The 275,605-nt window shown below is 40.1% G+C and overlaps 1 protein-coding gene, 2 long non-coding RNA genes, 1 other non-coding gene and 5 pseudogenes across 9 annotated transcripts; 7 read left to right on the top strand and 2 right to left on the bottom strand.

The window, feature by feature from the left end:
• Window positions 1–30,208: 30,208 nt before the first annotated feature.
• On the top strand, window positions 30,209–44,128 carry LOC736739 (uncharacterized). The gene is made up of 3 exons (XR_682220.3): window positions 30,209–30,360; window positions 42,962–43,076; window positions 44,032–44,128. It is a non-coding gene; the product is annotated as an uncharacterized LOC736739 (long non-coding RNA).
• Window positions 44,129–49,424: 5,296 nt separating this feature from the next.
• Window positions 49,425–54,738, top strand: LOC473137 (adhesion G protein-coupled receptor F5-like; annotated as a pseudogene).
• A 16,321-nt stretch (window positions 54,739–71,059) lies between these two features.
• LOC464939 (meprin A subunit alpha-like) lies at window positions 71,060–77,787 on the bottom strand (annotated as a pseudogene).
• Window positions 77,788–79,842: 2,055 nt separating this feature from the next.
• Window positions 79,843–103,270, top strand: LOC107976657 (uncharacterized). 5 transcript variants are annotated; one of them, XR_008537083.2, is made up of 9 exons: window positions 79,843–79,984; window positions 80,266–80,384; window positions 88,269–88,421; window positions 92,377–92,437; window positions 95,293–95,438; window positions 96,846–96,920; window positions 97,529–97,680; window positions 99,493–99,613; window positions 101,277–103,270. It is a non-coding gene; the product is annotated as an uncharacterized LOC107976657 (long non-coding RNA). The 5 variants fall into 5 exon arrangements; XR_008537087.2 differs by lacking the exon at window positions 79,843–79,984 and having other exon boundaries at window positions 80,173–80,384; XR_008537089.2 differs by lacking the exon at window positions 79,843–79,984 and having other exon boundaries at window positions 80,173–80,458.
• Window positions 103,271–106,555: 3,285 nt separating this feature from the next.
• Window positions 106,556–149,094, top strand: LOC107970105 (putative ankyrin repeat domain-containing protein 20A2). Of its 2 annotated transcripts, none has more exons than XM_054658195.2 (15): window positions 106,556–107,076; window positions 110,396–110,510; window positions 110,673–110,846; window positions 114,722–114,828; window positions 115,865–116,002; window positions 118,603–118,658; window positions 125,196–125,226; window positions 127,914–127,983; window positions 131,927–132,008; window positions 134,816–134,844; window positions 134,936–135,008; window positions 140,977–141,047; window positions 145,109–145,272; window positions 146,686–146,866; window positions 148,030–149,094. In XM_054658195.2, the coding sequence occupies exons 1-15, from the start codon at window positions 106,874–106,876 to the stop codon at window positions 149,002–149,004; spliced, it is 2,469 nt and encodes an 822-aa protein (XP_054514170.1). In that variant the 5' UTR covers window positions 106,556–106,873; the 3' UTR covers window positions 149,005–149,094. The 2 variants fall into 2 exon arrangements, with proteins under 2 accessions (XP_054514170.1, XP_054514169.1); XM_054658194.2 differs by having other exon boundaries at window positions 106,566–107,076; window positions 131,924–132,008.
• LOC112204531 (U6 spliceosomal RNA) lies at window positions 117,393–117,499 on the top strand. The gene has a single exon (XR_002938163.2). It is a non-coding gene; the product is annotated as a U6 spliceosomal RNA (small nuclear RNA).
• A 6,328-nt stretch (window positions 149,095–155,422) lies between the features above and the next one.
• Window positions 155,423–171,652, top strand: LOC129135951 (ankyrin repeat domain-containing protein 18A-like; annotated as a pseudogene).
• Window positions 171,653–172,860: 1,208 nt separating this feature from the next.
• Window positions 172,861–237,069, top strand: LOC107972974 (glucoside xylosyltransferase 1-like; annotated as a pseudogene).
• On the bottom strand, window positions 233,256–234,430 carry LOC473241 (calponin-2-like; annotated as a pseudogene).
• Window positions 237,070–275,605: the final 38,536 nt, after the last annotated feature.

Raw genomic sequence — 275,605 nt, 5'->3', positions numbered from 1 at the left:
TAAAACCACAAAAGGCAGGAAAAGAGTGGAAGGCAAAAATAGGAAGAAAAAAACAGGACAACAAATAGGGAATAATAACAGACATGATAAATACCAATCTAACTTCATCTGTAATCACCTTTAATGTCAATGGTCTACACACACCAATTAAAGACTGAGTTCCTCTGAGTTGATCCCCCACAAAAAAGACCCAACTATACATTGTTTACAAGAAACTCACTTTAAATGCAAAGACATATAGATTTGAAGTAGGAAATGGAAAAAGATATACAAGGTTAACAATAATTAAAATAAAGCTGAAACAGCTATATTAGTTTTCAGACAGAGTAGACTTCGGAGAGAAAAGATAATTCTGGATGAATATAGGCACTGCTTGATAACAAAAAGTGAATTATCTGAGAAAATAGAACAATTCTTAATGTGTGTGCACCTAACAAGAGTGTTAAAATACGTGAGGTAAAAAACTGATAGAACTGCAAGGATAAATAAAAGAATTCACAATCGTAGTTGTAAACATCAACACCCTCTACCAGAAATGGAGAGATCCAATAGATAGAAAATCAATAAAATATGGTAGAACTAAACAGCATCATCAAAGAACTGGAAGTAATTCACATCTATAGCCTACTTAGTGTAATGACAGCAGAATACATATTCTTTTCACTCTCACATGGAGCATTCACCAAGATAGGCCACATTCTGGGCCATAAAGCCCACCTTAACACATTTCAAAGTATAAAAACCATGCCATACCTGCTCTCCGAAAACACTGGAACCTATTAAACAAACCAGTAATAGAATGATAGCTGGGCAATCTCAAAATACTTGGATATTCAGAAATACACGTCTAAATAACATAAGGGTCAAGAAGAAATCTCAACAGAAATTAAAATAATTCTTTGAACTACATGAAAACAAAAATACAACTAATGCCTCCAAGAGTTTCTCACTTCCCCTATGGGAATGTCTGTATTTCCTACAGAGATCAGTCAAAGCTGGACAGGGAGCTTCCAGGAAGTGTGTCTGACATGGCTACAGTTTTGTGTGGGGCACAGATGCATACAGCACTCCCGAAAACGTTTCTCTTTCCAAATTAGCTAACTGAGACATTCCCTAACTAGTCATGGAGGCCAGGGAGGGCATCCCTTCCACCTGGTGGACTGAGTGGGGATTGGTCATAGGAGGCACCCTGCAAAATTGTATCTAAACCCCTCTCTGGAGGCCAGGACAAATCTGAATGGACCATGGAACTGGGGAGAGCCTGGATGGGAGCCAGTGGTCAGGAAGGCCTTGGGGGCTGCTCAGATGGGGCCAGGTATGAAGGCCTGAGAAGGGTACCTTGTTGCATGGGTCTGGTTGGCCCGATGAGTCTCCAAAAAGTTTCTTAAGACCCCTGGTTGGGGGGAGGACTGCATCTGGCTATAAAGTGAAGGCCCCAGGAATGGTTGGTGCCCTACTTTCCACTCCAGTCCAAAGCAGTGCCTGTCATCAGAGGCACCAGAAAATATGTTCTAAGTACTCCCTGTTTGTGGGCACCAGGTAAGGATGCCCAGTAAGGCCTGGGAAGGGCTTGTGAATCCGGTCACAGTTCTTCCTGGCCTTGTCTATGGCATGCAAATTCTTTAAACGTTTGCAAGTCCCTCTCTGGAGGAGCAGCAAAGGCCTGAGTGGCTGAGGAGGCCTATTATTTTTATTTATATTGTTTTATATGAAATTATTACTTATGTTATTTTTGTTACTATAAAAAGATGTAAAGTGTGACATCAAAAACATCAAACATGGGAGAAAAGGAAGTTAGAGTGAAAAGTTTGTGTATGCAATCAAAACTAACTGTTATCAGCATAAATTAACCTGTTATAAGTATAACATGATTTATGTAAGCCACAGGGTAGTCACAAAGCAAAACCTGTAATGGATACACAAAAGATAAAAGGAAAAGAACCAAAACATACTACTACAGAGAGCCATGAAGCCACAAGAGAAGAAAGCAAGAGAGGAAGAAGGGACCAAAGGCTCTACAAAGCAACTAGAAAACACTTTAACAATGGCAAGAGTAAGTTCATACGTGTCAATAATAACCTAGAATGTAAATGGTTTTAATTCTGCAGTTAAAAGATACATAGTGGCTAAATGAGATATTTTTTTAAAGACCCAGCTATATGCTGCCTACAAAAGACTCACCTCACCCGTAAGGACACATGAAGATATTCCATGCAAATGGAAAGCAAAAGAAAGCAGGAGTAGTTGTAGTTTTATCAGATAAAATAGACTTCACATTAGAAATCCTAAAAAGAGACAAAGGAGGTTATTATATAATGATAAAAGCATCAATTCAGCAAGAAGGTATAACAATTACGAGTATATACCCACCCAACACCAGAGCAAATATTAGATCTAAAGGGAGAGACAGACTGCATTTCAATAATAGGAGACTTCAACACCCTACTTTCAGCACTGAACAGATCATCCAAAGAGAAAATCAGCAAAGGAACATTGGACTTAAACTACCCTCTAGAGCAAATAAACCTAACTTTTACAGAAAATGTCATTCAACAGCTGGAGAATGTGTATATATTCTTCTCATGAGCACATGGAGAATTCTTCAGCATAGACCATATGTTAGGCCACAAAACAAGTCTCAACACATTTTTAAAAATTAAAATCACATCAAGTATCTTTTTTGACCACAATGGAATAAAACTAGAAATCAGTAACAAGAGGAACTTTGGAAAATGCACCAATACAACATGCTCCTGAACAACCAATGGGTAAATAACGAAATTAAAAATAAAATTTAAGAATTTCTTAAAACAAATAAAAATAGAAACACAACATACCAAAATTTACATTATATGTCAAAAGCAGTAGCAGTACTAAGAGGGGTAGTTTATGGAAATAAATGCCTATATAAAAAGGTAGAAAGATTTCAAATATAATGATGCACCTCATGAAACTAGAAAAGCAAGAATAAATCAAACCCAAAATTACAGGAAGAAGAAATACTAAAGATCACAACAAAAATAAATAAAATTGAGACTAAAAATATGAAAGATCAACCAAATGAAAATATTGTTTTGAAAAGGTAGACAAAATCAACAAATCGTTAGGTGGACTAATGAAAAGGAAAACTCAATGGAATAGAATCAGAGATAAAAAGGAGACATTATAACTGATAAAACAGAAATACAAAAGATCATTACAGACCATTATGAACAACTTACATCAACAAATTGAAAACTTATAAAATAGATATATTCTTGGACACATATAACCTACCAAGATTGAACCATGAAGAAACAGGAAACCTGAATAGAACAATAATGAATAATGTGATTGAATCAGTAATAAAAAGTCTAACAAAGAAAAGTCTAGGACCATATGGCTTTACAGATGAATCCTACCTAACTTTTAAAGATAAGCTAATGCCAATTATTCTCAAACTATTTTGAAAAATCAAAGGGGAGAGAATGCTTCCAAATCTTTTTTAAGGCCAGCATTACCTTGATACCAAGACCAGACAAGGACACAACAAAAGAAAACTATAGGCCAATATTTTTAATGAGCATAAATGCAAAACTCTTTTTAAAAAAAACCCTAGAAAACAAAATCCAACAGCACAGAAAAAAGATTATACACCATGATCAGGTGGTATTTTCCCCCAGGGATGCAAGGATGCTTCAATCTACAAATATCAATAAATGTGATACATCACATACATCACATCAAGAGAAAAAAGAACAAAACCTTGTGATTATCTCAATAGACACAGAAGTAGTGTTTGATAAAATTCAACTCCTCTTTGTGATTAAAAAAAAACCCTCTCAACAAATTAGGTATAGAAGGAACATACCTTAAAACATTAACGTTCGTATATGATAAACCCACAGTTAACATCGTACTGAATAGGGAAAAGTTGAAAGCCTTTTCTCTAACATAGAACAAGACAAAGATATTCACTTTCCCCTAAGATCCTTCCTCTAAGATCTAGAACAAGACAAGGATATTTACTTTCACCACTTTTATTGAAAGTGGTCAATCACATCGTTTTCTTTTATTGAAAAGTGGTGAAAGAGTCCTAGACAGAGCTATTAAAAAAGAAATAAAGGGCATTGGAAAAGAGGAAGTCAAATTGTCACTGTTTGCAAATGACATGATCTTATATTTAGGATAAGCTATAAAGACTTCACCAAAAAGCTGTTACAACTGGTTAACTATTTCAGCAAAGTGGCAGAATACAAAATCAACATACAAAAACCAGTAGCGTTTCTATATGCCAATAGTGAACAATCTGAAAATCAAGGAAGCAATCCCATTCACCGTAGCTACAAAAATATAAAATGCCTAGGAATAAATTTAACCAAAGAGGTAAAAGATCTGTACAATAAAAACTGTAAAACACTGATAAAAGAAATTGAAGAGGACACAAAAAATAAAAAAACTCATATTCATGAATTAGAAAAATTAATATTGTTAAAATGTCCATACTACCCAATGTTAACTATAGACTCAAGACAATTCCTATCAAGTGACATTCTTCACAGATATAGAAAAAGCAAGCCTAAAATTCATGTGAAATCACAAAAAAGCCTGAATATACCAAGCAACCCTGAACAAAAAGAACAAAGCTGGAGACATCACACTATCTGACTTCAAAATATACTACAAAGCTGCAGTGATAAAAAATAAAAAGCATGTTTATGGCATAAAAACAGACATATACACCAAAGAAACAAAATAGAGAACACAGAAACAAATCCATGTATTTATAGCCAACTGATTTTCATCAAAGGTCCTAAGAACATACACTGGGGAAAGAACAGTATCTTTAATAAATGGTGCTGGGAAAACTGAGTAACCATATGCAGAAGAGTGGAACTTGACCCTGATCTCTCACCATATACAAAAATCAACCCAAAATGGATTACAGAGTTAAATGTAAGCCTCAAAACTGTGAACCTACTAGAACAAAACTTAGGTAAAATCCTTCAGGACATTGGTCCGAGCAAAGATTTATTGAGTAAGACCTCAAAAGCACAGGAAACCACAGCAAAAATTGACAAATGGGATTACATCGAGTGAAAAAGCTTCTGCACAGGAAAGGAAAAAATCAACAACGTGAAGAGACAACCTACAGAATGGGAGAAAATATTTGCAAAGTATTCATCTGATAAGGGATTAATAATCAGAATACACCATGATGCTCAAACAACTCAATAGCAAAAAAAAAAACAACAACAAATACTCTGATTTTGAAAGGGGCAAAAGATCTGAATAGACATATTTCTCAAAAGAAGAAAATCAAATGGCCAACACATAAATGAAAAAATGCTCAACATGATTGATGATCACAGAAATGCAAATCAAAATCACAATGAGATATCCTTGCACCCCAGTTAAAGTGGCTATTATCAAAAAGACAGAAAATGACAAATGATAAGGAGGATGTGGAGAAAGGGAAGTGCTCATACACTGCTGGTAGGAATGTAAATTCATACAGCTACTGGAAATCTCCACACTGAAAAGCACTGTGGAGATTTGTCAATAAAACTAACCATAGAACTACCATATGATCCAGCAATCCCACTAGTTGGTATATGGCCAAAAGATAAGAACTCAGTGTATCAGAGAGATATCTGCATTCCCATGTTTATTGCAGCAGCACTATTCACAGTAGCCAAAACATGGAATCAACCTAAGTATCCATCAATGAATGAATGGGTAAAGGAAATGTGGTATATATACACAATGGAATATTATTCAGCCAGAAGAAAGAATGAAATTTTGTCATTTGTAGCAACATAGATGGAATTGGAGGACATTAAGTTGAGTGAAATAAGCCAGGTACAGAAAGACAAATATCATGCTCTTACTCATATGTGTGGGCTAAAAAAATGGGAGGTAGTGAACAGAATGGTGTTTAGCAAAAACTGGGAAGGGTAGTGGGAGGAGGGCACGAAACGGGGTTGGTTAATGGATATAAAAATACAGTTAGATAGATAGAAGGAGTAAGATCTAGTGTTTAGTACCACAATAGGGCAACTATAGTTAACAGTAATTTATTTTGTATTTCACAACTTTCTCAACACAAGGAAACAATAAATGTTTGAGGTAATGAATATCCCAGTTACCCATATCTGATCATTACACACTGTATGCTTGTATCAAAATATCACAGGTACTCTATAAATATGTACAACTATTATGTTTTCATAAAAATTAAAAATAAAAACTAAACTATTAATTGTTCTACTTTGTGGACATAAAATATCTTTCCATTTATTTGTGTTTTCTTCCATTTTGTTTCATCAGTGTTTTATAGTTTTCAGTATACAGTTCTTTCACCTCCTTGGTTAAATTTACACCTAAGTATTTTATAAGTTTTTTGTTGCTATTGTAATTGGATTGCATTCTTTTTTTTTTTTTTCTGCCTCCCAGGTTCAAGCGATTCTCCTGCTTCAGGCTCCCGAGTAGCTGGGATTACAGGCACCCGCCATCATGCCCAGCTAATTTTTTTTTTGTATTTTTTAGTAGAGACAGGGTTTCACCATGTTGGTCAGGCTGGTCACTCTAACTCCTGACCTCAGGTGATCTGCCCACCTCGGCCTCCCAAAGTGCTGGGATTACAGGCGTGAGCCGCTGCGTCCAGCCGGGATTGTATTCTTAATTTCCATTTTGAATAACTCACTATCAGTTTATAGAAATGGTAAATCACCCTTTGTGGATAAAGCATGGGTACTCAGCAATTAGGAATAAACCCTTCAGCTAATGTCTAAGTTGCTTTCATTGTTACTTTATCTGTTTGATTTCTTGTCTAAAGTTTGATAATGGCAACTAACCCATTTTTAAGAGAAATTAAAATGGATAACATTCATGTGATATTCTGTGAAAATTGCATGACTTCTTTTAATTAATTTAAGGAAACTATAGATGTGTAGTTAGGGCTTTAAACCAAACTGGTGCAATTTATTTTCTGCTAAATTACAAAGTTATTTGATTGAATTGACAAGTAATATTGCTTTGTTTTATTTTTAATTCGTTACTGTGCAAATTCACATTTGGAGAATGTAAGATTATATAGGAAACCTTGAACCACCTTTAAATAACTATATTTTTATTTATTAAGCCACAAACAGTTTAGTTATGTTGTTATGAGCAAATATCTTTACTATTTTTTCTCTGCAATAGGAATAGAGATTTCTTTTGCTCTTCTATCTCAACTGAAAAGGATATATTTTCTGGATCACTGCCATTGGCTCCTTCCATAGTATTTAATAAATATATGCATTTCATAGTGTTAGGCTTCTATAAATACACTACTAACTTCTCTTCACTATAAATGAACTTGAGCAACTCTCATATCTACAATTTCTAGCACCAGGAAAGTGACATTTTCCTTTGAGATGGGGAATAGGCCTTTTGAGGTCATGGTGGAGTCATATACTCCCTTTTATGACAATTATTAGCACCACGTGAGGGCAGAGAGGAATGTAAAAAAAGTATCATTTCAAGTTAATAAGCTACAACCTGCCACCACTGATGGCATGTCCACTTACAGCTCACGAGCCAGCTCTTCATCAATAAGTGCTGCTTTGCAGTGGTTTGTAATTGAATTGTATGATGTAAATGTGGAGACAGCCAATCATGATGTTACAGGATCTTTGGGGTGTCGATTTTCTTGCCCAGAAACCTCTGTGGACAGTGGCATCTTTGCCTGAGTTCTTGTCCTGCATCCAGGAAGAATGAGGTACGCAGACAAAGGAAGGGCGAAGAAGATTAAGAGGAGTTTTATTTAGTGTTAGAACAGCTCAGAGAAGACCCACAGTGGGGAGCTCCTCTCTGCAGGCAGGTCGTCCGGTGGAGTGTTCAGCTTTCAGCAGAGAGGAGGCCCTGGCGAGCGTGGCTGCTCTCCGCAGGCTGGTCATTTGGAGGTCTCTGCAGGTCTCCGAAGCTCTCACTAGAGGGGAGAGTTCGTCTCTGCAGCTGGTCATCCCATCGTCTCTCTGTCCTCTGCCCTCTCTGGTAGAGCCCAGGGCTTTTATGGACCTCAGAGGGGAGGAAGTACCTGCCAATTGGTCCATGAGCAGCCATTGGCGGCCCAGAGGAGGGACAGATCCCCAGTCCTGTCCACAGGATTGGCAGTCTGGCTCCCAGCCTTCAGGCCCTCCCTGGCTTGAAGGTGGGGCTTTACTGGGGACCCATCCGCTTCTGCCCAGGACTCTCCCTCCCCCTGCCATTCAAGGTCCCAGGGCTCAACCAACCCTGTTGGGAGATTAAAGCTGGTGACAGAAGAGGAGAGAGGCCAGGCAGTGAGAGCAGACATCCCAGAGCCAGCGGGGGGTGGCGGGTGCAGGCTGCCAAGATGCCAGGGTCCTGCGCCTGAGACGGTGGCCTCAGTTGCACCCAGGGAGCTCCCACCCAGCCAACTCAGAAGGGGCGGGGCTTCTGCTTGTCCCCGTCTCCTGCCTGCTCCATGGATCCGGAAGCCCAGGTCTGCAGCAGTGGGTTGGGTGGCTGCAGCTGCACCCAGGAGGGCAGATCCTGTCGGTTCCCAGCCCCCTCCAAGAGCACAGGGAAGCTTGGATCCACAGCTGCAGTTTGGGGTGGGCTACAGCCTGCTCCGTAGAGCAGGAGGCCTGGGTCTGCAGCCGCACCAGGGAACTCACACCCCAACTCAGAAGGGGTGGGGCTCCCACCAGCTTCATGGAGTATGCAGGCCCAGCCATACCTCCCTGCTGTAGCCTGCATGATGGCAGCAGCTGCTGCCATCAATGAGAGAAAAAAAGACAAAATTTACCAATATCAGTAATGAGAGAGGTGATCTCACTACATACATTACATATATTAAAAGGCATAATAAGAGATTACAATGCAAAGCTGTATGCCAGTATGTTTGACAGCTTAGAAGAAAAGACAAATTCCTTGAAAGATGTAAACTACTAACACTGATTCAAGAAGAAATAGATGACATGAATAGTCTATTAATTAGATTGAGTTTATAGTTAAAAACCTTCCCACAAAAAAAATTCCAGGCCCAGATGGCTTCGCTGGAGTTTTCTAGCAAACATTTAAGGAAGAAATAACAAATAAACATAAACTCATTCAGAAGATTGAAGAGGAGAGAATACTTTTGAACTCATTCTATAAGTCCAGCATTATTCTGACACCACATTCAGACAGACATTTTTTTTTTCTTTTTTGAGACGGAGTCTCGCTCTGTCACCCAGGCTGGAGTGCAGTGATGCAATCTTGGCTCACTGCAAGCTCCGCCTCCCGGGTTCAAGTGATTCTCCTGCCTCAGCCTCCCGAGTAGGTGGGATTACAGGTGCCCACCACCATGCCCGGCTAATTTTTTGTATTTTTAGTAGAGACAGGGTTTCATCATGTTGGCCAGGCTGGTCTTGACCTCCTGACCTCGTGATCCGCCCACGCTGACCTCCCAAAGTGCTGGGATTATGGGCGTGAGCCAACGTGCCCAGCCTAGACAGACATTTTAAAAAAATAAAAATACAGTCCTTCATGACCACAGATGCAAAAAAATCTTAACAAGGTTTCAAAAAATTGACTTATACCAGTAATTCAAGTTTAGATTACCATAATAAAATCAACCAAAGCAATTTGGCATAAAGACAAACATTCTGCAAAACAATTTGGCAGTTTCTTAAATGTTAAACAGATACCTACCATATGACATAGCTATTCTTGTCTAGGTATTTACCCAAGAGAAATGAAAGGATATTTTCATATGACCATCTGTGCATAAATGGTCATAGTAGCTTATTTATAACAGATGAAAACTGGACACAATTCAAATGCCCATCTTCAAATGAATGAACACACAAATTGAGCTATATTCACACAACGAGATACTACTCAGCAATAAAAAGGAATGAACTATTGATACATATCACACATTAATGAATTTCAAAATAATTCTGTTGAAAGAAAAAAGCCAGATAAAGAAAAGTAAATACTATGTGTTTCCATTTATATGACATTCTGGAAAATAGAAACTAATCATGAGAGAGATCAGATCTGTGGTTGCCAGGGATTTGAGGGAAGCAGGGAGGTTATGGGGGAGGGGTTATCAAGAGGGAGGAGAATATTTTGCTGGGGTGATGGATATATTCCTTATTTTAATTGTGATGATAGTTTCATGGTTGTATACATAAGTAAAAATTTAACAAGTCCTGCACTTTAAGCATGTGTATTCATTATATGCCAATAAAGCCTCAATATGGCTGTTAAACAAAAATTAACTACCGAACTACTAAATATGTGTATCACTCTAGGAAATGAAAGACACCTCTTCAACTGCTTTTGTGTCTTGACTTTTTTCCCAAAGGAAGACCTATATTTTGCTTCATTTCTTTCTACTCTACATTTCTTTTTACTCTGCTTGCATTTAGTTTAAAAAAAAAGCTCTCTGTTGGTGATTTCTAATCTGTTTTAAAGTAAATAATTGTACTGTCCAATTAGAGACTGAGATAACTCATGAATTATCAGACAGGTTGTTCTCCTGTACAATATATATGATTTTGAGTACTAACATTACACAGTGAATTCAGAATTGTGTGTCTGTATATACATACCATAGTCTTATAAATAACTTCAACTTGCAATAATTAACTTGCAGTTAATTCTTACAGTAGCATGAGTTTGGGCCTCTTAAAAAAAGAACTAAAACCAACTCCCTGCCTGAGAATAGAAACACACACACACACACACACACACACACACACACAGACCAAATTGAATAATCTTGTTTTCTCACTTACAATTGTGGGCATTCATTTATGGAGTTCTTGGTAGCTATGTTAGCATAAAACCCCACCTATAATTATCATTCATATTAGGATAATATTTCACAAATGTGGTCAGTATTGTCTTCTGCAACATTACAGTTAGTTGGTGGAATAAGTTCTAGTGTTGTACAGCACTATAGGGTAACCACAGTAAACAACAGTGTGTTGTCTTTTTTTTCAGATAGCTGGGAGAGAGGATTTTTCATGTTACCAACACAAAGAAATGATAAAGGTTTGAGGTGATGGACATGCTAATTACCCTGATTTGATCATTGTACATTGTATACATCTACTGAAATATCCCACTGTACCCCATAAATATGTACAATTATTATGTGTCAAGTAAAATATGAATATATATAGTAAATAAATAAAGGAAGTAATTTGCCATTACTTAACATTTCATTAAATGTATGTTTCCAAAATTATATTTGTTCTTGAGACCTTTTGAGTGATCACAGTTTCTGCTGTTCTCCATAAGGCCTCAGTTTGACAGGGTGATGAAATCTTGAATAAAACACAGAGGAATGTGTTTGTATTTGCAGTGCTTCCCTTGCAGGTGAAATGGCCACCAGACCCAGGCTTTCTGGAATGCATTCATTTTCTGCAGTTGAAAGGGACGATCCCGGATCTGAAAGAAAGAGCCACAGTGACTCCAAGAGTGGAGCCAGGGCATGCTGGACACTGCATAGCTATGGCCACGTGTGTCACCTCCGAGGGAGATGTGAGAGAAACGCAGAGGGATCGCTTGTGACTGTGCCTTCTCGATGTATGATGGACTGTTCTGCTCAAATAGTAAGTGCGACCAAGGAGCCGGTGAACATAGGAAACAAAGAATATTTCATTTGATATTATAAGGAATGCGACAATTCTAGTCACTTGAAAGTGAACTATATCTGTCGAGAATTCCTAGTTTTAATTGGGAAAAAATGTGCTTCTCTTCTTGAAAAGCCACAGGTTATTGCTTTTATGTCTAATATCAGTCCTCTCTGGATCTCTCAAAAGATTTTGTGTATATCCTACCATTTTCCTTCTGTTGCTGCAGTTTGGAAGTAGTTTGTTATCAGGATTATCAAAGCATCATTGCTATTTATGACAATGACTAAGAAATGCAAGAATATTTGGAACACTGTAGAAAAAATATTTTAGCCTGGAAGGCAAATACTTATTTGAGTAACTATTGATCTGTTATAAAACAGGACCACTCAGACATTTAGCTCTAGGACTTTTGCATATCTGTTGTTAGAGGCGTATAGTGGGGGGCATGACTCAGCTTCTGCTTAAGTACAAGGTGTTGTCTGCAGCGAAGGAAGAATTTGATTGTAGTATCAACAGAACCAGACAGAACTCTTTGAATATAATTATATATCTTGGAAACTGACTCATCAAAGCTATTAGATTACATAGCATCATTTAAGCATCGTTGGGCTCTGTACTTTTCATTATCTGTACTTTTCATTATGGAGTATAATAGGCTTTATTTGGTACAGAAATTGGGTCTAAGATGGAAACAACTTGTGATTTTTGAATAAACTTTTGGGGATTAGTTACTTTGATGTTGTCAAGATAGCAGCATAGTAAGTCCTCTGCCTTTCCTCTTGGTTTATTTATAATTTAGAATCAGTTTATGATTTTAAAAAATGTGACAGACACAGTGGCATGCACCAGTAGTACCAGCCACATGGGAAACTGAGGCAGAAGGATCACTTGATCCCAGAAGATAGAGACCACCCTGGGCAACATAGTGAGAGCCCCATCTCAAAAAAAAAAAAATCAATTCCCAATACCATTCCAGAACACTTTTAATATAACCAGATGAAATTGTGATCACTTCTTTACTGTAACATTTAAAATGGTCCTCAGTCCATATTTAAGTACAATCTTAGTGTTTCTGTGCAACCTAATATATTAGAAAGAAAAATTGTGTTGCATTTGAATAGGAAATAACTCTGAATTGAGGGTTATTTCGTTTAACAGTTGCAATTAGATTGGTTAGTGACAATTATCTGTAATTTTCAGGCAATGCCTAGGCAAGTGCCCAAGACACAGTAGCCTCCTCCTTGCCTCTGTATGTGTGTGTGTGTGTGTGTGTGTGGAGGGTGGTAACATTTCTGGGAATTTGTCTTAACATAAAATGATACCACCTTTCACAAAACGACCTAGAGGAAGTTGGAAATCCCACTATCCTGGCTTCCTGCTGAGCAATATCTGCTTCTCTTTCTGACTCAGGCTGATGCATCTGTATACTTAGCTTCACTTCTCCAGTAAATAAGGGAGAGCTTTATTATAAAAGACAACTTCTATTGATTTTCAAGGGGGTGGGTGGTTGTCAAGCTCACTCCTTTCTATGCACTGAGGGAAAATTATTGTAAGCGATCTGTAAAACAATAGATGAAAAAAGAGGAGATAAAAATTAAGTAAAATTTAAATAAAAACTAGGATCCTAAGTGGGAAAATAGCTTTAAATTAGAAATTGATACCAAAAAATAATGATATGTAATCTAAGATGAAAATATTTTGAAGACTATCAGCATATCTCCCTTAAATGTTATTTAGTTCTGAAAAATATGTATTGAAGAACTGTTATATTTTACTTTATGTCTTATATTAAATGTGCTAAAATTAAAAAGAAATAAGTAGATAAAAGTAAAGATTGTATTATTATTTTATCACCCAGGTTACTTCAAGACTGGAGACATTCTTTAAATAAACCTAAATTATGACTCCTTGCACTTAAGTTTTGCTAACATAAAAAGTATGTATGATTTCGGAGATTTCTGCATATTTTGGAATGAGCTCTTCAGTTGCTTGTAATTTCCAAGAAGATTATCCATTTTACCCCTTAACTAAAACCCCTGTTCCCTTACTTCCTTGCTGCTTCACTTCATGGGGATATGTCACTGACCAGAGGAACGATCACATTGAATTTCTGAGCCATGCTGTTTTGTATGGCTAAAATAAGATGCTCAAAGTATGATTTCACAAATCACATGGTTATTGCCATGCAAGGAGAATTTGTTTTCTTAAGTTCACAATGCTCGAAAAGGAGAAGAATAATGTGAACAAATCTACAGGGAATACACTCAAAAGATGAGGCACATTAACCACAGAGGGAGTGAGTTCCAAATATTAAAGTCTAGTTCCTGAAGTAGAAATGGAAGCAGACCTCTGTGGAAAGGCAAATCGAATGAAAGTTTGAGGTGCACCTTTTTTTTAAGCGAATTCTCTGGAGAGATGGTGTCTGACACCATGGAGATCCTCAAAGACACCTAGGGTCCCTTGACACCAAGTGGGTGGTGCCAGTGATACAGGCGAGGCTTCATAGCTCAGCGGCTGACGGGGGGGGCGCTGTTGCTGCATGAGTTCAGCCTTCCAAGAAGTGACTGGCAGGGCAGCCCTGTCACAGAATATGCTCTCCATTTTTGGAGAAGTGGCTGAGACTTACTGAAGTTCTCAAAGTGTTCATCGAGCTCTTATGTTTATATGTATTTTGAAATCCAGTGGTTGAGGTCAGTAACTCACATAGGATGGGTCTGATGAGCTCTGACATTGCATTCTTTTTCCCCCACCGAGACGGTGTCTTGCTCTGTCATCCAGGCTGGAGTGCAGTGGTGTGATCTCAGCTCACTGCAACCTCTGCCTCCTGGGTTCAAGTGATTCTGCTGCCTCAGCCTCCTGAGTAGCTGGGATTACAGGCGCACGCCACCACACCCGGCTAATTTTGTATTTTCAGTAGAGACGGGGTCTACCATGTTGGCCAGGATGGTCTCAAACTGCCTGCTCTCAAACTCCTGACCTCATGATCCTCCGTCCTCGGCCACCCAAAGTGCTGGGATTACAGGCAGAAGCCACCGCGCCAGGCAGACACTGCATTCTTGAGGGGTGGAGGGAGTACAGTCTAAGTTCTTGTTACAGCAAAACATAGCAAACTATGTAAGTCTTTGGAATAATTCCAAAACTACATAACAGACATGAGCTCCAAGCTTACTGATTTATGTGTGTGCCTTCTCTGAGGAATATCTTTTGGTTATCCTTGTGCAACATGGCAAATATTTTTCAAAGTGAATGAGAGTTAATGAGAAAATTAAATTATAAAAATATTACGGCAATGAGGTGGATCATCGCAGTGTTCAAGCTACACATAAAAAAATGACATGCCCTCCAACTTTCATTCTCTTTTATTTTTCAGTAATATTCAAAATATTTATTGCGAAAGTTACCATTTCAATGATGAAATTAAGATGCCTTTCAGTTCAAGTTTGGCAATTTTACATATTTGATGTGAAACTCTGATTTGAAATGTTGCTGGGGGTCTTTAGTATTGCATATGAATAATAAAAATCAAATTTGCCATTTATATTGAAATAAGATATACAGTATTTTATATGGCAAATGTTTCTCTTCCGTTTAAGAGAAGAAGAGAAATATTAAGGTGGTTATTAGTCAAGTGAATCCTACTTAAAAGTAACTTTCTAATAGTTGAGAAGTCACTTATGCATACCTACATGAGGAAGAAAGTTGAATTGACTGTCATTCATTCAGCCCAGTGGGACATCAAACTCTCCAAACCTTTCACAGTAGGAAAACAAAGCCAGGCCTCCTTAACTATGCTACATGGCAAGTCAAAACATGAACATAATATCTGAAAAAGCCTGAAAAACATCTCTGGCTAACTAGATCTCATTGCAGGCAGTGAGAGAGTGGTGGCAAATGTGAACATGTCTGTGTGGGGTGGTGGCAGGGGAATTGGAATATACGAATCCAAGGAAAACTGACTCTTGGCAAATTACTTGTTTTGGTGCTCCTCTTCATTTTTTTTATTATGGTAGAAGACTTTGTATACAAATTTCTCACTGTACAAAAAACAAGTTCTTCAGTTATTGCATTTCTGCAATATATTAAAATACATGAGAAAATCACATTAAAAAGAGGCATGATTATAGAAACAAAATGTTATTACAATACGATATCAACTTATAATTCATAATTATATTTGTAAATATCAAATTATAAGTAATTTATGAGAAATTAGAGCCAAAGCTTTTCATACTTACTTTAGTGTTTTTCTAAAGGAAAAACGTGGTGAAAGAACTGTAGAGAAGACACAGCTTATCATTAATCCATTTGTCTTGATACTTAACACAGTATTGGTGGCGCATTGGTTCCAGGACTCCCTGGGGATACCAAAACCCATGGATGCTTGAGTTCCTTATGTAAATGATGAAGTATTTGCATGTAACCCACACTTACACTCTCTCTTTAAATAATCTCTAGATTACTTATAATTCCCAGTGCAACGTAAACACTATATAAATCGTTGTTTTACATACTGTTTTAATATTTGTGTTATTTTTAATTTTTGAAGATACTTTATCCATGATTGGATGAATCCATGGATGCAGAACTTATGGATAGGAAGGGCTGACTGTAACTGAGCTCAGAGATTCTGGAAAAGCACTTAAGTAATCAATATTCCAGGAAAGGGGACTTAAAAAGTATTCTTGACTCTACATGAGAAGTTTTAAATACAGTTTTTTTTTTCCTTTTTAGGGAGTTTGCAGGTCAGGTACAGGCTAGACTGACATCAAGATTCTGATTCCTTTTACTTTGATTTAAAAAACTTAGCTGATAGCAGTTTCACCATTTTAGAATGAACATGAAAGAAGCAATTGTAGAGGTAACGCATTAATTAAAATTATGACTTTCTAGCGTCAATGACTTTACACAAACATTTGATAATAAATGACTGGGAAAAAATGCCCAACCAATGATATACATATATAGATATATGTATGTATAAGTAAGAAGTGAAGTCAAATATAATTACAGCGTTTTGTTTGGTTTTGCTTTTGTTCTTTGCTTTGCTTTTGTTTAACAATGAGAATCTATCCAAGCTATTATTAACATTTGATTACTTAGATGCCAAGTTTTGCTTTTAGTTCATAAGGAAACATAGTCGATTTTATCACTGGATACTACTGGTAGAAACTTTGAATTGATATTTCAGTGAAAACCTATTTTCATTGAATTGTCAAACCACAAATGCTATATATAATAGCAATTTAGAACAAGAAAAACAACCTGATTTTGATTAAAATGAGGATAAATAATGAAAAGTCACCACAAAATAAACTTTACTCTGTTACTGGCTTTTGAAGAAAATCATTTAGATATTAAATCTATAGATAGAACATTTCTCTGCCTCATGTAATATTTTATTCTTAGTTAAAAGGTTTGAGGTATAAAGTAATGCATTGTATTTCTTTGTAGATCCTCCCAGTTATAGATATCCTATGAAGCAAAGTAAATTGGGAAAGGAGATAGCAGGTGGAGTGGCAGCTTATGGCATTCTATAAGTTGGTTAAAAATATTTTCCTCTTCGTATATAAATCTTGGAATTGATCTCTTAATCTTTTTGGTAGCACTAACAGGTGGTTTATTTTATGATTTTTTTCCCTTGGTTTCCCTTTGCTTCCTGTCTTTTTATCACAAAGTTACTCTTCATTTGAATGCTTCTATTGGAACAAATTGCTAGGTTAACAGAATGCAAGGAGACAAGTCATCCTGTCAGGTACAGAATTCATTCAGTGCTGTCAAATTTCTTGTATTGGGGAAAATTTTAGGTAGGTGGAAGAAAAACCTTTCCCTTCACATAACAGATCAAAAGTGTCATGTCACAAGCATGAGAACCATTTGTCATGCTGAAAGAAACTTCTTTTCTTCAGTTTATGAATAATTACATCATGAGTGACAATCAAGATAAAAACTGTACTTTTATCTAAGTGCACATGTAATCATGAGTAAAGTGCTTCCTGAAAGACGAGCAAGTATATTGCTTGAAAAATAATCTTACATTTATCTGTCTCACTTAGCAATCAAGCACTATGAAATGTGTTATTCTTCTAATAATTCAGGCAAGAAAAAATGTGATCAAAGTATGTGTAAAATTCATAGCTTCTGTCTGTGTCTTCATCGGTGGTCAACCCAGAAACTTTCACTTAATGAGACAACTAAGATTAAGTTTGGAATAAAAGAACAGTATGAATTAATTTTAGAATGCTATATTATTTGTCTTCTGACTTATGAACTGTATGAATTAATTTTAAAATGCTATATTATTTGTCTTCTGCCTTCATTTAATTCTTATGGAATTTGAATTTTTCAAAAAAAATGGTTCTGAGCAAGTGCTGCAGTGGATACAAGATAACTGGATCCTAGCACTGGCTCTTCCATTTACAAGTTGCACCATAGACTGTGTGACAAGGTATCTGATATAGTTTGGCTCTTCTCTGTGTCCCCACCCAAATCTCACATTGAATTGTAATCCCCAATGTTGGGGGAGGGAGCTGGTGGGAGGTAACTGGATCCTGGGGGAAGATTTCCCCCTTGATGTTCTTGTGATAATGAGTTCTCTCAAGATCTAGTTGTTTAAAAGTGTGTAGCACCACCCCCTTCACTCTCTCTCCTGCTGGCCAAGTGAATATGTGCTTGCTTCCTCTTCACCTTATGCCATGATTGTAAGTTTCCTGAGGCCTCCCCAGCCATGCCTCCTGCACAGCGTATGGAACTGAGAGTCAGTTAAGCCTCTTTTTAAAAATAAATTGCCCAGTCTCAGGTAGTTCTTTATAGCAATAAACTAATACAGAAAATTGGTAGCAGAGAAGTGGGACATTGCAGTAAAGATACCTGAAAATGTGGTAGTGACTTTGGAACTGGGTAGCAGGCAGAGGTTGAAACAGTTTGTAGGTATCAGAAGAAGACAGGAAGATAAGGGAAAGTTTGGAACTCCCTAGAGACTTGTTGCATGGTTGTGACCAAAATGCTGATAGTGATACGGACAGTGAAGTCCAGGCTGAAATGATCTCAGATAGAGATGAGGAACTTATTGGGAACTGGAGTAAAGGTCACTCTTGCTATGCTTTAGCAAAGAGACTGATGGCATTGTGCCCCTGCTCTAGGGATCTATGGAACTTTGAACTTGAGAGAGGTGGTTTAGGGTATCTGTTGGAAGAAATTTCTAAGCAGCAAAGCATTCAAGAGGTGGTCTGGCTGCTTCTAAAAGCCTATGCTTATTTGCATAAACAAAGAAAATGACCTGCAACTGGGACTTACATTTAAAAGGGAAGCAGAGCATAAAAGTTCAGAAAATTTGCAGCCTGGCCATGTGGTAGAAAAGAAAACCCATCTTCTCGGGAGTAACTCAAGAAGGCTGCAGAAATTTGCATAAGTAAAGAGGAGCCGAATGTTAATAGCCAAGAGAAGGGGGAAAATGCCTCTGAGATATTTCAGAGAACTTCAAGGCAACCCCTCCCATCACAGGCCTGGAGGCAAAAATGGTTTTGTGGGCCAGGCTCAGGGACCCACTGCTCTGTGCAGCCTAGGGACATGGCATCCTGCATCACGGTCACTTCAGCTCCAGCCTTGGCTAAAAGGGGCCAAGATACAGCTTGTCCATTGCTTCAGAGGGTGTAAGCCCCAAGCCTTGGTGACTTCCACATTGTGTTGGGCCTGCAGGTGTGCAGAAGGCAAGAGTTGAGGTTTGGCAAACTCTACCTAGGTTTAAGAGGATGTGTGGATGTCCAGGCAGAAGTCTGCTGCAAGGGTGGAGACCTTGTGGAGATCATCTACTAGGGCAGTGCAGGGGGGAAATGTGGGGTTGGAGGCCCCACACAGAGTCCCCACTGGGGCACTGCCTAGTGAAGCTATGAGAAGAGGGCCACTGTCCTCCAGATCCCAGAATGGTAGATCTGCTGACATTTTGCACCATGTGCTTGGAAAAGCCACAGGCACTCAATTCCAGCCTGAGAAAGCAGCCGTGGAGGCTGTATGATGCAAAGCTACAGGGGCAGAACTTTCTAAGGCCTTGGGAGGCCACCCATTGCATTAATGTATCTGGGATGTGAGACAAAGTCAAAGGAGATTATTTTGAAGCTTTAAAATGTAATGACTCCCCTGTTGGATTTCAGACTAGCATGGGACCTGTAGCCCTTTTGTTTTTGCCAATTTCTCTCATTTGGAATGGGAACATTTACACAATGACTGTACCCTTATTGTATCTTGGAAGTACCTAATTTGTTTTTGGTTTTATAGGCACATAGGCAGAAAGGACTTGCCTTGTTCCAGATGACACTTTGGACTTGGACTTTTGAGTTAGTACTGGAAGGAATTAAGACTTTGGAGGACTTTTGGGAAGGCATGCTTGTGTTTTGAAATGTGAGAAGGACATGAGATTTGGCAGGGACTAGGGGTGGCATAATATGGTTTGGCTATGTGTTGCCACCCAAATCTCATGTTGAATTGGGACCTGGTGGGAGCTGATTAGATCATGGGAGCAGATTCCCCCTTGCTGTTTTCATGATAATGAGTGAGTTATCATGAGACCTGATGTTTTAAAAATGTGTGGCACTGCCGCCTTCACTCTTCCTCTCCTGCTCTGCTATGGTAAGACATGCTTGCTTCCCCTTCACCTTCTACCATGATTGTAAGTTTCCTGAGGCTTCCTAGTTATGCTTCCTGTACAGCCTGTGGAACTGTGAGTCAATTAAACCTCTTTTCTTCATAAATTACCCAGTCTCACTGGGCGCAGTGGCTCATGCCTGTACTCCCAGCACTTTGGGAAGCTAAGGTGGGTGGATCATGAGGTCAAGAGATTGAGACCATCCTGGCCAACATGGTGAAAACCTGTGTCTACTAAAAATACAAAAATTAGCTGGGTGTGTTGGCATGTGCCTGCACTCCCAGCTACTCAGGAGGCTGAGGCAGGAGAATTACTAGAACCCGGAAGGCAGAGGTTGCAGTGAGCCAAGACTGTGCCACTGCTCTCCAGCCTGGCTACAGAATGAGACTCCATCTCAAAAAAAAAAAAAAAATTCCCCAGTCTTGGGCAGTTCTTTATAGAAGTGTGAGAACAGACTAATACAGCAACTATTCTTCTGTGTCTGTTTTTTCATCTGTAAAATTGAGGAGATTGGAATAAATGATCCCTCTATATCCCTTCTACTTTTGATGCTTTATGAATCCAGGTTAAAGTGTGTGGTACAATTTAAGAAGGCTCCTTTTAAGATTAGTATATCCATTAAGGACTCTTAGCTCAGATCTTCAGTATTATTCAATGACTCTCTCTTTCTCTCTTCCTCCTTCTCTCTCTTTACCCTCATTCAGATCAACATATAGAACATTTCCATTACCTATGAAGTTTCCTGTGTCCTTTCCAAAACAATCTCTTATCACCATTGATTAGTTTTGCCTTTTCTTGAACATATAAATGGAATCATACAGTATGTCATCTTGTGTCTTGCTCATTTTCCTTAGCAAAATGTTTTGATATTCCTCCAATTTTTGGTAGATATTTTTAGTTCATTCCTTTCCACTGTTATGTACTCTTCCATTATATGAATGGAATTCATACAATGGATTTGTTTATCCATTCTTTTATTGATTAATTTTTGGGTAATTTCCAATTGTTGGCTATGAATCTCCTGTATTAGCTTTGCAGCTGTAATGAAACTTTTAGTCATTTCCCTCAAGATCACAATATGTTCTCTTAAGTTATTAGTACTTTGGCCACTTCCCAAAGAATGCAAGATCCTTACAAGTTTACTTCCATGTATTTGTGTATCTCTCACCCTTGTGCCATTGTTGTAATACACTTTTTTATTGCATTTTATATTTCTACAACATATTATTATTATTGTAGTTTTAAAAAGCTTTCATTACTATTTACTCATGTTTGCCCTTTCTCTGAACTTCATTTATTCTTGCATTCTCCCCTGCTGCTTTTGTTTTCTGGTTTTTGATTGCCAATAAGAGCTACAGAAAATCATGAAATGTTTCTTTTGTTTCTATATTTAATGTTTAATTGTTTTTGTGCTTATTGTTAGTAACTTTTTGAAACACCTTTCATTCCTTTAAGTAGAGAGGCTCTTCAGCCAAATTTTTATTCCTTAATATTTCCTTTTTCTTCCAGACATTTTGTTGTTGATGAGAGCAGAAAAGATTTCCCTTTTTGGAAAACATTATCAGGCAAAATATTTTATGGGCCAATGCCTCCATAACCTGAAACAATTGAAAGAATTCTGGATTGAAATGATAGAAATTGTATTGGTTTCTGGATTTCTTGCTGTAGATTTTTTAAGAGAAAAAATGTATTAAATCTGTTTTTAAAGTTACTAAGCAACTCTACTAAAAATTGTCATGCAAGTGAAAATAGTCCTCAGCTTCTTAGGCTACCATGTGACATTTACTTCACTACTAAGCTTCACCCAAATCACGCTTTTCCCATCCCTTTCTTGCCTGAGATGCTTAATGTTTTTTCTCCTTTTTTTCTGTCAAAACCAAAGTATATTTGTTTTTCCATGCTAAGAGTTGATAAAATATTGTCCCACTGAGGCATAAATTAGTAAGAATATGCCAACTATTAGTACTCCCAGTTGGTTTTATTTTTTTCATTACATTTTAGTAGGAAAAATAGGTTTTAAGTTAAAAGAAAGGAACCCAAAGATGGAGTTTCAAGACATCCAATAGGAAAGACAGATAGAAATACATTTCTCTATATAGATATGTGTACATATGTTTATACATATAAATATAGATATAGATATGTGTGTATGTACATATTTCTGTATCAGTCATGGTCCAGGTGTAATTTAAAACTATTTATGGAAATATTACATAAAGCACATTTATTTATTAAAAAGAAGGATTTCCATAGTGGAGTATAAAGTTCTTTAAACAGTTAATAGGAAGACTAGTCAGGACAGAATTAGAAAAATGTATGTGAACCATCTCCAAGATATGAGAGAATTACGTGCCAGGTGTACCATAAAACAAATTATATTAGTGTTGAATATTGCATATAAGAGTATAACATAATTATGAATATAAAATATATATTATAAATAGAATGTCATTTACCAAGGTTTTCCACATTAAATAATACTGTTTTTTAACCTTAAAACATACATTGTAATAAGAGTTATGATGTTCAGAATTCTAAGTATAGCATGACAAAACCCTTCTCCTATTATTTTCTTTATATATAAAAAACTTTTGCTGCTTTTTGGTGGATAATAACACACGCACATGTACACACACACACATGCATCCCCATTACCTTTTAATGGAACAAGGCAAGTCCTTTAATGGGGACACATGCATCCCTATTACCTTTTAACGGGACAGTCACCATTAAAAATGTCTGCAGTTATGTATTTCTAAAATCAGCTCTGTGGGTAAGCAATTTAATGTAGCTGCCGATTCTGTGCGGTTCTGGGGAAATAATAGTTTAAAATCTTCTAATTTTCCTCTAATTTCACTTCTAACTCCAACCTGTGCTCCTGAAGCAGACGTTTTTGGACCGTCAGCAGGCAGATGAAGGCCTGAGAGTGGTAGGAGAGCTATTGTGGGCTTTCCTACCTCAGGGCTAGAGGAGGGCTTGGAGACCAGCAAAGGAAAAGATGGACCATTTCAAGTCTCAGAGCAAAAATACTAAGAGACAAAGTTGGGATGGAAAATGAAAGTGACGTGGCAATCGATAGAGGAAATTTACACAAATCTGAAAATTCTGAAAAAGAAAAAGAAGCAGAGACAATGAATATGCATCCAAAGAGAAGAAAACTCTGAGCAAATTAAAAATGTGAGCTGCACACTCCCATTACTGGGTATATACCCAAGGGGTTATAAATCATTCTACTCTAAAGACACATACACATGTATGTTTATTGCAACACTATTTACAATAGCAAAGACTTGGAACCAACCCAAATGCCCACCAATGATAGACTGGATAAAGAAAATGTGGGACATATACACCATGGAATACTATGTAGCCATAAAAGAGAATGAGTTCATGTTCTTTGCAGGGACATGGATGAATCTGGAAGTCATCATTCTCAGCAAACTCACACAGGAACACAAAATCAAACACTGCGTGTTCTCACTCCTAAGTGGGAGCTGAACAATGAGAACACATGGACACAGGGAGGGGAATATCACACACTGGGGCCTGTTACGGGGTTGGGGGGCAAGGGGAGGGGGTATTAGGAGAAATACCTAATGCCTGTGGGGCTTACAACCTAGATGATGGGGCCGGGCGTGGGGGCTCCTGCCTGTCATCCCAGCACTTTGGGAGGCCGAGGCGAGTGTATCACGAGGTCAGGAGATCGAGACCATCCTGGCTAACACGGTGAAACCCCGTCTCTACTAAAAATACAAAAAATTAGTTGGGCGTGGTGGCGGGCGCCTGTAGTCCCAGCTACTCTGGAGGCAGAAGCAAGAGAACGGCGTGAACCTGGGAGGCGGAGCTTGCAGTAAGCCAAGATCGCGCCGCTGCACCCCAGCCTGGATGACAGTGCGAGACTCCGTCTCAGAAAAAAAAAAAATCTAGATGACGGGTTGATAGGTGCAGCAAACCACCATGGAACATGCATACCTATGTAACAAACCTGCACTTTCTACACATGTACGCCACAACTTAAAGTAAAAAAAAAAAAAAAAGGCCGGGTGCGGTGCCTCACGCCTGTAATCCCAGCACTTTCAGAGGCCGAGACGGGCAGATCACAAGGTCAGAAGATGGACACCATCCTGGCTAACACGGTGAAACCCCGTCTCTACTAAAAACACAAAAAATTAGTCGGGTGTGGTGGCGGGCACCTGTAGTCCCAGCTACTCTGGAGGCAGAAGCAAGAGAACGGCGTGAACCTGGGAGGCGGAGCTTGCAGTGAGCCAAGATACGCCACTGCACTCCAGCCTGGGCCACAGAGCGAGACTCCGTCTCAAAAAAAATAGATAAATAAATAAAGTGAGCTGCAGTTTGAAAGGGCTCACCAACTTAGACTGATGGTATTTGTGTTGTTTGAGTTTCTTATGTTTTGGATATTGACCCTTTATTAGCTGTATAGTTTGCAAATATTTTTTCCCGTTCTGTGGGCTGTCCCTTCACTTTAAAGGTTTGCTGTGAAGAAGCTTTTTAGTTTGATGCCATTTTATTTCTCTCTTTTTGCTTTTTGCTTCTGTTGCCTGTGCTTTTGGGGACATATCCAAATAATCATTGCCCAAGCCAATATTGTGGGGATTTTTCTGTTTTCTTTTAGTAGTTTCACAGTTTCAGATATTATGTTTAGATTTTTAATCCATTTGGGTTGATTTTTGTATGTGGTATAAAATATGGATCTGATTTCATTCTCCTTCATGTGGATAGCTAGTTTTCCCCACACTATTTATTGAAGATATTGTCCTTTCCCCATTGTGTGTTCTTGGCACCTTGGTCAAAAATCAATTGATCATACATGCATGGGTTGATTTCTGGGCTTTCTATCGTGTTTCATCAGTCAGCTTATTTTTATGCCAGTGTCATGCTATTTTCATTCCAATAACTTCATAAGATTTTTGAAATTAGGGAGTGTAATGACACCAGCTTTTTTCCTTTTGCCCAAGATCGTTTTGACTCTTTAGGGTCTTTTGTAATTCCACACAAATTTAAGGATATTTTTTATTGCTGTGAAAAATGACATTGCAATTTTGAGAGAGATTACATTGACACTGTAGATCATTTTGGGTTGTATGGACATTTTTGAAAGAGGGGTGTTGAGGTTCCATAATATTGTAGTATTGCCATTTATTTATCCCTTCATGTCATTTAATAATTGCTTTACGTATTTAGGTGCTCTGATGTTGTGTGCATATATAATTACAACTGTTATGTCCTCTTGGTGAACTGACCCCTTTCTCATTATTTAATGACCTTCTTTATCTCTTTTTACAGTTTTTGATTTAAAGACGATTTTGATTGATATAAATATAGATACTCCTGGTCTCTGTTGGTGTCTATTTGCATTGAGTATCTTTTTCCATACCTTCAGTTTCAGTCTGTATGTGTCCTCACTAGTAGAGTGAGTCTCTTGTAGGCAGCATATGGTTCTTTAAAAAGAAAATTTATTCAGCTGTCCTGAGTCTCTTGGTTGGAGAATTTAATCTGTTTACATTCAAAGTAATTACTGATAGGTAAGCACTTGCTACTGCTGTTTTGTCATTCATTTTCTGAATTTTTTGTAAGTCCCTGTTTCTTTATTTCTCTCTTGTTGTTTTCTTTTTGCTTTGTGGTTACCATGAGGCTTACATAAAATATCTGAGCTTTATAACACGCTACATTAAGCTGATAATAATTGAACTTTAATCTCATATTCTCACTCCCCCCTTTTATAATTTTGATGTAAAATTTTAAATTTGTTTTTGTAATTTGTATTCCTTAACAATTGCAGCTACAGTTGCTTTTAATAGTTTTTCCTTTTAATCATCACAGTAAGGATACGATTGCTTTATGTATCACCCATACAGTGTTAGAGAATGAGTTTGATTATGTATTACTTAATACCATTGAGTTATTGAGATTTTTACATGCATTTTTTTTGTTATTAAGTAGAAACCTTCCATTTCAGCTTAAAGAACTGCCTTTAGCCATTCCTGTAAAGCAGGGATAATGTAATAGACTCCCTTAGGTTTTGTTTGTCTGGGGAAGTTGGAATTCTCTCTTATTTCTTTTTTTAATCTTTTTTTTTTTTTTTTTTTTGAGATGGAGTCTTGCTCTGTCGCCAGACTGGAGTGCAGTGGTGCATTCTTGGCTCACTGCAACCTCTCCCTCCCAAGTTCAAGTGATTCTCCTGCCTCAGGCTCCCGAGTAGCTGGGAATACAGGTGCACGCCACCACACCCAGCTAATTTTTGTATTTTTAGTAGAGACGGGGTTTCACTGTGTTGGCCAGAATGGTCTCGATCTCCTGTCCTCGTGATCTGCCCACCTCGGCCCCCCCAAAGTGCTGGGATTACAGGCGTGAGCCACCCTGCCCAGCAAATTCTCTCTTATTTTTTAAGGACAACTTTGCCAAGAAAAAAATTCCTGGTTGGCAGTTCTTTTTCTTCAGCACTTTAAATATATCACCCCAATCTCTCTTGGCCTGCAGAGTTTCTGCTAAGAAGTCAACTGAAAGTCATATTGTGGTTCCCTTGAATGTGATATGTTTCTTATCTCTTGCTGCTTTCAGTTTTGTTTCTTTGTCTTTGATTTTTGATAAATTGATTATGTTTTATCTTGGTAAATTCCTTTTTGAGTGGAATTTGATTGGAGACTTTTGAGCTTCCTGTATTTAGATGTTGTCATCTTTCCCCAGATTGGGGAAATGTTCAGCCATTTTCTTAAATATCCTTTTTGGGCCTTCTTCTCTATCTTCTTCTGAATCTCCGATTATGTGAATATTAGTTTGCCTGATGGTATCTCATAATTCCTGTAGGCCTTCTTTATTCTTTTTCTTTTTGCTCTTCAGACTGGATAATTTCAAGATACCTGTCTTTGAATTCAGTGATCCTTTCTTTTGCTTGATCAAGTCTGCTGTCGAAGCTTTCCACTGACATTTTCAGTTAAATTGTTGTATTCTTTATGTCTCAGATTTCTGTTTGGTTTCTATTTATCATCTCTAGTTCTTTGTCAATTTCTCATTTTGTTCATGAATTGGTTTCAAAGTTAATTTAATTTAATTGGAGTTCCCTGAACTTCTTTAAGGGGGTTATCCTGAACTCTTTGTCAGTCATTTTATAGATCACCTTATATTCCAGATCTATTATCTGATCTTTATTATTTTCTTTTAGTGGTGTCATATTTCCCTGACTTTTCATAATACTTCTGTCTTGCATTGATGCTTCTGTGTTTGAGGAGACGGCCACCTCTTCCAGGCTTTGACAGATCTTTACTACTTCGTAGGAAGGGATTCTGGATGTGTTAGCTGGCAATGACCCTGGACGGGCAGAGCTTGGTGTCAGGTTCTCTAGTTGTGCTGTGTCACTTCCTGAGCCCTAAGGTTGAATGGTACTGCTAACTGGACTCTGCAGTTCACTCTGATCCAGCAGGATTGTAGGCTGTCTCTGCTGGTTGGATGGTGTTGTTGTTTAGAATCTGTAGTTGAGCAGGCCTCTGGGCTGAGCTCTATGGTCACCTAAAGACTCTGGTGTTGTTGCTCAGCTACACAGGGCTGATCAGGGCTAGAAGCCATTATGCCCCACACATATGTGCGGACTTGATCTTGTCTCCTGGCCTAAGGTAGGCTTAAACAAAGCTTAGTGGAGTCCCTGGTCAGCTGCTGGTGCTGGGTGGGGACCAGATGTACCCTCTGCAGAGAAGTGCTGACTTTCACTTGCCTTCTAGCCTGGGCAATGCTGTAGAAAGCACCAGGTCTATGTAGGAAAGCTGGCGAGGGATGCTAGCTGGGTACACCTGTGAGCTGTACTTCCTGCGGTACAATGCTGTTGGCTAATCTCTCTCATATGATGCCTCCATTAGCCAGAATGCAGACTAACTACATGCTAGTGTCTGTGAGATCTACTCCCATTCTTTGTTTCTAGCTGACTCCAGGTGGTCTATCCGCGATGGCACTCCTAATGTTTCCTGTGGTATAAGACAAGGGTGAGCCTCCTGTGAAGGGTCCTAGAATGGTGGGCAAGCTGAATGTCCACCTCCAACTTTCTTTTCCCACTGTAGAAATTGTGAGTCTGGTGAAATCCTCTGTGTGTCGTGCTATGCCAGCTTGGTGGAGGGGTGGCATGCTCAAAATGAACTGTTACTCTTACCCTTCAAAGCACAGCTTTTCTTAGTTCTGCAGTACAATTGGGTGTTTCAGTCTCACTCCTGAGTTCTGGGATATTCAGAAAGGTATTCTTGCCTGTGGATAGTTGCTAGTTGGATTTCCGTGTGGGGGTGTGGAGCTGGAGAAATTCTATTCTGCCACCTTGTGAAGTCATTCTCTGGAATAATTTTAGATTTACATAGAGTTGCAAAGATGGTAAAGACAGTTTCTATACACTCTTCACTTAGTTTCTTCTGATGTTAACCTCTTATGTTACCATGGCACATTTATTAAAAACGAGAAATTAACGTTGTACAATACTATTACCTAAATGACAGGCTATATTTAACCAGTGTTTCATTTTTGAGAGGAAGTCTCACTCTAATGCTTAGGCTGGAGTGCAGTGGTGCGATCTTGGCTCACTGTAACCTCAACCTCCTGGTTTCAAGTGATTTTCATTCCTCAGCCACCCGAGCAGCTGGGATTACAGGTGCCCAACACCACAGCCGGCTAATTTTTGTATTTTCAGTAGAGACGGGATTTCACCACGTTGGCCAGGCTGGTCTCAGACTCCTGACCTCAGGTGATCCACCTGCCTTCGCCTCCCAAAGTGCTGGGATTACAGGAGTGAGCCACTGTGCCTGGCCCACATTTCACCAGGTTTTTTTTTTTTTTTTTTTAACTAATTTCTTCTCTTTGTTCCCAGGTACCATCCAGGATCTCATATTGTGTTTAGTCTTCATGTCTCCTTAGTCTACTTCAATTAGGGACAATCTCTCTGTCTTTCCTGGCTTTGACACTTTGAAGACTACTGACCAGATATTTTTTAGAATGTGCATCAAATGATTTGGGTTCATCTGATGTTTCCTCTTGATTAAAGTGGGGTTGTAAATTTTGAGGAAGAATTTCACATAGTTGAAGTGACCTTCCCATTGTGTCATGGTGGTGTGAGGTAGCCATATGACTTTTCATTGTTGATGTTAACCTTGATTACTTGGTTATGTTGGTGACTTGATGATTTCCTCCACTTCAAAATTACAGTTTTTACTTTTCCATATTCCATTTCTTAAAAGTCAGTCATTAAGACCAACCTGCAAGACTGGACACAGTGGCTCATGTCTGTAATTCCAGGACTTTGAGAGACCAAGGTGGGCAGATTGCTTGAGCCCAGAAGTTCAAAACCAGCCTGGACAACATGGTGAAACCCCATCTCTACAAAGGTACAAAAATTAGCCAGGTGTGGTGGAGTGCACCTGTAGTCTCAGCAATGTGGGAGGCTGAGGTGGGAGGATCACTTGAGTCTGGGATGTTGGGGTTGCAGTGAGCTGTGATTGTGCCAATGCACTTCGGCCTGGATGACAGAGGAAGACCTTATCTCAGAAACAAAAACCCAAACCACAAAAACAAGACTAACTTGCAAGCCACATGAGGGGAATTCAACTTCACCTTAATTCAAAATCGCCAGAGTAATTAACAAATATTTAAAGAATTTTTCATTGGTTATAGAATTCTGGGTTGATAGGTTTTTAAAAAGTCTTTTATGACTTCAAAAGTGTCACTTCGTTTCTTGCTTGCATGGTTTCTGATATGAAACCATTCTTAACCCATTCTTAACCTTGTTTCTTGTTTGATAATGTCTTTTTTCCTCTAGCTTCCTCAAGATGTTTCTCTTTTGAGAAAAATGAGAGATTTTCAGTTTTTGTGTTGATTTCTCTTTGTCTCTGATTTTCAGCAGTTTGAACACATTCCGTGTCACTTTAAGAGTTCTTCATCGGGGTCACTGGACACGTGTCACAATTAACAAAGGGGAATACATTCTCCAAATGTTTTCTGTTTCCCCAGGAAGCCAGCTGGAAATACAACAAAATGCCTCTCCCTCTCCTTTAGCAAAACACGTGTCAGAGCAATGCAAGATTTGATTGGGACTGCTTTACTTCGTTAACAATTACAGTGAGCTGTTTTTCTTTCTAGTAACAACCCAGTAATAGTTATTAAATTATTTGGAGCTAAATAAATGTAATGGTAATTTTCATTTAAATTTTGCTATATGGTAGCTTAGAGCATCTTACCTGTACACAGTTCCAAACGCAGAAAACCTAAATTAAATTAACATATAAAAAATTAACATAGATGTGTCATTACAGGTTCTCAAAACCATCATAAATGGCTCTACTTTACATCTCTGAGCTCTTATATGATGTTTCCTTTAACTATGTCATAAGACCTAAGGCTATGGTTTGAAATATATACCTACTATAAAAAAGTAAGCCTTCCTGCTAGTGTCAATAGATAAAAACAAAACAGGTTGTGAAAATTTTCTCCCATTTTGTAGGTTGCCTGTTCACTCTGATGGTGGTTTCTTTTGCTGGGCAGAAGCTCTTTAGTTTAATTAGATCCCATTTGTCAATTTTGTCTTTTATTGCCATTGCTTTTGGTGTTTTGGACATGAAGTCCTTGCCCATGCCTATGTCCTGAATGGTAATGCCTAGGTTTTCTTCTAGGGTTTTTATGGTTTTAGGTCTAACGTGTAAGTCTTTAATCCATCTTGAATTGATTTTTGTATAAGGTGTAAGGAAGGGATCCAGTTTCAGCTTTCTACATATGGCTAGCCAGTTTTCCCAGCACCATTTATTAAATAGGGAATCCTTTCCCCATTGCTTGTTTTTCTCAGGCTTGTCAAAGATCAGATAGTTGCAGATATGCAGCATTATTTCTGAGGGCTCTGTTCTGTTCCATTGATCTATATCTCTGTTTTGGTACCAGTACCATGCTGTTTTGGTTACTGTAGCCTTCTAGTATAGTTTGAAGTCAGGTAGTGTGATGCCTCCAGCTTTGTTCTTTTGGCTTAGGATTGCCTTGGCGATGCAGGCTCTTTTTTGGTTCCATATGAACTTTAAAGTAGTTTTTTCCAATTCTGTGAAGAAAGTCATTGGTAGCTTGATGGGGATGGCAGTGAATCTGTAAATTACCTTGGGCAGTATGGCCATTTTCAGGATATTGATTCTTCCTACCCATGAGCATGGAATGTTCTTCCATTTGTTTGTATCCTCTTTTATTTCCTTGAGCAGTGGTTGGTAGTTCTCCTTGAAGAGGTCCTTCACATGCCTTGTAAGTTGGATTCCTAGGTATTTTATTCTCTTTGAAGCAATTGTGAATGGGAGTTCACTCATGATTTGGCTCTCTGTTTTTCTGTTGTTGGTGTATAAGAATGCTTGTGATTTGTGTACATTGATTTTGTATCCTGAGACTTTGCTGAAGTTGCTTATCATCTTAAGGAGATTTTGGGCTGAGACAATGGGGTTTTCTAGATATACAATCATGTCGTCTGCAAACAGGGACAATTTGACTTCCTCTTTTCCTAACTGAATACCCTTTATTTCCTTCTCCTGCCTAATCGCCCTGGCCAGAACTTCCAACACTACGTTGAATAGGAGTGGTGAGAGAGGGCATCCCTGTCTTGTGCCTGTTTTCAAAGGGAATGCTTCCAGTCTTTGCCCATTCAGTATGATATTGGCTGTGGGTTTGTCATAGATAGCTCTTATTATTTTGAAATATGTCCTATCAATACCTAATTTATTGAGAATTTTTAGCATGAAGGTACCCTAAAACTTAAAGTATAATAAAATAAATAAGTAAATAAAACAAACAAACAAACAAACAAACAAACCAGACAAAACGACAACCAAAAATGCCCAGAAATCCTTTTTTTTTTTTTTTTTTTTGAGATGGAGTCTCACTCTGTCACCCAGGCTGGAGTGCAGTGGCATGATCTCTGCTCACTGCAACCTCCGCTTCCCAGGTTCAAGCAGTTCTCCTACCTCAGCCTCCTGAGTAGCTGGGACTACAAGTGCCCACCACCATGCCTGGCTATTTTTTTTTTTTTGTATTTTTATAGATACAGGGTTTCACTGTGTTAGCCAGGATGGTCTCGATCTCCTGATCTCGTGATCTGCCCGCCTCGGCCTCCCACAGTGCTGGAAACCCTATTTTTAAATGCATATTTGCATTCATAATAACCCGTGAATACATACATCTATTGATCTATGTATTCATGCATCTCTATATGTAAATGTCTGTCCAAAATGCCACTATATATATATTTATATATTAAGCTTTTATTTTAAGTTTGGGTTACATGGGCAGGTTTGTTATATAGGTAATCACGTGTCATAGGGGTTTGTTGTACAGATTATTTCATCACTCAGGTATTAAGCCTAGTAACCAATAGTTATTTTTTGTACCCCTTTCCCTCCTCCCACCCTCCACTCTCAGGTAGGCCCCAGTGTGTGTCGTTCCCCTCTATGTATCCATGTGTTCTCATCGTTTAACTCCCACTTGTAGGTGAGAAGATGTGGTATTTTGTTTTCAGTTCCTGTGTTAGTTTGCTAAGGATAATGGCCTCCAGCTTCATCATGTTCCTGAAAAGGACATGATCTCATTCTTTTTTATGGTTGCATAGTATTCCACTATTCCACGGTGTGTATGTACCACAATATGTTAAATTTTAGTTTATTACAACTTATATGCAACATACAATGGCAAGATGAATCAGATCAGAAGATAAACTATTGAGGGTGAAAAGACAGCAGTTTTTTTCCTGTTTTATTGTCTGCAGATGTAATTTTCAACGAGAATACATTTTATTGCATTAGTAGTGCTTTTAGAAGAGACATCTATATGATGCCCAGGCTGGTCTTGAACTCATGGTCTTAAGCAATGCTCCCTCCTAAGCTTCCCAAAGTGGTAAATTGTACTTCCTGAGGGCATAGAAAAGAGACATAGAAGCAAGTGAAATTGGTAGTACCCTTTTTTCTGTTATTCTTTATTAGTAAAACAAATTAGGTTTTTCTTTCCTTGGTTTTCATGTGTCCAAGCTCCTTTCTCTTTCATTTCACATGTGCACAAATATAATAACATACACTTTTGAACATCAAAAGTTGAATGATGAAAGAGTATTCATGAGCCCAAATCAACCTGCACATGACTTTTTTTTTATTCCTTTGAGAGTTAGCCTGTGGAAAGGTGGCAGGGTTTCACTGCATTATCCCCTGCAGATGGAAAGGTCAATGACAACATGTGTAATTGCTTCAGTCCTGATTTTCTACCTACACTTTCTGCTTCGGGGTTGTTTCACCTGACCAAGGCAGTTTCTGTGGCAGCAGGTCCTAGCTGTCTCGACCAGGTCCACTGACAAAGCCACTTTGCTGAGTGGCCAATTTGCTGATGACTGTTTAGTTAAATTTGTTTCTGCTATTTAAGGTTGACTTATTTTCTTGTGTCATAGTCTCAGCAAATGTGAAGGGATGTCTGGTCTATCTCTGACCTGGCTTTCTGCTTTGACAGATGGAAGCTAAAAGAAAAAAGGAAAAACTGATGGTGCAAAAGATAAACATATTTATATGAGTTTATTCTTGAATAAAATGATTTATTTTTAAAATATATTCTTGATATGATTTGGCTGTGTCCCCACCCAAATCTCATCTTAACTTGTGGTTCCCATAATCCCCATGTGTTGTGGGAAGGACCCACTGGGAGGTAATTGAATCATGGGGGCGGTTACTTCCATGCTGCTGTTCTCATAATGGTGAGTGAGTTCTCACGAGAACTGATGGTTTTATAAGGGGCTTTTCCCCCGTTTGCTCAGCACTTCTCCTTTCTGCCATCATGTGAAGAAGGACATGTTTGCTTCCCCTTCTGCCATGATTTTAAGTTTCCTGAGGCCTCCCCAGCCATGCTGAACTGTGAGTCAATTAAACCTCCCTTTTACAAATTACCGAGTCTCGGGTATGCCTTTATTAGCAGCATGAGAACGGACTAATACAATTCTTCCGATGAATATATTCTTCTCATTGATAAATGCTTGATGTAAATGCTTAATTTTTCCTCTAGCTGCCTTCAAGATTTTTCTCATTGTCTGTGGTTTTCAGCAATTTGGATACCTTACATATCATTTTTGTGAACCTTCCACAGAGATCAGTGGACACATGTGGCACAAAGAACATGTGAATTAAGAATGCACTCCTGAATAACATATTTTACATATGTATTATTGAGTATATTCTTAAATATAAATAATTTCTTATGAATATATTTTGATTAATAAAATACATTAATAAATATTAACTCATGCATATTCTTCTTATTTAAAAATATGTTCTTATAAATATATTAATTACTCCCTCTCTCTTCCCCCTAGTCTCCAAAGGTAACATCAGGGGCCAGAACAGAGACACAGAAATGCTCCTTAAAATGTCAAAATGAAATATTGTCTATTAAAACAGAAGAATTAAAATAAACAAGAGAAGTTGAGCATTGGTCATCTGATGGTTGTAACCTCCAGCTTTCCCAGGAAACTTGGTTGGACCCTTTTCTTGTGTTCAGCTGTCAGAAGCTAAATGTTCCCTTCCTCTCTCTCTTTGCAGTCTGTTCGTGACATTTGGTATTCCTAATATGCCCACTTGGAGGAAATTGCCAGCTTAGGCCAACCAGGGTGAAATGCATGCGCTTATAAACTCATAAGCCCAATAATAATTTTCAGAAGGAGGCATTCATTCACTTCGGCTTATAAACTTGCAAATCTGTAGATTAGTCTATCACTTACATGGAAAGACAAAATTTATATTTAATTGTTGAGACTTGACTTGAAAATTTTCAAGAATATCAACATTTGTTTTTGTTGTGCACCTCTCTGTCAAAAGATAAATACGTAGTACATAATCATTATTTATTTATTAATAATATACTCTGCATGGTCTTACATTTCATAGTTCATGCATTGTTTATTCATTAATATAACCTGTGTTAATATCCACCACATTACCGAGAGCCCTTGTCAACTCCTCAGAAGCAATTAACTCCCAAGGTAACTATGACAACGAATCTCTTAATGCTTAAAGTGTAACAAAAAGATTGTGTGATTTGGATGTTAATTCAAATATTTCCCATACAGCCCCATACAGCCACTTTGGAAGGGAAGTGGTTTCTCACAAAACTAAGTATACTGTCACCATAAGATCCAGTAATTGTGTCTTGGCATTTAACCAAAGGCATGGAAAACTGAGGTCAACACAAAACTCTATACACTGATGTTTATAGGAGTTTTATTCATAATTGCCCAAAGGTGGAAGCAACTTCAGTAAGTGAATGAATAAACAAACTCTGGTACACTCATACAATAGAATGTTATTAAGTGATAAAAAGGTACACACTATTTAACTATGAGAAGACATGGAAAAAAAAAACCTTAAATGCCCATCGCTAAGTGAAAGAAGCCGATCTGAAAAGACTACATACTGTGTAAGCCGAACTATATGACATTCTTTAAAAGGCAGAACGATGAAGACCATGAAAAGCACAGTTGTTGCCAGGGATTTGCAGGGAGAAGGAGGGATCAATAGGTGGAGCACAGGGGATTTTTAGGGCAGTGAAACCATTCTGTAAAATGTCATGGTGGATATATGACATTACACATTTTCCAAACCCATAGAATGTACAACACAAACAGTACACCTTAATGAAACTGTTAATTTTAGTTAATAATAATAATGTATCAATATTGGCTCGTTAATTGTAACAAATATACCAGACGAATGCAAGATATCTTAATAATAGGCATGATGAGCTAGGGAGGGTTTAAGGAACTCTCTGTATTGTCTGCTCAATTTTCTTGTAAATGTAAAACTGCCTCCCAAAATAATGTTTTTTTATTAAAGGAAAACATGCTGCTACCACTATATGCTTAGTGTCCTATGCATTTCAAGTCTGGGTGGTATGTCTAGCAGAAATATATTAACATGTCCCAGGCTGATGGTATTGAATAAAGGATTTAGATGGCCATAAAAAATGGATTTTGTATAATGGATTTCTGAGTTGATAAGAAAGCAGTATGAGTATATCACCATAATACAAAACTTAGTGATTTGAAATAAGGCAAGCATATCATCCATTTTGCCAGTGTAATGATAACACACACACTGTATAAACAGATATTGGAACATCAGTTTGTCACTGGGTGTTCAGGATGTAGAATATACATCAACTTAAATTTTCACATTTAGTAAAGCTCTAGCTTCCTCTTATGCTAGCTCCATAAATAAGACAAATTTTTTCTTTCATCCTCTCTGATGACCAATGCCGGCCTAAACTCTTGCCTGTTAGGAATTAGTACACATCTCCTAGCTCAGAGACACCTACACGAGTGACTCTTGGCCAGTGGAATCTGGTTCACTGTGCCCTCCAGTGCGGGGCCAGGCTTTGTTCCTCTCCCTTGCTTGGCATCCCAGTCTTGTGGGCCCTCTTTCAGTTGTTCATTCACTCCCTGCTTCCTCTCTTCACAAAAACTACTCTGTTGACCTTGGTTTAGAATTCTCTACCCACCCTCCACCCACCTCTTTATGCTGATCCTGTCCTTGTCCTGTCTTGCAAGGCTCAACAGTTAAATCTCAGGGCAGCCCTCCCTCACCCCTCAGTCCTGCCTCTTTATATAACCATCCTGTAGACTCCTGCTATTTTCCGTCAGCCTGAGAGCCTCAGTTCCCTGGTGTGATAATGTGACTAAAGTCAGCCTCACCTAATTACACAGGGAGCCCCCAGAAAGCAGGGCTCACTGTCATTCGGCAGTACCTGCCCTCAGTCTGGCCCTTCCTTGCTGGAGCTCAGGAGAACTCAGCAGCCCAGGACAGCACCTTCGTAGGGCTCAGCAATACAGCTGGAACTAAGGGAGGGAGGAAAAGAAAGGCAGAGAATAAATGAATCAACTTAGCCAGAATTTTATAGTCAGAAGATCTACAAAGAAGTGAGTTTAATTTCAGCACATATTTGCTTTTAAAGACAAAATGACATTTAAATGCTATTATTAGTGGTAGGGAATGGGTGAAATGTCCATCTATTGGTGCTTGAGGTCACTAAACAATGTAGCTCTGAGTAGAGGTTTCGAAGAGAGTTTTCGATGAAATGATTTGTTTTACAAAATGGGGCACATTATCTCCTGTTTTATTGTGGAAACAAAACCCATCGAATAATTTCCCTTTTAAGCAATTCTTCTTTGTTTCCATTGAGGGAAGCTGAACTCGGAATACGCCATGTTAGATCAGGAGAGATTCAAGACAGACATTGGGAAGAATTTTCTATCTGGGGTGTTGTTAATCACTTTCCCACAGTAAAAAAGCCTGCAGAGCAGCCTTTTTTTTGATGAGAGTTAAGGCAATAAGACTATTAATAGTCTAACCCAGTAACAGCTGAATTGACCAGATATCCTTCAAGACTTCTCAGAGACTTCCTCAGCACATGGACTTGAGCTCTTACATAATGTTCTCATTCACAGACTGCATTGTGCCTGCAATCTCATGTGTTATTATTATTAGTAGTAATAGTATTTTAAACGGAGTCTCATTCTGTCTCCAGGCTGGACTGCAGTGGCATGATCTCGGCTCATTGCAGCCTCCGCCTCCTGGGTTCAAGCGATTCTCCTGCCTCAGCCTGCCAAGTAGCTGGGATTACAAGCGCCTGCCACCACACCCAGCTAATTTTTGTATTTTTAGTGGAGACGGGGTTTCACCACGTTGGCCAGGATGGTCTCGATCTCCTGACTTCGTGATCTGCCCGTCTCGGCCTCTCAAAGTGTTGGGATTACAGGCGTGAGCCACCGCGTCCGGCCCCATCTGTTATTATTCAAGGTATTTTAGTGCATCACCGCGCACACGATCTTGCGTCTCGCCATTATTTTGTTATCCCTGTACTTGAAGAAGAGAGACATTCTGACTGGCATTAACTCAACATTTTGTGTGATGGACTATTACATATGGCTCGGAACGCATTTTTGTTTGCTATATAGAAATGATCTTCTCTTCCGTGTGATAAATAATACAGCTAAAAGTCTCAGAATTAATCAAACTTACCATCAATTAATTTCGAATTTTTGACTAGCTTCCTTAAGTATTTAAATTATTATGATTTGCAAAATAACCTTGAAAGTCATTCAGTCAAAATGACTTTGAAATAAAATCATCATATGTTAAAGTAAGAAATTATATCCTACCTAATAAGGACAATAGATACATTAAAATAGTCTCATCAAGTATTTGTCTTTAGTTAGTAGTTATTTCTCTAAGAAAGTATTAACTTCAATTTTGAACAAAGTTTTCTTTCTTTTTTTTGGCACTATCAGCCTTTTGCCAAGCTGAACACAAGGGGATGAAAAGAAAATCTGGGCTCGAATGTGCAATTTCATATTTTCTGTTAAGGCAATTTACAACATATCATAAAGCTGCATTAATAAACAGATGTTCCACAGTCTGCAGAATATAAAATAAATGTCTTGAATAAGCTATGAAGACCAAGGCACTTTGTGGAGCAGATTTTTTTGTCTTAAAGTTTTATCTCATGCAAACACTGCATATAACACAAACTTATCTAATCAATGCTTTTAGCAACATGTCATAGTAGAACCAAGGCCCAGTTGTTAGCTGAAATCTATATAAATATAGGTATGTAGAATAGTTAGGAAATATAAATATTAGCATATGCTCTTTATTGTTGATGATATCAATAATTCTTTTATGAACTCAGAAAAGTTTTTTCTCTTTATATTCAAAATGAAGTTTTCTAATTACTCTCTTTTTCACAGGGTTCTCCCCGTCTGCAAATTATACCCATTACAGCTATTATTTCTTTTAAGTAAATATCCCCTTCAAGTCAGTCTTAGTTTCTCCAACACCTAGACAACGCCTGGCACATGTAAAAGCATTCAGAATACTAGTAAATGCATGCATAAAATGAATAAATATATTTACAAGATATTTATAGACATGTCATAGGAATGTGGGGGCCAAGAAGAGGGATTCTAGCTTTTGGGTAGATACAATTGCAGATAATAACAATAACTTAGAAGGTGCCTAAAATATCAAGTTGCCGTTCTAAATATGTTAGATCTATTGGTTCATATAGTGCTTGCAAAAGCCCTTGAAGTATACTTTTATTATACTTACCATTATATAAATAGAGAAACTAAGGCAGGGAGAGGTTATGTTGTTCCAGGTTCACGTGACAATTCAATGGCAGAGCTTGATTCAAATTTCATACTTTTAACTTACGTACAATTTTGCCTACCATCAAGACATTCTTCTTGCTGAATGGAACAAGGCCCTCAAAGGGAATTTATGGAGTACTATTACACATAAATAACTCTGAATATAAGTAATTCTTCTGTGGAATGATTTCATCTTATATTCTCAGAGAATGACACATTTTATGTCAAATAAGTACAGGAGAAAGAAAATGATTTTATAAATGTTACTAACACTATCCTAACAAATGGAAGAGATATGATAAACTTTACATTCTAATTTGAAATTTGTGAAAATGATACACAAAACACTGTTTTGAGTAGACTCTATCTCTTATTTTTGTGAGGCCAAAATATCTAATACATTTATTTTATGAAATAAATGCTTAGGAATTATTTTATTTGTTGTTGTAAGGAATTATGCCTACTGCAATGGACAAAGCATTGTGATTAGTGTTGGGTCTTTCGGCTGAGACTAACCTAAAAGGAACAAAGAGGAACAACCAGATGGTGAAACGGAGGTTCCTCCATCCTCTGATAGCTTGACTACCATTGCATTTTAGTAAATCCTTAAATCATATACTATGATTATGACAACTTAATTTTTTTTGCAATTGATGATGGAGTTGATAAGTTCTTGTATACCCTTGCTTGTTAGATCAGGAGAGACTCAGGACAGACATCAGGAAGAATTTTCTAGCTGGGGTGTTGTTAATCACTTTCCCACAGTAAGAAAAAGCCTGCAAAGCAGCCTTTTTTTGATGAGAGTTAAGGCAATAAGACAATTAATAGTCTAACCCAGTAACAGCTGAATTGGCCAGATATCCTTCAAGGCTTCTCAGATGCCTCCTCAGCACATGAACTTGAGCTCTTACATAATTTTCTCATTCATAGTGACTGCATTGTGCTTGCAATCTCATGTCCTATTATTTAAGGTACTTAGTGCATCACTGCATACATGACCTTAGGTCTTGCCATTATTTGTAATCCCTGTACTGGAAGAAGAGAGACATTCTGACTGGCATTAACTCAACATTTTGTGTGATGAACTATTACATATGGCTCAGAATGCATTTTTGTTTGCTATACAGAAATAATCTGTTAATTCTATGTGATAAACAATACTGCTAAAAATCTCAGAATTAATCAAACTTACCATCAATTAATTTCAAATGTTCACTAATTATTAGTGAGAGAGGAGTGTTGAATTATCTAATCATAATTGTACGTTTGTTGATTTCTTCTTTTAGTTCAATTAATGTTTGCCTTTTGCCAAATTTGGGTAATTTTTCCGGTTAGGTTTTCAAAATTCTTTCAGCACTGCGCTCCTTTTCCTTTTCTCCTTCTGAGACTCAGATGATGTGTGTTGGAACTTTAGTTATTGTTCCTCAAGTCTCTAAGGCTCTAATCAAGACTTTTTCATCTTTCTTTCTCTCTATTGTTCAGATTAGATAATTTCTGTTGATTTATATTCACGATAACAGATTCTTACCTCTTTAGTTTTATTGTAATAAAAAGCTTACTTAGAATTTTGTATGTCAGTTATTGGATTTTTTGGTCCTAATATATTCATTTTGTTCCTTTTTACATCTTCTATTTATTTTCTGATACTTCTAGTTTTCCATTGGTATAATAGTGTTTGTGACCGGGCATGGTGGCTCACGCCTGTAATCCCAGCACTTTGGGAGGTCGAGGCAGGCAGATCATGAGGTCAAGAGATCGAGACCATCTGGCCAACATGGTGAAACCCCTTCTCTACTAAAAATACAAAAATTAGCTGGATGTGGTGGCGCATGCCTGTAGTTCCAGCTACTTGGGAGGCTGAGGCAGGAGAATCGTTTGAACCCGGGAGGCCGAGGTTGCAGTGAGCCTAGATTGCGCCACTGCACTGTAGCCTGGGTGACAGAGTGAGAAACGGTCTCAAGAAAAAAAAAAAAAGTGTTTGCGACCACTTGTTGGAACATTTTTATAAAAGCTGCTTTAAAATCCTTGTGATGTAATTCAAATTTATTTTTCTTCTCAGTATTGGTAGCTACTTAGCACTGACTGTCTTTTCTCATGTGGGGTACAGTTTATCTGTTTTTTTGTAATTTTGGATTGTGTCATGGACATTAAGTTTTGAGGATCTGTGCCTTCATAAAATATTAGGCGGATGGATGCTATTTTTATTTTAGAAGCAATTGACCTTGTCATATTCAAGCTGCAAGTTCCAATCTGTGTTTTGTGAGCTGTGGTTCCAACAATCAGTTGCGTTTTCAAAGCCTTTCCAGTTTTCTTCAGATATGTCCTGGTGGTCAGTGTGGAACTCGGATGATAATCTGCTAGCTTCGTTCTCAAAATCTTTGGTTAACTAATTAGGAGCAGACCCACACACATGCAGCTTGGGGATGTGCTCAGTTCATTAAAAACTTTATGGTGTCACTTTCTCATACTCCTTCCTCTCCACAATGTCTCCAATATTTTCTGGTTTCCTGGAGCTCCTCTTTTCTGTTTTCTGGCCAGAATGCTGGGTCTTTGATTACGGTACTCTGCTACAGTGTTTCATGGCTGCACCCATGTTTGGAGCCGACAGGTGGCAAAATGAGAAAAGACTTTAAAAAGTTTGCATCACCCTCTTGGGATCACTACTGCACCAACTGGAGAGGAAGATGCCCTGGCCTCAGTGTTTTGTTTCTCCTAGGCACCACCTACTGCTGCCACCACAGGAATTCTTGGGGGCCAGATCACAAGGGCTCAGAGAAAACAAACAACAACAAAACGGAGGGATTTCTGCATTCTCTCAGAGTAATAGGGGTCCTCTTTCCTGACCAAACCCGTAGGGCTTATCCTTGATCTCAGCAATTGCTGAGAAACTGTTCCACCCTTTACATGGAAAACAGACTTTCTTGTTTGCCTCATCCCTACCAGTGTCTTTCTCCTTACACCTAAGGTCAATTACCAGCTGCCCTTTATCATTGAACTTAATGCTTTCTTCTCATAGTAGAATTAAGAGGAAAGTAAAATATTTTTTGTACCTATATCTTTATTATATTTAGACAAATCACAGAGTGAGAGAGTAGGGGTTTCAAGAAAAATAGGAGAGAGACAAAGGAGAGAGAAAGAACTGCTTGTGGAAATACAGAATATCCCACATTTTCAATGTGGAAAGTGTATGAGGGTATGAAAGAAAATACTCAGTTTTTTTTTGTCCTGTAAGAGGCAGCATTGACAAATGTGTACCAGAGTTTGGGTACATTTGAGCCAGTTCTTCAGAATCGTGGGGTGGGAAATAGAACAAAATTATTTACACCTAATTCTAGGCAGATAAGTGTGCTTCAAGGAAAGGCAAGGGCCTGGCTAGAGTCTAGATGTTTTTAAACTGGAGGCCAGAGACAGCTTTAGGGAGTCTATATACAGGCACAAATTTATTTCTTTTATAGTCTTCTTGCTCTTTGAAAATGGTCTTTATGCAAATACACACTATATAACCAAAGTTTCTCTTTGTTCCAGGCAGCAGTAGGGCTGACTGGAGCCATTGTGCAGTGTCGGGAACATACCAGCACACCGAGAATAGCGTCATGTCATAAGGACTCAGAGCAGGTGGACCCTGCTGTGATGCACAAAGGTGAGGGTGCAGCTGCCCAGGACACACTCATGCATGTTTGTGTGGACCATGGAAGATGGCAGGGGAAGAGCTGTCAGGTTGTTGGGGCAGAGGGTGCGCATGAGTACTCGCCTGTAAGTCATGTTGTAGAATCACCTCGCACAGCCACTGTATCTTCCCACCAGCATCACCAGATAACTCCTTTATCGTCACTTCAGTAATGCTTGATTTTGTCTGACGTTTTTATGTTTACCAGTTCAGATAAAGAGAATTGCACTCTCATCATTGCTATAATGTACACTTTTTTGACTACTAATGAGTCTGAGAATCTTCAGATACATTTGTTAGTCATTAATATTTTCTCTCTCTCTTTTTTCTGTTGAGATGGAATCTTGCTCTGTTGCCCAGGCTGGAGTGCAGTGGCATGATCTCAGCTCACTGCAACCTCTGCCTCCTGGGTTCAAGTGATTCTCCTGCCTCAGCCTCCTGAGTAGCTGGGGCTACAGGTGCCCCCCACCACACCCAGCTAATTTTTGTATGTTTAGTAGAGACGGGGTTTCACCATGTTGGCCAGGCTGGTCTCAAACTCCTGACCTCGTGATCCATCTGCCTCGGCCTCCCAGAGTGCTGGGATTACAGGCGTGAGTCACGGCGCCCGGCCATGTTTTCTCTTCTTAATCTGTTTGTACTTTCATTTACTTTTTCTTTCCTCTTTAATAAGAGGTTTTTATTTTGGATATCAATCTTTATGTCTTCAATAATGTTGTAAATATCTTTTTGTTCCCACTAGCTTTTCTTACAAACTTATTCCTAGTGTCTTGTTGCACAGAAATTTTATTTTATTATGGTCAATTTTGTCAGCCTTTATCTTTATAATTTGTATGGGGTTCTTTTCTTGTTTGTTTTTGATTTGTATAAAAGTGATTTTTTACCCTAAAGTCAAAAGTTAAAATTTAATGTTTTCTTCCTATTTCAGAGGACCACGCAAGATATGATAAAGATCTACGTCACTGAATTTTGGTTCCATTTTTGTATCTCAGCTTCCCGGAAATAAAAAAGAATTCTAACATTCATACTTTCAGTATTTTATGTGAGAGGTTTTGTTGTCAAAATCAAGTCTGAGAGCAATGTTTATTGGGGCCTTTAATTGGAGTCACCAAGCGATAAAGGGGACATTGTCCTCAACAATAAAACTATAATAAACACGTTTTGGACCATAAATATATGACAATTTCTTAAAAGCAATTTCTTGGGCAATCAAGACAATATGGCTTGAGTATGGAGTTATACGATGGTTTGGATTAATCCAGTATTAAATCTTTGGTTATTACAGAAATCAGTGGAGCCTATTCTTCCAAATAATCCTTAAATATCACTTATCTCAACTGAGATTTTGGAGAAAATTTAGCTTTAGAGCTTTTATTGACCTGCCAATGACCTGAAGTTAAGATTATTCTTTTCCACTGAATGAAGACAAACCACCTTATAAAAATTAACCCAGAAGGCTGTAGAGGTGATTTGTTTTCTTTATTTCTGATGACAGTTAAATAGCTTGACTAAAACTCTTGTTTCCCTAAATGGCTTTTCTGCTTTTGGATGGTGGTAGCCTGGGGAACGTAAGGAAAGCAGATGTCTCCCAAAACTGGGAATAAAATACATGGTTTATTCCAATACATTCCAGGAAACCCCATTCCAAGCTCTTTAAACTAAAACATTACTGTAAACATGTTGGCCTAAAATTTTTCAGAGCTAGAAATTTTCAGAGCAATAGCTGCCAGTTGCCACCATGATGTTAGGAAATTCTCATTAATTCTTACATGATGGTTGTCTACATAGAGATGAAACACTTGACTAAATTGTCAGCAGCACAATTGTGTCCATACAGACAGATAGAACAAATTCAATGCTGTGATGTAGTTTAAATGTGCACATGTTAACTGATTAGAGAGCTAGAAAATGGAGGGTATTTTTAGCAGCATATGATAAATATATTTCTGACTGTTGAATATTGTTTAACTGCTTTGTTCTAGTTACTGGGGATTATACAGTAGGAAGTAATACAGACAGATGTCATGTCCTGATGGGCCTTGTATTTCAGGGATGAAATGGGATTTTGTTGGCGCCAAGACCTGATTGCTTTGCCAGTTACCCTCACCCCTGGCTCATGAGGAAAGTGTATTGAGGAGATTCTCGAGGAACCACATGAGTTTTAATATCATAAGCTTCTGCCCTGAATTGAAAGGTAATTTTTTTGTTGAGGAGGGCTGAGCCACACTTATCCACAATGCCTCCTTTGGCATAGACCCCAGATAACCCAAAGTGTGTTCTCTCAAACAGATGGAGAAAATTAGAGGATAGAAAATATCAAGAGTGTTACTGAGGATGCTGCCAGCTGAACCACCATTTATGTTTTTCATAGAACAAAACTTCAAGGGGTTTAAGTAGTCAGAGTGTGGCCAGCTTTTCCTTGGAAGTATTTACGCAAGGAAGATGTTTTATATTCTGGAAGAGGGCATATGTGAAGGGCATTTCGGAATGATGTAAGGTGTATGCACAGGTCATGTGATGGAGTGGTCTGGGGAAGCCTCAGACCACTCGTGACAGGCCACATGTGATAGGCCTCGAAGTTCGCCACTACAAGCATGGAGCCCATATCCACAACAACTTCAAGCGCAGAAGCTGGGCTGTGGGGTGGAGTAGTTCACGCCCAAAATCACAACTTGGTTTGGAAAATGAGAGGGAAGAGAAACTTCCCTAAAGAGAATTAGAAAAAGTAAAACTCATGAGGTAAAGCTGTATAGATTTGAAATAATAAATCCTTACAATTTTTACTTCCACTGGTCGATGGCAGGGTTTCTTAATCTTAGCAGTCTTAACCTTTTGAGTCAGATAATTTTTAATTCTTCTTGCAGAGGAGAAGAGAGGGTACAGGCTGTTCTGTGCACGATGGCATGTTTAGCAGCATCCACAGCCTGTACTCACTAAGTGCCAGTAGCAACCCCCAGTTTTGACGACCCAAGATGTCTGCAGACATTTTCTTCCCTGGAGGCAAAAACAGCCCTGGTTGGGAAGCACTGGTTTATGAATAGAAATAAAACTGTAGTGTTCTCCAGCCAAACAAACAACAACAAAATTAAACAGCATATTTTCAATTTATTGCCTTCCTTGGCTAGTACATAGCTCACTACAATTAAAGCTTCCAATTAGAAATTCTTCCTGGGCTTAAAAAAAAAAGCTATCAAGAGAAGCAATTTAGTAAGCTGGGTTTTAGGAATATGCTGTTAATTTTGCCTAAAATGTGGCATGCAAGGGGAGAGTTATGTAATCATTTTAAGTAAATAAGTGTTTCATTAAAAAAATACCCTTAAAATGGTTTGATTCAAAAATACTGAAACCTCTTATCGTAGAAGCATAAATCTGAATAGTTTGGTTATTTAAATATAACTTACTGTGAAATCATCAAGGAACATAGCTAATCGAACCTACCATTCTAGCCTACATCATCCTGTGCATTTCAAAAAATCCTAATGAAAACTACACGAAGCTTAAAGTATAGATAAACATATCAGAGTTGACAACCGTGAAACCACGCTATCCAAAGGCTACGTGCTCTGAGGAATTCCTGTTAGCTACAGCACATGTAGGATCAATGAAGGAAGAAAATGAAGGCTCCTGGGAGACAAAATTATGCCAGGACAAAGCTGAAGAAGAGCAACACCTGTCGGAAATGTCCTAAGATAAATTTCGAAAGGTGCCAGGCTTGGAGGTGGGGCAGGCACCGCCGGAAAAGACACTTTCCCTTTGGGACTTCCTTTGCGTGTGACAAGAACAGCACTTGATGCCCTTAGAATAGTTCCTGGAACATCTGAATAAATATCTGTGGAATGGCTGAATCAGGGGTGAGGACTGGCGTTCAGGTGGGGGCCCCCTCAATAGTATGACCACAACGGAGGCTCCACCTGGCAGGGAGTCATCCTGATGCTACAGGAGCTCGTCTCTGGATTAGGAGGTCCTGTTCTACTTCCAGTTGCAAATATTACATATATTTATGTATGTGAGTGCTTTTATATATATATATACACACACACACACACAGCCGCCCAACAAGTTCCCCTTGCCCGCTGCCTAGACAGAGCTGATTTATCAAGACAGGGGAATTGCAATAGAGAAAGAGTCATTCTTGCAGAGCCAGCTGGGCGGAAAACTGGAGTTTTATTATTGCTCAAATCAGTCTCCCCGAGCGTTTGGGATCAGAGTTTTTAAGGATAATATGGCAGGGGCTCAGGAAGCGGGGAGTGCTGATTGGTCAGGTTGGAGATGGAATCACAGGGGGATCAAAGTGAGGTTTTCTTGCTGCTTTCTGTTCCTGGGTGGGATGGCAGAACTGGTTGAGCCACATTACTGGCTGGGGTGGTGTTGATGGCAGCGGCCCATCTGGAGAGGCTGCTGCCAAGATGCCGGCTGCAGCAGGGGAGGCTTCGCTTGGCGCGCTTGGTGGAGCCCGCGGGAGCTGAGAACAGGAAGGAAAGAGCCCTGCCGGCTTCTGAGCTGGTGGGGAGGGAGCCCTGCAGTCCCAGGCGCAAGGGTAGCTGCCCAGCCATGGCTTCAGACCCGGGCATCCTTGTCCCCGTGTCCTCTGGGGCGGGGGTTGGGGGCGGTGGCCGGAGCGGGGGGGGGGGGGAGGGCAGGGGAAGCCTATATTAGACCAAATGTCATGATATATTTTGTGTATTCATTTTTTAACCCATAACAATCCAAACTAGATTTTCTTACTGATTTATTTTACTTGTTTATTAATCTCATTATGTAGAATATATTTTGGAAGTTGCCTTAATAGTTTTTAGAGGAAAACAGGATAAAAATAAATAAATATGTAAAAGATGCCAGTTTTCCTTATATGTATATGTAATGGTGTAAAAAAGCACTAAATAAAATAATCCGTATAGTGGCTAGGGAAATAATTAAAGTTAGGTTTTTGGTCCTGGCGAGGTAGCTCACGCCTGTAATCCCAACACTGTGGGAGACCGTGGCTGGTGATCACTTGAGGTCACGAGTTCGAGACCAGCCTGGCCAACATAGTGAAACCCTGTCTCTACTAAAAGTACCAGAATTATCCGTGTGTGATGGCGGGCGCCTGTAATCCCAGCTACTCTGGAGGCTGAGGCAGGAGAATCGCTTGAACCTGGGAGGCAGAGGTTCCATCTCACCCTCAACTCTGTTCTTTGCATCGTTCGGGCTACACATCCCAGTGTGTTCCCATCTCCTCCTGCCCTCTAGTCTGCTGAAGGTTTTGCATCCTGTTCTCAGCATGGACACATATCTTCTCTTTTGTCCATCACATGGTCATTTCAATAGGATGTTGGTAGAATAGGAAGAAGATGCACATGTGTTTAACTAATCATTTTTAATTAGAAAGCCAGAGGTTGAACTGAAAAACAACTCATATTGAAACTGCATTTGCAATAATTATAACAGTGAGAAAATTATGGCAGTGGAGAAGATCTAATATAGCCAACTTCCCTCTTATATTTTACCTTCATGTTGCCTTAATTATTACCAGGCTTAGGATGGGCTAGCTTTGGGAGACATGTAGTTTGCAGTTTAAATAATAATAGTCCGTCTCCAAAACCCAACCACCTTTATAAAGCTAATGAGAGACCACCAGGCTGGGAGGAGAGGAGCCTGAATTCTGCAAAGGTGTAGACATAAAAGACTGCCAGCCATTATTCCATAGGTCACGAGATATGCACACCTGTAAGTCACCAGTCAGCAGGAGCTATAATCTTGGAAGGCCAGAGCTACAACCAGGCATGTGCTCAGGAGAAAGGGGACTGCAGCAGGGAGAAGAGTGGGCAGCAGGAAAAATGTATCTCTGCCTCCCAGGTTCAAGCGATTCTCCTGCTTCAGCCTCCCAAGTAGCTGGGATTACAGGCACTTTGGGAGGCTGAGACAGATGGATCACCTGAGGTCAGGAGTTCAAGACCAGCCTGGCTAACATGATGAAACCCCATCTCTACTAAAAATACAGGCTTAAGATTTAAAATAAAATAAAATAAAATAAAATAAAATAGTAAACATCCCTGCCAGCCTGCTGAATTGACCTTAGAGAATAGGGTGTGTAGTGGGTGTGACTCTCACTGTCACCATTGCTAAGTGCTTACTGACATCTTTCAGTCTTGGGGACCCATCCTCTGCTAAACTCTGCCATAAGAAGGTCATACATCCCCACTGCCTGTGATGTCTCAGTTTTGTTTTCTCATTTCCTCTTACCTTTATGCAATCAGTTTCTAGGAAGATGTTGTTTTTTTCTTTTTTATGATTGAAAGAATTTGGTTAGTTTGACCCCATACCATTTCACTTTCAGCACGTGCTCTCTACGGTTAATGTCATCCTTGGGAAGCCCGTCTTGAACACCTGGAAGGTTTTACAACAGCAATGGACCAATCAGAGTTCACAGCTACTACATTCAGTGGAAAGATTTTCCCAAGCACTACAATTAGGAAATAGCCCTCCTTTGTCCTTCTCCCAAACTAATGTGCAGATGAGCAGCATGGTAATCATGTCCAGCCACCCAAAAACCTATCAACAGAGGTTTGTTTTCCCATACTTTGACCTCTGGGGCAATGTGGTCATTGACAAGAGCTATCTAGAAAACTTGCCATCAGATTCACCTATTGTCACCATGGCTTTCCCAACTCTCCAAGCCATCCTTGCCCAGGGTATCCAGGAAAATAATTTTGCAGAGAGCTTAGTGATGACGACCACTGTCAGCCACAATGTGACTATGCCATTCAGGATTTCAATGACTTTTAAGAACAACAGCCCTTCAGGCGGCGAAACAACATGTGTCTTCTGGAACTTCAGGCTTTCCAACAACATGGAGGGGGGGGGACAGCAGTGGGTGCTATGTTGAAGAAGGTGATGGGGACAATGTTACCTGTATCTGTGACCACCTAACATCATTCTCCATTCTCATGTCCCCTGACTCCCCAGATCCTGGTTCTCTCCTGGGGATACTACTGGATATTATTTCTTATGTTGGGGTGGGCTTTTCCATCTTCAGCTTGGCGGCCTGTCTAGTTGTGGAAACTGTGGTGTGGAAATCAGTGACCAAGAACCAGACTTCCTATATGCGCCACACCTGCATAGTGAATATTGCTGCCTCCGTTCTGGTCACCAACACCTGGTTCATTGTGGTCGCTGCCATCCAGGACAATCACTACATACTCTGCAAGACAGCCTGTGTGGCTGCCACCTTCTTCATCCACTTCTTCTACCTCAGCATCTTCTTCTGGATGCTGACACTGGGCCTCATGTTGTTCTATCGCCTGCTTTTCATTCTGCATGAAACAAGCAGGTCCACTCAGAAAGCCATTGCCTTCTGTCTTGGCTACGGCTGCCCTACCTGCCATCTCGGTCATCATGCTGGGAGCCACCCAGCCCTGGGAAGTCTATATGAGGAAGAATGTCTGTTGGCTCAACTGGGAGGACACCAAGGCCCTGCTGGCTTTTGCCATCCCAGCACTGATCATTGTGGTGGTGAACATAACCATCACTATTGTGGTCATCACCAAGATCCTGAGGCCTTCCATTGGAGACAAGCCATGCAAGCAGGAGAAGAGCAGCCTGTTTCAGATCAGCAAGAGCACTGGGGTCCTCACGCCACTCTGGGGCCTCACTTGGGGTTTTGATCTCACCACTGTGTTCCCAGGGACCAACCTTGTGTTCCATATCGTATTTGCCATCCTCAATGTCTTCCAGGTGAGTTTTACAGTGCGGGACTTTCAGGAAGATTTTATCCCTGTAGGACAAATTAATGATAGAAACACAAACAAGAGTAGGAATGGGGAAGGATTTCAGCCCAGAGGAAGCCTCAGCTCTAAAGAGTAGTAATAATGAGAATTCAATGAGATGGAAAGAACACATTCTTCTGATCCTATGGAACCTCACGCTTTTTATCACCTACATTATAATTGAGTGTCATTTCCCAGTCTCTGCTAAATACCCTGATTACACCAGTAAAAGGAAAATCCCCATTTGTCTAAGATTATCTTGATGCAGTCTATTATCTCCTAAATGAAAATCCTGTCTTTGTGAGGACAGGGATTGCCCTTTTCTTGTTCATCACTATACCTCTATGCCTGATAGAGACCTTGGTACAGAGTAGGTTTTCAATAATCATTTGAATGAAATAAATCCTGTGTACCACATAGCAGCTTCTCTGGAAACATCAAAAATCAAAGAACGAATGTCCTGTGAATGCCAGACAATCTGCTTGATTGTACTACAATGAAAAAACATCTTCTTTGCTCTCCTGCAGCACGTAACTAATTACAATGCAGACCAGTTTGTTAGAAGAAATATAACAGAGGTATAGATAGCAAGCCTTTAAACCACAAGGAAGGAAGTGATTAATTCTGTTTCACCCAGTGGAGAGGTGGTAATATAGGAAAAAACCTGCCCAAGGATTGAGGCCACTGTGAGCTTGTGAAGAGGCAGAGGCTGGAGGTGCACTTGAGATACTGCTTTCAGGATGCTTGTGCCAAGAACATATGAACCTTAATTTCTGCTACTGGGCCTGTGTCTCCAAGCTATAAAGTTCATATGTAATGACCTTCATGATATGCCTCATTTGGAAGGAACTAGTTATCCCACCCCATAGCCAAGATTCTCATCACAACTATGTGAGGAATATTGTAGACACAAGAGGTGTATAAATAGCATAACCAACAGGACCTCCAGTTCTCAACCAAAGGAAAATGGGAAAATAGAAAATATCCTCCTAACATCATAACATTTAGAGTCCCTTGGTGTGGACCAACTGCCTCTCATTGAACAGTATCATGTACTGGACTCATTCCATAAACTCAGATAGAAAAAGAAGTAGTACAAATTTAACACCAGGTTAATAGTACTTTCTCTTTTGCTGGACAATAGACTATAATTAAAATGCACTTCTTTTTAATCTTTTTTCCTCAGGGATTGTTCAGTTTACTCTTTGGATGCCTCTAGGATCTGAAGGTAAGAGCAATGACAGTTTCATGTTCCTAGAAAAGCGTGAAGTGCTTCTGGCATGTTGAAGTTATGATAGCTTCTTTTTAACAATGCAGGTACAGGAAGCTTTGCTGAATAAGTTTTCATTGTTGAGATGGTCTTCACAGCACTCAAAGGTAAACCTTTTCTCTGCAGAGACTTTTCATTTTATAACCTCATGTATTCCACTAGCATTCTGAAGTAAAGAGTACTACATTTTTTCTTCAGGATTTTGATCAATTAGGCTAAATATATTGCATCCTCAAACCCATCTCCCTCAACAGCTATATTTGGCATAGATCATTCCATTGTTTTTGCTTCTCAAGTCATTCTGCCTATTAAACAGAGCCATAGAGCTGTCATTGAGATGCTACTCCACATATTTAAATAGGGTTTAAAATAATATATGATATAAACTGAAGGTTGAAATCAAATGTTCAATGAGAAGCAGTCTTCTGGGGGGATTCAAGGCATTAGAGAAAACAAGTTGAAGAATAATAATGGATAAAATTTTCTATAGTTCATTTTGGAACATAACTATTGCCCTTGGATATATCTGACTGCCTTTCACATGTCAGAAAATACTAGAAGCCTAACAAACAACAAAACTTGTATTTGACAGTTATTTTTCTAATACAGATGACATGACTCCAGTATTTTAATGTGACCTCTGGGAGTGGGACTAGAGATGCCGGCAGTGACCACTAGAGGGTGGAAAATCAATCCTCCTAGGGATGTAAACAGCTTTGGTCCCACAAATTTGCTTTGTGATTTTCCCTTTTTTTCTCTCTTCTAGTCAACATCCCTGGGTTCATCCACACCTGTGTTTTCTATGAGTTCTCCAATATCAAGGAGATTTAACAGTTTGTTTGGTAAAACAGGTGAGTAGTGGCCTCTATGTTCTCCCTGCTTGCCCAGAACACATTTGGTCAAATGGGGAGCCTCAACACCCCTACTCTTTCACCCCACTAATGGCATTTACCTAAAATGTCCTCTTTTGGGGTAGAGGTTAAATAGAGGAACTTACATTTTCACAAATCACCAAAAAGTGGGTACAGAGGGCAGCTGCCTTTGTTGGGAACTTATAATAACTCATAAAGAATAAGATTTGGAGAATCTAGACAATGATTTGGAGAGCCGTCTGTCAAAATATCATCCATCAAAATAAGAACTGTAAATTGCTGGCCTTGTCAAACACAGAGTTCTTCTCAAATTATGTGAAATAAGAGTAGATAGGTCATGTTTCAGGGTTACGGGGCAGCAAAGAATACATTTAGAAAATCTTACTACAGGATCTCACTATGTAGGTTTGTTTTCCTTTTGTGTTCCTTTTATAAAGTGTGCTTGTGTTACACATGGAAGCACATAGAAGTGTGCATGCATTACATAAGGGAACACCCTAGTTAGTTATTCTATTAGAAATATTCACAGTTAAATTTCTACCTTGGAGATATGAAATGAATGGAATTAATAACTTTGGGCAACAGATCTCAGCTATTCTAGCAAATTGAAACCCCTGTCCCATGCCACCATCCCTCCCCCACAGGAAAATAAGCCCCAGGATTTCTTCTAGCTTTTTGAAACTCAACAGATCTCACAAATGCAGAGTTGAGAAATGCATCAATGTTCCAGATTAAGGCTTTTCACATACAAGCAAATTTTGTGAATGCCTATAACTGTTAAAACTCCAGAGGACTTGGGTTCTTTTCTGCTTCAATTTAATGAATTACCCATGAAACTGGGGGACCTTCACTTCTGATTATGAAAGTCCCAATTGGGCATGTTTGGGGGGCCCCATAAGTACCGTAATTTGGTTTATGTTGTCAGCAGCCCCTAAGATCCCCCCAGGCCATGACAGAAACTTTGTTAGCGGTGGCGGTTCAGCAATTTGATGGTAGGGTGGGCACTTCAACCCTTTTCTTGCCCGACACACACTCTCCACCCACTCCCTGTGCACAGTCCCCACCTCCACGCAGACACAAGCCTGTGCAGTTGCTCAGAGGCTGCCTTCCTTGCTGCACTGATTCTCAGCAGTTCTGTTGACGTTCCTGACTCCTGCTTCTTTTCTGGTCCTGCCTTTTCTCTCCCTATAATTTTCTCTTTTCTTTCCCTTTACTCTCTTTACAAACCTCCACTTTCAGTAGAGCTTCCAGGTGCCTCCCAAGAGCTTCCGTAAGTCACCACAACCCAAGAGGACCAGGGAGATTCCCTCATGCAGATGTTCCCAGACCATGCATGTGATGGCATATGGAGGGCTTCCCACCTTGACATCTTCCTGTCCTTTGTAGAAACCTGGCTGCTGGTATGATGTGAAGTAGTGACTGCTTGTTGGCTGCCACACATGCATGAGAACGACAACTCTGTTAGTTCTCTGGCATTTCTAGGTCTTGGGAGGAGGGCAGGTATGGGTTGGTTTCCAGGCATGGCTGAGTTTACCTAGTGCCTAGACCACTGCTCCCCTGGGTCCCTTAGGAGATGTTCACACCCCAAAGTTCATGATGGTTTGTCTTCAAGGCTGAGTTGCTGCTCTTTTTTTCAGGAACATATAATGTTGCCACCCCAGAAGCAACCAGCTCATCCCTGGAAAACTCATCCAGTGCTTATTCGTTGCTCAACTAAGAACGGGATAATCCAACATACGTGACCTCCTGGGGACAGTGGATGGATGTGCTTTTAAAAAGAGATCCTTGCAAAGCAATGGAGAACGTGTTCTTGGGGCAGGTTTCCAGGAGCAGATGCCAAAAAGACTTTCATAGAGAAGAGGCTTTCTTTTGTAAAGACAGACTGAAAATAATTGTTATGTTTATGTTTGTTCCCTCCCCCTCCCCCTCCCCCTTGTGTGATACTACATGTGTATAGTATTTAAGTGAAACTCAAGCCCCCGAAGGCCCAACTTCTCTGTCTATACTGTAATATAGAATTTCAAAGAGACATTTTCACTTTCTACACATTGGGCACTAAGATAAGCTTTGATTAAAATAGTAAGTAAAAGACAACCTAGGAAATACTTCAGTGAATTCTAAGAAGGAAGGAAGGAAGAAAGGAAGGAAAGAAGGGAGGGAAACAGGAAGAAAGGGAAAAAGAAGAAAAAGAGAAAGATGAAAATAGGAACAAATATAGACAAACAACATTAAGGGCCACGTTTTAAGATTTCCATGTTAATGATCTAATATAATCACTCAGATAGTGCAACATTGAGAATTTTTTTTTAATGGCTCAAAAATGGAAACTGAAAGTAAGTCATGGGGAGTGAATACTTTGGGCAGTGTCTTCCTGATGTCTTCTTAGCTAAGAGGAGAAAAAAAAGGCTGAAAAAATAGGGAAGAAATTCCTTCATCAGAACGACTTCAAGTGGATAATAATATTTATAAGAAATGAATGGAAGGAAATATGATTCTCCTGAGGATAACTTTGTATGTTAAGGTTTGAACTAAGTGAATGTATCTGCAGAGGAAGTATTATAAAGATACATCATTAGATCCAAGTGCTGATTGAATTTTTATCGTTTATCAGAAAAGCCTTGTATTTTAGTTCGTTCCATATTTTGAAAGCAAAAAATATATGTTTTATATACCTTTCACTTGCCAAATTTGATATATTGCACTGAAGACAGACCCTGTCATATATTTAATGGCTTCAAGCAGGTACTTCTCTGTGCATTATAGAATAGATTTTAATAATCTTATTGCATTGTACATTATTATTGCTGTTGTCACTGTTATTGTTACTGTGGATAATGGCCCTTGGTGTGTTGCATAGCTCCCTAGGTATTCTCTGTTTCCATCTTTACTTTCCCAGACCAATACACATTAAGCATTTTGCATGGTCTAACTTGTGTTTATTCCAACCACTTGGAAAGCTCCTGGAAAGAAATTTTACATTTGGCTGTTCTATGCTGCCAATGACACTTGACCTTGTTGAACAAATGGCAGAGACTTTCCCAAGGATTTGATTGTTTGTGAATTATCTGCATGTGTGCTTTTTTTCATGTGTATGTATTTCATTAAAAAATATAAATACTTATGAAAATTGCATCCATATTAGAGTTAACCATGTGCTATTGATACAGCAACCCTACATTGCAAATAAAAGTCCGATCCCAAAAGGAGAATGAGACAAAAATAGAGATGTGGGGCTACTTAGGATATGTGGGCTGTGTGGCAACAGAAATGGGCCCAGCCATTAGGAAGATGGGGCAAAAGAGGCTGAGATTCAACAGCCATTTCTTTATTGAGGTTCAAAGGAGTTTTCTTTTAATATTTTAACCTTTAAAATATCTTCTTTTTATTTTTAATTTTAAATTCTACTTAAATTCTACTTCTGCCTCTCTTTTCTTCATGGGGAAGGAGAGGTATGGGACAGAGGTGGGACAGTTGATGTAAATGAACTCTTTATTTCTACATATTCACAAATTACATAGACATCTACTTCCACATTTGCCTGAGAATTGTCACATCACTGTCCCAAATGAATGGTGCATTACTGAAAGTCCCTAAAGGAAATCATTGTTATGCTATAAGTGCATGCCTTGTTCTTCAGGAATGATCAACTTTGGGCAGAGCTTGATACTAAGAAGATGGAGACAGAGGTTGGGTTGGGGGAAATCCCTTGAATTAGAATTAGAATTAGAGAAAGAAGGCCTTTGACTGATTTGGTTCCTGGAGTTATATCAAGAAGAATCGAGCCAGGCTTGGAGCACGATGTTAGCAGGGCTATCTTGACATGATCAATCAAGGAAAGCACACAGTATCAGGAGCAGGATGTGGTTGTCATGTTCAAAAATTCAGTGGGGCAAGAAACGCTGAACTTCCACCCACTTCAGCCAGGATCCCTTGGGGAATCACTGTGTTCAACCCTGTGAAGGGAACTTTCATCATAGCAGGAGCCTGTGGGAGTTACACAGGATGTGGATCTGGCCCACTGCTCCATTTGTTAACTGGGGCATGTTCCCTTATCCCCAACACACACAAATACACACATGCACACTTGTGCACATGTGCACATACATGCATGCATGTGTTTCACCCTTTCAAGCCACAGCACTGGGTCCAAATTCCAGAAAAGCTATGAAAGCAAATAATTGGAGAAACACTTGCTGGTTTTCTGCCCACTGCAATACACATTAGCCCAGCCACTACGCTTTCCCAGGAAAATCCTAAAATGAACAGTAGAATTCAAAATTGTAGAACAGCAGTTATGAAGCTGAGAATTTTATGAATGCAGGAGCCTCATTTGGCCCTGAGGTTGCCATCTCTCAATCAATAATGATTACAAGGCTATTAGTAGCAGATTCCTGAGAATGAAGGCACATGGAGTTGTGCGATCTACTTTGTTCGTAAGGTGCCCAGTGCTTCCCTGTGTTCCTGACATCTCTCAGTGTATAAAGTCCATTCCCTGAGCCTAAACTTTCTTGCATTAAGAGCTTTCCATTAAGTCAGTTTCTTGCAAAGGGCTTTGTCCTAATGAGTCAGAGTCTGTGAGGTTAGAACATTCACAAATGAGAAGCTAATACAGATTATAGGAATATTCTCTGGGAATATTCTAAGTCCAGACTAACACATCATCTCCTGAGTAAGCCAGATGTCTGCTATCCTCCTCCCCCACTTCTTATTGTTTGCATGGGGAAATGGTTAAATAAATGTCTGTGGGGTTTTCAGGTTTTCGCTAAGGCCAGAAATTAAGAAAGACTGTGGGAAGTCACGGCCTTTTGTGGTTTGTATAGAGAATTTCAAAGAGACCCATGTTGGAATGCTTCAGGAAAAAAAAAAAAAGTTACATGGAGATGAGAAAGATTACAGTAATTGCTAAGTATAGAAAGGAGGTGTGGGTGAGTTATTGAGGTGAATGGAGCAGAAAGTCACAATCATTTGAAGAAAAAAAGAAATAGGTGGTCCTAGAAATGCCAGGTAGGTGGAATGCGTTTATTTTGTGCCATGTGATGGTGAAGTCAAATAAGCCCTCCTCATCCAAAAGAGAAAACCCAGTGAGTGACCCAGGCCAGTAAAAGACTGATTCTTCAAGTGTCCAAAATGAAGGTGGAACTTACAGGGAACTTACCTCTTGATTGTGTTTTTAAAAGGGCAACCGGAATAGCGTCTCATCATTTCAAGAGGACAGTAGTTTAGCTTTAATATTAGGTTCTGTTGGTTTCTAAAATTATCACTTGGGATTTAAAATCACATCATGTATGCCAGCACACAAATATGCTTCCTTTCCATACTATAACAATGAAATATCTAATGAGATCTCGTGAGCTGTCTTATCGGGGGACCTGCCCCGATAATCACGTAGGTTCTTTTTTATTTTCCTAAGCGTCGACTGGCTTGAGAAATAAAAGGACAGAGTGCAAAGGAGAGAAATTTTAAAGCTGGGCGTCCGGGGGAGACATCACACATTGGTAGGATCTGTGATGCCCCACAAGCCACAAAAACCAGCAAGTTTTTATTAGGGATTTTCAAAAGGGGAGGGAGTGTGCGAATAGGTGTGGGTGACAGACATCAAGTACTTAACAGGGTAATAGAATATCACAAGGCAAGTGGAGGCAGGGCGAGATCACAGGACCACAGGATGGAGGCGAAATTAAAATTGCTAATGAAGTTAGCACCATTGTCATTGATAACATCTTATCAGGAGGCAGGGTTTTGAGATCAACCGGTCTGACCAAAATTTATTAGGCGGGAATTTCCTCTTCCTAATAAGCCTGGGAGCGCTATGGGAGACTGGAGTTTATTTCACCTCTGCAATCTCAACCATAAGAGACAGGTACGCCCCGGGGGGGCCAGTTCAGAGACCTACCCCTAAGTGTGCATTCTCTTTCTCAGGGACGTTCCATGCTGGGAAAAAGAATTCATCGATATTTCTCCCATTTGCTTTTGAAAGAAGAGAAATATGGCTCTGTTCTGCCCGGCTCACCAGAGGTCAGAGTTTAAGGTTATCTCTCTTATTCCCTGAACAATTGCTGTTATCCTCTTCTTTTTTCAGGGTGCCCACGTTTCGTATTGCTCAGACACACATGCTGTACAATTTGTGTAGTTAACGCAATTATTACAAGGTCCTGGAACGATATACATCCTCCTCAACTGACAGGGGATTAAGAGATTAAAGACAGGAATAGGAAATTACAAGGGTATTGATTGGGGAAGTGATAAGTGTCCATGAAATCTTTACAATTTATGTTTAGAGATTGCAGTAAAGACAGGCATAAGAAATTACAAAAGTATTAATTTGGGGAACTAATAAATGTCCATAAAATCTTCACAATCCACGTTCTTCTGCCATGGCTTCAGCCGGTCCCTCCGTTTGGGGTCCCTGACTTCCAGCAACACTGTCTCTGTAGTAATTGTTTGCCCTCTTGCAATGCGGTGCTGCTGCCTCTCAGGCTTCCGCATGTCACCCAGAATGCAGCTCTATTCTCCAAACAGCGAACGATCCTTTCCATCTTCCAGGTATGGGGGATCCTTTCCATCTTCCAGGTATGGGGGAGGCCGGCAGCTCGCCCCTGAGCTCAACTGGCTGGCAGGGCTGATGGCTTCCCTCACACCATCCGCACTCCCAAGCCGTGTGCAAAGATCCAGCACGTTATAGAAGGTTTAAACAAGGGTCCTTGAAGTAAAGTTTTCAGAACCAATTGTCTGGCAAACAAACAGATGCCTGTTCCAACATTTGTGTGAGGATGGCTTGAAATTTTCATTGACAGCTGAAAATAGAGCCCTCATGTCCTATAGATGAATATAAAGGATGTGAGGGCTCTATTTATCCTCTAGCACATTCTAGAGGGAAACCAAGTTTCCCACTTTTAGTGGACAGAAGAAGAAAAGAGGGGAGATGGGCCAACTCCCGAAGTCCGCTCTATGCCAGACACAAGTTCTGATCTCCAAATACCATCTGTATGTGTCCGGGGTGGGCGTGGGGGCCTTGGTCATGGTGTCCTATGATTCAGACACAACCGTCCTGTCTATTCTTTTTTTTTTTTTTGAGACGGAGTCTCACTCTGTCCCCCAGGCTGGAGTGCAGTGGCGCCATCTCGGCTCACTGCAAGCTCCGCCTCCCGGGTTCACGCCATTCTCCTGCCTCAGCCTCCGGAGTAGCTGGGACTACAGGCGCCCGCTACCACGCCCTGCTAATTTTTTTTTATTTATTTATTTTTAGTAGAGACGGGGTTTCACCGTGTTAGCCAGGATGGTCTCGATCTCCTGACCTCATGATCCACCCGCCTCGGCCTCTCAAAGTGCTGGGATTATTCTTAAATAATTTTATACACACCCATTTTTCCCCTTTTACCTGTAAACTTTGAAATGAAGTTGAAAGGCCACCAGTGTCCATGACAGGTCCCTCTGCACACATGGTGGCATGGTTAGGAGATACATGAGCCTGTTCCCACCCCAGGGTTTTTATTCTGTCATGCAGAGCCATGTGAAGGATGCCGGTGACTATTGAAGCCTAAACAGAACAAACCCAGGAGCCCGGGGGGAAAAATGGCTTTATTCTCAGTATGAAAGTCAAGAGCACCTGATTGGGCAAGTGGTGGGCAGATTGCTGTCACGGCCCACTTCCGATGACATTAAACAACAAAACCCAGGAATGACTTTGGACCCTGCCTTTTTCGGATTTTGATTGGTGCCATCCTGGTTCTTCCATCCTGCCAGCCAGCCGGCACCCCAGCAGTTGCGGGAAAAGGAATTTGACTTTGATTAACCGAGAAAAACTGTGCATGCGTTTTCTGTTTTTTCTGGAATTGTGAGGGTTTTCCCATGCCCCAGGGGCTCCCTCACAGCTGTCCTATCCCAAGCATTCCCGACAGGAATCTCCAGCTGGGTTGGAGTGACAGCTGGCTTCCAGCACCGCAGCTCCGCAACCACTGCTGGCGTCTCCTGAGGCTCGCGCGCCCCTGGTGGGCGTGAGAGGAGGCGTCCCCGCGGCGGTCCGGCCTCAGGAAGCCCGTGGGAGGCAGAGTCAGTCCCGCGGATGACGCGCCCAGTGGGCTACGTTCAGGAAGTCATTTGATCATATGGGCAGAGCGAAGGTCAAGGCATAGTGGATAACAGAAACCAGAAATGAAAAAAATCTCTTTCACTCCTGCCTCCTAACTTTCATATTATGATCCTTACAGGGGAAAGGGTAGTCAGAAAGCCACGTAGGACTGTGGAGGGAGAGAAATCCCAGTCACGTCGTTTCAGTGCGTGAAAGGCAAAGGAAATTTCGGGCCCCCAATCACTATGCAAAAAGGAAAAAAGTAAGATGGAAGCTGAGCCATGCAAGAAACAGCCTTTTCCTTCTATTGCTAAGAAAATAGCTAACAAATGAAAGGCCAGATATCTCCACAGAGAGCTACACTAGGTACACCTTTTATGTAAAGTACTGATTTACTGAGATGAATACATCACTGACTATTTTCCTACCTGCTCCTTTTCTCCTGCAATGCATGGATTATGCCATGTGACCATACCCTCCCTCTTTCGCCTCCACTTTTCCCCTTTAAATACTGAAACCTTCAAAATATCTTTGCAGAAAGACACAGACCACAGGCTGTCTCTGTGATTGTGTGTTCCATTCTTCCAGGCATGTTCTTAACCTTGGTAAAATAAACTTCTAAGTTGATTGAGACCTGTCTCAGAGACTGGTTTACAAGTGTGCATAGCACACCTGCAGGCAGGCATACATTTCTGAGGCATACTCGCTGAGATAGCTCCTTCCTTTCTCTGTCCCCCCCTTACTGACTGAATCTCATTTATGGCACTAACAGCAAAGCTGAAAGCCCCAGAAAAGATCTGGTTCACCCATTCCAGATAGGCTGCTGGAAGGTCGTTTGAGGAAGAAAAATGGGTGCCTTCCGTGTTTCATGGGAACCCAATACTTTTTCCATCAAGGCAGCTGCAAAAGGATTAACATAGGTGGTCTTATTCCCTTTCCTAATTCATCCATTGAAAGCCACTGCTGGCCTGGATTTTCATTTTCAATCCATCATGAATCTGCAGATGAATCTGCAGCTATCCCAGGGCAATCTGACAGTCCAGCCAGCAGCTGAGGCTGGATGGCAAGTTCCTATCCTCTGAGCACACATTGCTAACGTGTGATCTGAGAAGACCCAGGAGAAGTCAACAGGGCCAACTGCCGGCAGGGCTGGTCCTTGGTGTAGAGGGACAAGCTGAACTGGCCTTAAGTAATGAGGCAGACAGCTTCCCAGTTTGGGGGGATGTCATGCACCTTGACCTGTTGCTCCTATACCCTCGGAATAGCTCTCACACCTTCTCCTTCATGTTGGACATTCCTTTTACAAAAACAGAAATCTCAAAGACAGATAAAGTTAAGAAGATTAATCTCAGGTTAATCTCAAGGAGAGAAAAGGTATGCAAATACACCTCTGGGTGAGAAACACAGTAACTTAAATTTACCCTCAAATGGAAATGGCTGGTAACTATATAAATATATTAACCAACATTTTTTGAGCCCTTTCTGTGTACCTGCTGCTGTTCTAAGATTTTTATGCGTATAATCTCATTTAAACTCTATAGCAAACCAAAAGCAACTAAATATTCTTTTTCTTTGCATTTCTAGAGGAAAAAGCTAAGCACAGAGAGGTAAATAACTTGCCCACAGTCACACAGCTGAGGACCAGTAGAATCAGGATCTAAATGCAGTGTCTGACCTAGAACATGGGCATGGATCCACCACCTTATATTGCTTCTCTATGCAACCTGATGCCAGTTACTTGCTTAAAAGTAGGCCTCCGTAGCAGGAAGAGTTTCAAATGCAAAAAATGATAGGGAGAACGACAGTGACAGAGAGGTTGGAGGAGTTAAGGCTTCTCCAAGCTTCATCTCACTTTATAATTCTACCTTGGGGCAGCCCAGGACATAATGACCAATGTTCTGGGCAAACTTCAGAGTGCGCCTACTTCCTTTTTAAGTCTCTGTTGAAACATCAGAGAATTCCTGCTGTGCTGCTTTATTGAAAGTAGATCTCAACTTAGTTATCTAGTGGACCCCCCAGCTTGAGTCTTCAGTCAAGTGAGCTTCTTGTAAGGTCTCAATCACCAGTGTTGTTTTTATTTTTGTCTCAGAGCTATCAAGAATTCTTGGCGTGTTGGATGGCATTTAGACATGTAGGAAGGCAATATGGCTTCCCAGAAATGAAGCGTGATTCTGAGGCTATGTTTAAACATATCAAGTGGAGAATTGGGACATTTGTCCTAATACGTTTAGCTAAGTCATGATTTTCCTTCTGATATGCAGACTGAAACAGCAGCTGATTTGCTACTTGAATGCTTTGCATTCTCTGCTTCATTTTGCATGGACAGGGGTATTGGGCTGTTCTTCAGCATTGATTGACAGCCAGTTTGGCAAATGTGGTATGGTGGTTAACAGCATTGGTTCTCGAGCCAAACTGTGTGCTTTTCAGTTGTAGGTCCACCACTTCTTAGTTTGATTTTTGGTAAAATAACTCTTTCTGCCTCAATTTACACTATGTGAAAGGAAATAATAATAGTACATGCTCTATGGGTTGTTATAAAATTATTATAAAGCCTACAAAATCATATCTGGCATGCAATTATTGCTGAATAAAGTTAGCCTTCATTATTTTGCATCTTACTGTGTGTGCATAAAAACTATAGTAGATATGTATCATACACACATATATAAATCATGCATCACGACTTAGCCAAATTTATTAGGGCAAATGTTTCAATTCTCCTCCTGATATATTTAAACACAGCCTCAGAATCACACTTCATTTCTGAGAAGTCATACTTTCTTCCTATGTGTCTAGATAATATCCAACACTCAGAATTCTTGATAGATCTTGACAGAACTCAGATTTAGACGCCGGTTCTATTCAGAATCAAACTACATATGCCTTTCACATTGTCACATTTAATTCATGGTTAAGAGCTTTTGAGAGTAACTTCAAAGGTACGTGACATCCTAAATCATAACTTTATCAAGGTTTGAGTTTAAATCGTGCTCATTATGAAGCCAGAATGGGTGAGTAATTCACATAACAAGTGTGTGAGCCTGGTTAACTTCCCCATGTCTGCATTTCAAATCAGTTTTGGTAATCTTACATATTACATAATTTTATTTAATCTTCAAACTAATTTCATTATTTCTTTTCTTTACAAATGAGCCAATTATGCAATATAACAGTGGTGTTAATTAAGGCTTTCTCAGTCACAGATAACAGAACCACAATCAAATTAGTTTAAGCAAAAGTGGGCACTTACCATGTAACTGGGAAAGATAGTAGATTGTTACACCTTCAGGTATAGCTAGATTCAGGTGCCCAAACAGTGTTCTCAGAGTTCTGGCTCTTCCTTTTGTGTTGTTGCCTCTCTTTGTGTATTCATTTCATTCCAAGGTAGATCTTCAAGGAGAGGAATTTATGAGGTCCACAGACCAATAGATTGAGATTTAAAAAGAAGACTAACCCTTTTCTTCTCCAAATGTTCATGTATATGTGGCAGTACAGGGTATCATGATTGGCTTAGTCTGAGCCATGTGCTGGCCCCATAGAAATAATTATATCCATTAGGATCATGTTTTCTGTGAATGCCAGACATTCAAAATAATAGCGACTGAAAGTAAAAGTTTATTTCTCTAACACAGATAAGCAGCCCAAGACTGGTGTGGCAGCCTGGCTCGGTGCAGTCCTCAGAAATCCAGATACTTTCTATTTTTTTAATCTGCTTTTCCCAAGGTCACCACGTGGCCCCATTTGGCAGCTCTCACTCTGGCCATTACGTCCCCTTATCAGTCATTAGGATAGAAGAAGGGACTACAGGTGTGCACCAAGACTCCTTTAGGAAAGGTTCCCAGAAGCTCACATGCAACACTCCTTCTTCCATTCCACTGGCCTGAATTTGATCACACTACCTCACTGTATCAGTCTGCTTTCACACTGCTATAAAGAACTACCTGAGACTGGGTAATTTATAAAGGAAAGAGATTTAATTGACTAGCAATTCTGCAAGGCTGGGGAAGGCTCAGGAAACTTACAATCATAGTGGAAAGCAAAGGGGAAGCAAGGCACATCTTACATGGTAGCAAGACTTGAAAAGTGAGAGAACAAGGAGGTGTGCCACACTTTAAAACCATCAGCTCTCATGAGAACTCACTTACTATCACAAGAACAGCATGGGGGAAGCCACCCCCATGATCCAATAACCTCTCACCAGTTCCCTCCCTCCACACATGGGGATTACAATTCAAGATGAGATTTGGGTGGGGACACAGAGACAAACCATATCACCCATCTACGTGCAAAGGAAGCAGGAGAAGGTAAACTAGACTCTGAGTGGCCATTTGACCAGTTGGAGTTTGGGGATTCTATTACTGGGAAAAGAAGAATGGATGTTGATGACCATTTTTGTTGGGGGCTGATATCTGAACATCTCCTCTGCCTCCTGCTCTCTTCTCATACCTTTCTTATGACCTCATTTTTCTATTCTCCTTTTATTCTCTTGACCAGATAGGATCTTTAAATGTTTTTAATGATTTTCATTGAACTGGTGAGCCACACATGGGTCAATTTGTCCTAAATTTGTCCAGGCCCTAAGGGATGCTGTGACCCAGATGAGGCCCATGTCTCAATCCATTCTGGGATTCCAGGACTAGTCCTTGGTAAAATTGTGGAAGGCAAAGAGAGATGGGTCTTGTCTTTACTCTGATATCACTGTTAGCTGCAGCTCTTACACACACACACACACACACACACACACATCCTGTTAGGCTGCCTTACCCATATCAAATCTTTCCTATCATATTTTTTCACATCAGTACTCATTAGAGGTCACTGGCACCTGACTCCATTATCTCCCATCCCCCATTCATTAGGGTTTTCAAGAGTCTGCTAAATGACACTCACAGCTACAGGATAACTATAAATCTTTTCAAACTTTTCTTTGCTTAGAGACTTTTGAAAAACATATTTATATTAAAATTGGCATAAGAAAGATGTTTTAGCCATATTTATAAACATATAGAAATTTGAGTAGGTGACAAATCATCCATAAACCTGATATCCCTAATAAGGGAAACCAAGTAAAAAAGACCTTTACATAGTGTTCAATATAGATTTGCCTATATTTTATAGCACCTTCCAAACCTCTAATCTTATTAAGGTTTTCTGTAGTCAAACAAGAATAATAGATTCTGCTATTAAGTGGTTCTGTGACCTGCCTAAGGCACTTAGCCTCTCCAGAATTGCCTCAGTTTACCCAAATACAAGAGGTGGACTTCAGAATCTCTAAAAATTTCATCAAGCCATAAAACAGATGATATAATTCATGAGAAAGGAGGAGCTCAAGAAGGGAAGGTGTGAGATCATCTGTAATTTGCTTGTAAATGCCTCCATATAGGTATTACACTGTATACAGCCTGCAGGGGGACTATAATCCACACCCTGGGGGAGGTTAAATAGTATGCAAAGTATTCTGAAAAGGAATACACACTCCAATAGCAGTTAGTTAGTATTTGAAAGATCCTAATCAAAAGTCTCTACTGGAGAAATATCTGTTGCAAAACTTTAAATATTTCTATAGCAAGCTATACCAGAGGGTTTGTTATTAGTATAAAGGATGCTTAAAATAATTTTTGCATTGGTTAAATACAATTGTCAAGATAGCTATAGGTACAATACTTTGGCAGGCCCAGTGAACTAACTTTTGGGGTAGAACCTTAGACTAGAACTCTATTTGGTCCTAGTTTTCACTCACTTAATACAAGTTTTCATTGGCTCATCCACCTAGAGCAGTGATTCCCAATCAGTAATGATTTTGCCCCTCAGGGGACATTTGTCAATGTCTTAGAGATTTGGGGTTGTCACTACTGGGGAAGTGTGCTATGAGCATAAAGTAAGTAGAGGCCAGGGATGCCACTAAACATATCACAATGCAGAGAACAGCCCTCACAGAAAAGAATATCCAGCTCAAAATATCACCTGGGCTGAGGTTCAGAAACCCTAGGGTAGAGAGTTGACTGATCCTGGCCTTCAGATTATTTGACTGCATGTGTGTAGAATGAACCTTTAATCCAAGAGGCTTGGTGGTGGAGCACTTAAAAGGACAGAGCAGAGACTTCCCTACACATACAAGACAGGTTGGATGGCTATTTGTGGGTTTGTTGGTTTATCGGGGGAACCAGACTCCAATATTTCAATGCAAGTTCTTTCTATTTTCCCTAAGTGTTGGCTGGTCTGAGAAATAAAGAGAAAGAGCACAAAGGAGAAATTTTACAGCTGGGCCTCTGGGGGTAACATCACATATTGGTAGGTCCGTTATGTCCCCTGAGCCACAAAACCAGCAAGTTTTTATTAGGATTTTAAAAGCGGAGGGGGTGTACGAACAAGGAGAAGGTCACAAAGATCACATGCTTCAAAGGGCAATAAAGATCACAAGGCAAAGGCAAAATTAGAATTACTGATGAGGGTCTATGTCCCACTGTGCACATATTGTCTTAATAAACATCTTAACAGAAAACAGGGTTCGAGAGCAGAGAACCAGTCTGACCAAAATTTACCAGGCTGGAATTTCCCAATCCTAGTAAGCCTGAGGGTACTGCAGGAGACCAGGGAATATTTCAGTCCTCATCTCAACCACATAAGACAGACACTTCCAGAGCGGCCATTTATAGACCTCCCCCCAGGAATGCATTCCTTCCCCAAGGTATTCCTTGCTGGGAAAAGAATTCAGCAATATCTCTCCTACTTGCACATCTGTTTATACGCTCTCTGCAAGAAGAAAAATACAGTTCTATTCTGCCTGACCCTGCAGGCAGTCAGACCTTATGGTTATCTTCCCTTGTTCCCTGAAAATCGCTGTTATTCTGTTCTTTTTCAAGGTGCACTGATTTCACATTGTTCAAACACACATGTTTTACAATCTATTTGTACAATAGTGGTCCTGAGGTGACATACATTCTCAGCTTATGAAGATAATGGGATTAAGAGAGTAAAGACAGACATAAGAAATTATAAGACTATTATTAGGGAAGTGATAAATGTCCATGAAATCTTCACAATTTATGTTCAGAGACTGCAGTAAAGACAGGCGTAAGAAATTATAAAAGTAGTAATTTTGGGAACTGATACATGGCCATGAAATCTTCACAATTGATGTTCTTCTGCCGCAGCTCCAGCTGGTCCCTCCGTTCGGAGTCCCTGACTTCTCACAACAATGGTTAACAAATATGAATGTGTAGCAGAATTTAGTTCAAATCTTGATTCATTTTAACATAATCAGAGAGTGGGTTAGAGTTCCCATCCACTTCTAATTATCAGAGGCTCCAGATATTACTGAAAGAACCTGACATTTGTGAATGGCCAGATTGGCTCAGCTCAGTTCACAGAAGGAAAGGATACAGATGGGGATGTATCAAGGATATGGTGTGGGAAGCATGAGACATTTTCAAAATTTCAAGCCACTATGACTTATTACCACTATGTAAGATTAAAGAAGTCAGACACTCAGATTCAGGGAGGATTTCCCACATTTTTCATGTTGCTCATCTAAATCCCAAATTCCATACTGCCTAGAGATTATGAAATGCTTAATTTCTACCCACTCCCCATCCTACATGCCCACTTTGCCATCACCATCCCAACACCTCAAAAGAATAAAGTATCTGCTAGTCCTCCTGGAATGATTGAGGGTTTGGGCTCAAAGAAAAACTGAATACCATGTCAGATTTATGGTGAGCCAGATCATTAATCAACTGAGGTGACCATTAATCACCAAAAGTGATAAAGATAGATAGTAGGCATGGTACTGGTTGAGAATCTAGAGAGAAATAAATATTAAAATGCTTTACCCTCATTCTGGTACCTCCTTATCATTATTTTGACCTAGCAGTTTTAATTTGCAGTACTAGATGAAAATACTAGGTTATCTTTGAAATTTGAGCTTCTGCTTCTTCCAGAGAGAAACTCATGTATTTAAGAAATGTTGTCATTGGTTTGGGCTAGGGGCCTTTCCATGTGAGACAGACCACAGCATGTTCCTTTTAATAAAACCAAAGGACAATAACAGCAGCAGCAGCAACAAAGCCTAGAGTTCACTTCTGAGGTCAGATACTCAGCAGAGTGTTAAGGGCATAGCTTTCTTTAGGCCTAGCTATGAGGTTAGCGGAGAGTTTGCAGGACTGGGAAGCACAGCGAGAAACAAAGCTGGAATCCATTTCCAATCTGGACTTTGGAGATAATACAACTGGGCTGGTGACAGGATAGCTTCCTATCTAGTCTGAACATTGAATAGTAATATTTTCATACATATTAAACTCTAAGATAGGTTCATATTCATTATCCCATTGTATTTCTCTGCTACTCTGTAAGTAGTAAAGTCATGTGGAAGGAGATAGTCAGCTATTATTTCCATTTGACAAGTTCGTCAACTAAGATCAAGAGCTTAAATGATTTCTTACTAAAATTACCCAGCCAGCTGGATGGGCAATCCAAGCCTGCAGCCAGGATGCTTGGCTTCCAGACTTGTTTTCTATCCACTAGAGCAGTGGTTCTCAAGGTGTCTGTGAGGTGGGGGTTGTGGGGGAGTCAGTAGCAGTAGCAGCATGGCCTGAGAACTTATTAGATTCTGGCACATTCTTATACCTTGTTAGATCCTGGCACATTTAAGAATGCACATTCTTAGATCTCACCCTAGATCTACTGACCCAGTTTCTACAGAGGACAGGAAGATGTCAAGGTGGGAAGCCCTCCACATGCCATCACATGCATGGTCTGGGAACATCTGCATGAGGGAATCTCCCTGGTCCTCTTGGGTTGTGGTGACTTATGGAAGCTCTTGGGAGGGACCTGGAGGCTCTACTGAAAGTGGAGGTTTGTAAAGTGTGGGGCCCTGTAATCTGTTTTAATCAGTCCTCCCTGGGATACAGATGCACCTCAAGTTTGAGAGTTATTGCCCTCAGGGGTGCTGTTTTCACTTGCTACAAATTGTTCTCATACCTTTGCATTAAAGAAACTCTTGTTAATCTCTCATTTTGTTTCCAGTGCATTTTAACTCTACAAAATTGTCATAAAGTCTCTACTTAGGAAACCTTATAACTTAAAGGACCACTCAGAATCCCTAAAATATTTTTGTTTATTAAATTTCCTGAGCTGACTCATTGCTGATTGGGTATAGAAACTTTAGCTTTTTTTTTTTTTTTTTTCACTTGATCTATCTTGGAACTTCCTTGCCCCAGCTAGATTTTTATCTCCTTAGGAACTATGGAAAGAAGGCATATCTGAAAATACTTCTTTAAAGTTCTCTGATACCTTCTGTTTGTTAATATGATAATGTTGTACATAAATAGCTATAAAATATACTGTTAAACTTAAAAGATCTGGGGAAGAGCTTTTGAACACCCCCAACCTTCAACACACACATGCACACCCACACGTACATACAATACCAGATACAAAGAAGGTGCTAACTCAATATTTATTAAACTTATTAAAGGGCTTCTCTTAGAATCTCAGAGGAAAGCAAATGCTGTGAAGCTGGGCTGCCTAGAAGTACCTTTATTTGAAATCTTTAACAAGATCTTAAAAGAGTAATGACACTACTGTGTCTAATGAAAAATGAGTATTTGATTCTAACATATTCAACATAAGAATTTCATCATATATATTTGATCTGCAATATAAATGAGTTTGTATATCTTATTCATTCATTTATTGTTTTATTTATTCAACCATTGTTGAGTGCCCACAATGTGCCAGCCATGCATCTAGGCATGTGGCCAGCATGGTCAATAACAACATGTGCCTGCCCTCATGGGGCTTACAGTCTATAGGAAAGACAGTCAATCAAACAAGTGGTTTATAATGAAGTATGATGAATGTTGTCACAGGACACACTAGATACATTAGGAGCACATAGCAGAGTAACAGAATTATGTGGGGCAGAAAGATGACAAGGGTCACACATGGGGCTGGAGGCCTTAGACCTTGGAGGTCCTATCCAAAGCAAGGCTGATTAAAAAGCTGCCCCAAACTGCACTGACCATTGGAAGGTAAGGCCTGCATGGAGGAGGTGCTGCTGTGGTCTGGCCAATGCCAACAGGCAGGTCACTTCCTTGGCCTTTGGGAAAGGATGGCGATGATGGAGAAGGTCAAGAAGATCACACCAGCCGTGCCTCTGATCACCATGCCCAGGACGCTGCCATGCACCTGCATGGCCTGACAGCGCTCCCATTTAGAAGAAAGCATGTCCAGAGATGCACCTGAGGGAAAAGGACATGAAGAGAGTGTGGGAACTCCCAGGCCTCAGGTGCCTCCTAGCAACACTCATCTCCACAGCAATAAAAATGGCAAACGCTCACAGAGTGGGTCCACGTGGTGCCTGGTCCCATTTCAAGTGCTGTATACGGACCAACTAATTTAATCCTGCAACAACTTTTGAGGTGGAGGCTATTACTTGGCCATTCTCATCATCTTCATCTTACAGGAAGGTTAAATAATTTGCTCAAGGTCCCATTGTTAGTAAGCATTTCACACTTGAAATCTAATCCCAAGAGGTATGCCTCCAGATCCAGGCTTCTCAGCCACCTAGGATTCAGGAGGACGGTCTGAGACACTTAAAGGAATACATTGCCTGACACTGGCTAAGAATACAAGCTACAAAGGAAATTCCCCAGATACAGTCTGACTTAGAGCATCAGTGGTAGCTTGAAAACGTCTAAATAATATGAAATAAAATGTTACTGTAAGGTTAGTGTGTACTGTCACTATCTCACAAGGTTGCCCTGAAGTTCACCTGAGATAATGAGGACATTGTACCTATCAAGGTATTTGACACAGAGTAAGCACATAATGGCCAGCCCTTAGTTTTGTTTCTTAATGTTATCTGGTATAAAGACGAATTAATCTCATAACCAAGGCATATAACTTGTAGTGTCTCATCCATACCTTTGTAAAAATTCCAGCCTTTGTTTCAAACATTCCCACTAGAAGGTCTACTCAGCAGAATTCTACAAGGCAGAGTGAAACAATCAGAAGTCAGCATTTTCTGGCTGGGCATGGTGGCACACGCCTGTAATCCCAGCACATTGGGAGGCCAGGTGGATCACCTGAGGTCAGGAGTTTGAGACCAGCCTGGCCAAAATGGCGAAACCAGCCTGGCCAACATGGTCTCATCTCTATTAAAAATAACAACAACAACAACAAAAATAGCCAGACATGGTGGTGGGCACCTGTAATCCCAGCTACTCGGGAGGCTGAGGCAGGAGAATTGCTTGAACCCAGGAGGTCGAAGTTGCAGTGAGCTGAAATTGTGCCATTGCACTCCAGCCTGGGTGACAAGAGCAAAACTGTGTCTCAAAAAAAAAAAAAAAAAAAAGAAGAAGTCAGCATTTTCTTTTACTAATCCTGAATGATTTTACCTTCCAAGTCCTCATCTCTATCCTGAGAATTGACTTCTTAGAAATCAGTGAGTAATAGCAAGTTTATTTCATTTTTTTTCTGACCCAGTCCCCTCCAAACACAACTTCGTAATATCCCCTACTGTTATCTTAGAAAAACTTATTCTGCCAACTCTCAGCTGCAGGTTTCTAGGAGAGGAATAGTTTGGCTGAGTAGAGGCTGACATACAAGTGGCAACCCTGGCCTCCCTTAGCCTGGGAAGGATGAAGCGTGTTGGGGGCACACAATGGAATCTGGCATCTAAGGACCTGTCAGGCAAAGATATGAAGACCCATGGCTTTGGAGCCCAGAAACAGATGGGCCTTCCCCAGTAAAAGGAGCCAGAGGGCTTCTTGGAAGAGTGATTGATTCTATGGGTGGGGCAGGAAATATAAAAGATGAGCCTAGAGCATGCTATGGTGCCAGAAAGTAACATTGTGTTCATAAAATCTGATGTTGAAAGATCACAGGAGCCAACCTGGAAGAGCTCCCAAAGGCCAAAGCTGGGACACTAGAAGCAACAAAATAAATTATGAAATCATTGCAACAGAGCCCACTGAATAAAATAAATGTTTATGATTCCTTTGTGATATACATAAACAATCGCATAAACAAATTAACGGGGTGAAGGGGCCATTCTTCTTTACAGAAGAATTATAATTAATGAATGTGAAGGACATAGGAAATCAACATTAGAAGATCCCAGTGGTGAGTATTGCAGCAGGTTGTATCAATAGATGCTGAAATTAGCATGTGAGGATTTGAGGAAAAGCAGGATGTCTCAATGGTCTTGAACTATCTCTCCCAAGATATGTATCAATTACAGAGGGAGAAATGGTAACTCTTCAGTGGAGAGGCCTGGTGGACATGCTGTTGGCCAGATGATGAAGGTTGACATCACCAGTAATGACATGTATCAGCATCATGTACCTGCTCACATGATGCAACAAGAAGGCACAGCACATATTTACTAATCTTGCCACAAATGTGAAACTCCAATTTAATCATGAGAGAACAAGATGAACCAAAAAAAATCCCTAACCAGTAATCTTCAAAAGTGTCAAGGTAATGAAAGACAAGAAAGAACTGAGGAATTGTCCCAGATTGGAGGGGATTAGGAGACAGGAGACATAAAAACTAAATGTAACGTGAGATCCGGAATTGGATTCTGAAATAGAAAAAGAACATTAGTGGGAAAACTGGGAAGAGCCGAATAAGGCCTGTAATTTATTTACTAGCATTCTACCAATGTTCATTTCTTGGCTATGCTAATTGTACTACGGTTTGTGTAATATGCCAACATTACGGAAAGCAGGGTGAATGGTATAGAGAAAGCCTCTGTAGTATTTTCGCAAGGTATCTGTAAGTCTAAAATTATTTCAAAGCAAAAGCTACAAAAAGAAAAAAAAAGGAGACTAAAAAGAACTCAGAAGAAATGTAAATTTTTGAGGTAGGCAGAATAGCTCCTACATCTGCTACTGTTCAAATGGAACTGTTGCTTCTGTCATCACATACCTCCTTTTGTGAAACAGTTTTTAGGGTTTTATGCAAGCAAACATTATAAAAAGAACTATTAAAGTTCTTTTTAAATATTTAAATTTCAATATAGCAAACTGTACTGCTTTTTAATATTTAAACATTAAATATAGCAAACTGTGCTGCCAGACAGACCTAGATGCAAGTCCTAGCTTCAGCATTTTCCATCTGGGTACATTTTAGATAAATTACTTAACCTTTCTAAGCCTCAACTTCTTGATACACCAAATGGGGATAAGGAGAGCCCTTATGTCACAGGTGGCAGTGAGAATGAATTTAGATCATGCGTGTAAGATGCTCAGGAGACCACATGATGCATAACAAGGGGTCAGAAATATCAGGTATTCTTACTACTATTATTGAAAACATAACTTTAATAATAGTGCAGTGTAAATGACAGACTGTATAACTAATAATCATTAGGAGCTAATAATAACATCTGTGTAGTCAGCAAAGATTTAAGCTTGGTCTTGAGACCCACTGTCATGGAGTAGAAAGTCCCTAGGCTAGAAGCCATCTTGGATGTTGTTAGAGTTAGAAATTCCAACAACATCCAACATGCTGTTGACAATACCCCAGAGGAGGAAAAGGGGTGAAAGTAAGAGACAAGGAGACCTGGGACGCCTCTGTCCTGGCAGCGTAAGCCCATGAATCCAGGGCACACCTTTGTAGAGTCAAGGAAAACCGCATCCAGTTGACCATCTGAGGTAGTCTTCGCCCTACTCTGCAAACAGCAGCCTTTACCAGGCATAAGCATGCACACGGCCCAGGTCTGCTGGCCTGCCTGTCTCCCCAGCCATAGAGCCTACCTGCACCTCGCCACCCACTTCAGGTTCACACAGATGCCATCATTTTGGCAAGGGTTTGGGTCACATGGGTCTCTGAAGTACTGTGGCCAGTTATGGTCCTCCAGGGGGCCTGTGTTCTTCACTGACGGCTTCTGTCAGCTGGGCTGCCCCTGGCTGAGGCTGACAAGTACGGCTTCCTCTAACATGGCCTTTCCTGAACCTTCTTTGGAGACCTGCTGCTCCTGGCCTTGGAGAATGAGGCCTTGGGGGCTCAGTCTTTTGCCTTTAGTGGGAACTTCAGTCTGGCTGAGGTGGGTGATATCTTCAGGAAATAGAGGGTCACGAGGAAGATCCAGGATTAGTAACTGACTACAGTGAACTCCCACTTCTGGTGAAAGTTCCCCAGCCTGCTTCTATCTCTAGTGATATGTCACCCCCAGTGACATGGAAAAGTGGCTTTGAATCCAGCTGATTCCCACGGTACTAGCTAGTTTTATTTTAAAGTAATCCAGTCACATTTTTATTTATTGAATTTGCAAAATGAAGCATAAAGTTAGCATGGATAGACTGATGGAAACTAAATTGAAATCAGTGAACTGTTACCTCTGATAAAATTTTCTAAAAGATGACACTAAAATTTCAGTTTCTTTCAGGGACAGTTAAAATAAAGATGTGAGTCCTTGACCAATTGAAGAAAATGTGGTTCTCCTACAACACATTTTTTTTAACCTCATCCCCACCCTCCATGTGTGCTTTAAAATCAGGATAAAATCAGTAGAGTGCCAAGAGCATAGGATTATTTACTCAGGAAGACCAAGAAAAGTACCTTCAAAGTCCACAAACATGATGAGGTCATCATTTTTCAGGAAACTCCTCCTTTTCAGCATTTGGTGGGAGATGAAACCACTCCAGCCAAAGTCAATGGTTCTAAAACAATTACAGTCAGCATGATAGGTTCCCACCCTGGACGGCCTGTCCCAGATGACAGTGTCATTTGTCGCTGCAAAATTGTAGGTAACATAAAATCACATTACTTCTTTAGACTTCACTTTCCAGTTTGTCTTTTATGAGGATACAGGGCTTTGTGAATCAGAAAAAAATAAAAAAATAAAAATAAAAATAAAAAAAGTGTTGGAAAAAAATTAAGCTATTTACTCTTTCCAGGAGAATTGCAATTCAGAATTGAAAGATGGGAGAGGCAGAGAATCACAGCTCTGAGTGATCAGTTGTCTGCTACTGCGTGACTTTTTTAATGAAAAGAGAGGGACAGCTATGGCTTCTTTCGTCTGAGGCTTAGGTCTTCTCTTTTGAAAAAAAAAATAGTGCCAGGTGTGGTGGCTCATGTCTGTAATCCTAGCACTTTGGAAGGCTGAGGCAAGTTGATTGCCTGAGCTCAGGAGTTCAAGACCAGCCTGGGCAACAGGGTGAAACCCCGTCTCTACTCGGGAGTCTGAAATGGGAGAATTGCTTGAACCTGGGAGGTGGAGGTTGCAGTGAGCCAAGATTGCGCCATTACATTCCAGCCTGGGTGACAGAGCGAGACTCCATCTCAAAAAAAAAAAATAGTTTTCCCATTTCTTTACTGATGTAAGTTTATTTCATGAACATAGTGATATTGAGTGCTATTTTAGGAGTAAGTACATTAGCTCTGCACAGAGCCTAGCAAGTTCCGAGTATTTGATAAATGATTAGCAGTATCTGTTTCCTCAATCACAATGAGCTCAATGAGGCAGGGATCACCTGATTCACTTGTATTGTAAGTACCTAGCACAGAGTTTGGCACATGGTAAGCCCTCAACAGATGTTTGATGAGTGAATTTAGGAAAGGGAAGGAGGATGTGATGGCATTGAAAATCTGAACTTGAAACTCCAACACGCCTATGTTATCGGTATTCCCAGGCGGACAATGTGAGGAGAACGTTACTCTTTCTTGCACCACAGAATCACATCTGTGGGCCTCTCTGGTTCGAGGGGCAGTTCTTATTTATGCCGACACCACCCACCTGGAGATATGTGCAACTTGGAGGTAGTGAACACCAAACTTGAGGACATCCTGTTCCTGACATCAGGCTCCTGGTCGAAGATGGTAATTATCACCTGTCTGTTTTCTACCGGCCACTCCAGGATAGCATCATTCTCCCCACTGCACACGTGAAAAACAAGTCTCAAATAGCCAGAGCTTTCTCTGCCATGGGGGTATAAAGTTAACCCAAAACCGCATCCCTCTGAATTGTAGAATCGAGGGCTCTGAAGCTTGTCCCCTTCGCTGGTGTTCTCAAGGACCTGGGAGAAATTCTGGACTGTCCAGACCCCTGTGGGGCAGGGGGTTTCTGTCAGAGTGATGTCATCCAGGTAAATTCCCCCAGTTGAGTTCCGAGGGTCGCCTTTTGTGCCCTGGAAAAGTTAGCGAAATTCCTGTTCCTCTTTGAGTACCACGTGGGCAATTTTCCAATTATGGTCATCGTCTCCTGAGGACAGAGAACAAGGCTGGTGAGAATTGTGGCCAACACTTAATGAGTACTTATTATGAGTGTGGCACAGTGCCATGTGCTTTCCATAAATGATCTCATTAAATCCCCACAGCAGCCCTATAAAATAGGTACTATTATGAACTGGTTAAGTAACTTTTCCAAAGTTACATATTTAATAAGGAAAAATGGTTTTTAAAAATACTATGATTTATTTTAAAATTCACATTCAAATCTTAACCATGAATTTGTTTTCCACTATCACTATAAGAATCCAGGTTCTGAATTTCCTCCTGAGTTGGCTGGTTCAACTGTAACCCCTAATGTTAGCAATGAAAGCCCATTAGGCTGAATCGTATAAAATAGCCATTTTGTAAGCCAAAAGTCAAAAAATAATAACTCCATATGGTCCGACCTGTCACTTGTTGCCAGAGAGGTATAAGGAATGCTGAAGAGCAGATAATAACCTGTAGGACTGACTGGATCTTCCCTACCTGAAACCGACTCCCTCTCCAACATCTAGACTTTTTTCTCTTCCTTATATTATCTGAAAGTTCAGCATGTAGGGCAGTGAAGTAAGCCAAAGAGAGTGCTATTGTCTAGAAATTCACATTCTAATAAAGATTAGGTCTACTTGCTTTTTCTCTGAGCATGAACTAGAAGTGGGACTTTTGAAGTAAGAGCTGAGGAAAGATGGTGAGAAGGCTGTTCTAGAGCATGGGATCCTGGGTTGAACAGAAGAAGCCAGGCAGGAGCTTGGGGGCACTGGAGAGAGGAAACTGAAAGCAGAGCAACTCAGTTCCGCAAAGAGATGCACCTACACTGATATTTTTGCACAGGACATTCCCTAGAGTTGGGCTTGAAGAGGAGAGGAAAAATGCTTCCAAGTGGAAGTCACGTTGGCTAAACTGAGTTCCTACAGATGAGTGTCTTTTTTCCTTCTTCTGTGTCTTTTAACCAGAAATCTACTGACAGAACTATACTTTCCCTGAAACAGAAAAGACCTTTAATCTCCCTTTGTTTTCAGACCATTCTCTCTAAGGACAACTTCAAGGGACAGGTGTACCAATGTTATGTTTCCTAGGGTGGAGCTGATTATGACCTGTGTGGTTAGGTTACATGGGAACATAGGAGAGAGGTAGAGAAGGCACACGACCACCTCTAACATACAAATCTAGGTAGCTGCCATCTCCTGGGGAGAGCACTGCAACCTACTGGAAGACACATGGACATGAAGGATAATAGGTGCCAGAAAGTCTAGGAATAGGAACAGAGATACAGCATTTGAACTATTTATCCAGCAGGTTATAGATCACGGGAATTCTGTCAAGAGAATAGGATTCCGTTCCTGCTGATGAGTACCTGCTTTGTTTTTTCTTAATAGAGGATGTCCAAATGAGGTTGAGATGGGGGAATTTGGCACTGGGAAGGAGACCCAAGAGGGTCACATAAAGAACACTAAGTGATATTCAACTAACCTTTTTGAAAAGTTTCATTGACAAACCAGTATCAGAACAGACTACTTTAAAAATCCTTTCATACAGTGTTCCCAGGGACCGTACACAAGCATACTCTGAATTCAATGAAACACAAAGCACAGCAGTGTAAGAAACTAAATTAATCATGGGATGTTTGCTTGATTTTATGCTTTGAAGTAACACTGAGCTTTAGATGAAAGTGAGTGATAATAGGTCCCATCAATATTATTGGAACTCTAACTCATTTTCTCATTAAATATTTACAATCCTTGGTAACATAACACATCCTCAACTCTCAAAGAGTATCTACCTGTCATCCTTTCATCATATAAACTATGATAAATTTCAACCAGAAAAGTGAAACCCTCAAAACTGTGATTTGTAGAGTTCCCAGGCAGCCCAGAGTGCCTTGGATATAGGCGATTTGGGAACCTGTTCTTACAAGTGACCTCTAAAGAAGGTTTCTCCTTCAAGAGCAGCAGATATATAAAAAATAATTCCTTTCTCTGGACTCATTTCAACTGATAAATGCCAAGGTAGGCAGTTGGATGCTAGGATAATCTGGCCATAAATCATGATTCAGGGTTATAAACAGAGTATATGCTTTATTTTGTTGTGGTGGTGGTTCCTTCATAACTAGGAAAAGGGAGACAAGCTTTCTTACTTTTCAACAAAAAGTTTCTCTATCTATACTCATTTACATGCTGACCTTCTTATATAAATACACAAAGTGACTCTTAGGAACATGTAAGTGATTATAGGAAGTTAACATATACCAATGACTTATTTGCCACCAACTTTATAAGTAGGCTTCTAGTTACTGCAGCATATTAAATAATAGTATCATTTGTTTTTCTGAAACAGATGCAAAACACTGTGGTCAATTTTTTTTTTTTTTAAGATGGTGTCTTGCTCTGTCGCCAGGCTGCAGAGCAGTGATGCAATCTTGGCTCACTGCAACCACATTGCTACCACTGTAGCCGAGCTGTGGTCTCTGATGTCACCACCAACTGCAGCGAGGTAAGCCACGGAGGCGCAGGCTCTGGCTCCAGCCTCCAGCATGCAGCGGTGTCTCTTCCTTCTCCTTGTCTTCCAGCCCGGCAGGAGAAGCTCCCGCTGCTAGCCTCCCTCCTACCGCTCCGTCACCAACACCACCAACAGGGAGGCAGCGCCCCAGGCTCCAGGCTCCAGGCTCCAGCCGGTGAAAACTAATGGACTCTTCTAGTTCTCTAACCCAGGTACCTAGCAGCTCGGGACACCGACACAGAAGACCCAAAAATGACGCACCACTTCCTCAGCATGCTTTATATACTGAAGTTACAGATCCTGGACTACATGTTCTGATTGGATGAGAGAAAAACCTCTAGGCCTACTCTGATTGGACTTTATTTTCATGCTGTGATTGGTTATCTTAAGACTTGCTCTCATGCAATCAGAACATGAAGTCTAGGAACCGGCATGCGCATAACCTCCGTATATAAATGATGCTGAAGACCCGTTACGGTTTTTTTTTTTTTAGGGTTCGGTGTTTTACTGTTGAGCTGCTCAGTGCCCAGCTTAGAGGACCAGGAAAAGGAGTCACCGGCCGTATGCTGGAGGCTTGAGACACGGCACAGCGGCGCAGCTCGCCTCGCTATGGTTGGTGGTGGCAGTGGAGATTGCGATTGCTGGAGGGGTAGGAAGAGGAAAATAGTTTTGGGATAGATAGAGAGGTGGGTAAAGAGTTTGGTGATTGCCAAAGGGAAAAAAGGATAGCGAGGAGGAGAAGGCATTGCAAAAAGACGATGGGGAAAAGATGGTGGGGAAAAAAGGTTTTGGGTAGATGGAGGTGGAAAGACAGGTTGTGGAGCGGGAGTGAGGGAAGGTTTTGCAGAAAGACGGTGGATAGAAAGTTTATGGGTGGATGAAGGGGGAAAAGATGGTGGCAATTGGGGAGAGGAGAGAGTGGTGAGGTGGGGGAAATGGGCGCGCAGTAGGGAGAGAGGATTTTGTGAAAAGACAGTGGGGAGAGAAGTTTTTGGGTAGATAGAGGAGCAGAAGAAGGTAGCAAGTGGGAGAAGGAAAAAGAGGGTAACTAGCGGGAGGAAGACAAGGTTTTGCGAAAAAACAGTGGCAGAAAAGAAAGATGGTGGAGAAAAGATGGTAGGTAAAAAGTGTTTGGGTAGATGGAGGAGGGAAAGAGGGTGACAAGGAGGAGAAAAGAGGGTGGCGAGAAGGGAGCAGGGAAAGAAGGTTGGGAAAAAGACGGGAAAATAGTTTGGGATAGATGCAGGGCAAAAAAAAAAGGGTGGCAAGCAGGATAGGGGAGAGAAGAGGACGAGTGGGAAGAGGGGGCAGACTTTGTGAAAAGATGGGGAAATTTTGGGGGGTGAGCAGGAGTGGGGAAAAGGCTTTGAGAAAAGATGGTGGGGAAATGCTTTTGGGTAGATGGAGAAGGGAAAGAGTGGCAAGGAGGAGCAGGAGGAAAGACAATGAGGAAAACAGTTTTTGGGTAGATAAAGGGGGAAAAGAGGGTGGTGAGCAGCAGGAGTGGGGAAAAGGCTTTGGGAAAAGACGGGGGGAAAATGTTTTTGCTTAGATGAAGGAGGAAAAGGGCATGATGACAGCAGGAGGGGGAAAAAAGAGGGTGGCCAGGGAGAAGGGGGAAAATACGGTGGGAAAAAACGGGAGAAAGTGTTTGGGTAGATGGTTGGGGAAAAGCGTGGTGAGCGGGAGAATAGAGAAGGCTTTGCGAAATGACGCGGGGGTGGGGGGGCGGGGAGAAAACGAAATGATGGTGGGGAGAAAACGGTGAAAAAGTTTGGGGGTAGATGGAGGAAGAGAAAGGGTGGTGAGAGGGAGAGGGCGAAATGCGGTCGGGAAAAGAAGGTGGGGAAATGGTGGGGGATAAAAGTTTTGGGTAGATTTTTAAAAATAAGATTATTTGTATTTTCACTTTTGAGTAGTTTGAGTTCTTTAGATATTTTGTGTATTAACCTCTTGCCTGATGCATAGTTTGCAAAGACTTTCTTCCATTCTCGGGTTGTGTCTTCATTATACTGATTGCTTCCTCTGCTTTGGAAAAGGTTTTAAGTTTAATGTAATTACATCTTTGCTTTTGTTGCTTGTGCTTTTGATGTCCCTTTGAAAATTCCTTGTCCTAACCAATTTCATGAAGCATTTATCCTATGTTTTCTTCTCTGGTAGTTTCATAGTTTCAGGTCCTGTATTTAAATCTTTATTTTGAGTAGATTTTTGTATATGGTAAGGTAATGGCCTAGATGTATTCTTGTACATGTGGGTGTTGGGTTTTCCTAGTACAGTTTATTGAAGAGATTGTCTTTCCCGAAGGTGTGTTCTTGGGGCCTTTGTTAAAAATGAATTGACCGTAAACGCGTGAATTTATTTATGATTTCTCTATTCTGTTTCACTTGTCTATGTCTGTCTGTCTCATTCGTTCATCTCTCTTGTCTCTCCCCCGCCCCTTTTATTGATAGTACCATACTGTTTTGATAGTACCATCCTTACTATAAATTTGTAGTATATTTTGAAATCAGGTAGTGTGATGCCTCCAGCTTTTCTTTTTATTCCAGATTCTTTTGTCTATCTGAGGTATTTTGAACTTCCATGTGAATTTTAAGATTTTTTCTATTTCAATGAAGAATGTCTTGTAATTGAACATGGATTGCATTGATTCTGTAGATCACATTGGGTGATACACATTTTAACATTCTTCTAGTGCATAGAGATGGGATATCTTTCCATTTACTTGTGTCTGCTTTAGTATCTTTCATCTATGTTTTATGAAGTTTTCATTTTGGGATTTCTTGCCTTTTTGGTTAAGTTTATTCCTAGATATCATTTTTTTTTTGGTAATGAAATAGCTTTCTTGATTTCTTTCTTAGATATTTCACTATTGGTGCATGGGTGTAGTATTCATTTTTATATTTTGATACTGTATCTTGGAACTTGACTAATTTATTATTTCTAGTAGGTTTTTTGTGGAATCTTTAGGGTTCTCTCTATATATGTTCATGTCACCTGGAAACAGACAATTTGACTCCTTTTTTCCAATTTGGATGCCTTTTATTGCATTCTCCTAATTGCTCTAGCGAGGACTTCCAGTATTATGATGAACAAAAGTGGTGTAAAAGTAGCCACACTTGTTACAGATCTTAGAGGAGAAGAGCTTTTAACTTTTCCTTATTGATTATGTTAGCTGTGGGTTTGTCATATATGGCCTTTATTGCACTGAGATATGTTCCTTCTGTACTCATGTTGTTGAGTTTTTCTCATGAAGGAATGTTGACTTTTAATTTTTTCAGCGTCTGCTGAAATGATTATATGGTTTTTGTTCTTGATTTGCTGAATGTGATGTTGCATATTTATTTATTTGTGTTTATTGAATCATCCTCATATTCCTGGGATGAATGAAATCCACTTGATCATGGCAGATGATCTTTTTATTGCGTTGTCAAATGCAATTTTCAGGTATTTTGCTGAGGATTTCTCACACCTCTGTTCATCAGGGATATTTGCCAGTGGTTTCCTTTTTGTGTTGTGTTCTGGTCTGGTTTTTGTACCAGGGTCATGCTGTCCTCATAGAACAAGTTTCGAAGCCTTTCTTCCTCTTCATTTTATGGGGAATATTTTGAGTAAAATAGATATTAGCTCTTTTAAAAATGTTTGGTAATTCAGCAGGAAAACCATGATTCTTGTGTTTTTCTTTGCCAGGAGACTTTTTATGACTGCTTTAATTGCATTACTCATTATTGGTCTGTTCAGGTTTTTTATTTTTATTTTTTATCATTCTATCTTGGGAATTCGTTATGTGTCTAGAAATGTATTCACTTCCAGATTTTTCAATTTGTTTGTGATGTTTTTAGTAATCTCTTAATGCTTCGTATTTCTGGGTTACCAGTTGTAATGCCTTCTTTATGACTTTGTTTTCTTTTTCTTATCTAACTTCATCTAGTTAAAACTCGTCAATTTTGATTTTTTTTAAAAACACCCCAGCTTTTGTTTCATTGACTTTTTGTATTTTTTGTTTCTATTTTTAAAATTTCTTCTCTAATCTTTATGGTATTTTTTCTGCGAATTCTAGCATTTGATTGTTCTTGTTTTTCTCATTACTGGAGGTGTACTGTCAGGCTATTTGAGATCTTCCTACTTTTCTGATGCAGGCATTTATAGCTATACAGTTTTCCTCTTAGAATTGCCTTTGGTGCATCCCACAGGATTTGTTATGTTGTGTTTCTATTCTTACTTGTTTGAATAAATATTTAATTTCCCTTGTATTTTCTTCATTTCTTTTATTGGTTGTTCATGAGCGTGTATTTTAATTTCCATGTATTTGTACAGTTTTTAAAGTTCTATCTGTTACTGATTTCTAATACTATTCGACTGTGGTCACAAAAGATACTTGATATGAATTCAGTTTTTAAAAATGTGTTGGGTGACCGAGGCGGGATCACGAGGTCAGGAGATTGAGACCATCCTGGCTAACACGGTGAAACTCCGTCTCTACTAAAAATACAAAAATTTAGCCAGGCGTGGTGGCGGGCTCCTCCGGAGGCTGAAGCAGGAGAATGGCGTTAACCCAGGAGGCGGAGCTTGCAGTGAGCCGAGATAGTGCCACTGCACTCCAGCCTGGGAGACAGAGAGAGACTCCACCTCAAAAAAAAAAAAAAAAAAAAAAGTGTTGTGACTTGTTTTTTGGCCTAACACAGTCTGCCCTGTAGAATAATCGATGTGCCACTCAGTAGAATGAGCATTGTGCAGTTGCAGAGTGAAAAGCTGTGTAAATGTCTGTTAGGTCCATTCTGTATAGAGTACAGTTTAACTGATGACGTTTTGTTGCCTGGATGATCTGTCCGTTCGCGATAGTGGGGTGTTGATTAAGGTGGAGTGTTGAGGTACTCTATTATTGTATTGCAGTCCATCTGTCCTTTAAAGCCTGTTAATATTTGCGTCTATATTTAGGTGCTCGAGTGTTGGTTGCATATGCACTTAACGGCTGTTTACTTGTTTCTCATTATATAATTATCTTTATTTTTTCTTTTTTTCAGTTAAAGGCTTTTTTATGTAAGTATAGCTACTCCTGCTTTTTTTGTTTCCATTTGTATGGGATATCTCTTATCATCTCTTGACTTTGTCTGTGTATGTCTTTATAGGTGAACTGAGTTCCTTGTAGGCAGGACATAATTGGGTCTTTTAATCCATTCAACCACTCTGTCTTAATTTAATTTACATTCAAGATTATTATAGATAAAAACATACTACTGCTATTTTTTACTTTTTTGATTGTTTTGCTACTTTTTCTTTTGTTCTTTCTCCCTTCCTCTTTTCTTTCTGATCTCTTTTTACTTCTTCACTTTCCTCCTTGCCTTTCTTCCTGTCTTTATTTGTAGTGAAGTAATTTTTTCTGGTAGTGTTTTAATTCCTTGCTTTTTATGTTTAGAGTGTCTGTTGATTTTTGTTTTCTGGTTACCATGAGGCTAAACAACATAATTATAACAAGTATTTTAAACCGAAGAAAACTTAACTTTGATTGGTCTCAGCTACTCAGGAGGCTCAGGTGGGAGGTGGGAGGACTGCTTGAGCCTGGGAGGCCGAGGTTGCAGTGAGCTGAAATCGCGCCACTGCACTCTCCAGCCTGGGTGACAGAGTGAGACCATGTCTCACAAAATAAATAAATAAATAAAAATGCAATAGCTTTATAGTGAATTCTGATTGTAAATTTGGAGATGATATATTAAGGTATAAAGAGGAAAGCGAAAATCATAATCTCATTACCCGAGGATAACTACTTCTAATGTTTTGGTACATACGCTTCCTAATTCATAATCCCCTCTCTCTTACACACACACAAATGTACACGTAAAATAGATAGACTTTACACACATATAATTTTATTGTAACATTTTCAGAAACACGGTTTTGTAATTTTTTCTTTAAAAATATTGTAAATAAGTTCTGTGAATAACATATAATAACATACATCTTAGTTTTCAGATTTTGTTTTCTGCTCTTTGGGGTGGCAGGTTCGCTTTTTGCTAAAATGAATCGTCTCAGTATCTTTGATTTTCCTTCTCTCCTCTAAGCTGTTGCTTTTGGAAGGGGCGCCTGGATCTCCCTCCTGTTTACTTGGGGGCAAACACATAGTGTCATGGGGTTTTGAAGACACGTTGCCTGTGCCAGATAGCAACACTGATTGTAGTTCTGAAAATATTAGCGTTTTTGTCCTGTGATTAATACTAAGATGTAAATGAAGTGGTTTAGATCATTGTAGCAAATGACCTAGATATAACTCTGTGTGTGTTTTAGATCATTGTAGCCAATGATTTAGATACAACTCTGTGAGTACCTTTTAATTAAGAGCTCAAGATTTCTACACAGTATGTTCATTGTCTGCTTTATCTGTAGAAACGTAAAAGCTGATACTTGGGTGATGTAAGAAAATGGATAGGTTTTACTATCACAAGGAAAAGGTATTATCCATACACTTTTGCCAAGGAGGCATGGGTTACTTAAATTGGCTTCTGGATATTGGAGTTTGGGTATGATAGCCTTACGTTGAATTTTTTGGTTACTGCTTGATAATATTTATTTCAGTAATTGTGTTTAGTAATTGATTGTGTGTGTTAATGAATAGTCCTGTCCTAAAAGCAAAAATGAAGTGGTTGAAGGGAGCATGAATTGTTAACATCTCCTTTAAACAAATAGGCTAGGTTAAAATTTTTTTACAGAGCTTTACAGTATTACATGTGAGTTTATTACACTATTACATGTCAATAAAAATGGCAGCAGAAGCTCTCTTAACTGACTCGCCAGATGGATTAGATCTCTCCATTCACTCAATAAAATGCCCATTTTATTGAGTTTTAATCCATTCAGAATCCATTTAGAAATACTATCTTATTTAACCTGTACCCTGTTTCAGCTAGCAACTGGATTATGAGTATGTGTATTAAATATTTTAGAAGACAGATTCTTTTAAACAAAAATTATCACACAGGCTGTCTTAAACTTTTAAAAAAGAGATCTGATTTTAGATTTGGTTAAAATACTAGCCTACATTAGTATTCTTTCTAGTAAATAAATATTCACATAAATTGTTTTTCCAGAAATTGGCCTTGAATACAGATTTCAGATCGTTGAAAACGGAACCATTTGAAATCTGCATTTCCTTTCCTTTTCCTAATTTATTTCAGTCGCTCAATAGGATTTTCTCATGGAATTAACTTTTCCCTCTCAGCGTAGTTACATAAGCTTGCTGTTGTAATCATGAAAAATAATTACCCATTTCAGCACTTACTAACGTGGACTTTACTTGAAGGGTCTCTGGTTTTAAAGTCAGAGCACATGGCTAGAGGCAGATGAAGAGTACCTCATCATTCATAGCCACTGAGTCTCTATAATTTTTAAATGCCTTTGGAAAGCTAGATCTCATGCTCAAAAGCATGCTTTTGTGTTACGAATCTTTTAGTGAACTACTTACTCAGGTCATAATGCTTTTAAAGCCCTGCTTTTCTTTCCTCAGAATAAACTGAATTACATGTTACCAATAACAATGCCACATCATTTCAAAGGAAACTGAATTAAGTAATCCAAGTCCGGGTTGCTGAAAACTAGATGACACAGGGTAGGCACTGGTTTGGTTACCGTGCAAAGGATCTCTATTAGTCAGCTTGGGCTGCCATAATAAAATACCATAGAACTGGGTGGCTTAATTTTCTCACGGTTCTGGAGGCTAGAAGCTGTAGATCAGGGTGCTGCTGCCTCGGTTCCTGATGACGGCTTTCTTCCTGGCTTATAGGTTGGCTGGCATCTTGTCCTCACATGCCAAAGGGGAGAGTACTGTAGTCTCACCTTGTCTTAAAACGACACCAGTTCTATCAGATGAGAGTCCCACCCCATGACCTCATTTAACTGTTAGTACCTCCTCACAGGCCCTGTCTCCAAATTTAGCTATATTAGGGATTAAAGATTCAACATATAAATTTTGAGAGGGCACAAACATTCAGTCCATAAAAGAAACTAGTTGTTTAATTAACAAGGATTGTTGAGCCCTGATATCTTGTTACATCTGCCTGTGTCCTTCCCCCATTCCCCTCCACTCTCATTTCCTCACAAACACTCAGATAAGGATTTTTTTCAGATACTGTTTTTGTTACTTATCAAACTACGTAGTAACATTATGAATTATAAATGTTATTAGCCATTGAGAAAGTAGCTGTGCACTGACTGACCCCAATTGACTGGGAGGGCTAGATGGTGCCTTCTCTGTGGTGGAAGATAGGTTGGAGAAATGTGGTTGGTAGCAAATGCTGTCTGATTTGAACAGCTTTAAAGAAGGCTGGTTCTAGTTGATTTCAGTTCTCTCCAGATGCCATTTGAATCTAAACCAATTTTCTAGTTCTTATCATTACAGAGTTGTCTTCTGGAACAATTATTTCTTTTTGTTACTTGGTAGCAATATGGATGTAGTTTTCTGAATCATTAAGGCATTTTAACTTATCTTCCATTCTCTTATTTTTTAAGTCCTTTAGGTTGTTTGAGGGACATTCATCAAGGAAACCGGAGAAACTTAAAACGCTCTTCCGCTTCTTTGGAACAGTCACAGAGAAAAGTGAACTCCTTTCATTCTTGCAGTAATTTTTCTTGCTGATGGGAACAGTTCAAGTCAAGTGACATGTGAGGAACATTTTGTGTTTAACGTAAACCTTCCTGTCCCAACCACATTGAAACAGTAATGATGTGACAAGATAACTTCGGTTTTATGCTTGTGTATAAGCATAAATGTGTGCTATAAATGTAGGGGGGCGGGGTTTACATACTCTGAAATCGGACACATATTCTCTGAAATCTGTAATATACATCAAAACATTTTCATGAATAAAAACCAGAGAAAGTATATTGACCAGGAAATAAATTTTGGATGCTCTTTATTTAAAGAAGCATTCACTAGTTTATTTGTATAAGTCAACTAACGCATTGCTTTTCTACCCATTCCTCTCTTTTGTGCCCCCCTAAGCCCTTTGTGGAGTTCTCATAAAACTGTTTTGTACTGAGTTTTATATCCATCTTCCTCTATTAAACCTTAACATTCTTGCTTCCCCAAAACCTGATAGCAGCTGAGGCAGTAATAGTAAATGTCCAACAAATACTGGTAATGACCAGCTGATAATAGAGTGGTATTGCCACTCTTATCTCAGAAGCTGAATGACCGTGGTCAAGTTTCTTGACACCTCTAAGCTTCAGTTTTATCACCTATGAAATAATATAATAATGGTTATTACCTTACAGGGTAGTTATAGGTATTAAACAAGGAGATACATGCTTAATAAATGTAAGCTATTATCAATGGGTAGCCTTTCCTACAAGGTGGATGTAAACCAGAACACCTTAAAAGTTTCTTTGTGCTAAGTAGGTAATGTCAACCTGGTCAAGTGAAATGGCTTTTTTTCAGTTCTGGGTTGTAGGATTGTCTTAAAACATGTCTTTGAATAATTTTAAGGTCATTTTTCTCATATCCTACTTTTACTCTTGCATTACAGTGTACTTGGCATCTTCCCCCTTGAATGTATTGCTATTGGACATTGTTAAATTTTTAGAATGAAATCAATTATCAGGATTTTGATATTTAAGGGAAAATTATATGCTTCTCTGATATGGAATTATTTATCTCATAGCTTATTGAATTTCAGTTTTGTGCCCTGTACTGAATGAAATATTAAAATGCAGAATCATTTGGACCTATGAGACACAAAATTAAATTAGAATTTGTAATGACTTGTTAAAAAGATGACTATGTAAGGCCAGGCGTGGTGGATCACGAGGTCAGGAGTTCCAGACCAGCTTGGTCAAGATGGTGAAACCCCGTCTCTACTAAAAAAAATACAAAAATTAGCCAGGCGCGGTGGCAGGAGCCTGTAATCCCAGCTACTCGGGAGGTTGAGGCACAAGAATCATTTGAACCCGGGAAGTGGAGGTTGCAGTGAGCTGAGATTGTGCCACTGCACTCTAGCCTAGGTGACAGAGCAAGATTATGTCTAAAAAAAAAAAAAATGACTACTTTTTTTGGCTATTCTAGGTCTAAGTAGAATTATTACTGTCGGTCTTTTTTGTTTTGTTTTTACAGTACTTTGAGTTGCCGTTTTAAGTAGAATTGTTATAACTAAGTAGTACAGAGTTTACTTTTTTGTCCTGGGAGTCAAATCATGTATGTCTTCTCTAAAAACTAACCTGGCTTTCTAAATTTTAGGATTTCAGATACTTTGAGGAAAAAGCTAAAAGTTTGTTTTTTCAACTAGAAATGTATATGCCATTATAAGTATTTGGAATTTGAAGAAATAAATTATAACTAGACATTTTATTTTCTGACTTTTTTACTGTAAGTGTTAATTAAGTTCTTTGTAGAAATACAGTACAACATTGCTCTTGGTCTGCAGTATGTAAAGCTAAGGGTTTAAAGAGGAAATCCTAAAGAGAATAAAAGAGGTTGCAGTATAATGAGTCGTTGTGTAGAAGTTCTGGAGCCTACTCAATAGACTTGAGAAGCTTATTTAAGGTATCATATTTCATCGAATCTAAGATGTCATAGATTATTTTTAAAAAGTGCTATTACATTATATACCTCTAAGAAGGAAAAAACACTCAGGACAGGGAGTTTAGTAGGAGACCTAACCCACAAGGCTGGTACACCTAGGGATAAATGAGAAATTAACTTGACCGTCCAGAAAAGGGACCATAAAGAAGCATGCAAGTCTCAACCTTGACACTAAATAGAGAAAGAAAAAAACATTTCCCTGAGAATTTGAACCACAAGCCCTAAGCTTTGGGTGTGCAGCCTTACCACCAGTGTGGTCCACAAAGGATTAATTCAGGTGGTGTTGGGCTGATAGTGTTCCCAGATGACAGCAGAAGCAGATGCACATCTTCTCTGGGAAAATTCTCCTCTAGTCTAGACCTATGGTAAGATACCTCCATTATAAAAGATGTATTCCAGTTTCAGAAATGTAGTATGTGGAAAAACCTGCCTTTTAGAATTGATAGAATAGAATTCCATCAGGACTAACTTTTCAGTGTTGTTAAACGCGTATTTTATATTTGATGAGGATCTTGAGACTGAAATATTTTAAAAAGCCTTCCGAATTAAATTACTTTTTATATAGTTTTAGATATAAAGTATCTTATAGATCAGATTTTTGAAAATTTATGACCTGTATGTAGTATATATTGTGATTTTATTATGGGAAGTATTTGATTAATCAGAGTATCCTATTCTGAGATGAAAGTTGCCTTGTTATGAAAAAGAAAGCTAACAGACGTGCTCTCAAGGCATTTTTTCTTAATCTAAGAAACCATGTTCTTCTGCTTTTTCTTGCTTTGCCAGCAGTGTTTATGAATTTCTCTTAGCATCTCTTAGTACATATAAAGGACATTTGATGTTCTTACTTCTCTGCTAAGTTACCGAATGACAAGAGAGATGTTTTCTATTATATTCATGGAATTGCGTCTCTAGTGTTAGAGTTGTTTGACCACTTACTTGTGAGTTTTTAAATATGTTATCCGTTTATGTTAAAGTTAGATATCTAAAGAATGTAAGACCCATGTTAACAAAAAATTTTGTTTTCTTCTGCAACTGCTCCGTATGGTTTTTGAGTGGTTCCTGCTTTTGACTGAGAACAAGGAAATGTGGAATTGTGCACAGGAATGAAATGATGGCCAGGCTTTCACTGGGTTATACACTGTCATCACTAATAGTTCCTGACATCTCTCTCTTTCCTTAAGAGCTTTTTTCTATTCAAGAAAACAGAAATAGCATGGCCTTTTTAGTTTGCTCTTTGATTTGAATCAGACAAATTACTTCTGGCCATCTGATATATTTGTTTCTTTTGCTACTAGCTTTAAAAAATAAATAAATCTGACTAGAAAAGGATCTCATCCTCTTAAAATTATTGACTACATTAATACTACTCCATTTTGATCCTCCCAAATTTATTGCTTCTTGAAAAATATGTCATCTTTATTCTGTAAACTCTTAGAACCAGTAATTTCTTCTCTGGCTAAGACTGCTACTAACAAGTAGAGTGATTGCCCACTATCTAAGCCTGAAACTTAGCTTTACTAACTTCAGAGGATGTGCAAATGATTTTCTTTTTAAAGCTGTGGCATTTCACTTTACTAGAAAGTACATAAATGTGTCTTTATTCACCAGTCTTTGAATGTAGGGTTAAGTCCTTTCTTTGTAAAGGAGTCTACAAATTTGAATTCAGTTTTGTCTTTACTGCATAAGCTGTACCAGTTATACATCCTTTTTTCAATGGTTTTTTTTTTAAGTGTATTCAGCTTCAAAACTTTACCGAAAAGTACCAGCACTCAAATCCTACTGTTGTGCTGTTATTTGTATAGTTTTGTTTAGTGAAGTCTTACTGTTTTATAGGAGTTTCTACTGTAAGGATAATATTTTCAATCAATATTCTGTTATTTTCCAATGCTAGGCTTTGTATTTCCTGGTTGGTTTTATAGTCAATGTTAGACCTATTCTTTTATTGAGTGTGTGTGTGTGCATGTGCACGTGTGTGTGTATAATGTTTTCAAAATTGAAACTTATTTTGGGTATGTTTTTCTTTTATTGCTTCTGTAGAACCTACTGGGTTGGTGACATTTACAAGACAGAGCCTTGAGGATTTTCCAGAGTGGGAAAGGTAACAACAATAATAAAAATAGTCCTAGACCCCTAGAATTAGAAGGACTCTTGCACTATGAGAGGATTCTATTTTAGAGCACCTGGAAAGATGGTTTTCCAACCTCTATCCTAGTGCCAGGGAATTTCTTCTCAGAAGTGATCCATCGATAGCTCTCATTTTTGAAAAGGTTATGCCTTTTAAATCAAAGTCTGTAACCCTTTGATTTCTACCATTTTGTCTTGGTTTTGTCTTCTGAAAGAAAGCGGTGTTTAAAATTGAGGAGTGTTGTATGTGAAGACACTAATAAAAGGAAAGCCAATATATAAACGTTTCTCCTTACCCTTTTTTTGGTTAGTGTTTGAACTTTATGGCTTTTCTTTCTGGAGGACAAGATTGAGAAAAGTCTTTTTATTATTTACATTTTAGTAATTAGTAACCGTCTAGAGTTTGAGTGGCAAAAATTTTGAAGTTTGGCTGCCCTTGTGTACTACTGGTAGATTTTCTGGAAGTTGCTATTTACTGTTTGTTTCTTATTTATTAGAAAATAATTGAGGAGATAGCAGCCAATCTGAGCTAATTCAGATTTGTAAGGTCCTTAGTGTCCTGAAATAGTTAACATATTTCTTAATCTAAAGCAAGTCCCCCAATGCACTTAAAGAAGTGTGGATTAACTTTTTAAATATGTTTGAGGACATGGTGAAGCATACTAAACACATATTTAACCAATGCTTCCCATTTTCACTTTCTAATAATTTTATGATAGTTTGTAATTGTTTTGTTTGGAATTAGTGATGAATGGAAATCACTTAAAAAAAAAGTTGAGAAGTCATATCTGCTTAGGTGGCTTTCCTGCGGTGTTTTCATCCATCAAAGATGTTTATTTGTGAAGTGAAAGATAAAGAAATTTACTTCAGAAGACTGAGTGTATGGTTCAGGTGATTATTAATAGAGGGAAGTAGATAAAAGATTAAGAAACCTGAAGAGAGAAAAAAAAATGAGCCAGAAAAAGATGAGAGCATGTACAGCATTTTGGCATCATGCCATGTCAGATCTGAAAGGAACCCCAGCCGCCTACTAAAACTCTTGATAGCTCTGTAATACCTGCAACAGCCGGAGACTGGATAGCTTCAGTGACGGCAAATCTGCTGTTGCACATCAGTTTGTTCCATTGGTGGCTGCTTGTGTTATCATCTCATGCTTTCATTCACTAAAAATGTTTTCTACATTCATTCTCCACTATTCCTGGTTCTTCCTTCTAGAGCTACGTAAACAAATCTGAATTTCTAGTTTTCTTTAAGATTTGACCTTCCTTCATGTATCTTAATGGCTTCTTGACCTACTTTCCTCTCCAAAAGTGCATACAAGTTCATACTAAACTGATTCATTTCTTCTATTTCACACGTAATATGGAGTCTAAACCCTTTATCTCTGCTCTTAACAGAGTAGATTGGTTGCAGTTTCTTGGGTGCAGGAATGAAAAAATGAGTACATTTGCCTCAGCCTCCCATATAGCTGGGACTGTATAGGTGCATGCCACTACACCTGGTTAATTTTTGTATTTTTTGGTAGAGACAGTGTATCACCCTGTTGGCCAGGTTTGTCTCGAACTCCAGACCTCAAGAGATCTGCCTGCCTTGGCCTCCCAAATTGCTGGGATTACAGGCATAAGTCACTGCGTCTGGCTTGGGGGAGTTACTGTTGAAGTATTGTCTTTGTATCCCAAAGCAGGCCCTTCTGAAACTGATGATGTTGATGAAAAACTCCTTCTACTGAAGTCTTTGCAATGTATAATCTTTTCACTTCCATTTTCCTACATACTGTTTCTATTGGTTCCTTGTATTCCACAGACTGTGTTTTAATATTTATAAGTATAGTGTTCCTTTTCTATGTGGAAAAGGGAAAATGTATTGGCCTTTTTTTAACATATAAATGAACTTCACAAGCAACAATTTTTCAAATCAGTTTTCCCTGTTGTGAATCTCGAAGTGGGTACATGATGCACTTTCCCATTTAAGGTAAAGTACACATTTATCCCTTATCTCAGAATAGTCAGAAGTCAGGTTCTTATTGTATGGTTAGTAATGCAAATATTGATAAGGTCATGTCAATACTTAGTATTTAGAAGAATTCTGAAATAGCACTTGTTACTCTGTAAGTTTTATGCATTTATTACTTTTTTTGAATTTTTTATAATGTTCCCAAACTTGACTCTCTCATAGGCTATTAGTCATAGGTTTTACTTCTATCTCTTGTGGCCTCAAGTACACAAGATGTATTTTCTTTAGATTTAGCATATAATATAAATTCAATTGTTTATTTCAGATTTTGAAAGAACAAAGAGGAACTACAGAATCATTGCTTACATTGACACCGGCCCTATTGTCCCAATGAATGGGTTTTTTTTTGGATGAATGTCAAAATTGACCCTGCTGTTAAAGCTTGAAACTTGGATCTGTTGTATCTGAGTTCTCTTCTCAAAAAAAAGACCTTCAGGAAGTATCAGATAACTGAAACATACCAGATCACAGCACCACATGCCTCCTGCCCCTCCCTAATTTCTGTTCTCTTATACATTGTTAAATTTCTTTCCTGCCACTATTAGTCAAGCCCATGGATTTGAGACTGAGCTCCCAGCTCCTGGGCCGCAGCACCAGGTTAAAGCTTTCTTCCTTGGCAGTACTTGTCACCTCAGTGACTGGCTTTTTCTCCGATGAGCAGGAGGACCTGGACGAAACCCCTGGTGTTTGGGTAATAACATGAATGACCATCTTAACTGTTATTCTTTATTGAAATTTTACTTTTTAACTACTGGCATCTTGTTCATTATCTCCCATTCTTTTGACCTCATATCTCTTTTTTCATTGACTTTACAGTCAAGGAACTTGATGCTCCCTAAATCCAAATATTACGGTTAAAAGAAGAGAGAGGAAATGTGTGCAGAGAAAGTGTATTTTACAAATGAACTAAAGATGGATTCTGAGATACAGGTTTATAGATTTACCTAGAGTTTTGAGTTCAGGTGAGTTTTCACAATATGCAGTAAGTGGAAAAGAATCCCAAAATAATTGTGACATGAAAAAGCTAGATGTTGAAAACCAAAAAGATTTCACTTTGGTATGGCACTTTTAATTCAAGAATACTAGCCACCAAATGAGTTTTTCTGACTGTAATCATTGCTCTTTAAAAATTAAGAGATGTATTTATAACTTTTGTTTGACTTTTAGTACAGCTTCTGAATTGAGTTATCAATAGATAGGACAAAATAGATGAGCATTCCCTTCCCCCTAAACAATGTATTCTTACCGAAATGTAATATATTTTTATTTATACTTGAAGACAGTGTTTTTCAATCTTTTCCATGTTAGTAGCTCAGATCTTTAAGGACAGAGGATGTGTAATGGGGGCAGTCTGTGGTCTTAATCCTAAGTGGCACTCTGATATTTTAGATTATTTCTTTCATATTTGTGAGTAAAACTTCTGCTTCAGTAGGATGAGCCTGTTTACCTTGTGACTGCCTAACAGATCTGTTGCTTTATATGCCAGTTTTTAGAAGCAGGCAGATTACATTACCTGGATTAAAATGTTTTTGACACTAAAGGCAGTATCTTAAATTTTTACATATGAGTTACTTTAAGTACAACTTTGCTTAAATTATGGGGATCGAGTTTCCATAACTTTCACCATAGTGAAAATGGAAAGCAGGGAACATTCCACAGCAAATCCTGAGCTTATTTACAGAGTTAATTGAGCAAAGCAAGCATTCACACTTGTGTGTGTGTGTGTCAGTGACAGATGAGCATGGTACTTGAAGCATAATTGTGCTGCTTCAGATTCTGATATATCCAGTAATTTTATCATGTAGCTAGAGTAACTAATATTAAGTCCCCAAGCCTACTTGGGTCTACTGTATTTGTATTTTAAAAGAATGTTTTTAAGCTACCAAATAGACATGTTATATATTTCTTCTGAATTAGAAAACGTTATTTGGATTAATAGAGTTAATAGAATCATATTTTATGTTTATTATGTCTTTTTTTTTTTCATGAGATGGAGTTTCACTCTCGTCACCCAGGCTGGAGTGCAGCGGCGTAATCTCAGCTCACTGCAACCTCCGTCTCCTGAGTTCAAGTGATTCTCCTGCCTCAGCCTCCTGAGTAGGTGGGATTACAGGCACCCGCCACCATGCCTGGCTGATTTCTTGTATTTTAGTAGATATGAGGTTTCACCATGTTGGCCCAGGCTGGCCTCGAACTCCTGAACTCAGGTGATCCGCCCTCCTCAGCCTCCCAAACTGCTGGGTTTACAGGTGTCAGCCACTGCACCTGGCCTATTATGTCTTAAAAGTGCTTGCATTGTCACCTAGATTATTTTTTATCTTTCAATGTGAGTTTTTATTGGTTTATATGTTGTTTGTTTTTTTTTTTAGGAAGCCATCATTCTTTAGAGGGCAATGACCAAACAGTACCAGCAGAAATTGAAGTACCAGCAGAAGGCTAAGAAGGTTAGGAGAAAAAGACATTTTGTATTTTACTGTTTTTTTCTTTTTTTTTTTAGACGGAGTCTTGCTCTGTCACCAGGCTAGAGTGCAGTGACACGATCTCGGCTCACTGCAACCTCTGACTCCCTGGTTCAAGTGATTCTCCTGCCTCAGCCTCCTAAGTAGCTGGGATTATAGGCACACACCACCACATCTAGCTATTTTTTGTATTTTTGGTAGAGACCAGGGTTTCACCATGTTGGCCAGGATGGTCTCAATCTTTTGACCTCCTGATCCACCCACCTCGGCCTCCCAACATGCTGGGATTACAGATGTGGTCACTTGGCCACCTCCTCTTGGGAGAAATGCACTGATTCTGGTTGCCACGTGGATTTATTTTGGGAGTGATACTCATCTAACTTCATGGAAATAATACTAGATAGAAAGTTAGCGGATGAATTCTCTATCTGATGAGAGTTTTGGGCAAATCGAATACCAAGTTACCAAGTTTTGTTTTTTTCTCTGATGCAAAAAAACAATTTGCCAGCCGGTGAAAAAGTCTCACAGCTCTGGATGTGAGTTTAGGATACTGGATTTCTACCATTCAATTTCTTACTACTTTTCTTGCACAGGGATCATGGCACAAGCTGCAGTTTCCACCCTGCCCATTGAAGATGAGGAGTCCATGGAAGATGAGGAGTCCGTTGAAGATGAGTCTGTTGAAGATGAGTCCGCAGAGAGCAGGATGGTGGTGACATTGCTCATATCAGCTCTTGAGTCCATGGTGAGACCTTCTGTTCTAACATTCTGTAATTGGGTAGTACTGGGTGGTAGATAAGGTTGATTTGTTTTTGTAGAATTTATAATTTTATGATTTATAGTTCTAATGAGTAGATCTTTTTCTTGAATAACAGTTATGGTCAAACACTTCTGACCAAATGTGCCATGTTGTCCAGCCTGGTCTCAAAATTCGGGGCTCAAGAGACCTGCCCACCTTGGCCTCCCAAAATACTGGGATTACAGGTGTAAGCCCCTGAATCTGGCCAGATATTTTTCTTTTTATGGCTGAATAATACTCTGTGTATGTATATATTACATTTTCTTTATCCATTCACCTACTGATGGGCATTAGGGTTGGTTCTACCTTTTGGCCACTGTGAATAATGCTGCTGTTAAACGGGTGTACAAATACCTGTTTGAGTCCCTGCTCTCAGTTATTTTGGGTATATACACTTAAAGGGTGTTGGTGGATCATATAATTCTGTGCTTAATATTTTTAAGGAGCTGCTAAACCATTTTCCACAGTGGGCTGTACCATTTTACATTCCAAAAGGCAATGCATACAGCTTCCAATTTCTCTATAGCATTGCTGACAGTTAATGTTTTCTGTTTATGTACTGTATTTGTATAGTGTTTGAAATTAATCTGAGGGTTTTTGCTGATACCAAAATATTAGGAAAGGTTTTCCAAAAATAATACTGCGTATTATAAAGAATTTTATGTGTTACTTGATGCCCTGTGATCTATTTTCTCAGTAAGAAGATGAGCTTCTCAGCTGGGCGCAGCAGCTGATGCCTGTAATCCCAGCACTGTGGGAGGCCAAGGCAGATCGATCACAAGGTCAGGAGTTCAAGACCAGCCTGGCCAACATAGTGAAACCCAGTCTCTACTAAACAAACAAACAAACAAAAATTAGCTGGGTGTGGTGGCAGGCACCTCTAATCCCAGCTACTCGGAAGGCTGAGGCAGAGAATTGGTTGAACCTGGGAGGCGGAGATTGCAGTGACTGAGATTGCGCCACTGCACCCAGCCTGTGTGATAGAGTGAGACTCCATCTCAAAAAAACAAAAGGAAAGAAGAGGAACTTCTCTCCATCCAACCTCATTCCACTGCACCAACTCTTCTGTGTCGGGTTGTGCAGGGGAGAAAGGGAGCTTGGCAACTCTTTGCTGTGTTGAGTTGTGGTAGCCCATCACTGGGTTGTAAAGTGCATTGCCTCCTTCCCCCCCCCGCTTTTTTTTTTGAGACAGAGTCTCTCTGTCACCGAGGCTCAGATGCAGTGCTGAGATCTCTGCTCACTGCAACCTCAGCCTCCTGGGTTCAAGCGATTCTCCTACCTCAGCCTCCCAAGAAGCTGGGACTATAGGCACGTGCCACCACACCTGGCTAATTTTTTTTTATTTTTAGTAGAGACGGTATCACCATGTTGGCCAGGCTGGTGTTGAACTCCTGACCTCAAGTGATCCGCCTACCTTGGCCTCCGAAAGTGCTGGGGTTACAGGCATGAGACACTGAGCCCATCCACCTCCTCTTTTACTTGGGAGAAATGCACAGATTCTGGGTGCCATGTGCATTTGTTTTGGGAGTGATACTGATCTAACTTATGGAAATAATACTAGATAGAAAGTTAGTGGATGGATTCTCTATCTGATGAGAGTTTTGGGCAAAATGAATTCCTAGTTTCTGAGTCTTATTTTTCCCCTGATTCAAGAAAACTGTGAATTATCCAGCCGGTGAAAAACTCTCACAGCTCTGGATGTGAGTTTAGGACACTGGATTTCTACCACTCACTTTCTTACTACTTTTCTTGTGCAAGGATCATGGCACAAGTTGCAGTTTCCACTCTGCCCACTGAAGATGAGGAGTCTGTTGAAGATGAGGAGTCGTTGGAGAGCAGGATGGTGGTGACATTCCTAATGTCAGCTCTCGAGTCCACGGTCAGACCTTCTGTTCTCACATTCTGTAGTTTGGTAGGACTGGGCAGTAGATAAGGTTGATTTATTTTTGTAGAACTTACAATTTTATGATTTTCAGTTCTAATGAGTAGACCTTTTTCGTGAATAGTAGTTATGGTTAAACACCTCTAACCAAATGTGCATGTGGAGTTTCTACACTGATTTTCAGACAATCTGGATCCCAACTGGGTATCCCACAATTCCATCCTGACACTCCCTGGAGTTAGTGCAGACCCCGCAGGATGGGGGCTCAGTCCCAGGAGTCTACCCTCACTCCACATGCCAATTGCAAGTCTTGGGTTGTTGCATGTAGTTTTGACCGACCAGTTAGAAAACAGGGTTTCATGACCCCGTTGCTGGGTGGAATCATTTGCTCGGACAGCTTGCAGAACTCAGAAAAACAGATTGTTTTCTTTTTTTTTCTGAGATACAGGGTCTCAGTCTGCTGCCAGGCTGGAATGCAGTGGTGTGATCAAAGCTCACTGTAGCATGGGACTCCTGGGCTCAAGTGATCCTCCCACCTCAGCCTCCCAAATAGCTGAGACTACAGGCCCGCACCAGCATATCTGGCTAAGTTTTTTTATTTTTTGTAGAGAAGGGGTCTTGTTATGTTGCCCAGGCTGGTCTCAAATTTCTGGGCTCACATGATCCTCCCACCTCAACTTCACAAAATGCTGGGATTATGGGTGTGAGCCACTGCATCTCACCAATTTACTTTCTTTTACTGGTTCATTTTAAAGGCTGTATCTCAGAAACAGCCAGTGAAAGAGATGTACATGCTGGGCACAGTGGCTCATGCCTGTAATTTCAGCTCTTTGGGAGACTGAGGTGGGAGCATCGCTTAAGTGCTCAGGAGATTAAGACCAGCCTGGGTAACACGGTGAAAACGCATCTCTACAAAAAGGTTTTTCTAAAAATTAGCCAGGTGCAGTGATCTATAGTTCTAGCTATTCAGTGCTTATAATTCTAGTTAGGAGGCTGAGGTGAGAGGATGAGAGATGGGGCTTGAGCTAGGGAGGCATAGGTCGCAGTGAGCCACGATTGTGCCACGGCACTCTAGGCTGGGGGACAGAGCCAGACCCTGTCTCAAAAAAAAAAAAAAAAAAAAAACACAGGGCAAGGTGTGTCGGGAGGGGTACAGAACTTCCATGCTCTCTATTGCGCATGTTACCTTCCTGTGATCTCCCTTGTGTTCAGCAACCCAGGCATTCTCCAAATCTGGTTGTTGAGGTCGTTTATGAAGGCTTCTTTAAGCAGGCATGATAGATGAAATCATTGACCATTGGTGATTAAGTCAGTCTTCGGCCACTATTTCTTCCTGGAGCCCAGTGGGTGAGGCTGACAGTTCCAAGCCTCTAATCACATGGTTTATCCTTCTGGCAACCAGCCCTTTTTCTGAAGCTGTCTAGGAGCTTTCAGTCACCCAGTCATCTCGGTAACATCACCAAATGCATTCTTACTATGGTGATCCCAAAGGTCTTAGAGGCTCTTGTGTTAGAAACCTGGGACTAAGACCAAATATTCAAACAAAAGATGCTCCTATCACATTTATCACCAAGGCCTTTATGAGAACTTGAGAAGCTCTGTGCCAGGACGAGGGGCAGAAACCAAATGTGTATTTCTTTTCTTTTTCTTTTGAACACAGAGTCTCTGTTTCACCCAATCTGGAGTGCAATGATGCAGTCGTAGCTAACTGCAGCCTCAACCACCTGGTCTCAAGCAATTCTCCCGCCTCAGCCTTCCAAGCATCTGGGACTACAGGTGCACACCATCCATGCCCAGCTGATTTTTGTATTTTTTTGTAGAGATGGGATCTTGTTATATTGCCGAGGCTGGTCTTGAACTCTGGGGCTAAAGCAATACTTTCACCACAGCCTCTCAAGTAGCTGAAACTACAGATGCATACCACCATGCCCAGCTAATTTTCTCTTATTTCTTTTTGTTGTTTAATTGAGGGGGGGCTCTCACTGTGTTTCCCAGGCTGGTCCCGAACTTCTGGCCTCAAGCATTTCTCCTGCTTTGACCTCCTAAACTGTTGGGATTATGGTTGTGAGCCCCAGCCTCTGTGTCCAGCAATCACAAGAGGTCTTTATAAGTGAAAGAGGGAGGTAAGAGAGTCAGAATTGAAGGAGATTTGATGATGGAAGCACAGGTCACAGAGGGAGATTTGAATATGCTTTGCTTCTGGCTTTGAAGATGCAGTTAGGGGCCATGAGCTAAAGAATAGGGGTTGCTTTCGGAACTGGGAAAGGCAAGGGAACACCTTCTCTCTGGAACCTCCAGAAGGGATGCAGTCCTGCTGACACCTTGACTTTAGCCTTAATAGACCTATTTTGGACTTCTGGCCCCCAGACCTGTTAGGTAGTAGATTTGTGGTGTATCAAGCCACTCAATGTAGGGTAGTTTGTAACAGCAGCAAGAAGAAATGAACATGAAGCCAGGGGTAGTGGCCCACACCTATAATTCCAGCTATTTAGGAGGCTGAGGCAGGATGGTTGCTTTGGCCCAGGAGTTCAAGATAAGCCTGGGCAACAAAGTGATACCCTGTCTACATGGGAAAAAAAAATTAGCGGGTGTAGTGGCATGCACTTGTAGTCTTAGCTACTAGAGGCGCTGAGGCAGGACGATTTCTTGACCTAGGAGTTCCAGGTCTCAGTGTGTTGTGATCGTGCCATGGTGCCCCAGCCTGAGTGACACAGCGAGATTATATCTTAAAAAAAAGTAAAAAGAAATGAGTGAGCATGGCAGGAATGGGGACACATAGCAATATTAAATAGAGTGGTCAGGGTTGGCCTCCTAAGTGAAAATTGAGCAAAGACTTGAAGGAGGGGAAGGAGCTGGCCAAGGTACTGAGGGAAGAGCATTGTAGGCAGAAACAACAGAATAAAGATGCTGAGGGAACTCCGTGGTGTGTCTGAAGCTCAGGAAAGAGGTCTGTCGAGTAGAGAGAGGGAGAGAAGGTAGGGGAGGAGGCCAGGGAGTTGTGGGACTCAGATCAGTACAGATTGTGCAAGCCCTGGGAGGCTATTGCTGGGGCTTTGGCTTCTATGCTGTCTGAGATGGGAGATGCGGAAGGGTTCTGAGCAGAGAGGTGACACGAACTATCTATTGATTTAAAAGCATCCCATGGTGGCTGAGTTGAGAAAGATTGTGGCAAGATTTGGGTAGAAGCACGGAGGCCAAGCTGTGGCAACATCCAGGTAGGAGATGATAGTGGTTCTGACCAGGGTCCTGGCAATGGTGAGAGATGGTTGATTCTTGTTGAGATACTAAGTAATTAAAAAAAACAAAACACTACTGCTTTTCCTGATTATATGAAGTATGGGATGCTAGATTAAAGACATCTTAAGTCGGGCCAGGTGCAGTGGCTTATGCCTGTGGCGTCAGCACTTTGGGAGCACTTTGGGAGGCACAGATGGCACAGATGGGAGAATTGTTCGAGTCCAGGAGTCTGAGACCACCCTGGGCAACATAGCAAGACCTCCTGTCTATGCAAATAAAAATTAATAAAATATAATTATCATGGGATAGTGGTATTTTGCTGTAGAACCAGTTACTCTGGTTGTCGAGGTGGGCAGATCTCTTGAGGGTGGGAGTTTGAGGCCAGCTTGGGCAACATAGCAAGGCTCCTCTTTCTACAAAAAAAAAAAAAAATTATTTGGGTGTTGTGGTCCCAATGAGGGACAGCATTCCTGAGACTTTTTAAGTACTTTGTGTGTGTGTGATGGTCTAATAATCATAGCCTTAAAACTTTCTGGCTGGGCATGGTGGCTCACACCTGTAATCCCAGCACTTCGAGAGGCCGAGGCGGGTGGATCATCTGAGGTGAGGAGTTCGAGACCAGCCTGGCCAATATGTGAAACTCTGTCTCTACTAAAAATACAAAAATTAGCCGGGCATGGTTGCAGCACCTGTAATCCCAGCTACTCGGGAGGCCAAGACAGGAGAATTGCTTGAAACCGGGAGGCAGAGGTTGCAGTGAGCTGAGATGGGCCACTGCACTCCAGCTTGGGCAGCAGAGTGAGACTTGGTCTCAAAGAAAAGTTATTGTGATATGCTGTACACATTCACAAATTCAGTGTCTCCCAGAAGTCTGAGGTTCTTTTTTCTTTTTTTGAGACAGAATTTCACTCTTGTTGCCCAGGCTGGAGTGCAATGGTGTGATCTTGGCTAACTGCAACCTCCACTTCATGGGTTCAAGCAATTCTCCTGCATCAGCCCAAGTAGCTCCTGCCTCCCAAGTAGCTGGGATTACAGGCATGTGCCACCATGCTCACCTAATTTTTTATTTTTAGTAGAGTTGGGGTTTCTCCACATTGGTCAGGCTGGTCTCGAACTCCCGACCTCAGGTGATCCACCCGCCTCGGCCTCTCGAAGTGCTGGGATTACAGGTGTGAGCCACCATGCCCAGCCAGAAAGTTTTAAGGCTATGATTATTAGACCATCACACACATACAAAGTACTTAAAAAGTCTCAGGAATGCTGTCCCTCATTGGCCTGGTATGACAAAGATAAGAAGTCGGTCGTGAAAATTTCTGAATGTGGTTTAGGACAAGGAACCCCAGTAAGATTCAGACACAACCTAGAAAATTGAAAGAAAATTTTACTACTCAAATCATCCTTCTATAAAAAATAATAGAAGAGATGTCAAATACGAAAATAAAACTGTCCTCTGGGCCGTCAATTTTCTGTGTTATGGGAGAAGGCAGACAGCTACTCAGCAGTTACATCCCATAAGGATGGATAACACTAAAACAACTGACAGCATCAAGTATTGGTTAGAAAGTGGAACTGATTCTCTCAAACATTTTCATTGTAGTTTAAGATGGCATAACCACTTAGGAAAATGTCTCCCCATTTCATACAATGCCAAATATATACTTATTTTATAACCCAGAAAATCCACTCTTATGTACTTAAACTCAAGAAAAGTGAAAATATTATTACAGAACAAAATGTGTATATCTGATTTGTTCGTAGCAGGTTTATTCATGATAGCCTCAAATCAGAAACTGCTTTTGTGTCTATCAATAGTGGAATGGATTAAAAACAAAACAAGCAAAGGCCTCAAACCTGTGGTATAGTCATAAAATTGAGTATTACAAAATAAAATTAATGAATAATCAATAGGAGCAAAATGATGTGTCACAAGCGTGTTTAGTGAGTGAACATAACAATTATATAATTTATAGTTTCACTTACATAAATGGTGAAAACAGTCAAAACTAATCTTTGGTGGAAAGAATCAAAACCGTGGAAGCCTCTGTGTTCAAATACTGACTGGAAATGGGCATGAGAAAACGTGTTTCTGCCAGATCTTCTATATGCCTGATGTGCATTCACTCGATGTATTTTGCGTATACTATTTTTGCAAATAAAACTGAGATAAAGGCAAAATAACTCAAGAGAAAATAGGTAGAAATAGGTAGAGTTGGGATAGAAGCCTTGGAAGCTCCCCCCGTACCTTGCCCACCTGGCACAGGCCGAGGAAGTCCTGGGACAATGCTGTGAGCGACCTGAGGGCCGTCCAGGGGAGCCCCGCCAGCCCATGCTGGCGCCCGAGCTGCCCGCCGCCATCTGAATATGTTGCAAAGACAGTGCTGGCCTGGCAACCGGTGACGCTCCACGCCCCACCCCGACCCCCACTTCTACCCAAGTAGCGGCAACGCTAGAGACAGATGCTTGGGCGGCAGCGGTTAAGTCTGGCAGTTGGCCAGGCGGCCAAAGGATGGGAACTGGCCGTTCACCCCATCCCAGTTCCACAGAGAACTCAACCACTATGGCCCCTGAGCGGACCTTCAGGCCTGGTGGGCTGTGCTCTGTGCCCGCAAACCTGACGCCATCCAGGGGAGCTCCGCCTTCCCGCGCCAGCGCCTCAGCTCCTGCAGAAAACTGCAAAACTGCAAGTTGCACACGGGTAGAGATGACGGAGCAACCCCCGACCCTCCGCGCCACTCACCTTACCTGCACACCTGCCACGCGGACCCTGGGGCGGGTGCCTGGGCGCCCAAGTCAGGCATTCGCACAGCAGCGGCACCAGGGTGAAAACCTGCTGCTCAGTACCATCCCGGTTACCACGAAGAGCCAGCCCCGGCGGCCCTTGCGTTCTTGGAGGAGGTCAAGTCAGAGCAACCCCTCAAGTGGGCGGGCGATGCACTTGACCCTGAGGACATCAGGTACCAGGCCCGCCAGCTCACGCCGGCATCGGAGCCGCAGCTGCAGTCTAGACGTGGTGCACTGGCAGCAAGTGACTGGACACTCCAGACCAGGCCCGCCCCGCAGTAGCGTGGATCCTGAGGCCAGACTCCCAGGCGGCAAAATCAGGCAACCGGCCCCGCCAGCAGCCGCTGTTTCATCCGTGTGGATACAGAGTGCCCAGCGCCAGGGCCCAGGATCCAGAAAGATGTCCAAGAGGAGCGGACGTTGAGGCCAGGTGGGCTGTGCGCTCTGCGGCCCTGAGGCCATCCAAGGGAAGCTCTGCCATCCTGCGCCAGTGCCAGATCTGCAGCTGCAAACCGCGCGTGTGGCACTGGCAGCAGTGAGGGCGGGTGGGGGAAGGAGCAGCCCCTGACTCTGCCTCCATCCCTCTCCAGCTACCTGACACTAGCCACACAGACTCCAGGGCCAGAGCCTCAGCGTTCAGCCAGACAATCCGCGAAGCCACTCAGGTGGCCGCGGAGTGCCCTTGCCAGCACCCTATCTCCCTTCCGAGGAGGAGCAGGGTGGGCTGCAAGGCCAGACAGGCCCTCCTTCTCAGGCCTGGCTGGCTGCGCGCCTGCGATCCTGGGGCCGCCCGGGCGATCCCAAGAGAACCGGCGAGCCCATCGGCGCCCGCCCAGAGCTGCAGCCCCACCTGCCGGCGCGCGCCGCCAGGGAGCGTCTTCCGGGAGCCCGGCAGCAACCGCGGTGCAGGCGCGCGCCACCAGGGAGCGTCTTCCGGGAGCCCGGCAGCAACCGCCGTGCAGGCGCGCGCCCAACGGCTTTGCGAGGCTCACTCGGTCTGAGAGGTCGGAGGCTGCGAGTGTTGCTGCTGAAGGCTGTGGTGGACCGGGCTGGATCGCGGATTGTGGAGTAGATCATAGATTTGAAATAGCGGATTTGGGGTTGTATCGGGGCTTTGGGGTTGGATAGGGGATTTGGGGCTGGGTCGGCCGGGGTCGGGGAGGCGGGTGGTGAAAAGGTGACAGGGAGCTGCCCTCGCTCAAGAGCCGGTGGTTGGGGGTCTGAGAAGAAGTCACCACTATGAAGTTATTCGGCTTCGGGAGCCGCAGGGGCCAGACGGCCCAGGGCTCCATAGACCACGTCTACACGGGTTCCGGATACCGAATCCGCGACTCCGTACTGCAGAAGATCCACAGGGCAGCTGTCAAAGGCGACGCCGCGGAGGTGGAGCGCTGCCTGGCGCGCAGGAGCGGAGACCTGGACGCCCTGGACAAGCAGCACAGGTAGCGGGGGGCTCAGCCCGGGGTGGGAGGGGGCCCCCAGGCCCGGCTTCCCCGCAGACCCTGGGACGGGGCCTTGCAGGGCGCCGGGCACCTCGGAGCGGCGGAGCCAAACGGACTCTCAGCTGTTTTCCATCCCTCATAATTCCCTGGCTGGAGCAGTTGGAGAATTTGAGTGATTTAACTCACAAAGTTAAGCATATACAGCGTTATTTTTAACGTACACGTTTAAAACATGGTTTATATACATTATAGGAGGTGCCTAATGAGAGAACTCGTTCCCCTATCAAAAATACCGTGAGTTATTTCAGTGGGCGAAAAGTTCTCAGATAAGAGAGCTTACTTGAAAAATATTTACTATATTATATATATATATATTTTTTTCAGATGAAAAGTATGTTTTCATTTTATAGGGAATTCATTATATTCTTTTTTTTTTTTTTTTGAGTCGGAGTCTTGCTTCTTTGCCCAGGCTGGTGTCCAATGGCACAATCTTGGCTCACTGCAACCTCTGCCTGCCGGGTTCAAGCAATTTTCCTACCTCAGCCTCCCAAGTAGCTGGGATTGCAGGCAGGTGCCAGCATGCCTGGCTAATTTTTGTATATTTAGTTTCACCACGTTGGCCAGGCTGGTCTCGAACTCCTGACCTCAAGTCATCTGCCCGCCTCCGCCTCCCAAAGCGCTGGGATTACAGGTGTGAGCCACCGCGCCTGGCCTATGTTGTTTATTATATATCATAAGATATATATATATATTACTGATATGTATACATATATAACAGATATATATATCAGTTATACATACACATGAGATGAAAAGTACATCTTCATTTTACAGGGAATTCTTTCAAATCAAATCATCAAACACTCTAAAAGTAGGCAAAGTACCTTTTTCCAGATCTACAAGTTACTTATATACATAGGAAAAAGTCCTTCGCATTTCTGGTATAAGAATTTAAACTAAAAGAGGAATGAAACAGTTTTCTATCCACAATATTTGTGAGGATGTTTTATACTGCTGCTTAAAGTTTAAGGTGCTGATTACTTTTCAAAGTACTCATTTGAAAATGGTAAGTACTACATTTAAAAAATGTGTATGCCCTTTACCCACGAATTCCATTATACTAAAATACCCTTAGGAAATAAAGATACATGCACTTTATTTTTCACAGTACTTACTTTAAAAAGAACCCATAGAATGGATCCTATAAATAAATTTCAGTTGCATCCATAGGATGGAATAATATGTGACCACTGAAGGTAGCAATAGATACAGAAGTACGTTGATGTGCAAAGATGTATTTTGTTATAGCTAGCAAGGAGAAAAAATTAGTTAAATTATACATACACAAACATACTATGGTCTTGTTTTAGCAAAAATATGTACAAAATATAAAATTTGTAATTTCTGAGCATTTGTATTTTAAGTAAAGTTTTTTTCCTTTTTCTTATCTGTGATTGCTGCAGTGAGTACAAAACTTCTAGTAAAAGTTTATTATTAATGGAATAATCCTTGGGAAGAGAGGAATATGAATCTTGCGCTGATGAAAATAATTTCTCACTTTCTATTTTTTATCATTATTGTGTGTGTTATTATCTTCTTTGAGCTTTTAGCCTCTTCAGAAGTAAAAAGGGAATGTTTTTATCTGTTTCCAGATTTTATTATCTATATATTTTATTATGTACATATGTTTTTCTTATATACTCATTCCATTTATGCAAACAAAGATAGATTAATCATTTCAATTTAATTGTATTCTTTAAAAATAAAATAACACATATAAATAATTACTATTGCAAAAATATTGCTTTATAGGAGTTTATTTAAAAATATTGAACTCCCCAACTGTATTTATCCATTCTTTCATTCCATTTATGGATCAAGCATAACCTGAGTACCTGCTATGTAGCAGACATATTCTACCATCTCTCAGGACCCGTCCATCCTTAAACACTTCATGTTTACCTGCCCCGCCTGCACAAGCTGAGAGATTTAAAATAGGAATATTGGGACTTAATCTCCTTGAAACTTTATCTCCCACCTTTCAAACAAAAGCATTTCTGAAGTTAGAAAATAGTAGAAGATAACCTTTAACTGCTCTTTCGAAAGTTTATCAGTCTTAAATACTAATATTAATCATTGGAAAGTCTTATTTGCATATATTCTCTAAGTATAAATATTGAATACAATGAGCCATATGTATTCATTTGAATCATGAGTTTCCTTTGGCTTCAAGTTGTTTGAAAATCAAATAATTAATTTGTTTAAAAAATGCATTATTGTTATTTCAGTGCTCTTTCCCCATAGTACCTTTAAGAACTAAAATGTATTTAAGTTTCAGTTGCATGCCTAGAACTGCCCTAGACCTGCTGAGTATACCATATTCTACTTAATGTAAGGTCTCATGGATTGCGTGGTGCCCCGCTATTTTATATATCAATAAGATATTTTTTAAAATGCTACCAATTATAGTTATAACAAATCATGAATTATAAGTGGCATTCCAATGTCAGAGGTGTTAAAATGTGACCTACTCATTAAGTCATCCTGCAAAGTAGGTATAATTGTATCATTCTACCTAATTAAAATGGTTTTGTTAAGTAGTAGTAATAGTAATAATTATAATATCTGGCTGGGTGCAGTGGCTCACACCTGTAATCCCAGACCTTTGGGAGGCTGAGGTGAGAGGATTGCTTGATGCCAGGAGTTTGAGACCAGCCTGGGCAACAAAGTGAGATTCTTACTCTACAAAAATTTTTAAATAAACAGCTGGGCATGCTGGTGCTCATCTGTAGTCCCAGCTACTCAGGAGGCTGGGGATGGAGGATCATTTGACCCAGGAGTTCCAGGTATAGTTACACCATTGCACTCCAGCCTGGGCAAAAGAGTGAGACTTTGTCTCAAAAAACAAAAATCTTACAATTATTGAGTTGTTGTAGGAACTGTTCTACATGCTTTACATAGCTTCTCATTTAAGCATCACGATGGTGTCCTATGAGATAGCTACTATTGTCATCTTTCTTAATGAGGAAGTTGAGGCACAGAAAGGCTAAGCAATAGTTGGTAAGTGTCAAGGCTTAAAGTAGGACTCAAGCCCTAGTTGAACCGAATCCAAAGACTGAGCTCTTTCTACTCAAATAGGCTGCTGTTTTCATTAAGGCAGTGAGCAATAAGAGCTAGTAAGTATTGTACTTTCTTCAAAAAATTATTTGTTTTGAAGGCAGAGGAAAAACATGCTATTCAATTTTTACAATTACATGAATGATTGTATGTTTTGAGATATTGTACTACAGCTTCTTAAAAAATCCTCTTACTCTCATAGAACTGCTCTACACTTGGCCTGTGCCAGTGGCCATGTGCAAGTGGTCAATCTCCTGGTTAGCAGAAAATGCCAGATTGATATCTGTGACAAAGAAAACAGGACGCCTTTGATACAGGTATATTAGAGCCAACTCTTTCAGCATGACATGGATTTGATTTACATATATAGAATTAAAATAAATTGATCTCATTTACATATAACTAGTTGGTGAAACCTGTGGAATGTGTATTTTGAATTCTTGGAATTTACAATCTGTTTCTTGGTCTAACACGGACAGGCTGTCCATTGCCAGGAAGAGGCTTGTGCCGTTATTCTGCTGGAACATGGTGCCAATCCAAACCTTAAGGATATCTACGGCAACACTGCTCTCCATTATGCTGTGTATAGTGACAGCACCTCACTGGCAGAAAAACTGCTTTCCCATGGTGCACATATTGAAGCACTGGACAAGGTATAGGTCAATCAACTTTCTTTCCAAAATATTTGTTTTAACATTGACATAGGTAAGGGTCAATTTTTTATATTTGGAGGCTCAACCATTCCCTGAATGCAAATACAAATTAAGTTATTTTGAAATAACTTAATTGTCTAAGATTTTATTTTAAATATTGATACTTTTAAAGAAGCATTAAAGGGCACAGCTTTATAAAATGCACTTTGGAAAATATTTGTGAATTTGTTAAAGGTAAAACCTTTTCAACTTTTTTTCTACACAGGCTTATTCTTTTTTTTTTTTCTTAATTAGTGTAAAACAACACATGAAAGAAAATATTCCCTGGAAATAGGCTTTATCTTAAAACTCAAACAAAACTAAAGCAACTTACAATAAAAGGACATGCTGCTGCTGCTGCTAATTTTCTGAAAAACTGATGTATCATCTCTCAGTGGCAAGGCTTAAGAGGGAAAAATGGGAGGGGAGAAAGAGAGCAATCAGAAATATGCAGGTCACTTGGATATTAGATAATGAGGGAAAATGCCAGGAAGAGGTTTTTTTTTGTTTTTAAGTTTGTTTTATGTGTTGAGACAAGGTGCTGTTTAGCTTTGGGTCTAATAATTTTTGGTTTGAAAAAGAATGAGTTGCAACTTGCCTAGAGATGAATTTTAGGAGGACTCTGAGGAAACCAGATTGGCAGTGAATATGTGGTGACGAAGTGAGAAACACTTCAGCAGAAGGTGGAACAAATTATTAACTGACTTATTGCTCGTCCTGGCAGAAACAGCCACTTAGATAAGAACCTAAAGTCTCCTCTCAAATCTAGAATGTCTTAGTGGGAAGGTGGGAGATAAAGAGCTTGTAAATAGCAAAATCAAGTGGGATTTTGAGTTTACTTGTCCCTGTTCTACCCATAGCCAGGAGACTTAACTGGAGTTTTAATAAATGACACTATCTCTTACTCTTTTTCTTTTTGGCCACATCTCCAACTGATAAAGGAATTAGCCATGTGGGTGAGAGGTGAGACTGAAGTGATTGTCTGCTGCACTAATTCTCAGAATTGTGCATTACAGTGACCTGAGGACATTTTGTTAAAAATCTACAATTGTAGGCTTTCCCCTGAAGATTTTGATGTAATAGACCTAATAAGGCCTGAACATGTTTAAAAATGTTTTCTTGAAGCTGGGCACAGTGGTGTATTCCTGTAGTCCCAGCTTGAGCCTAAGAGTTTGAATCCAGCTTGAGCAACATAGTGAGACTCTTGTCTCTAACAATAATAATAGCCAAAAAAAAAAAAACCCACAAAAAAACAAAAAACCTTCAAGGTTGGGATACACTCTTGATTAAAAACCCCAGAATAGATAAGTGCAATATATAAATTTCTGTATCTCAAAAATGTAAGAAATCTCTAGAAGAGTTGGCATTTGATAGTTGCCACTTCCTTCAAAGTTCTCCTTTTCAATAATATTAGCCTGACTTATCTGTCTTTCTCTACATCTGTGACTGGGAAGTGAAAGGAAATATCATTGGCAATATCTCTCAGCTTACAGAATAACATGTTTTGCTTCCCACCATGAATCATTCACTACCATTCAGAGAGTCTTCAGAAATTTGCTTATGAGTAATCTTTCAATACGTAGAGGCTGACCCTTTCATGATTTCATGTCCCTTTGTCACCACGCAGGTGATTATGTGTCAACAAATGTTCATTACAAGTTGGGCTTTCTCAATTAGAATAGTAGCAAATCCTAAACTATTTTTTTTAGTTGAAGTTTTATTATGAACTATCTCAGTATGTTAAGTTTATAGAACTTTAGCATACCCAAAATGTCAGTTTTAAACACTGAAATCCATGAAGTTAATAAGAATATAGATAGGAATTCTTTTAATAATTTAGTTTTAGCAGTCTTGTGAACCAATTATCTATTTGGTTAACAATCTGGGAAAATTATATACAAACATTTTAAATGAATACATGTTGGAAAAATTCTTGAAGCAGGTATTGTGAGTCTTTTTAGCAATTTTTATTATATATGAGAGCCTGATTTTTTGGTAGAACATATGATACCAGAGAAAGAAAATATTTTACATGCAAATACTTGGATTATACACAACCATTTAGTAACACATTAATAGCAAATATAAAAAAACAAGGGCTATATTCTAATGTGGTACACAGATTTGTTTGTTTGCCTCTATAAGTTGAATCAACATGTAAAATTTAGAAGACTCGTGAAGAAATGTGGACTTCAGGCGTATCCTAAAAAATCAAATCTGGTGTCCCCTGAGTTTCTATCATTCTTTGGTCTGCTGTGCAGAAGTTGCCCCTTTATAGAAGGCATGTATTCTCCAGTTTGCTACTGTGCCCACCTTAGTACTTCCCTTACTCAGGCAACCTTCCTTTGTCCTTGTAAGTATCTGAGTTTACAACTCCTATATTATAGTATATTTTGATAAAAATTTCAAGGTTTTTAAGTCAGCATGTATTTGTTTATAATATATAGTCTATAGAGTATATAAATCCCTCAGTTATGGAGTTGAATTTTAGAGTTTAGAAGTTTTTAACTCTTTTCTTTATATATACCACAAATAATTCTCTGCCCATAAGAATGCCTAGAAGCCTTTTTAGGTTATTCCTGGTTATAGTTGGATAATTTATGAATATTGCAGACAGCACATCTTTCTCCTCAGTGCTCTTCCTTAAAGATGCAAGTGACTCATTGGCTTGTATTATGCCAGAAATAATCCATATGGATCAGTATGAGAACTTTTATTGATAAGCCATTATGTTTTTATTTCCAATTTATATTTTGTCTAAAATAAAAAATAATTTTAAGTAGCCATTTAAGTGGAAGCCAGTAAAAATGGATTTAAAAAGTAGAGCTGCACTAGGGTCCCGGGATTACCATTATAATTGAGAATAGTATTTCTTACTGAGTTTTGGTTTTTAAAATATTTGTTCTTAAATTTTTAAATCTATCTCTCTTACACAGAATATACTGAGCTTTCTAACAGTAAAGATAAAAATCTCTTCTCTTGTATTAGGGGAAAAACCCATGGACTATTTAATAATAAGGAAAATAAATGCATTTGAAGCCAATCTCTCTTAATTCAAAGCTCGTTTCCATGGTGACCCATTTGGAGCAGGAGTGCCTGACATTGGCATCTGGGATCCTGACACCATTGATAGAAGTGAATCAAGCAAGTTTGTACCACCCAGAGGAAACTGCCACCTGTATTGGGAAGCTCTGGCAACTGTATCTCTGAAACTCTTAATTCCTCAAATGCTAATGTTTGCCACAAATAGTATTGTGAAAGGGGGATTAGGTAAAATTAAAGAGATTTCTTGATTATTGGACATAAAATACAGTTTTGTAATACTTCTCAAATACAGATGATCATGGAGTCTTTCTCTTGGGGTATAATACTTCTGATAAAGCAAATATTCTTTGGAATATAGTTTAAGAAACACTGCTTTAGAGATAGTAATTTAGATCATTAATTAATGTAAAAAACTTAAAATATTTGCTACTGTGTCTTAGGGTTTTAGGCCCTTGCCTCAAGAAGCTCTTGGTTTCAGTGGGAAACAGTGAAATGACTACAATGTACCATGCTAAGTGCTGTGATCAAAGCAAGGATTCTTGGGACTAGTAAATGTTTAAAGTGAGTTTTGGCAATGACCACAGTTAATCCGGGAAGACAGAGGAGGGTTGTTTGCAAGGCAAAGCGCAGCACATCAGAAAGCACAGAGGAGTGAGAATGAAGGGACTGCTTTTCATTTACTTCCTTTCTATATTGTATGTTGAAGTTCAAAGCATCCTAGAGAAGATTTTCAGTTCAGTTGAGAAATATGTAATTTTGTGAATTATTAATTTATTTCTGCTGTTTTATAGGACAATAATACCCCACTTTTATTTGCTATAATTTGCAAGAAAGAGAAAATGGTGGAATTTTTATTGAAAAAGAAAGCAAGTACACATGCCGTTGATAGGCTGAGACGGTACAGTAGTTCTTTTTTTAAAAATAAAACCTGAGTATTCTAGAGTGGTCACTCAAGTCAGAAATATTAATAAGAAGATTAACATAATTATTGGCATATAATGAAAAATATCACCATGAATAATCAGGTAGACCAGCAAATATTTGGACTGAGTAACATAAAGAATAGTATATAGTAGGATTCATCTTCTCTTATAATATACAGTGTTTGATATTTATAATCAGATGTTTTTGGTACTGTAATCTTTTATTAGCTAAAGGGTTTTGTATTAGTTTTATTAATTTTTTTTTTGAGATGGAGTCTTGCTCTGTTGCCAGGCTGGAGTGCAGTGGTGTGATCTGAGCTCACTGCATTCTCCACCTCCCAGGTTCAAGCGATTCTCCTGCCTCAGCCTCCCAAGTAGCTGGGACTACAGGTGCACGCCACCATGCCCAGCTAATTTTTGTATTTTTAGTAGAGATGGGATTTCACCATGTTGGCCAGGATGGTCTCGATCTCTTGACCTCGTGATCTGCTCTCCTCGGCTTCCCAAAGTGCTGGGATTACAGGCATGAGACACTGCACCTGACAAGTTTTATTCATTTTTAAAGTGTGGACTTTTAGTTTATGACTACTAGCATTGTCATTATTATTATTGTTGTTGTTTTCAGCCTGCAGATAACTGTTACCTGACCCCTAGCTGATTTGACTAGGAAAGCAACGGGGAAATCTTCATCTAAATCTTTGCCTACTTTAGATAAGTGACCTCAGCACAGTTTCTTGGCCATCAAAGGACTATAAGTTAGCAACTTGTATTATGTTTTACACCAGTGGGACAAGAGGCTTCCCTGTTGTCCCTTTCTTTTAGCCTTGGTGACAATTTACAAAGATGAACACTTGAGCACCCTAGATGCTTATAGACCCAAGCTAGTACATGCAAATGGTTATTACATCTACACTGACAGGCGGATATTAAATTGATAAAGTGTATCAAAGTAGCTTTTTAAAAAAGTCTTTATTAAAGTTCTTGAGTGGAGTTATTTCTTTGTTATTTTAGGTCAGCTCTCATGCTTGCTGTATACTATGACTCACCAGGTATTGTCAATATCCTTCTTAAGCAAAATATTGATGTCTTCGCTCAAGACATGTGTGGACGAGATGCAGAAGATTACGCTATTTCTCATCATTTCACAAAGTAAGTGTTTATGTTAAAAGGCCAGTTAATGCTAAATTGAAGTTTAAAATAATTGCAACTACTCCATCTTATACATTAGGTGAGAGTTCATAGTTTGGTTCAGATAGTTTGAAATAGCGAAGAGTTAGTTTACCTTTTAGCCAGAAATCAAGCAGAAGTCTAGATTAGTTAGAAGTAGAGTGTGAGATTTTTTCTGGATTTTTGAGACCTTTATCCCTAGGGATCTCAATGTTATTCATTTTATTCTAAGTATAATCCCCATGCATGGGATAAAAAGAGCCATGTCTTTGATTTCTTTTCCTTTCCTTTCCTTTTTTTTTTTTTTTTTTTTTTTTTTTGTAGAGACAAGGTCTCGCTCTGTTGCCCTGGCTGGTCTTGAACTTTTGAGGTCAAGTAATCCCCCTGCCTCGGCCTCTGAAAGTGCTAGCCACCATGCCTGGCCTGACTTTTCTAATTAGTTATTGAGTCTTGTAATGTCCAGTTTAACAGAAAATCTTGTATTGTCCCCTGGGGCTCTCTCCTGTGTCTTCCTTCTTTGAATTTTCCAAGAAGCTAAGGGGTTTCCTAAGTCCAAGGAAGACAATCTTTCTTTACAAGTCAGAAGAAGGGGAAAAAAGGCCATTCTAATCATTCTGTTGTTTCCATGGACTCACTTGCTGTATTATTGCCATTATAACCGGTCCTGCAATCTGATAATGATTGACCTTTGCCACCAGGATGCCTTCAGTGATTCAGACCCCTCAGTTTTCATGGTGATTCATATATAGAGGTCAAAGCTACGGTGTTTATTAGTTTACGTACTTGTGCTCAGTCATTGTTCCCAGCACCCTGCTCTGGCAGCTAGGCCTCCTAGCTTTATCCACACAAATATTGAGCAAGTTGATGCTCACCCTACACTAAAAACCTTATTGGGAGCCCACGTCTTAGCTAGACTTTGCCTAGGCCTTCATGGTATGTTATCCTTTGAGAGCCATGTTTGTCTTTCCTTTAACCAATATTAGTTGGGATTGTTCTCAATAGTCAGGGATGTTCAAATAATGTTGCAGGAAGAGATCAGAGTTCCCTGTCTCTTTTGCTATCAGATCTGTACCTTGAGGCTTTTTTATATCCTGTGCAGCAGCTTTGGTTAGATAGCAGAATGTTCCATGTTATCTTTCCACTGAGTAGTGGGAACCAGCTTGCAGTTGGCCCCTCAAGTAATGTGTCTCTGTAATCATGAAAATCTCCTGGGCAACTTGCAGCTCTTCCTCAAGTTTTCAATATATTTTAAAATTCTACCTCACTGGAAGCCATTCAATAAAATTCTCTGAATCTGAAGTAAGTGAGTTGGATTTAATAGAGCTAAGCCTCATCCATGACTCATGAGTATCCATGTATCAAACAGGGCTTTGTACTTATTTCAACAGCACATATTTTAAAATTGGATTAATACAGAGCAGATAAGCATGGCTACTGCCTAGGGATGGCACACAAATTCAGAAAACATTCCATATTTTGCATAGTCCCAGGAAGGCCGTTTGACTATTTGTTGAGTAGCTACAAGGAAGCAGTGTGAGCAAAACCAAAACAGGTGACATGCAATATTGAAATTGTGATTATCGCTATGAAACTATTGATGTATGGTGATCTCTGAAATGGGAACAGAGCTGAGTAATAAGGGGATGTTACATGTTGTTAGTACATGTCTTGGAAATGAGAAAATGTCAACTTGCATTTCCTTCATGGAACTGAAAAACAATCAAAGCAGGGTTTTGTCTTGTCTGTTAGTTGGAGAGGACCGTGGAGATCCAGCAGCCAAGCACAGATCTGCTGGCTCAGAGTTTGAGGAGGTAGAGAAGGAGTGGTAGTTGTCCAAGCCAGGTTTTGACACCTATTAGTTTTCTGCCTTTGGTGTGATTGATGAGCTCAGTGATGAGCTCACTAAATTTATATATATAGAAATTTAGTAATAAGTTATGAATTAGGTAAAATGCCCTGAATTACAAGCCACAGTGAATACAAGTAATAACCAAAATTAGCACTTAATAACATTTTCTGAAAACTGCAACATTTGAATATTAGAACTTATAGAAAAACACACACCGGGCATTATTTGGGATTCCAAAATGGTTTCAGCAATAAAGTTCAAGAATAAATTATTCCATTGCTTTACTATTTCTCTGAACATTTAAACATGTAATCTCATTACATCTTCCAAACAACCTAGTGAAGTAAGGTAGCAGAATCCTTATTTTTTAGAAGAAACCATGGAGCCTAAGAGAAGCAACTTGTCTGAAGACAAAATACCTACAGAGCGAGGTATTTTGGTTACAGAGCGAGGACTTACTCTGAGTGCAGGACACTTTGTATGATGTCCAGCTAACTAGAGTTCATTTACTGAGCTGTGCTTCCTCCATTTATGAGTACTTCACTTTCTTTTCTTCTTTAATTATAAGCTTAATAAGCTTGTAAGGTTTACAAATTTGAAGTGTATGGGACATTAAAATTCTGATATTAGGTCTGATATTGCCTGAAAGTGTTTTGGAATTTAATATGTTTGGTAAATATTTTTTATTTCAGTATAAAAATAGCAATTTTATTTATTACTTTTGTATACGTAGAATTCAACAACAAATTTTGGAATATAAAAAGAAGATACTTAAAAAGGAGAAATCAGGTAAGACTTCTGATTGTGAATTTCTTACTTCTCTTGGTGGTCCTACTCTTGATAAGAAAATACAAAGTAAGATGTAAGATTAAGGTAGTTTCAGTCAAAAAAGACCAGTTTAAAAATATGTGTAAATTGAATGTGTATATATGTATATACATATGTAAATTAATTTTTAAAATTTAACTTCTTTAGTTTGAAATTCAGATTTATTTAAGAAGGTGGTTGTAGCTAATTTATAATCTCAAACATTATTGTCTGAAAACATTCATTTATTTAATTATGATCCCTAAAATCCTATATAATATTTTTGCATAAATAAGAAAAAAGATTTTTAAGTTAGTATGCTGTATGTTTCCTCTATAGTCACATTATAACAAATTGGACTTGTTATACAAATGGATCTTTGATTTCATTTTTATAATAAATTGTTTATATTTAGTAAACAAATAACTACAGTTGACCCATGAATAATGTGGGGGTGAGGGACTCTGATCCCTGTGCAGTTGAAAATCTGAGTATAACTTTTGATTCCTTCACCTTAGCTACTAATAGCCCACAATTGACTGGAAGCCTTCCTGATAACGTAAACAGTTGATGAACACCTATTTTGTTTGTGCTGCATTATTATATACTGTGTTCGTACAATAAAATAAGCTAGAGAAATGAAGCTGTTAGAAAGGAAATCATCAGGAAAAACATATTGACTTTTCATAAAGCATAAGTAGTCCTGACAAAGGTCTTCATGATCTTCAGGTTGATTAGGCTGAGTAGGAAGAGGAGAGGTGGATCTTGCTGTCTCTCTGTTGCAGAGGCAGAAGAAAATCTGCATGTAAGTGAATCCCTGCAGTTGAAACCCTTGCTGTTGAAGGGTGAACTGTATTATGTATTGATTTGTGTCACTAAGAAAGTAACTATCTTTAGAACCAGGAACTCAGCAATCCCTTTCCGGTACCATAAATAAATGGCAATAAGAACTGTAGAACTGAACCAGTGTGCACCCATACAAATAGGAGATTATTTTTTGAAGACAGCTACTGAGCACAGAAGACGGAAAAGCAATTCCTTTGTGAGGAGCACAAGTTATATTACATATTCGTACACAAGCAAAATGATTTTATCTGTCATAGTTTACATACATACACATACACACATGCACATGTGCACACACGTGTGCCCACAGACACAAAGTTAAAAGTCCTGCTGATTCTTAATGACCAAATCCAACTGTTCACAGAGAGCGGTGGATAATGCATCCTACTGTTTGGATGCAATTCTTTTGACTTTTTGACTTGTTTTGTGATGAACTGCCTTTAATGGGTTTAAATCATGTTTTTAGTTTTATGAGTAATGAAGAAAAAGATTAGAAGCAAGTAAACAGGAACTCTATGGTCAGTAGTAGACTATAATAGTATATTCAATAGTCATATGTTTTTCTCCAGTTATACAATTTACTTGAATGATGCACAATTAATCAATTATTATTATCATAGGAGATGGGGTCTCTCTATGTTGCCTAGGCTAGAATACAGTGTCTATTCATTGGTGCAATCATAGCTCACTGTAGCCTTGAACTCCTGGGCTCAAGCAGTCCTCCTACCTCATCCTCCTGAGTAGCTGGGACTACAGTTTTGTGTGGTTACATCTGGCCTGATACACAATTATTTATTTGTTTATTTATTTTTAATACAGGGTCTCCCTCTGTTGTCAGTACTGGTGTGCAGTGGTGCCATCTTGGCTCACTGCAACTTCTGCTTGCTGGCCTTAAATGATCCTTTCACCTTAGCCTCCCAAGTAGCTGGGACTATAGGCATGCACTACCACACTTGGCTAATTTTCTTTTTAAGGGTTTTTTTTTGTTTGTTTGTTTAATAGATGAGGTCTCACTATATTGCCGAGGCCGGTCTGGAACTTCTGGGCTCAAGTGATCCTCCTGCCTCAACCTCCCAAAATGCTCGGATTTACAAGTGTGAGCCACTGCACCTGGCCTTCAAAATTATTATAAAAAGGAATGAAGCCCAGTTGAGTTGCAGAAAATTGACCACTTTTTCATTTTTGTTTCTAGAAACATTCATATTGTAGAACATATTGTCAATCACCCAGATTCTCTATTTTTTATTCGGATAAAAGAGGATTGCTGCTTATTTCACATTATTTTCTGACATTATTTTTTCATTTATTCCTTCTATGGCTTTATTCAATTGGATAGATATAGAAATACAAGAATCTCCAAGTCAAATATCAAGGCAAAAAAAGAAAAGAAAAACAGATTAGGTAAAGTTATTCTGTGAAATAACCATCTGATTACAGTTACACGTATCATATCAACTTAATACAAATCTTACACAATGAATTTGTGTCAAGGTTTCCCAAGACCACCCCAGGTTTGGTGGTTCATTAGAAGGACTCACAGGACTCAGCAAATAGTCATACTCAGATCTTTAATTGATAACAAGGAAGGGGACAAGCAAAATTAGTAGAGGAAAAAGGTGCATGTGGTCAATTCTGGAGGAAACAAGGCACAAGCCTCCAGGAGTTCTGTCCTGTGGAGTTCCCGGGATCTGCTTAATTCTCCCAGGCTCACATTTTGACAACATATGTGCAGTGATGTCTACCAGTACCAGAGTCTCATTAGAGACTAAGTGCCCAAGTTTTTCTATGGAGGTTACTCTCCCTCACATGTACCCAAATTCCAGACTCTTGCAAGGAAAGCAGCTGTTTAGAGTAATACACTGTTTCTATAAGCACTTTAGACACAGTGAGCCACTCTTCTCAGGGAATGGTGGAAACCCTCCCTTTTCCAATTTCCTAAACACCAGCCAAGGGCCAGCCTTGCATGCAGGCCTTTCTAAGGATGGCAGCCTCTTGCCTGCTATATGAAATCTTTTCTGCACAACACTTGTAACCCCAACTTAATTTTTGGTGTTGTTTTAAAATTTCATTTTAATAACATAATATTATAAGATAAGGTAACTTGGTACTAATTTCTGTTGTATGATCCATCTTAAGTTGCAGTGCTTGTTACTTTTTTGACTTTTGGTGATGAACAGCTATTTGTATATAAGTTACCATAGCAATGTTAGGTAATTATAATCTGTCCTATTTATCTCATTAACCTTTCAGTAAAATTGTTAAATTAAATAAGCAAAATAATTTCTGAGTTAAAATTAGAATAAAAATTGTCTTTTATTTTGATTACATGAATAGTCTAGTTTTCATATTGTGCTAAATCCCTGTTTAGAATTATGAAATAAGATAAAATATTCAATTATTTTTATCAATATTTTGTTACCTAAGCATGCAATTAAAGTTATTTATTTTATATATTTTATATAGTTCAATTTGAGAAGTAATGACCGCATGTTGTTACTTTGGTCTTCAATGATCTCTAATTTTTAGGGTCACCGTGTCTTGCTTAAATATATCATAGTAACAGGTTCAGTGAATATCTTTATTTTTTATTTTATTTACTTATTTTTTTGAGACGGAGTTTTGCTCTTGTTGCCCAGGCTGCAGTGCAATGACACAATCTTGGCTCATTGCAACCTCCACCTCCCAGTTTCAAATGATTCTCCTGCCTCAGCCTCCTAGGTACCTGGAACTACAGGCATGCACAATCATGCCTGGCTAATTTTTTGTATTTAGTAGAGATGGGGTTTCACCATGTTAGTCAGGCTGGTCTCGAACTCCTGACCTCAGGTTATCCACCTACCTCGGCCTCTCAAAGTGCTGGGATTACAGGCATGAGCCACTGCCCCCAGCCATTTATTTATTTATTTATTTATTTATTTAATTGTTGTTCTGGAGATCCTGGGATGCATAGACAGTGAATATCTTTTTGTTTTTTGAGATGGAGTCTCACTCTGTCTCCCAGGCTGCAGTGCAGTGGTGCGATCTCAGTTAACTGCAACCTCCGCCTTCTAGGCTCAAGCGATTCTCCTGCCTCAGCCTCCTGAGTAGCTGAAATTACAGGTGCCAGCCACCATGCCCAGCTAATTTTTGTATTTTTATTAGAGACGAGGTTTTGCCATGTTGGCCAGGCCGGTCTTGAACTCCTGACCTCAGGTGATCCACCCACCTTTGCCTCCCAAAGTGCTGAGATTATAGGCATGAGCCACTGAGCCCAGCTGAATATCTTTTTTAAATCAATAACCTTATTTCTTAGAGCAGTTTTAGGTTCACAGCAAAATTGAGAGGAAGGTACAGAGATTTCTCATATATCCCATGCCTCCCACACATGCATAGCCTCCCCCATTATTACTATTTTCCACCAGAGAGTGGTACATTTGTTACAAGTGATGAACTTACATTGACACATTATAATCATTCAAAGTTCATAGTTTACATCAGGCTTCACTCTTGATGCTGTACATTCTGTGAATTTGGACAAGTGTATAATGACATGACATGTATCTATTACTGTAATATTATCGACAGAACAGTTTCACAGCCCTAAAAATTCTCTATGCTATGCCTGTTCATCTCTCCCTTTCTCCCTAGCAACTCGTGGCAACCATTGATGTTTACTCTGTCTTCATAGTTTCACTTTTTTCAGAAGAGTCACATAGTTGGAATAATACAGTGGATATCTTTTTGAATAGTTAAAAAATTAAAGCTCCATGGCAGTTGAATGTAGTCATTTAAGATGTTCTTTGTCCTTTTGTTTTTCTTTTGCTTCTTTATCATTGTAAAGAATGATATATTCTGATGACATATGCTTTACATACTTAGAAAACATGATTTGTATAGATATGTGGCACATAATAGAAAGGGTTGAGGAAAAGGACACCATGCTGTACCACACAGCACAAACTGGAGCATCTTGCTCTGTGAGGTGGGTCCAGATGAGTCTCTAGCAATGGAAGGGGACAAGTGCAAGGGGTTGTCCTTTATAAAACTGGAATCACAAAGTCTTTCATACTTACCTTCGGTTGGAAATAAGACCAGACAGTGAATGCTATAGGTAAATACATAGGTTCCTCACTGATCCTCTTCCTTTGAGGGATGAGGTTGACAACAGCCTGTATTATGATGATGTGACTCACCTACAACTAGATTCTGTCATGAGGGATAGCAAGAGAGTTTTGCTTTCTGTGAGGTGAAAAAGAATTTTTTTCCCCTACTAGGGTGAAGGGCAAGCACTGGAACATTCTGGTAGTAAAAGGGCATGGATGGTTTTCTTTCTATATATTTTTCATATCATATAGTACTGCCCAGCAGCCTGCCACACCTCCCTGGTGTTTCTTCAGCTTCTCTCTGAATGTGAGGTGTGGTTCCTAGCAGATAAGCTCTTAAAGGAGTGATCTTTCCAGCGGTTTTTCTGTGGGAGGTAAAATGGCAGGTGAATTTGGGCCTTGCTATATGTAGGGCAGAGCAAATAGCTACAACTGAGTAAACCACCCAGCACCTTCCCCAAAGAGTAGTAGCCAGAGTAATGCATTGATCTCTTTTGAGCTCTTTTCCACTAGCGGCTGGAAAGTCTTTGCAAGGATTCCAGTTTCTGGTCTGATTCCTATGTTTTGCTGACTTCTGGTGATAAGGTGTTTTATTCTAAACTGAGCAGTTTGAACTGAAGAGCTAGAGAGGCTGTGTTGTGTTATAACAAAATAAGTGCAGTAGCTCCCCCTTAACTGTGGGAGATACATTCCAAGACCCCCAGTGGATGCATGAAACCATGAATAGTACTGAATCACAAACTGTTTTTCCCTATACATACATATCTATGCTAAAGTTTAATTTATAAATTAAATTGAATCTGATGTTACCAGCAGATAGGGTGTGAGAATTGAATTGTGTCATCAGCAGGAATGATTGCTTGCTTGTTGGTGGGGAAAAACCCTCCACACATTTGGTCACAGAAGCCTTCTTTGTTGATGATTGTTGCTGTGGTGTGACAGCAGAGAAAAATGTGTCAAGCATGTCTTTCTGCACATATAGTGGATAAGGGGTACTACTGTATACTCTGTTTTAATGTCGCCTCATATTTTGGTCCAGAAGTCCTGCTCTTTGACACTGTTGACTCATCACACCTGTTCTGCTAACAATACCATTTTTACTCAACCTCATAGGGTTTGGCTAGGATGCCTTGCATACTGCAGTTCACTTGTAGATACCAAATTTTAATACATTTATTCTTCTTTGCATCTAATAAATACAAAGGGAAGAGTTCTTACTGCATTAATTACCTACCAATATGTATTACGAATGTTAATTCTAATAAGGTCCCAGACATGCTCCCAAAGGAATGCTTTGTAACAAAGCATCAGTCTTATGCTTTAAAAAACCAAACCAAACCAAAACAAAAACAACAACAACAAAAACAGGATCTAAAGCATACATACAAGTGTGCGCAATTTTTTTATGAAGGTAGAGTCTTACTATGTTTCCCAAGCTGGTCTCAAACTTCTGGGCTCCTCAAGTGATCCTCCTGCCTCAGCCTCCCAAGTAGTTTGGATTAGAGGGATGCATCACTGTGCATACTTATGCTTTTAATATTCTGTACATTTGTTATTGATTTAAAATGCATTTTACCTTTTTCTTTAATAGATGTTGGAAGTTCTGATGAATCTGCAGTCAGGTAGGATTTTATAGATTTAAAAAATTATGTTAACTAAGAAAATATAGATGGAAGAAACGAATATCTGTTGAGTGTTGTATTCTGGGCTAGACATCCTAATATGTTCTATGCATTTATCATCTCATAAAGCCATCACAACATCTGTGTTCCTATAACCTACTGTTTATTAAATAAACAACTCTGGATTAGAGCTGATTAATTGCCTCATGATCCCATAGTTAACAAAGTAGCTGGCCTACAGTTTGACCATCAGCCTGCCTGCCTTCCAAATCCTGTCTCTTGCTCCTCAGCATAGATTGACAGATATCTGTGCAGCCCTTGGATCAAGGTATAGGTCTGAATCAGATTAGTCAGATTGATTAATTTGATTAATGTCTAAATTAATGAGAGTTTAAATACCTTGAACTCTCATTTAAGTTTATCATTAGAATGTGGTTAGTCCAAGAGTTTGTCCTAATAAATTTGACAATTTCAGTGGTAACCAGTATCTTATTTTTACCATCAAAGGCTCTAGGGCAGATCTTACTTAGCTTTGGCCATAGGGGTGTAAGTTTTACAAAAGCAAGTTTAGGCAAGTCTTAGAGACAAATTATTTGACTTCCCAGTTTGGTTTTCCATTTAGGCAAGTATTTCTGCTTACTTCCATAATACATTTTTTAGTCTTGTTGCTTTTTCCGTGACTTTTCTATAATCTTGCCTTCATTTTTTAAAACTTTCTTCTCTGCTTTTCTTGGTATTTCTTTTGTTCTATTATTTTTTCAAACTCTGCTGGCTATGTATTCTAAGTTTTTCTATAGACAGAATCAAGAGGACATAGAATTACAGAATTTTAAGGAATCTTGGAATGAATTAAAATACCTTCTAGTATTTTTACCTGTGTTGAACATTCTGGTCAAATGACTCTCTAGATAGAGAATGTGAGGCTCAAAGAGATTAGGATGCTTTTTTTTAGACATAGGAATTGGCAGAAATGAGATTTGAACTCATGTTAAAGCCCAGTACTCTTGCTTCTTTTTATATCCTATTGGCGTGTGTTTTAATAATACAAACGGGAGTGAGTCTGTGGGTAGAATGAGAATGGAATTAGCTGGTGAACCCAATGGAAGTAGATAAGAATGGAATGAGCAGGGGAAGTCCAAGTTTGAAGATAAACAACACTGGATTGGATAGGAGTACAGACTCTTCTATAAGAGATCAAAATACTGGGGTTTATGACAAGTTTGATAAAGATAAATTATAAAAATGAAGGGCACAAGATGGGAATTATCTACGAAGTCATGTTAAAATAGAAGGTTCAAGGGAGCTCTAAAAAGTTTGCTGCTTTTTTTTAAATCAAGGACTGACAAACTTGAAGATTTTTACTGAAAGATGCTAAAACATTTTGAGACACTGGGAGGAGCGTCTGCAGCAGATAGAAATGTGGTGTCATCTACTTCCATTCTGACTTACAAAGTGGTGGCTTAGAGCCCCTGGAGTACTAAGGGGCTGGAGATTGCTGAACTACATAGATCTGTGGCCCAGTACAGGTGTCTCCTCACCTCTGCCTCTTTTCCCGATTCACTGATGTCCTTCCCATGTCCATGTGGGCTGGTTCAGGGGCATGATTGGCTGGCAAATCAGTCATGGAGTTCAGTTGGGTAGTTGGTAGTGTGTCTAGCTGGGGGCAGGTGATGGAGACTCCAGTTAGCTTGTTTTTTCAGGAGCAGGGATATAGAGAGCTCCTACTCCTGGTCATTTGAGGCCATCCTTTCAGGAATCTGTGCTTTCATAGACTGAAGATTTAAAGATTGGAGACTTCTGTGGAGCCCTGCAGAAGTGGAATCTGGAAGTGGGAGCCCATAGGAAGACAGATACTTAGAGAGTACTTAGGGAAATAGAGGTACAACTACCAGGACTCTGTTTTTTTCTGGCAGTCTCTCTCCTTGGGTGTCTGAGTGCCTATGAAAAGTTTTAAGGGCTTGCTAGTTTATGTGGACCTGAATAAGGTAGGACCTATAGGGTGAAAATAATGGGATTTTATAATTGTTAATATTTCAATCTTTCTGGGAAAAGTATTCTCAATAAGAACATACACCTTTGTTATTTGACTTCTGTACATTTAGCTTTCATACATTTCAAATATTGTAGGGGCTTTCCTGTACTGATTTAGGGCAAAGGAAAGCAATAGGACCTTCCTAAGTGGGTTCCATGCTGAGGAATCAAGACTGCCATTTTGAAGTGATGCAGATTAGTCTTTTATCCAGAGACAGATCATGAAAAAGAGACAGTGGATCTTTCTACCTTGTTTTAGGTTATCAGTTTTCTTCCAGTTTAGGTAACAAAATTTATGTCATCCATTAATTGAATTTTAAGTTCAGCTTCAGGACAGATAATTTGTGAGGGCAAATCATTGTCATGCTCTGCCAATTTATTGACTGTCACTATTTGTTGTAAAGCTCAAGGTTAGTTTTCATTGAATATTTTATAGATTTAGACAGGTGGAGGCAGAAATAGGTAACTAAAATCTATTTTTAGAACAGAGGACATATTTTAATTATATCAAGAATCACTATTTAATATATAGATCGCTGACCTTTCCCCAGATTATGGTTTCCTTTTTTGAGGGGGAAGCTGGATATAAACTGGCAGTTAAAAAAATTGTAAAGAAATCAACTTGCTCATTTTCGTTGTGTATTTTCGCTCTCAAGCATTTTCCATGAACTGCGTGTGGATTCATTGCCTGCATCGGATGACAAAGACTTGAATGTTGCTACTAAGGTAAAGTGGTCTCTTGTAAAATTAATTTTCTCACTCTGAATGTACTTTTGCATAGTATTTACTTTTCAAATTTAGCAGTGGTTTACCTATCATTGTTTTATGGTGGTAATGGAAAGTTGGTCAGAGAAAAACATACATATGGCTAGTTGATTCAAAAAATGTGTTTAACTTTGGTAACTAACAAAGATTGATAAGTACTGTGACAGGGTGGGAGCTGAAAAAAATGAACTGGAAAATTAGTAGTGACAGGAAAATCACATTAGGAAATGCTTTCTCCAATAGAGGAAATATGAAATTTGGTTAAGGTTTATTTGGATAAATACTAATACTTTGACTTTTAAATCATACGAGTGTGACTTTCTTAATATTTATGCCTGTATAAATCTTCAGTGGATCAAATTATTTGCAGTAATCATGGGATCCTCCTGGTGATTTTTAGTGGCAAAAATATTCAGCACATAGCATATAGCTTTTGTTCTTGGAAACTTATTATTTTGGTATCATATTGTTTTTATGAGAGATTGTTTTTCTACTTATATTATTGGTTCTGTAGTGAGACAAAAAAATTAAAAATTGTAGAAAAATAACTGAGTGTGGTGGTGTACACCTGTAGTCCCTGCTACTTGGGAATTTGAGGCAGGAAGATTGCTTGAACCCAGGAGTTTGAGAACAGCCTGGGCAACATCGTATCTGATTTAAAAATATAAATTGTAGAAATATAGAAATTTAAATTTATGTTCTCAAAATGTGTATTGCAAAGGAATTTTTGTGTGGTTTATGAGTTGTCCATGAAGAGTTTATATAAGGCACTTCATCTAATTGAATAACATGTATTTTGCTGCAAATAACCAGTTCTAGAAGCAGAGACTCTTAATACCAATGGATGGTAAGACTTTATCATCATAATTTTGTCATTGTAGTTTATTTAAAATATTTACTTCACCAGGCATGGAGACTCACCTGTAATCCCAGCAGTTTTGGAGGCCGAGGTCGGTAGATCACCTGAGGTCAGGAGTTCAAGATCAGCCTGGCCAACGTGGTGAAACCCTGTTTCTAAAAAAAACCAAAAACCAAACAAAACAAAACAAAAGCAGAAAAATTAACCAGGCGTGATGGTGCATACCTGTAATCCCAGCTGCTCAGGAGGCCAAGGTGGGAGAATCGCTTGAACCCGGGAGGCAGAGGTTGCAGTGAGCCAAGATCGCACTATTGCACTCCAGCCTGGGTGATAGAGCAAGACTACATCTTAAAAAATAAAATAACCACTCAAAGTCCTCATATCATATTCTGAAATTTTGAATTTCAGAAGGTTTTCTATTTAGTTGTTAAAATAATCATTGGAAGCTCCTGCATACCATAAGCTACTGGTGGTCAGTAAACATATTTGTGTGTATCCTGGAGTACCTAGAATACAGTCTTCCATGTAAGAAGCATTTTACTTGTTGTTTTTTGAGGTGGGGTTTCACTCTGTCCCCCAGGCTGGAGGGCACTGGTGAGACCTTGGCTCACTCTGATCTCCATTTCCTGGGCTCAGGTGATCCTCACACCTCAGCCATCCCAGTAGTTGAAACAATAGAGCTATGTCACCATAGACCTGTGTCACCATGCTCAGCTGAGTTTTGTAGAGACAGGGTCTTGCCTTGTTGCCCAGGCTGGTCTTTAACTGTTGGGCTCAAGTGTTCTGCCTGCCTCAGCCTCTCAAAGTGCTGGGTTACAGGCATAAGACATTCAGCCTTAATAGTTGTTTAATCTGAATAAATAGACAAATGAATTTTTATATAATGGAATGTTATAAGTAATATAATAAACCTAATGTATCTAATAATTAAATATTGTATTTAAAATATTGCTTACATTGTATTTTTTAATATTTAAGGGTGTATAAATTTTGATATGTTATGTTGAGAAATTATGCCATAATTAAAAAGGAAATAAAATAGAAATAGGTCATCAGTAGCAAAGAGGGTTACAATATATTTTCTAGTATCATTCAACTGGAATCTTAACATTGAGATTTTAGATTAACATTTCTTAAGCTTTTTATTAGCTCCAACTCATGTTCTATTAAATATACCTTTTCAAGCCATACATTACTCTTTATTATTATTCTACTGTAAGTTCTAGGGTACATGTGCACAATGTGTGGGTTTGTTACATGTGTATACACGTGCCATGTTGGTGTGCTGCACCCATTAACTCATCATTTACATTAGGTATATCTCCTAATGCTATCCCTTCCCCCTTCCTCCACCCCACGACAGGCCCCAGTGTGTGATGTTCCCCATCCTGTGTCCAAGTGTTCTCATTATTCAATTTCCACCTATGAGTGAGAATATGTGGTGTTTGGTTTTCTGTCCTTGTGACAGTTTGCTCAGAATGATGGTTTCCAGCTTCATCCATGTCCCTACAAAGGACATGAACTCATCCTTTTTTATGGCCGCATAGTATTCCATGGTGTGTATGTGCCACATTGTCTTAATCCAGTCTATCATTGATGGACATTTGGGTTGGTTCCAAATCTTTGCTATTGTAAATAGTGCTGCAATAAACATACGTGTGCATGTGTCTTTAAGCAGCATGATTTATAATCCTTTGGGTATATACCCAGTAATGGGATGGCTGGGTCAAATGGTATTTCTAGTTCTAGATCCTTGAGGAATCACCATACCGTCTTCCTCAAAGGATGAACTAGTTTACAGTCCCACCAACAGTGTAAAAGTACTCCTATTTCTCCACATCCTCTCCAGCACCTGTGGGTTCCTGACTTCTTAATGATCATCATTGTAACTGGTGTGAGATGGTATCTCATTGTGGTTTTGATTTGCATTTCTCTGATGGCCAGTGATGATGATCATTTTTTCATGTGTCTGCCATACATTACTCTTTAGAATTCTGGTGACCAATTTTTTTCCGGGTGGAAAGTTGATTGAAAGTTCTAGTTTTCTCTCTCTGTTATAATAATGTTCTTTCAGGTAGTGGTTGATGACCATATTTAGCTAATTGAATGTCTTATAGTAATAAACTCTATCACAGAAGTACTTACAAAAAACTAATTGTAGCATAAATATTAATTAGTATTATCAGGGATATGAAAAAGCAAAAGGCTCTGTTATAGATCTATTTCCCCATGTACTTTATTGTACTTCATGTTGTTTCTTTTTTTTCTTGGTTTAAGCTCATATTTCATTGAGCAATTAGGCTTGTTTTTTGTTTGTATCTCTCTTTGTTCTCACATTTTAAATTGAAATTTTTGGGGAGTCAGGGTCTTGCTCTGTTGCCCAGGCTGCAGTGTAGTGGCATGATCTTGGCTCACTGCAGTATCCACCTCTCAGGCTCAAGTGATCCTCCCACATCAGCTTCCCAAGCAGCTGGGACTACAGGCACACACCATCATGCCTGACTCCTTTTGGTATTTTTTGAGTAGAGATGTGTTCTCATTATGTTGCCCAGGCTGGTCTCAAACTCCTGAACTCAAGCAATGCACCCACCTTGGCCTTGCAAAGGGCTGAGATTACAGGTGTGAGCCACCATGCCTGGGCAACATTGAGATTGATTTAAAGAAATTGATTAGAGCTGGGTGTGGTGGTGCACACTGCTTATCTCAACACTTTGGGAGGCAGAAGTGGAAGATTTACTTGAGCCCAGGAGTTTGAGACCAGCCTGGGCAGTTTAATGAGGCCTTGTCTCTACAAAGATAACAATAAAAACATTAGCATGGCATGATGGTACGCACCTGTAGTTCCAGCTATTCAGGAAGTTGAGGTGGGAAGATGGCTTGAGGTCAGGAGTTTGAGACCACAGTGAGCCATAATCAGGCCCCTGCATTCTAGCCCTGGGTTGACAGAGTGAGACCCAGTTTCATAAAAAGAGATTGATAAGAAACTCTTGATGCAACTCATTATAATTTTAAAATGGAAACTAATTCTTGATATTACCTTAGCAGTGTGTCCCCGAGAAAGTGTCAGAGCCTTTACCTGGACCTTCGCATGAAAAAGGAAACAGAATAGTCAATGGACAAGGAGAAGGTGAGAACCATAGTTTATTTAAAAAGTCATTTGATGGAGGCCGGGTGCGGTGGCTCACGCCTGTAATCCCAGCACTTTGGGAGGCCGAGGCGGGCGGCTCACGAGGTCAGGAGATCCAGACCATCCTGGATAACATGGTGAAACCCCATCTCTACTAAAAATACAAAAAACTAGCCAGGTGTTGTTGTGGGTGCCTGTAGTCGCAGCTACTCAGGAGGCTGAGGCAGGAGAATGGCTTGAACCTGGGAGGCGGAGCTTGCAGTGAGCAGAGATACCACCACTGCATTCCACCCTGGGCGACAGAGCGAGACTCCGTCTCAGAAAAAACAAAACAAAAAAAAGTCATTTGATGGAATGTTTCTTTGAAAATATGAGCACTAATAGAGTGTAATAGCTAAAGAAAGTGTCCTATTAACTGTATAATAAGTAAAGGAGAAGTGAAATGGTGATAAGTTGTGTCTCTAACCAAGAGTCAGCAGTTGATTCTATTGGGAGTACCACTAAAGGAGCTGAGTTGTGAGTTCCATTTTAAGATACTCTAAGACCTGAGGCAAGTCAGGAGAGAGGGAAGAGGAAATGAATAAAGAGAAAGAAAGAATGAGGAGAGCGGAGTGTACATGGAATAAATAAAAAAGCATATGCAGAGGTAAGTAATAGAGGATAGTAAAGGCAAATTGATCTGTAGAAGAAGGAAGAACATGGTGTTAGAAACAGGAAAGAAGATAAAGTGAGCTTCCAGTACCAAAATGTGTCAGAGAATTAGAGTAACATTTTCCTTCTCTTGCTGTCATCCTCACTACTGGGGAGGCATTAAGGATTGAGGCACCTCACCACACAGACCTGTGTTTTATCTGCCATAGATGAACATCACCAAAAATGGTCAGCCATGTATGGCTATAATTTGTTTTTACAGAAAATGTAACCTCATAGGATAGTATCATATAGGCCAAATTAACATAATTGAATAGTGTTGGGTGATTTATGGAGAAGAAATTAATTCGAGAAGTTATTGCCTGATTAAAAGTTCATTAGAAACATTATGGCTTATAATGTAGTATTAAATTGAGGTATATAATAGGGAAGAAATTGAGGCTAGGCCAAAAGGGCAATTAGGGTAAACCAATATGGAAGCACATCAGTGTAGAACAGGGCATTCAAATTGTCATGAATGAGTTGAGGAGCTTCTGGAAGGTGCACATTCTGATTCAGCAGGTATGGGAGTCTGCATTTCTCATGAGTACTCAGGTGATTTTGGTGCTGGTCCTTGGACACAGCTCTGAATAGCAAGGGAATAGCCTTCCTTTAGAGAACTCTGGAAAAAGAACCATTGGAGAGCAATTTAAAAAATAACAGAATCCAGGGAAAGCATTAATTTCCTTTTATTTCTGAGCATGATTCTAGCCACAGGGGAAGGAGAATGAGATGAAAACAGAGAGATTACAGGTGTATACTACTGCTGAATACAGATGAAAAAAGTGGTCACAATTATCCATAAAAAGCAGTTAGGAAGGGAAGCATCAGGATGACAGTTCTAAAAATCACTTTTTCAAAGGAAGAGGGATTGTGAAAGGACACGGAGGGAGGAAAGAAAGACATTTGCTGGGGTCTTGGGAGTTGAAACCAAGTAAACTTGAGACAACTCACTTCCAGTTGCTTCAGCATATGCCTAGTCTCACAAAAGAGGTTATTGCTGTGGAGAGTACTGGAGGCAGGAGGGAGTGCTAGAGTTGGGGTAAACCACAGCAGCTCATTTCACTTGATAACAGTCAGGCCTCGGAGAGAGAAGTTTCACTGACATGAGTGAATAAGATGTGATTAAGTTGCATATAGATGCTTTGGCTAATTTTTTTTGAGACAGCCAGTTCTTTGATATGATAGCTGTTTTATAAAAGTCCTTTACAGTGTAAGATAATACACCAAAGTTAGTTAATTTTAGAAGCAATCATATTATAAAATTCATTCTATGAATACCAAAATTCTCTTTTTCAATAAATACTGCACTGATTTTGAAATATAAATATGTATTCGTATCCAGCAAGTCTGTGGTAATTCAGTGTTTTCTTTTTTGATAAATATTTTGATATCGGAAGCTTATTCGACATGGTTTATTTTATGTGTTTTATGGACCACCTTGCATGAGTGGATCAAGGAGCTCTAATTCAAGGCCAAATGAGGGGACAGGAGAAATGTAGGTGCTGCAGTAGCCCATGTGATCATGGGAAAAATGAGTAGTTTGATTAGCTGTCATTTCATAAGTGTGTATACTAGCTGATCAATGTAGAACACTTTCTTTGATGAGAGGTGAATCACATATTCACCTGAACTGTCATCCCAACTGTGTATTTCCTCAGTGACAAGACAAGGGGAATTTGTTTGTGGCATGCTGGCAGCAATGCCTCTGATGTGTTGAGTTAAAATACTCTGTACATTCACCATCAGCTTTGACGTCGATTCCCTCAGGTTTGATTTGCTCCTCTGTTTAATGGTCCCTTTTCTCCTCATCAGTCCACGTGTTCACGGTGATATCCATGCTTTTCTATTTTAGGTATAGGCATTTGAAACATAATCTCACTACTGAAATGTAAACTGTGCATTTTAGGAATCCTATATTCCTATTTTCCTCATTATGTTTCTGTCATGTTGCCATCCTAGGCAATGAAAAGAAGCCAAGAAGAACCCTCAAAACCTTACGTAATTATTTTTATAGCCAGGCATGAGAATTCAGCTCGATAGTACCACTGCATGAATGTTTGGTTGGCCCTGTCATACTTACATATAATTGATGACATATCCCCTTTGCTTTGTAGGGCCTCCTGCAAAACATCCTTCCTTGAAGGTAATTAATTATGTATATTTTTGAATCACTAACTCCATGTTGTATAAAATATATATGATTTATGAATCATTTTCTTTTAAAACCCATTCAGCCTAGCACTGAAGTGGAAGATCCTGCTGTGAAAGGAGCAGTACAAAGAAAGGATGTACAGACATTGAGAGCAGGTACATTTAATGGAATACTGGAAATAAGTACATTCAATGATTGGAAGTACTCACATTATTCTTATTCCTAATTCTATTTGTTCAAAATTGAATGGAAGGCATTGACATAAATGTTATTGTTGGTATCCATATTTGAATAAAAATAAATTTGGAAGCATAAAAAAGATTTTAAAAATGTAAGCTTTAACTCAGATGTTTCTCTTTTAATGTTTTGAATAGCATGAAGTTTTCAGTATAAAATTTTTATACCTGTCAGGGATTCAAAGCAGTGAATTTTGAGACTCTAAGGTATTTCCAGTGAGTTAAGTGCTACTTGGAGTTCTGATCTTTACCTAGAGGAAAGCTTTACTTATTAACATGTCAGGTTCTGTTTTAACTTTAGAGGCTTGCTGCTAGTGTTACTACACTGATGATCTGAAGCCAATCAGATGTTCTAATGAGCAAGACTGTGTGTGTAGGTGTATATATAGCTGTGTGTATGTGTGTGTTTGTGGCATCTTTGACTATTAAAAATGAGGAAAGTGATTCATTTATAACTGGTAGACACAGTCTTTTAAAACGGTGATTTTGAGACTTTTTGGTGTTAAGGTTTTTAAAACATGATTGCATAGAGGCTACCGACATCATAAGTTGGTTGTTTTTCATTTCAATGCCCTTTTGAAATCTTTAACTACATTGTGATGCTCAGAAATAATATGCAGAATTTTTTATTTGTGTCCCAAAATGGTATGTGAGTGGTTGTACACTTTACATACCTTTCTGCCACTTTCTTTGGTGTATTTTGTATTATATTTTCCAGATGTATCCACATTGATATGATTATCTCTGGTTTAATTCATTTTACACTTTTCATTGTATTCCCTTATACCACTTTACCACATTTAGTTAGACTCTCCTGTTGCTGATAAATGAAGAAAGAAAGAAAAATAAAAATAATGTCAGATTCAGTGGGCTTTTCTTTAATCAGTTTGTATCTATTAATATTTACTATATGAGAGTTTAAAGTTGAAAAGTTCAGAATACAAGCATGCACCACCGTATTTTATAAATGCCCTTAGAACTGTGACTCATGAGCCTTTAGCCTATGAAGTTAGGACAATTCATTTCTCTGAAGAAGTTTGTTGTGCTGTTCTCAGAAAAGAAAACTGAAAATAGCAAATGATATTGTCTTATTTGACCTCTTGGACATCTTTGAATGAAACTGCAACTCCAGGGATACTCAGATCAAAATTCAGAACTAATGTTTTGAACAATATAGTTTGTGAATGTCCAGTGGATCATGAGCCCTTGATGGGAAAATGACCTTTCAAGTTTCATTTTTGCATTTTTTGCTCTTTTCCTTGACTTGTCTTAAAAGCTTAAATTCAACCGTTTTATTTTTACAGAAACCAGGAATATAACTTTTAAAATTTATGTCTGTCCTGTCTCACGGTGTTGTGTACTTTTCATATCTTGTGTGAACACAGACTTATGTGGGAACAATTAGGTGTTTTGTTTGTTTGTGTTTTTGAGACAGAGTCTTGCTCTGTCACCAAGGCTGCAGTGCAGTGGCTCGGTCTTGACTCATTACCACCTCTGCCTCTCGGGTTCAAGCAATTCTCCTGCCTCAGCCCCTCGAGTAGCTGATACTACCTGCATATGCTACCATACCCTGCTAAATTCTCTATTTTTAGTAGAGATGGGGTTTCACCATGTTGGCCAGGCTGCTCTCAAACTCCTGATCTCAGGTTATCTGCCTGCCTCAGCTTGCCAGTATGCTGGGATTACAGGCAGGAGCCACTGTGCCAGGTACAAATAAGATTTTTAAGGCTATTATATTTTATACAATTCTTTGGTCTATGTGAATTCTGAAGGTATTCATGCATTGAGGGAAGATCATCTCAGTTTAATGAAAGCAGTTTTTAATGTATATTCATTAAAAATTTTTTTGAAGTTTTTGTCTCTAGTACACAGAAACACACAATATTGTCATGGGTATTTGACCTTAATGTGTTTATGCACAAACTTAGTTATTCAAATATTTTCTTATCCCTGAAGAATCCTAATTATTAATAAAAAAATTTCTCATGGAAAACAACATATATAATAGAGATTGTTGAGTGATAAAGTAAATTGTAGGAAATAACAGAAGCTTAGAGCAAGTTAAGTAAACTTGTCTGAGTTAATAGCAATTACAGGACTTTTAAAATACATTAGACCATGAGGGAGTAGTGTGTTTGTGGGGTAGAGGACATCATGGTCCTGCTTCAGTGAAGAAAGAACTTTTACACCTTATTACAATTTGTATTACTATTTACATTCTAATAAAAACTTTATTTTCAGATATTTTAGATTATGTTTCTACTAGTTGAACCATCAATAGTAAGACTTTTCAAAGATTTGGGAAGTTGTGAGTTGATAAATATCTGTATCACCATGATAAAAAATCAGACAGCAACTACAAGACTTTGGACACGCGAACTTCATAGTTAAAGAAAGGATTAATCTTGGAGCTGTGTTTTTATCAGGGAATTATACTCTTCATTACCTCTGTGAATCGCAGTTATTAGAGTAGAAAGAGAGCAAAGAAGGGAAACAAACATAGAAAATTTTATTCTAGATTACCTCAGTTGGCTTCATGCTACCATAGTTCTGGCTTTTAAAAAGTCATTTTGTGGTCAAATGTACTTTGTGTTTACTCCCTTTATGCAGCCTACAACCAAACAGAATGCTTCTTAGCAAGGCATTTGTATTCTTCCCTTAAGGAAAGCAACATATAAATAACAGAGAGAATGAGGAGAAAGAGTAATTTCATTGAAGTTGGTATATAACATAAATTTGTGTGCGGGTACCATGATTATATTTAGAATTTTGGGCCTGGAATAGAAAACCAGCTAGACGTCTACAGATTTCCTACTCAAACACAATGTGCCTTTGTTTTATTTTTACATCTCTAATTTTGCAATTATTAGGTACAACTGTATGCAGTGTCACTAAAAATACCTTCCAAAACCAAATATTAAATAATGCCTATGGCTTTCTGTATTATAATGTTGATTTCCCCAATATTAATGGGAACCATTGAGCGTTTGCCTTGTGGTGTCTCCTCAGCTGTATTCACACATTCCATCACCTTGTCTTAATGGATAATCATGCACTATGAGTATGGGTTTTCAGAAGAGCTGTATCATTTAAAGATAACACAGGAGCATCAAATTTAATTCTGCTAGAATACCTGGTCTATTGATTAACTGCAGCTAATATGGGGTCTACTTCACATACAAGTTAAATTCAGTGCCCTTAATCAGTCATATGGTCAGGTCAACAGTAATAAATTATGCAATATTTTTTCACCCCTATAGTTTTAATTTCTCTTTCCCCTTATGTCTAGAATTAACATTTTATTTTACAAAACATGATGATAATCTTCTAGAGTAGTGATGACAAAGTATAAATCCAAAGTTTCTTACCTATGCAAATGACTTGTTTGCTTCTATTTTCTCATGAGCTTGGTAGATCCAGGAAACAGAACTTTTAAAACAAAATCCCCATATGTGGCTGGGCACGGTGGCTTGTGCCTGTAATCCCAGCACTTTGGGAGGCTGAGGTGGGCAGATAACCTGAGGTTGGGAGTTTGAGACCAGCCTGACCAACATGGAGAAACACATCTCTACTAAAAACACAAAATTAGCTGGGCATGGTGGCACATACCTGTAATTCCAGCTACTCGGGAGGCTGAGGCAGGAGAATCACTTGAACCTGGGAGGCAGCAGTTGTGGTGAGCTGAGATTGCACCACTGCACCTCAGCTTGGGAAGCAAGAGTGAAACTCCATCTCAAACAACAACAACAACAACAACAACAACAACAACAACAGCAACAGCAACAACCACCACAAAACCCAAATGCATTTCCTTGGCACAGTAAAACTGAAACAGAAAAAGTGTAAAGTAAATACAAGTAACTGAAATAGTTTATGTATATTATTTTACTTCTCATTTGATAAAATTTGTAAAGTAATGAGCAGAGTGTATTTCTCCAGGGACCCAGATATATACATTTATTCATTCAATAAAAATTCATTCTTACAATGGCCACTGATACTTATATCCTAAATATTTCTGAAAACATCTCCTCAGGCCTGCATCATCTTTGCAACACTGCCTTATATTTTATCTTTGTTCATTGATTTATATGCCTCAGAATTTTATGCTCCTCACAATAATTAGAGTTAATTATCTCTAATGCAAATAGATCTGTGAACCACTCCTGAATACCTATGTCCAAGCATCTTAAAGTTTTATATAAGGATTTCAGAAACTGATTTCTGGGTTGGGCATGGTGGCTCGTGTCTATAATCCCAGCACTTTGGGACGCTGAGGCAGGTGGATCATTTGAGGTCAGGAGTTCAAGACCAGCCTGGCCAACAAGGCAAAACCCCATCTCTAATAGAATACAAAAATTAGCAGGTGGTAATGGCGCATACCTGTAATCTCAGCTACTTGGGAGGCTGAGGCAGGAGAATTGCTTGAACCTGGGAGGCCGGGTTGCAGTGAGCCGAGATCATGCCACTGCACTCCAGTCTGGGAGACAGAGTAAGACCTTGTCCCAAAAAAAGAAAAGAAAAGGAAACTGATTTCTGCCCAAATCTCCATCTGTAGCCCTTTCCCCATCTGCCTTTTTCTCCGGAATTACTGAGCTGCTGGTAATGGCCCCCTCACCATTCCTCTTTTGCAGAGAAATACATACTCTCTTGGAGGCTTCTCTCCCTCTCTTGTTGCTGCCTGGCATGTGCTCACCCTTTCCTGCCCTCTGCCTCACTTAATCTGGCTAACCTTACTCTCTAAGTCTCAGCTCATGCATGATCTTTAGGAAAGCCATCCCTGACAGCTTTTATTTTCCTTCCTTATACCCCAGTGCCTAACACTTAGCAGGAACTCAATAAGTAATTATTTAGCAAAATTAAGACTGTTTATACAAAGATGATTCAAAAGATTGTCCTCTACAGTCTAGCAGCAAAGGGGATCGACATGTAAAGACATGATGTGCAGTTCAGGTGGTAAAGTGACACTGGAAAAATTGACAAAGTACTAAGGGACTCCAATGAAGCAGACACCTGTGTGTGTGGAGAAAGATAGCTAGAATCAAGGAAGACTTCACACAGCATTCTGAGCCTTTTTTTTTTCTTTTTCTGTTGTTGGAGACAAGTTCTTACTCTATCACCCAGGGTGGAGTGCGATGGTGTGATCGAGACTCACTGCAACCTCAAACTCCTGGGCTCGAGGGATCTTCTCACCTAAGCTTCTTGAGTAGCTGGGACTACAGGCACATATCACCATACCTGTCCAATTTTTTGTAGAGTCAAGGTTATCTATGGTTCCCAGGCTGGTCTTAAACTCCTGGCCTTGAGCAATTCTCCCATTTTGGCCTTCCAAAGTGCTGGGATTACAGATGTGAGCTATTATGCCCAGCCTACTTTCTGAGTCTTAAAAGATGAAAATAAATTTTTCAGAATAGTAGGGGAAATCATTTGCGATGTAAAAAATGGGGTGCACACTAATTAAGGTATAGACAACAATAATTTTGCAAATTATTAGTAACTGCCAACTCAATTAGTGTCTTGTTAAAAAGATAGTTATGAAGTATAGTAAAGTGTTACATTGTATATTTTGACTGTATTTCAAAATTTTGTTTTGTTTCTAACAGTTTTGTTGATTTATGTTGGGTGGAACAATTTGTGAGTGACCCTGAGATTTCATATGGCTTGAACCTGGTGATATCTAGTGTCTCCCCAAGTGGTTTGTTGAAGTTTTGGATGATTAGAAGTATTTCTTAAAGAACTAAATATTTCAGTAAACATTAAGCTTCATTGAAACTCTCAAAATATAAAATACAAAGAAATGTTATTCTCTATTTATTTTTATATAGATTATAGTCTTTATCTAACTGTTCTTAGTTCATTTGAACTAAACCAATGAATTTGTCAACAGAACAAGCCTTACCAGTGGCTTCAGAGGAAGAGCAAGAAAGGCATGAAAGAAGTGAAAAGAAGCAACCACAGGTATATGAAAATTTAAGTTTCTTGTTTAATATTGGGTTTTGTTTTTTTGCTTTAGTAACAAAGCATAGTCCAAATGACATGACCTTTTAGACTATACCTTTAGAATCTGATAGATCATAATTTTATATTTAATTTTTAAAACATTTTAACCGGTTATGAAACTTAAGATATTCTTACTATCTCTAGTAACTATTCGTTATTCTGGTAATTCTTACTATCTCTAGTAACTCATAGCTGTCTTTACCCTTGGAATTGAGGCAACACATTTTCAGAATTATCTTGCTCTTTTATTTTTATAACCTTACTCATAATACAGATGGTAACATGAAATATTGGGTCATATTATTAAGGAATAGAAATTATGAACAGTTTAACCACAATGGCCACTGAGTTAAACTAGTGTTAAAGGAGTCATCATTGCCAGTGGTTCAAATATTGCAGTTTTATATTTCTGGTCACCAGTGCCAAGGTTAAAGATTTATTCTGTTTTGTGGTCACCATTTGACTTCTGTGTCTGTGTTCAGGGAGTGAATGGGGTCATAAAAGTCAACCCAGTTGCCTATTAAGAGAATCCTACCTTGTGGAATGGGACCTTTGGTGTCAGGGTACAAACAATAACTTTATTTTGACATAAATACATAGTAAATGTTACTAAAATTTAAAAAATCCATCCACTATCACTAGTGGAACTTAAAATATATTAAAAGTGGATATAAGCAGATAATCCATCTAGATACATAACACTATCATAGTATATTATTTGAATTAGAATTTAAAATTTTGCTTCCCTTTCTTATTGGTGTTCAGTTTGGCTCTTAATAATTCAGTGTTTGCCTAGTCTCTAGTTAATCTTCAGAAATATACACGTACTGTAGGGGCTCACTTTTTCTGGTATGCTGAGGTAAAATCTTTGTAAGAGAGGAAGATTTTATACTACTACCTATCAGCTTTGAATTCATTTCTGGTAGATTTTACACATAATGCATTAAATTTAGTCCAAACAAATGCTAAGAGTTCAGCTTGCCAGTTCATATTTCTGTCCTATGTTAAGCCAAGGCAAATTATTTTTCACTTTTTAGTTACAATCCCATAATTTAAGAGTGGCAACACATAGATTAAGTTTCACAGTTAAATTTTAATTATTTTCTAGTATTTTTGTTTATACTTGATTAAAGCTAATTTTAAAACATGCACTCTGACAGAAAAGACATCTGAGAAACAAAACAAGCAAATTTGTTTTCCATTTTGCACCTGCCAAAAAAAAAAAAAAGTATCAAGAACCAGAACTGGGTAAGAATTGTGATAAAGGGAGTAATCTGTCTGTATATTCACGACTTTCTTTAAAATTCATTACAAACAAGTTCAAGCTGAATATTGGTGAAAGTTTTGGAAACTCCAGAATTACTGCTTGCCCTGAGGAAGAGCTCCTACATAGTAACTCTAAAGAGGGACGAACAAAAAAGGAGTGCCCTCTAATCTGATGAATCAGGTCCCTGATTGTGAGGAGGAAGATGCATCTGGAGGGTCTAACTCTGTGGCATTCCAGGCAGCGCCTGAACAGAGGAAGCCCATGTCAAATGTCTTTTTATTCCATTCATACTCCAGGTCCCTGAAATACAGTTACCAGTCATCTTCTAAGCTTCATTTAAATGAAAATAAATCAGACTATAAAAATGATAGCAAACCAGACACATAGCTTGTTTCTAACACAGATGATGAAAATTTTTGTAATGATACAGAAACCAAAAAATTAAGGAACCCAGTAATTATGATTGAAATGAAAGATGATTAAGAGTTTGACATGCAAATGGCAAAAAATGTAAACCCAGATACCACTAATTGGAAATTGGACATTAGGCATTGGCCTCAGTCTAGAGATCCAGAAAGTCTTTTTGATTTGTTGTTTACCCACCCCAAAGAAATGAAGCATATGATTCAGATAGAAAGCCACAGTATTTCTGCTGCTACAGATACTTATAAAAACAGAAAACCAATACAGCGTTTATTCCAGCAGCCACTATATGGCAATCCCAGTGCTAACAACTACAGAAGCATGAATCTTGAATTATAAAATGTGAGTTATTCTTTGCCACATAGGGAGAGAACATCAAAAATATAGCTAGAAGACTTATGGGAAGATATTCCAAGGTCACCAACATGGCACATGAATACATATGTAACAAACCTGCATGTTGTGCACATGTACCAGAACTTAAAGTATAATAATAATTAAAAAAAAGAATGAGGTAGGCATGTTACAAGTTGAGTTCCTGGCTTTGGAGAAAAGCAAGTCCAACTTCAAAAAGACAGAGGTTCACTTGCTGCTTCTTTTTCCTCTTTATCAATTATTTGATTTAGTCAAATTTTCTATTCAAGAAAATCTCATGTGTACAGTTACAGTGGGATTATCTAAATGTGTAATTATGTGTCAAAGTAGATTATTTCTGCTATCTAAATAATGGTTCTGGAGAATGTTCTCATAATGTTTGTTCATTAATCAACCTATGTCTCACTATCAGTCTTCCAAGTGGCGTATGAGCTGGGAAACTAATTCAGCCATATACCATGTGACCTTCTGAACCAGATCAACATAAAGAAATTGCTAAAGAAACAAGCTCTAGATTCTAGATTCTTTTTTCTGTATTCATTTAGAGATGATTTACATTTATTTAATGATAGAATGGGAATACAATGGGGAGGGAAGCAATGACTGAGACAAGCCACAAAAACACGTCTAGCCTTGAGAGTTGCAACGAATATTCCCAGCCAAATGAGTCTGTTTAATGTGTTTTCATGCATGCAAGTTTATCTGCTTAGCTCAAACTGTTTGAACTTACAGTCCCATCATGGTTATTTCCAATATTTTTGAAAACAAACATATACTTACACATATTTTAAAAAATCACCACTCTGCAATATTTCTGTTGAATCAGACCTTACATTATGTTGTTTAATAAAGTATGGTAAGTTTTGGCATGTATGATTTTTATCATATAAGAAGCATAATTTCTTAGCCAAAAATTTAGCCTTTGACTCTTTAGTAGAAAGTTGAGTTCTGTACATTGTGTTCTAAAGATAGACAAAAATCTAGAGATTTTCTTCTTTCAAAGTAAAAGCAGATGAGGCCTTTTTCCACCCTCTGAGGCATTAAATTGCTTTGCTCAAGTTAGACTTTTAATATATCTAATTTGATAAATCTATCTGGTAATTTATGTAATTCAGCAATATGGAATTGTATCATGTTATATGGTGGCATGAAATGCTAGTGAATGCCACCTCAAGAGCTCTGGATGAAACATTTAATATGTCTTGGTTGGTTTGACTCCCATTATCAGTAGATAATGGGGTTAAAGTAGGTAACTGTACCATATGTTTTCCACCTATAAACTTTTGTGGTAATTGAATGTGAAATCTGGGAAGCATCTCATTTTCCAGAATTCTGCACTAGAAACTCAGCAGTTTCACTCTGCTTCTTTTGTTGTGGCAAACGTTGGTTCCCATAATTCAAAGAGAACCTTTACTTTTTTGATATCACAGGATTCAAAAAAAAAAAGAGAGATAAAAGGCAGTGGGGAAAAGAGTAGCTCAGTACAGAAAAGGGAAAACTTCTTTACTGTTCCTGAAGGGCCTACAAGGTCACATCCTCTTAATCTGACTATTTCATGTAAAATCCAGGTAGTAAAGACAGAAGACATATGTTATGCCTGTGTCTTTTTATTTCTCTGTTTCTGCCAGCCAGATAGCATAAAAATTTATACCAGATAGCAAAGAGTGGATGGGAATAAAAGCACAAAATGGAGAAGAGCCCTTTTTGAAATTTTAGAAAATTCTTCTATTCCCTCAAACAGAAATGAACAGATTTGACAAAAATTTCGATGATAAAATAAGAGTATCTTACAATTGTAATAATTATGTATAATGATAAAATTAAAGTAAGCACAAAATACTTTTATCATTAAAGTGGTGATAGCTAACCTGAATCAAGTAAAAAAAATCAGGGAAAAAGTTCTTTTTATTGAATAAAATAATAACAATTATTATTCATCTTACTTTTATTAAAGGTCAAAGAAGGAAATAATACAAACAAAAGTGAAAAAATACAACTTTCAGAAAATATATGTGATAGTACATCTTCTGCTGCTGCTGGCAGATTAACCCAACAAAGAAAGATTGGGAAAACGTATCCTCAGCAATTTCCCAAGAAGCTGAAGGAAGAGCATGATAGGTAAGCCTATAGCAGTGTTTTTTTTTGTTTGTTTGGTTTTGGGGTTTTTTTGTTTGTTTTTGTTTTTTTGAGATGGAGTTTCTCTCTTGTTGCCCAAGCTGGAGTGCAATGGTGTGATCTTAGCTCACTGCAACCTCTGCCTCCTTGGTTCAAGCGATTCTCCTGACTCAGTCTCCCTAGTAGCTGGGATTACAGGCATGTGCCACCATGCCTGGCTAATTTTTTGTATTTTTAGTAAAAATAGGATTTCACCATGTTAGCCAAGCTGGTCTCGAACTCCTGACTTCAGGTGTTCTGCCCACCTCGGCCTCCCAAAGTGCTGGGTTTACAGGAGTGAGCCACCGTGCCTGGCCGCCTATAGCAGTATTTCACAGGAGATAATTGTCATTGTGCTATAAACTAATTCAAAATTGGACTAATATTCCTTATGATTAACAAGTTTTATATTTTTACCAGGGGTAATTAGCCCTGCCTGGTAATCAGAAAAATGCAAATTAACATAAAATAAGATATATTTTGTAAAGTCATGCTGATATTTAAAAAGTAATTATTAGTGTTGGCAAATGTGAGGAAAAAGGCATTCTCATACACTGTTGGTATAGGAAATTGGTAAATTATTTCTGAAGGGTAACTTAGTGCTGTGTATCAAAATTTCAAATAGCCTGACATCCCTTTAACTCAACAACTCCACTTCTGGGACTAGATTTCACAGGAAAACATAACTGGTGTAAACATACACACACTTATTAAGGGCATTAATTATATATTACACATAGTGAACAATAGGTTAATGAATATATAAAATATATGTAATAAGAAGGTGAATTGAAAGTATTAAGAAAGAATTATAAAAAGTGTGGGGAAACAGATGTTAGACTCTTTAGCCTAGTTTTGGATGACAGTCATCTGCAGATATAGTTTGTGTGAGAGACATCTGAAGGTGTCATCTCACTCTGTAAATCATTTGGAGAAACACCTGCAATATTTCATAAAGATGAAAATTTATTTCTAGTGAACTTATACGCTTGTCAATAAATAGTAACTTTAAAAATTTAGTTGATTGTAAATGATCTTTTCTAATTAGGGAGTAATTATGACTGTGTGATTTAAAAAGGTAATTTTGAACCTGTAACTTCACTGAATTATCTCTGGTATCCTTTTTTATAATATATATTAGAGTGACTAGTAACAAAAACTTTAGCAGAATATTCTTTCCTTACTACTTTTCAAGTATATTCATTCTTTTGAAGATGTTGAAGTGAGAAATTAAATATCTGAGAACTGCAAAGGAAAAATAATCCAGAACATAGAAATTTTATTAGGATAATAAACAACATCTGCAGAGGTATATCACAGGATGAACTCTTTATTTTTTAACAAAATGAATTTTAAGATAAATGTCTTTATCTGCAGATGCACCTTAAAACAAGAAAATGAAGAAAAAACAAATGTTAATGTGCTGTACAAAAAAAATAGAGAAGAATTAGAAAGGAAAGAGAAACAATATAAGAAAGAAGTTGACGCAAAACAACTTGAACCAACTGTTCAGTCACTAGAGATGAAATCAAAGACTGCAAGAAATACTCCAAATCGGGTAAATCAATCTTTGGTAAAAATTCTATATTTTAAACTTTATCTTATCACTGTTACTTATAATATCCACTTGATTTAATATATATTGTTTAGGTCTAAAACCAGAAATGTTATCTCATTTTTAAAAATGAATGATGACACAGGTACAATTATTAATATTTATTATAAATCTTGGCATCCACATAGGATATTATTTTATTACAAAGAGCTTTTGAAAACAATAATATGCCATAATATATACTTAGTGATAACCTATTGATAAAAATTTTGTTCCAGGTAAAATTTTTCCTTGTACTTTCCCCTATTTCATATTGATTACTGCACCTAATATTATAAAGAGGAAACAGAAATTATTGCAATCACAAATAATCTCATGATATTCTAAGAAGAGCTCTATAAATTTTATCTTATTTACTATTGGTGTTTTGAAATAAAAGTTTTCTTTCGTATTGAAGTATTTACACCACAGAAGTAACTGTGATCTGTTGGAGAACTAGAAGTAGAGTCAGAAGTCCTAGGGAAAATCCTGTAGCTTGCTTATATTTTTAGCATTTCTTTTTCAAAATTGTGGTAACTAGATGAGTTCATCAATGAATGTATATAGGAGTGACTAGTATAATGTCTAGTTTATGATTTAGTGGATGTAATTCTTATAACTGACTATAAATGTGTTAAAAGAGTCAAACTGAAATAGAATGTTATCAGTGAAACAGAACTGTAATAACTCTGGGAAATTTTATCTGTCCAAATACGTGTGAACAAAAGTTCTTACTATAGGGTGGTGTATGGGTTAGATATCAAAGTGTAAATGCAATTTTTTGATATATCTTAATTTAGTCAAATTTGTTAATGCTTTAATTTATGCTTTTGAGTTTGTTGTAATTCAGGGAAAGGCTTTTCCAATTCTGATATTCTTAAAAATTCTCTGGTGTGCGTGTGTGTGTTTACTTTTATAAATTCATTGACTCTAAATACATTTCTGAACTTTCTGGAATTTATGTTCTATAAGGTTCAAAGTTTTGCTTCAACTTTTTCTCCAGGTGGATATCCACTTATGGTAAACTTTTTAGTGTACGGATGTGCAGGTTATTCTTTAACTTCAGAGGTAATCATGATATGTTATTTTATTGAGTACTAGCTAAAACTTTCTTTTGTTTTATTTAGGATTTTCATAATCATGAAGAAAAGAAAGGTCTGATGGATGAAAATTGCATTTTGAAGGCAGATATTGCTATACTCAGACAGGAAATATGTACAATGAAAAATGACAACTTGGAAAAAGAAAATAAATATCTTAAGGACATTAAAATTGTTAAAGAAACAAATGCTGCCCTTGAAAAGTATGTAAAACTCAATGAGGAAATGATAACAGAAACAGCATTCCGGTATCAACAAGAGCTTAATGATCTCAAGGCTGAGAATACAAGGCTCAATGCCGAACTGTTGAAGGAAAAAGAAAGCAAGAAAAGACTGGAAGCTGACATTGAATCTTATCAGTCTAGACTGGCTGCTGCTATAAGTAAACACAGTGAAAGTGTGAAAACAGAAAGAAACCTAAAACTTGCTTTAGAGAGAACACAAGATGTTTCTGTACAAGTAGAAATGAGTTCTGCTATTTCCAAAGTAAAAGATGAGAATGAGTTTCTTACTGAACAACTTTCTGAAACACAAATTAAATTCAATGCCTTAAAAGATAAGTTCCGTAAGACAAGAGATAGTCTCAGAAAAAAGTCATTGGCTTTAGAAACCGTACAAAACGACCTAAGCCAAACACAGCAGCAAACACAGGAAATGAAAGAGATGTATCAAAATGCAGAAGCTAAAGTGAATAATTCCACTGGAAAGTGGAACTGTGTAGAAGAGAGGATATGTCACCTCCAACGTGAAAATGCATGGCTTGTACAGCAACTAGATGACGTTCATCAGAAAGAGGATCATAAAGAGATAGTAACTAATATTCAAAGAGGCTTTATTGAGAGTGGAAAGAAAGACCTCGTGCTAGAAGAGAAAAGTAAGAAGCTAATGAATGAATGTGATCATTTAAAAGAAAGTCTCTTTCAGTATGAGAGAGAGAAAGCAGAAGGAGTAGTAAGTATCAAGGAAGATAAATATTTTCAAACTTCTAGAAAGAAAATTTAAACATTTGGTTCTGGATACATGTTGAACTTAGTTGAATATAAAAATCTAGATAAAAAGTGTGTTTACCATACTGTATAATTCCATTTACATGAAGCATCCAGAAAAGATAAATGTATAGGGACAAAAAGTAGATTAATGTTTGCAAGGGGCTGGGGCTGGAAGCTGGTAGTGACTGCTAATGGGCATGAGGAATCTTACAGTGATGGAAATGCTCTAAAGTTGGATTGTAGAGATGGCTGCACAACTCAGTAAATGTACTAAAAATCTTTTAACTTTAAGTTAAAACAGATACATTCTATAGTATGTAAATTATATTTCAACAAAGCTGTTTTAATAAAAAAAGGAAAAATGTGTTTACTATATCGGCTTAGAAACATGCCTCATTTCTAGGAAATAAAAGAGGTGAGAGATTATTTACTTTGAGAAAAGACATTGTGTCACCTATGAAATTTTATTAGGCACAGAGTCATATTTTAAGGTAGATAGTTCTGTACTGCTGAAATAGTAATTTTAATGTCTTTACGTTGCCACATGTTAAGACCATAATGTAGTTATAAATGGAAATGTTTACACCTGAAGTGAGTATTTTCAAATTAAAATTTAATTAAGTGATTTTCTTCGACACTTAATTCTAGATTCCCCAGATGAATTGAAGTGTATTGCTGTGTCTTGTAATACCTTGCTTTAACTAGCTTTTTATGTATTTTAGTTGGTATAGCTTTGTTATTATTCATATTAATTTAACAAATCTGAAAATATGTCAAATTACGTATTTTTATGACCATGTAATGTTTAAAAGGCACCTACTTGTTATAAAATCATAATTTAGGATAAATGTGGTAAAACTTAGCAAAACTATATTTGGTTTAGTCTTCCCACTGGTATTTATAGTTTACTTTGAATATTTATATTAATAATTAGCTCATAATTTTTATTTCAAGGCTCAATGACTATCACTGGAATATAATTTTGTTCAGTACAAAGATACTTGTAGCTGTCTGTGATTTACGAGTTAGGCATTACGTCTCCATTTTCAGACTGAGGGGTGGCAGGCTTCACATACAGTGGGAATGGAGTAATTACAGGAGGGAGTTGTAGGAGCTTTGAAGTCAGAGAGGGAGGTAGAGGCCTTTTTACCTAGGGCCTCAAAGGCCATTGGAATTTTACTTTTATTCTGAGATAGGAATCTGTTGGAAGGATTTGAACAGGTGATTGAATATGTTAGGAACTTTGAGGCTGAGTTGAGCTTCTGAGATGATTGAATGTTGGAATGAATCTGTTGTGTAAGTAAGAGAATACCAATTTGGCAGGAAGAGAACATATTCTGCATCCCTCACTGAATTCAGTAATAAATAAAAATGTGTATATGTGATTAAAAGAAGGTGAATTGATATGTGTGGTGATAATTTTCAAAGTAGATATGTTAGAATTAAACATTATTAACATAATTTAATAATAAGGCAATTTATAAAATCAGTAACAAATATTTTATCAGGTGGTTGTGAGACAACTTCAACAAGAAGTGGCTGACAGTGTAAAAAAATTAACGACGTTAGAGTCTCCACTGGAAGGTATATCACGTTGTCACATTAATTTGGATGAGACACAGGCCTCAAAGAAGAAATTATTTCAAGTGGAAAGTCAAGTATGTATGGAATTTAACATGTCAACAGTTATTCTGTAGCTAGTTGAATTATATAACGTGTTTTAGGATACTAATTTTGGCAGAAGCTTGATTTTTTATTCTCATTATAATGAATGATTTCCATTTTACTATCTTTATAATGTACTTATTTTTTTATATTGTGACTTTCATTCTACCATTTTGAAAAACCATTGCATACCTTTTCTCTTACAATATGTACCCTTGGAAAAGTTGAGAATTATACATCATTCCTCATAGAAAATGGACTTTTTTCCTGTTAAACAGTATTTTTAAGTAATTTTTGTATTGCTCTGATGAGGCAGGCCAGATTAAATCAGAGGAGAATGTTTCATGGAATGTTCCAGAAAATTGTCTTATTTCTTCACTTTTGTGAATGGACACAGAATCTGTGTCTATTTGTTTCACAGATTCTAGGTTAACTTGTACAGAAAGGCCATTATACTGTTCTTTGAAATGTGCATGTTTAAGTTAATTTACAAACTATTTGAAAAGTTAGGCATTTTCTTTATCTATCTTTTATTTAAAATTACTGTAAAACTGTAGAAATATTTAGATTTGATATAGCATGTACATCAAAAATTAAGAGTTGAGAAAATTATCTTGATCCTGCCTTTGGATTTTAAAAAGATTCACTGAGATGTCATTCACATATCAGACAGTTCAACCATTTAAAATGTACAACTCAGTGTCTATTAGTATGTTCACAGCATTTTCATCACCCTGAAAAGTGACCCCACATCTCCTAGGCATGACTGCAGCCTTCCTCCATGTCCCTCCACCTACCCCTGTTGTAGGCAACCACCGTCTACTTTTGTCTCCATATGTTTGCCTGTTCTGCATATTTCATATACATAGAGTTATACAATATGTAGTCCTTTGTGACTGGCTTTTTCACTTAGCATAATGTTTTCAGAATTCATGCATGTTTTAGCACACATTCGTAGTTTATTTCTTCTTACAGTTAAATGGTATTCTATTCCATGGCTATACTGGTTTTCCATTCATTCATCAGTTGATGGCCCTTTAGGTTAGTTTCCACTTTTTAGCTATTATGAAAAATGCTGCTGTGAACATTCACTTACAGGTTATTATGTGGACACGGGTTTTTATTTCCCTGCCATTGGACTTTATCCTCAGAGTTAATTGGGCAGATTTCAGCACTTGTCTTGCTCATGGTATCCTTTCTGCCTTCTCAGTTTCTGTTCATCTAGCCTCATTCATTCAGACCTGGCAGACAATTTTTTTGTTTTCATGAAGCTTTCTCTGACTGTTCTGTCATTGACCTTATGTGTTAGCAATCGTTGTCTAGTCTGTGCTGAAAAACTTAGTCCTTAATTTTACATGGCTTTTATTTTTTTATGGAAGATAATTTTCTCTCATTATAAATTTACTTAATGGGGGAATAATATATAATATGTATGCCACCTATCCTTGCATACATTGAAAATATTTTAGCTTAGAAGTTTGTGGCATACAATTCAATCCTTTATACCATACCAATTATTTCTTCTTTGAGACCTTGACACAGTAAGGTTATATTCTAAATATATTTTTAGCAATTAAATATCAAATCTAACCCAATTAGTCTAATACAGGAGATGCGTTCAGTCACGTGTTTATGTTTTTCTCTATATGAAAAAGAATCTAAATTGGCCTTTTTTCACTATGCAGCCATTACTGTGTTTCTGGACTGCTCCCACTCTGTCAGCTGAACAGTTCTGGGTGCAGCTTGTCTGATGAAGGATAGCACAGCCCCTCAATCTGAGTGCTCAGCAGAGTGCTTGTGAAGGCAGCACCACAGCAACAGTTGCTCAGAGGGAATGGATTCAGGAGCCTTGACTTAGCAATAGAGTCCAGGGTTTTCAGCTCAGTGTCTTTAGCCTGTCTCTGCTGGTCATCTCAGTTACGTACTATTCCATCCAGGAGGTGCTATTTACATTGTAGTACATACATAGTCATTGCCTAATGAGTCATACAGAGAGAAAAGTAAGTTATAAATTATGTCCCCCATTTGCTGCAACTCTCAGTGTTAAGAATGATTCAGTGCAGCTATAGGAGACTACTTCCATTGGCATGCCACCTGCATAAAATACACAATTTTGTTAAGATATACAATAAAATTATTATGCTAATAGCAAATATTTTATGTAGCTCACTATGTTCCATGTAGTCTTCTAAGTGCTTCATGTTAGTCCCCAGTTAAACACCTGGTTTTGGAAGGCTGAGGCAGTAGGATTGCTTGAGCCCAGGAGTTTGAGACCAGCCAGAGCAATATAGTGAGACCCTGTCTCTAAAAAAAAAAAAAAATTTTTTTAAACACTTAGCTGAGGCATGGTGGTGCATGCCTGTAGTCCCAGCTACATTGGGAGGCTGTGGTAGGAGGGTCGTTTGAGCTTGGAATATTGAGGCTGCAGTGAGCAGTGATCAAGCCACTGCACTCCAGCCTAGGTAGCAGAGGGAGACTCTGTCTCATAAATAAAACATGTTGTATAGATTCCCATAGAAGTGAGTTAGATATCAGACACAGAATTATTAGCCACTTTGATGTCTACCTTGGGAGTAAAACATATAATAAGGGGCAGCTTTAAACCATCTCAATCAATAGCCTCTAACTTCTCGAGAAGGTTCTTATTTCATGAATTTCTAAGCAAGGGACTACCTGGATTAAGACATTTGGTGGACACCATTTTGAGATGAAGAATCTTGAATGGGAAGAAGGGAGATCTCTACTTACTGAAGCTTCCCAATGACATAGTTAAGTGTCCCCCAAAAGAAACTTTAGAACAAGATGTTCATCATGCCATATCTCTATGGAAAAGGAAATTCTTTAAAAGAAAACAAAGGCAAACAATTGATAATCTGATTCTCATGGGAAAGTTTTCATTATCAAAGAAAAAGAGGGCTGGGTTCCATGGCTCACATCTGTAATGCCAACACTTTGAGAGGCTGAGAGGGGTGGATTACCTGAGGTCAGGAGTTCAAAAACAGCCTGGCCAACATGGTGAAACCCTGTCTCTACTGAAAATACAAAAATTAGCCAGGCGTTGTGGTGTGCACCTGTAGTCCCAGCTACTTGCGAGGCAGAGGCAGGAGAATCACTTGAACCCAGGAGGTAGAAGTTGCAGTAAGCTGAGATGGCACCACTGCACTCCAGCCTGGATGACACAGTGTGACTCCATCTCAAAAAAGAAGAAAAAGGGACAAAGTATATTGGTCTAAAAAAGAAGAAAGAATGAAAAAAGACAAAGTATACTGGTTAGTATCGTAACAGTGAGATAGTCCCCCTTTGAGATTAGAAAATAACAGTATACTCAAAGTAACATCAATAAGAACCAACATAAAATAGACAAGATTCACTATCTACAAAAGTAATCTGCACCAAGTAGCAATGTATGAGCATGTGGTGGAGAATATTGTCTATAATATGTGTACTAGAAGGAAGAGACCTCAAGAAAAAGGTCAGAGCTGGAAATGTAGATTAGGGAATCTAGGTCAAAGTTTTGAGATTTTAGGAGTCCTGAGAGAATTTAAAAAGTGAAATAGCCGCTGGGCGTGGTGGCCACACCCGTAATCCCAGCACTTTGGGAGGCCAAGGCAGGCAGATTATGAGGTCAGGAGTTCAAGACCAGTCTGACCAACATAGTGAAACCCCATCTCTACTAAGAATACAAAAAATTAGCTGGGTGTGGTAGCACATGCCTGTAATCCTAGCTACTTGGGAGGCTGAGGCAGGAGAATCGCTTGAATCCAGGAGGTGGAGGTTGCGGTGAGCCAAGATCATGCCACTGCACTCCAACCTGGGTGACAGTAGGAGACTCCATCTCAAAACAAAAAACAAAGACAAAACAAAAAACCAGAAAAGGATAGGGCTGAAGAACAGAGGTTGCTAAATTTAGAAATGAAGTGGGGTCAGAGGAATAGAAAGGGATAGGGCTGAAGAACAGAGGTCGCTGCATTTAGAAAGGAGGCGGGGTCAGAGGAATAGAAAGGGATAGGGCTGAAGAACAGAGGTCACTGCATTTAGAAAGGAAGTGGGGTCAGAGGAGCAGAGGGAGCATTTGGTCACTGCTCTGCTGAGTAAAGCAGGATAAAGTACTTCATGACCGTTGGACTTTTTTATTGGAATTATTAAAAATCAGATTTCAGTATAAAAAACACAATAATTGATGAAAAAAGATTTCTGAATGAGACCATGTGTCATAGAGTCCAATGGAAGGGGAGAAACAGGATAATAGAAAAGCCACAAAAAGTAGACAAAAGTTGTTTTTGTTTATTCTAGAAAAAATAAACTTTATTTAAAGAGAAATGGTTAAGAGAAAGGGAAAAACTGAAACCTATGGGTGAATACTTAGAATGACAGTATTTAGCTCAGCCTGAAGACAGATGAGGATGAAAAATGTAATGGGAACTAGATAAGAGTTTTCTAAAATTTGTCTTAGTAAGATGTAATTTAAGAAAACTTGGAATATCTTAAACTATTAAAAACAATATTTCTAGAGCATCTTTAAAAACTAAAATGTAAATATAACTACTCTTTTTTTTTTAACTAACCCTTAGTATTTTGTGTGTAAAAACCCTCATTTGTAACAAACATTGTTGGCAGTTTAAATTTCAGAAAAGATAATGATGAAAATTTGAATCATTTTTAGCAGTTTTAAGAAAAGTGACTATGATTGAAATCTGACCTTATTGGCATCAGGTTTATAAAATGCACTTTATACACCTGCCTAAATACATATTACTCATCCACTTATGAGAAATAATATTTTTGAGATAAAAGAGGGTCTCCAGATTTTACAAAAATAATTTTAAACAATTTTTTTAAGCCTAAAAAAGAAAATGAAGAATTAAGAAAACTTTTTGAGTTAATATCATCACTGAAGTATAATGTGAATCGAATAAGAAAGAAAAATGATGAATTAGAAGAAGAGGCAACTGGGTATGGTTTTCATATTGTAGAACATGTTAGCCATTTATTAATTGATTTAACTCTAATTTTACTTGACTAAAACCTAGATACAAATTCATTTTATGTTTGCATTTTCATAATTAAATGAATTCTATTTTAAAATGTATTTCAGAAACTCACAGCACAACTTTTTAGACATGTGTGTCATGGGGGCGGGAGTCAGCTGAGCTGCTGGGGCAAGGTGAAATTTTTTTTGAATGCCAAAATTTTTTTTTTTTTTTTTTTTTTTTTGAGAAAAAGTCTGGCTTTGTTTCCCAGGCTGGAGTACAATGGCGCGGTCTTGGCTCACTGCAACCTATGCCTCCAAGCAATTTTCCTGCCTTAGCCTCCTGAGTAGCTGGCATTACAGGCATGTGCCACCACACCCGGCTAATTTTTGTATTTTTATTAGAGACGGGGTTTTGCCAAGTTGGTCAGGCTGGTCTCGAATTCCTGACCTCGTGATCTGCCCGCCTCGGCCTCCCAAAGTGACATGAGCCACCATGCCCGGCCACTTATTCTTTAATGATTTTGAAAACAATGACCACGCCTTGGACATATAATGTCCAGTGCACTCTTCATTATCTAGTTTGAATTTTTATTTCTGAAGATATTTTTTGCTGTCTGTGGTCATTTTTTCTTCCTTTTGTAGTATCCTCTGCTGCATTCAAATTGTTTAAAGAAGACCTGTTTGTGTCATTCTTTAACATCAAATTTATCTTGATATGTAGCTTATATTTTGTTTCTGCTTCTTTTTCTTTTAGATATAAAACGTGGAAATTTACTCATTGTACATGAGTACCTCTGTTGTATACATGAAGTATACATGTTATTAAACTTGTTTTACATAAATAAATTTCATATATATAAAAATATATGTATAACTTAAAAAGTAAAATGAACATTCATGTTTTGATCACAGATTTTTTTTTTAAAACAATGGAATCTGTCTTTGAAGCCCTGAACACAGCTACTTTTCTATTTATTTACTGAGCACTTAATTTGGTTTTCTGATTAGAATCAACATTTTTCTGTCATTGCCTTTCTCTACATGGTTTTGTATCTCTTTCATTTTGTTGACATTATGTCAGCAAAGATGTCTAGATCTCTTCTTCAAAGTCTTTAAATCGTCACACATCTCTCTGCCCCTTTCCTTTTTTCTAAAACTGCCTGTATCCTTTTTCTCCTCAACTCAGATATTAAAGATGTTTTCTTCTCTTTTTCTACATTGAATGATCTCCTTGATGCTTTTTGTGTGTACTTTTTTTTCTTCTGATAGACTGTGCTCAGTGGGTATCAAAATGTACTTTTGTATCTTTTTAAATGTATGTGTTTTACTTTTTTGTCTTGGTTACTCATCTCTGGGTTATGGCTTATATTTAGTAATAGGTTATTTTACTTAGCATACCAACATGGATATGAGTAGTTTATTTACAAAAACTGTATGGTTAGGCCAGGTGTGGTGGCTCACACCTGTAATCCCAGCACTTTGGGAGGCCAATGTGGGTGGATCATTTGAGGTCAAGAGTTCAAAAGCAGTCTGACCAGTGAAACCCCGTCTCTACTAAAAATACAAAATGAGCCAGGCGTCGTGGTACACACCTGTAATCCCAGCCACTTGGGAGGCTGAGACAGGTGAATCACTTGAGTCCAGGAGGCAGAGGTTGCAGTGAGCTGAGATCACACCATTGCACTTTGTCCTGGGCAACAAGAGTGAAATTCCATCTCAAAACAAAACAAAAAACAAAACAAAAACACTGTATGGCTATAATATCACTTTACCTGCCATATATGCCATAAAATTGTTCTTCATATTATTTATCTAAGATTATAATTTCATATAGAATGCTTTCAAACTATGTTCAGTTGAAACTGAAAGGAACATAGTTTATAGATTTGTTTCTTCCATATGCCATAACAGATGTTTAAACAATTATTAAATATTTACTCTTAAAAATACTTGACTTACTAATTCTGTACATTTCTGCAGATATAAGAAACTCCTGGAAATGACAATAAATATGTTAAATGTATTTGGAAATGAAGATTTTGATTGCCATGGAGACTTAAAAACAGATCAACTGAAAATGGATATTCTGATTAAGAAGCTAAAACAGAAGGTAATTTAAAAAAATTATTTTATCTTAAGGTCTAGATTACATGTGTGAGACGTGCAGGTTTGTTATATAGGTAAACGTGTGTCATGTTGGTTTGCTGCACCTATCAATCCATCACCTAGATATTAAGCCCTGCAGGCATTAGCTATTGATGTTGATGCTCTCCCTCCTGACCCTAACAGACCCCAGTGTTTGTTGTTCCCCTCCCCGAGTCCATGTGTTCTCATCATTCAGCTCCCACTTATAAGTGAGAAGATGCAGTGTTTGTTTTTTTCTTCCTGCATTAGTTTGCTGAAGATATCAGCTTTGAGCTCATCCATATCCCTGCAAAAAGCATGATCTCATTCATTTTTATGGCTCCATAGTATTCCATGGTGTATATGTACCACATTTTCTTTATCCCGTCTATCACTGATGGACATCTGGGTTGATTCCATGGCTTTACTGTTGTGAATAGTGCTGCAATGAACATACAAATGCATGTATCTTTATAATAGAATAATTTATATTCCATGGTAATTTTAAATCAGTTTTGGTATTAAAAATCATGTAATTTTAGAAAATATTGATAATGGAAAAACCCAAATTCTGCCAAAATATGTTGAGAAAATAGAGGGTAAATATATCTTTTCAGACTTTAATGCCTCAGGCTCTTAGTTAATCTTCCCCAGATCTGGGAAGACCTAGAAGGGGAGAGATTGGGCTACATTAATGAGGGCCATTTCAATCTCTTGGCCCTGCAGCAGCCATTTCAAAATATGACAAAAAATATATTTGGGGGTAAAATATTTTGATTTCCTGCAGCTTCTTCTCTCTGTGATGCTGCACCAGAATCAGGTTAGAAAGGAAGCCACATTATAAGAGTTAATAAAACCCATCTGATGAGATTTGATAGTTTGAAGGGTGTGATTCCCAGACCCTTTAGATAGAAATTGGGGCCAAGGAAAACAAGGTCTTATTCCTCAATATAAATCTGTCAGTGCTTTAAGCAGTGAAAGATTTTTCATTTAATTTTACAGACTTGAAACTAATGAAAAGGATAGCTTTTAAAATATAAATCTCTTTTTCTATGAAAAGGACATGGTGTTGATTCTCTTAGGCCTTGAACCCTGGCCAGTGATCTGAAACCAAGCAGTACCTGTCTCCAGATTACTAGTACCAAAATCACTAGTACCAAATTAATTTGGGGTGGGGGGTAACAGGTTTATTGATAAATAATGAACACACCATGCAATTCACTCATTTAAAATATACAATTTATTAACTTTAGTATTTTCAGAGAGTTATGCAGTCATCATTACAATCAATTGTAGAACATTTTCATCACCCTAAAAACAAACCCCACATCATTTAGCTATCTTCACTAGTTTTCCCTTCCTCCCTCAGCCCTAGGTAACCACCCACCTTCTTTGTATAGATTTGCCTATAAGCCTCTGAAATGAAAAGCAAGTGGTCTACTGTGACTGGCTTATTTCACTTAGCATAATTTTCCATGCTGCATCTGTGCTGCAGCAGGTATTGATGCAGGGTTTTTGCTCCTTAGTTCAGCTCAATCTGGGTTCTTCTCTCATGACCAGGAAAAATTAAGCACACAGACACATTGAAGGGTGAGGAGGACAGAATTTATTAAGTGAAAGGAAAGCTCTCAGCAAAGAGGGGCGTCCTGCAAACAGGTTTCCACCTCACAATTGAATACCAGGAGCACAGGAGCTGAAGCGGCCAGGCTCCTGCTCTGCATAAGTCGTGAATTCCTGGTGACTCCACCCCATCCCCCCAGTGCTTGTGGGCCTCGGGTCTGCTGCCGGCATGTCCAGGCAAGACAAGTCCAGGTTCCCTTATCTGCACATAACGTCTGGTGTAAACACTTGTGAGGCTTGTTGGGGATTCTCCAGGGACCCTTCCTTATCTGCCTAGGCATTTTGCTGTCTCCTCCTAATACAGTATCAGTACTTAGTTTCTTCTTATTGCTGAGTGATATTCCATTGTATGGATACATCAAACAGTTTATTTATCCATTCACCAGCTGATGGACCTTTGGGTTCTTTCCCACCCAAAGGTGATGGACGTTTTGGTTCTTTCCACTTTTTCACTCTTATTAATAATGCTGCTGTAAACATTTATGTATGAGTTTTTGTGCTTGCATATGTTTTTGATTTTCTGGAGTATATACTCATGACTGGAATTTCTGGGTCGTATGGTAACTTCATGCTTAACCTTTTGAGGAGCTGCCAGTTTGTTTTCCAAAGTGGCTGCACCACTTTACATCCCCAGCAGCATTGGATAAGGGCTTTAATTTCTTTACATTTTTCCTAACACTTATTTTCTCTTTTTTATTGAATAAAGGTTTCATCCTGTGGTGTGAAGTGATACCACATGTGGTTTTGATTTACTTTTTCCTAATGACTAATTACATTAAGCATCTATTAATGTGCTTATTATCCATCTTTATATCTTCTTTGCAGAAATATCTATTCAAATTCTTTGCCCATTTTTTAAATTGGGTTATCTTGTTATTTATGAATTGCAAAGGTTCTTTATATATCCTACATATGTAAGTCCCTTATCAGATACATGCTTTTCAAATACTTTCTTCTACTCAGTATCTTACCTTTTCACTTCTTGATACTGTCTTCTCAAGCACAGCAGTTTTCAATTTTGAAGTTCATTGAGTCCATTTTTCCTTTGGAGTCATAGCTAAGAAAACACTGCCAAATGCAGTCACAAAGATTTATGCCAGGGTTTTCTTCTTACTTTATTTATTTTTTGCATGTGGATATCCAGTTGTCGCAGCACCATTTGTTGAAAAGACTATTCTTTTCCCATTCTGTTCTTTTGTTAACCTTGTATAAAATCAATTGACTGTAAATGTGCAGGTTTATTTGTAGATTATCAATTCTTAGTTTGTTTATATCTATTCTTATGCCAAGGCCAAATTGAATTTAATGAGAAGTTTTTTTCAAGCATGTTGCATATTACCAGTTGTCTTATAATAAAAATTAAATTTAGTGGAATATCTTTAACTTCACCTTTTGTGCCTCAAAGGAATCTCTGGCCAGCTTATACCTTACTTTCTCTAAGACATGATGGCAAGTCAGGCTTACAAGACACTCTTTTTTTCTCTATTCAAACCTTTAGTCTCTTTTCCATTGCCTCCCTCTATAGTTATATTTTCAGTAAGTTTTCATCACAGGATCTGCTGATGTAGTCTAATATTTAGTGTATTATGTTTTGCTAACTCATTATAATTCATAGAATCTTCCATAGATGTTTACCATCCAGGAAGGAGAAGTCTGAGCTGCCAGCTTTCCTCAGTGGAAATCATGTGAAGTCATCATGTTGTAGTTCGCAGATCCTCTTTCCACCTGGTAGCTGGTTCTCTTGGGTAGCACTGCATCTAATCCTTTACTTGGTGCGGATCTTCCATTCTCAGAAACCACAGTTCCCTGTATTGACCTCCTTTTACTGAAACAGAGATGCACAGCTCTGCTTTCTAGCTCAGTAGAGGATTCTTGGGATATAAAGTTTAACGCATTCCAAGAAAAAGTCTTAGGAGTGCAGCACTTCAAAATCAGGTAATGTTCAGGCAATTTATTGGAGACAAATAGTAGATTAGTATTTTGACTTTTGAAATTTCAGAGCCAAGTTGTGTGCTGTAGAGAAGCATTGTGGTATAATACAGAGATGGGATGGTCTTAACTTCTCCATACAAACAAGCTTGAAGTAAGATAAAGGAGAAATTGCATTTGATGTCTTAACACTCAAAGCATACTGTGCTTATTTTACTTCTGTGAAGACTAAAAATCATTCCATAATGTTCTCATTTCCTCATTGAGAAAAGGAAAATGAAAATTGAATACTAGATTGATTAATAAATACTCAAAGCTTATTCTTTTAGAATTTTCATTAACTGAAATCAGGCAAATGTCTGATTTTGGTTATCTAACCAAGTATTTCTAGTTGTTTTTCAAATCATACATCTTCTTTCTTTGCAGTCTTATTTCCTAACGAGGGGAAATTGTAAGGAGACACCCTTGCCTTGTTATGAGAGTTCATAATTGAAGGGGGTTTTAGGAAATGTTCCTCCTCAGCAGCTTATGTCTCTCTCCTGGTTATCTACTGCTTCTCAATAATGTTTGCCATCAATAAATTAATCTCAACATTTATTAGATCCTACTTTAAAGGAGACTCTTTTCTCTGCATAAGTTATATTTCCTGTTGTCTCTTTTTAAAACTTATTTTTCTAACAATTATCCAGGGTTTTGTGGCTTAAAAGAAAAACATTTATTTTGTTCATGAACCTGTGGTTTGAAAAAAGCTTAGCCAGGACAGGTCATCTCTGCTCCCCTCAGCTTCCCTAGGAATAGCTGATCAGTTGGGGAAATGGAATCCTCTGAAGCTTTGCTCACCCATGTGTTTGATGGTTGGTGCTGGCCATTGGCTGGAACCTTGGTTGGAGCAGGCAGCATGAATATTGACACTGACACTCCCAGGCTGTCTCTCTGGCCTGATCTCACTCACAATCTGGGGGCTGAGTTCAAAGGGAAAGCAGTCTGAGATAGGGAAGCCACATGATATCCCTTTTACTGCATTCTATTCATTAGAAGGAAGTCAGTAAGGATTGCCCATATTCTGTTTTTTTAATGGGATAAATATAGCTTCTCTTTTAATTGACATGTATATACATAATTTTGGCCAATAGAGTGATATTTTGATACATGTATTTAGTGTGTAATGATCAAGCTAACTAGCACATTTACTACTTCAACCATTTTTCATTTTTTGAATTGTGAACATTCAAAATCTTCTGCCTTTTTAAAAATATACAATAAATCATAGTTAACCATATTCACCCTACAATGCCACAGAACACCAGAACTCATTCCTCTTATCTAACTGTAATTCAGTATCCATTAACCATCCTCCCCTTCCCTACCTCTGTGAGCTTTTTTGTTGTTGTTAAGAGACAGGGCCTTGCTAGTCTAGTCTGGGCTCTGGGCAACTGTAGTCACCCAGACTAGAGACAGTGGCTTGTTCATACCTCACTGCAGCCTCAAACTCTTGGGCTCATGTGATCCTTCCACCTCAGTCTCCTGAGCAGCTAGGATTATGGGCATGCACCATTGCACCTGTCTGATTTTTGACTTTGTAGAGCTATCTACCTATGTTGTCCAGGGTGCTCTGGAGCTTTGGCCTCAAGTGATTCTCCTGCCTTGGTCTTTCAAAGTGCTAGGAAATTACAGGCAATAGCCATGTTGCCCAGCCCTCAGTTTTTCTTTAGCTCCCACATATGAGTGAGAATGTGCAGTGTTTATCTTTCTGTGTCTGCACTTAACATACCATCCCTCAGACTGATCCACATGGCCACGAATAACAGGATTGAATTCCTTTATATGGTGAATAGTATTCTACTGTGTTTGTGTGCCACAGTTTTTTGTCCATTCATTTGGTTATGGACATGCAGGTTGATTCCATACATCAGCTATTGTGAATAGTGCCACAATAAACATATGAGTACAGGTATCTTTTTGATCTATTGTTTTCTTTTCTATTGCCTGAATACCCAATAGTGGGTTTGCCGGATTCCTTGGCAGTCCCATTATTAGCTTTTTGAGAAAACCTCATGTTGTTTTCTATAGTGGCTGCACTAATTTACCTTCCCACCAACAGCATGTTAGAGTTTACTGTTCTCTGGAACCTCACCAGCATATGTTATTTTTTTGTCTTTTCAATGATAGCATTTTATTCAAATTGAAGCAAGATTGTATCACATTGAAGATTTGATTTTTATTTCCCTGAGAATTAGTGATACTGAGCATTTTAAAAATTATTTATTGGCTATTTGTGTTTCTTTTTTCTAAAGAAAAGTATAGTTAGATATTTTGCCCAATTATGAACTCAGATTTTTTTTTACTGTCAAGTTTTTTGAGTTTCTTGTATATTTTGGATACTAGTCCCTTATTAGATGAATAGTTGACAATATTTTCTCCCATTCCACTGGTTTTCTCTTCACTCAGTTTGCTGGGCAGAAGCTCTTTATCTTAATGTCATACCATTTGTCTATCATTTGGTTTTTGCCTATGCTTCTGATGTCTTACCCATAAAAATCTTTGTGCAGGCTAATGTCCTCAAGCATTTTTCCTACATTTACTTACAGTGGTTTCATAATTTTAGGCCTTAAATGTCAGTCTTCAATCAATTCTGAGTTTATTTCATTATGTGCTGTTACATAGGAAGCTAGTATCATTCTTCTCCACATGGATATTTAGTTTTCCCAGTGCCATTCATTTGAAGAGACTGTCCTTTCCCCAGTGTATGTTCTTGGCACCTTTGTCCAAAATCAGTTGGCTGTAAATATGTGGATTTATTTCTGGGTGTGTATTCTATGGCCTTTACCCCAAGAATCATTACTTCTTAAAATGCAATTCAAATTAGCATGAAACATTTGCAGTTTAAGGAAAGGCTTATGGCATCAGAATCCTTATTTACAGGATTCATTATTTTGTGTTTTTTTGAGATATGGTCTTTGTCTGTCATCCAGGCAGAAGTGCGGTGATGTGGTCATAATTCACTGCAGCCCTGAACTCTGGGTACAAGCCATCCTTTTGCCTCAGTCTCCCAACTAGCTGGGTCTACAGGCATGAGCCACCATGCCCAGCTAATTAAAAAAAAATTTTTGTAGACATGGGGGTCTCACTATGTTGCTCTGGCTGATCTCAAATTCCTGGCCTCAAGTGATCATTCTGGCACAGGCTTTTAAATTGCTACAATTACAGGAATGAACCACCATGCCTAGTATAGAGTGTTATATTATTTTCAAAGTCTTATTCTGAGAGCCATTTATTGACTTTGGCCTAAATAACTCAATATGATATCTCTGAAACTTTTTTTTGACATATTATGGGGAATGATAATGAGGGAAGGTGGTTAGACACTTTTTACTAAGAGATAACTTAGTGCCATCTAAGGAGGAACAAAAATGAATTATCAGAAAAATAAAAGTAAGATGAAGTGCAAAAGTTCTGTGGCAAAGATGATGATAGCAAATAATATATTTTTGTGACTCATGGTAGCTTTAACTTTTTTCTTAAAATTCTGAGTAATTTAAGGGTTCACATTTGAAAAATCCACTGCATTACAGATAACATTTTATTGCAAGTAAATGCATTTCAAAATTTGCTATTGGTTTTGTATTAGATTATTCTCAGCCTACTTCATTATCAAGCTATATTATTTTATTCATGCAGTTTGATGACCTTACGGCAGAGAAGGAAGCTTTATCTTCAAAATGTGTCAATTTGGCTAAAGACAATCAAGTTCTTCAACAGGAGTTTTTATCTATGAAAAAAGTACAACAGCAATGTGAAAAACTTGAGGAGGATAAAAAGATGTTGAAAGAAGAAATATTAAATCTTAAGACACATATGGAAAACAATAGGGTAGAACTTAGTAAACTACAAGAATATAAATTGGAGCTAGATGAAAAGGCAATGCAGGCAGTAGAAAAATTAGAAGAAATCCATTTACAGGTTAGTTTTTTAAGTCAGGTAAGTTTATCTGTAATGTGCTTTCATTTATTTTACTGCAAATTATATTTTGGTTATGTATATATTATGTTTCCTCTGCCTCTCTTGTAGCAATTTGCTTTGTAGAGTTCTAGAAAAAAAATGGCATCTGTTTTTTCTTTTAAATATTTACATTTCCATTATTATTATAACAAAATCAATCTTTCAGAGTAATGATTCTCACTGTGGAGTCATTTGATGATTAAGATCAGTTGGCATAAGAAAATTGTGATTTCAAAATTATGTGATACTTTTGAATTGGTCTTAAGCTACATTGTTCATTAATCACTTTTTAAAATTATGAATGGATTCTATTACTTTTTATATGAGAAGATTACATTAATACTAACATAATTATGATTTCAAATTTTTATAAATCAGACAATTCTGAATTCAGTTATTAGTTTTGATCTTGCTGATAAATATTTTAAGCTTCAGCCTCTTTTACTAGCATATTCACAATTGCTCTTTGAATCACTGACTCAAAATGAAAGGCAACAATCATATAATAATTAGGGTATAATTGTTTTAAAAGTGTATTCTTTTCCTTTGTTTTAGGAACAAGCACAATATGAAAAACAATTAGAGCAGTTAAACAAGGATAATATGGCTTCACTAAATAAGAAAGAACTCACACTTAAAGATGTGGAATATAAATTCTCAGAAATGAAAACTGCTTATGAAGAGATTACAACCGAATTAGAAGAATATAAGGAAGCCTTTGCAGCATCATTGAAAGCTAACAATTCTATGTCAAAAAAATTAACAAAGTAAGTCAAAACATACACTTATAGAAAATGAATTAAGCTCATTAATTTGTTTTGAAAGCATAATTTTTAGTGAGATGGCTTCAGGAGATTAGTAGGAAGTGAATGCTAATCTAATAATGTAATTTCAGAAAATAATGTTAGTAAATAATCTTACCTTTAAAATGTTAGTCAAGGATAGTTTCTGTCCCATTTCTTTCTCTCTCTTTTTTTTTTTTTTGCTTTTGTATGGCTTTTTTCCCCTGAAAAGTCTCATGTAGTTAACCTGATCTGTTAGTTTTTGTCACTAAGTATTTTTGAAGCTTTATAATTAATAATGTGATCTTGTTATAAAATTGCTTGTCAGAATTTTCCTAAATAGAAATATTAATGAGTTTAATTTATTTTTTGGTAGATCACAACCTAAACCCAAAGTTTCAAGTGGTACTGCTACTCTGGGCACAATCATTTTTGATTGTGATCTTTAGTATTATCACTAGAGGGTGCCTCAAGAAAGACTATTTGTGTAACATTTTCAAGATGTTACAGAAAGGCATCCTTGTGAAATAGGGAATACTTATCAAGGAATTTAAAGAAGTGTAATTCACAAAGTGGTTAAAACATAACTAGAAATACCATTTGACCCAGCAATCCCATTACTGGGTATATACCCAAAGGATTATAAACCATGCTGCTATAAAGACACATGCACACGTATGTTTATTGCAGCACTATTCACAATAGCAAAGACTTGGAACCAACACAAATATCCAACAATGATAGACTGGATTAAGGAAATGTGGCACACATACACCATGGAATACTATGCAGCCATAACAAATAATGAGTTCATATCCTTTGTAGGGACGTGGATGGAGCTGGAAACCATCATTCTCAGCAAACTATCGCAAGGACAAAAAACCAAACACTGTATGTTCTCACTCATAGGTGGGAATTGAACAATGAGAACACATGGACACAGGAAGTGGGGAACATCACACACCAGGGCCTGTCATGGGGTGGGGGGATGGGGGAGGGATAACATTTGGAGATATACCTAATGTTAAATGATGAGTTACTGGGTGCAGCACACCAACATGGCACAGGTATACATATGTAACTAACCTGCACGTTGTGCACATGTACCCTAAAACTTAAAGTATAAAAAAAAAAAACCTTGTTCAGCCTGAGGGGGTGTGTGGAAGGCAGAAGGAAAAAGCCCCACCTCCAGTGCCTTGGTCACAGTGCTGGGGGCTAATTGCCTTCAGACATGCTTTAGTTCTTTTTGATCACCAACCAGCCAATCTAGTTCTCCCCCAGGAGTTGTTGTTCTGAATTATTCCTCAGTGCCAAATGCTTAATTGTTCCTAGATAATGGGTGAAATGCACAAGGGTGAAACCTAAAATTTGTTTGCTAAACACAAGTATTCCTAGATTTTGTTGTTGTTGTTCATTTTAGTTTTCTTAACCTACCTTAAGGAGTACAACATGATGTTTTGATACAATTATTTCTAGTGAAGTGGTTCTTATAATCAAGCAAATCAACATATTCTTTTCTCACATTGTTACCCTTTAAATATGAGTATTTCTAATGGAATCTTCAGAATCTCACAAGTAGAGCCCTTTTAGAAGGCAGCAAGTGTTACCTGTTGAGCCATATATCACTGATAGCCACTTCTCTTCCCTGTCTACTTTGTTTGTACTGCTTGTTCAGTATAAATCACCTTAGAAACACAGGTGCTTCTTTAGAATGATTTTAAAATTATACTTGCTTACAACAGGTATGCTCTCACACATCTTCAGTGTGAAAACACTGTTTAGTGGATAATTTGGTTTGCTCTCAGGGCAAGTTTTTAAAAACTGCAAGTCATTAAGAATCATTAGAGGAAAAATGAAATACTAAGCGTGTGTCTTTGCTATCTTTACAGATCAAATAAGAAAATAGCAGTGATCAGCATGAAGCTCCTTATGGAGAAAGAGCAGATGAAATATTTTCTCAGCACTCTTCCTACAAGGCGAGACCCAGAGTCACCTTGTGTTGAAAATCTTACTAGTATAGGACTCAACAGAAAATATATTCCCCAAACACCCATAAGAATTCCTATTTCAAGCCCACAGACTTCAAATAACTGCAAGAACTCCTTGACTGTGGTTAGTTACATGACCATTTCTCTTTTGGGTTTCATTTCTCTAATATAATTCTTGTTTTTAATTTGGTGAAATACTGAGTTCTGTTGACTTATGCATGTTTAGTAAAGATCATAATTAGCTGTGTTAACACAGAAAGGAAATGGGAACTTTACATTTTTTAATTCCCTGGAGCTCTCATTTTCAAGAGATACCCGTTTACTAACTTTATTCAATAAATGTGACTAAACTGACACATTTAGAATGTCTTTAAAAGCTGCATTTAAGTTAGGTTTTAGAAATTGCATATTATTGCCTGATAACTGATGATATAGTTTGAGATGCTTTGGCTTACTCTCTAATTGATTATAGTTTAGCTGTGGTTCATACTGCCCCCCCTTTTTTTTTAATTGAGACAGTGTTTCACTCTATTGCCCAGGCTGGAGTGTTGTGGCACCATCTTGGCTCACTGCAACCTCCACCACCCAGGTTCAAGCGATTTTCCTGCCTCAGCCTCCCAAGTAGCTGAGACTACAGGCACCTGCCATTACACCCAGCTAATGTTTGTATTTTTAGTAGAGACAGGGTTTCACCATATTGGCCAGGCTCTTCTCAAACTCCTGACCTTGTGATCTGCCTGCCTCAGCCTCCCAAAGTGCTGGGATAACAGGCATGAGCTACCACGTCCAGCCCATGTCACTTTTAAAGTTTCTTTGCACCAGCCAGGTGTGATGGCTCATGTCTGTAATCCCAGCACTTTGGGAGGCTGAGGCAGGTGTGTCACAATGTCAGGAGTTCAAGACCAGCCTGGCCAAGATGGTGAAAGTACAAAAAGTAGAAAAAAAAAATTAGCCAGGTGTGGTGGAGAGCACCTGTAATCCCAGCTACTAGGGAGGCTGAGGCAGAGAATTGCTTGAACCCAGGAGGCGGAGGTTGCAGTGAGCCGAGATCGTGCCACTGAACTCCAGCCTGAGTGACAGGGTGAGACTTCATCTTGAATATAAAAAATTAAAAAAAAAGTTTATTTGCACCATCTCAACTCTTCCCACCCATAATCACAACTGAATGATTGGCATCCAAACAGTTTACCACATATAGATGTTTATTATTTAGTAGAATCCAAAATAATTGCATTTTATGAATTAAAGAAAACACTAAAATGTTCATTTCCATTTTTATGTTCAAAGCTTTGTGCTTGGCCAGGTGCCATGGCTCACACTTAGAATCCCAACATTTTGGGAGGCCGAGGCAGGTGGATCACCTGAGGTCAGGAGTTTGAGACCAGCCTGGCCAACATGATGAAACCCATCTCTACTAAAAATACAAAAATTAGCAAGGCATGTTGGCAGGCATGTATAATCTCAGATACTCGGGAGGCTGAAGCGGGAGAGTCACTTGAACCCAGGAGACAGAGGTTGCAGTGAACCAAGATCATACCACTGCACTATAGCCTATGTGATGGAGACTCTGTCTCAAAAAAAAAAAAAAAAAAAGGTTTATGCTTTTCTTACATAAGAGTACATCGTCTGACTATAAAAATCCTGGAAGAAAACCTAGGAAATACTCTTCTGGACTTCATACTTCTCAATTAATTTATGGCTAAGTCCTCAAAAGCAATTGCAAGAATAACGAAAATTGACAAGTATGATCTAATTAAGCTAAAGAGCTTCTGCACAGCATGAGAAACTATCACAGGATTAAACAGACAGCGTAGAGAATGGAAGAAAATATTCACAAACTATGGATACAGCAAACACCTATTATCCAGAATCCATAAGAGATCTAAACAAATCAACAAGCAAAAAATAAATAACACCATTAAAAATGGGCAAAGGACGTGAACAGACACTTCTCAAAATAACACATGTAAGTGGCCAACAAACATATTAACAAATGCTTACCATTGTTAATCATCAGAAAAGTGCCAAACAAAACATCAGTGAGATACCATTTCACACCAGTCAGAATAACTTGTTGAAAAGTAAAAAGAAAAAAAAAAGATGTTGGGGAAGCAGTGGAGAAAAGGGAACACACACCGTTTGTGGCAATGTAAATTAGTTCAGCTACTATGGAGAGCAGTTTGGAAATTAAGAACTAAGGATGACCGTTGGATGCAGCAATCCCATTACTATACTAGGGGTATACCTAAAGGACAATAAATCATTGTAATAAAAAGATGCTTGCACATGTGTGTTCATTGCAGCACTGTTCAAAGCAGCAAAGACATGGAGTCAATCCAGGTGCATCCAAGACAGATTGAAAATCCAAGGTAGATTGGAATGTTCCATACATACCATGGAATACTATGCAGCCAAGAAATAACAAAATCATGTCCTTTGCAGCAACATTGATACAGCTGGAATCCACTATCCTAAGCAAACTAACACAGAACCAGAAACCAAATATCTCATGTTTTCACTTATGTGGGAGCTACACATTGGGTGCACATTGTCATAAACCTGGGAACAATAGACACTGGGAAATAAGAACAGGGAGGGACAGAGTGGGCCAGGGTTGGAAAACTACTTATTGGGTCCTATGCTTACTACCTGTGTGATGGGTTCCACTGTACTCCAAACCTCAGCATCCCTCAATATACTCTTGGAAGAAGCCTACACAGGTACCACCTTAATTTAGAATACAAACTAGAAAAAAAGAAACAAACAAACAAAAAAAAACCCAAAAATTTACTATTAAAAAAGTTTACTGTAAGTAGAGAATAGAAATTTCTTTTTAAGATAAAATTTATTGATGTAAAAAAATTGGATTAAACTTGTATAAAGGGCAGAGTTTTGCTAAGAATTTCAAAGCAATTCATTCATTGCAAAAGATGACTTTAATTATTTAATTTTTTTTTTTTTTTGAGACAAGGTCTCACTGTATCACCAGGCTGGAGTGCAGTGGCTCACTGCAACCTCCACTTCCTGGCTTCAAGCAATTCTCCTGTCTTAGCCTCCTGAGTAGCTGGGACTACAAGTGTGCACCACCATGCCCAGCTAATTTTTGTATTTTTAATAGAGACAGGGTTTCCCCATGTTGGCCAGGATGGTCTCGATCTCCTGACCTCATGATCTGCCTGCCTTGGCCTCCCCAAGTGCTGGGATTACAGCATGAGTCACCACACCTGGCCATTGTTTAACCTTTGTACTAATAAAACACTACCTTTCTAAAATCATGTATATGCAGTAGACCAATATTAACTGTATTTTTGTCTGATTACTCTAAACAGCATTACACAGGTGCATCCTCTGTTATCTAAACTTAAAATAAGTAGAAATTTTACTTTATTTATGTGATTATTTTTCTATTTAAGCAAACTTCAAGTTATGTCTAGTCACTAAAAATACTAAAGGCCACATTTTGTAAGTGATACATTATTTGCATGATAATGTTTCTTGTTTAACTTAAACATTATTATTATTTTTACTTATTTTAGATGGAGCTGGACTGTGTAGAACAAATAACTAGAGAAACAAAGAGAAGTATGTTGCCAAAATTTATTAATTACATTTAGGTTTATTTTAGAAATTAAGTGTAAATAACAAATGGCATTCCTTTTCATTGTTTGGTTAGTAGATACTATGTCAAGTATTTTTTTTCTTACACACATCTAATGCAGGATGTGAAAACAAAAACTTTCACAGAGAAGACTGTACTTATGCACCATAAATTCATCATGTTCCATAGCTTAAAAAATTCCCAAGAAGTCTATGCATCTGTTTTTTACTGGCTCTACACTTTCTTAAGTTTTGCCATCGTCATGGAACTGTCAGCCAGCACACTGAAACGATTCTCAGAAAACAAAGGCATCACCAAGTTCTCAGGGTTTTGGTACAGATTGAAGGCCAACAGACCTCAGACTCATTTTGAAATCCTTAGCTGGGCAATAACCCTTCATAAGCAGTCACTTGACAGGTGACATTTTAAATCTCCTATCATTTACTGTGTCATTGGCTTACATCTGTTCTCAGGAAAAGTTCCAAATTTTTCACCATGAAATAAAAACACCCACGTCAATGTGATTCTTGTCAAGTTACTCAGCCTTGTTTTTTGCCACTTACCACACTCTACCCTTTGCTCTAGCACCAAAGTGGAGGAGAGTAGAACGCAGGGCTCTTCCTCATCTCAGGCTCTTTGCCTTCGCCTCTTCCCTCTATCTGGCAAGCTTTTCCTTGTCCTTCAGGTATCAACCTATGTTATCTCCTCCACCAGAAAGCCCATGATATTGACATAAAAGTGGGATAGATGTCCCTTTTGTGTGTTCCAGTAGTGCCCTGCTGTATACCTGTCATGGTATCTATGACACTATGTGGACCTTGCCTACCTGTCTGTTTTTTTAGGTTATAGCATATGACTATTGGGAGGTGGACCATGCCATCTTCATCTTGGAATTCCAGTGCTGGTTCTAGTACCTTAGCACGTGGCTGTTGATTACATGAATGAAGAATGAAAAACCTCTGATATTTAAACACAATAGAATTAATGCCATGTGTAAATTATTTAATAGTAATTTTGTATTGTAAATGTACATAGATATTTCTCATTCTTACTAACTCTGATAAAGTTCTCAACTCTTTAGTATTTAAACTCACATTTAGTTAACTGAAGTGTTTTAGGTAAAGAACATAATTCTTTCTTTTTCTTTCCAGTTGTTGCTGTGTTGAACACTTGCTCCCGTCTACTTACTTCTCTATAATCCACGGGTAAGCCACATCTAATGAAGAGAATGTTTAACCATAAAGTCTTAAGGAAAAATTTTATTATTTAAAAGATTATAAAACTTTATTACTGGGCTGTTTACACAACATTTTAATTGTTTTTCATAAAATATATAACATTACAATCTTTACTGAAGTAGGATGTTTTTGTATCACATGTGTGATGATAATTTATAGGGTAATTTAAATGATGTTTTTTAGCCTCCTTAAGTTTTAAGTGGATCTTGCAAATGAACACCAGTATTATTGAGTTTGACGTACTCAAATTGCCCAAATGTCAGCTGTTTAAACAGCCAAACAACCAAGTCATCATTGATACTTTAGTAAAGGTCATCGAAGGCTTCTTTGCATTTTACAGCTTTTACTACTTAGGGGAGTTAAGGAGTACCTGCCAGGCTTGTCCATGCTAATGTGACAATTTTCTTTTTGTAGTTGAACCGTATTTTGTGGGGAGATACTTTGAGTCTCTGTAAATATCCAGTTACTCCTCAGAACCCACTAGATGTAGCATTTCATGGATGACTTGTGTTTGAACAATTATTACTATGATGGTTGCCAGATGATTATTTTCTTCTCTTCTTTGCTGTACATGGAGAAGTAAAACCAATAAATAACTGAGAAGGGAAAGCTCATGATTCTCATGCTCCCATTCCCCAAGATTAGGCCAGTGGTAGACATTTCAAGCTGACTTCTTGTCTTTTTTATTTGTCTTCATTACTCTGTCAGCACTTTTTTAGTTTCTGGAACAAGATGTTCTAAGCTAATGTTGTGTTTTCTCTGCTCCAGCCATGGAATGAGTGATTTTTCTTAGAAGCAGAGGTGGAGCCACTGAGGAAGCACAGGCGAGCGCTCCCCAGCACGTGCTCACTGGTCCCCAACAGAACAACCGCTGCCGCATCCATGAGGTACCAAGAAACTAGCAAAGGGCCTTCTGGCTGTCTGGGCACAATCCTCATGTGGTCCCTGGCTCAGCCTCAAGGGTTCTGCATTAGTCTTCCTGTAGCCTCTGTGCTGTGTCTGTAGATCGGGACTCTGTGAGTAGGGCCCTGGGATGCCCAACAGCACAAGATGTCTCATCTGCCAAATGTCCCTGCCTTCCTCCCACTCTGACACTCAGGAATAGGCTACATGGCATGTCCAGGCAGTGCCAGGCCACCTCACTATCTCCTTTGAGATTGGCCCAGAGGGCTTTTGGGGTGAGTGTGGAGCTGGGCACCTGGAGCCTGAGGCCAGCTGTCTCTCCCTCTGTCTTGGAGGAAAAGCCATGTCCCAAAAAAACCCCCAGGGCCTGACCTCTGGGCACACATACAGGGAGGGAGGGTCTGTGGGCTGAGGGGGGCATTGTAACGAGACTTTGAGCACGCTGCTCAGGGGCCTGGTCAGTGGACCATGCTCAGAGATGACCTGGTCATCAGGACCTAGTCAGTTGGGACCTGGTTAGTGGTGGCCTCCTCAGTAAAGGCCTCATCAGTGGGGACCTGGTGACCTAGTCATTGGAAGCCCGGTTCATGGGGACCTGGTCAGTGATGGTCTTCTTAGTGAGGCCTGATGGGTTGGAACATAAACAATGAAAAACTGGTTGGTGGGGCCTATACAGTATACTAGGGGCCTGGTCAGTGTGGGGCCTTAGTGGCTTGGAGCCTCGTCAGTGAGGGCCTGGTCAGAGGGGGCTCGGTCAGCTGGGGACTGATCCAAGGAAAATTGTTCAGTGGGGGTCAGGTGAGCAGCGACCTGGTCAATTGTGGTCTTGTCAGTGGGAACCTGGTCAGTGGGGACCAGGTCAGTGGGAAATTGGTCAGTGAGGTCTGGCCTATGAGGCCTATTAAGTGTGAGCCTGGTTAGGAAGACATGGTCAGTGGGGACTTGGTCAGTGGGAACTGGTAAATGGAGGAGTGGTCATTAGAGGCCTCATCAGTGGGAAACTGGTCCTGGGCGGCTGGTCAGTAGGAACCTGGCCAGCTGGCCACTGTGTGACCTCAGGCAGGGGGTTTGTCTGTGGAGTCTCCTTGCCTCCATCTGCAGGGAAGGTGAGTCAGGGCACCTTGGAGGGTGGCTGGAAAGAGAAGGTGAGAAGATGTGTTGAATCCAGCACCACTTGGCAGACCTACAACTTTACACATGACTTGTGTTCCACCTAGAGGGGGTGCCAGCCCTCTCTGCTGTGCCTGGTGCCCCTCCTCTCTCTGCATCCCCAGGACCACCATGGGTGGGGAAGGCAGAGATTGGGGAGCACCTGTAGAAGCTCTAATGCTGGCCATGAGCCCTCAGTGATGACCTGGGTGCACCTGTGAGTGGAGAAGCTAGGCCTGGCCAGAGAAGCAAGAGAAACACACACACACATATGTGCGCACACACACACAGGCACACACACATGCACAAACACACTGCATCCACACATGTCAGTTCAGGGGATAGAGGACACTGACTCTGGGCCCTGTTGACCCATGCAGGCTCCCATTGTGGTGGGTTGTGTCACCCCACAATGTCACTGTTGCTGAGCCCCCATCGCCTCTGTGTTGTGGAGCAGTTAGAGACACACTGTGGTGTCTTGAGTGGCTCTGCGTGAAGGACCGTTTTCTAGGTGAGAGGCACATCTCAACACAGCTGACTGATCAGACTCAGGTGAGTGGGACCTGCTCTCTTCTCTTCCTCCTAGCTTAAGGACAGTTGCTATCAAGTGGGTGGTTTTGGCCTCTGGGCAGCTACTGAGGGTAATCCCTGAACACTCACCGGATGCCTATTCTGTGCTGACAGTCATCTCGTTCATCCTCGCAGCAATTCCATTCTGCATCTTTTCTGGTCACCCCCGTGATTACCCAGGACAACCCCATCAGGCCCTCTCACCCAGGCCCAGTCCAGCTCCATGATAACCAAGACGCAGGTCCAGAGACAACCGCCCTGCATGGTGCCTGCATCTGACCCCCCTTGGTGGGTAGTGACCAGCACAACATGGAAGAAGCCAGGGCAGCATGCAGCCAGCTGCCCTGCAGCCCCAGATGGCTCCTAGGCCTTGGGAAGTCATTCTCAAAGGGGAAGCTGGTCATTTTGAGGTCCCTGGAGGGAAGGGTGAATGTGTCATCCCAACAGCCCTGGAAGCCAGCAGCATGCCATACATCTTACCCAACCTGTGTGACAGAGGCCCCCTCCTGGGGCACAAGTCCCATACCTAAAGGGTCCTGTCCCAGTTGAACCTCATCCTGAGCCCTGGGAGGGGAGGAGCACCATGGGCCTCCCTGCAGCAGCCAGGATTACCACCCAGGGGACTCAGCCTTCTGTGGCCCTGGCCAGACTTAGAATTTGGCCCAAGACAAGACAAGCTCACTCGGAGCAGCTTGTCAGTACCCGGGGCCTGTGCATGCCAAGTAAGTCCAAGCTGGCTCAGAGCAACCAGCCACCTCTGCAAGGGTGTACCAGGAGCAGGTGGACCAGCCACCAACCTCACCCACTCAAGGAAAGAGGGATGGCCAGGTTCCCACACCCCGAGTGACCACCACCTGACAGCTGATGGAGTGGAGGCCTGAGGAAAAGCAGATGGCACTGGGGCCCTACCTCCAGGGCAGAGTAACTGATTTACCCTGACTGGCAGCAAGTGAGGTTGGTGGCTGGTCCACCTGCTCCTGGCACACCCTTGCAGAGGTGGCTGGTTGCTCTTTGAGCCAACTTGGCCTTGCCTGGCATGCACAAGCCTCAGTTCAACAACTGTGCTGCAAATGGAGCCACATAGAGGAAATGAGCAGCAGGCTCAGGAGCAGGGTTTGCGCTGCCTTTGGGGCTCCAATCCATGCATCAGGGCTCCTACAGCACTGTGGGCTTCTTGGGTGCCAAGAGGCAGACCACAGGCCCTCTTGAGGAGGATTCTATGTTCAAGTGCAGAAAGGGCCCAATCTGGTGGATGAACCACACGGCCAGCTTCTGGGTGCAGGCACAGTGCCACATCTTCCATCACTTCCTGATGTGCCACACCAGCACTGAAGAGACAGCCTGGAGACAGGGCAAGCGGAAGGCTGAGAAGGATGAGATGGTGAGTGCCAGATTCTCCCTGGCTCTGAGCCCACTTCCAGGGTGACACTCAAACTTTAGGAGTGGGAGAGCAAGATTGACAGCTTCAAATGCTTCACCAAGAAGATGGACAACAGGGCACTCGGCTCAACTTCACAGCCAATGAGTTGACATGCAAGCAGGTGATGGTGACAGGCTTTAAGAAAGAGCATCAGAAGGCTGCCAGTTCTTCAGCCTCAGCCAGGCCTTGGAGCTGGACCAGCCCATCCACTTCACCACAGATGCCTTCAACACTGTCAGTGAGCTCTTTGCCAATCATCCCAGGCAGAACCTGGACCCAGTCATGGACCTGTTAGTGCTGTCTCAGGGACACCAGACCAACATCCTGAACATCATCCACATACACAAGCAAGTTGTTAACAAAGTCGCGGAGGGCAGGCAACATGTGGCAGAAGGGAAGATAGAGATGCAGAGGCTGATGACATCAGAATCACAGGAACAGGGATTCTTTCACCACTTCAGTGGAAATTCACCACTTCCATCCAATTTGAATGAGAGACATGAAATCACAGATGCAGCATTTCTTGCAACAAGAGATACTATTTTTTCAAAAATCATCCAGGAATTGATAGTGTTGACTAGATATTTGATTGTGGACTGTTTACAGTTCAAGGATACTTTCTACACAGAATAATAACGCTAGCAAGGAGCTAGTGCCAGCTATCTGTGGTAGCACAAGGATGGTTTTGTGCTCAACTGAAATCCAGCTGAATACAGAATTGTGTAGGAAACAGTTAATATGTTGACAGAATAGAAACAGTAGCAAACATGAACTAAATCATGCCATGAATGCCTAAACTACCATTGTAACTTTTGGAAGAATGATAATACCACTTTACTGCTTTTTGAAGTATGAATATTTTAGTGTATATGCTGTAGACCACAAACCCTATAAAGAGTCCCAAATAAGTTGGCTGGATAAAGCCTGCTGTGCATGTCTTTATACTCAAAGACTGATGATGCAATTCGAATATGTGTCCCCACCAAATCTCATATTTAATTATATTTCCTAATGTGGAAGATGGATCCTGGTATAAGGCAATTGATTTATGAAGGCAAATTTCTCATGAATGGTTCAGCACCATCCCCTTGTACCATCCTCACAATCATGAGTGACTTCTCGTGAGATCTGGCCACTGAAAACTCTATGTCACCTCCCTACTCTGCGTGTTTTCCTCTTGCCATGTGAGACAACTCACTCTTTCTTTGCCTTGTGCAAAGATTGAAAGATTTCTGAGGCCTCCCAGAATCAGAAGCCCTGTGCTTCCTGTCCACCCTGCAGAACCATGAGCCAATTAAACCTCTTTTTCAAAATGAATCAAACAGAAAATGGCAAATGACGATTGCAGCATTGCTATAAAGATACCTGAAAATGTGGAAGCAGCTTTGGAACTAGGTAATGGGCAGAGGTTGGAAGAGTTTGGAGGGCTCAAAAGAAGACAATGAGAAAATTTTTGGACTATCTTAGAGACTGGTTAAATGGTTGTGATAAAAATCCTGGCACAAGCATGGATAGTGAAGGCCAGGCTGAGGAGGTCTCAGATAGAAATAAGAAGCTTTCTGGAAAAGGTCTTCCTTTTGAATATGGAAAGCTTACACAATGCCTGTACCATCATTATACGTTAGAAGCTGTGAACTTGCTTTTTATTTCAGAGGCTCATAGGAAAAAGAGACTGTAGCCTTGACTCAGATGGGATTTTGGACTTTGTAAGTTTGAGTTAATGCTGAAATGAGTTAAGACTCATTCTGGCAAGGCATGATTGTATTTTGCAATGCGAGAAGGACATGATATTCGTGGGATCAGGGACAGAATAATATGGTTTGTCTCTGTGTCCGTATCAAAACCCATGTGGAATTATACTCCCTAATGTTAGAGGTGGGGCCTAGGTGGAAAAAGATTTAGTTATAAAAGGGTGCGGGTAGGTTCTCCACGAATGATAAAGGACCATCACCTTGATGCTGTCCTCCTGATAGCGAGTGAGTTCTCATGAGATCTGATTGTTTAAAAGGCTGTGGAACCTCTTTCCTCACTCTGTCTTCCTCCTACTCCTGCCTTAGGAGATATCTCATTGTCTTGGCTTTTGGTATAATTAGGAGGCTTCTTGATTCCTCCCAGAAACGGAAGACACTATGCTTCCTTCACAGCTTGCAAAACCATGATTCAATTAAACCTCTTTCATTAAAAATAATAGAGAAAATTAGAACTGCAGAGAGAGCTGTGAAATGTCTTCAAGGCCTTTTTCCCTTTGTCTTGGCTATTAGCACAGGGCTTCTTTATATGCAAATTTCTGAAGTCTTCTTGAATTTTTCCCCTTAAATGGGGTTTTGTGTTATTGCTACATAGCCAACCTGCTATAGAGATACCTGAAAAAGTAGAAGCAGGCTCAGTAGTGGGTAGCAAACAAAGATTGGGAGGGTTTGGAGGGATTAGAGCATGACAGAAAGATGAGGGAGAGGGAGGAAGTGATTTAATCATGGATAGGCAGGGGTGGGTGTGGATGGAAAAAGGGGTGGGTAGGCTGGGAATGAGTAGGCTGGCTGTAGGGTTGTGGGAGATTCGTGGGTAGTAGGAAGGGGGAGTAGCGTGCTGCAGAGGCAGAGCCTCATGTAAAACCATTACTAGGGCAGTGCACCTGTGGCTTTGCAGGTTTGAGCCCCCATGGCTGCTCTCATGGACTGGACTAGTGTTCAGTGCCTGTAGCTTTTCCACACTGAGGGTGCAAGCTGTTGGTGGGTCTCTGAATCTGGGGTCTGGAGGGTGGTAGCCCTGTGTGGGGGCTCCAAGTCCGTATTTTCCTTCTGCACTGCCCTAGTAGAGGTTTCCCAAGAACTCTGCATCTGCAGCAGGCTGCTGCCTGGAAACAGTGGGAGGTGGGGGTGGGAGGCAGATCCTTCACCAATGGTTAAGCACCATCTTCTTGATGCTGACCTAGTAACAGTGAGTTTGTTATGCCCAGACCGTTTGTTCCCCAAAGAAGACCACCAGAGTCCAGAGTCAAAGCCAAGTGGCAAGGATCTTTACTACAAGTTCGAACCTGGTCCCTCCATTTCACCGCATACAAGAGGGCCCCGAACAATGCGAGTGTTTGCTTTTTTATAGCCTGAAAGTTACAGGGGAACAAAGGAATTCTTTTGGTTCCCGCTCTTTCAGTAAAACTTTGAACGGCTGTCCCCTCATCTGTCCCCTTATCGGAGACTTTCCTGGTGGTGTTTGTACTGGGCTTGTTTGTTTTGAGCCCGGGGAAAGTTTAAGAGATATATGGTGATATGTGGTGGGATGGGAGGATGGGATGTGTTTGTACTGGGCTTGTTTGTTTTGAGCCCGGGGCTGAGGAATGTGCACGGCTCTTTTCAAGTTCTTAGGAGATCTGGTTATATAACAAGGTGTGGCACCTCTTTCCTCTCTCAGTCTTGCTTCTACTCCTGCCATATGAAACATCTCCTTGCCCCTTGGCCTTCTGGTATGGTTGTGAGGCTCCCTGAGACGTCCCAGAAGCAGAAGCTGCTCTGCCTCCTTTACAGCCTGCTGAACCATGAGCCAATTAAACCTCTTTTCTTTATGATCATACAGAAAATTAGTGCTATGAAGTGGAGCTATGAAGTGCCTTCAAGGCCCTTTCCCCTTTTCTTGGCAACCAGCACTCAGCTTCTTTTCATGCAAATATCTGGAGCCTTCATGAATTTTCCCCCTGAAAGTGGACTTTTCTTCTTTTACCACACTGCCAGGTTGTGATAAAGATAGCTGACAATGTAGAACCAGGTTCAGAAGTGGGTAAAAGACAGAGGTCAGGAGAGTTGGGAAAGCTTGGAAGACAGCAAGATGAGGAAAATTTGACCACTGTAGAGAATTGTTAAATACTTGCGATCAGAAGGCTGACAGAAGGATAAACACTGAAGTTCAGACTTAAAAGGTCTCAGATGAAAATTAGGAATTTCCTGTGAACAGGAGCCATGGTTACATTTGATTGGCCTTAACAAAGAACGTGGCTGCACGGTGACCCTGCCCTGGACATCTATGAAACTATGAATTTAGGGGTGATGATTTAGGATGTATCTGGTGGAATGAACATCTAGGCAGCCTAGCGAGGTGTCCTGTCTGCATTGAATAGCCTGTGTTCTTATGTGTGACCTAAGAAATGACTTCAAGTTGGAACTTCTATTGAAATGAGAAGTGGAGACCTAAAGTTTGGAAAATCTGCAGCCTGGCCAAGTGGTCAAAAAGAAAAGCTGATTTTCTGGGGGAAAATTGAAGAAGGCTTAGAGTATCTGCATAAAAAGAAGCCCAGTGCAAATAGCCAAGACAATGGGAAAGAGGCCTCGAAGGCATTTCACAGTCCTCTGCAGCAGCCCTTGCTGTCACAGGCCCTAAGGCCTGGCAGAGAAGAATGGTTTCCTGGGGAAGCTTCATGGCCCCATTGCTGTGTGCACCCTCAGGCCACTGCTGGCTGCATCCCTGCAGTTCCAGCTCCAGCCATGGCTCAAAGATGCACAGGTACAGCTTGGGTTACCGCTTCAGAAGTGGCTCTAAGCCTTGATTGTTTCCATATAGTGTTAAGCCAGCAGATATACAGAGTAAGAGACTAGAGGCTTGGGAGCCTCTGTCTAGACTCCAGAAGATGCACAGAAATGCCTGGATGTCCAGGAAAGAAGCTTTTCCAAGAGGCAGGGCCTCCTGGGAAACCTCTACGAGGGGAGCAAAGAAGGGACATATAGGATTGAAGCCCCCATACAGGGAGGCATCATTCTCCAAACCCCAGATTCATAGACCCACAAACAGCTTGCACCCTCAGTATGGAAAAGCTACAGGCACTCAACACCAGCCCTGTCCATGACGGCAGCTACAGGGGCTGAACACTGCAAAGCCACAGGTGCAGATCTGCCCAAGGCCTAGGAAGCCCAGCCCTCACACCCCTGTGCCATGGATGTGGGACAGGGATTCAAAAATGATGATTCTGGAGCTGTAGGATTGAGTGACTGGCCGGCTGGGTTTTGGACATTTATGTATCCTATGAATCCCATCTGTGTTTTGTGCTTCTTTCCAGCAATTTTTTTTCTATTGGTTGAGAATGCTTACCCATTGCCTGTACAATCATTGTAGCTTGGAAGTAGTTAAGTTGCTTTATAATTCACAGACTCATGGCAGAAGGGACTGTAGACTTGTCTCAGATAAGACTTTGGGCTTTGGATATTTGAGTAAATGCTGTAATGAGTTAAGATTTGGGGGACTGTAGGGAAGGCATCATTGTATTTTGCAATGTGAGAAAGACATGAGATTTGGGGGACCCGGGACAGAGTAATATGATTTGGCTCTGTACCTCTCCCAAAACTCATGTGGAATTTTAATGGGGAATGTTAAAGGTGGGGGCTGGTGGAAGGTGATTTAATCATGGTGGAGAGTGGAGGTTGGATTGGGGGGATGGGGAGAGTTGGAGGGTATTGGGGTGGGGAGAGTTGGGGGGGATTGTGTTTGGGTTTATGGGTAAAAGGCAGGAGTGGGGGTGGATCCTTCACAAATGGGTAAACACCATCTCCTTAATGCTGCCCTTCTGAGAGTGAGTTCTATTCATGATTTTGGAGCTGTGAGATTGAATGAACAGTGTCCTGCTGGGTTTTGGATGTGCATTGGGCCTGTGGTCCCACTTGTGTTATTTTTCTTGGAAATTTCTTCCCTTTGGATTGAGAAAACTTACCCAATACCTGTACCATCATTGTACCTTGAAAGAAATGAATGCCCTTTTAACTTCAGGGCCTCATAGGCAGAAGAGACTGTAGCCTGGTCTCAGATGAGACTTTTAACTTTTCACATTTGAGTTAGTGTGGGAATGAGTTAAGGCTTTTGGAAACTTTTGAAAAGATGTGATTGTATTTTACTGTGTGAGAAGGACATGGGATTTGGGGGGGGTCAAGGTCAGCATAATATGATTTGGCTGTGTGCCTCTAGAAAAACTCACATGGAATTTTAATCCCAAATGTTGGAAGTGGGGCCTGGTGGGAGATTATTTAATCATGGATGGGAGGTGTGGGGGTGGAAGAAAAAAGGGGCGGGTAGGGTGGGGAACAGTATGCTGGCTGTAGGGTGGTCGGAGGGTGGTGGGTAGTAGGAAGGGGGAGTAGCCTGCTGCAGAGGTAGAGGCTCATGGAAAACTTCTACCAGGGCAGTGCACCTGTGGCTTTGCAGGCTTTAGCCCCCATGGCTGCCCTTATGGGCTGGGCTGGTATTGAGTGTCTATCGCTTTTCCAAACTGAGGGTGTGAACTGTTGGTAGGTCTACGAATCTGGGGTCTAGAGGATGGTGGCCTCCTGCAGAGCGACTCAAAGCCCTTGTTTTCCTTCTGCACTGCCACAGAACAGGATTTCCAAGAGGCTCTGCCTCTGCAGCAGGCTTCTGTCCGGAAACAGTAGGGGGTGGAGGTGTGTTGGGGGGTGGATCCTTCACCAGTGGTTAAGCACCATCTTCTTGATGCTGACTTAGTGATAGTGAGTTCTCATGAGATCTGGTTGTATAACAGGCGGTGGCACCTCTTTCCTCTGTGAGTCTTGCTCCTACTCCTGCCGTATGAAACATTTCATTGCTGCTTTCCTTCTGGTATGATTGGGAGGCTTCCTGAGTCTTCCCAGAAGCAGAAGCCACCATGCTTTCTTTACAGCCTGAAGACCCATGAGCCAATGAATCCCCTTTTCATTATGACCACACAGAAAATAAGTACTGCAAAGTGGAGCTATGAAATATCTTCAAGGACTTTTCCTCATTGTCTTGGCTGTTAGCACTGGGCTTCTTTGTAATGCAAATATCTGAAGCCTTCTTGAAGTTTCCCCTGGTGGAGAGTGGAGGTTGGATGTGTGGGAAGGGGAGGGTTGGAGGGTATTGGGAGGGTGGGGAGAGTTGTGGGGGATTGTGTTTGGGGTTACAGGTGAGAGACAGGAGTGCCAGGCTGCAACAAAGATAGCTGAAAATGTAAAGCGGTTCAGAAGTGGGTAACACCAGAGGTTGGAGAGTTTGGAGAGCTTGAAAAAAGACAGGAAGATGAGGGAAAGTTTGGACCATTGTAGAGACTTGTTAAATAATTGTGATTAAAACGCTGACAGAAGGAAGGACAGGGAAGGCCAGGGAAGGCCAGGCTTACAAGATCTCAGATGAAAATGAGGAACTTACTGGGAACAGGAGCCACGGTTACTTTTGTTTTGCTGTAGCAAAGAATGTGGCTGCAGGGCGACCTTGCCCTTGAGATCTGTGAAACTTTGAACTTGAGGGTGATGATTTAGTGCATATCTGGTGAAATGAACCTCTAGGCACCATAGCACAAGAGGGATCCTGTCTGCATCAAACAGTCTGTGCTGTTATGTGTGACCAAGGAAATGACCTCAAGTTGGAACTTATATTTAAATGATAAGCAGAGCTCAAAAGTTTGGAACATTTGCAGCCTGGCCAGGTGGTCAAAGAGAAAAGCTGATTTTCAGGGGGAAAATTCATGAAGTCTCCAGAAATTTGCATAAAGTGGAGGCCAATGCTAATAGCCAAGACAATTGTGGGGAAAAGGCTTGGAGGCATTTCAGAGATGTTTGCAGCAGCCCTTGCTGTCACAAGCCTTGGGACCTAGGAGAGAAGAATGGTTTCCTGGGCCAGCCCCATGGCCCTGCTGCTGTGTGTGGCCTCAGGACACTGCTGCCTGCATCCCAGCAGCCCCAGCTCCTGCTCCGATCTTGGCTGAAAGATGCACAGGTACAGCTTGGGTCACTGCCTCAGAGGGTGCAAGCTATAGGCCTTGATTGCTTCTACATAGTGTTAAGCCAGTGGGTCCACGGAGCACTAGTCTAGAGACTTGGGAGCCTCCATATATATTTCAGAAGATGTATGAAAATGCCTGGTGTCCAGACAGAAGGCTGCCCAAAAAGCAGAGTCTCATGGGAAACCTCTACTTGGGCAGTGCAGAAGGAAAATATGAGGTTGGATCCCCCACACTGGAGGCCACCATCGTGCAGACCCCAGATTCATAGACCCATCAAAAGCTTCGTACCCTCCATGGGTTAAAAACTTCAGGCACTCAACACCAGCACAGCCGATGAGGGCAGCTGTGGGGGCTGAACACTGCAAAGCCACAGGTGCAGAGCTGCCCAAGGCCTTGGGAGCCCACCCTCACGCCCTTGTGCCCTGGATGTGGGACAAGGATTTAAAAGGGATGACTTTGGAGCTGTAGGTTTGAATAAGTGGCCTGCTGAGTTTCAGAATTTCGTGGGACCTGTAAGTCCTGTTGGTGTTTTGTTCTTCTCTCTGGCAAAAATCTTCCTTTTGGGTGGAGATTCTTACTCAATGCCTGGACAATCGTACCTTGGAAGTGGTTAACCTGCTTTGTATTTCAGAGGCTCAGGGGCAGAAGAGACTGCAGCTTTGTCTCAGTTGAGACTTTGGGCTTCAGACATTTGAGTAAATGCTGGAATGAGTTAAGACCTTGGGGGTCTTATCCAAGACGATGGGGAGAAGTCACTGAAGGCATTTCATAGCTTAACTTCACAGTACTAATTTTTTGTGTGTTCATAACAAAAAGGGGTTTAATTGGCTTATAGTTCTGCAGGCTAAAAAAAGCATAGTGGCTTGGGGAAATGGCAGGTAATGCATCATTTCATTTTGCAAAGTGAGAAGGATGTGAAATCTGGGTAGGCAGGGACAGAATGATAAGATTTGGCTGTGTGTCCCTACAGAAACTTATCTGGAATTTTAATTGGAAATCTTAAAAGTGGGGCCAAGTTGAAGGTGATTTAATCATGGAGGGCAGTGGGGGTTGAAAGGTGGGGATTGGGGAGCATGGGTGGATTTTGGTGGAGGTGAGGGGTGAAAGGTAGGGGTGGAGGCAGGATCCCTCACAAATGGTTAAACACTATCTCCTTAATGTTTTCCTCATGATGGTGAGTTCTCGTGATGGTTTTGGAGCTGTGAGATTGATGGATACTGGCCTTCTGGGTTTTGGACTTGCGTTGGCCCTGTCATCTCATTTGTGTTATTTTCCTGGCAAACCTCTACCCTTTGGATTGAGAAAACTTGCCCAATGCCTCTACCATCATCGTACCTTGAAAGAAAAGAACTCCCTTTTAAATTCAGGGACTCATAGGCAAAAGGGACTGTATCCTTTTCTCAGGTGAGATGTTGAACTTTTTACATTTGAGTTAACGTTGAAATGACTTAAGACTTTCAGCAACTTTTGAAAAGGCATGATTGTATTTTACTCTGTGAGAAGGATATGATATTCAGGGGATCAGGGTCAGAATAATATGGTTTAGCTGTGTATCCCTACCTAAACTCATGTGGAATTGTAATCCTGAATGTTGCAGGTGGGGCCTGGTGGGAGGTGATTTATTCATGGATGGGAGAGGGGTGGGGTTGGAAGTACAAAGAGGTGGGTTAGGTGGGGAGGAGTAGGTTGGCTGTAGGGTGGTGTGAGGGTGGCATGTTGTGGGAGGGGAGTAGCCTGCTGCAGAGGCAGAGGCTCATGGGAAACCTTACTAGGGCAGTGCACCTGTGGCTTTAGCCCCCATGGCTGCTCTCATGGGCTAGGCTGGCGTTTAGTGCCTGTAGCTTTTCCATACTGAGGGTGCGGGCTGTTGGTGCATCTATGAATCTGGGGTCTGGAGGATGGTGGCCTCCTGCATAGGGGCTCCAAACCCATATTTTCCTTCTGCACTGCCCTAGTAGAGGTTTTCCAAGAGGCTCTGCCTCTGTCTCAGGCTTCTGCATGGAGACAGTGAGGGGTGGATACGGGGTGGGGGGCAGATCCTTCACCAATAGTTAAGCACCATCTTTGTGATGCTGATTTCCTCATAGTGAGCTCTCATGAGATCAAGTTGCATAACAGGATATAGCTTTAGATAACATGAATATTTGGCCACTTCTACTTTGAATCACAATGTAAACAGAATTAATAATTCTGTTGAATTATACACACAGTTAAGTTTATGAAACCAATTTAAATTAGTTAACCATTTTCTCATATTACTGGATTCAGAAAAGCTCTAACTTATTCAGTCATCTGTTATTAGCATGTCAAATTTCCCCAACTTTAAATCATGATTGCTAAACTACAGGAAAGTCAACTACAGCAAAGAGCAAACTCTCCCATTTGGTAACAATTGAAAGGCAGGGCAGCACAATACAATTCATTCCAATAAGTTTTCATATCACTTCAAAATATCAGGATAGTCCAGAATCAATGTATAACTTGAGGCAATTTTTGTATTCTGTTTACAGCAATATAATTTCATAAGAGTTCTTTGGTGAAAAGCAAATCGTGGTGTTAGAGAAAAAACAAAATTTCACTTCATTTTTTAGCTAACTTCAGACTCATCCATCTAGAAGAAACATATTCAAGGTATTCCGAAATAATAAAAACCTCAAACTGCATCATAGTTGGCATCTTGACATTTAATACATTGAAAATCACAACATATGAAATGTCTAAGACAGTAAACACAGTAAATAATCATTCAATTCTTTATTCAAATATAAATAATATTCATGTTTAACCAATGTAGAAATTACAAATATATGTAATTACATAAAAAAAGAAAAAGGATATGGCACCTCTTTCCTCTCGCTGTCGTGCTTCTGCTCCTGCTATATGAAACATTTCATTGCCGCTTGGCCTTCTGGTATGGTTGTGAGGCTTCCTGAGTCCTCCTAGAAGCAGAAACAACTATGCTTTCTTTACAGCCCAAAGAACTGTGAGTCAATTAAACCTCTTTTCTTTATGTATATACAGAAAATTAATGCTGCAAAGTGAAGATATGAAATGCCTTCTAGGCCTTTCCCGCAATCTCTTGGCTGTTAGCACTGGTTTTTTTAATGCAAATATTGGAGGCCTTCTTGATTTTTCCCTTGATAATGGACCCTTCTTCTTTTACCACATTGCCAGGCTGTGACACAGATAGCTGACAATGTAGAAGCCAGTTCTGAATTGGGTAATGGCCAGAGGTTAGAGAGTCTGGAGGATGGTAACCTCTTGTGTGGGGCCACCAAGCCTTTTTTTGTGTGTTTTGTTTTTTTTCTGCTCTGTCCTAGTAGAGGTTTTCCTAGTGGCTCTGCCTCTGCCTCAGGCTTCTGCTTGGAAACAGTGGGGGTTGTGGGTGGTAGGGGGCAGATCTTTCACCAGTGGCTCCACCAATGGTTAAGCATTCTTGATGCTGACCTTGTGTTAGAGAGTTCTCAGGAAATCTGGTTGTATAACAGGGTGTGGCACCTTTTTCCTCTCTCTGTCTTGTTTCTACTTCTGCCATATAAAACATACCATTGGTGCTTGGTCTTCTGGTATGATTGGGAGGCTTCCTGAGTCCTCCCAGATGCAGAAGCCTCTATGATTTATTTAAAGCATGCAGAACCATGAGCCAGTTCAACCTCTTATCTTTCTGATTATACAGAAAATTAGTGCTGTGAAATGGAGCTATGAAATGCCTTCAAGGCCTTTTCCTTATTTTCTTGGCAATGAGCACTCGGCTTCTTTTCAGGCAAATATCTGAAGCCTGCCTGAATTTTTCTCCTGAAACAGACTTTGCTTCTTTTACCACATTGCCAGGCTGCAACAAACATAGCTGAAAATGTAGAAGCAGGTTGAGAAGTGTGTAACGGCCAGAGGTTGGAGAGTTTGGAGGTGTTGGAAGAAGACAGGAAGATGTGGAAAAGTTTGGACCAGTGTAGAGACTTGTTAAATAGTTATAATTAAAAAGATGACAGAATGATGGACAGTGATGGCCAGGCTTAGAAGGTCTCACATGAAAATGAGGAGCTTGCTGGGACGAGGAGCCAAGGTCACTTTTGTTTTGCCTTAGCAAAGAACGTTACTGCACGATGCCCTTAACCTGGAGATCTGTGAAACTTTGAACTTGAGAGTGATGATTTAGAGTGTATCTGGTGGAATGAACTTTTAGGCAGCAAAGCTCAAGAGATGTCTGGTCTGTGCCAAACACCCTGAGGTCTTATATGTGACCAAAGAAGTGACCTCAAGGTGAAACTTATATTTAAATGAGACGGAGAGCTTAAAAGTTTGGAAAATTTGCAGGCTGGCCAAGTGGTCAAAAAGAAAAGCTGATTTTTGGTGGGAAAGTTCAAGAAGATTTCAGAAATGTGCATAAAATGGAATTGAGTGCTAATAGCCAAGACAATGATAAAAAGGCCTTGAAGGCACTTCAGAGACTTTTGCAGCAACCCTTGCTGTCACAGGCCCCCAGGCCTGGGAGAAAAGAATGATTTCCTTATCCAGTCCCATGGCCCTGCTGCTGTGTCCATCCTCAGGACACTGCTGGCTGCATACCTGAAGCTGCAGCTCCAACCATGGCTGACAGATACAAAGGTACATCATGGGTCACTGCTTCAGAGGGTGCAAGCTGCAAGCCTTGGTGGCTTCCACATAGTGTTGAGCCAGCAGGTGCACAAACGCCAAGACTAGAGGCTCAGAATCCTTCATGTAGACTACAGAGGATTTACAGAAAAACCTGGGTGTCCAGGTCGAAACTATTCAAAGAGGCAGAGCCTCATGGGAATCCTTTACTAGGGCAGTATGGAAGGATATAGGGTTGGAACCACCACACAGGGAGCACCATTCTGAAACGTCAGATTCATAGACTCACTAACATCTTGCATCCTCATTGTGGAAAAGCTACAGGTGCTCAAAACTAGCCCAGCCCATGAGGGCAATTGTAGGGGTTAGACCCTGCAAAGCCACAGGTTCAGAGCTGCCCAAGGCCTTGGGAGCCCAGCCCTCACACCCTTGTGCCCTGGATGTGGGACAAGGATTTAAAAAGGATGATTTTGGAGCTGTAGGTTTGAATAACTGGCCTGCTGGGTTTTGGAATGTCATGGGAACCTGTAAGACCCGTTTGTGTTTTGTTCTTCCCTCTGGCAAAAAATCTTCCTTTCGGGTGGAGGTTCTTACTCAATGCCTGGACAATCGTACCTTGGAGGTAATTAACTTGCTTTGTATTTCAGAGGCTCAGGGGCAGAAGGGATGGCAGTCTTGTCTCAGAAGAGACTTTGGGCTTTGGACATTTCAGTAAATGCTGGAATGAGCTAAGACATTGGGAAACTGTAGAGTAGGCATCATTGTATTTTGCAGTGTGAGAACAACATGAGATACGGGGGGTCAGGGTCAGAATAATACGATTTGGCTCTGCATCCCTACCAAACTCATTTGGAATTGTAATGGTGAATGTTAAATGTGGGGCCTGGTGGGAGGTGATTTATTCATGGAGAAGAGTGGGGGGTTGGAGGTAGGGGTGTGGGGGTAAAAGGTAAGGGTAGGGGGGCAGATCCTTCACAAATGTTTAAACACTATCTCAATGCCGCCTGCGTGATAGTGAGTTCTCTTGATGATATTTGCAGCTGTGAGATTGAGTGAATCCTGTCCCGCTGAGTTTTGGACTTGTGTTGGGCCTGTGGGCACGTTTGTGTTACTTTTATGGGAAATTTCTTCCCTTTGGACTGAGAAAGCTTACCCAATGCCCGTACCATCATTGTACCTGGAAAGAAAAGAACTCCATTTTAAATTCAGGGACTCATAGGTAGAAGAGACTGTAGCCTCGTCTCAGGAGAGACTTTGACTTTTTTTACATTTGGAATGAGTTAAGACTTTTGGAGATTTTTGAAAAGTCATGATTGCATTTTGCTCTGTGATAAGGACATGAGATTCTGGGATATCAGGGTCAGAATAATATGGTTTGGCTGTGTGTCCCTATGAATCTCATGCGGAATTGTAATCCCTAATGTTGAAGCGGGTGACTCAATTATGGACAGGAGGTTGGTGGTGGTGGAAGGTAAAAGGGATGGGTAGGATTGGGAGGAGTGGGTCGGCAGTAGGGTGGTGGGAGGGTGGGTGGTAGTAGGAAGGAGGAGTAGCCTGCTGCAGAGTGAGGGACTCATGGAAAACCCTCTACTAGGGCAGTGCACCTGTGGTTTGCAGGGTTTAGCTCCTCAGCTGTTCTCATGCGCGGGACTGGTATTGAGGGCCTGTAGCTTTTCCTCACTGAGGGTGCCAGCTGTTGGTGGGTCTGTGAATCTGGGGTCTGGAGGTTGGTAGCCACCTGCGTGGGGGCTCCAAGCCCATATTTTCTTTCTTTACTTCCATAATAGAGGTTTTCCTAGAGGCTCTGCATCTGCAGGAGGCTTCTGCCTGTAAACAGTGGGAGTTGGGGTGTGAGTCAGATCTTTCACCAATGTTTAGGCACCATCTTCATGATGGTGACCTGGTGATAGTGAGTTTTCATGAGATCTGGTTGTATAATAGGGCATGACACCTTTTCCCTCTCTCATGCTTGCTCCTGCTCCTGGCATATGAGACATCTCATTGCCCCTTGACATTCTGGTGTGATTGGGAGGCTTTCTGAGTCCTCTGAGATGCAGAAACTAGTATGCCTCCTTACAGCCTGCAGAATCATTAACAATTAAACCTCTTTTCTTTTTGATCATTGAGAGAATTTTTAATGCAAAGAAGATCTGTTAAGTGTCTTCAAGGCCTTTTCCCCAATGTCTTGGCGATCAGCACTCAGCTTCTTTTCATTCAAGTCTCTGAATCCTCCTTGAATTTTCCCCCTGAAAATGGACTTGTCTTCCATACCACATTGCCAGGCTCTGACAAAGATAGCTGATAATGCAGGAGCAGGTTCAGAAGAGGGTAGCAGACTGAGTTCAGGAAAGTTTGGAGGGCTTCCAAGACAAGAAATTGAGGGGAAATTTGGATCTTTGTAAAGAATGGTTAAATACTTGTGATCAGAAGGCTCACAGGAAAATAGACAGTAAAGATCAGACTTAGAAGGTCTCAGATGAAGATGAGGAACTTACTGGGAATAGGAGCCAAGGTTAGTTTTGTTTTGCTGTAGCAAAGAATGTGGCTGCACATTGACCCTGCCCTGGAGATATGTGAAACTTTGAACTTGAGGGTGATGACTTAGTGAGTATCTGGTGGAATGAACTTCTGGGCAGCAAAGCTCAAGAGGTGTCCTGTCTGCATCAAACAGCCTGTGCCCTTATGTGTGACTGAGGAAATGACCTCTGGATGGGTCTTACATTAAATGAGTCACAACTCTTATATTAAATGAGAAACAGAACTCAAAAGTCTGGAAAACTTGCAGCCTTGCCAAGTGGTCAGAAAGAAAAGCTGATTTTCAGTGGGAAAATTCAAGAAGGCTTCAGGAATTTTCACAAAAAGGAGCCCGGTGCTAATAGCCAAGACAATAAGGAAAAGACCTTGAAGGCATTTCAGAGACCTTTGCAGCAGCCCTTGCTGTCACAGGCCCTGGGGCCTAGGAGGGAAGCATCGTTTCCTGGGCCAGTTCCATGAGCCCCCTCTATGTGCAGCCTCAGGACACTGCTGCCTGCATCCCTGCAGCTCCATTTCCAACTCCAGTCATGGCTGAAAGATGCACAGGTAGAGTTTGCATCCCTGCTGCAGGGGTGCAAGTTCCAAGCCTTGGTGTCTTCCACATAGTGTTAAGCCAGCAGCTGCACAGAGCACAAAACTAGAGGCTTGGGGGCCTGTGTCTAGACTCCAGAGTATGTACGGAAAAACCTGGGTGTTCAGGCAGAAGCTTTTCCAAGAGGCAGAGCCTCATGGCACACCTTTACCAGGGAAGTACAGAAGTAGAATATGGGGTTGGAGTCCCTAAATATGGAGACACCATTCTCCAGACCCCAGATTCATAGATGCACCAACAGCTGGCACCCTTAGTGTGGAAAAGCCACAGGCACTCAACACAGCCCAGCCCATGAGGGCAGCTGTGGGGGATATATCATGCAAATCCACAGGTGCAGAGTTGCCCAAGGCCTTGGGAGCCCAGCCATCACACGCCTGTGCTCTAGATGTGAGATGTAGATTCAGAAAAGATGATTTGGAGCTGCAGGATTCAATGACTGGCCTGCTGGGTTTTTGACTTCATGGGGTCTGTAAGTCCTTGGACTTTTCAGTAAATGCTGGAATGAGTTAAGTCATTGGGGGACAGTAGAGAAGTCATCATTGTATTTTGCAGTGTGACAAGGATACAAGATTTGGGGACCAAAGGCCAGAATAATATGATTTGGTTCTGTGTCCCTACCAATACTCATGTGGAATCGTAATGGGGAATGTTAAAGTTGGGGCCTGGTGGAAGGTGATTTAATCATGGAGAAGAGTGGGGGTTGGAGGTAGGGGTTTGGGGAGAATGGGGGAGATTATTTTGTGGGTGGGGGTGAAAGATGAGGGTAGGGGGGTGGATTCTTCACAAATGGTTAATCACTATCTCCTTAATGCTGTCTACATGATAGTGAGTTCTCTTGATGATTATGGAGCTTAAAGATCGAGTGAATACTGTCCTGCTGGGTTTTGGACTTGCATTGGGCCTGTGGTCCCATTTGTGCTATTTTTATGGGAAATTTCTTCCCTTTGGATTGAGAAAGCTTACACAATGCCTGTACCATCATTGTACCTTGAAAGAAACAAAATCCCTTTTAAATTCAGAGACTCATAGGCCGAAGGGACAGTAGCCTTGTCTCAGGTGAGACTTTGAACTTTTTACATTTGGAATGAGTTAAGGCTGTTGGAACTTTTGAAAAGGCATGATTGTATTTTACTCTGTGAAAAGGACATGAGATTCTGGGATAGCAGGGTCAGAATAATATGGTTTGGCTGTGTGTCCCTATAAAAATTCATGTGGAATTTTAATTCCAAATGTTGAAGTTGGGGCCTGGGGGAGATGATTTAATCATGGACTGGAAGGGGTTGGGGTGGAAGGAAAAGGGTTGGTTAGGGTGGGGAGGAGTAGGCTGGCAGTAGGGTGGTGTGAGGGTGGTGGGTGGGAGGAAGGGGGAGCAGCCTGCTGCAGAGGCAGAGGCTCATGGGAAACCCTCTACTAGGGCAATGCACCTGTGGCTTTGCAGGGTTTAGCTCCTGCCACAGCTCTCATGGGCTGGGCTGGTGTTGAGTGCCTGTAGCTTTTCCACACAAGGTGTGAGCTGTTGGTGGGTCTATGAATCTGGGGTCTGGAGGTTGGTGGCCATCTGTGTGGGTGCTCCAAGCCCATATTTCCCTTCCGCACTTCCCTAATAGAGTTTTCCAAGAGGCTCTGCCTCTGCCTCAGGCTTCTGCCTGGAAATAGTGGGAGTTGGGGGTAGGGGGCGAATCCTTCACCAGTGGTTAAGCACCATCTTTGTGATGCTGACCTTGTGATAGTGAGTTCTCATGAGATCTGGTTGTATAATAGGGTGTGGGACCTCTCTCCTCTCCCTGTCTTGCTCCTCCTCCTGCCACATGAATCATCTCATTGCCCCTTGACATTCTGGTATGATTGGGAGGCTTCCTGATTCCTCTTAGATGCAGAAGCCACTATACTTCCTTATAGCCTGCAGAATCATGAGCCAAGTAAACCTCTTTATGATCATAGAGAAAATTAGTACTGCAAAGTGGATCTATTAAATGTCTTCAAGGCCTTTTCCCTATTGTCTTGGGAGTCAGCACTCAGCTTCTTTTCATTCAAGTCTCTGAACCCTTCTTGAATTTTCCCCCTGAAAATGGACTTGTCTTCCTTTACTACATTGCCAGGCTGCAGCAAAGATAGCTGATAATGTAGAAGCAGGTTCAGAAGGGGGTAGCAGACAGAGTTCAGAGAGTTTGGAGGGCTTTGCAGACAAGAAGTTGAGGGAAAGTTTGGATCTTTGTAAAGAATTGTTACATACTTGTGACCAGAAGGCTCACAGGAAAATGGTGAGTGAAAGCCAGACTTAGAAGGTCTCAAATGAAAATGAGGAACTTACTGGGAACAGAAGCCAAAGTGACTTTTGTTTTGCCTTAACAAATAATGTGGCTGCACGGTGACCCTGCCCTGGAGATCTGTGAAACTGAACTTGAGGGTAATGACTTACTAAGTATCTGGTGGAATGAACTGGGCAGCAAATCTCAAGAGGTGTCCTGTCCCCATGGAACAACCTGTGCTCTTATGTGTGATGGAGGAAATGACCTCTGGATGGGACTTACATTAAATGAGTCCCATCTCTCAGAACTCAAATTTAGGAAAATTTGCAGCGTGGCCAAGTGGTCAAAAAGAAAAGCTGATTTTCAGGGGGAAAATTGTGGAAGGCTTCAGAAACTTGCATGAAAAGGAGCCCGGTGCTAATAGACAAGATAATAGGGAAAAGGCCTTGAAGGCATTTCAGAGACCTTTGCAGCAGCCCTTGCTATTGTGGGCCCTGGGGCCTAGGAGAGAAGCATGGTTTCCTGGGCCAGTTCCATGAGCCTCCTCTATGTGCAGCCTCAGAACACTGCTGCCTGCATCCCTGCAGCTCAAGCTCCAGCCATGGCTGAAAGATGCACAGGTACAACTCGGGTCACTGCCTCAGAGGATGCAGGCTAGAAGCCTTGGTAACATCCTCATAGTGTTAAGCCACTGGTGGACGGAGTGTGAGACTAGAGGCTTAGGAGCCTCTCTATAGATTTTGGAAGATGTATGGAAATTCCTGGGTGTCCAGGCAAAAGCATCCCAAAAAGGCAGAGCCTTATATGAAACTTCTACTAGGGCAGTGCAGAAGGAAAATATGGGATTGGAACTCCCACACTGGAGACCACCATCATGCAGATCCCAGATTCATAGACCGCCCCCCTCACAACAACTTGTTTCCTCAGTGTGGAAAAGTCACAGGCACTCATCACCAGCCCAGCCCATGAGGGCACCCTTGGGGCATATACCCTGCAAAGCCACAGGTGCCAAGCTGTCCAAGGCCTTGGGAGCCCAGCCCTCACACCCCTGTGTTCTGGATGTGGGACAGGGTTTCAAAAAGGGTGATTTTGGAGCTGTAGGATTGAATGACTGGCCTTCTGGGTTTGGAGTTTCATGTGGCCAGTAAGTCCTATCTGTGTTTTGTTTTTTTTCTGGCAAAATTCTTCCTTTTGGCTGGGAATGCTTACCCAATGCCTGTGCAAGCATTGTACCTTGGAAGTAGTTAACTTGCTTTATATTTCAGAGGCTCATGGGCCTAAGGGACTGTAGCCTTGTGTCAGATGAGACTTTAGGCTTTGGACATTTGTATAAATGCTGGAATGATATAAGATTTTAGGGGACTTTAGGGAAGGCATCATTGTATTTTGCAATGTGAGAAGGACATGAGATTTGGGGAGTGAGGGAAAGAATAATAAAATTCAGCTCTGTGTCCCTACCAAAACTCATGTGGAATTGTAATTGGAATGTTAAAGGTGGGGCCTGGTGGAAGATGATTTAATCACGGTGCAGAGTGGGGGTTGGAAGATGGGGGTGTAGGGAAAATGGAATTATGATGGGGGTGAGGGGTGAAAATTGGGGTGGGGGGTCAGATCCTTCACAAATCATTAAACACTATCTCCTTATTGCTGTCCTTGTGATGGTGAGTTCTTTTCATGATTTTAGAACTGTAAGATTAAATGGATACTGGCCTCCTGGGTTTTGGACTTGCATTGGGCCCGTGGTCCCATTTGTGTTATTTTCCTGGGAAATTTCTGCCCTTTGGATTGAAAAAGCTTACCCAATGCCTGTACCATTATTGTACCTTGAAAGAAAGAACATCCTTTTAAATTCAGGGACTCATAGGCAAAAGGTACTGTAGACTTGTCTCAGATGAGATGTTGAATTTTTTACATTTGAGTTATTGTTGGAATGAGTTAAGACTTTTGGAAAGTTTTGAAAAGGCATGAATATATTTTGCTCTGTGAGAAGGACAAGAGACTGCAGGGGATCAGGTCAGAATAATATGATTTGGCTGTGTTTCTTTACCAAAACTCATGTGAATTGTAATCCTTAATGTTGGAGGTGGGACCTGGCTGGAGGTGATTTAATCATGGATGGGAGGGGGACCGGGGATGGAAGGAAAGGGGTGGGTAGGGTGAGGAGTAGGTTGTTAGTAGGGTGGTGGGTACTAGGAGGGGGGAGTAACCTGCTTCAGAAGCAGAGGCTCATGGAAAGTCTCTACTAGGGCAGTGCACCTGTGGCTTTGCAGGGTGTAGCCCCCATGGCTGCTGTCATGGGCTGGGCTCGTGTGGAGTGCCTGTAGCTTTTCCGCTCTGAGAGTGCAAGCTGTTGGTGGGTCTATGAATCTGCAGTCTGGAGGATGGTGGCCTCCTGTATGTGGGCTCCAAGCCTACATTTTCCTTCTGCACTGCCCTGGTAGAGGTTCTCCAAGAGGCTCTGCCTCTGCAGGAGGCTTCTACCTGGAAACAGTGGGGGGTGGTGTGGGTGGATCCTTCACCAATGGTTAATCTTCTTGATGCTGATCTCCTGATACTGAGTTCTCATGAGATCTGGTTGTATAACAAGGTGTGGCACCTCTTTCCTCTCTCTGTCTTCCTCCTACACCTGCCATATGGAACATCTCATTGTCGCTTGGCCTTCTGGTATGGTAGGAGACTTCCTGAGTCCTCCCAGAAGCAGAAGCCACTATGTTCCCTTTACAGCCTGCAGAACCGTGAGCCAATTAAACCTCTTTTTAAAATAATACTACAGAAAATTTGTACTGTAGAGTGGAGCTATGAAATGCCCTCAAGGTTTTTTTCCTGATGTTTTTACTATTGGCATTTGGCTTCTTTTATATGCAAATATCTGAAGACTTCTTGAATTTTCCCCCTGAAAATGGACTTTTCTTCTTTTACCACACTGTCAGGCTGTCACAATGATAGCTGAAAATGTAGAAGCAAGTTCAGAAGCAGGTTCAGAAGCTGGGTAACAACCACAGGCTGCACAGTTTGGAGGGCTTGGAAGAAGACAGAAAGATGAATGAAAGTTTTGACTATTGTAGAGACGTGTTAAATAGTTATAATTAAAAGGGTGACTGAAGGATGGATAGTGAAGGCCAGGCTTAGAAGGTCTCAGATGAAAATGAACAACTTACTGGGAGCAGAAGCCAAGGTTACTTTTCTTTTGCCTTAGCAAAGAACTTGGCTGGATGGTGCCCCTGCCCTGGTGACCTGTTAAACTTTGAACTTGAGGGTGATGATTTAGGGTATATCTGGTGAAATGAACTTCTAGGCAGCAAAGCTCAAGAGGTATCTTGTCTGTATTGAACAGCCTGTGGTGTTCTGTGTGACCGAATAAATGACCTCAAGTTGAAACTTATATTTAAATGAGAAGCAGAGCTTTGAAGTTTGATTTGCAGCCTGCCCAAGAGGTCAAAAAGAAAAGCTGATTTTTAGTGGGAAAATTCAAGAAGGCTTCAGAAATGTGCATAAAATGGAGCCTGTTATGCCCAGACCGTTAGTTCCCCAAAGAAGACCACCAGAGTCCAGAGTCAAAGCCGTTAGTTCCCCAAAGAAGACCACCAGAGTCCAGAGTCAAAGCCAAGCGGCAAGGATCTTTACTACAAGTTCGAACCTGGTCCCTCCATTCCACAGCGTACAAGAGGGCCTTGAACAATGCGAGTGTTTGCTTTTTATAGCCTGAAAGTTACAGGGGAACAAAGGAATTCTTTTGGTTCCTGCTCTTTCAGTAAAACTTTGAACAGCTGTCCCCTTATCGGAGACTTTCCTGGTGGTGTTTGTACTGGGCTCAGGAAGTTTGAGATATATGGCGATATGTGGTGGGATGGGAGGATGGGATGTGTTTGTACTGGGCTTGTTTGTTTTGAGCCCGGGGCTGAGGAATGTGCCCGGCTCCTTTCATTCCCCCCTTTCTTTTCAGGTATTTTTTAGAGCCAATCTTGGGTCTTATAAGTCTGATTCTGTTTCAGCGTTTACAGGTTGGTATTGGGCTCTGAGGACCATGAGTTGTACAGTGTTAAACCTTTCTTTAACGAACCACAAAATTCTGTTAACAACACAAGGTCCTACGGTAAGCAGAAATAGTAGACTCAGCAGGGGTCCAAGGAAGGGGGCTAACAGAGAAAACATAGATGAGTTCCACCATTGGTCTGCAGCTGAAGCAAACTGCCGTGTTCTTACTTCTGTGCTTAACTTGCATAACTGTTGGACCCAGTCTTTCACAAGCCCTGATTCATTTATGTAGAAACAACAGTCTTCCTTTAAAAACATACACGTTCCCCCTTTTTTAGCAGTGAGTAGGTCTAAGGCCCTCCGGTTCTGCAAGGTTACCTGTGCTAGGGACGTGAGCTGCCGCTGGAGGGAGGCAAGGGACTCAGCTGACTCCTCCATAGCAACGGCAAATTGTTGGTACAGCTTGTTACTTTCTATGAGGGTGTGACCTAGGGCTCCCCCAGCCAGTCCGGCTGCCATGAAGGATGCGGTGAGGGAGATTCCTGCAATGAGGGGGAGAAATATGGCTCGTGCAGGTCTCGGTCTAGGGTCTGGGTGAATAACAGCAGTAGTCCAGTTACCGGTATACCCTAGGAACTCGCCGGCAGTAAGTAGAGTTAACCGGGGAACTAATGTGACAGGAAGACACAGTAGGTTGGTAACAGAGGGGCTTGATAGGTTTTTAGATAATGTTCCATTACACCAGAAGAATATGCCTGACAGAGCCCTTAAGGTGATATTAGGGGGCGTTGCAGTGATGCTGCAGAGGCTGGAATTAGTTCCTGAGAAACAGTAGGGAAACTTTTCTTGACTGGGGTTTAGGTATAGTGGCACGTTAGGGATAGGGGCATATGAGAGGTTTCGGTGGTTGTTAGCTTGGGCAGAGGTGGAGGATCCCCATGGCAGGGGGACAGCGGTTAGCGGTGGACGCCCTAGAGTGGCACACAGAAAGCCAGACAGACTGTGAAGTCCTGTAAGGTTAGCAAGTTCTAATCCTTCTTGTAATAATTTTAACCAGGAAAAAGGACGTAAATCTTGTGTCAGGCGGTTTTCTTGTCGCTGGATATTTTCATGGACCAGGGGCCGTACCTGCACTAGACCCCACCACAGATAGAGGTGACTGCTAGGCCATGTGGAGGCGGAGGAGTAGTATACAGCCCCGTGTTGAGGCGTGGTCCAGCGGGAGTTCCAGGGGTCTCTAACTATCCATGTATATGAAAGGTCTCTATCTCGTCTGCGATGGAAGGGCCATCTGGGATCTATCTGTTCTTTTCCACCCCATCATTGGTATTTGTGGATGTTAACAATGGTTATAAGGGCAGCCGGCACTTTGGTGCCACCAATAGTGCTTACAATTGTATTTAGTCTGATCATACTTGAAGCATATTATTGGTGCCACTGGTTTGGCTACTGGGAAATTGGTAAAATTTAGTAAAATTGGGCTATTGCACCCTGAGGAGGGGCAATCTGCACTGGCCACTAATTTCCCGGGCTTATGAGGTTGCCCAGGGTGGGTTTGGTTTTCATAAAGCCAGAATCTCCAGACAAAGGGATTAGGAGCTGGCTTTATGTTTTCCCCATCGGCCACTAGGGCGACTAATGTTAGAGTTAGACTACCTAACTGCATGTTTGCAGTGAGCTATGCTGCCGGCGCAGGGTGAGTTTTAAGGGGTTGTTCTTAGTTCTGTCCACAGTCCACGTGTCCGGTGCTTCAGCCGCCGCCATGATTGGCCCCAGAAGGTCGGAGGTTGGGTTCACTGGCTTGACGTGGGTGTAGTGGATCCACGTCGCAATGCCTTCTACCTTCAGGGCGGTGGGTGTGGTCAGGAGTACTTGGAGTGGTCCTTTCCACCTGGGCTCTAGGGTCTCTTGTCGGTGTCGCTTAACCAGGACCCAGTCTCCCGGCTGGTACGGATGGGGTGTCGGTGGGGGACTGGTCTCATATAGCTCTTTCAGCTTGGGCCAGATTTCTTGGTGAATTTTCTGTAAGGCTTGTAAGGAAAATAAGAATTCAGAGACATTTTCTGTTTCAGACTTAAGCAGGTCATCTTTTAAGCTAGGAACCAGGGGTGGAGGTCTGCCATACATGATTTCGTAAGGGGTAAGGCCCAGTTTGTAAGGGGTATTACGGGCCCGGAACAGAGCATAGGGGAGAAGGACTACCCAATTAGCGCCAGTCTCTATAGTCAATTTAGTTAAAGTCTCTTTTAAGGTCCGATTCATCCTTTCTACCTGTCCTGAACTCTGGGGCCTGTAAGCGCAATGTAGTTTCCAATTTGCCCCAAGGATGGAAGCCAAGTCCTGACTTACCTTAGCGACTAAAGCGGGTCCATTATCTGACCCTATCTGGACGGGGAAGCCATACCTGGGAAGGATATCTTCCAGAATTTTCTTTGCTATGACCTGAGCAGTTTCTCTTTTGGTTGGGAATGCTTCAGTCCACCCTGAAAAAGTATCTACAAAGACAAGTAAGTACCGGTACCCGTACTTTCCTGGCTTTATTTCAGTAAAATCTACTTCCCAGTAGATACCGGGCCTGGTTCCCCTGAGCCTTGTTCCTGTTGCAGCTTGAGATTGGGGGTATGCGTTGTTAAGCTGGCAGACTTTGCAACTTGTCACGATACTGCTGGCCGTCTCAGCTATATGTCTGATTTTGAGCTTGGAGCGTCTGATCAGGTCTATCATCTGCCGGGCCCCCAGGTGGGTGGTTCGGTGGATGTGTTCTAACACCTGTTGTCCTAATTTTTCTGGTAGGATGGTTTGGTCATTAGTATCAGTCCACCACCCATTCTGGATTTGTTTCAGGGGAAGTTTGTCAATCCACTGGAGATCTTGTTCTGAATATTCAGGGAAATATGGCAAGTCCCGGGGGCCCGGGTCAGGGAGCTGGAGTGCAAGGAGTTGGCTGGGAGCCTTCACCACATTCCTTGCAGTTTGGTCTGCCAGAAAGTTGCCTTGAGCAGTTGGAGTAGTTAGTTTCTGATGCCCTGGGCAATGTACAATGGCTAATTTTTCTGGCCTCCATAGGGCTGTTAGCAGGGCTAGGATCTCTTGCTTGTTTTTTATCTCTTTTCCTTTAGCCATCAGTAACCCTCGCTCCCTGTAAATGGCCCCATGTATATGCGCCGTTGCAAAAGCATATCGGCTGTCTGTATATATTGTCAGCTTTTTCCCCGCCCCTAAGGTAAGAGCTTGGGTGAGTGCTATCAGTTCAGCCTTCTGTGCCGATGTCCCCGGGGGCAGGGGTTCCGCCCAGATTACCTCAGTCTCTGAAGTTACTGCCACTCCAGCGTACCTCTGGCCTTGATGCATGAAGCTGCTCCCATCAGTGAACCAGACGAGGTCGGCGTCAGGAAGTGGGCGGTCCTGCAGGTCTTCTCAAACTCCGTGCACCTGAGCTAGTATCTCGGTGCAGTCATGGAGTGGGGCGTCCAGGTCCGGGTTGGGCAGCAGCGAGGCAGGGTTTAAGGTCGTTGGGGTCAGGAAAATTATCCTGAGAGGATTTAGTAGTAGTCCTTGGTAGTGGGTGAGCCGGGCGTTACTCATCCATCGATTAGGTGGCTGTTTGAGTACACCTTCGGTGGCATGTGGAGTAACGACCCGCAATTCTTGCCCCATGACAAGTTTATCAGCATCTTGCACCATCAGAGCCGTGGCCGCAATCATTCGGAGACAAGGGGGCCACCCGGCAGCCACTGGGCTCTCCCTAATAGGGGACAGGGGCTCTCAGGGATGACCAGGAAAGAATGGGTTACATTTTTGGCTCCGAGGTTTACTGTTCTTTGTGTTGTCCATGGGTATTTCTTAACTCCTGTGGCCCCTTGTACCCACGAGGATTTGGAGGATAATTTCCCATTAGTTTTAACTAAGACCGAGTGTTGTGCTCCCGTATTGAGCAAGAACTGGACTGGGGACCCCTCCACTTGCAAAGTTACCCTAGGTTCGGGGAGGGGGTCCGAACCCCATCTTTAGTAGTCTTCGTCTTGAGTGACTAGTACGGGTGTAGACCTAGGGGGTCCCTGTCCTCGTGGTTTCTTTTTGGGGCAGTCTCTTACCCAGTGGCCAGCCCCCTTACAGTAGGCACATTGGTCTTTGCTCAGATTATCATGCTGGGGGGGCCGCCTAGGTTGGGTGTACTCTGGCTGTAGATGCTCTTTCTGTACCACTGCTGCCAGGACCTTGGTCATTTTTTCAGTGGCCTTAAATTGCTTTTCCTCTGGAGTATCTCTGTTATTGTAAACCCGCTGGGCTATCTGAAGGAGGTCCTGAATCCGCTTTCCTTTCAAGTCTTCTAATTTCTGGAGTTTTTTCTTAATATCTGGGGCTGCCTGATTTACGAAAGACATTACAACAGCTGCCTGACTTCCTGGAGCCTCTGGATCTATGGGGGTGTACTGTCTAAAAGCTTCCATTAATTTTTTAAGTAGGTATCTGGGCTCTCTGTCTTTCCCTGCAGGATAGAATATACTTTAGCCAAATTAGTGGGCTTGCGAGCAGCTGCCCGGAGACCTGCCATTAGAGTCTGGCGATAAAGGTGTAGCCGTCCCCTACCTTCTGCCGTGTTGTAGTCCCACGCCGGCCTGGTCAGAGGAAAGGTTGCGTTTATGAGGTCGGGGTTGGCAGTCGGTTGACCGTCGTCCCCCGGGACCAGCTTTCTAGCTTCTATCTGTATTCTCTCTCGCTCTTCCGTGGTGAACAAGATTCGGAGGAGCTGCTGACAATCATCCCAAGTGGGCTGGTGGGTGAACATGACACTATCCAGTAAAGCCAGTAAATCTTTGGGGTTGTCTGAAAACCGAGCACTCTGAGTCTTCCAGTTATACAGATTACTGGTGGAGAATAGCCAGTACTGGAGCCTGGGGATTCCTGTGTCATCTGGGGGTCCTATTTCCCGAAGGGGTAAAGCCACCGTGGAGTCAGGCGGCTGAGGGGGGCTGGTCCGCGAAGTGCGCCCTCGCGTCCGCCCCGCCGGCCTTTTAAAGTTACTTTCCCTTTCAGCGGGCCCGTGAGTGCCGGCCACCTCCCGTCCGCCTGCTCCCTCCTGCAGCTCAGCCAGGGGGGCTGGGGCCTGGGGCCTGGGGCCCGGAGGGGTACGGAGGGGGTTCTGTGAACAGTGGGTCCCCGCTGTCAGGTAGAACAGGATGGGGGGGGGGGCAGTTGGTTGCTTGGATTTTAGTGGTCGAGCAACCAGTGCCTTACAGGGTTCAGAGGCTAATTGGAAAGGGGACAGCCAAGGAGGCGGGTTCTCAACAAGGTTCTGCCATATGAGGATATATGGGATTTGATCTAAGTGGCCCGCACGCCCAGGTAGGAAAATCTTGGACTTTACCCTAGTGATGACAGCAAGTCGGAAGGTCCCTTCGGGTGGCCACCCCACATCAAAGGCAGGCCATTCGGAGCGACACAGAGTAATTAGCTTTCCTTTCCTGATTTCTATACCAAGATCATGGCCCCTTGCTCTAACTTCTTTGAAATTACTCGTAAGGAGAGATAGGGGAGTGCTCTGGGTATTACCCATCCTGTAATAATTTGTAGTCTCTTCCTGTAAAGGAATGTGGGTTTGAATCCCTGTAAAGGAAATCTGATCTGACTTATTAATGATATCTAATCGCTGGCGCACTTTGGCAGCCCTGGTCAGAGTTAGCTGCCTGGATCGCGGTCGCGCTGGGGCAGCCCAGATCAGAGACAGCTGCTGCCCGCCAAACCGGGGCAGTTCAGATCGCAAGCGCGCACCGGAAGCCCGGGTCAGAGTTAGCTGCCTGGATCGCGGTCGCGCTGGGGCAGCCCAGATCAGAGACAGCTGCTGCCCGCCAAACCGGGGCAGCTCAGATCAGAGACAGCTGCTGCCCGCCAAACCGGGGCAGTTCAGATCGCAAGCGCACACCGGAAGCCCGGGTCAGAGTTAGCTGCCTGGATCGTGATCGCGCTGGGGCAGCCCAGATCAGAGACAGCTGCTGTCCGCCAAACCGGGGCAGTTCAGATTGCAATATAGATCAGATGAGAGCCGGGGGACGTCTCCCACCGGTCTCGGCTGGCCGTCCTATAGCGCGTCCGCCAGGACTGTGCCAGCTCCAGTTTCAGATCTCGCGAGTCACAGATTCGGATTCAGAACAGACACAGACAAACGGAGACGAGCCAGCTCACCTATCAGTAGATCGATCCTAGCAGATCTGTTGACCAGGGGTCTGGTGAGCTTGGGGAATCCCGGACGGGCCCCCAGATGTTATGCCCAGACTGTTAGTTCCCCAAAGAAGACCACCAGAGTCCAGAGTCAAAGCCAAAGATCCAAAGCGGCAAGGATCTTTACTACAAGTTCGAACCTGGTCCCTCCATTCCACAGCATACAAGAGGGCCTTGAACAATGCGAGTGTTTGCTTTTTATAGCCTGAAAGTTACAGGGGAACAAAGGAATTCTTTTGGTTCCCACTCTTTCAGTAAAACTTTGAACGGCTGTCCCCTTATCGGAGACTTTCCTGGTGGTGTTTGTACTGGGCTCAGGAAGTTTGAGATATATGGCGATATGTGGTGGGATGGGAGGATGGGATGTGTTTGTACTGGGCTTGTTTGTTTTGAGCCCAGGGCTGAGGAATGTGCCCGGCTCCTTTCAAGCCCAGTGCTAATAGCTAAGACAATGTTAAAAAGGCCTTGAAGGCATTTCAGAGACTTTTGCAACAGAGCTTGCTGTCACAGGCCCTGAGTTCTAGGACCGAAGAATGGTTTCCTGGGTCAGTCCCATGGTCGCGCTGCTGTGTCCATCCTCAGGACAGTGCCGCCTGCATCCCTGCAGCTCCAGCTCCAGCTCCAGCCATGGCTGAAAGATGCACAGTTACAGCTTGGGTCACTGCTTCAGAGGGTGCAAGCTGCAAGCCTTGGTGGCTTCCACATAGTGTTAAGCCAGCAGGTGCACAGGCTTGGGAGCCTTTATCTAGACTCAAGAGTATGTAAGGAAAAACCTGGGTGTCCAGCTGGGCAGAAGCTTTTCCAAGAGGCAGAGCCTCATGGGAAACCTTTACTAGGACAGTGCAGAAGGAACATACAGGGTTGATGCCCCCATACGGGGAGGAACCATTTTCCAGACCCCAGATTCATAGACCCACCAACTGCTTGCACCCTCAGTGTGGAAAAGCCACAGGCACTGACCACCAGCCCAGCCCATGAGGGCAGCTGTGGGGAAAGACCCTGCACGGCCACAGAAGCTGAGCTGCCCAAGGCCTTGGGAGCCTTGCCATCCACTCTTGTGCTCTAGATGTGGGATGTAGATCCTTTCAGAAAAGATGATTTGGAGCTGTAGGATGGAATGACTTTCCTGCTGGGTTTTTGACTTGCATGGGGTCTGTAAGTCCCATCTGTGTTTTGTGCTTCCTTCTGACAAATTTCTTCCTTTTGGCTGGGAATGCGTACCCAATGCCTCTACAATCACTGTACCTTGGAAGTAGTTAACTTGCTTTGTATTTCAGAGGCTCGAGCAGAAGGGATGGCAGCCTTCTCTCAGATGAGACTGGGCTTTGGACATTTCAGTAAATGCTGGAGTGAGTTAAGACTTTGGGGGACTGTAGAGAAGGCATCATTGTATTTTGCAGTGTGACAAGGATATGAGATGTGGGGGGACCTGCGTGAGAATAATATGATTTGGCCCTGTGTCCCTACCAATACTCTCGTGGAATTGTAATGGGGAATGTTAAAGGTGGGGCCTGGTGGGAGATGATTTAATCATGGAGAAGAGTGGGGGTTGGAGGTGGGGGAGTGGGGAGAATAGGAGAGATTATTTTGTGGGTGGGGGTGAAAAATGAGGGGGGACGGATTCTTCACAACTGGTGAAACACTATCTCTTTAATACTGTCTGCGTGATAGTGAGTTCTCTTGATGATTATGGAGCTTAAAGATTGAGTGAATATTGTCCTGCTGGGGTTTGGACTGACATTTTTGTCATTTTTCTGGGGAATTTTTTCCCTTTGGATTGAGAAACCTTACTTAATGCTGGTACTATCATTGTATCTTGAAAGAAAAGAAATGCCTTTTGAACTCAGGGACTCATAGGCCGAAGGGACTGTAGCCTTGTCTCAGATGAGACTTTGAATTTTTTATATTTGGAATGAGTTAAGAATTTTGGAAACTTTTGAAAATGCATGACTGTGTTTTGCTGTGTGAGAAGGACATGAGGTTCTGGGGTATCTGGGTCAAATAATATGGATTGGCTGTGTGTCCGTATAAAACTCACATGGAATTGTAATCCTTAATTTTGGGGCCTGGTGGTAGGCGATTTAATCTTGAATGGGAGGGGGTTCAGGGTGGTAGGAAAAGGAGGGGTAGGGTGGGGAGGAGTAGGTTGTCAGTAGGGTGGTAGGAGGGTGGGGGGTAGTAGGAAGAGGGAGTAGCCTTCTGCAGAGGCAGAGGCTCATGGAAAACCTCCACTAGGGCAGTGCACCTGTGGCTTTGCAGGCTTTAGCCCCATGGCTGCTCTCATGGGCTGGGCTGGTGTTGAGTGCCTGTAGCTTTTCCATACTGAGGGTGTGAGCTGTTGGTGGGCCTATGAATCTGGGATCTGGAGGATGGTGGCTTCCTTTTTGGGGGCTCCAAGCCCATATTTTCCTTCTGCACTGCCATAGTGGAAGTTTCTCAAGAGGCTTGGCCTCTGCAGGAGGCTTCTGCCTGGAAACAGTGGGCGGTGGTGTGGGTGCAGGATCTTCTTGATGCTGATCTCCTGATAGTGAGATCTCATGTGATCTGGTTGTCTAACAGGGTATGGTACCTCTTTCCTCTCTGTGTCTTGCTCCTACCCCTGCCAGATGAAACATCTCATTGACACTTGGCCTTCTGGTATGATTAGGAAGGGCCTGGTCAGTGTGGGCCTGGTCAGTGAACTAGTCAGTTGGGACTTGGTCAATGAGGCCTATTTACTGGGGGAATGGTCAGCCAGGGTCTGCTTAGAGAGGGTCTCATTAGAGGGATCGAGTAGTGCAGGTCTTGTTGAGTGGGGACCTAGTGGCAGACAAATGTTTGGTGTCTGGTCAGTGCAAACCTGGGCTGCAGGGCTTGGTGAGTGGAGACCTGGTCAGCTGTGGCTTAGTGGTAGCCTTGTCAGAATGGGCTGGGTCACTGGTGACCCGGTCAAGGGGTGCTATTCAGTGGAGGCCTGGTCACATGGGACCTAGTCAGCAGGGCATGTCCTCATCAGTGAGGCCCTTGTCAGTGGGACCCTGGTCACGGCAGCCTGATCAGGTCAGTGGAACCTAATCAGTGGGGGCCTGGTCAGAGAGGACTTGATCAGTGGTGGCTTTTGTGGCACTGGTCTATGGGGTGACCTGGTCAACGGGGGTCTGAGCGGTACATGCCTGTTCAGTGGTGCCTAGTCACTAGGTTCCTGGTCAGGGGCATCTGGTCACCGCAGGCCTGGTTAGTAGGGGCCTGGTCACTGGCAGCCTGTTCCCTGGAGACCTGGTCAGTGGGGCTTCATCTGTGGGGCCAGGCAATGGGGTCATGATTGATGGAATGTGGTCAGGGAGGCCTTGTCAGTAAGGCCCTGGTCAGTGAGGCCTTGTCAGGGAGCTCTTGTCAGTGAGGCCCTGGTCAGTGAGGCCTTGTCAGTGAGATCCTTGTCAGTGGGGTCCTGGACACTGTCGGCCTGGCAGCGGGAATCTAGTTAGTGGGGCCTGGTGATGGGGGCCTAATCAGTGAGGGTGTGGTCAGGGAGGACCTGATGTGCGGGATCTGGTCAGCAGGGACCTGGTCAGTGGGGCTGCTGAGCACTGCTGGGAGGTGTCAGGGGAAATGCATGTTGTCAGGGGAAATGCATGTTATCAGGGGCCCTGTGGACAGCTGGGATGGCCCAGTGGTGTCCAATGGCCCAGTCAAAAGTGGACAAAGCAGGTGTTTGGATGGACCTGGGAGATCTTGCTCAGAGATTCTGAAAGAACAAAGGTAAAGGACGGGCCAGAGTGGCTAGAGAGATGGTCACAGTCTATGGGCTGCACAGGATGGAGGAAGCCAGGGAACAGGCAGGGTGGGCAGCAGGGGTGCAGGGAGAGGCAGGTGCATGCTGGGAGGTCGGACCCTGTGAGGGCTGTGGGGGCGTCAGGTGGGGTGGGCTCCAGGTGAACTCTCAGTGCACTGGGCAGGTCTCGGTCCAGGCTCTCTGGACCCTGGTCGGGTGATGTGGTCACTCCCTGGGGGACTGCTGTCAGGCCCAGCCACCCACCCTTGGCAGCAGTGTCCCATCTCTGGACTGGACTTTCTCAGATCCTGCAGAGGGCACAGCCTTCAGCCCAGAAGGGGCAGCCCCTTGGTGCAGCCCAAGCTCTCCATGGGCCTGGAGCATCCCTGCCAGCCCTGCGCTCCGTCTACTCCCACGTCCCGCTTTTCAAGTGTCAGCCAGCAGAGAGGCTCCATCCTCCCTTCCCTATGTGTCTCCTGGGCTGAAACTTGGGGTGCATTGGGACAGGGATGGTGCTTTCCTCAGGCCCATTTAGGGAGGGGACTGGCTCCCAGCCTGGCACAGGTCCTCAGCTCTGCCTTGGTTGCCTTAGAGTGACATGGATCAGTCAGTGCCCTGAAGGTAAATGGAAGAGACTGTCCCTGCTGTGTGGGAGGCTGGTCTAGGGATGGAGGACTTGGCAGGTCCTCCCAGTCTGTCAGGCCTGGACAGCACTGTCCTGTCTCAGGACTCAGAAAGTCCGGTCCTGGGATGGGATGGTGCTGCCCAGGGTGGGTGGCCAGGGCTTGACAGCAGTCCCCCAGGGAGTGACCACATCAGCCAACCAGGGTCCAGGGAGCCTGGCCTGAGACACCCACCCAGTGCATTGAGGGTGCACCTGGAGCCCACCCCACCTGATGCCCCCACAGCCCTCGCAGGGTCTGACCTCCCAGCATGCACCTGCCTCTCCCTGCACCCCAGATGTCCACCCTGCCTTTTCCCTGACTTCCTCCATCCTGTCCAGCAGGATGGGCTGGTCAGTGGGACAGCCTCTGTGCACATTTTGTGGCAAGTAGGAGTGACACATCATTCCTGGGAGGCCCCGTGGTTCCTGCCAAACCCAACCCCAGAATTCTCCCTGAGGTGGTTTTACCAAACCCATAACCCAGAACTGCTATTGTGGTTTGGGGGTCAGCACCCACCAGTGCCAGGGCACTACTGGGAGGCTGGGACCTGACCAAAGCCCATGGTGTCTGTGGCCTGAGGACAGGGTGTCTTGGGGCCATGAGGACAGGCCACCAATGGCCGTTGGGTCATAGGGCCTGAGCCCCAGTGTTTGTCCTTCCCTGGCTCCTTCTGGTTCAGTCCCATCAGGGCTCTGGATCCCAAGACGCAGCATCCAAGGTTCCCTCCAGGAATCCTGGTGGCTTGGCTTACTTTGTCATGTTTCATCTGATAGCAAAAATATCAGATCGGCTGCACAGAAAAAATGGCTCAAAGTGCTTAATGACCAGAAGAAATCTAGGAGCAGCAAGAAGGTAATGTGGAGAGGGGAGGACCTCCATGACCGGTGTCTATAGAGCCAGGGGTACAGGCACCCAGTGCAGTGACCTGGTACCACCTGCCTCTCAGAGGGTGGGTAGCACACCGTCCTTACCTGGGGGACAGCAGGCCTGGTCACCAGCTTTTCTCCCTGTCCCTGCAAGCATCACATTGCTGGAAGAGAATCTCATGCCAGAGCTTGGACCATCCCTAGCTTGGGGGTTAGGGGTTGTCTCTTGGTGACCTAAATGAAAAAATAGGTCCAGATCAGAGTTCCTGATGCATAGCACTCACCCACTCTTTGAATCATGGGAGGGGAGGCCTAGTCCTAGGTAAACCTAAACTCTTTGAGGAACCACAGAGCCCAAGGCTGGAAACCTCCAGAATCCTCCAGCCCCCGATCCTCCCCGGGGACCGCTGTGGCCTGTCTCACCAGAGCACTCTTCTGTCTGTAGATGCCTCAGCTGCTCTACAAGGGAGTCCCATTTCAGGTGTGGGGCTGGGTATGGTCATTCCTGCTGGATGTCTAGAAGGTGAAAAACAAGGACCTAGGAAAATACCAGATACAGCATTTCCACCGTCATCCAGAGCAGGACAAACACGCCAGGTGGTGTCAGGAGCCTAGGTCTCCAGCTGGAGGGAACGTCAACCCTGCAGTGGGAGCCCATCATGCATCCTAGGCACAGATGCTAATGTAGGCACCGCAGGTAAGCTGGGCTTGGTACCCCTCCCTGGCTTCAGAAAGAAGCCAAACAAGGAGCTTTCTGCAGAATGAAACCTCTTTTCCATCCAGAAGCACTGCTGACTGTTTGGTGGTTGCCGTTAGGGCAGTGAGCCTTTTGTCCATTCTGAGATTGGGCTGGTTTCTCCTCTTGGCCCTGCCCTACAGACCATAAAGGAAAACAGCAAGAGGTCCCCAGCAAACATCTACAGATGGCCCTGGACATCAGCCACATTCGGAGAAACATGTCATGTTCTGGGAGGGCTAAGGCATCGAGTAAGGCCTATGGGGCTGGAGGATCCCAGGGCAGGTGGGGCAATCCAGAGCTGTGGGGGCTTCTGTGGGAATTGGGAGGTCCCAAGGCAGAGGTAGGGGTTCCACAGGAGGAGTCACAGAGCCACCAAGGGTTCTCTTGGCCCAGGGAGCAGTCAACACCATGGACTGAACACCCACTGGGCTAAGCCCTGGGCCAGGCTGGGGCATGTGGGGCCAGGAGGCAGCTCAGAGTGGGAGACAGAGAGACAAGTGTGCTCAGAGGGCACCCGTATCTGCATATAACGTGGTCCTGAGTTTCTGGCTGGGAAGTGCTTCCAGGGTTTCATATGTGTTATGGAGATGCTTCCTCTCTCCAACCTCACCGTGCAGGAATCCCAGTGAATATATTGCCACCATCTTGGAGCTCAGTGCCCTCATAGTGTAACAGCACCAGCAGATCTGCCTGTGCACAGACTTCCTGTACTACCTCACTCCTGAGGGGAGATGCTTCTGCAGGGCCTGCGACCTGGGGCACAACTTTAGACACCATCATCCTGGAGCGGCACTGCACCCTTACTAGCCAGGGTGTTGACTTCCTCAATGCCAAGGCCACGTTCAAGATTTTCGACTTCAGTGATGCGTTTGTGCTGAGCAAGGTGGGCTTCTCCGGGATCTTAATTCAAGAGGTAGAATGCAGCTTGAGATCTAGTGTCTGATCGAAGAACTTGAACTTGACCTGGAGGGCTCTGGGGAGCCATGGAAGGTGCTGGATAAAGGAGGGACAGTCATATATGTTTTAGAGATGACTGTGAAAGGCTGCCTGGAAGGAGTGAACAAGAGCCAGGAGACCAGGGAGGGAGTTTGTGGGGCAGGTCTGGAGATGGCAAGGGAGGGATCCTGCTTGGATGAAAGGACTTCAGGGACTGTCTCAGGTTACACTCAGGTGCCCTCAGAGCTACTGTGTTCAGGGTTCTTGTCTCCAGGATGAAAATAAGGAGGAGTTGTCAGACAAGGACATATACATGGAGGCTGGCATCTTCATGAGTGCCAATCGTGGTCCTGGTGTGGACTACTGTGGGAACAGGGGTCTCTCCATCCAGGGACATGGTGGATGGACCCTATATCACTCCATTCTGCCCTTCCTTTCCCTCCCATTCTCCTGAGGGACTCAGTGCATGGGCACTGTCCAACCTCTGGTGCTGAAGCAGCCAAGAGACCCAAGCCTGCCTGGCTGCCACTTAGGATATGACAGCACAGCCAGTGGCCTCTACTGGATCCTGGTACCCCTCAGAAGACACCCAGACACTGGGAGTGCTGCCACCTCGTGGTGCAAGAGTTCTGAGGGATGGCAATTCTGAAGACATTGAATGGTGGGTGCCAGGCCTCATGGCTGTTCCTCAGCCCCTCTCATTGGCTCTGCTCCAGGTGGAGAAGGGGGATGATGTCTCTGTCAGTTCTGCCGTTTTGGCCTAGCAGGAAAAGAAGCAGAGCCCAGAAGCAGGGCCTGGTACCCAGCCTGCCTAACAAGGGAGAATTTGTAGGCTTTGTGGACAGAAAGATCTGGGACTCCATGTCACCCACTAACTTGCTGAGACATTAGTAAAGTCAGTTTTCTTTTCTGAACTATGTTTCTGTCATCTGTACATTGAGAGGAATTTCTTTTACTCCACGAGGCTGCTTGGAGAATTAGTGACAGTGTGTGTAGAGCATGTGCCACCCAGCAGGCATTTGGTGTCGAGACCACACCTCCTCCCCCTTCATTTTCAGCCTGAATTTGCATTTTGTTCTTAAGACTTTCACTCGCCTTAATTTTGCTCTTTCCTCTGATTCCCACCTTATCGTTTATCCCACGGAGTCACTAGGATCTAAGTGGGTAACAGTCATGTATGCATGTATGTGTATGTACGTATATACTTTGTTGGTGTTGGAGTGTGGTGTGTGAATGTGTGTGTGTGTGTGTGTGTGTTGGAGTTACTGGGTGACTGAAACTGTACACATCAGGCTGTCGTTCTGCTCATTGCTGGAAGCGCTGTCAGGGGTCCTGCCCTCAACCCCAGGTCTGACCCTTGCAGCGCAGGCAGGACATTCTGGAGGAATCATGCCCTTGGGAGGATCCCTGAGGAGTGACTGGTGGGTATTGGTGAATAAATACCCCTGGTCCCTTGCTCTGGGTATGACGACTCTGAAGCACATGTTCTGTGCTGTCTCTCAGAGGTACCTGGCAGGGCTGAGTCCTGGCTGCCACAGTGGAAACTTTCTTGATGAAGGTCCCTTTAACTGCTGCATTCCTTTCCTGTCTCAGTTCCCCACTCCTCCACTGATGTTTCCTGGGATTAGCACCCTAAGGAAGAACTGGCAGTCGAATTAATATCCTAGCGTTATCTCCAAACAAAATTTTTGTATTTGAATCTTTGCCTCAGGATCTACTTCCAGGAAATTCAGACTAAGACACACATTTTTATTTTGGCTCCTTGAATCCCCATAGGCATGACATTTTGCTGTTTTTATCAAAAAGGAACATGAGGATCAGAGAGGGAAAGTCACTTGCCCAAAGTCACCCAGCTGAACAGTGGTAGAGTTCAACTTTGATCATGAGATGTCTGGCCCCAAGGTGGAGGCTTGCTCCTCTCCCATGAGACTCCTTCCTTATCAGGGTCAAATGAGTGAATGGAGGATGTTAAAAGTGGGGTCTCTGATGCCTTTGCCAGATAAACCCCAGGCTCATGGCTGGCACCTGTTTTCTCATTCTTACCTCATTAAGAGTAGTAATGAAAAACATGCTCAGTGCTGACCGTGTGCCTGGGGGTGTTGTAGGCACTCCACTTACTTTAATTCATTTAATTTTCACAATAACCTTGTTTTTACTTCTAGTTGTTATATGAAAAAACTGAGGCAAAGAGCAATACAGAGAGTTGCAAAAATTCATACCGCTGGTCCAGGTTTGAACCAAACAGTCTGCACCTGGAGTCCTTGTTTGTAACCATGGTACCCTGTCTTCACACATATCTCATCGTGGAGTTCCATCTTGTGTTAGGCATGGCACTGAGCAGCTTCTTTTAAGAACATAATTTGTAGCCAGGCGCAGTGGCTTATGCCTGTAATCCCAGCACTTTGGGAGGCCGAGGCGGGCAGATCACGAGGTCAGGAGATCCAGACCATCCTGGCTAACTTGGTGAAACCCTGTCTCTAGTAAAAACACAAAAAATTAGCTGGGCATGATGGTTGGCGCCTATAGTCCCAGCTACTTGGGAGGCTGAGGCAGGAGACTGGCATGAACCTGGGAGGTGGAGCTTGCAGTGAGCCGAGATGGCGCGACTGCACTCCAGCCTGGGCAAGAGAGCAAGACTCCATCTAAAAAAAAAACAAAAAACATAATTTGTAATTATGTAAATTACTAATTCTACTTCAAAGTGCCACACAGCCTTCATGTGATAGAATGAAGCAATTGGTAAGTCTAAGCATTGAGAAAAAACATTATTTTTTCCACTCCCAGCTCCATTCCAACAGTTGGGACAGTGTTTTCTCTGTGCCTATAGAAACCTCAAGCTACTGTGCCGAGGAGTCTGGTCCCTTTGGGGAATGTGGCAGTCAGGTGCTGGCAGGGACCTCGAAGTGGCTGAAAGATCATTAAGAAAAAGCTGTTTACAAAGGTGTGGGCTGGGCCTCAAGGGGAACCATGAGGATGGTGCAAGGCCCTGGGGTTAGCATCATCTGGGAGCTGTCACCACACTCCAGGCTGATGGGGCCATGGAGAAGCTATTCCAGTAACTCAGAGGGAGAATCTACAGCTGAAAGAGGTGGCCAGGTGACACATCACTCCCTGTGCCCTTTGACTGCATCTGGATGCCCCCACTAACCACACTACCATCTCCTTATTAGATTGGAGAGGTTGCAGGGCGGGGTTCTAAGCCTCCTATTGTGGCTCACCTCCAACAGTGAGCCAGCAACAGCTCCCCTAGCCCCACAGCCCAGGGTCCACTTAGCCCCTCTATCCTGCATGGTCCCCTTCCCCTCTGGGAAGCAGATACCCAAATGAGCAGCAGAAACCTGTCTCTCTCTGCAGGGCCCTCTGCTCCTTATGAGTGGTGTTTTATGGGTGTCCTCCCTTGGTTTTGGATGGGAAACACCCTTTTCCCTTCCACAGGGATTGTTTCTGTGGACCCCACCCTGAGTGGGGTCCCTGTTGGGACAACGGGCAGGTGGGGTGGTGGGACCAACTCTTTAGGACCAGCAATGCCAAACAGATCCCACTCCGGGGAAGTTCATTCTAAGTGTCATGGGTCCTCTGGAACTTTTTGAAGGTTTTCTGTTTTCTTCTCCCCCTAACCAGCTCATCTGATCCCCCTGGGATCTCTACTAAGATGCTGGCAGCCCAACCAGCTGGTCTGGCCCTGGACATGCCTTCAGGGACTGGTTATGCTTCATGACCTGTGTTGCGGTCATTGGTAAGCAGCACCTGCTTCTAGCTTTACTGTTGGGCCAGATTTCATCCCCACCATGGCTCTTCACTGCGGCTGCTTCCTGCTCCCTCCATGGACCTGCACAGAATTGTCCCATGTTTCTGTTTGGGCACCACTGAGGAAGGAAGCATGAAGGATGCACAGGTCAGGCCATTCTATTGCCCTCCTGCTGCTGGGTCTTTAATCCTGGGATGGCTTCAGGGGCTGGTCCTTCTCCATGGCCTCTCCACATATCTCAGGTTTCTACTCAAAAGTCACCTCTTGGAGGGGTCTCTCCCTGTCACTGTGTTTGGAACAGCTCCTTCAGTTTCTTTCTAGCTCATCTCACTCTGGTAATGTCTTTCATTACCACCACCACGTGACCTGGTCTTGCGACCTGTTAGCTTCCTTCATCAGGCATGAGCACCAGGATGGCAGGGGCCTCATCTGTCCTATTCCTCCTGTGGCCTGGGTCCTAGCACCATGTCTGGTACAGTGTAGGTGCTCAAGGGAAGTTTACTTTATAGAACTGTCTACCTGGGAGATGTTGCTGTTAGTCTAACCTGTACCATTTTGTAAACCTGCAGCCATTTTGCACACCCTGGTGAGAATGAAACATTCCTTGGGAACTTGGGCCGTGAGAAGCATCCTTCCTGATCACCTGACTGTAGAAACATCCTTATCGCACCCTCCCGGGCAAAGGCCCAACAGCCTGACTGCAGGAACATCCTTGCCATATCCTGCCGGGCAGCAAGCTCTACCGCCCAGACCCCTCCTTCCCAGTCCCATGATCACCCCAGCCTGTGAGAGGCAGTTGGTGCTGGCAGTAAGCTGGTTTCCTCCTCTGCAGGGTTTTGCTAGTAATAAAGGTGTTGCTGTTGAAGCCGCCAACTGTCTTTCTCTGTCTTTCTTTAACCCTTGCCTTGCCTTCAAAATCTAACAATAGCTCTACCTCTCCATTTTACCAAGGAGGATATGAGACTCAAGGAGAGCAAGAGACTTACCCAGAATTACAGAGCCAGTGAGTCACAGAGCCTGAACTTGAGCTCAGTTCAGCTGAATCCAGAACTCATGTCTTCCTGAGAGTCCAGGGAAGGAAAGGTGGAACTGCAGCCAGTGGGTGCCCACAGGCTTGTCCTAGGAGACCACATGCAGCCTCCTGGGAATTGTGTCCTCTTGGGCACAAAAGAAGAACTGCTCACCTGTGCTGCATCAGCTAAGTGTCCCCATTGTCCCAAATTGTTATATTTTTTCAAAGTTTTGTTTTAATAACTAGATTTCTCACAGCTCAGTGTCGAAAACAAAGCACAGAGGCATATAGAAAGCCGTGTTTGGGTTTTTCTCATTTTTTTCCCAGTGACTATACAAATGAATGTACAAAAGAGCACAAACACGCTCATACTTTTTATATAGAGATGAGGCCCCCCCCCCACTCATATTCCTCTGCCACTACCCTTCCTTTTTTTTTTTTTCATGGGAGGACCTCTCTTTCAATACTAGTCCATGTGATTTGGGAAGGCTGACCCACCCTGGGCAATCGGATGAGCAGGGTAATTGATTCAGGAGTGGTCATGTGATCCAAGCTGGGCTCATGGAAGTCATCCCTGAACTTTTGATGAAACTGCTGGGAATGTGGTGCTTTCTTTTTATTGGCATATCTATTTGTAAGGAAGTAAGTGATGTGAACTTTATGGGGCCATTTTTGCTGCTCTCTCAAAACAGCCTGCCTGAAAAGCAGAGCTGACACAGGAAATGAAGGGACAGAATGAGCCTTGGTTGATATTAGTTGACCCCTGATCCCACTGAGACAGAAGCCCATCTAACTCATGTACATTTTTAGTAAGTAAAGCCAAATAATTCAATGTTCCGCTGGATCCAGTTAGGTTTCAGTCACTTGCAGTCAAGAGAGTCCTTCATAATAGCACTTTCTGTGATGCTTAGGTCCCACCTGCCAGAGCTTTAGAACTGTAGAAGGGTAAAGTGAACCCAGGCAGTGCTGAGCTAGCTAGTCTCCTGGCTAAGTGTGCAAAGGAACCCTGGAGTCACTACCACTTTGGTCTGAAAAATAGCCTTGCCTGCTGCTTACCATACAGCCATAGGTGTATTGCTTCCCTGAGCCTGTAGGCATTATACCTCTTTTTAAAAATGATGTTTATTTAAGAAAATGTTTTGTGCAGATGGTGTCTTGCTATGTTGCCCAGGCTTGTCTTGAACTCCTGGCCTAAAGTGCCGAGATTATAGGCATGAGCCACTTTGCTTGGCCAGCACTATACTTCTATTAGTTGTCAATGCTTTTTTGTTCTGTAGTTTCTAGTGTGTGCTTGAGCATGCGTGTGTATGTGTGAGTTTATGTGTGTGTGTGTATGCATGAGAGTGTGTGTGTGAGTTTATGTGTGTGTGAGTGTGTTTGTGTGAGTTTTTACCTTTATCTTGCAGGGTTATTGCAAGCATCAAGTGGGATCCTGTAGGCGCAGCACTCAGTCCAGTGACTGGCACATATAGTGAGCTCTCTCTGTTCTCTTTTCTCCTCCTGATTCAGAGAATGACTTAAGGATCTGTGATGTGTGCCAATTTTCAACGCCCTGCATAAATAATGGGGAGTACTGTTGCCATAACTTTGCACTAGTTTTAATTCATTTTATCTGTTTAGCATGAGATACCTCAAAGTCCCTGAATAAATTTATGTCATATATATATACATATATATATATTTATATATATATATACACATAAGTATGTTTCTTGAGAGCTGACAAGCTTAGTTTTTGTTCCCTGATGCTGTAGTAGAGGCCACTGTGTTCTGATTTTTGAGTGATGGCTGCCAGCTCTCCAAGTGTCACAGTGAGTGAGGCATCCATGGGGGCAAGCGCCAAGGATGAGTGTGGCCAGTGAGCATCTGCAAGCCCGTTTTGTCTATCCTCTTTATTTTTATAATATGTTTTATTCATTTTTTAGGTTTATCATTTAATCTGTTATAAACTTCTCTCCTAAAATGTTTCTTAGTTCTACTAGGGGTTAGTTTCATGAAACAAGTCCAGAAATAGTCCAGGGCAGCCAGGGATACACAACATGCCATTGGGGAGGGAGAAATCTTGTAGATTGAAGGTTTTATTGTAGGGACAATCGTTCCAATGGTCTTCAAGTTGCTAAATCCAACTCAGGGCATTTCATCCTATTTCCAGAGAGCAGCAAGCAGAGACAGCAAAGGGAACTTGGTCAACAAAAAAGAGGAACAATAACTCTCCCCTTTCCAAACAGATTTTCAGAAATCCAAAGCAGTGAATTCTGCATTTCACATTGGCCAGGACTATAAAATTCGCTCACTACAGTTATGAGAAAAACTGGGAAACTCATTTAAAGACGTTAACCAGGGCCAGGCATGGTGGCTCATGCCTGTAATTCCAGCAATTTGGGAGGCCAAGGTGGGAGAATCACTTGAGCACAGGAATTTGAAACCAGTCCAGGCAACATAACGAGACCCAGTCTCTACAAAAACAAAACAAAACAAAAGCTGGGTGTGGTGGTGCACACCTGTTATGCCTGCAGTCCTACCTACTCAGGAGTCTGAGCTGGGAGATCACATGAGCCCAGGTGTTCAAGGCTGCAGTGAGCTCTGATCATGCCACTGCACTCCAGCCTGGGAGACAGAGTGAGACCATTATTCAAAAAAAAATTATAATAAAATATGCATAAATAAATAAATAAAGACATTTAAACAGTGCTCCTTGGAAAAAGTGAATCTATGTTCCCTTAGTGAAGAAGATGAGAATAATGGATATAGCAGGGAAATGGACAGCATTGGCCACATTAGACCAAAATGAAAGTCATAACAGGTACCCCAAATCAGTACCATTAAAACCACATAATGTGACCATAATGCAGTCAAATTGTGACCAACAAAAACAAACTGACAAAAAAGGTATCATGGAGCATACGAATTCTAAATCTAAATTGAATGGAGCTCAGAAGGGCTTCCCATTGAAAATGAAACCATGTGTATGTAAATGAATTGTAACAAAGCTACTACATAGCAACATTAAGGTGGCAGAGCGGAAAGGTTGCTAAGACAGATATCTGTCATCTTATAACATTTTTTAAGAAAGGAAAAACTACAAAATTATGAATTTGAGTTCTAATTGAGGAATAAGACAATGATAAAGGCAATAATTGTTAACGTTTACTGTGCTTCAGTCCTACCCTGTGCTCATTCATGCCCAATAAGTGAAGAGCTGGAACTGAAAGCTTTCTTATATTTATTCAATTGTAGTCTCCCTCCAGGGTGTGGAATCATGTATAAAGGAGGGATAGTGTTTAAAGAGGTATTTTCTGCATTTTTTACTTCCATAAGCAGTCTCTGCTGTGTGAGTTCTTGTATGAACTATGAGTCTGAGACAACACTGAGGCTTTTTTCATATTCCTTACTTTCATAGCTTCTCTCCAGTGTGAGAACAAATATCTACTCACGATGAATGAAGATGAAAGGCTTTCCATAGACTTTACCTTCAGAGGGTTTCTTTTCACACTTCTGTAAGATAGGAGAGTTCAGGAAAGATGTTCTCAAGCGTGTTAACTCATTGAGCTCCCTTCCAGTATGTCCTCCTCACATGTTCAGTACGGTGAAAAATTAATGATGATTTCCCTGCCTTTCACTCACAGGGCTTCTCACTATTGTGAATCTTAAGATGACTTTTAATTCCGGTGACTTTGCAAAGTCTTTTTCACATTTATCACATTTATAGGGTTTCTCCCAGTGTGACTCCTTATATGTGCATGTTTTGAGCCTTGCTGAAGGCTTTCCCACATTCCTTACATCCATAGGGCTTCTCCAGAATGTTCTTTCTTAAATGTTTATTAAGGTGTAGGGAATATCTAAAGCCTTTCTCACTTTTGTTACATTCATAAGGTTTCTCTCCAGTGTGAAGTTTCATATGTCTCATAAGAAATGACTGATAATGTAAAGGCTTTCCTTCATTTGGGACATGTATGGCTTTTCTCTCCAGTAGTACTACTCCTGTGTGGACAAGAATTTGGAGCAGGGACAGAGGTTTTTCCACTTTGATGATTCTTATTCTTCATCTCTACAGAACAGGACTGCATCTGGACAGCATGGACTGAGTTATTTCTGAAGATGTTTTCACATTGAGTAAAATTATACATTTTCTCCCTAACATGAGTTGTGTGTGCCCTAAGGCACATGTCTTCACTACAGGCTAATTCAAATGGACTCCACTCATGAATGTTTGTCCTTGTATTAATTTTACTATGTATATGATGGACATTGTTCTGACTGCCTGTCCATGTGTTTGATTTTAGCTGTTTTTCTCCCATATGAAACCCAGTGAATGTTGCACTTCAAGACTATCATGTTGATTGTTTTCATATATATTACTTTATTGCAATAGTTTTTGGGAAACAGGTGGTTTTTGGTTACATGGAAAAGTTACTTAGTGGTGATTTCTGAGATTTTGGTGTACGCATTACTCGAGTAGTGTACATTGTACCCAATGTGTAGTCTTTTATCCCTCACCCCCCTAACCTTCCCTCTGAGTCTCCAAAGTCTATTAAATCATTCTTATGCCTTCACTCTCTCATAGCTTAGCTCCCACTTATAAGTGAGAACATACAATATTTGTTTTTTATTCCTGAGTTACTTCACTTAGAATAATCATCTCTAACTCCATCCAGGTTGCTGCAAGTGTCATTATTTGATTCCTTTTTAGGGCTGAGTAGTATTCCATGGTGTATCTATAACACATTTTCTTTGTCCACTCATTGGCTGATAGACATTTAACCTTGTTACACATTTTTGCAACTGTGAATTGTGCTGCTATGAATGTGCATACATGTGTCTTTTTCATATGACTTCTTTTCCTCTAGGGGGATACCCAGGAGTGAGCTGATACTAATTTAAATAGAGATAATTATAAAATAAAGTAATTACCAAGTGAAAATTACTATTTCTAGTAGTAAAACAAAATACCTTTATTGAGTAAAGCTTGAACATATTTCTGCTCACATAAAGAACATATAACTTTTGTATTTTGTATAAATGATATGCTTTATCTCACTAGACTCATCCTATGGTTAATTGGTGGGGGAGGGTTGGAGAAAGTAACATATCTTTAAATTTAGCTTCTTGATTCACATTTTTCTTCAACTTTCAATAGCTCTCTTTTAGTTAAATGCCTCCAGGAAGATGTTCAGATGCTTTGGGCTTTCTGTGGCCTCAAGGCAAAGGGAAAGTGAATCTGAAGTCTCTTATTGTCTTCATGCTGTTCTCTAGACCTCTGCTTTCTCTGTGGCAGAGGGTCTCTCTGGTCTGATCGCTGGGGCCATTGCATTGCTCTTCTCTGAGATGAAGCTTGTATTCTCGAATCAAAGTACAGTGGAATTCTCTTGCTTTATTAGCCTCCTGTTGGCTTGGATAAGATCTTAAGATCCCTGTGAGTTTCAGCATCCTCCTTCTTCCACAGTATGTCTGGAATGGTCACATGTGACTTTTTGGCAGGATCATTTTGCCCCTTGGTGCAGTGGCCCCATGTTATGTATGTTAGTTTTTAGCTCAGTTAAGTTGCTTCTTATTTACCTCTATGACACTTCCACATTGCATAGATTCATAGGTCTAGTAGGAGGTTTTTTATATAAACCAAGCTGCCAGAAACAGAAGAATGCTCACACAGTAAGTCAGGCAAACCAAATTTATTACTCACAGAGGAGCAGGAAGAATCAGCAAAACCGTTAAGTTCTATGGCAAGCCTGACCCTTGAGGTCAGAAAAGTTGCCCAGGGTTGACGGAGTCTCCTCTGCACATGCCCCACTGTGTACTGCACTGAGGAACCCATGAGTGCTCCACCCTAGGTTTCACACCCCACATGCACCTTGGCTCTTTGAGTTTAAGGGCTGCAGTAATATCCTGTTCTAGTAACAATAAGGACAGAGCCCAGACTGTCCCAGACAGTTTCTACTCATCTCAGGATATTGTCTTCTTGGAACATTCTAAAATTATTCTGAGAACTAGGAGGTACAGAAAGCTGAGTTGGTCAAGGCCATTCAGGTCTTGTCCTCCTGACCACAGAAACAAAGTAGACTATAAAACAATAAACATTGGCAGAAGTAATCATATTGCATTATGATAGCCATTCTTCATTATGATAAAAAGAATTTATCCTCCAAAACGTTATCTGAGTTCTAAATCTGAATGAGCCCAGCAAAACATAGATTTGGGACTGTTGTTACAGTTTAATAAAATATATACTAAACCAACAAATTTAATTAAATACATAAACTCTAGAGGAAATATAAAAATCATAAAGACTCGTTTCAGTAAAGGTTGGCATACGAAGTTATCAGATATATGACAGAGTAATAGAAAATGTTGACACTGCTTAGGGCAAAGTGAATATGATTGATATTCAGATGAACAAAGAAGATAGTAAACTCAATAGAAAAAATGGGCCAAAAAATTCAATACATTGTTAACAATCTGACAAATGCAAATGTACACAAATAAAATGAGATCTGTATTTTCACCACTTGCTTAGAAAGTATAAGAATCCTAGATAACATTGAGTGATGAGGATATGAGGGAAACAACCTTTATGGGCAATGGATGGGAAATTAAATGGTTTTAACCATTTCAGAAAATAACATGACAGGACCCATTTGAAAGTATGCATACTCTACAACCTGTCTCGATGATGGGTACATATACCTGATACAGTTTGGATGTGTGTCCCCTCCAAATCTCATGCTGAAATGTGATCCCCCATGTTGGAGGTGGGGCCCAGTGAGAGGTATTGGATCATGGGGTGGATGCCTTATGAATAGTTTAGCACAGGAATGTCCAACCTTTTGGCTTCCCTGGACCACATTGGAAGAAGAATTTTCTTGAGCCACACATAAAATACACTAAAAATAGCTGATGAGCTAAAATAAATAAATAAATAAATAAATAAATAAATAACCCCCCCCCCCAACACACACACACATACACAAACTCTCTTTTGTTTTAACAAAGTTGACAAATTTGGGCCACATTCAAAGCTGTTCTGACCTGCATTCAGCCCACAAGCTGTGGGTTGGACAAGCTTGGTTTAGCACAGTCCACTTGAGTGAGTTGTTCTCAGTGAGTTCATGAGAGATCTGATTGTTAGAAACAGCCTGGGACTGCCCCCTTCTCTCTCTTACTCCCTGTCTGACCATGTGACACACTGGCTCCCCTTCACCTTCTGCCATGATTGTAAGCTTCTTGAGGCCTCACCCAGAGCAGATACCATTGCTTCCTGTGCAGTCTGCAGAACTCTGAACCAAGATAAACCTCTTTTATTAAAATAAATAAATAACCCAGGATTGGGTATGTCTTCATAGCAATACAAAGAGACTAACACAGCCCCTGACAAATTGTGACACATGACCAAAAAGTGTTTTCATAAGGATACCATAAGGAAGTGAATATTTCAGTAGCAGGATATCAGTGTGAATTCTACTACAAGACTGGATAGGGAAAATGTGGTTGATTCATTTTATTGAAAACTATGCAGCAGCTACAGGGGAATAAACAACCAAAATAACCTACAGCAATGTGGGAATGTATGAAGGATGTTATGCTCTGTGAAAAAATTAGAAATAAAATTATATTTATAGCACAATACTCTTTAAGCAAAATGTATACACTCATGTATATACACATACACACACTCAGAATACAACCTTCTTATCTTGTAAGAATTCTTTAAGAGTAAAGAACCTATATCAAACACATTAGCATGCCTGTCTGTGACACGGGATAAGGAATAAAAAAATGAAACAAGTAAAACCAGAGAAACTTGTAGGAAACAATAATGATAATGTCTCATGAAGTAAAGAATGTGATTAATTTTTTGCAACTGTGGTATAAAAACAGATTGGCAAAATCAAATATAATGAGCTTTAGCATAGAGCCTATTGTAGGGCAAAAATCAAATTTAAATACTTAGTTTACATAGTTTGATGCAGGAATGGTCTCCTATGTGAAGTAGTAAGATACACTAAACAATCCATGGGTGTACGGGAAGAAAATACTCAAAATGCTACTTATATTTATTTTTTACTCATTTTTCCAACAGTTTAGTATCTAAATGCCAGGGGAGTCCAGATGTGGTGACTCACACCTGTAATCCCAGTGCTTGGTTGGAGTGGGTGGGGGTCAAGGCAGGAAGAACACTTGAGGCCAAGAGTTCTAGACCAGCCTGGGCAACCTAGTTGGTTTTTGTGTCCACACACAAAAAATTAAAAATTAGCCAAGCATGATGTCGTGCACCTGTAGTTCCATGTACTGGAGAGGTTGAAGCAGGAGGATCACCTGAGGGAGGAGTTTGAGGCTGCAGTGAGCAATGGTTATTCCACTGCACCATAGCTTGGGTGACAGAATGAGACCCTGTCTCTTAAGTGAAAATAAGTAAGTGCGAGGAGAACACATGATCTTTCTAGTTTTCAGTCCCTCTTGCAATTCCCTGTAGATTATTTTGCTTATTCCCAATGTTCCAGCTGTTTCTGCACATTGTAGGCTTGTTCTTCTACCTACTCAAGGCCCCAGATCCAGCAAATGTCCCAGAGATGGGCTCTGTTGCTAATCTGTGATCACCAAGGAAGGGCTTGTTTTTCTCTGAAATTTAGTTCATTGAAACTTTAGGCACACAGTTTTTTGATGGCTTTAAACAAAAAAATAATAATTTTTTAAAGTTCATCCAATATTTTCTCATTATGGCAGGAGCAATTGTCTTTGGTAGCTTTATTTTAATTGGAAGAAGAATTTCTAACATTGGCATTGTAATTAGGTTTTTGGTCTTTGACCCTAGTGGAGCAATTAAATCCACGTATATTTCTTCTCTTATGCATGTATTGAAGGATCAAATGAGAAAATATATGTAGAGTGCACAAAGTGTCTAATGTACACCAGTGATATACAGTTGTTTTATGACTACACACCAAAAACACATAATCAACCAGATTGCTTCCTGAGAACTAGAGCCAGGCTTTTCCGATGATACTTAACTGTCAAATAATTCTATTCGATTTTTCATGGGACTTAGGGTTTGGTCCATGAAGTGCTGCCACAGTATGCAAATCAATTATGTCAATAAATGTGCTAATTTATTCAGCAAACATATTCTTGTAGCAATAGTTACTCAATGAAAGAAGTAACATATTTAATTTCTAGTAGAAGCTACTTCTCTCATTGTGAACTCGTTACAAAGCTTGAATGCTCTAGCTATTTTGAGGAGCATTAATAAGCATTACCTAAAGAAGATGATATATTCCCTAGACAATAAGAACTCTTATTTCTCTTTATCTTCTTTTTGATAAATGCTACAGTCTCTTGGTAGTGAATCCAGATTCTGTGGTGTGGGGAAAAGAAAGAGAGATCAGACTGTTACTGTGTCTATGTAGAAAGAAGTAGACATAAGAGACTCCATTTTGTTCTGTACTAAGAAAAATTCTTCTGCCTTGAGATGCTGTTAATCTGTAACCCTACCCCCAACCCTGTGCTGGCAGAGACATGCACTGTGTTGACTCAAGGTTTAATGGATTTAGGGCTATGCAGGATGTGCTTTGTTAAACAAGTGCTTGAAGGCAGTTTGCTTGTTAAAAGTCATCACCATTCTCTAATCTCAAGTACCCAGGGACACAATACACTACACACTACGGAAGGCTGCAGGGACCTCTGCCTAGGAAAGCCAGGTATTGTCCAAGGTTTCTCCCCAAGTGATAGTCTGAGATATGGCCTTGTTGGAAGAGAAAGACCTGACCATCCCCCAGCCAGACACCCATAAAGGGTCTGTGCTGAGGAGGATTAGTAAAAGAGGAAGGCCTCTTTGCAGTTGAGATAAGAGGAAGGCATCTGTCTCCTGCTCGTCCCTGGGCAATGGAATGTCTCGGTGTAAAACCCGATTGTATGTTCCATCAACTGAGATAAGAAGAAAACCGCCTTAAGGCTGGAGGTGAGACATGCTGGCCGCAATACTGCCCTTTAATGCACCGAGATGTTTATGTATGTGCACCTCAAAGCACAGCACCTTTTCTAACCTTGTTTATGGCACACAGACATTTGTTCACATGTTTTCCTGCTGACCCTCTCCCCACTATTACCCTATTGCCCTGCCACATCCCCCTCTCTGAGATGGTAGAGATAATGATCAATAAATACTGAGGGAACTCAGAGACTGGTGCCAGCGTGGATCCTCCATATGCTGAGTGCCGGTACCCTGGGCCCATGTTTCTTTCTCTATACTTTGTCTCTGTGTCTCTTTATTTTCTCAGTCTCTCATCCCACCCAATGAGAAACACCCACAGGTGTGGAGGGGCAGGTCACCCCTTCATGTGGGATGTACAAAACAATCCTCCACAAATTTAAATTTATGCCTATGATCATGTGTAATGAAATTAGCCCTCAAGAGCCAACTTGAGACCATGTTCAGAATGAAAGCTTCAGAAACCCATGGCAAACACATGAATATAAGACCATTTTAGACACAGTCCCCAGATTACCTCTGAATTCAGTGTGGAAAAAGTGACAAGGAGCAATATTTAGGGCATCTAGGATAGTGCTACCTTCTCATCCCTAACATAAGCAAATTAAAACTTCATACTAATGCTCTGAAGCCTAATAATAACTAGTAAGGTTTATGTCTGTCAAAAAGCCACTGCAGGCTACTGTTAAAACCAGCTACACAACCATCTGGAAGACATTTGCCTCCTTCTGGTTAAAAACAGTCCCATGTCTACTGATGATGTAGTTAAGGCTGTATCAAGATCTTCTATCTCTCAGCAGGGATGTGGTTTCCCAAATGCTAATGTTTGACCAACAAAAGTTTTGCAGCCAGAGTTTGTGCAAGTATTGGTAGATAGAAAATACAAAATCCAACCATTTCTCCTGAATGATTAAACAAAAAAAAAGAATGCAAGAAGCCTGCGTGCATGTGCGTGGGTATATGCATGTGTGTGTGTGTATTCAGGTTTGTTAACTTTATTGTTTAAAATTTAATTTTAAAATTAGATTGGGGAGTAAAATATCATTCTTCCTCTCTCATCATAAAACTTTTGGCTCACGGGATTCTGACATTCCATCATGCTTGGAAAAGTTGGATTTATGAAACCAGTCGCTGGACTGAGCCTGCCTATGCAGCTCTTACATGGGTGCTCCCTATTTTGTGCACAAGCATCCTCAAGAGACCAAAGATAGTGATTAAGAGAGACGGGCTCTGAAGTCTTTTTATTTCAACTTCTTGGAATCACCACCTTGTTAATGAACATCAAAATCTTTTGTGTCATTTATCAGATTAATTACTTTTTCCATAAAAAGAGTGAGTTGAGAGGATAACAAGAAACTCCCTGTCCCTGCTTCATCCTGAAAACAGGAGAATCAATATCTTAGCCCTGTTTTTGAGAGATGAATGGGTAGGTCAACATTGCTTGGCTATTTGTCCTTCCATTTGGGACAGATTACCACTGCACTTTCCCCTCAATCTCTAGAATCATGGCTTATAGAAAACAATTTTGTACAGAATTACTAAATGCACCAAAACTTTATTAGACTTATTATCAAAGAGCATGCTCAGATGTATATATTATAAATAGTAATAAAAATATAAAAACCTAAAAACAATATTATAAATAACAGAGAAAAGCTGTGCACTGTTATGAAAGCCTTTCATATTTAGGGATATCAGGTAAGGTTTCCCTTGGTGGGGAAGATGAAGAGCAAACTAAAATAAGAGTAAGAGCTGGCTGGGTGTGGTGGCTCACGCCTGTAATCCCAGCACTTTGGGAGGCTGAGGCAGGTGAACCACGAGGTCAGGAGATCGAGACCATCCTGGCTAACACCGTGAAACCCTGTCTCTACTAAAAATACAAAAAAAAAAAAAAAAAAAAAAATTAGCCAGGTGAGGTGGCAGGCACCTGTAGTCCCAGCTACTTTGGAGGCTAAGGCAGGAGAATGGCATGAACCCGGGAGGTGGAGCTTGTAGTGAGCCGAGATCGCACCACTGCACTCCAGCCTGGGCAACAGAGCAAGACTCCATCTCAAAAAAAAACAAACAAAACCCAGTAAGAGCTAATTATATAAATCTGGGATGGTAGTGGGAAAAGCATATGAGTAAGAAGACCAAAGTCCAGGAGAAAAGAAGAAACACATCTGAATCATTTATTTCAACAATGTTCGTGCCACAAGAGGGGGGAAAGAGAAAGGAAACAAATTTTGTACTGCTTGAACCCATTTTTGGACTCTTGCTATTTATCCTAGTACTAATGTGAAGTCTTTGGGAGTTTTTAAGCAAAGCAATTTACAATGCAAATTGTATTTACATTTCAAGTAATCATTCCAGATATATCCCAGAACCATTTTTGGAGAGAGAATCAGGGAGAGCACTTTAGAGGTGCTCACCGTAGCCCAGGTGAGAGAGTGATGGGCTGGAATCCATGATGGCAATGAAGATAGAAAGAGAAAAATTCATTCAAGAAATAGAAGGTAAAATCTGACAATACTTGGTGATTTGAAATGGAAATGTGGAGAAGAAAATGTCAAAAATTAATTGAGATGTCAGGTGTAGGTAGAAGTTGACATCATTTGCTGCAAAAAAAAAAAAAAAAAAAAAACACAAGAAGAATATCACTTTCAGTGAAAGAGACATCTAGGTTGCTTAAAGTATGAAATGGGACTTTTCCAATTTCATGCAGGTAAATTAGGAGGGCTCAACCTTGAAGCACAAAAGATGGTGATTATGGTAACACTGGCCTTGAGACCAGGACTTGTATCAGACTCTAGAAAGATCAGTGTGATTTGGAGCAGCTACAGAATGGAATATTTCAGTGAAAAACAAAACAAAACAAAGCATTCACACTTATTCTTGCAGTCTTGTTTTATTTGAAGGAGTAAATAATTGGGCCTTATTCAGAGCTGCAAGTTTTGGTAAGCCCTAAAATGAACAAAAAATTGTATAAAATGGAAGCAATTCACCAATTCTATTCACTTAACATTTACTGATTTTCTTCCAGGTTTAAGTATTATGATAGGCATTGTACAGTAATTACTTTACTGACCATCTTCTCTGGTGTTTGTATTAATACACAAAGAAATCTAACTTTAAAAGTGTAGCATTGCTTTCAGCTGACACCAATCATTACCCATTATCCCAATTCATTAAATCAGATTGTTTCAGCAATAAGTTACATTTTGAAGTTAATGAAATACTTAAAAGGCTGTGATGTTGTAGCTGCAGATGTAGTATGCAAAACATTTGATTCATGTTGTTCAGCACAATTTCATCTTAAAATCTTATCTATAAAACATTTTTACACATCTATTATTCTCTTGCTTTATGTAAAGTTTATGTCATTTATCTCTATCAAATTTACATTACTAGTTTTTCTCAACCATAAAAGACAGTATTAATTTTTACAAACATTAATGATGAACTATATTCACTCATAAGTGTTTATGTCTAAGTTGTCTTAGATTTACTGAACAATTTCTGAGTAACTAATGGCTAGCCTTTTATTATTCTATGATGATAAACATTTTTACAGTATCCAGGCTTCAGACATATTTTTGAAAACTTATTTCTATATGGGTCAAAATTTAAATCATTTGTAATATGTGATCCACTCAAATATATTCTCCAGGATGCGCTATTAAAATGAAATACCGAAGTGGTTCCCCAAGACACCAATTTAAAGTGTATATGTGCAGTGCAGGGTTACTGGACCAAGGCACAGTGTAAACAGCGAAATTTTATTTTTTGTTTTCTTTTTCCTAAGATGTTTCTTATTCCCCATTATATAAAAATGTATATTACAGGCAAAGAAAAATTAACACAAATAGAAGTAAATATAAAGTATATTCACATTAAAATCTGCTTTGCTTTATCTATTAAAGGATGTAACACACTTGTGCTTTTCAGGACCTTGTAACTCCTGGTTCATTGGAAAGCGCAGAAATTCTTCAGAGCCTCAAGAGTTGTGTTTAATGCATTATTTAAATAGTGTCCAACCACTAGTTAGATAGCTTAGCACTCAAATAGCCTTTGAAATCTCTGTAGACTCACCTCAATTGAGGAGTCCTGATAATTTACAGAAGTGTGTAGCGCACTAAGAGGTCCCTGATGGATAATGTCTTTGCCTTTGGAGTGTTCTATGTGTTGATCCACTGGAGTGTGTGTGTGTGTGTGTGTGTGTCTGTGTGTAGGTGGGTGAGTATGGGTGGGTGTGGATTGTGTGTGTGTGTGTATGTGTTTACATTGTGGTATGTGTCTGTTGGGGTGCCGCCATTTGGGATTTGGAAGAGTGAGGACCATAAACTTGTCAACATTCCTGCATGCCTGCTTCATAACAAGTGTACTGAACGTGGCCAAAAGTAACTAAACCAAGTAAACAAATTAGACATTAATTAAATTTAATGCTGGGCAGGAAAGAAGTATTCAAGGCCAGGTAAAATGAAGAAATATAACCAAATGAATGCAATTTTTAGATTGATTTGTAGAATGAGACATGAATATTTTTTAAAATTTGTAGTTTCTAATGAATAACAGCATATAAAATAAGAATCATATGGCTGTCAATGGACTAAAAACTGTACTTAAGATTTGAGCTAGTGAAACAACCATATATGATCTTCTAATTCCACTTTTCTGTCTCAAGAATGACCTGTTAAAATGATTTTTTTTTGAAATTTTACATTCTCATTTTGAAAGAGCTTCACAAAACTTACATGAGAATCTGGATGCTCATAAGAGGTCTGATTTTTTAATGGTATGTTTGTATTTTTGTTATGTACATCAATGTCAAGCATTCGTTTCCTGAGCTGTTCTCTACAACACAATTTAACTTGTAATGGACACTCAGTAAACGGTCGGTTGGATATTCAAATCAACACCTTAGTTCCATCAATTTTCACTTCATATAAAAATGCCTGATCTTCTGTACTCATCAATGAAACAGAGAGAGATGAAGGAGGGAGAGCAGTTGAGACTGAGAGGATGACAAGCAGACCTCATTCTGCAGTGGATTTCCTACACTCTCCACTTCTGAATGCTTGGAAACACTTGCCATGCTCAAAAAATATTGGTATTTCCTAGGCAGCAAATGGGAGTTAAAGAAAGTCCATATTTCTATATTACAATAACTTACACTGTAATACACAGATGGCATACATTTCTAAGCTATTTCAATTCACAGAAAATGTAGATAAATTTAGGTGAGCAAGATGTAAGAGAAGGGTTAGTAATCAAGCTGAGTGTGATTGTGAGATTAAATCTAATATTATGCAATTATTGTATAATTGTATCAGTTGACATATCTGTTGAAACAGAAGGTGGGAGAGTTTTGCATGTGCTTCCGAAATGTACTGGATGATGTTAGGAGAGAGGCGGGTCAACGTGGCTAGGCCAGAAGTGTTTACTAATTGAGGCTTAGGAAAGTTAAGCTCCTAATCAGAGACTGGGAGATAGAGGCGCTAAAGTGTATAACATTTATATTTAATAACATATAATAAAGTCTTAAAATGCCAATTTTAAGTCTTTTCATTTTCTTCTTAAAAACAGAGGTTTTATTGCGTTTGGTCCACAGTCGGTATTTCACATTATCTCATAGCGCAGGGCCCCTGGGTGGAGGGCTCTGTGCAGTACTTGGCGTGGCCTGGGGCCGGGGGAGATAGAGCAGTAGACCTGATCAGGCCCAGAAGGGGAGAAGGAGGGCCGGGGCTCCTTAAGACCTACTGAGGGCCTGGACGCGGTGGCTCACGCCTGTCATCCCAACACTTTGGGAGGACGAAACAGGCGGATGACATGAGGGAAAGAGTTCCTGACCAGCCTGGCCAACATGGTGAAATCCCGTCTCTACTAAAAATAGAAAAAATTAGGCAGGCGTGGTGGCAGGCGTGGTGGTGGGCGCCTGTAGTCCCAGCTACTCTGGAGGCTGAGGCAGGAGAATCGCTTAAGCTGGGAGGCCGAGGTGCAGTGAGGCGAGATTACTCCACTGTGCTTCAGCCTGGGCAACAGAGTGAGACTGCATCTCAAAAAACAAAAACAAAAACAAAAACAAACAAAAAACCCTACTGAGGGCCACGGGGGTGGGGGAGCTAGGATGGAGAGGGGTCAGACTTAATCCTGGCAACTCAGAATTCCACTAACTTGTACGGGTCTCAGTTTCCTCACCGGGCCCCAGCATAGGTCTGAGGGTCTGAGGTCTGTTGGTCTGAGGGTCCTAGGGAAATCCAGCCACTCAGGAGCCTGAGATATTTTAGCATCATGGCTGGGCCCCCTCTCCCAGGCGACTCATTTCCCAGCACCCTCTCCACTGTCTCCGCCCCATTCCTCGGAGAAGAAAAAAATTTTCTTTCTTTTGTTAATACTTCCTGAAACTTTTGCAGGTACAGAAACCACAAACTGATCGGCTGACAAAAAGGGGAAGAGGAGAGGCAACCAGAAACCTTCGCGGACTGGTTCCCTCCATGCCCAGGTCTCTTCTCCCCAGCACAGCTCAGCCCACAGCCTGGAAGTGCCAGCGGGGACCTTCACCCTACACGCATCAGGATACGGCCTTGATCCCTTCCCTCACAGCCCGGTGGCTCAGTCCTGCGAAGGAACCAAAGCAAGGGGAGGTGGGGGAAAAAACCCTGCTGCCTGATCCCACGCTGCCACTCACAGACCCTCGGTTGACTGGCAGCACTGAACAGGTTAAAAAAAAAAAGATGAGAACACAGAAAAACCCAACACCCAGACGGGGAGACCATGTGTGGAGAGAGCGTGCTGGGAGCCTCAGTAGCCGGTCTCCTCCTGGTAGTAAGGGGCCTCCCCTGGCCCTGGGCTGTTGCCGGCGGAGGGAGTCCCGTGGGCCACTGGGCCACCCGGCTAGTACTTGGGTTCGTATATTTGTCGGCCTAGGCCAAAGACCTGGCCGCTGTGATTGGCAACCTGCGTGTAGCCCATCTTCAGGGACATGGAGGAGTTCTCACACTTGTCGATTCCCAACTTGGTGTCATAGATGTGCCGCTGGGTCCCGGGAGCCGTCATGCCCACCTGGCTGGCGCACTTGTTTGTACCCATGTGGATGCTGATGGTCGAGTTGTCCATGGGGGGCAGGATGCGGTTCTTGGGGTGTAGAGATGCCTCTTCGTGCCATATGCGGTCATGCCTGACTGGCTGGCACATTTGTTGGTAATCTGCAGCTGGATGACGCACTGGCTGGCCTTCATGGGCCAGTCGAAGTTCTGCTTCTCTGAGTACTTGTCACGGATGTCCACCCCGCTCTGCAGCCCCTTAGTCTTGGCCTTCCCTGCCAGGGCGAGAAGAGACACCCGCACCTGCATATTGTTCCCACTCTCAAACAGGTCGTTGGCCTCAAATAGGTCCACAGGATCATGCCGTAGCTGACCATGGCCTTGAGGAAGTTGGAGAGGTTTTCTAGCTAGCGCCAGTTCTACACGGAAGCCGTTGATCTTGGGGACTGAGCCCGGCTGCAGTTTGTTCACGAGTGTGCATAAGATAATCCCGTCCTTCAGGCCCTTCTGGAAGTCGGGGCGGATGGAGAGGCCAGTAAATCCCTTGATCCAGCTGCGGAGCTCTGCCTCCTTCTGGGAGTCATATTTGGGCAGAAGCCTGTTCTGGACGTCCGCCAAGAGCCTGTAGGAGGGGCCCTTGTTGAACTGCGTGGAGCTTACGGCTGGAGGGCGCCGCCGCGGGGCGGATCCGACAGGACCAGCGGCTAAGTCTTTTTTCTAGTTCGCAATGTTTTGTTTTCACCACACCATTGTTTTACTACATATTTTATTGTATGTGTATTGTGTTAAATACACATTTTGTGTATTTAAAAATGTGTGGAAAATGTTAGACCATCTCCCTTTTCTCCACCTTCCCTTTTACCCTTTACTGCCATTTACATCCACACATCCACACACACATACATCCACACATCCACACACACATACATCCACACACACACATACTGACCAAAATTAATTTCGATGTACGAATGGGTTATTTGAAGCGAAAAGTCAATCTATATTAGTAAAAGTGTCATGCCAGTATGAATTATATTTATAATCACTTCAAGAAGAAAGAACTTCCGGCCGGGCGCTGTGGCTCACGCCTGTAATCCCAGCACTTTGGGAGGCCGAGGCGGGCTGAGGTCAGGAATTCAAGACCAGTCTGGCCAACATGGTGAAACTTCGTCTCTACTAAAAATACAAAAAAATTAGCTGGGTGTGGTGGCGGGCGCCTGTAATCCCAGCTACTCTGGAGGCTGAAGCAGAGAATTCCTTAAACCCGGGAGGCGGAGGTTGCAGTGAGCCAAGATTGTGCCACTGCACTCTAGCCTGGGCGACAGAGCAAAACTCCGTCTCAAACCAAAAAAAAAAAAAAAAAAAAAAAAAAAAAAAAAAAAGAAAGAACTTCCTTAATTTTTTGAAGAGACTATTCTGTATCCATTTTATAATTTTCTGGCCACTGAAAAAGATATATTAAATCACAGACACAGTGAATGTAGTAAGTGGTATTTTAAAATGTTAAAATGTTAAATCACGCCTGTACTCCCAGCACTTTGGGAGGCTGAGGGGGGAGGATCGCCTGAGGTTGGCAGTTCAAGACCAGCCTGGCCAACATGGTGAAACCCCTTGTCTACTAAAAATACAAAAATTAGCCAGGTATGGTTAATCTGTAATCCCAGCTACTCGGGAGGCTGAGGCAGGAGAATGGCTTGAACCCTGGAGGGGGAGGTTGCAGTGAGCTGAGATCAAGCCACTGCACTCCAGCCTGGACAACACAGTGAGACTGTCTCAAAAATAAAATAAAGTGTTGAATTTTTACAAGTCGTTGTTCCTATTCTAATTTTTGAATGCAACCACAGCCTCTAACAAAACAGCCTCGTTACACTAATTCGCTGATAATGAATTCTTAAGTAAAAGGGGAATTCCATAGAAATATATATGGCTCTTTTATGTTTAAGAAAAGTAAGAGCCTGAAAAACAGATGTGTTCTGTAAAACTGAATTACTTTCTATCCAGTTCCACTGGTTCACAGTGTTTTATCTTTATATTAAAACATATATAAATGATTGATTGATGAATTTTTTTCTTTTAGACACTGCTGCTGAATCCATGGAGAGAAAAAGGATACATTTCCAGAACTATGGTCCCTGTGCTCCAGTTCGCCAGGCGGGCGCGGCGGAGACGGAGACCGAGGAACGCGGCTGGGGCCATGCGGCGCTACCGCGCGTGGTGGCGCTGTGTCTGGCCTGAGGCTTCTGCTCGCTCCTTTACGCCTTCAGCCAGCTCCCCATGTCCCCGGAGGAAGGAGCGGAGGGTGGTGGCGGGAAGCCGCAGGCCGCAGTGGCTTCCTGGCTGGCGGGAGGCGGATGCGGTGCGGTGAGAGGCGCGAGCAGCGCTTGTCCCGCTGCGCATCCCGGCAGGTGGGACAGGTGTAGTCTGAAAATACAGCCTGTTGAGAAAATGCATCTAGGTGAAAGACTGGAAGAAACTATGACCATGTTGAAGTCAGCTATTATTTTCAGGATCAAACCTCTTCAATTCCAGATTTTTGCTGAAGATCAACTACATCATAGCTTTAAAGGAAGGCTTGACAGGGGTCATTTCTACAAATATTTAATTATACAATATACTCCATAACCTTTCCAAGTGAGAATGCAGCAGAGTGGAAAAACTCTTTAAACCATGTGGTTTGCAGAGATTGTCCTTGCCGTTATTCCTGAAAGAAGTTGACTCTCATACTGATAGCCTTTTTAAAAGACCAGCTGATAATATTTGGTCTTTACTAAAGAAATTTAATTCCACACAAATTCTGCAATGGCCCCAGAACACAAGGAATGTCAAATAGGATGGTATAGTCGCTTTGCTAGGCATCCATACTGTGGAAAAGCTGGAGCAAACTCTGGAGTTATGTTGACAACATGACTTGAATGAGAAGGAAGTATTTCAAGAATAATATGACAACTGTGTGACTACAATGAGAAGATATGACATGGCTTAAAATATACAAGTTAAACATTACATGGGCGATCAAGATCTGTTGGATATCCTGTTTTTTCATAATCCAGAAAGCCTTTTTGTCTTTCCGTGTCAATGGAAGTGTCGTCCAGATCATTGTCTATATGGAAGCAGTTGCCAAGAAGCAGAAGAAGGAATCTTTATTTTTCACGGGAACAGAGGTGTTTACCATGATGATAAGCAACCAGCATTTAGAGCTGTTTATGAAGCACTGAGAAATTGTTCTTTTAAGATGACAATGTTTATTCATTAATAAAACCTTTAGAATTGGAACTACAAAAAACAGTGCATACATACCATGGAAAAATTTACTAAATATTTATCAAACAATTAGCAAAATCATAAGAGATCGCTATGTCAGATCACCAAAGGAAAGGTGATTCTTGTTGCCTGCTACATCAAATGGATGAAAAGAACAAAGCATCGGAGGATAAATATGAAGGAACTGTCTTGGGTGAAGCGTTAAGGCAGGAATTATTCATCTACAGAATTTTTTTTTTCCTAAAGAGGTTAAATGAGCAGTATTTTCAGGTAATGAAGAATAAGTTAAAATCTTGGGCTTCAACAAAGAAAAATTTTTGGCCTCTGATGTTGTGTAATGTTACTTACTATCATTCCAGTATTGATGAAAATATTATTGAATGGTTTTAGCCTGCAAACTTCTGTTGACTCATACTCTCAAGAGTGGTGGGGCTGTGAAAATGAAGAAAATGTACCTCAGACACAGTGCAAACACTCAGGCAGTGAGTAGAGCAATAATTTTATGTCAGCACTAACCTCACTTTAAATGTGTGAGAGAAAAGTTTGTCTACAGGAGTAGAAACAGTTCTGTTTCTAAAGAAATGTGATGTAACCAATGTAACCACGGATGATCTATATCTGCCTTTATACGTTTCATCTCTGTTTTAAAATATTTTTACGATAATCATATTTAAAATTGTTTTTAGATTATAAGGAAGCTGCATGTTAAAAATTGAGCTGTATAAGAAAGAGGAAATATAGTGAAAACTTTGGGGTTTTAATCTGTGCGTGTGAGAGAGAGTGAGAAATATAGTGTTTTCATTGTGTATGCATTAAACTGTCTTGCTAAAACTAAGATCTAAGATTGTTAAGTAGATATTTGGGGAACTTTTTTATCACTTTAAATGAAAAATTTCAGCTTTACTGGGCATTCTGGAAGCAAAATATGTTATGCTGATGATAAAGTGAGAACCTTAAGAGTACACTCATTTGATGGCGGAAAATGTGATGGACCAAAATGCAGAAGCTATACACGTCCTGTGAGTAGTAATTTTAGTTAAAATGGAGTAGGAAAATGTGGCGCATTTAAACTTTTCTTCTACCTCATAATGGCTTTGCAAGACACTTGTAAAGAAGCAAATGTCTAGAGCCTTACTTTAAGAAAGTTAAACAACTTTGGTGAATGATTTGGATTAAGATTGTTACATCCAGCTATAGAAATGTGGTTTTAATTGCGTTGATGTGAGTGAGTACCTTCCTTTTTTGAATACCACTTAAAACAATTAACTTTTTAAGTCTTGAAGATGAGAAAAATATTACTTATCTAATATAACTATTTTAATAGTTATCTAATTTATAGTTATCTACTATAACTATACATTCTGAATACTTAGCATGTACTGTGCTGGGGCACATATCTTGTTTTCCCAGCTGCTAAACGATTATCTTCCTTTTCTCCCTGGTATTTTAATGCTCAAGTAGAAAACGGAAAATCATGAAGGAAAAATATCACTTGTGAAAATCGTGGCAGTTAGCTTTATGAAGACACAGTGGCCTCTGTGGGGACATGGGATATGCAGAAAGAGATGGCTAGTACAGTTGTTCTGTCTTCTGCAGTTCAGTCAGGGACATATTGAGAGAGGAAAGTTTAAGCAGGTACATTAGAAATTGATAACCAGCCCAGCATTCTTAGAACAGATGGGTTTAGAGAACACGAGTTGTAGTTCCTTGGCAGAATGCCATGGTGGATATGAGAAACTGTGAACTGTGTTGAAATTGAGCTTGAGCAGAAAATGAGAATACTAAAAATTTGAAGTTCAGAGGGTATGCATTAGATTATTTCTAATGGTCCCCATATATGATCATTGCCCGCCTGACTATATAAGACTCCTGTTGGGAGCTTGAGAATAGATTGCTGAGCTTAGCCCTTTGGAGACTCTGGTATGCTGTGTCTGGGATGGAGTCTGCAAAAAAAAAAAAATTTAAAGAAGAGACTTAGAAATTATACAAAACTAGAATAGTGCTTTGGTACTATCAGATTACTTGGGGGGCTATTCCCACTTCGATTCTTCATATAGAGGATGTGAACCGAGAAACATGCAGATAAATCAGTCAATGCCAACTGCTGGGGGAAACGTCCATAGTCTGCAGGTTCCCACAGAAAGGATAGCACTTCCATCCTCTCCCATGAGGGAAAAATAAAGGAGAAAAGCTTTCGGCCTCTCACCATAAGCTCATTCAGTCCTCCTCTTGGGAAGAGAAATGACTTAACTGAGGAATGTGCTTGAAAGTAGCTGTACTGGTGAAACTCAGCCTCTGTGGGTTTCTCTCTCTTTCAGAGTCAGCTCTCTTCAGGATGCGCATTTATTTCTCCCTTTGGAGGAGGCCTCAGTCCACCTCAGCCAAGGACTGAAAGGCACATCTGGCTAATTCAAGACTGGGGTATTGGGAGGTCCCCTTGGCCCCAGATCTATGATATGTTCTCGAGTCCTGAGACCTGCTGACTCTCGTGTCTCATTTCTCAGTTGGGTCATATCTTGGGGTTATTTGTGTTCCCAGCTCTAACAGGAAGGTTCCTAAGCACTCATTTCTTCTTAACCAATTTCTGAAGGTAAAATGTTGGTGAAGAGTGCTCTTTTCTTCCTGCTACCATTAATTGGTGTTTATTTTGTGTCAGGCACTGTTGAGTATTTTACATTTCTTATCTAGTTTGATCTTTACAGCAACTTTATATGACAGACATTGTTCCCCCATTTTTCAGGCTAGAAATCTGAGGCCCAGTGTCCCACAATGGCTGTGTGGTGACACTAGGCTTTGAGCACAGATGGTTGACTTCCAAAGCCTATGTTCCTAACCATTATGCCACTCTGTGTTGTGACAGCGCCAAACATACTTTCATTCATATATATCTTTTAACTGATCATGTTCTTGTGTGATTTCTTTCAGAAAGGCTTTTACATCAAATATTGATAATGATAATAATAATGAACACATGTTGAGCACTTACCATGTCTCAAGCACTGCTCTAGAGCTTCCCATGAAAGAACCCCTCTAATCTTCAGAACAACCCTGTGAGGTAGGTGCTACTATTACTCTGTTTTCACAAGTAAAGAAACTAAGCACAGCAGATCCACAGTCATTCTGTAGGATGCTGTGTAGAATGGCTCCTGGGACACTGGGAAAGCTCTTTTGCACCTCAGTATCTTCTTTACTGGTTCATTAATGTCTGATATTTCTGCATGAGAAAGCACAACATAGGCAGAAAGCTTAATATGTATATACACACACTGAGAGATAAGGCATTGACATAACATCTCATTATAGGTATTAGAAATGCAGTCTCAAGAGCAGGTTCTCGTGGGGTGACAGGCAGGGTATTCTAGGGGAAGGAATATCCCAAGAAAGGTGGCATTACAAAGGAAGAGGAGAAAGAAAGATGTAAATGAGGAGACACTGATTTTCTTACATTGCAAAGTTTTCCAAGGCTGGCCCCTTTTCTATTACATTCTTACCCAGTAACTCATACTTTCCCTAGAGCTCTTGCAAGAAAGAACTATTGAGAAAGTAGCCCATCTGAAAGTATATTTCTTGCTGTTTGTCTGCTTCCAGAACTGGCTGAAGTTTACTTTTTGGTTCTCCAGAGACCTAGCTTCTTCCAATGTGGTCTATTTAATCTCCTGTCATGTGGGAAGTTATATTCAAAATCTCCATGATCCTCTGTCCATAGTAAGTTATGCATGTAGTGAGAAGTACATGCCAGAAGGTCTTGAGATTATATCTGCAATGTGTTGCTGCTGGCTGTTGATCAAGATAGGCTGGGAGAAAAACATTATTTTCAGGTGTGAAAAACTGTCACCTTTATCAAATAATTCTTCTTGCATATTTCCCAAGATGTTGTAGCCTATTTAAACTCGGGAGGTTAATTTTGTAGCATTCATTATGACTGAAAATGTAGTTCACACAATCATGATGCTCTCTTTATTAGGTGTTACTGTTAAACAATATTAAAATACACACAATGTGGCTGGTCTTTTGTAAGCTACATGGCATGTTTACTTCTTTGCCAGGTTTCTTAATTGCATTTCTTCATCTTTCTGAATACCAGTGTCACTGTCACCCACAATATTTGCTGTTTTGAGCACATGGTTTACATTTTATTTTGCCCCATAATAGAATATGATGGGGACATCTTATCTGAGTGTTTCATAGTATGCTGTAGTTAGAATTCTTGGCTGTTGGTTTCCCAGAGTCCCAGCTCCTGCCACTGCATCCTGCCTTTATAAATGCAGAATAATGGCTCTAAAAAAAATTCACCTAAGAATCTCATGATAGTGGAGAAGGAGGACCATGGAAATGCTAAAGCCTCCCACTCGGCTTCTGTAAATCATGCAGAGGATCAGGAAAATGATTGAAAGTAACGTATCCCAAACAAAGAAGTCAGCTGTACAATTCAAGACCTGTGTCTGGCTGTAAAAAAAACAAAAAACAAACAAAAAACACAAACAAACAAAAAAATGGAAAGAATAACTTTGCTACTCATCTTGTTCAAAAAACTGGAGCAGAATGAGTATCTAGACTCAGTTTCAGAATAAATGTTAAATACTGATAGGGGCACATTCAAGATCTTTAGGATTTTTTGGGGGGAGGAGAGGGGAACATAAAAAAGCAATAATAAAGATAAATCTGAATGCAGGAAAAATACACATAATCCATGAATCTAACACCTGTTTTCGCATGTTTATCATCTTTGTCCCTATGTAGATCTATGTTTTCTTTCATAGTTGCAGTCATAGAATATATTCTATTCTCTAAGCTTTTATCCTTCAACATTATAGGAGAATGTTGTTCCATGTTACCACATAGCCAACTGTTTCAAAACTTGTCTAGTAAATTCTGTGCTGTTGTTTTCACAGGGAGAAACATGCACATGTATATTACTTGGTTTTTTTTTTTCTGTTGAATCATACTCTTGGAATAAATTTTTTTCAGTGAGGTTTTTGGTTCCAAAAAGTATAAACATTTTGGTGATCTTTAGTAAGTTGTATTGCTTTCCAAAGAAGTGATAGGAATTATACTTGCCACCCCAACAGTGAAAGAATTGTAATTTAATTTCAATGTAACAGAGGATGCTACTCTTGCTATTATATTTTCTATTATAATGAAAACCTTTAAAGATTTAAACCAAGCTGGATTGTCTTTCAGGAGCTGCTGTTAAATGAACACCTTGATATCTTCGTTCTTGGAGAGAAATGAGCCAAGGAGGAAGACCATCTAAAAAAAACCACTAGACAATTTGTGCTCACTGGAGTGGTCTCTGCTGGGCAAAAGGTCTTTAGAATGACTCGTGGATTTTCTGGCAAGTGGCAAACCACACAAGTGCTATGTCAGGCCAGGAAGACAGGTGCAGCCCTGTCAGTGTCAAAGAAGAACACTGGTAGTAGAAGAGCTAAGAGTGAATGAAAATTGAATTATCTTTATTTCTAGGACTTGTCTATTGAGAAATAACAGTGCTGGCAACCATTTACTACCAACAAGAGGCAGTTCCAAGAGAAGAATATAAAATATGCTCTGCTCAATCCCACGAAACTCAGAGTGTCTCACAATGGCCAATTTCTTATTTTTACCCTGTCCAGAGACAAGGAAGGATGCATCAGGGAGCTGCTAGCCTCTGCGATGAATAACTTGAGTCAAGCTGCAACATGTGAAAGAATTCAGCTGATCAGGATTTATAACACTAGCTGGATTTTTTGCTTTCTTTGGGATTCATGAAGCGTGGTGTTGTAAGATACCACAGGAGTCCCAGAGTAAAGTTACATACCTATTTCTCTTCCTTATTTTTATTTTTTTGGCATGTTCATACTATTTTATTACCAACATCGTTGGCATCCCCGAGTATGAGAGTTCAGAAGAAACTTAGAGGCTATTGTCTGATTCAATCCTTGCAGCTTACAAAAAGAAATGTGGGGAGCAGTCACTGTGTGACTAGCCTGAGGTCACTCAGGAAGTTAGAGGCAGAACTGCAGCCAGGGTCACCTCTCTTTACTGCTACTAGTGTGCTCTTTCTACTGCACCCTGATCATAAAACATCTCCCAACCCAGGAACAAGGTCTACCGCATAGGTGGTCACAGCACCGTGATCACTCTCTCAGTCATCTGTACTCCTCCTTTGCTTTGACCAAAGACACAGGAAGGGACCTTTTGCCCCACATAAAACACCTCTCAGAGGCTTGGCAACAACAACAGATAATAGCATTGACCTAAGACCAACATTTCAACCATGGTGTCAAAACAATATTTTATTTCAGCAAAGAAAAACTATGTCACAAGTGGATTATTATTACTAATAATCAGACTAGTGGTACTTGCGGATGACTTGGTTTCATACTCACACTTGGACAACTATGCACACTGAGTATAACTGACCTTATGAGAACATCATTCTCACTAAGATTATGATGTGCTTTCTCACGTGGGAACTGTACATAATATTGCGTGTACCCTTGGGAGGATGTCCTGCCTGTGATGTTGTCTTTCAGGGGAAGAAGAATGGTTGAGAACTGAGGGTATATTAAACATTTACTCCTCCAGATTTTTCAAGATTTCTGTTAAGCCAGATCAGAAGAAAGCCATCTATTTGGATTGCATCACTCTAACCTGGTAAGTCGAATTGTCTACACAGAATTATAATTTCACGATATGTCCAGATTACTTACCGAGAGCCAATTTGAGACACCAACAGGACTAGTAAAACATCTTTGCACTGTGGGTAGCGTTGCTATCAAAGACCTTATACATTATGTCATTCAAGAACCTTTATATTAAGATCCTTATGGAAAATCCTTCCCAAAGTTTAACCCTATGATAAAGGGTTTTTTTCTCCTGGTAACATAGTGGGTAATTGGGAACTGTTTAACCCAATGCATTGATTTCATTGATTGTTTTGGTTGCCGAGAAGTATGGATGCTCAGAATAGGTTTTCTTGTTTTCAACTGCTAATTCCTTTATTTAAATTGTAATAAATGTTTCCCTTTACTTCTTTCCTTTTTCTTTTTAAGAAATTTAATGTATTTCATAATAAATTATAAATTATCAATAGATCAATTAGCATAGAATAGTTTGGAATAATGCTTAGAGATCTCCCATTGAAAAAGACCCCAGTACCATAGGGTTCACAGTTGAGTGTTAACTGAACTTGAACAAATTCTGATTTTATTTAAAATGATCAAAGCCTAGAAAAAAAACTCCTGCAGATCATATGGGGCACATAATAACTAAAAAAAAAAGAAACAAAGAGGGGTGGCTTTCTTCAATTAATTTTATAGTGTAATATCAAAGCTTAATAGTTAATATATTTCATCTAATGTAGAATGTCAATGTTTAGAAATCAGACATTATTTCATGTACCATTAGAGATATACTGCCAATTAAACTGTGACTTCCTTACCAAAAGCAAAAAAAGGAATTTTAAAGATATTAAAACATGTAAAGAAGAATATAGGCACTATACTCCCAACCCCTTCAATTAACATGTTAATATTTTATTGCATTGGTTTTCAGTAATTACTTTTAATAAAATAAAGCATTATTAGCTAATGTTCCACCCCTACCACTCCAATCTCATTCTCCTTCTAGGTCCCCCAGGCCCAATTGCTAAAATAAATTTGTTGTACACTTTAAAGTCAATTTTCTATACGTTTGCACATAAATATGTGCATTCGTAGAAAGTATTTTTGTGCTGAGAAGGTAGAATAAGCCCTTCAAAGTTGTTGATGTTCAGATTCCAGTTGGCAAAAGTCTTACACATGTGGCATTAAATATTTTCAGTATTAAACATGCACATTCCACAAGTTCAGCAGTTCTGTAATATACATCCAGAGTCTGCCCTGAGGGTTGCTTACAACCTTAGTATAAACTCTCACTCACCCCTTTTAGAGAATAAAACTTACACCTATGTAATGACCAGTCCAGGTACAAGGGTGTCCTCTAAGAACATTCATTCATGTATTCAAAAAATCTTTATTGAGCACCTGCACATTTCATGCCAGGGAGGTGACCTATGTTCTCCCTACACAACAGGAGAAAGAGTGGTGGCATCGGCAGGAAAGTGCAGTGGAAAGGAGGCGCTGACTTTGGCAGGAAAAAGAACGATATTACTTTGAATTTATCAACTCTGACGTAACATCCTGATAAAAAGTGCCATATCCAAATCACGTTGAAGATTCTCAAAGGACAGTACCAAAGTTGAATAAAAACACAGTGCCTCAAATGGGAAGTAGTATAGAAAGGCCTGAGGCTGGGGTATGGAGGCACACGCTGTGCAGAGAACGAGGGAAGAGAAGAGTGAACAACTGCTCGGGGTGGGGTTGCATTGATGGCGAGAGATGGGTGTAACATGCATTTATGAGGACAGACATGATCAGGTTTAACGAAAAAGAATTTTTTCTTTTTCCAGCAGTCCCACTATGGGGCATTTATCTACAGGAAAGGAAATCAGCATATTTAGGAGATACCTGCACCCTCATGTTTATAGCAGCCACTATTCACAGTAGCCAAGATTAGAATCAACCTAAATGTCCAAAAACATAACAGATTAAAAATGTAGTATCTATTCACAGTGGAGTACTATTTAGCCGTAAAAATAATGAAATCCTGTCCTTGGCAACATGGATCAGCCTGGAACACTATATTAAGTGAAATAACCTAGGCACAGAATTATAAATCTTGCATGTTCTCACTCATATGTGGGAGCTAAAAAAAAATGAACTGAACTCATGGAAGTGGAGAGTAGAATTCTGGTTATTACAGGCTGGGGAGAGCAACAGGGAGGAGAGGACAGGGAGAGGTTGGTTAACAAATACAAACTTACAGCTAGATAGGAGGAATGAGCACACCTATGACACCTAGCTGGGAATCGACAAGTGTGACAACTCCTCCACGTCCCTGAAGATGGGATACACGCAGGGCGCTCATCAGAGCGGCCAGGACTTTGGCCTGGGCCCGCAGATATACGACCCCAAGTACTACTGGGCAGGCCCAGTGGCCCACGGTGCTCCCTCGGGCTCCGGCGACTGCCCGGGGCCAGGGGAGGCCCCTGAATATCTCCCTTACTACCAGGAGGAGACCGGCTACTGAGGCTCCCAGCACGCTCTCTCCACACATGATCTCCCCTCTGGGTGTTTGGGTTTTTCTGTGTTTTCATCTTTTTTTTTAACCTGTTCAGTGCTGCCAGTCAACCGAGGGTCTGTGAGTGGCAGCGTGGGATCAGGCAGCAGGGATTTTTCCCCCACCTCCCCTTGCTTTGGTTCCTTCTCAGGACTGAGCCACCGGGCTGTGGGGGAAGGGATCAAGGCCGTATCCTGATGCGTGTAGGGTGAAGGTCCCCGCTGGCACTTCCAGGCTGTGGGCTGAGCTGTGCTGGAGAGAAGAGACCTGGACATGGAGGGAACAGGTCCCTGAAGGTTTCTGGTTGCCTCTCCTCTTACCCTTTTCTCAGCCTATCAGTAAGTGGTTTCTGTACCCGCAAAAGTTTCAGGAAGTATTAACAAAATAAAAAAAAAATTTTTTTCCCCGAGGAATGGGGCGGGGACAGTGGAGAGGGTGCTAGGAAATGAGTCCCTTGGGAGAGGGGGCCCAGCCACGATGCTAAAATATCTCAGGCTCCTGAGTGGCTGGATTTCCCTAGGACCCTCAGACCAACAGACCTCAGACCTACGCTGGGACCCCGTGAGGAAACTTAGGCCCGTACAAGGTAGTGGAATTTTGAGTTGTCAGGGTTAAGCCTGACCCATCTCCATCCTAGCTCCCCCACCTCCGTGGCCCTCAGTAGGGTTTTTTGTTTGTTTTTGTTTTTTTTGAGATGTAGTCTCACTCTGTCGCCCAGGCTGAAGCGCACTGGAGTAATCTCGCCTCACTGCACCTCGGCCTACTGGGCTCAAGCGATTCTCCTGCTTCAGCCTCCAGAATAGCTGGGACTACAGGCGCCCACCACCACCACGCCTGCCTAATTTTTTGTATTTTTAGTAGAGACGGGATTTCACTATGTTGGCCAGGCTGGTCAGGAACTCTTGCCCTCATGTGATCTGCCTGTTTCGTCCTCCCAAAGTGTTGGGATGTCAGGCGTGAGTCACCGCGCCCAGCCCCTCAGTAGGTCTTAAGGAGCCCCGGCCCTCCTTCTCCCCTTCTGGGCCTGACCAGGTCTACTGCTCTATCTCCCCCGGCCCCAGGCCACGCCAAGTACTGCACAGAGCCCTCCCGCCAGGGCCCTGTGCTATGAGGTAATGTGAAATACCGACTGTGGACCAAACGCAATAAAACCTCTGTTTTTAAGAAGAAAATGAAAAGACTTAAAACTGGCATTTTAAGACTTTACTACATATTATTAAATATATATTAAATATAAATGTTATACAATTTAGCGCCTTATCTCCCAGTCTCTGGTTAGGAACTTAACTTTCCTAAGCCTCAATTAGTAAACACTTCTGGCCTAGCCACGTTGACCCGCCTCTCTCCTAACATCATCCAGTACATTTCGGAAGCGCATGCAAAACTCTCCCACCTTCTGTTTCAACAGATATGTCAACTGATACAATTATACAATAATTTCATAATATTAGATTTAATCTCACAATCACACTCAGCTTGATTACTAACCCTTCTCCTACACCGTGCTCACCTAAATTTATCTACATTTTCTATGAATTGAAATAGCTTAGAAATGTATGTTGTCTGTGTATTATAGTGTAAGTTATTGTAATATAGAAATATGGACTTTCTTTAACTCCCATTTGCTGCCTAGGAAATACCAATATTTTTTGAGCATGGCAAGTGTTCCCAAGCATTCAGAAGTGGAGAGTGTAGGAAATCCACTGCAGAATGAGGTCTGCTTGTCATCCTCTCAGTCTCAACTGCTCTCCCTCCTTCATCTCTCTCTGTTTCATTGATGAGTACAGAAGATCAGGCATTTTTATATGAAGTGAAAATTGATGGAACTAAGGTGTTGATTTGAATATCCAACCGACCATTTATTGAGTGTCCATTACAAGTTAAATTGTGTTGTAGAGAACAGCTCAGGAAACGAATGCTTGACATTGATGTACATAACAAAAATACAAACATACCATTAAAAAATCAGACCTCTTATGAGCATCCAGATTCTCATGTAAGTTTTGTGAAGCTCTTTCAAAATGAGAATGTAAAATTTCAAAAAAAACATCATTTTCACAAGTCATTCTTGAGACAGGAAAGTGGAAATAGAAGTTCATATATGGTTGTTTCACTAGCTCAAATCTTATGTACAGTTTTTAATCAATTGACACCCATATAATTCTTAGTTTTATATACTGATAGTCATTAGAAATTACAAATTTTAAAAAATATTCATGTCTCATTCTACAAATCAATCTAAAAATTGCATTCATTTGGTTATATTTCTTCATTTTACCTGGCCTTGAATACTTCTTTCCTGCCCAGGATTAAATTTAATTAATGTCTAATTTGTTTACTTGGTTTAGTTATTTTGGCCATGTTCAGTACACTTGTTATGAAGCAGGCATGCAGGAATGTTGACAAGTTTATGATCCTCACTCTTCCAAATCCCTAATGGCGGCACCCCAACAGACACATACCACAATGTAAACACATACACACACACACAATCACGCGCACCCATACTCACCCACGTACACACAGACACACACACACACTCCAGTGGATCAACACATAAAACACTCCACAGGCAGACATCGTACAGCAGGGATCTCTTAGTGCACTGCACACTTCTGTAAATTATCAGGACTCTTGAATTGAGGTGAGTCTACAGAGATTTCAAAAGCTATTTGAGTGCTAAGCTATCTAACTAGTGGTTGGACACTATTTAAATAATGCATTAAACACAACTCTTGAGGCTCTGAACAATTTCTGTGCTTTCTAATGAACCAGGAGTTACAAGGTCCTGAAAGCCACAACTGTGTTACATCCTTTAATAGATAAAGCAAAGCTGATTTTAATGTGAATATACTTTATAGTTATTTCTATTCCTGTTAATTTTTGTTTGCTTGTAATACACATTTTTATGTAACTGGGAGTAAGGAACATCTTAGGAAAAAGAAAACAAAAAATAAAATTTCGCTGTTTACACTGTGCCTTGGTCCAGTAACCCTGCACTGCACATATACACTTTAAATTGGTGTCTTGGGGAACCACTTTGGTATTTCTTTTTTTTCTTTTATGTTGTAAACCTTTCTTGTAAAAATAAACAAAAAAACCAAAAAAAAGACAAACACATTAGACTATGTCAACATGAGGTCAGGATAATCAATATTACTGTCTGAACCTCCACATCTTGTCCCACTGAAAAGGCTTCAGAGGTAATTACACTCATGGAGTTGTTATTTCCTATGGTAATGATGCTTCTTTCTGTAATACTTCCTGAAAGATTTGCTTGAGGCTATTGCACAGATTTAACTTTTTTTCCATAAGTAGAAGGGGTAATTCTAATGATAAAAATTGTAGTATATAAAACACATAAACCAGTAACAGAGTTTATCATTATCTAATACTATGTACTGCACACAATTGCATGTGTATTTTAGTATCACTGAAAGAAGAGCAAATTTGTTTACACCATCATCACCACAAACACTAGCAATACATTTTTCTACAATGTTGGGTGGCTTACAATATCACTGGATGATAGAAATTTTTCAGGGCCATTAGAATCTTATGAAGCCAACATCATACATATATGGTCTGTCATTGACCAAAACATAATTATGTGGCACATGAGTGTATATATCAGATACATCAATCAATATATTCAACATTTCTCCCCTGCTTATCCTAATGATAAAGATGATATAAAATATAATTTAAAAAATATAAGAAGAAATGCTGTAATGGTCTCTATATTAAAAACTAGAGTTAAATTGTTTAAAAAATTATAAGTAGATGCTAAATACACAGATTGAAATACATTAAATACATTAAGAATGTTTGTTCTGTTTCTTATATATTGCTGGTTTTCTGCCATTGAAAGTTTAATTTAGACCTCCTTATTTCATGTAATCACGCCAATAATTTGTCTTACAAACAATTAACAGAAGTTAACACTATATAACATAGTTGTATATAGTCTTACTCTTACAATGGGATACTTTCCTTTTCATGAGGGAAACAGTAAGCTATAAAGTTTACACAATCTGAGATGTAGATAAAGATTGACGTGCAAGATTGCTTCTAGATATATCACTTTATAATGGTAACATAAAAAAAGGAAAGTAATGTGTAAAATATCTTCTAATGCAACCCTTTCCACTCTTCCTGACTCTCATTGGCCTTTTTTTTTTTTTTGACTTCTCACGAATACATTAGGAGGCTCCCTCACCCTCTGGCTTCAGGTTAGGTTCAGCCTGTGGAGAACCCTGTAAGAAGGCAGAAAGGAAGAGGAGAAAAGGGTCACGGTGTTTATTCTGTTGGTCTCTTCCCCATGAGGCTGTCTTCCCTACATGTGTCTCTTTACAGAAGGTCACTTTTGTTCTCCAGGTGGTCTGATCTTCTACTCCTTCTTTTTCCAGGTTTTGTTTTTATCCTCACTGAACGCCAGTTCCAGATTTATTGCTTACAATTCTTTCATGCTCCTTCCTTTGTATGGAAGCATTCCTCAAATTATTCTTAGTTGTATTTACCAACTGTTTTCTGTTGAAATTCTGACTAATCCAGAATATAAAACTTTTTAGAGTCCAGTCATTCTTTGCCATGTTCTGTTTCCCCCCATCTCTGTGGCTATGAAAACATGTATCAAATATTTTACCTGACTCGCAGGAAGGGGAAGTCCCACTGCTTTGCCTGTTTTGGATAGGTAGCATCAGTTAAACTAAACCTTTCATAAACTACTGATACATCAGTGGTTTCTTGTTACATAGAATGAACAGTATTCACCAGAATAATATCCTGACTAGCAAACACATCAATTGCCACTCGATGTTGTAAGTGTTATGAGTAAAATAAAAACTGGATAAAGATTTTGCCCTCAGGATGTTTATGTTCTCCTATGTGAGAAAGATAATTAAAAATACAAAATATAATATCAATTTTTGAATCATAAGTGTTACGCAGAAAGTGAATTAGGGTAAATTTCCATGCTTGTAGTTTTGCTTATGGTTTACTATTTGTATTCATTTTCTAGGACTGTCATACAAAATACCACAAACTGGGTAGCTTAAAACATCAAAAGCTTATTCTCTCAGTTTTGGAGGTCAGAAATTCAAAATCAAGATGTTAGCAATACCATGCTCCCTCTGAAACCTGAAGGAGAGAATCTTTCTTTACCTCTTGTCTTCAGGTGCCAGTTATCAATTCTTGGCACATTTTTTGGCATGCAAATGCATCACTTTGTGACTCTGTCATCACAGGACATTCTCCCTATATGTATGTATCTCTGTGCCCAGTTCTTATAAGGACAGCAGTCACCTGACCTCATCTTAACTAGTGACATCTGCAATAGCTCTATTATCAAATAAGTTCACATTTTAAGGTACCGGAGTTTAGCACTTCATTGTATCTTTTGAAGAGACACAATTAAGCTCATATGTAATAAATATTAGTATTCAAATTAAGTATATCCTACACTTAAAATATACTGATAAAATAATTTGTAATTTCTAAAGACCTCATAATCATACAATCAATATTTATAACAGATTTCTCTTCATTTTGTTATCTATAAATCTGTATTTTTGTTTTTAGTTACAACCATGACATCCCCAGAAAGCTTTTCTATACAGAGAAGTGGCTCTGAAACTGTTATCAACATCTAAACTTTTGTAAAAATTGAAACTATTGTAATTTCAATTTACCTGAAGAATGTTTTCTTTTGATGTATTTGAACAGAGTATCACTGTGATTGACAGGATGAAATGTTTATGAAATAGATCAATATTGCTCATTGTGATATTCATCATTGAATAATTATATTTTTATTTCGTCAATTCTGAGTTATTTGGAAACAAAAATCCACAGAATGTTACCTTATATAAATATGTTAATACATTCTTGATTATTAATAAATCTGTTACTACAATGTCATATCCTCTCAGTAATAAAAGCATATTTAATTTATGCTTTTATCCATTAGAAAACAGTGAAGCTAGAAATTATTTAAAATTTTCCCCTAAGAAATATGTGGAAAAAATAAGAAAATTTATATTTTAAAATGAAATTGCATTAAGAAGCCAACATTGATGCATTTATTGACTAAAGACCAGAGTTTACATTAGGGTTCACTCTTTGTATTATACAGTTCTATGGGTTTTGCTAAATGCATGATGTCATGTATCCACCATTACAGAATCATAGATAATAATTTCACTGCCCTAAAAATTCCCTGTGCTCCACCTACTTATCCCCCACATGCCCAACTCCTGGTAATGACTAAACTTTGCACTAGCTCTATAGTTTCACCTTTTCTAGAAGATTATATACTTGGACTCATACAATATGTAGACTTTTCAGACTGGCTTCTTTCACATAGAAATATGCATTCAAATTTCCTCCATGTCTAATCATGACTGGATGGCTTATTTTTTTACCCCTGATAATTACATCATTGTATGGATATAGCAGAGTTTGTTTATCTAATTAAGGAATGATTACCTATTAAAGGATAAGCTGGGTGCTTCTAAGTTTTAGTAAGTAAGAATATAGCTGCACATGCAATAAACATTTGCATGCAAGTTTCTGTGTGGTACAGTATACTATTTCTTTGTTCTTAAATACTTTTCACTGGTGTGAACCAATGAGATGCTAACATTGCATTGCTCATACTTGGTTGGTTTCTAAACTGTACTTACTTTTACAATTTTTAAAGACAAGTTTCTATTGCCAGTTTTTTAAAGTGATATGCTCTGCTGGCCTTGACATAACAATACACCATCATTAGCTTTTAAGTCCTTAATATGCTCAAAAAATTAGAGAGCAACTATATCCATGAACCACCATCTTAGATTGCAGGAATTAAAGGGAGAACAAATGTTCATTGAATAGATGCAATTTACCAGGACTTATGCTAAGCATTACAGATCTATAATCTCTTTATATATATACACACACACACACATATATATATAAGAAAATTAAGGTGAGAAAGTAATAAACAATGCTAATTAGCTCTGTTTTTAAAAGTAACAACCCAAACTTAAACTCAAATTATTTTTACTGTAAAACCACTGTAGAAAAATAAAAACTCAATTAAATTCAGAGTTCTATATTGCATACTAACTGTAAACCACATCATTGTTCAGATTGATTTTTTTAACAGATCAAAACATATTTAATCCGTTGCATTGAATTTAATGCATTGTGTTACTACTCCTTATTTTATTTTGTTTTATTTTACTCAATTTTATATTTTATTTTCTTTCTAGTAGAATATTAGCTGGTACATCTGAATACCAGAATGTAAAGAAAGGAAGAACAGATCCAAATAAATAGTTAAAGTAATAATGGCTAAGAATTTTCCAAAATTAACAGCAGATACTGAATACAGATTCAAGAAGTGCAGAGAATACCAAGCAGAATAAATGTCAAAAATCTGTACTTAGGTATATATTTTTTAAACCAAAGAAAATCAAAGACAGAGAGACATACTGAAAGGAGCCAAGGGTAAACAAGAAAACTTACCTGTAAATAAATAAGGCTAAGAATTACAGTTGGTTTTTCATTAGATGAAAGCAAGAAGAGAGTGGGGGGAAATACTTAAACTGTTGAAAGTGAAACACACAGAGACACACACACCATCTACATCTTTTCTTTTCTTTTTTTTGGAGACTGGAGTGCAGTGGTGTAATCTCAGCTCACTGCAACCCCCACCTCCTGGGCAAGCAATTTCTCCTGCCTCAGCCTCCTGAGTAGCTAGGACTACAGGCGCATGCCATCAAACCTGGCTAATTATTTTTGCATTTTTAGTAGAGACAGCATTTCACTGTATTAGCCAGGATGGCCTCAATCTCCTGACCTCGTGATCTGCTCGCCTCGGCCTCCCAAAGTGCTGGGATTACAGGTGTGAACCATCGCATCTGGCCTACATTTCTATATCTAATAGAATTATCCTGCAATAGTGTAGAAGAAATAAAGACCTTCTCAGACAAACAAAAACTGAGAAAGTTTATGGTCAGTAGACATGCCTTGCAAGGAATGTTCAAAGAAGTTCCTAGGGAGAAGAAAAAGGGTATAGGTCAGAAATTGGTCTATATAAAGAAAGGAAGAATATCATAGAAGGAATGAATGAAACTAAAATAAAATGTTTTATTTTCTTATTCTTAATTGACCTAAAAGATAATATTTTGTTTAAAAGTAATAACTGTAACAATATATTGAATGAATATAGTATATAAATGAATACAATAAATGGCAGTAGTGTCATAAATAATGGTAGGAATTGGGATTACTTGTATCTTAGTTTGCTCAGGCTTTTATAACAGGATACCATACACTAGGTGGCTTATAATCAACAAAAATGCAGTTTTCAGTTCTGAGACTGGGAAGTCCAAGGTCAAGCCATGTGCATATTAAGTGTCTGGCAAGGGCTTGTTCATAGAGGATGGGTCACTGGGTTTTCACATGGCAGAAGAGCAAATTAGCTCTCTAGGGTTTCTTTTGTAAAGGCACTAATTCTATCCATAACAGTTTGCCCTCATGACCTAATCACTTCCCACAGACCCATCTCCAAATACTCTTACCATAGGGATTAGGTTTCAACATACACATTTTGGGGGAATAGGGGAATACAAATATTGAGTCTGTAACACTCTTGTAAAGTGATATTTGTGTTGAGTTATTCAAAGTCTTATTTAAAGGTAGATTGAGATTAGTTAAAAATGTGTTTTGCAAACTCACATAAATCACTAAAACTGTTCTAAAGTATAACTGACATGCTAGGAGAGGAAATGTAATGGGATTATTTTAAGTGTCAATTGAAACAATAGAAATAAGAAAAAGAGTGATTGTTGGGAGGCAAAGAATAAATGATATGAATAGAAAATAGTTATAATAAATACCAGCCCAACTTTTTTACCACCCAATAATTACTTTAAATGTGCATGATCTAAATATACCAATTCACAAGACAGCTGTTGTCAGAGAAAAACAAAATAAGACATCTAGTTAACAATCTTTTTCTTTCTTTATTTAATAAACCTGAACAACATTTTACATCTAATTTAATCCCAGCACTTTGGGAGGCGGAGGCGGGCAGATCACGAGGTCAGGAGATCGAGACCATCCTGGCTAACACGGTGAAACCCCGTCTCTACTAAAAATACAAAAAAATTAGCCGGGCGTGGTGGCGGGCACCTGTAGTCCCAGCTACTCGGAGAGGCTGAGACAGGAGAATGGCGTGAACCCAGGAGACGGAGGTTTCAGTGAGCCGAGATCGCGCCACTGCACTCCAGCCTGGGCAACAAAGCGAGACTCCGTCTCAGAAAAAAAAAAGAAAAGTTGATGAGTAATTTTTGTCATATGGAGTTCAGTGATATTTATAATAAAAATTGCATACCACACAACTGATCAAAGCACAGCATATCCGTGCCACCGTAGTCTTACTTATGGCTACCTGTCCAGAGCTCACTTTGAAAAGTCACCTCCCTACTGAAATTCATGACACTTATGGAATTGTCAGAATCTATAAAGAATGTATAAGGAATTTTTATAAATTATGAATTACTGTAAGTAAGATATTTTGTTAAAGCAGCAGGAATGTACTAAAACACCATGTGATGGGAACAAGAAATGACATCCTTAGTCATAAGCAAAAGTTGTTGATGAAATGGCTAAAAAATAAATATGCCCAACTCAGCATCATTAACAAGGGAAATCTCATAGGTGATAAGGAACAGAACCTGGCCCTAGGGTTTCTAATAGGGCCAAAGTCTCCCACTTCATGTTTTACTCCTTTGGGTGTCTCTATGCAGTAAACTCACTAGTTTATGTACTAGGGAACAGTTGGTTTAGAAAGGTCATGCCAAAAGGTCAATATAAATTTCTTCACTGGCCTTCTTTTAGAGTAATGAGACCTTTCTGTAAAATAAAGATGGTTTTGTTGCATATCCATACAGCAACCTATCATTTATAGGAGCTATTCTTTCTGCAACATCCATATTAATACCCAGGTGAAAAGTGAACCAAAATAAAAAGAAGATAAAAAGATGAATGAATTTTTTTTCTTAATTTGGGCAAAATTACTTCAAAATGTTTACAGTATATACAACATCTCAAAATATGTAATTGGAAAGAAAATTTTACAAACTAAAAATATTTACATTGTGCATGTTTTGTTTTTTTATTTAGAAATAAAAGCCAAACAGGTACCCAGAGAAGCCAAATACAAGATAATAATTACTTTGAACACTTTTTCATTCAAGCAAATTTCTAACTGTGAATGTAGGGTTACAAGTACATTCCAGAAAGTGAAGGTACATTCGGTCTACTAAATTTCTTGGCCATAATTTTCTAAATTTTACTGAACTTGGAATCACAGGACTGGGGAATATTCATTGGGGAATATAAAAAGTAGCTTTCTCATTTTTGCAGTGATTTCATATAAAAGAAGAAATATTATTTATATAAAATATTTTCTTGACATGAAAATTTGGTTGGTATATCTGTGCTATTTTACCTTTTGCTAAATATATATTAATAACTTCAGAAAATATAATACATGACACATTTTGATTTATCTTCTGTCTTCATATATCCCAAAGCTTGAGTTAAAATGAAGATAAATCATAAAACACTCAATGATGTTGTATGTTATATTCAAAATAAGGCCACATTGATCCAAAATCACTCTGTAGTATTCAGTTACTTAGAGGAGCATGTTAAAGTTTTCATACCCATATAGGATAATCAATTGTAAGAATTTCTGTCATTTGCCTCAATGGTGGTAACAATGTTTATTTATTAGTAGAATAAAGAGAATTTGTTTCCAAGAAATGCAAGAGTTTTATGTATTTTGCATTTAAAAATTAAGTACAGTTCAATGAGTGTTTTGATTTAAAAAAATAAAAATGAACAGAATTCTAAACTACACTTCTGATGTAGCCATGTGGCCAAAATACTAACAATCTGACTTAAAATATATCTTCATCTAATTATTCCTTCTGTGCAAAAGATGAATTGGATTTGTTGGGAAGGATGCTTTGAAAGCATGAATTTAATTTTCCTTCTTCCAGGGTATCTATTTCTTCCATCATTGTAAGTAGGAATTGCTTGCTCACATGCAAAAATGCAAACACTGGTTTTTAAGTGCTATCTGGAAGAAATACTAGAATACATATATTCTACATACATATAATATTTACAATACATATTCAAGATATCTATAGATACATAAAAATAAATATTTAATGAAAATTGAAAATATTAGAAAGGCCTAAGGTACTTCAGGTAGGTAATCTCATTTATTTTTACAGGAAAAGGATATTTCCCAATAACATTAAAGCTTATATAAAATTTGATAATTGGTTAAGTCAAGCTTCTAATAAGTGGTAAATAAAGATTTACTTGTTAGTATCCATTATATGAGTATTAGTTCATTCTCACACTGCCATGAAGACATACCCAAGACTGGAGACTGAGTAATCTATAAAGAAAATAGGTTTAATTGACTCACAGTTCTGGGGAGGCCTCAGAAAACTTACAATCATGGCAGAATGCAAGAGAAGCAGGTACCTTCTTCACAAGGTGGCAAGACTCAATGAGTGCAACCAGGGGAAATGTCAGATGCTTATAAAACCATCAAATCTCAAGATAACTCACTCACTATAATGAGAACAGCATGGGGGAAACCACCTTCATGATCTACTTACTTCCATCTGGTCCTGCTCTTGACACACGAGGATTATGGAGATTACAATTCAAGGTGATATTTGGGTGGGGACACAGAGCCAAACCCTACAGTATGTATGGTATCCTACTATGTATTGCTTGAATCTACACAATACAGTTCTGTCTCTTCAAATGGATTCCAGCTGAGGATAGTAAGGAACAAAACTGACACATAATATGTAGAAAATAATGTATCAACAAAAAGTATTATATAATAATTTTCTTCATTAAATAATATGTTTAGTAAGAATTATGTTAGGTGCTGTAGGAATAAGAGAATAAAACAAGTGTGTATTTTACTCTTTGGAGAAAAGTAATACAAAAAAGAAAGCCAAAACAAAGCAGAATCAAAGTTGGACCTTCATATAGATATGCATGTAAATATATATGCATTTGTGGACTTTCAAAAAATTTAAAAACATTTTTATTAGAGAAATGATAAAACTTTATGATAAAATTGCATTCAATTTGGATTTAGAATGGGTAAAATTATGTGTCTTAGACCATTTTGTGCTTCTAAAACAGAATACCATAGATTGAGTAATTTATAAAGGACAGAAATTTACTTCTTACCATTCTGGTGGCTAGGAAGTCCAAGATCAAGATACCAGGCTCTGAGGTCTTCTTGATGCATCCTCACATGGTGGAAGGTGGAAGGGGCAAGAGAGAACCAACTCTCTCTGTCAAGACCCTTTATAAGATCACCTCATCCCATTCATGAGGGAGGATCTCTCATGGCCTAAACACCTCTTAAAGGCCTGACCTCTTAGGACTATCACATTGGCAACACTTGAATTTTGGAGGAGATTCATTAAAGCCATGTCAGTATCCATTTCTTACTAAAGGTAAAAAATAATTTGAAGTATGAAGGGAACACAAAATGAATAATACCTCCAAGAAATATTCATTCATTTGTCCACTCACTCACTAAATAAATATTGAGAGACTGACTTGTAAAAGCTAATTTACTCTCTTCTAAGCTCCATCATACCAGGCTGGGAAACTCCCAGTAGATAATATGGGCACTAAGATCCAACCTAATATAAACTCAGATCAATTTACTTCAGATATCAGGATAAAAAGTTCTGCACCATTGTGAGCCATGGTTCTTCCAGACAGCAATACAAGGAAGTAGAAGAGACAGAGGTGATCCAAAAAGCAATGAGCCTGGGAAGTTTTTATAGCAGGTAATTTCAAATAAATCATTTTCTATACAACTGAGATTCTTCTATTCATGAATAGAACCTTCTTAAATGCACTCCAGTATTTCTCCAAAGTGGGGCATTGTAAACAAAAAGAGGGCCAGAAATGGCTATTTATCTCACTTAAGCGTAATAGAGCATCCAATACCAGCATCCAGGCTGGGTCAATGCAAATCTGGTTCCAGACTTTGCTTTTGCCTTTGAAGATAAAATTTTTTTTTCTTTAAACTGTATTTGAAGTGAGATTCTATATGGACTGCTATGTAAGGGAAGGGATTCTTTGAAAATGGGTCCAACCCACTAGAAGAAGAGATAACAAATGGAGATAAGCTGAACCCTGATTACTTTACTTGGAGCCTGAAATCACCTTTAGCTTAAATCATACTACCCTTGGGCTTAGTTACTTTAGTCTACTTTTTTTTTTCCATTTATGTTACTTGCCCCCAAATGAGTCTTAATGGGGACAAATGGTCATTCAGGTACAGGCCTCAGAAGAGCATTCCTGATGAGAGGAAACATTTCCAAGGAATGTTAATGAGATTGTTCTGGGACAGGATAAATAAAAGAAATACATTTAGAGGAGTTCTACATTTAAGGAACAGCACAGAAAGAGAAACGTACAAAACAGCTAGTGGTGGAACAGTAATAGAATGAAAGGGAAAACCAATTTCTTTGAAACGTTTACAGTCATGCCCCACATAATAATGCTTTGGTCAATGACAGACTGCATTTAAAATAGTGGTCCCATAAGATTCTAATGGAGCTGAAAAATATCTTCCATGTAGTGACATAATAGCCATTATAACTTCAAAGCTCAATGCATTACTCAAGTGCATTTGGTGATGCTGATATAAACAAACCTATCGTGCTGCCAATCATAGACAAGAATAGTGCATATAATTATGTACAACACATAATACTTGATAATGATAATAAATTACTATGTTACTCATTTATGTATATACTTTACTATTTAATGTTATCTTAGGGTATACTCTTATTTATTAAAAAAAATTATCTGTAAGACTGTCTCAGGCAGGTCCTTCAGGAGATATTTTAGAAGAAGGCATTGTTATCACAGCAGACTACAGGTCCATGCATGTTATTGCCCCTGAAGACCTTCCAGTGGGACGAGGTGTGAAGGTAAAACACAATTATATCGATGATCCTGATCGTGTGTAGGCCTAGGCTAGTGTGTGTTTGCATTTTACTTTTTAACAAAAAGGTGTACAAAGCTGAAAAAGGAAAAAATCTTATAAAACAGAGCTATAAAAGATGATATTTTTGTATAGCTGCACAATGTGTTTGTGTTTTAAGCTAAATGTTATTATAAAAAATCAAAGCGTTGAAACATATAAAAGCGTTAAAATATATTAGATTAAAAGGTATAGTAAGATAATGTTAATTTCATGGTCCTTAAGTGTATCATTTTTATAAAATCCACAGTCATATACGGTAATGTCCTAGGGTTTCACATTCACTCGCCATTCACTCACTGACTTATCCAGAGTAACTTTTAGTCTTCAAGCTCCATTTATGGTAAATTCCCAATATAGACGTAACATTTTCCATCTTTTACGCTGTACTTTTACTATACCTATTCTATGTTTAGATACGTTTAAATACACAAATACTTGCCGTTATGTTACAATTGCCTACATGTTCAGTATAGTCACACGCTGTACAGGTGTGTAGCCTAGGAGCAATAGGCTATATCTCATATAGCCTAGATATGTAGCAGACTATGTCGTCAAGGTTTTGTAAACATCTATGATGTTTGCATAATGACAAAATTGCCTAATAATGCATTTCTCAGATCATATCAGTATTACTGTCACATGATTATACATATTTAATTTTTACTGGTGAAATATTATTATTCCTATTGAACAGAATTGAAACTCTAGCTCTATTACTTATCTCTCCTAGTTGAAGCCAAGCTTTTTCCAACAGATTGGAAAACTATATGCTACTGAGAAAGTTACTGCTATTGGAGTTCTAAAATACATACGTATGTCTCTTAGCTCTCAAAATTATTTTGTAATATCATATGCCCAAATACAAAAATATAAGTGCCCAAATATTTAGACTTGTATAGTCAATGAGTATAATTAAGTCTTGACACTAAGTAATATTCAAAGAGGGAAGTTTGCTCTTTATTTTCCTAATTGCCATGGGCAACCATCAGTTATTTACTTCATTTCCTTTCAATAGTTCTTGCTCTCAGCAAGTCGGGATCTCTCAGAGAGAAAGATTCATAGAGGCCTGAGAAAAACAGAAGAATCTAGGGACAAATGTAAAACCATCTTCATAATCACAATCCATTTATTAGATACACCATCCTAAATTTTGTCCTAAAGAATAAGCAGGGCTCATATTCTATTTCTTATATTTTTTGAGGGACGATTTCAGTGTAAGCAACAAAGCAGTGGAAATAATTTCAAATGCTAGAATAGTTTTTTGAGTAAAATCTGGTCCTACTAATGATTTAAGAGCTGGAACACAACTTCTTGCAGGTCTAGAGCTGGATCCTAGTGCAAGTGTTCGTGGAAGGGATGGGGTAAGGGTGAATGGAGTGTGGGAATGCAGTCCTGCTGAGTATGGGCAGCTGTTCTGGAGCCAAGCAATTCACAGTTTCACTTTGCCAAAATAAATCCACTTGAATGATTTTTTTTTCAGGGATGAAACTGAGAAATTGGTGGTGAGTAGTTCTGCTTAGGGAAATTTTTGACATTTCAGGATAAATGACAAATATTACACTTTTTCTGAGACTATCTTAAAAATTCTTTTATATATCTAATTCTCATTATTTTGCTAAACTTTCTATACTTGCTATTCACTTATTCACATTTAAATTTTTATTGTGACAATTATATAAATGGAAATAGCTGTATCTTTTAAGTATAGAATCCCTACATTTTTCTTCTTGCTAGCCATATCTATCTTATTTATAGTGAATATCCAACTTTCATGAATTCTGAAAGTGTTCAATGACCTCAGAAAGCAATACAATTGTGTGGTATACAGAATATTAGATGGTCATGACCTTAGCCTCCCAGTGTTACTTTGATGATTATATTGTATTACATGGCAAAATGGATTGCACAGATGTAATTAATGTTAATAATCAGTTGATGTGAAGACAGGAAGATTATCCAAGTGTACCTAATCTAATACAATTAGCTCTGTAAAATTTTATTTATTTTTGCCCGACTGTCTTATTTCTGAGAGCCAGTTTTCAAGCTCTGAAGTCCTTTCCTCAACTTGGTCCATTCTGCTGTTAATACTTGTGATTGCATTATGAAACTCTTGAGGTGTGTTTTCCAACTCTAGCCAGTCAATTTGGTTCTGTTTTATACTGGCTATTTCACCAATCAGCACCTGAATTATTTTTTGTGTTTGTTCCTTAGTGATATGGTTTGGCTCTGTGTTCCCATTCAAATCTTATCTGGAACTGTAATCCCCATGTGTTGAGAGAGGAACCTGGTGGGAGGTGATTGGATCATGGGGGTGGTTCCCCCGTGCTGTTCTCATGATAGTGAGTGAGTTCTCATGAGATCTGATGGTTTAAAAGTGACCGTCCCCCTTCACTCTCTCTCTCTTCTGCCACCCTGTGAAGAAGTTACTTGCTTCTCCTTCACCTTCAGCTATGATTATAAGTTTTCTGAGGCCTCCCCAGCAATTCAGAACGATGAGTCAATTAAATCTTTTTCCTTTATAAATTACCCAGTCTTAGAAGTTCTTTATAGCAGGGTGATAACAGACTAATACACTTAGCTTCCTTGAATTAGGTTTCGATGTTCCCCTGAATTTCAATGATCTTTGTTCCTATCTATATTCTGAAATCAATTTATGTCATTTCAGCCATCTCAGCCTAGTTAAGAACCCTTGCTGGGGAACTAGTGTGATCTTTGGGAGGAAAGAAGACATGCTAGCCTTTTGAGTTGCCAGAGATCTTGCATAGGTTCTTTCTCATCTGTGTGTGTGTGTGTGTGTGTGTGTGTGTGTGGGTGTTCCTTTAATTGCAGTGTAAATTGAGTACAGTCAGTAGACTTCTTTCCAAGTTTTCAGAGTCCTAAGGCTTTGTTTAGGGCCTTTATTTGTAGCTAAATTCTTGTCTTTCTTTTCACAGCGGGGTATGATAGCAAAGTATTATTGGTGTTGAAGTTTTGGGGTGTGATCTAGTAGCTGGTGCTGAAGTGTAATGGTCACTGTGTAGGCTCCTGCTCAGTCATGTGGCTCCTCCGTATTTCCTCATGGGTTGCAGCTATGCTTCCTCTCAATGTTTTGAAAGTCAGTGTAGTCTCCTCTCCCACTTGAGTGCTCACTGCAGATCTTGGCTTGGTGCATCCGGGCTGCACACCATAGTTCTGAAATGATCATAGGCTTTATGTTACTTCCCCAGCTTGGAAGCAGCAGAGGAGACCCTGTGGCTCAACGTCTTTTCTTGTCACTTGGGGCTCCATTACAGAAAGATGCAGAACTGCAATCAATTAGCATGATCAGCCTGGCATGGGGCAGCTGCACTGTGAGCCCACACTGGGGGGATCCTGTCTGGTGACTAGCAGAGAATGTGGGTAGGACCCGTGGGAGACAGACTGGCCTCCTCTCCTTAGAGCAACTACAACTTGCTGGATAAAGCACTCGGAGTCTTTGCTCCTTCCCTAGTTCAAGGGTAAACAGGGAAGTTAAACTGGAGAGGCAGTGGCAGAGGGACTTTTGGTTGCCCCTGGGAGCTCCATCTCTGAGAAATGTGGAGCTGCTGCTACTGGGAGTGTTCAGCCAGAGGGTGAAGCAGCTGCACTGCTTGCCTGAGCTAGAGGCTCTGCTTGTTGGGGAACAGGGGGTCAAGGGCCCATAGCAGCAAGAAATGGGGCTTTTCTCTAAATGGTGGCTGTGGTGTGCTGTACGCATGGGGAGAAAGCAACCAACTTAGAAAACATATTTCAGGATATCATCTATGAAAACTTCCTCAACCTCTCTAGAAAGGCCAACATTCAAATTCAAAGAATATAGAGAACCTTTACAGGATGCTAAAACAGAAGTCCATCCCCAAGACACACAATCATCAGATTCTCCAAGGCCAAAATGAATGAAAAAGTGATAAAGTAAGCTAACGAAAAAAGGCAGATCACCTACAAGGGGCACCCCATCAGGCTAAAAGCAGAAATTTCAGCAGAAATCCTACAAGCCAGAAGAGATTGGGGGTCTATATTCAACATTATTAAAGAAAAAAAATCTTCATCCAATAATTTCAGATGGAGCCAAACTAAGCTTCGTAAGTGAAGGAGAAATAAGATCTTTTCAAACAAACACATTCAGAGGGAATTCATTACCACCAGACTGCCTTACAAGAGTTCCTGAAAGGAGTAGTAAATATGGAAAGGAAAGACTGTTATCAGCCACTACAAAAACACCTTTAAGTACACAGACCAGTGACACTATAAAGCAACCACACAAACCAGTCTGCATAATAATCAGCTAACAGGATGAGAGGATCAAATCCACATATATCAATAATAACTTTGAATGTAAATGGCCTAAATGCCTCAATGAAAAGGCAGAGTGGCAAGCTGGATAAAGAAAAAGACCCAATGGTATACTGAATTTAAGAGCCCCATCCTACATGCAATGACACCCATAGGCTCAAAATGAATGGATGGAAAAAAAATCTACCATGTGAATGGAGAACATAAAAAAGCAGAGGTGGCAATCCTAATTTCAGACAAAACAGACTTTGAACCAACAAAACTCAACAAACACAAGGAAGGTCATTACATAATGGTAAAAGGTTGAATTAAACAAAAAGACCTAATTATCCTAAATATACATGCACCCAACACAGGAGCACATAGATTCATAAAACAAGTTCTTAGAGACCTACAAAGAGACTTAGATTTCTACAAAATAATAGTGGAAGACTTCAACACCCTACTAACAGTATTAGACAGATCATTAAGGAAGAAAATTAATGAAGATATTCAGAACTTGAACTCAATACTTGATCAAATGGACCTAATAGACTTCTACAGAACGCTCTATCCAAAAATGACAAAATATACTTTCTTCTCATTACCACATGACACATACTGTAAAATGGAACACACAATCAGACATAAACCAATCTTCAGCAAATTAAAAAAAAAACACTGAAATCATACAAACGACACTCTCAGACAACAGTGCAATAAAAAATGTAGCACATATACACCATGGAATACTATGCAGTCATAAAAAATCATGAGGTCATGTCCTTTGTAGGGACATGGATGAAATTGGAAATCGTCATTCTCAGTAAACTATTGCAAGGACAAAAACCCAAACACCGCATGTTCTCACTCACAGATGGGAATTGAACAATGAGAACTCATGGACACAGTAAGGGGAACATCACGCACTGGGGCCTGTTGTGGGGTGGGGGGAGGGGGCAGGTATAGCATTAGGAGATATACCTAATGCTAAATGACGAGTTAATGGGTGCAGCACACCAGCATGGCACATGTATACATATGTAACTAACCTGCACATTGTGCACATGTACCCTAAAACTTAAAGTATAATAATAATTAAAAAAACAAAAAAAAACAGTGCAATAAAAACAGAATTCAGTACAAAGAAAATCACTCAAAACCATACAATTACATGGAAATTAAACAACCTGCTCCTAAGTGACTTTTGGGTGAACAATAAAATTAAGGAAGAAATCAAGACATTCTTTGAAAATAACAAAAAGATAAAACAAGCAAGAATCTCTGGGACACAGCTAAAGTGGTATTCAGAGGGATATTTGTAGTCCTAAATGCTCACATCAAAATGATAGATATCAAACTAAAAACCCAGCATTACAACTAGAAGTACCAGAGAAGCAAAAGGAAACAAACCTCAAAGCTAGCAGAAGAAAAGAAATAACAAGAATCAGAGCTGATATGAAGGAGTTCGAGACATTAAAAAAAAAATAAAAAGATGAACAAATCCAAGAGTTGGATCATTGAAAAAATCAATAAATAGATATATGGATACCTAGACTTTTAAGAAAAGGAGAAGCTCCAAATAAACACTATCAGAAATGACAAAGAAGATGTTACCACTGATCCCACAGGAAAAAAAAAAAATAACCACCGTAAACTACTTTAAACACCTCTATGTACACAAACTAGAAAATGTAGGAAAAATTGATAAATTCCTGGACACATACATCCACCCAAGATGGAAGCAGGAAGAAATTGATCCTTGAATAGACCAATAATGAGCTTCAAAACTGAATCAGTAATAAATAGGCTACCAAAAAAAAAATGCCAAGGACTAGATGGATTCACAGCTGAATTCTAGTAGATATTCAAAGAATAGCTGGTACAAATCCTACCGAAACTATTCCAAAAAATTGAAGAAGAGGGACTCCTCTCCATCTCATTCTATGAGACTAGCATCATCCTCTATGAGACCAGCATCATCTTCATACGAAAACCTGGCAGAGAAACAGCAAAATAAAAAATAAAATAAAAAAATAAAAAAAACTTCAGGCCAATATCCTTGATGAACATAGATGCAACAATCCTCAACAAAATGCTAGTGAACAGAATGCAGCAGGACATCAAAAAGCTAATTCATCATGATCAAGTAGACCTTATCCCAAAGACGAAAGGTTGGTTCAATATATGCAAATCAATAAATGTGATTAATCATGTAAACTAAAGACAAAAACCACATGATTATCTCAATAGATGCATAAAAAGCAAAAACCACATGATTATCACAATAGATGCATTCAACACTGCTACATGTTAAATAACCTTCAATAAATTTAGGCATTCAAATGACCATACTGCCCAAAGCAATTTACAGATTCAATGCTATTGCTATAGAACTACCAACAACATTTTTCACAGAACTAGAAAAAAGCTATTTTTAAAATTCACCTAGCCCTCAAAAAAGACCCTGGATAGCCAAGGCAATCTTAAGCAAAAAGAACCAAACTGAAGCCATCACTTTATATGACTTCAAACTCTTCTACAGGGCCACAGTAACCCAAGTAGCATAACACTAGTACAAAAACAGACACATAGAACAATGGAACAGAATAGAGAGCCCAGAAATAATGCCACACATCTACAGCCATCTAATTTTCAACAAAACCAACAAAAACAAGCAATAAAGAAAGAACTTCCCATTCAATAAGTGGTGATGGGATATCTGATTAGTCATATGCAAGAAGATTGAAACTGGACTCCTTCCATATACCATATATAAAAATCAACTCATCATGAATTACATACTTAATTCATGTATGAAACCCAAAACTATAAAAACTCTGGAAGATATCCTAGGAAATGCCATTCTGGATATAGGAACTGGCAAAGATTCCATGATGAACATGCTAAAAGCAATCGCAACAAAAGCAAAAACTGACAAATGGGATCTAATGAAACTAAAGAGTTTCTGCACTGCAAAAGAAATTGTCAGCAGAGTAAACAGACAACCTAAAGAATGGGGGAAAATTTTTGCGAAGTAGCCTTCTGAAAAAAGTCTAATATCTAGAATCTATAAGGAACTTAAAACAATTAACAAGCCAAAAAATAAAAATAAAAACAACCTAATTAAAAAGTGGATAAAGGACATGCACAGACACTTTTCAAAAGAAGACATACATGCTGCCAATGAGCATATGTAAAAACCTTAACATCCACTCATTAGATAAATGCAAATCAAAACCACAGCAAGATACCATTTCACACCAGTCAGAATGGCTATTATTAAAAAATCAGAAAGCAACAGATTTTGGCAAGGTGGTGGAGAAAAGGGAACACTTACTGCTGGTGGGTGTGTAAATTAGTTCAGCTATTGTGGAACGCAGTGTAGTGATTCCTCAAAGAACTAAAAACACAATTACCATTTGACCCAACACCATTACTGGATATATATTCAAAAGAAAACAAATTGTTCTACCATAAAGATACATGCACACATATGTCCATTGCAGCACTATTCAAAATAACAAATACATGGATCAACCTAAAGGCCCATCAACAGTATATTGGATAAGGAAAATGTGGTACATATACACCATGGAATATATGCAGCCATAAAAAGAATGGAATCATGTCCTTTGCAGCAAGATGGATGGAACTGGAGACCATTATTCTTAGCAAACTAATGCGGGAACAGAAAACCAAAGACTGCATGTTCTCACTTATAAGTGGGAGCTAAATAAGGAGAACACGTGGACAGAAACAACCAACACTGGGGCCTACTAGAAGGTGGAAGGCAGAAGGAGAGAGAGGATTTAGAAAGAATACATACTGGGTACTATGCTTAGTACCTGGGTGATGAAATGTTCTGTATACCACAGCCTCGTGACACGAGTTTACCTATATAACAAATCTGCACATGTACCACTGAACCTGAAATAAAAGTTAAAAGAAGGAAAAAAGGAGTCTTACCTGGCTTGCAGCCCGAGAAGTCAAAGTGATTTGAATCACAAGAAGGGTTCAGTGTATTGTTGCTGCCTTTGAAGACAGAAAGGGGCCACATGCAAGAACCAAAGGGTGTCTTCTAGCAGCTTGTGCAATCCCAAGTGGACATCCAGAGGAAATGTGAGCCTCAGTGCTACAATCACAAGAAACTGAATTCTTCCAACAACGTGAATGAGCTTAGAGGTGACTTTTCCCCTAGTTTCCAGATAAAAACTTAAAGTTAGCCATATCTTCAGTATCACCCTGTGAGTTCCTAAGTAAAAAAACCGGTGGAGTCTGCCTGGACTTTTGATGTACAAAACTGTTAGAAAATAATTGAGTTTAATGTTAAGTAAAAAATATGAGAAATCAAACCTATGTAATAATTTTGTTAATTTCTACAAGTCTTTCAAATCAAATAGGTAGGATTTTAAAATTATATATTTTGTTGTAAGGTTGTGTATTATTCTCTATATAAATAAATTCAAATTTTAAAAAACTTTATTCCAAGGGTTGGTAAAAACATGTATTATTATATTGTGAAAAATGATTATAATTTCAGTTATAGTTCTCAGTTGTGGTTTTATATTTTCTTTCGTATTTTTCTTGCGTGTTTTCTATGTGGTTTTCAAGTGTTTTAAAGTTTTCCTCCAACCTGGATTTTCTTTCTCTCAATCCATGTATCCTCCAACTTCTTCAAATATCCCCATCAAATTGCCTCCCTCTCCACTTACTAATCTACTCCTTTCAACTTTTCAGTTGTTTCACACTTTTGTTTTTAGTTCATATTTTAGTATTTTAGTTTATTTATATTTTATCTCCCTAAATAAAAAAGTTCTTCCTGGAGCATTTATTGACATTCTCAAAGGATGAACCACTTCTATAGAGCTTAACCAACACATTTACTTACAGTTATATTCCCATATTATCAAAACTTTATACTACTCTAAACTTCTTTTTCTGTAAGTAAAAACCAATTGGTAACTATAATTTGAATTTTCATGTAAAATGACTTGTACAATTGTTTTGTGCAAATGTTATTTTCCTTTTTCGTGTTGAACAATAGGACCAAAACATAAAAACAACCAAATGGCAAACATTTCTTTGACATATTTACTCTGTAAGTGGGCTATAAAGAGGTCTCATAAAACTATTTTTTCTTTAAAAAAATCCTTCTTTTCTGTATCTTCCATTTGATATTAAAATATAACATTAAGCTACTTTTTTTTTTTTAGATGAAATCTCACTCTGTATCCAGGCTGGGGTGCAGTGGCACAATCTCGGCTCACTGCAACCTCAGACTCTACTCCCTAGTTCAAATGATTCTCCTGCTTCAGCCTCCACAGTAGTGGGGATTACAGGCTCATGCCACCGTGCCCGACTAATTTTTGTATTTTTAGTTGAGATGGGGTTTCACCATGTTGGCCAGGCTGGTCTCGAACTCCCAACCTCGTGATATGCCCGCCTTGGCCTCCCAAAGTGCTGGGATTACAGGCGTGAGCCATCGCGACCGGCCTTGTGCCTGTTTTACCTGTTATTGCTTACATTCTATTCTCTTTACTATTTAATTCTATTCCATTTACATAGACTCAATGCCTAAATTTTATTTAACTTTGAATCGTAATTTTCTTTAATTATCCTAAATTTTCTCTGCTTTCCTTCTTGACTTATTCCTTCTGGTACTTCATTTCAATTACTAAAATTTACTTGGTTGGTTATTGTTAACCGAACTTCTAATTCAATATAAAGTAGTTCAAAATTATGAGTCTTTATTTTTCAAAAGGTTTTCTTTTCCAGTCATCATCTAGTAATATGTGATTTTAAAATTTCATTAAATTTAGTCTATCTTTTAATTATCTTGGTTTAATGAAGGATTGTTTTAGATATATGTATTTCTTCCTCAATTTCCTTCCTTGATACTACTGCATTGCTTTGTGCATGTGCCCAGCTGTATTTCTTGGTATATAATTTTTTGAGAAGTGTGATGTAGTAACACTTCTACATAAGTGTGATGTAGTAACACTTCTACACTTCTATATATTTCTTTTACTTCTAGTAAAAGAAATAATATTCATGAAAGGATTTTAGAAAAACTTTAAAAATAGGTAATTTAAATAGAGGTTTCAGCAGCATGCTGATGCTCCTCAGTAAGAACTAGATGGCATACATAAAGTCAAAAGAGGTTTGACTTTGACTTCAAAAACAATTCAACTAGATAGAAAGGAAATAATAGGTAATTTAAAAATTACTATAGCCATCCCACCTAAATTGAAATGCAGAAATATGTAGAATTAGAAAGTAAAGTATTTATCAAAATATAACGGTTGATCCAAATTATTGCTTTTCTTGTCAGAAATATTCAGGAACTAGGAAATAATAGTCATTACTTTCCCAAGTCAGTTATTCTTTATGTTCATAAGTAATTGCTTATTTGCTATAGCCAATACTCATGGAAGCCTTTGTCTTCTGTGACATTGCAGGTTTACAGCTCTGCTTCAAATTTTTGAAGTTTTCACTGTTATATTCACTGGCTCATTTTATTTCATTATTTTGAGTCTGGGAGACATTCCCTTGGCTCAGTGTTTTCGTCTATTGTAAATTCACTTCACTCACAATTTGCACCTTTTCTTCATTTTTCATTATAATAAATAACAGTTTCTTTGGTTTGGAAATCTACAGTCAACCTTAAGTTTACATTCATATTATTTTAATTTGTCTCTATTTCATTCCTGCTCTCATAACCCTTACCTAATCAATGTCTAAATTGTGAAGAATAAGCATTGTAGTGACAAATGTCATGCTTGTCTACATTTCTTTAGACAATATCTTTTTATTTATTTTTATTTATTTCTTTTTTTTTTTTTTTGAGATGGAGTCTCGCTCTATTGCCCAGGTTGGAGTGCAGTGGCGCGATCTTGGCTCACTGTAAGCTCTGCTAGGTGCAGTGGCTCATGCCTGTAATCCCAGCACTTTGGGAAGCTGAGGCGGGCGGATCACGAGGTCAGGAGATCGAGACCATCCTGGCTAACACGGTGAAACCCCGTCTCTACTAAAAATACAAAAAATTAGCCAGGCGTGGTGGCAGGCACCTGTAGTCCCAGCTACTCAGGAGGCTGAGGCAGGAGAATCAACAATATATTTTTAAAACATAATTATTTGATTCCTGAATTGCCAAATCCCAGTCTGTTTTTTAGTCCTTGTCTTATTACTTTCTAAGGCATAATAAATGTAACTACTGGAAGAAATGTATCAATGTCATCTTTGAAAATTTTTAACTATCTAAATTTGGTGAAATGATAAGATATGGATATATATATTAAAATATTCACTTGAGCAATGACTCAGTACTTCAGAAACAAGTAGCAGGCTTTAAAACCTGAGGAAAAATTAGGCTTGTGTCACAACACAAACCACAAGAAATCCAAAAACAGTAAGGGTGACTGTGCAAGGAGGACAGAAAAGAAGTACTAAACCACTTTAACACTATCTTACATTTATCAGAAATAACAGAAATTATACATATATGCGCTACAGAATTTTAAACAAAGAAACAAAATATGGTGCTTTTCTCCAGATGTTTTGGCCAGAGGACATAATCTGAATGATTTAAATTCCTTGAAATTGACTGTGACTTGCTATACAGCCAGCATATGGTTGTTTTATTTTGTAAAATATCCTATATGCTCTTGAAAAGAATGTGCCTTCTGTTTCTAAGCCAATTCGGTTAAGTCAAAACAAAATTCTAACTATAAGATAATAATAACCGAGAATAAATAGTCACCTGCAGAGGACCAAAGCATTCTATCAAACTTTTACTGCAACTGGATTGCAAGAAGGTAATGGCATATTAACAAAGAACCCAGAAATAAACCCAAATACCTAACAGCCAACTGATCTTTGACTAAGCAAACAATAACACAAAGTGGGGAAAAGACACCCTATTCAACAAATTGTGCTGGAATAGTTGGCTAGCTACACGTAGGAAATGAAACTGGATCCTCGTCTCTCACCTTCTGCAAAAATCAACTCAAAATGGATTAAGAAATTAAATCTGGCTGGGCGCTGTGGCTCATGCCTGTAATCTCAGCACTTCGGGAGGCTGAGACATGCGGATCACCTAAGGTCAAGAGTTCAAGACCTGCCTGGCCAACATGGCAAAACCCCATCTCTGCTAAAAAAATACAGAAGTAAACCAGGTGTGGTGGCATGTGCCTGTAATCCCAGCTTGGGAGGCTGAGGCAGGAGACTCGCTTGAACCCAGGAGGCAGAGGTTACAGTGAGCTGAGATTGCACCACTGCACTCCAGCCTGGGGCTACAGCAAGACTCTAAGACTCTTATCTCAAAAATAAATAAATGAATAAATAAATGAATCTAAGACCTGAAACTGTAAAAATTGTAGAAGAGAACATTGGAAACACACTTCTAGACATTGACTTAGGCAAGGATTTCATCACAAGAACCCAAAAGCAAATGCAATAAAAACAAAGATAAATAGGTGGGAAATAATTAAACTAAAAAGCCTTTGCAAGGCTGAAGGAATGGTCAGCAGTGTAAAAAGGCAACCCACAGAGTGAGAGAAAATCTTCACAATCTATACATCTGACAAAAGACTAATATCCAAAACCTACAAGGAACTCAAAGAAATCAGTAAGAAAAAAACAATCTCATCAAAAGTGAACTAAGGACATGAATAGACAATTCTCCAAAGAAGATATACATAATGGCCAATAAACATGAAAAAATGCTCAACATCACTAATGATCAGGGAAATGCAAATCAAAACCACAATGCGATACCACCTTACTCCTGCAAAAATAGCCCTAAGCAAAAAATCAAAAAACAGCAGATGTTGACATGGATGCGGTGATCAAGGAACACTTCTACAGTGCTGGTGAGAATGTAAACTAGTACAGCCACTATGGAAAACAATGCGGAAATTCCTTAAAGAACTAAAAGTAGAACTACCGTTTGATCCAGAAATCCTACTCCTGGGTATCTACCCAGAGGAAAATAAGTCATTACAAGAAAAAGATACTTGCACATGTGTGTTTATAGCAGCACAATTCGCAATTACAAAATCCTGGAACCTACCCAAATGACCATAAATCAACAAGTGCATAAAGACACTGTGGTGTGTGTGTGTGTGTATACACACACAATAGAATATTAATCAGCAATGAATTCATGGCATTTGCAGCAACCTGGATGAGATTGGAGACTATTATTTTAAGTGAAGTAACTCAGGAATGGAAAATCAAACATTGTATGTTTTCACTCATAAATGGGAGCTAAGCTATGAGGATGAAAATGCATAAGAATTATACAATGGACTTTAGGGACTCAAGGGGAAAAGGTGGGAAGGGGGTGAGGGATAAAAGACTACAAATTGGGTGCAGCGTATACTGCTCGGGTGATGGGTGCACCAAAATCTCACAAATCACCACTAAAGAACTTGCTCATGTAACCAAACACCACCTGTTCCCCAATAACCTATGGAAATATATTTTATAAAAAAATTATAGAAGGAAAACAGCTATAATGTAGAATTTTATATCCAAATAAAATGCTGTTGAACATTGAGAGCATTTTAAAAAATATTCCCAGACTCATCCTCCCTCAAGTGGTTTGCTACCCAAAGCAGGGTACTAAAAACATTTTTAGAGAAATTAGTCAAACAAGAAAGTCAAATATAGATGATATGTCAAGAACTATCAGATGTACAAATCATCTGATGTCATAATAAAATTTACTGTTATTCATTAATTTTCTTTTAAATAAATGTTTTATTGTTGTTTCACACCCCTAAAAAATATACAAATCATAAACGTAGATCTCAATGAGTATATCATAATAAACATTCAATGGATATTATAAAATTAAAAAAAGTAAGCTACTATTTTGCAATAAACATAAATAACCATGCAGGTTAGGGAATTAGCTATTACTGACAACCCAGAATTCTCCTAAACTCATTCCTAGGATAATACTTGCCTACCTTTTCCAGGTAACTAATGTCCCGACTTTCAACAATTTTCTCATAATGCTTTCTGGGTTTTAATTTTCAGATTTTGTATTCTAGTTAGTAAATTAATTCCTGTATAATTGATGTTTCTGATGTTATTGTTAGAGGTATCTTTTTTTTCAAATTTCAATTTTAGAAGTTCTTCTTTCCTTAAAAAAGAAATGCAATTGATTTCAAATATGATCTTACAGGCACATACCTTGTAAATGTATTCATATAAGAGTTTATCTGTAAATTGTTCATTTTTTTGGTGAAAAATTATCTTAATTACTTCTCCTCAAGTTCTTATATCTTTTTTATTTCTTCTTCACTTTCTCACTAGCAATTTTTTCAGGTGTAAGGTTGAACAAAGTTGATCATAGTCAGTATCATTTTCTCATTCCCAATGTCAGTAGGAAAATGTTCAACACTTTGCCATTACAGAGGTGTTCATCAAAGTCATTTTGGAGGTAGCCTTTAATAATTTAAATATTTTTTCATCATTGCAACTTAGGTAATAGGTTTTGTCACTCATAGACTTTGAAGTTTTTTTTTTTAGTTATATAGAATGTCATATGATTTTTGGCTTTTATTCTGTTAAGAAAAACACACTGCAGTTTTAAAATTTTGAATATTAAAACACGTTCATTCCTGTAACAAGCCCAACCTATGTTTGTGGTTTACATATTGCGGAGTTTTATGTATAATATTTAAATTATTTTTAGCTAGGTTGTAAGAGAGACTGGACTGTTACTGTCTTTTCTTCTGATGTCCTTGTCACATTACTATGTTAAAATTATCGGTAACCTTATAAAACAAGCTGAGAAATTTTTCAATAGGGGAAATATGTAAGTAATGTTAGTTTTCTTTCCTGTTAATATGTTTTGGAGAATTCTCTAGTGAAACATCTGGACCTAGAACTTTTGTACATATATGAGAAAAAGTTATTTATTATGGATTTTAAAAATAGTTACAGGAATATTCCGATTTTTATGTCTCCTCATGTCAGTTTTGGTAAGTGACTTTTTCAAGTTTTTTACAAATTTTATTTAAACTGTCAAATATGTACTGCAATAATGTAGCTCGCAACTTTGAATTTCTTTCTTCTGTAGGATCAGTAGTAATACCTTTTCTTTTTATATTACTGTGCTCCCTCCCTCCCTCTCTCTCTCTCTCACAATTTTTTTTGGTCTCTGAATTTTGTAAAAGATTATTTTAACATTATTACAAGGAAAAACTTTTGGCTTTTTTTTGATCCCCTTGATTATGTGATTCTTTTT

The sequence above is a fragment of the Pan troglodytes genome, chromosome 11 (genome assembly GCF_028858775.2).
Source record: "Pan troglodytes isolate AG18354 chromosome 11, NHGRI_mPanTro3-v2.0_pri, whole genome shotgun sequence".
Lineage (NCBI taxonomy): Eukaryota > Metazoa > Chordata > Mammalia > Primates > Hominidae > Pan > Pan troglodytes.
This window is presented reverse-complemented; position numbering and strand designations above follow the sequence as displayed.

Coding starts and splice junctions, on each gene's coding strand:
- LOC107970105 (XM_054658194.2), top strand. CDS start 106,874: ATGAAGTTATTCGGCTTCGGGAGCCGCAGGGGCCAGACGGCCCAGGGC. Junction 107,077..110,395: donor GCCCTGGACAAGCAGCACAG/GTAGCGGGGGGC, acceptor TTACTCTCATAG/AACTGCTCTACACTTGGCCT. Junction 145,273..146,685: donor CTGAAGGAAGAGCATGATAG/GTAAGCCTATAG, acceptor CTTTATCTGCAG/ATGCACCTTAAAACAAGAAA.